This window comes from Phyllobates terribilis, unplaced genomic scaffold, assembly GCF_046119375.1.
Source record: "Phyllobates terribilis strain yellow unplaced genomic scaffold, ASM4611937v1 Scaffold_1__5_contigs__length_1240528914, whole genome shotgun sequence".
NCBI lineage: Eukaryota > Metazoa > Chordata > Amphibia > Anura > Dendrobatidae > Phyllobates > Phyllobates terribilis.
In genome coordinates, this window is record NW_027362761.1 from 1,155,271,203 (window position 1) to 1,155,559,560 (window position 288,358).

Below are 288,358 nucleotides of genomic sequence, written 5' to 3' on the forward strand. Positions count from 1 at the left end.
AATAATTTTTTTAAAAAATTGTTATTAGGGGCTGTTATTGCCTTATACTACAGATCAATCAATTCATAGTTATACAGACTCTGCAGGTCCTGCACTTCCCTACAACTTGAAACTCAGTAATATTATTCACAGATTGAGATGACCACTACCATTTTGGATGTTCTTCAGCACTGCAGCAGTATATCACAAACAGATTTAGGTCTTTCTTTTCCTATCTGTAATGATGTAATAATAAGCAGCAGATCGATTCCCTTATGTCTAGTAGCACACTGTTTAACTCTTTGCTTCTGCAGCCACTTTTAGATTTTCCATTTTTGTTTTTTCCTTCCCTCCCTTCTTTCAATAGTCATAACTTTTTTATATGTCTGTCGACATAGCCATACAAGGGCTTGTTTTTTGTTTCTTGCGGGACAAGTTGTAGTTTTGTACTGAAAAACCAAAAAGTTCCATATGGGAAGAAATGGTGAAAAAATGCATTTTTAGCAACTGGCTCCTGGCTGCACTGGTTAGTAGTTACACATCGTTTCTCCACAATCGCATTGCGGGGACTGATGGGAGCCGAAGCGAGTGAACACCAGCACGTGTTCCATTTAAATACTGCTGTAAGTGATTGACAGCTGCATTTAAATAGAAAATAGCTATGTCCACAGTTGTTAGACACAGATGCTGGCTATATATAATATAGTTGACATCAGATGCGTCCAGAGAGAACTCAACTTCTGAGCTCACTCCACACTCGGCCACCCCACAATAACATACATGTATTTGAAATTGCGTAATGGTGTTAAAGGCCTTTTTACAAGGGGGCAAAGCAAACTAAATGTGAACGAACATTCCTTAATAATTGTTTGGTACCCACTTACTTAAAATATCTGCAGCACATGCCCTGTTTACAATGGGAGATGTGCTGTAGATAATGAGGATTTTTGGGGGGGTGTGTGTAAGATGAGAGCCGCCGGCACTGCCTTGACTGTTGCCATGTTTATACTGGCCAATAATTAATTGCAAATGTTCTGAATCTTAAAAATGGTTATTTGACTGATTATCGCAAGTGTAAAAGATTCTTATGTGGCAAGGCCTACAAGGAATCTAAATGTTACATACAGTACAGACCAAAAGTTTGGACACACCTTCTCATTTAAAGATTTTTCTGTATTTTCTTGACTATGAAAATTGTACATTCACACTGAAGGCATCAAAACTATGAATTAACACATGTGGAATTATATACTTAACAAAAAAGTGTGAAACAACTGAAAATATGTCTTATATTCTAGGTTCTTCAAAGTAGCCACCTTTTGCTTTGATGACTGCTTTGCGCACTCTTGGCATTCTCTTGATGAGCTTCAAGAGGTAGTCACCGGAAATGGTCTTCCAACAATCTTGAAGGAGTTCCCAGAGATGCTTAGCACTTGTTGGCCCTTTTGCCTTCACTCTGCGGTCCAGCTCACCCCAAACCATCTTGATTGGGTTCAGGTCTGGTGACTGTGGAGGCCAGGTCATCTGGCGTAGCACCCCATCACTCTCCTTCTTGGTCAAATAGCCCTTACACAGCCTGGAGATGTGTTTGGGGTCATTGTCCTGTTGAAAAATAAATGATGGTCCAACTAAACGCAAACTGGATGGAATAGCATGCCGCTGCAAGATGCTGTGGTAGCCATGCTGGTTCAGTATGCCTTCAATTTTGAATAAATCCCCAACAGTGTCACCAGTAAAGCACCCCCACACCATCACACCTCCTCCTCCATGCTTCACGGTGGGAACCAGGCATGTACAGTCCATCCTTCACCTTTTCTGCGTCGCACAAAGACACGGTGGTTGGAACCAAAGATCTCAAATTTGGACTCATCAGACCAAAGCACAGATTTCCACTGGTCTAATGTCCATTCCTTGTGTTCTTCAGCCCAAACTTGTTTCTTCTGCTTGTTGCCTGTCCTTAGCAGTGGTTTCCTAGCAGCTATTTTACGATGAAGGCCTGATGCACAAAGTCTCCTCTTAACAGTTGTTGTAGAGATGTGTCTGCTGCTAGAACTCTGTGTGGCATTGACCTGGTCTCTAATCTTAGCTGCTGTTAACCTGCGATTTCTGAGGCTGGTGACTCGGATAAACTTATCCTCAGAAGCAGAGGTGAGTCTTGGTCTTCCTTTCCTGGGGCAGTCCTCATGTGAGCCAGTTTCTTTGTAGTGCTTGATGGTTTTTGCAACTGCACTTGGGGACGCTTTCAAAGTTTTCACAATTTTTCGGACTGACTGACCTTCATTTCTGAAAGTAATGATGGCCACTCGTTTTTCTTTACTTAGCTGCTTTTTTCTTGCCATAATACAAATTCTAACAGTCTATTCAGTAGGACTATCAGCTGTGTATCCACATGACTTCTGCACAACACAACTGATGGTCCCAACCCCATTTATAAGGCAAGAAATCCCACTTATTAAACCTGACAGGGCACACCTGTGAAGTGAAAACCATTTCCGGTGACTACCTCTTGAAGCTCATCAAGAGAATGCCAAGAGTGTGCAAAGCAGTCATCAAAGCAAAAGGTGGCTACTTTGAAGAACCTAGAATATAAGACATATTTTCAGTTGTTTCACACTTTTTTGTTAAGTATATAATTCCACATGTGTTAATTCATAGTTTTGATTCCTTCAGTGTGAATGTACAATTTTCATAGTCATGAAAATGCAGAAAAATCTTTAAATGAGAAGGTGTGTCCAAACTTTTGGTCTGTACTGTAGGTTGAAAAAAGACCAAGGTCCATCAATTTTAACCTTTCTCCGCGAATTATAAAATCTTTGTCACTAAATTATCTATATCCGACAATTCCATTTGTGCTGAGGTAAGCATAAACCCTTTTTTTTTTTAAAGCTGTTATAGTGTCTGCTATTTGTACCTCTTGTGGTTGAGTCTGACTGCTCTAACTGTAAAGAACCCTTTCCTTTTTAGATGTCGGAATCGCCTTTCTTCCACCTGTAATGAATGTCCCCTTGTCCTTAGTATGGTCTTTGGAAGGAATAAGTCATGTGCTAGTCCTTTGTACTGACCACACATATATTTATACATATAAATGAGATCTCTTCTAAGGCGTCTTTTTTCTAAGCTAATACAAGTCCAACTTTTCCAAACCTCTCCTCATATGGAAGGCCTCCATCCCTTGTAATAATCTAGTTGCTGCCTTGGAAATGACTCTAACTTTGAATTTTTTTATTAAATGTGGAGCCCAAAACTGGATCCCATTTTCTAGATGTGGACTCACCAGTGATTTATAAAGGAGCAACAATACGTCGGGATATCGGGATTTTATCTCTCTTTTTATAGATCCTAAAATCTTGTTTGCTTTTGTGGCTGCTGCTTGACATTGAGTACTGCTGCTCAACTTACTTAGGTGGATTACTCTACATTTATCAACATTACAACTCATCTGCCAAGTGTTTGCCCATTCAAACATCTTACAGTATATCAGATTGTTTTGTAATGTTGCACTGGCACGGTCAGTTTTTAATATCCTACATAGCTTGGTGTTGTCAGCAAAGACTGACTCTTCACTCGCAATCCCATCTACAAGGTCATTAATAAAGAGATTCAAAAAAATTGGTCCTAGCACAGTGGCCCCCACTGCTCCCAGAACAGATCCTTGTGGTCCCCACTCCTCTCAGTACAGATCCTTGTGGTCCCCACTGCTCTCAGTACAGATCCTTGTGGTCCCCACTCCTCTCAGTACAGATCCTTGTGGTCCCCACTGCTCTCAGTACAGATCCTTGTGGTCCCCACTGCTCTCAGTACAGATCCTTGTGGTCCCCACTGCTCTCAGTACAGATCCTTGTGGTCCCCACTGCTCTCAGTACAGATCCTTGTGGTCCCCACTGCTCTCAGTACAGATCCCTGTGGTCCCCACTGCTCTCAGTACAGATCCTTGTGGTCCCCACTCCTCTCAGTACAGATCCTTGTGGTCCCCACTGCTCTCAGTACAGATCCTTGTGGTCCCCACTCCTCTCAGTACAGATCCTTGTGGTCCCCACTGCTCTCAGTACAGATCCTTGTGGTCCCCACTGCTCTCAGTACATATCCTTGTGGTCCCCACTGCTCTCAGTACAGATCCTTGTGGTCCCCACTGTTCTCAGTACAGATCCTTGTGTCCCTCACTGCTGACTATCCCATCTAGAAAATGTACCATTTATGATGACTGTTTGTTTCCTGCCTTTTAGCCAATTCCTTGCCCATCTGCATATAGTTTCCCCCAGTCCTTGCTTCTGTAGCTTCAGTATAAGGCTGCTATGTAGTACAGTATCAGATGCCTTGGCAAAGTCAAGATAAATTACATCAGCTGCATTACCACGATCCACATTTGCACTTACCTCCTCATAGAAACCCAACATGTTGGTTAGACACAAACTATTTTTCATGAATCCGTGCTGATTATCATTTATTATATTATTCTCTGTGATATAACTCTTTTGGTCATCTCTTATGATGCCCTCAAAAACTTTGCACACTACTGATGTCAGACTTACCGGACAGTTACCTGGATCCACCTTCTTACCTTTCTTAATTATCGGTACCACGTCAGCCACCCTCCAATTCGATCAATATCCATGAGTGAATGCCATCTGGCCGGGGAATTTATCAATATTTAATTTGCTCAGACGCAGACGTACTTCTTTTTGTGTTAAACAACTAGTTATATCAGGTGGTGAACTTTGATTTTTACCTTGGTGAATGAATGATCTCTGGAACAGACATTTCATTGGTGAACACGGATGAAAAGTGCCTGCTTAATATCTTAGCCTTTTCTTTGTCCTCTATAATAATCTTATTATCATTTTTTAAGGGGTCGATACTATCCGTTTTTTTTTTCTTTTTGGCATTGATGCATTTATAAAACTTTTTTGGATTTAGTTTAATGTCCCTGGCAATTTGTTTCTCTGTAGATAACTTTACTAGTTTTGATTTATATTTTTTTACATTTTTTATTGCGATCTTTATACTCCTGAAATGCTATTTCTGTATTCTCGGCCTTGAAGATTTAGAATTTCCTTTGTTTTTGTCTTATTAAACTTTGTACTGACTGTCTTTTTTATCCATAATGGTTTCTTTTTATTCCTGGACATTTTATTACAAGAGGGTATAAGTTTCCTACAGGATTCTAGTAGTATTTCCTTAAACATGCCCCATTTACATTCAATATCCCCAGTTACCATGACATGGTCCCAGTCTACACGATTAAGCTCTTCTCTTAATTTGTTGAAATCAGCTTTCCTAAAGTTTTTGAATTTCCCCTGTCAAATGTTTTATTGAAATGTAAGTGATGACAGCTCTTAAGCACCATTATCTGGAACAGGTGTTCCTGCGAATGCTCATCTCCTGATAATCCGGCAGTGTAAATAGGCTGACAATCACCCGGCAAACTTGGAAAACACTTGTTCATTGGGTGAAATAAGTTTTTACATTGCTTAAAAATTATCATTCTCAGCAAAACCTGTGTAAACAGGACCTGTGCTGCCAAAACAAAGATATTCTATGTGCAAAGAACAATCTAATAACGATCACTGTGTGAGCATCAGAAGGTTCCAGCATTTGTCACGTGCAGACCGGAAGCGTATCACAAGTCCTGCCCATCGGCGCCCTGTTACGTGATCGTGGGACATTGATGGGTTCTCATGACAGCAGGGGGACCCCCGTGCCTGTCATCATAATCCTCCTGTAAACGCGGCCCTTGGCCGGCATTCATAGGAGATTGTGATTTTCACAAGAGAAAGAAAATGGGCACAGCGGAATGCATAAAAGGGGTGCTACATCAACCCAATAGAACTAATCAAATGGATATAGCAGAGAAAAAAAAATAAACAGCACAAACAAGAAACAGAAAATTATTAAAAACTTTTTTTTTAAACTGTATATACATGAAAAGTAGGGGCAGCAGCTGCGTGAGGACAAAAGTCGCTCCTAGTTCACCCAGCGCGTGCACATCCATGCGGCAGAGGAAATGACGTATGTCCGAACACGGGACGCACAAAGGATCCGACCTGGTCAGAACATGAAGTGACGTGTGCGCTCCACCGGCAGTAAGCAGTGGAACGCATAGAAGTTATAACGCAAGAAAATGAGTCAGTCAGGTTGGTCAGACAACAGAAAAACATTGAAACAAAACAATTGGTAAGTATAAGAGTAGGAACAAAAATAATAAAGATTTCATTATGTAAAAAATTTTTGGGTGAACGCTGGATCTTTGTATCTACCACTAATTACATTGGTATACATAGCATAAGGGCAGAAAACAAATCAATAACTAATTGGGAAGACGTACATAGATGGAGCAGAAATGTATATACAGGTGCATCTCACTAAATTAGAATATCATCAGAAAGTTAATTTATTTCAGTTCTTCAATGCAAAAAGTGAAACTCATATATTATATAGAGTCATTACACACAGAGTGATCTATTATATAGAGTCATTACACACAGAGGGATCTATTATATAGAGTCATTACACACAGAGTGATCTATTATATAGAGTCATTACAGACAGAGTGATCTATTCCAAGTGTTTATTTCTGTCAATGTTGATGATTATGGCTTACAGCTAGTGATGAGAAAGCACTTAAATGCTCGGGAGCTCGAAGCTCGGGTCGAGCACATTGGAATACTCGGGTTCTTCCACCCGAGCAACGAGACCAATTCTTCGGGAGACTCGAGCATTTTTCTGGCGCCCCCCCCCCCCCCGGCGGTCTGCAGAAGGTCAAAAATTGCTCAAAACGATGGGAACAGTGCTCAATTAAACGTCAGGCAGGCAGAATATATAGACAGACAGGCAGGCAGGGTATATAGGAGGGTGCATGAAATACAAAGCAGGGCACTTGGAACACACTAGTGCCCTCCGATTTTCATGCACCCCTCTCTTTAAAAAAGCCGGCCGGCAATTCATCGGCGGCATACACCGGTACCCGACAATTTAGAACAGAAAGAATAGAGCATCACACATAGATTAGATAGATAGAAACATGTCAGTCACATATATAATAAGTACAGTGACAGTGTTGGTTACTGTACTTGTTATTTAGTGTTAAAATAAAGGATTTATTTAAAAAAAAATAATAGTGTTTTTGTCTCTTTAAAAAAGCCGGCCGGCAATTCATCAGCGGCATACACCGGTACCTGACAATTTAGAACAGAAAGAATAGAGCATCACACATAGATTAGATACATAGAAACATGTCAGTCACATATATAATAAGTACAGTGACAATGTTGGTTACTGTACTTGTCATTTAGTGTTAAAATAAATGATTTATTAAAAAAAAAATTGGCGTGGGGTTTCCCATAATTTTAGTCTCTAGCGGAGGTCAAGCAGACTGCTGGGGCAGATGTTTGAAGCCTGGGAAGGGGGTAATACCCACGGAGCTTCCCAGGCTACTAATATCAGCCCCCAGCTGAATATCTAGCATTTACTAGCTATTAAAATGGGGGACCCAAAAAAAAAATGACGTGGGCTCACCCCTAATTTAATAGCTAGCATAGCTAGCAAAGGCTAGGCAGACAGCTGGGGGCTGATATTAATAGCCCAGGAAGGGTGCCATGAATATTGGCCCCCTCCCAGGCTAGAAACACCAGCCGTCAGCCGCCCCAGAAATGGCGCATCCATAGGATGCGCCAATTCTGGCACTTAGCCTCGCTCTTCTCACTGCCCTGTAGCGGTGGCAGTGGGGTAATAGGGTTGGGGTTGATGTCAGCTTATAATGCCAGCTGACATCAAGCCCAGGTTAGTAATGGAGAGGCGTCTATAAGACACCCCCATTACTAACCCCATAGTGAAAGTTAAAAAAAACACAAACACCCAGAATAAAATCCTTTAATTGAAATAAAGACACAATTCTTTAAGGTTCTAAATTAAACTCTACTTACCGTCACGCCCATTCCAGCTGAAGCCAACGATCTCCTGCAATAAAAGAAAAATAATAAACCAACCTCGGCTACAAACATCTGCCCCAGCCGTCTGCTTAACCTCCGCTAGAGACTAAAATTACGGGGAACCCCACGCCAATTTTTTTTTTAATAAATCCTTTATTTTAACACTAAATGACAAGTACAGTAACCAACACTATCACTGTACTTCTTATATATGTGACTGACATGTTTCTATCTATCTAATCTATGTGTGAAGCTCTATTCTTTCTGTTCTAAATTGTCAGGTACCGGTGTATGCCGCTGCTGAATTGCCGGCTTTTCATGTTTCACTGTGAGCACTGTTCCCATCGATTTGGGCAATCACTGTAATGCCACAACCATCATGGCTGTGACATTACAGTGAGTGGCAGACAATCCCTGCATGATTGGTGCTCTAAATAGCGCCAGACATGCAGGACGGGGACCAGAGCTCCCGCACGAGCATCGCGCAAGTACTCATCGAGCTCCGAGCATCTCGAGTACTGAGATGCTCAGGCGAGTACCGAGCAGTGGCGAGCATGCTCGCTCATCACTACTTACAGCCAATGAAAACACAAAGGTCATTATCTCAGTAAATTAGAATACTTTATAACAACAGCTTGAAAAATGTTTTTAAAATCCGAAATGTTGTCCTACTGAAATGTATGTTCAGTAAATGTGCTCAATACTTGGTCGGGCTCCTTTTGCATCAATTACTACATCAATGAGGACTGGCATGGAGGCGATCAGCCTGTGGCTCTGCTGAGGTGTTATGGAAGCCCAGGTGGCTTTGATAGCAGCCTTCAGCTCGTCTGCATTGTTGGGTCTGGTGTCTCTCATCTTCCTCTTGACAATACCCCATAGATTCTCTATAATAGATTCTCTATGGGGTTAAGGTCAGGCGAGTTTGCTGGCCAATCAAGCACAGTGATACTGTTGTGTGTAAACCAGGTATTGGTACTTTTGGCAGTGTGAACAGGGGCCAAGTCCTGCTGGAGAATTAAATTTCCATCTCCAAAAAGCTTGTCGGCAGAGGGAAGCATGAAGTGCTCTAAAATGTCCTGGTAGACGGCTGCGCTGACTTTGGTCTTGACAAAACACAGTGGACCTACACCAGCAGATGACATGGCTCCCCAAACCATCACTGAAACTTCACACTAGACCTCAAGCAGCTTGGATTGCGGCCTCTCCACTCTTCCTCCAGACTCTGGGACCTTGATTTCCAAATGAAAATTGGAACTCTGGGACCTTGAGGAGTGTGTCAACGACTGCCTTCTGGACATCTGTCAAGTCAGCAGTCTTCCCCATGATTGTGGAGCCTACTGAAAAATCTAAGGGACCTTTTTAAACACTTAGGAAGCCTTAGCAGGTGTTTTTTTTTAATTATTCTAATTTACTGAGATAATGACTTTTGTGTTTTCATTCTATGTAAGCCATAAACATCAACATTAACAGAAATAAACACTTGAAATAGATCACTCTGTTTGTAATGACTCTATATAATAGATCACTCTGTGTGTAATGACTCTATATAATATAGGAGTTTCACTTTTTATATTGAAGAACTGAAATAAATTAACTTTTTGGTGATATTCTAATTTAGTGAGATGCACCTGTAAAATCGTGATTTTTTTTTGTGATTTTTGCTATACATAGCAGCGCTGAAGCCCTGCTATGTGTAGCAGAGGCGATTGGACGTTCACAGCTTCTCCTAAGGAGACTATTAAAGTAAAAAGTGAAAAAAAAAGTTTTAAAAAAAATAAAAAGACACAAAAGTTGAAATCACCCCCTTTTGCCCCATTAAAAATAAAACAATTAAAAAAAAATAAAAATACACATATTTGGTATCAATGTGTTCCGAAATGTCTTATCTATTAAAATATAAAGTAATTTAATCAGATCGGTAAACGGCGTAACAAGAATAAAAAACGAAACTTTTTTGGTTGCCGCAACATTGCAATAAAATGCAATAAGAGGCGATCAAAACATTGTATCTACCCCACAATGGTATCAATAAAAACATCAGCTCGGGATGTAAAAGATAAGCCCTCACCCAGCTCCAGATCATGAAAATTGAGAATGTTACGGCTCTTGGAAAATGGCGACAAACGCAAAAACTTTTTTTCATACAAATTTTGGATTTTTTTTTACCACTTTTTTAAAAAATAAACGATACATGTTAGGTATCTGAGTACTTGTACTGACCTGAGGAATCATATTAAAAGGTCAGTTTTACCATATAGGGAATATGGTAAATAAAAAATTTAAAAAAAAACAATTGTGGGATTGCACTTTTTTAGCAATTTCACCTCACTTGGATTTTTTTTCTGTTTTCCAATACACGATATGGAAAAATCAATGTTGTCATTCAAAAGTAAAACTCATCTTACAAAACAACAAACCCTCATATGGCCATATAGAGGGAAAAAGAAAAATGTTATGGCTCTTAGAAGACTGGGAGGAAAAAATGAAAATGGAAAATCGCCCGTGGATGAAGGGGTTAAACAACGGGTGATGTGCAAACATGTGGCCGATCAGTGGTCATTTTTGAGAACAGGTCTTGCAATGTAAACATGCCCTTAAAAGGCAAATCAAGTCATATTATCAAATAAAGTGCATCATGTTTATGATAAGAGCCTCAAGTTACTACCCGGGTAATTGTTACCAGACTCGTAATCCCACATTTGTTGAACTCAGAGTTAATAAATTAATCACTAATAGAAAATATCTAAAAATTATTTTATAGGTTGTGAGCACTTGATTTTTAATTTTTTTTTGGATAGCTTATAAATAGTCAACATTTTTTTAAGGATATATTGTCACGGGTGTGTCAGATGTTGCAGACAGTTGCCCTGCTGTTGGTTGCAGGAGATCTCTTTGTTTGGCACTACGGACACCTTCTTAGATCTGTCTCACTCTAGGACCCAACGGCTACCTCCCTCTTGCTAATTAACACCCTGGCCTGGGTGTTTAAATACTTTCAGCTTGCAATAGGGAGGCGCCGGTGATATTCACATGTTTCCTTGTGAGAGCTTGGATCTATTGCAGTCTGCTTACTTCCTCTCTGGAGCTAAGATGACATGTGTGTGTAATCTCTCTGAAGTCAGCTCAAGCTAAGTTACTTTCCCCCGTGCCTGTCTACCTTGTTGTCTTTAGTTGTTAGTGGGGACTGACTAGTTCTCATCCCCCCTTCTCTAGCCAGGGCCTAGCTATAGGGAAATAAAGGGTTTTAGGTTCCTGTGCGGTGATTTGTGAGAAACCAATAAAGGGACGATAGGGGAGACAGGGTGATATCAGATCAATCTAGGAGGTCTCCACTTCTCCTTTCCCTAGAGTCTGGGCTCCCTTTCCCTCAACCCTTTGTGTTGCACTTAGTCTTTCCCACACCTTGCGTGACATGTATAGAGGAAAAAAAAACATAATAAAGTAATAACATTTTAAGTGATATATGTTTACATAATTCTGATATGAAGACATTAGAGAACTGTAAAATGATGATAATTAGTCATGATAATCTGTACAAGTTTTTCCAGCTGTGGAATTTTTTGGACAAAGGGGATAAAAATGTCTTATTTTTATAGACCAGGAATGTCTGGACGGTTGGCAGCCCTTGCCTCATTATCCGCTGTCCACTTTTCTCCCTGTCGAGGCACTTTAATAAGAACACCAGGTTAGGACTTGGGTCTATCTGAAGGAATGTATATTTGTTTCTTGAGTAACAGGAAAACGTGCCGGAGCCTAGTGGTGAAATTCTGAGCTGGTGACTTGAATAGTCTGGGTCTCCTGAAACAAAGGAACCATACAAGACGTGTACATTTTAATTAAATATAAAACAGAGCACTTTTTTCGAGTTCCTACTGATCTCCTTAAGTGTCCTACATTTAAAAGAAAAACAAATCGAGCTTATTATGTTCCAACCACTGGGGCTCACTTAAGTACTTTTCCATCTCTTAGCGTCTTTTTCAATAACTTCAGCAACTAGATTTCCAACTAACAAGGGAATTCTTTGGAAATGCCTGCTCCAGTGCTTTGTATTTAGCATTGGCTATATTATAGCCATGATGTGAATGTATTATAAGAGATAATGTACCAGAACAGAATGTGTGTGATCTGAAAACATCTGGACACTACTATGGCTGATTGACTTACGTTTCATACTTGTATTAGATTAGAAACAAAAGGTCTGCTTTTCTTCTACAGAATGCACCATTCTTGTCCATGGGCTGTATAAAGTATTGTATCTCAGCCTCATTCACCTGGATGGAGACAAGCTGCAGTACCAAGCACCACCTATGGATAAGGATGGCGCTGCTTCTAGAAAATAATCAGAGCCCTTTTTTTCAAATTTCATACATCTTTAACCACAACGATAGTTATTTGTATATTTCAGATGGCGCAAGTATAAGGAAAATCAGACATTACAGAGTTACAAAATAAGTAGTGATTGCCCTGCTCACAAGAGTTTTGCAAACTATGAGGACAAGTTATTTTTTCGTACAGTAATCCAGACATCCTTCAAAAGATTACATACCGAAAGATGCATGAGCCAGAGTTCTTAGTGCATACTTAAAACTGTGGACACTGAGAATTTATCTGATTGCCTGAGGTAGTGCATTCCAGAGAACTGGTGCAACATGAGAAAAATCTTAACCATTTCACCTATGGGCGATTTTCCATTTTTTTCCTCCCCTTCTTCCAAGAGCCATAACTTTTTAATTTTTCCATCCACATAGCCGTATGAAGGCTTGTTTTCTGCGGGACGTTTTGTACTTTTGAATGACATAAATGATTTTATCATGTGATGCACTGGAAAGTGTTGAAAAAAATTCCAAATGCGTTGAAATTGCAAGCAAAGTGTAATTTCACAATTTTTGAGGGTTTTTTTTTCTATTTACCATGTTCACTATATGGTAAAACTGATCCGATGGCAATATGATTCTCAGGTCAGTATGAATATGTAGATTGCAAACATGTATAGTTTTTTATATATATAAATGGCGGAAAAAAATCGGAAATTTGTAAAACAAAAAAAAACAAAAACAAACTTTGCTAGTGTCACCATATTCCGAGACCTGAAACTCTACATTTTTGGGATCCGGGGATGGGTGAGGGCTTATTTTTTGTGCCCCAAGCTGGCGTTATTATTGATACCATTTTGGAGTAGATACGCTGTTTTGTTCATCCGTTATTACATTTTGTTGCTAAAAAAAAACGTAATTCAGGAGTTTCGATTTTTTTTCTTGTTACGCCGTTTACCGATCAGATTAATTTACTTTCAATTTTGACAGATCAGACTTTTTTACAAAAGCAACGATACCAAGTATGTGTATTGTTTTCTTAACTGTTTTATTTTGAATGGGGCAAAGAAGGGTGATTTGAACTTTTTTTTATTTTTTTTTGCATTTTTAAAACTTTTTTTTAAAACTTTTTACTGTATTTAATATTGAAACTGCGATCATCTGATTGCTTGTATTATACAGTACATAGCAGTGGATCAGCACGCCGCTGCATGTTAAATGCCACTGTCAGAGATTGACATCGGCATTTAACAGGTTAACAGCCACAGATTGAGCTCAACTGCAACCACGGCTGTTAAAGGCACATGATGGATGATTAAATCAGCCATCCTCTGCTGGTAAAAATGTGGGCTCAGTGTGCGAGCCCGCATCAAAGTCAGGGACACTACATATGACGTAAATGTATGTCACATGTCGTGAAGGAGTCAAAGAAAGGGATGGGACATTCAGATTATGGAGGCGATGAGTCTGAGTGACTTGCATAGGGTAGAGTTTTCAGAGTAGCAGATGGATAGAAAAGGGAGGCTGCTGCATTCAAAATCGACTAGAATGATAAGACCGGTCAGTAATGAGTTACAGTAAACAAGACGAGAATGAATCAGAGCAACAAGAAGAATTCGTCTAACCATTTCCGCATTAAGAAAAGGGCAGATTCTTAAGATGTCGAGAAGCGCAGCTGATTAATTATTAAAAATTGATATGCGATTGAATATCAGAAGTATGAGCAAGATTTTAGCCAAACGTAACCCACGTTGCTTAAAAGTTGTGATAGGATCACACAGTGAAAAGGAAACATCAGGTCAGACAAGGTAAGTGTATGACGGAAATGCGTGACTGCTCTGAACGCTAAACCCGCAGTTTGTCCAATAGGAGTTGTGCAAAGGGAAAAGAAGAGAAGATCTAGGACCGACCCCAGAGGAACCCCAACAAAGCGAGGAAAATATGAATGATACAAATTAGTAGCAAATTATACAATTAGATTTTATTCTAATAAATAAACTACGGGTAGGAAACAGATCGACCTTTTTCCCCAGAGGTTTCCCTTGGGACGGGACTTAGTGTTATTTGTGAGCATGTATAGGGTTGCTGGTAAATCTACTATATAATCTTGTCACATGAGCTATTATGCTAGGAAAGGTATAAAAAAAAAATGAAACAGCGCTCTGCAAACACTGATTTCATGAATTATTTCCACTATTGTCACAAACATAAAAACGTGATGTTCTTAGAGCACATTTTGATGAAAGTGTGTATGCCCATTTACCAAGGACAAGGTGCCAACTTTTAGATGGGACATGATGCTAAACAGACTGTGTGACTACGCCTCCAATAAACTTGGGAAGAAACGGATCCAGTTATACTTTATCAGCAGATTATGACTAGAGGACTAGTAAACCTGCTGCCAGGGCCGGTTTTAGACAAAGTGGGGCCTTAAGCAAACGTTTAAAGTGGGGCCCCAAATGCTCACATACTGCACCATCACAAACATTTCAGTTGTATTTATAATGCACATCCCATAGTCCTTCATATTGTATAATGCACACCTCATAGTCCTCCATATTGTAAAGTGCACACCACATAGTCCTCCATATAGTATAATGCACACCACATAGTCCTCCATATTGTATAATGCACACCTCATAGTCCTCCATATTGTATAATGCACACCTCATAGTCCTCCATATTGTACAGTGTACACCCTATAGTCCTCCATATTGTATAGTGTACACTCTATAGTCCTCCATATTGTATAATGCACACCCCAAAGTCCTTCATATAGTATAATGCACCTCATAGTCCTTGATAGAGTATAATGCAGCCACCTCCACCAGAGTATAATGCAGCCACCCCCGCCAGAGTATAATGCAGCCACCCCCGCCCAAGTATAATGCAGTTCCCCGCCAGAGTATAATGCAGGCCCCCCATATAGTATAATGCAGGCCCCATATAGTATAATGCAAGCCCCCATGTAGTATAATGCAGCCCCCCATAGTATAATGCAGGCCCCCTATATAGTATAATGCAGGCCACCCCATATAGTATAATGCAGTCCCCCATATAGTACAGTGGGTACGGAAAGTATTCACACCCCTTTAAATTTTTCACTCTGTTTCATTGCAGCCATTTGGTAAATTCTAAAAAGTTCATTTTTTTTCTCATTATCAAAGTACACTCTGCACCCCATGTTGACTGAAAAAAAACAGAAATGTAGAAATTTTTGCAACTTTATTTAAAAAAGACAAACTGAAATATCGCATGGTCATAAGTATTCAGACCCTTTGCTCAGTATTGAGTAGAAGAACCCTTTTGAGCTAGTACAGCCATGAGTCTTCTTGGGAATGATGGGAAGTTTTTCACACCTGGATTTGGGGATCCTCTGCCATTCTTCCTTGCAGATCCTCTCCAGTTCCGTCAGGTTGGATGGTGAACGTTGGTGGACAGCCATTTTCAGGTCTCTCCAGAGATGCTCAATTGGGTTTAGGTCAGGGCTCTGGCTGGGCCAGTCAAGAATGGTCACAGAGTTGTTCTGAAGCCACTCCTTTGCTATTTTAGCTGTATGCTTAGGGTCATTGTCTTTTTGGAAGGTGAACCTTCGGCCAAGTCTGAGGTCCAGAGCACTCTGGAAGAGGTTTTCATCCAGGATATCTCTGTACTTTACCGCATTCATGTTTCCTTCAATTGCAACCAGTCGTCCTGTTCCTGCAGCTGAAAAACACCCCCATAGCATGATGCTGCTACCACCATGTGTCACTGTTGGGATTGTATTGGGAAGGTGATGAGCAGTGCCTGTTTTTCTCCATACAAACTGCTTAGAATTATGACCAAAAAGTTCTATCTTCGTCTCATCAGACTAGAGAATGTTATTTCTCATAGTCTGGGAGTGCTTCATGTGTTTTTGAGCAAACTCTATGCGGGCTTTCATATGTCTTGCACTGAGGAGAGGCTTCCGTCAGGCCACTCTGCCATAAAGGCCTGACTGGTGGAGGGCGGCAGTGATAGTTAACTTTGTGGAACTTTCTCCCATCTCCCTACAGCATCTCTGGAGCTCAGCCACAGTGATCTTGGGGTTCTTCTTTACCCCTCTCACCAATGCTCTTCTTCCACGATTGCTCAGTTTGGCTGGAAGAACAGGTCTAGGAAGACTTCTGGTCCCAAACTTCTTCAATTTTAGGATTATGGAGGCCACTGTGCTCTTAGGAACCTTGAGTAATGCAAAAATTCTATTGTAACCTTGGCCAGATCTGTGCCTTGCCACAATTCTGCCTCTGAGCACCTAGGGCAGTTCCTTTGAGCTCATGATTTTTATTTGGTCTGACATGCACTGTGAGCTGTGAGGTCTTATATAGACAGGTGTGTGCCATTCCAAATAAAGTCCTATCAGTTTAATTAAACACAGCTGGAGTAGAACCATCTCAAGGAGGATCACAAGAAGTGAAAAATTTAAAGGGGTATGAATACTTTCCGTAGCCACTGTATAATGCAGGCCCCCATAGAGTATAATGCAGGCCCTTCATAATATAATGCAGCCCCCCCATATAGTATAATGCAGCCTCCCATAGAGTATAATGGACCCCCCCCCCCATATAGTATAATGCAGCCTCCCACATACAGTGGTGGCCAAAAGTATTGGCATCCCTGCAATTCTGTCAGATAATACTCAGTTTCTTCCTGAAAATGATTGCAATCACAAATTCTTTGGTCTTATTATCTTCATTTAATTTGTCTTCAATGAAAAAACACAAAAAGAATTGTCCTAAAGCCAAATTGGATATAATTCCACACCAAACCTAAAGAAGGGGGTGGACAAAAGTATTGACACTATTTGAAAAATCATGTGATGCTTCTCTAATTCGTGCAATTAACAGCACCTGTAACTTACCTGTGGCACCTAACAGGTGTTGGCAATAACTAAATCACACTTGCAGCCAGTTAACATGGATTAAAGTTGACTCAACCTCTGTCCTGTGCCCTTGTGTGTACCACATTGAGCATGGAGAAAAGAAAGAAGACCAAAGAACTGTCTGAGGACTTGAGAAACCAAATTGTGAGGAAGCATGAGCAATTTCAAGGCTACAAGTCCATCTCCAAAGACCTGAATATTCCTGTGTCTTCCGTGCGCAGTGTCATCAAGAAGTATAAAGCCCATGGCACTGTGGCTCACCTCCCTATATGAGGACGGAAAAGAAAAATTGACGAGAGATTTCAAAGCAAGATTGTGCGGATGGTGGATAAAGAACCTCGACTAACATCCAAACAAGTTCAAGCTGCCCTGCAGTCCGAGGGTACAACAGTGTCAACCCGTACTATCCGTCGGCGTCTGAATGAAAAGGGACTGTATGGTAGGATACCCAGGAAGACCCCACTTTTTACCCCGAGACATAAAAAAGCCAGGCTGGAGTTTGCCAAAACTTACCTGAGAAAGCCTAAAACGTTTTGGAAGAATGTTCTCTGGTCAGATGAGACAAAAGTAGAGCTTTTGGGGAAAAAGCATCAACATAGAGTGTACAGGAAAAAAAAAGAGGCATTCAAAGAAAAGAACACGGTCCCTACAGTCAAACATGGCGGAGGTTCCCTGATGTTTTGGGGTTGCTTTGCTGCCTCTGGCACTGGACTGCTTGATCGTGTGCATGGCATTATGAAGTCTGAAGACTACCAACAAATTTTGCAGAATAATGTAGGGCCCAGTGTGAGAAAGCTGGGTCTCCCTCAGAGGTCATGGGTCTTACAGCAGGACAATGACCCAAAACACACTTCCAAAAGCACTATAAAATGGTTTGAGAGAAAGCACTGGAGACTTCTAAGGTGGCCAGCGATGAGTCCAGACCTGAATCCCATAGAACACCTGTGGAGAGATCTCAAAATGGCAGTTTGGAGAAGGCACCCTTCAAATATCAGGGACCTGGAGCAGTTTGCCAAAGAAGAATGGTCTACAATTCCAGCAGAGCATTGTAAGAAACTCATTGATGGTTACCGGAAGCGGTTGTTCGCAGTTATTTTGGCTAAAGGTTGTGCAACCAAGTATTAGGCTGAGGGTGCCAATACTTTTGTCTGGCCCATTTTTGGAGTTTTGTGTGAAATGATCAATGATTTGATTTTTGCTTCATTCTCTTTTGTGTTTTTTCCTTGCAAGCAAATTAAATGAAGATAATAAGACCAAAGAATTTGTGATTGCAATCATTTTCAGGAAGAAACTGAGTATTATCTGACAGAATTGCAGGGGTGCCAATACTTTTGGCCACCACTGTAGTATAATGCAGGCCACCATAGAGTATAATGCAGCCTCCCCTTATAGTATAATGCAGCCTCCTATAGAGTATAATGGAGCCCCCCCATATAGTATAATGCAGGCCCTCCATAGTATAATGCAGCCCCCCCCCATATAGTATAATGCAGCCTCCCACATAGTATAATGCAGGCCACCATAGAGTATAATGCAGCCTCCCCATATAGTATAATGCAGGTCCTCCATGGTATAATGCAGGCCCCCCATAGTATAATGCAGGCCCCCATAGAGTATAATTCAGGCCCCCTCATATAGTATAATACAGCCTCCCATATAGTATAATGCAGCCCACTCACCCAGAGTATAATGCAGGCCCCCCCATAGAGTATAATGCAGGCCCTCCAGAGTATAATGCAGGCTCCCCAATAGTATAATGCATGCCCTCCCCATAGTTTAATACAGCCACCCCCACAGTATAATGCAGGCCCCCCATAGTATAATGAAGGCCACCCGTAGTATGATGCAGCCACCCCCCACCCAGAAAATAATGCAGCCCCTCAGTCCTGCAGTATTATAGCGACCGCATACTCACTGAGTTACAAAAAAAAAATACATACTTACCTCTCCTCCTCGTTCCCCCTTTTCCCCTGTGTCCGCAGCGTGTCTCAGCAACTCCACTGCTGGCACAGCGTGGCGCGTCATCGCACCCACTGCAGGCAGAGGTGGAATGATGGGAGAGGGAGCGTCACATGACGCTGTCTCCTCCATCATTGCTTTCAACTGTAACGGCATCATAGTTGCCGATACAGTTGAATGCACGATGAGGAAGGAGGGGAGCGCACCACTGGTTGGGGGCCCCTGGGGGAGTGGGGGCCCTAGGCAGATGCCTAGTCTGCCTGCCCCTAACGCTGGCTCTGCCTGCTGCCATCTAGTCCTCCATTTTCAGTAGCTATGTATAACCCCACCCCCATTACTGATTGGCAGCTTTCTGCTTATGCAGAGTTTACATAGAAAGTGGCCAATCAGTAGTGTGGGTGTGGTTATATAGAGCTCAGCATAGCTGCTAGATCTACAGCAGAGAAGACAGTTTTTATCAAAACTGCAGCAAGCAGCCCAGTAAGTGATACATAACAGGGTATCAGCAAAATCTGATGGGGCAGCAAAAATCTGGTGACAGATTCCCTTTAATGCCAATGAAGCCAAAATATAGTCCTGAATAAGCCCTTTAAAGTGGTTCTATACTTTAGACCATCTCTACCTTTTTTTTGAAAAAAAGTGTGATCAGCTTTAATCTGTACAGAAACCTGGCAGCAAGTGCTCAATATTCCTGCAATGCCACCACAGGGCAGAAAAAGCATTACACGTTGTCTTTGTAATGCAGGACAGGGCAGGTCCTCCAGAGCAAGACACAGTCTTTGTACTCACACTGCACTCTGGCCAAGAAATCCTGTATAGGGGACAACCTTAATTAAGAACTCAATAATAGGGTACCAAAAATTAAAGTAGGTTTTCTAAGCCAGACAACAACTTGAGAGCACGGAATTCTGCACTGGGAATTACATCTGAACTCAGGGTCGGACTGGCCCACCAGGAATTTTCCGGTGGGCCCGGGGCCTTAGCGGGTCCCCAAGCAGGACGCAGAGGGGGCCAGCTGGTTTCAATTGAATGTGCTTCCGTTGAAATGCATTGCCCCGTCTCTGTTGCAATAGGCATGACAGTGACATCGTCGGCATATGACGTCACTGTCATGCAGCGGGCACACTCAAGTCAGCCGCCGGCCTCTGCTAGCCCATTTTAACATGAGCGTGCCGGATCTCTAAGACGAGGACACTGCGCGGCGCCAGGAGCGCAGGCGGGTAAGAGGGATCCTTTTTTATTATTCTGTCACTCTGGATGTGGAATGATGCTGGGGCCACGCCAAGGGACATAGGGAGCACAGCCAGAGCCAAGGGACCTAGGTCCCTTAGCCCTGGCTAGGCCCCCTGGCCTTGGCCAACTGGCTAGACCCCCTGGCCCTCGCTAGGCCCCCTGGCTAGGCCATCTGGCCCTGACTAGGCTACATGGCCATGGCTAGGCTGCTGGCCCTGGCTAGGCCTCCTGGCTAGGCCCCCTGGCCCTGGCTAGGCCCCCTGGCTAGGCCATCTGGCCCTGACTAGGCTACATGGCCATGGCTAGGCTGCTGGCCCTGGCTAGGCCTCCTGGCTAGGCCCCCTGGCCCTGGCTAGGCACCCCGGCCATGGCTTGGCCCTCTGGCCATGGTTAGGCTGCTGGCTCTGGCTAGGACCCCTGGCTAGGCCACCTGACCCTGGCTAGGCCCCTGGCCCTGGGTAGGCGACTTTGCCCTGGATATGCCCCTGGCCCTGGATAGGCCCCACGGCTAGTCCCCCCAGCCATGGCCCACTAGTTCCCACGGCCATGCACCCCAGGTCCACCGACCATGCCCCCTAGGTCCCCTGGTCGTGACACCTAGGACCACCTGACCGTGCCCCCTAGGTCCCTCGGCCATGCCCCCTAGGTCTCCTGGCCGTGCCACCTAGGTCCCTTCGCCCTAGTTGTGCTGTGCCCCCTATCATAGGGCCCACAAACATAGGGGGCAGGATGGGGCACATTATTAAATAAAGGGGACCAGGATGAGAGAGTTAAAGGGAACCTGTCAGGTCCCCCATGCCCTCTAACCAACCCAGCAGTATTCACTTATTTATGAGTAAATTATCTGCCTAAACAGCCCTTTATAATGATTTTCTGTAAAAATTAGGTTTAAAAAAAGCATTTATAAGGTCATCGTTTCCTGTGCTAATGAGAGCTTCGACTAGTCGATGGGGCTTTAGTTGCCCCTGAGTAGTCAGCCCTTTTTCCATGTGCAGAGCGGCACTATGTCACTTTTTTTCTTCATCTGGCATAGTGTCGAAGTCGGGGAAAAAGTGTGGAATGTGCTCCAGAAGAGATCAGCTAAAAATGACTTATTTTCTGCAGAGACGAGTCCTGGCAGGAAGAAGTGATGGCGGTCTGTGCCAGATGAAGAAGAAAAGTGAAGGACTTCATCTAGAGACGTCACTGGTGAGTCAGTGTATTACATGTACAGTATACACTATATACAGAGCTCCTGTGTATAATGTCACTGGTGAGCACTGTATTACCTGTACACTGACACTATACACTATACTGTACACTATACACTCCTGTATATAATGTCACTGGTGGTAAAAACAGTGTTGTTAGTATTGTGATTTTTATTCATGATCAGTATTCTAGCATTTGGTCACTATGTGGTGATAATATGTGGTCTGGTCATGGTGTGGTGGTATTGGTCCCTTGTATGTAGTATTATTCGGTCACTATGTGGTGGTAATATGTGGTGTTCTCATGGTGTGGCGGTATTTGTTTTTTTGTATTTGGTATTATTCAGTCACTATGTGGTGGTAATATGTGGTCTGGTCATGGTGTGGCGGTATTTATTCTTTGTATGTGGTAGTATTTGGTCACTATGTGGTGGTAATATGTGGTCTGGTCATGGTATGGCGATATTTGTTCTTTGTATGTATTATTTGGTCACTATGTGGTGGTAATATGAGGTCTGGTCATGGTGTGGCAGTATTTGTTCTTTGTATGTGGTATTATTCGGTCACTATGTGGTGGTAATATGTGGTCTGGCCACTGTGTGGTGGTATTTCTCTCTGTTATATAATATTATTCTGTCACTATGTGGTGGTAATGTGTGGTCTGGTCATGGTGCGGTGGAATTTCTCCCTTGTATGTGGTATTTATATAAGTTCTTTTAACTAAAGAAACCCTTTAATGCAAACTACTGTAATTGTACGTCCCAGTATGGTGTGCACACAGTAGATGTGCAAGAGCTGCCAGTGTTTCCAAGTCGATGCTCCACTATAACTGGGATAACGGCTAACAGATATTTGCATATAACTGTAGGGTGGGCCCCTAGGGTCAAGAGAGTCCGACCCTGTCCGAGCTCCACATACAGTATGAAGCTAATGCTCAGGTGTCATTACAATGCTAACAGGCAGGCATTAAGGAGTTAAATCTTTATTGCCTAATGTTTTCAGTATTTTTTTAGTAATAAAACTGAACAGCTGCGATCTAGTACAGTTTGAACATGGTGTAATAGTAAGACCCATATGACTAAATCAAAGCTGTTTTGAAAGTATAATTTTCCCTGCCATAAATTGGAGTGGTTTCTTCATTTTGTACATATCTGCAAGTAAAAAATGCCAGTTAGAGGAGAACATTGCATTGTCTACTATTAGACTCATATGGGAACCCGGAGGAAAATGTAAATACATGTGTTTAAAGAATGAATACAATCGCTTATTGCTACAATTTTATACTAAGTTATTAGTTGGAGGACGGCCCAGACTTACTTTACTGCAGTGCGTGAATCATCCATGATTCATTCCCTCATACTGGGAGTGATGTCACATATGGTTTGGAGTTGAAGACATGCAGAGTCAAACATCTCTGTGGTCCTGTTGTATAACGCACGTCTTTCCCATCCTCCATCTCCATAACTCTAGTTTTGTTCCACTTTGTGTCTGTATTCTATGGTTTACAGAAAAAGAATAAAAAGTCAATTCAAAAAGTTGCTTGCACTTCAAAAAGGAAAGTAATAAAGGACACATGTGGCTGCTAAGTTAAATTTGTCAGCAAATACGGGTCACATGGAGAAGGTGAGCTATTGATATGTTCAGATCTACAAGGAGTTTGTATGTTCTCCCCATGTTTGCGTGGGTTTCCTCCAGGTTCTCCGGTTTCCTCCCACACTCCAAAGACATACTACTGACAGGGGATTTAGATTGTGGGCCCCAATTGGCAAATTAATGGCGCTATATAAGTAAATAAAATGGATAAAAGGTTTTGATGCTGAGTGGTGATCATCGATGTAACGACGGTTGTGGTAACCTGGATGCCAGGGAGCTTAGTCTGTGAGCAGCAGTGCTCCTGAGCTTCTTGCCTACTTCATACCAGCAGCATTAAGTCTGAGCAGTTTTGCACTTAGAGAGAATATGTTATCAGAAAATGACCAAATGTTTAATTCAAGTTTTTATATGAAATGTTTTTGTTTTTTTTAAAAATGTAGATTTTTGTTTTTCATTTTTTTTCATATCGCTATCTATATTTAAAAAAAAATCCCAAAATCTTACAATTTTCACATTGTCGTCTAGGTTCCACACTTTCTGATATTAAAAGAAGACTTTTTAGCAGTCTCATTATCATTACAAATATATACATACACTGTGCGTCAACAAATTCATAGAAACAAAATAAAACCTCTAGGTTTTAATACTAGAGGTTAGGACCATCCTGAATTTGGGTACACCTTAACGCTGGTGGGATGACTTTTATGCTTTTTTTTTTAATCAAAAACGGTGCTTACTAACTACCCAATGTTGTTTATATGCTCTATTGCTTTTATTTATTTACTTGCAGCAGGTATGTGTTTATTTTTGTTTTTGTTTTGGGTTTTGTCTGTTTTATGGCCAGTGTGAACATGCTTCATACCAACTTATACTCCAGTTCATTTTCAGCATAGAAACCACTATTAATGAGTACATGAAATCCATTATTGCTGTAAACATTAAAAATGTAAGATACTGATTAAAAAATTTTTGATCAAAAAGTGCAAAAGCCATCCAACCGCGTCAAGGTGAACCTAAATATGGATGGTTCCTATCATTAATGTCCATACTTAGGTTCACCTTTAGGCTGCGTGCCCACGTAGTGTTTTTCAAGCGTATATGCTGCGGAATTTCCGCAGCGTAAACGCTTGGAAAACGCATGTATATCCACACCCCATGGTCCCCAATGGCATTCCGCAATGTCAATGCCCATGCTGCGGATTTTTCCGCAGCGTATATGCTGCGGTCAAAAATCCGCAGCATGTTCATTAATTTTGCGGAAGCGCAGCGGAATCAATGTGCGGATGGTACCCAAGTCTGGATGAGAGGAGACTCTTATCCAGACCTGGGTACCAAAGAACCTGTAAAAAAAAGAATAAAATAAAGTTTATACTTATCTTCTGATGTTTTCCCTCCGTCGCGCTGTTGTCTGAAGGACCTGCCACGTCATTGAGTCATGTGACCCACCACATGACTCAATGACGTCACCGCAGGTCCTGCACACAACAGCGTGAGCCGCTCAAGCCTCCGGACGGGGCAGAGAATGCATCAGAAGGTAAGTATAAAGTTAATTTTTTTATTTTTTACCATTCTGAACAAGTTGTCAAGCACTTTTCCAAGTGATGCTTGGAGAAGTGCTTGATAACCCGCATGCGGAAATGCATGCAAAGACGCCTCACAAACGCTTCTACCTGGCGGGAAAACCGCATGTAATATCCGCATGCGATATTCCCGCCAGGGAGAAGCGTAAAAAATATGCTTCAGGTCCGCAACGTGGGCACATAGCCTTAGAGCTAGAGCGGAATTTATGTATTCATTAATCGCAGTGTGCTGATGTACCGTGTATGTATATATTTCTATACTGGTCACATACAGTACTTATGCACCTGTACATTAATTTAATACTATAGTTGTACAGGCCCTATTTCTTGTTTATTTTTTCATCGTCATCAGAGGCAGGATTACAATGAAATGTAACACTTCTATCACAGCTGATAACACAGGATTCATCAATCACAAGAGGCAATGTCACAGCTCACCTCCTCCCCCTCCCTTTGCAATAACCTTTGTAGTAATCAGAGCATGCTCAGATGGCTTTTATACAAAAGATAGGGTCTGAGTCAGTCTATTACTGCTAATGCCCATGTGTCTAACAGGAAGTAGGAGTGTTAAGTTAGACCTAGTGGCCAGTGTGAAAACTGCAATGTTTTTGTTTTTAAAAAAGTTAGTAATATGAAAAATAAAAAAATATCAAAAATAAAAAAATATACATTTATAATAAAACCCTGATTTAAATTGTTTCTTATGCACATTACATTTAATAGTTGTTCCACAAGGACAAGACTTGTTCTTGTCTCCTATCTATAATATACTTACCTTGTAATGTTTTCACATCCTGTTCCGTCCAGATGTGTCTGGATCCCAGAATTCCAAGCGGCGGAAGTTCGTCGACCGCCATATTGGGACACACAAGTGATGGGTGTCTCAATATGGAAACCGCTGGTGGTACCAGCCTCTTGCGTGGTACCACCAGCAGAACACCGTCGCGAACACGCCACCGCCGGGATCAGCCGAATGATTCACTGACCATCTTTGTACAGGAGGATAGCATGCGCAGTTTTAATGTGACCGCCGCTATCTGCCAGCACAAAGATGGCGGCGGTCTGATTTACTGCTCGGAGAGACAGCTCAAACGAGAGAACACATGAGGGAAGAAGACAGCACTGGGGTGGAGAGAGAGAGAGCAGACAAGGGGGAGAGCACATGGGGTATACAGGTCAAAGAAGAGATCACATAAGAGGAGAAGACAGAAGATGGGGGAGAGAGAAAGCACAGGGGGGAGACGACTCAAACGGGACAGCACATGAGGGGAGAACACAGCACAGGAAGGAGAGAGACAGCAGACAAGGGGGAGAGCACATGGGGTAGACAGGTCAAAGAAGAGAGCACAGACGGGAGAAGTCAGCACATGGGGGAAAGAGAGAGTGGATAGGTGGGTGAGCACATGGGGGGGAGAGAGTCTCAACGCTGCAAAGCCTGCCCCCATCGTGACATTACCGCCCTCCCGATGCGATAGCATAGGGCCTCCATCTAGTTAGGGTATATGGATGTGACAGAAGAAGGATTCCCCTTTTGTGAACCATTTATTATAAACCAAATCAAAGAAAAAATCTCTTCAAATGAGTAAAATCTTCAGTTTATTTGGAGAAAATAAATCTACATAGCTTTCTCAAGTTCAAAAAAACCCTGATTTTTGGACTTGAACCAAATGGTTGTTTTTGTTTTTTTTTAAAAAAAGATGCCAGTTTGGCATTGAAACACATTGTTTAATAAAAAAGGACCTGTTTCCACATTGCCAGCAGAAAGAATTATTTTCCGTACTTCTCACATATTGAAATGGAAGCTGAAATTGCCCATTTTCAAAATGCTTTTGACATTACAGGTTTTAGGTAGGTTAGAACTGAAAATGCAACAAGCTGTAATCTATACTTAAAGGGATTCTGACAACCCAAGCTGATAGCATAAACGAAGCACAAAGCTTTGTAGGGGATGTAACAGCTATAAAAATTCAACCTTTAGGCTGTGTGCCCACTATGCTTTTTTAAGCGTTTCTGCAGCGGCAATTCCGCTGCAGAAACGCTTAAAAAACGCTTGGTAGAAGGCCTGCCATGTTCCCCAATGATAATCAGCTTGTGCTGTGCACATGCTGCGGAAATTTCCGCTGCGGATTATCATTGCAGAAAAATACGCAGCACTACCAATTATTTTGCATCACTGCATCTGTACATGCGGATTCCATGCGTTTCCAAGTGTGGATGGTACCCGGGTTTGGAGAAGAGGAGACTCTCCTCCGGACCCGGGTACCATAGTACCTGTAAAAAAAGGAATAAAATAAAAAATAAATATTATATTTACCTTCTGATGGCCCCCTGGTGTCCTTGTCTCGGCTTGCCAGCAGCTCGCGGTGGACTCAAGGACCTGCGGTTACTTCATTTAGTTATGTGACGGGTCACACGACAGCTGACGTCGGCAGGTCCTTTAGTCTACCGCGAGCTGCCGGCAAGCCAGGACGGATCGGATAAGGACACCGGGGGCCATCAGAAGGTAAGTATAATATTTATTTTTTACCATTCTTTTACAGTCACACTATATATGCTGGCTGCATGGATTTATATAGTGTGACCAAGTTGTCAAGCACTTTCCAAGTGATGCTAAAATCGCTTGGAAAAGAGCTTGATAACCCGCATGCGGAAATGCATGTGAAGAACGCTTGACATCCGCATGTCCCTGGCAGGAAAAACGCATGTACAATCCGCATGTACAATCCACATGTACAATCCGCATGCGTTTTTTCTGCCAGGGAGATGCAGAAATTCTCAGGAAAAAATCCGGAGCATTTCTGCATCGTGGGCACTTAGCCTTAGTGTTCACAGGTGAAGGAGGCGGGACATGCAAAACCAGTGAGCAATGCATTAAGCCCATTGGCCACACACAGGGTGCATTGAGATACCTAATTAGCATACTTGATTAAATATTTCTGCAGAACAGAGGCAGCAATTAGAGTAAATAAAAGTGTATTTTTTTTTTACTGATGTGGCTAAGGCTATGTGCCCACGATGCAGAAATGCTGCTTATTTTTACTGCATTTCCCTGGCAGGAAAAACGCATGCGGTTTTTACATGCGTTTTTCCCGCCAGGTAGAAGCGTTTGTCAAGCGTCTTTGCATGCATTTCTGCATGCGGGTTTTCAAGCGCTTTTCCAAGCGATTTTAGCATCACTTGGAAACGTGCTTGACAACTTGGTCACACTATATAAATCCATGCAACCGGCATGGATTTATATAGTGTGACCAAGTTAATAGTTAAAAAAAAAGAATAAAAAATGGTAAAAAAAAAAAAAAACATTATACTCACCTTCTGATGGCCCATGGTCTTCTCTCTGATGCGTCCTGGCTCCCCGGTGGCTCGCGGTGGTGTAAAAGGACCTTCCATGACGTCATTTAGTCATGTGACAGGTCACGTGACCACCGACATCAGAGGTCGCGTGACCTGTCACATGAATAAATTATGTCATGGAAGGTCCTTTTACACCATCGCGAACCGCCGGGCAGTCAGGACGCATCGCTGAGGAGGCTGGGGGACATCGGAAGATGAGTATAATGGTTTTTTTTATTTTAAATTCTTTTTTTTTACAGGCACTATGGTACCCCGGTCTGGAGGACAGTCTCCTCTTCTCCAGACCCGGGTACCATCCGCACATTGAACCACTTAATATCCGCGTGTGCACATGTGCTCATGCGGATATTAAGCGATTCAATGCAAGTCAGTGGTGGCAATTACTCCGCGTTTCTGCAAAATGAATGGACGTGCTGCGGATTTTTCCACAATGATAATCCGCAGAGGAAATTTCCGCAGCATGTGCACAGCACATGCGGATTATCATTGGGGACCATGGGGCACGTATTACCAGGCGTTTTTTAAGAGTTTTCGCTGCGGAAATACTGTGGCAAAAACGCTTGAAAAACGCATAGTGGGCACGCAGCCTAATGGACCAGGTCATGCAAATTGATTTGCATCAACTCTAGTTAGTAGGTAAAGAAAATAACTGGTGACCACAATCTTAAAGGTAATGTGTCATCAAAAAAAAGATCAATTGTTTTAATCAAGTTTTTATGTTAAACATGTTTTGGGGGGTGATTTTTTTTGGAATTTCCATATCACTATTTTTAAAAAAAAAATCCTAAAATCTTTTTTAAAATTTTACTCTGGCCACTTAGATTAATAATAAGCTCACACCTTCTATTCTGTTGAGATCTTTTTTCAGTAGTCGACTCTTTATCATCACACACAATTATACTGAAAGATAACATGTATATATAAGTTACATAGGATCCATCATTCACAAAAGGTGACAGTCAGAGCTCATCTCCTCCTCCTCCTCCCTGCACAGTAACCTCTGCGCAGATCACAGAGAATACCTAGGAAACACCTTCATGAGTCAGATCCTGACTATTGTTGTCTATGGTTCATTAGGCTGCTGTAAATCATATTTCTGAATGCTATTAAAAACAGCTCAGGCAAGAAGGCAGATCCTGCTGTCGTAAACCAAAAACAAAATTAAAAAAAGATATATAATTACCACAAAAAAAAGAATATGGTTTCCTAGCTGGATTTAATTATTTAAAAAATTCTATAAGCGATTCGTTCCCTATAAGTATATGTTAAAGGTGTTGTCCAGGTGTTGCGTTACTGGCGTAGCACTGCTGGAATCCAGTGTCCGCAGGAGCTTGAGCAAGAAATGGCAGGCAGTAGTAGAAGTTCTTCCAAATAGCAGTAGGAGTTGTAGCAACAATCTGTAGAGAAGTGGGAAGATAGTTCTCAGAATAAGGAGCTGGAGACTGAACTAGACTAAACAGCTAGACACAATACTCAAGCAATGAGTGAGGGATCCATGTGGCTTTAAGTAGGCTCAAACATGAAAGATGGATTCCACAGGTTCAGAATCTGTCATCTTAGTAAAGGGCAATTGCAGAAAACAACTGAAACCTCCAGTGGTAAAGAGTGAAATTGCAGCATAATATCAAAGTGAACAAAAGCAGCCACTAGTGGTCAAACAGTAGAAGGGCAACAGGAATCCTGACACCGGTACTTTAACATTGATGGCCTATTATAATAATAATAATCTTTTTATTTATATAGCAATAACATATTCAGCAGCACTTTACAATTCAGACAATTTACAGACTTTATCATCACTGTCCCCATTGGGGCTCCCAATCTAGATTCCCTAACATTATGTCTTTGGGGTGTGGGAGGAAACTGGAGAACCCAGAGGAAACCCATGCAAACATGGGGAGCGCATACAAACTCCTTGCAGATGTTGTCCTTGGTGGGATTTGAACCCAAGACCCCAGTGCTGCAAGGCTGCAGTGCTAACCACTGAGCCACCGTGGTGCGGCACCTTAGTTGGAGGGTGTGGCACCTTAGTTATGGCGCTGCACAACATAGTTCCATCAACGGGGTAGTGGTCGTGGCCGGGTACTGCACATCCACCCCCTATTGATTTGAATAGAGGCAGATGTGCAGTACCTCGCTGCGGCCACTATACCGCTGTGCTGTGCTGCTCCGTAACTGAGCACCAGGAACAGCAGATCGACGGGGGCATCGGGTGTCGCATCCCCACCGATCAGAAATTGATGACCTATCCTAAGGGTAGGCCATCAATGTTAAAGTCCTGGACAACAACTTAAAGGTTGTGAGAGGTTCTTCAGTGTGAGAACCAAATCAAACAGCTCATCATATCTCAGATTCCTGGCCCCTTGTGAATTTGACACTGCCGTCATACCATATAAAACCATTTGGATTCGTTGCCTACAAAAGTAACATTAACGCAGCAAAAATATAATGTTCACTATAGGAAAAATTACCATTTGATCCTGGTGGCTTGCATGTATCTCACATCAATCGGCTGATGAAAAATGTCCAAAAAGTTCTATAGGAGAAATATTATGACTTCATTTGAAGATAAGTGAAATCTCAACCTACATGAACAAACAAACACGGGGCAGACGGCACAGGGCAGAGCTTCCCCGTATAATAATGTCCATTCACAGGAAAATAAACTGAAATAATGGAACAATCTGAGCTGTGTTCTGGTGTAAGGCGGCCACATAGATCAATGCAAGCTTTATGTGCAAGACACCACTGTCATAAGTAATAAAGGAAAGGAAAGGCAAGTACAGTATCAAGACATAAACAGAAATCACTTCTCTGAATAGTCGCCATATGGTCTTTTTCAGGCTCTGCACATTTACTCTGAAAATGTCATGTGATTGGTGTTTTGGTTAGAAAGAACTTAAGTCACTTAAGGACCAGAACAATGCACATGTATACTGGGTCTCTTTAATAATGTATAAACATATGGTGATCCGAGCCATGATAAGGAAATATGATTGACTGTCTAGTATCGGCAACACCCAAAAACACTTACGACTGACAAGTGAGCAAAGAAGGAAAACAAACTTTTAGTGTTAAGTGCAAGGGGAAAAAAAAATTCTCGCTGCATCCATACAATTTACAATGTCATAAATCATTAATCATGTTGTCAGCCAAGATTTTGCACATTTCGTTAAGTATTCCAGCTCAGCGGTGCAACCAATTTACGCCCCCAGAAGGGCGTCTCTTGTTGGGTGGTAACTGGCACTCTTGACATTGTCCTTGCCAAGCAGGTCTACAATTTAGAATGTGAAGCAGATCTTAAGTTTGATATGAGCTACAGCGTGGTGGGACTAAAGTACACACTGCCAGGATTGTGCAGCTCCTTCAGTGAAAATCGAGAAGAGTCATATAACCAGACGGTAGTAAGAACAACATGGCACAAAGCCGAGGCTTTAAACCTCTGTCCACCTGGTGGTACATACCAGATCTCAAGGAGGTAATCACATTGTCTTCCTACAATTTAATAGGTGCAGCACATGGTATGATCATCATAACCATGGTGGTACTTTTAGTTATTGGCTTAGGAATGTCTGGAAATTCCACTGTGGATGTTAAATATACACAACGTCAAAACATAACAGGAATCTTATGTTGCCATATGTAACACTTCAAATAAAATCCAGCCAAACATGCTAATTTCAACAGAATTGACCAACGGGCTTGTGTACATTTGACAGATGTAGGAGGAAAGTGGGATTGGTCCTATTAACTTCAACATGCCCAATCTTTGTTCCAGTACTGGAACAGTCTAGAAACATTTCATTTCCCTTTGTCCATTTAAATAAACTTGCATCCTTTATCAAGTCAAATATATTTTTATGGTGAAGTCCGAAGAAATAACCAAACTGCTATTTCAAGAGAGCTGCTAAAATAATACTGTGGATTTTACTTCCCAGTGAGACTATGGGAAAGAAGAGTGGAGTAGTGTAGTGATGAGCAACACATCATCTTAGGGTAAAGGTATTGATAGAAATGTTGGTTTCAATGGAATTCCTTAGGAAAATATATCACCTTTGGCTCGTGTATCATCTAATGGTACCACAACCTAAAACACACCTTATAGGTGATCTGTCAGTGGGATCAACCCTTATAAGCCGTCTATATGGGCATGCAGGTCTTAGAAAGCTGAATAAAATGATATCTTAATATCTGTGATTTGATGTCTTATTCCAGAGAAATCTACATATTTTTTAATAAGTCAATGAGCTGTTAAGATCTATGGGCCGGACATAGATCTCCTTGAAAATCTGCCTCCAGAGCTTATTTTATATGAAAGGAGGCATTACCATTGTGAGACATGTAATGACTGACAGTATGCTCTCCTGATCTACATGACTCACACTGGTAACACCCATTTTAATTTAAAATAAGCTCTGGAGGCAGATTCTCGGGGAGATCTAAGTCCGGTCTGTGCATGCCCCCCCTCATTCCCCAATCCTGGTATGCATGGCCCCTCTTATCCCCCAATAAGGAGGCCACACATACCAGGATTGGGGGATGAGGAGGCCACACATACCAGGATTAGGGGATGAGGGGGGCCACACATACCACGATTGGGGGATGAGGGGGCCACGCATACCAGGATTGGGGGATGAGCGGGCCCACACATACCAGGATTGGGGGATGAGGAGGTCATACCTACCAGGATTGGGGAATGAGGAGGCCATGCATACCAGGATTGGGGTGATTAGGGGGCCAAGCATACCAGGATTGGGGGATGAGGAGGCCATGCATACCAGGTTTGGGGGATGAGGGGACCATGCATACCAGGATTGGGGGATGAGGGTGCCATACATACCAGGATGGGGAAATTTACCAGTAACTGCTGCATTTCCCACCCTAGGCTTATACTCGAGTCAATACTTTTTCCCAGTTTTTTGTGGTAAAATTAGGGGCCTTGGCTTATACTCGGGTCGGCTTATTTAAAATATATGGTATTTTTAAATCAGTGAGTATGTGGTGCCCATAATACTGCAGGACTGTGGGGTGTATTATACTATATGGGGGCTGCATTTTATCCTATGGGGTGTGTGATATACTGTATGGAGGACTATGGGGAGTGCATTATATTCTATGGATGACCATGGGAAGTTCATTATACTATATGGAGGATTATGGGGGGTGCATTATACTGTATGGAGGATTATGGATGGCATATTATACTATATGGAAGGCTATGTGGGGCCATTATATTTTGATGGCTATGTGTGGGGACATTATACTGTATGAAAGCAATTATACGGTGTGAAGGTTTGTGTTGGGTCCATCATACTGTTTGGAGGGCTAGTGCGGGCCATTATACTGTATGGGGGGTTGTGTGGGAGTCACAGTTGGGGGGATTATACTGTTTTAGGCTCATCATACTTTGCCTTGACAGTTGAAGTGGGGTACAATAGGGTCATTATACTGTGCATGTGGAGGCTAATGTGGAGGAATGCACCATAGGGGTATCATACTGTGTTTGGGGGGCACTTTTATTGGCATCATACTTTATGGGGCAATGAAAGAGGAATCTAGGACTTCAGCAGGAGGAAAATTACTATGTAAAGGCTGGAAAGTTGTGAGATCTGCTCTTCTGTGACACAGACAAATATTTATTTTTTGTGGGGGGGGGGCCCAATTAGAGCTTTTGCTATGGGGCCCCATGATTTCTGTGCTCGCCCTTGATAAGAGTTGTAACTTCTGAGGCATAGGGGGCTACAATTTCTGAACCATAGGGGGCTACAACTCTTGAAACAGGAGGTGTAGCACTGGCATCTTTACCTCCTGCCTCCCTTCTACTGCAGAGACGCCAACTCCCTCACTGCCGCGGCCCCCGGCCAGAGTGTCCGCTTTTCCGTCCTCCTCGCATGGCGAAGCTGCCCAGGGCATGCGCACAGCGAGCAGAATCTGTGCTTAGGGCGCAAGCGCTCCCCACTTCTTAAAGGGGCAGCGCACCATCCTAAAGTGTCCCAGGCCAATGGCCGGAGGATACTGATTATTTAATGCACCTCCACCAACATGGAGGTACCAGTGCAATGTTGTAAGTTTGTTTCCTAACACTCTTGTTAATTCTAAGGTCCCAGTGCATGTATCTCAATTTACTTGCCTGCCTACCAGCCGTGCCCGCCATCCTGTCTATTTGTTGTGCCCACCAACCTGTCTATCATATGTGCCCGCTAGCCTGTCTAACAGCTGTTCCCTCCTGCCTGTCTCCCAGCCTTGCCTGCCTGCCTGTCTCCCAGCCTTGCCCGCCTGCCTGTCTACCAGCTGTGCCCTCCTGCCTGTCTATCAGCCGTGCCTGCCTGTGCCTGCCTCCTTTCCCTTTGGGGGTCAGCTGCCAACAACCCGAAGTCAGTCCTGAAATAGCACCTGGTCTGCCTCCCTCGTCTCTCCTCGGAATACGGAGTCGTCAAGCTACCGATCATCCAAGGTCGGACTTGGTGAGGTCCCTAGTTATGCCCCTCTGGGCTCTCCTCGGTCCACGGCACAGTGTTTCACCACCCATCCCCTTACAGTTTGAACAGGCCATGGAATCCACTGGCTCCCAGGATTCCTCCATCTCTGACTTATACTAGGAGGTTTCCCACCAGAAAACCCACAAGGCACAATTCTGTCCTTACTGCGGACTGTGCACACCCACCTGGATGTGCTGTCAACTCCAGTCGCACCCGGATCTACCCAAGCAGCAATGACTTCAGCGGCATCTCAACCCTCTGGCAATGTTGTACCCGGAGTCAAATCCCAACTGTTTGCTCCCCCATGCTAGGGTACGCTACACTTTGAGCTCATTGCCCATCAGTTTGCTTCAGACCAGGCCAAAGTGGCCTTCATCATGTCACATCTCGCTGGTGAAGCTCTAACGTGGCTCAATTCCCTATGGGAGAGAGGGGATCCGCTGGTGTCAAACCTTCAGTCTTTCCTAGAGGCCTCCAGGAGGGTTTTCGATGAGCCTGGCCATTCGTCCACAGCGGCCTCTTCTCTCCTTCGACTGCATCAGGCGAACCTAACAGTGGGCCAGTACACTGTACGTTTTCGCATTCTCTCGTCCGAACTCGCCTGGAATAGCGAGGCTCTGGTGGCTACCTTTTGGGAGGGTCTTTCTGGACGAATCAAAGATGAGCTTGCCGGTCATGACATACCCACCTTACTGGATGACCTAGTGTCTCTGTCCACACGGATTGACATCCGGTTCCAGTAGCGTTCCAAGGAGGTGATCCGTGAGAGAAGACCTTTACATCTGGCACCTACCTTTCAAAGGCTAGTCTTACACCAAGCCCCTGCCTCAACATCCTCCCTAGAATCTATGCAAGTTGACAAGGTGACAATGGTCAAGCACCGTCAGGAAGCCTGTGGTGCCGAGGGAATGTGCTTTTATTGTGGCAGTTCTGAGCATGTAATCTGTTCCTGTCCGGGGAGACCGGGAAACTCCAGAGCCTAGGGTCTGTTGGAGAGGTCACCCTGGGCGAGAATCATTCCTCTTCATTGCTGACACTGTCAGTGTCCGTATCCTGCGGCAACACCCATTTTGTCGAGTTTGCCTGTATCGACTCCGGCGCCACAGGTAATCTCATCCAACAAGCCGATGTGGTGCGGTATCAGATCCCGATCCAATGTCTCCCAGATCCGTTGGCGGTTTCTTCGGTGGATGGGAAACCCCTTTCTGAGACCATCCTGTTCGTTACTGATCCCTTGGTACTCCAGGTAGGAATGCTACACTGGAAGATTTCCTTCTATATGCTGTCCGGCCTCTCTCACCCTCTCCTACTAGGTCTGCCATGGCTGCGTAAAACAAACCTGTCTTGAACTGGAGTTCCGAAGAAGTACTCCGTTGGGGTCAGGAGTACCACAATACCTGCATGGTTTCCATTCTTCCTGCTCGACCTTCTGTTTCTCCATCCAATCTACCTGGCTTGTCGGCACTTTTTGGACGTATGCTGAGGTCTTTGACAAGAAGGGAGCGGAGATACTACCACCTCATGGGCCCTATGATTGTCCTATTGATCTCATTCCTGGTGCTTCTCCTTGAGGCCGAATCTACACCCTTTTGCAGGCCGAGACCCGTTCCATGTCTGAGTATATAGAAAAGAATCTTGCTGGGGGATTTATCCAGAAATCTACCTCTCCGGCTGGTGCAGGATTTTTCTTTGTCAAGAAGAAAGATGATTCTATTCGGCCCTGTATCGACTATAGGGGACTCTCTCTGTTCTTTGTGGTACACCGTCAGCATCCCAATATTCTGTTCCCTGTCTCCACTTCCACCTAGATTCCTGCTGCTGATTCCCTCATCAAAAGCTTCTTTGAAATCTGGGAGGACACCAAGTCTACATCACTGAAGTCCTCTGAGCGGATGAAGAGACATGCAGTCAAGAGAGTATGGATCCGCCTCTGTTTCGTCCTAGGGACAAGGTCTGGCTGTCGTCCAAGTATGTCCGTCTCAAGGTACCCTCATATAAACTGGGCCCTTGCTTCATCGGTCCCTTCGAGGTTCTAAAACAGATTAATTTGGTAGCTTACAAATTTAAACTACCTACCTCTTTACGGATCCCAAATTCCTTTCATGTGTCTCTCCTTAACCCTGTCGTCCTCAGTCCTTTTTCCGAAGACCCTGGTACCACTCCTGCTCAAGTCAGCACTGAAGATGTTTTTGAGGTAGAGAATATTCTGGCTACCAAAAGGGTAAGAGGAAAGACCCTTTTTCTTGTAGATTGGTCCTGGGAGCCCAGGGAGAAAATCCATGCCCTCCTTTTGGAGAGATTTCTTGCGGGCTTGAAAAAGAGGGGACATAAAGGGGGCCGGCGTCTCTGCCAACTGCCTCCCTCCCCCGACAGAGACGCCGACCCCCTCACCGCCGTGGCACCCAGTTGAAGTGTCCCGCTCCTCCATCCTCCTCACACCCTGACGCTGCCCAGGGTACGCACACAGTGTGCAGATCCCTGGGCACTGTGCTTAGGGTGCACATGTGTTTCCCACTTTTTAAAGGGGCCGCACGCTTCATCCTAAAGTGTCCCCGGCCAATGGCCAGAGGACACTGACTATATAACATGGAGGTGCCTGTGCAACGTTGTAAGTTTGTTTCCTAACACTTGTTAGTTCTCAGGTCCCAGTGCATGTATCTCCATTTACTTGCTTGCCTACCAGCCGTGCCCGCCAGCCTGTCTATCAGCTTAACCCGCCTGCCTATCAGCCATGCCAGCCTGCCTGTCTACCAACCGTGCCCGCCTGCCTGCCTGTTAGCCGTGCCTGCTTCCTTCCCCTTTGGGGGTCAGCTGCCATCCACCCGAGGTCAGTCACAAACTAATACCTGGTCCGCCGACCTCGTCTCTCCTTGTAACACGGAGTCATCAAGCCACCATTCATCTGAGGTCGGACTTGGTGAGGTCCCTAGTTACGCCTCTCCGGGACCTCCTCGGTCGATGGCACAGTGGTTCCACCACCCGTCCCGTTACTGGGGGCTATAATTTACGAAGCATAGGGGCTAGAACTTCCCAAGCATAGGGGCTATAACTTCCCAAGCATAGGGGCTATAACTCCCTAAGCATAGGAGCTATAACTGTAAGCCTAGGGGCTCATAGAAAAATAGTAGTCCAAAGAAAAAGGTGGTCATGCTGCCTATAACAAGCAATTTGGTAACTATATGAACCTCTTGCACTGAGACCCATCTGAAAACTGATAACTTACCTATATGAACTGTCATTACATTATCTCCTATACATGGAAAACTCAGTCTTTTGTGAGGCAAATCAAGATTTACAAAACCCTCAAATAGTCTTTAAATTCTATAACATTATAAAAATTGCAAAAATTCTAATTGTTCCATCTAATATGAGTTCACCTTCTTCGGTTACCATCCCACTACTATCTTTACAGCATACATTTCATTTTAATTACTCTCCAGACTTCATTGTTTTACCTTTCGGTAACAAAAACTATTGAAAGCAAAAACTCAACTGAACACCTTAATAAAGAGGATGGCGAGATACAATAGAATATCAAATGTCCATGTCAGATCCTTCAAAAGGGTGATAATAATAATATGGTATATTGTGTCCACATAACTGGTCTCTTTATGTCGCTGTCTATTCTTAAGAGCATCTGTAATATGCAGCCATCTTTTCATGTACTGGGGTTGATTGACATGGGGAAAATTAAAGATATGGACAACATTGCCATAGAAATCCTATAGATAGTAGAAGTCATTCTCATCGATGAGATATTTTTACAGTACAGTATATACTGGCCTAAAGCCAGAAGACTTGTGCAAATAAGAAAATGTTAATTTTTCCCCAATCTTTTATTTTATAACGTAAAGGGAACGATTAAGAACACCTGTACTGACCCATGAAATTTATAGGAGTGTTAAAGAATTTATATTACATTAATAAGCAGGTGGTCTATGGTACCCATAAAAGCTGGGCTTGTAACTGTACATTATTTCAGCCCATCCAATAACCCTGGTGAAAAAGACCATTAATATTATCAGATGATATTTACCTTTTTGTGACATTCAGTGTTTTGATATTCCTTGAGATTTATTAGAATTGTTGTTTAGGACTTTTCATAAACTGAATCTACTAACTATTCTGGATTCACTATCTGTGATACAGCCCCAGAGCAATCATTTATCAAATCCTCCTGTGTCTATAATAAAATATTCTCCGGAGTCTCCAATGTAAGAAATATGATGCAACACACATAATATAAATATAACACCTGGTTTGAGCGTTCATTCATTTAATAGTTATTTTACAGTTTAGTTATATTGTTCAGAGTTTACTATGGAAATTATTTCTAATCTTCCAGAATATCCATTAAACCGAAACGTCACAGTTAACAAGACTTTTTGTTTGCGCTCAAAAAACAGAATGTTTATTTATTTATTTTTGCTAATTTACTTGTTTTGCCTGTTCAAAAAAAAAAAGAGAACACAAACTCGTCCATCACGTTCAACCTCAACTGACTGACACAGAGAAACACAACGTGGAACCCCCTCGCCAACTATAACGTTTGCCCAATGAGTGAATAAAGTTCCTCCATGGAAGGCAGATAATTAACTTGCATTAATTGACAATCATTTTCTAACCATATTAAAGCAGATCCGTCATCAGCTGCATTACGCTATGTAAATGTATCTCAGTATCGGGATAGACGTTCTCTGGCCAAAAACAGCACACACAAAAATATTGTAACAAAAATTAGAAAAGTTGTATATCGGCTCACCAACTGTTGAAAAATGAAAACTGTGGAATCGAGGTGCGGTGCACGGAGGCTCCAGATCGACTTCTGGTTGAAGATAAAGCAGCAAAATGGAAAAATCCAGCATTCGCAGGAAATGAGGTAAGTATATTAAAACATGCTTTTATTAGCAACATAGTTTAAAAAAAAAAAGAGAAAAATTAAAAATCAAAACATACAATGATAACAAAAGGACACAGGTCTACGCGTTACGAGCGTAACCGCTCTTAGCTCTGATATCTTTGTATGTTTTGATTTTTCATTTTTCCATTTTTTTTAACTATGTTGCTAATAAAATAATAATAATAAAAAAGCAAAAAATGACTGGCACTTCCAAAACAAGAAATAGGTATGTACATGTGCTAACTAGTAGCAGCCAACTCCATATACAACTAAGAGTGCTACTTTGTTTGTTAGTTGTATATGGAGGTAGCTGCTCCTAGTAAGCACCTGTTCACACCTATTTCTTGTTTTGGAAGTGCCAGTCACTTTTTTTCCTGTTTCTATTTATAAGCTTTGATGGCGCACTCCACCCCTAGGTCACAGGCGGTTTTAATTGCAGCAGGATCTTGCATTCCCACACACAAGCGGACTTCTGTCTCTTAGAGAGGAGTTCAAACAGGTAGGTTCCTGGTGTAACAAGAAACGCCTTAACATGGCTTTTTCTGTTTATAGGTCCTATCACTGACATGGAGGGGTGGGTAGGATTATGGCAGGGGGTAGGGGTGAATATTTACTCTGGATTTACATACTCTACTCTTGACTAGTTACCATCACTGTGGATGGCACAGAGGGGTGGGCGGGATTATGGGCGGTGGTATTGGTGAATATTTACTTTTGATTTACATACGCTTGACATGTGACTCTGAATTGTCCGGAGCTTGCAGCAAGAAAACGGGGCAAGGTACAGCAACAAATGTTACATATTCTGACAGGGTGGCCCAAGCCCTATTTCATGATACCATTAGTATGCTATGAAAAAAATCATTTGACAGATTCCCTTTATAGCAGCACAAGCCATTGAACTAGTTAGGGGTTGAGGTCCAGTTTTCTGTGGCAAGCTGCATTTCCTGAATCCCAGCTCCTGGTCCTTGACATGAAAAAGATCTTGAGTTTTACGTTATTGCTCTACTGGATTATTGCCTACCTGCACCAAAATAGATGTCCTTGACAAAGACCGCTCCCGGTCAAAACGTTGGACCAAATTGGTTTTTGACTCCTTGCCGGATCAAAATAAATTTACATTGCAGCAAGAACCATAGTCTCATTTTCTTTTGTGGTGCTGAAGTTCCAACCTCAAGATATCTTGGTATGTGTGTCACATCTGTCACAGTAAAGAAGCCTTACCTATACTTTTCCATTCCTACTTATGTCCAACGCATTCACTTTTCCACAAGACTGTTCTTTTGTTCCCAGGCCAACACACTACAAAGTGTTCCCTTTCCAGCCATTCCACAACCTGAAGAGGATTTTGGAGGACATTTCCCACATGTGCCTGAGCAATAAGGTCCTCTAGATAGTGATCTGCAAAGTCTTCTTACGTTCCGCATTCTTTGGCATTGACCGAACATGTCTACCCATCACTTGCTTGCCAGACCCTCTGCCTGTCTACCGCACTGCCTGAACTTTGCTTGCCCTTCACCTCTTCCTGTCTGCTACCTTTATACCCAGAATCGGTGGCTTCAGTCCATTTTTGCCATTGCTATTGAACACTACTCTAAGGGTAACCACCTGGGGTCATCCTGTTAGAAAATGTATACATCCATGAGCTCTTTGGTTTACCCCAATGCCAAATTCGTAGTAGCCAAAAGGTTCCACATCCTCTCCAATAAGCCTCATCACAATACTAATGTCTGAAATGGACTTTCCACCACTTGAAGAGGAAAATCAAAGCCGGAAGGTAAGAGGTAATAAATAGCACATAAATGCTACTTTTCACCATACTTTTTGTTATTACGGCTGACAACTTGACTTTTTAATTTTTCCGGACAGCTTTTCAAAAATATCACAGACAGACAATATGTTATATGGACACATTGGAAAACCGTAATAAATCATTATGATTATAAGTGATCTATGTCTAAAGCCCATAATTCTGATATGTAGACATCAGCTGCATTCACTGTAAATTGTAAAATGATGATAATTACAGTCATAATAATCTGTATGAGTTTCTTCAGCTTCAACAAAAATCACGGACACCTTAATTTTTTTTTTTTATGGACAGGTCAAAAAAGTGCCCTATTTTTATGGGCTGTCCTGGAATTTCTGGGCGAATGGCAACCCTGTACTGGACCTGAGGAGGGTGAGTCAAGCACATTTTTTTCTGTCAAAACAAACTATACCTGTGGGGGGGGGCAATTGGTTTTCAAAAACTGGAAAACTCCTTTAAGCCCTCAGTAGAAATTCCATATTGCTGCTGATGTCCCCTGCCACTGTCCTAGCTTTCCCTTTCAGACAGGGATGTCAATCAGTTGCTATCATAGGCCCATGAAAACAATGTTTATTAGTATCGGATATCTTTGCACGCAGTCCTGTGAAATTAATGTGTTTTGCCTGTGTAGTACATTGATATGTAATGTGTCCTACATAAAGACCCTCTATTTGTATCCGCTCTCCCACACAACTAATCGATGGAGGTCCCTAATGAGCGACCCGCCTCTATTAACTCAACATGTCCTAATAGCTTATTCATAAATGGATTTTCAAAACCAGAAAACCCCAGCTGGGAGCAGTGTAAGGGTGGTGGACTGTGCTGCAGCATTCCTACCCCTGAGGACACCAATCACATGATGTAATGTAATTAGTGTCCTGTGTCTTTATATATATCGTGCCAGGTGAATATTGTTATAAGCAATGTATCATGCATACGGTATAGTGTGTAGTAATGTAAGAAAAGTGATATATAGTATGAGGTATAGTGTATAAGATAGGTAGTATAGAGATAGATAGTTGACTGTAGTTTAGTTGTGAAGTTAGGGGAAGATAGAGTGAATGTTTGAGACTAACCCATAGTGGGAGGGGATTAGTGTTACGGCTACTGACTGCTTCCTGTTGGTTAGCGAGTTTGAGTTTGGAGCAATGCTACCAAAGGGGTGATCCATAGGAAGAGTAGACTTGAGGTCAGAGATAGCGAGATCCTGAGGAACAATGACTGACTAGTCATAGTGGCCTTCCGGAGAAGGGTCCATGTAGAGGACACTGAGTCATGAACCCCCGAGGTTGCAATGCCAAAGGTAGGCTAAACAGAACTGAGATTGTGGGACTACTGGGGGTCCCGAGCGTTAGATCCAGAGTGTCAGTAGTGGAAGAAGTAGGACGAGGAACCGCTGAGCAAGGAGAGAGACTTGCTGATCAGGACTGTGGCATTCAGGATGTGTTGTGGTGACATAGGACAAAACAGTGTGTCTGCAAATCCCTAGTGTAGACTACAGAGGAAGGATACGGTGTGAGAGAAAATGCTTTATGCTGTAGACGAAACGTCCATAAGGTTTGTACCCGCTGTCTCTTGTATATAACCCTTACCAAGTTACCGTTCAGTAAAGACGTTATTTTTGAACGACAGTCTCCTTTATTGAACTGTGGAAACTATGGTCCTGGCGAGCCCACACCACTGGCTATCCACAGCCTGCACGGGCGTAAGGCCCTCACAGCACAAGTCCACACACCCAGCCAGGACCCACACTCTCAAGTAGCATGCCAGGTGTAAAAAGAGATGAGTGCCTTGTCTGCAGCTACCGCCCCACCCCGTACCACAGTGGCATAATCAGGGGCTGGCTGACAAATTTGGGCCTAGTGGGCAAGCATACAGCAGTGGCCCATGAGCAGCGGCACAGCCTCACTGCGCAGGTGCGGGACCAGCGCCGGACATGTAGAAATGCGCATGCGCCCCACAATAATAGCGCTTGCCGGGAGCAATATTCAAATATGTGGGCGGCGCCAGCAGTGACTGTATACACAGCCCCGCATGGTGCTCCGTACTGTATACATGGCCCCGCATGGTGTGCCGGACTGTATACATGGTCCCGCATCGTGTGCCGTACTGTATACATGGCCCCGCATGGTCTGCCGTACTGTATACATGGCCCCGCATAGTTCTCCATACTGTATACATGGCCCCGCATGGTGTGCCGTACTGTATACATGGCCCCGCATGGTGTGCCGTACTGTATACATGGCCCCGCATGGTCTGCCGTACTGTATACATGGCCCCGCATGGTCTGCCGTACTGTATACATGGCCCCGCATGGTGTGCCGTACTGTATACATGGCCCCGCATGGTCTGCCGTACTGTATACATGGCCCCGCATAGTTCTCCATACTGTATACATGGCCCCACATGGTGTGCCGTACTGTATACATGGCCCCGCATGGTGTGCTGTACTGTATACATGGCCCCGCATGGTGTGCCGTACTGTATACATGGCCCCACATGGTGTGCCGTACTGTATACATGGCCCCGCATGGTGTGCCGTACTGTATACATGGCCCCGCATGGTCTGCCGTACTGTATACATGGCCCCGCATAGTTCTCCATACTGTATACATGGCCCTGCATGGTGTGCCGTACTGTATACATGGCCCCGCATAGTGCTCCATACTGTATACATGACCCCGTATAGTGCTGCACACAGTATACATGGTGCTCCTCACAGTTTAGGGGCCCCAGATTAAAAAAATAAATAAATACTCATCTCTGCCAATCCAACGCTGATCCCTACCTACCAGTGGGCCCACTGGCCATCCCTCTTTCACTAGTGCCGCAGCCACTCTCCTCTGCGCGCACCCTCCCGTCAGGCGGCGCGTCCTCCCATCAGGTGGCGCGGCCCGATGGGAGCGCGCGTGCAGAGGAGAGTGGCCATGGCAGTATATTGAGGCGATAGCTGAGGGCTGGGAGGCCCAAAAACCTCTGCTGGAGGACCGGCCTGGGGGGCATTTGCCCCTCTGCCACCTGGCCCAGCCCGCCCCTGGGCATAATGTACTGTGATGTGTCACTTATAGGGTTGCTTGCTGTAGTTTTAATAAAATTACTGTTTTATCAGCAGGAAATAATCACTAGAGAACAAGTAAACTTGCTGCCATGTATTCCTCCATATTCATGAGCTATGTATAACCCCACCCCACCGCTGATTGGCAACTTATGAATATAGTGTACAAGGGCAGAAAACTGCCAATCAGTGGTGGTGGGCGGGGTTATACAGAGCTCAGCATTCAGAGAACTGCCAGATCTGCAGCAGTTAAAACAGGGATTTTATTAAAATGACATCAAACAGCCAGGTAAGTGACACATTGCTGGAGTCAGAGTCTCTGCCCCTACATTATGCTGCTCTCAGATGGAGTAGCAAAAACCTGCTGACAGATTCCCTTTAAGAACTCTATACCAATATGGTGGCATTATTGGTTTAGACTACAGTGCCCCAATCATATCTGCCTTCAACCTACATATTTGAGATTAGTTCATCATAAAATCCTAGCAACAATTTGAATAAACTGAATTACTATCAATGAAGATGCCCCTACAGTCTACAGACCAATGGATTGGGCAAACCTGTCCTATGATAGAAGGACCGAATAACCCGTAAAATCCAAAAATATACTATTGAAGAGTATTTTTCTTTTTATTGGGGACTACAAGTACTTGGAAACCTCAGAAGCATTACGGGAGACAAACATTCATGTTCCAAAAATAAGATAATATTTGAATTCATAATATTGGTAAAAGAGCTGAAAAACACATCAAACAGCAAAGAGAAACATCCCGGCCATGTTTATATGTATGCCTTAATTCCTGCCCTCTTTTTACTTTGATGTTTAAGGATTTTATATACCGTAACCTATCTCCAAGATTAGATTGTGGAAAACTCAATTTCCAAAAGAGCCAAGCCACACACCACATACGGTTTATAGGATTCCACTGAAAAGTGCGCTCCAAGTGTTATTTATGTACGTACTGTATGGATGTAACATTGTAGGTCTTTATCCTGAAGGTCCGCAGGGTAATTGCTGCCAGTGAGTTTGTTTGATACTTTAAGGACCAACATACATGTTTGCTTACATAGAAGAACTGTTAATAACATTCTCAAAGATGCCTGAAAATGTTTCAGTGAATTACAGTTAAAGGGGAACTCGTTAAAAACAAAGGGCTTCCAATTCTTAATACCGTGGGTGCGGAAAGTATTCAGACCCCTTTAAATTTTTCACTCTTTGTTTCATTGCAGCCATTTGGTAAATTCTAAAAAGCTCATTTTTTTTCTCATTAAAGTCCACTCTGCACCCCATCTTGACTGAAAAAAAAATAGAAATGTAGAAATTTTTGCAAATTTATTGAAAAAGAAAAAATGTGATATTTCAGTTTTTCTAATAAATTTGCAAAAATTTCTACATTTCTGTTTTTTTTTTCAGTCAAGATGGGGTGCGGAGTATACTTTAATGAGAAAAAAAATGAACTTTTTAGAATTTACCAAATGGCTGCAATGAAACAAAGAGTGAAAAATTTAAAGGTGTCTGAATACTTTCCGTACTCACTGTATGTGGTGTTCCAGAATAAGTGGCTATATGGGTGCGGGTGTTTACCGCGAGTCAGGTACTATCCGCAGCAGCGACATCAGAAGATTCTCATGCCATGTGATGATCCTATCTCATCAATTGATGGTAGGACTGGAAGTACATAAAGGGAATTTGTCAGCACGATGTAGGGGCTGAGAGCCTAATTCCAGTGATGTGTCACTCACTAGACTATGTGTTGCTGTTTCAGTAAGATCAGTGTTTTATCAGCAGGAGATTATCACTATAGGACTAGCTGCCTCATGCCACCTAGTCAACCTGTGATGTGTAACCACGCCCCCACGACTGATTAGAATGCACACAGAAAGCAGCCAATCAGTGGTGTGGGCGGGGTTATACAGAGCTCAGATTTCCGAGCACTGCCAGTTCTAAAGAAGAGAAAACAGGGATTGTATCAAAATGATAGCATGCAAATCAGTAAGTGACACATTCCTGGAATGTCTCTGCCCCTTCATCATGCTGATCTCAGATTACACAACAAAAATCTGGTGACAGATTTCCTTTTACCACTACTTTTAGCCCATGTACATTGCAGTTGAAGTCATGTACGGCTGGTTCTGCAGAAATATCACCACATTATGAATATATTTTCCCCTACAAGCAATACCTCTGTGGGAGAAAATATATTTAAAGTGACATCTGATAGAGCATGCCACAAACATTAAGCATGCATACAGAATCAGACACCGAAACCCTGTCTATGCCTTTATATATGGTATATTACAGATCACCATAAGAAAGAGCAGAAGTGTAACCTGACGCTTATGGCCCCACTTACATATGCTATTTACAATACTGGTGTTTTCCTATGTGCCAGTAAGTTTTGTCCCTCTACTGCACCAGAGGTTGAATAAAGACAAAATAGCTCATATTTATGAGAACAATTGGTTGTTCCAACTATGGTACATCCACACGATCTATAAATTGCAGGAATGGGACCCCATCGCATGCCATCAGGAGTGGATAGGAAATTGTACATACACAACTCTCTATTCATTTGTAGCTCAAAAAATTGCAGAAGTTGCAAAGATGCCAAGATGAAAAGCAAACAATATTTCTGCTAGTCCTCAAGTTGTTAGAAAGATCATTAAATACAGAATATGCACAAAAAAATTGTAGAATATTCCAAAATATTTCGATTTGAGAGTCCTCAATGGTTGATACCTTTTAATGGCTAACTGAAAAGATGGTAACAAGTTGCAAGCTTTAGAGACTACTCAGGCCTTTTCATCAGGCATAGAATAATACAAACTCTGAAAAGTCACATATTTATACACAATAGGACACAGAAATAATGCAATAGATGAGACAGGTGACGTAAAGCAGAGCTGTTACTGTGGGAGATAAACAGTTCTGACTGTAAATATTGGATTAGTTAACAAGCTTGCAACTTGTTACCATCTTTTCAGTTACCCATTCAAAAGGTATCAACCACTAAGGACTCTCAAACCTAAATTTTTTGCTATCTACTGGCTAACACGGTACAAAAATATATCTTTTCCCTGTAGTAGAATATTCCAGTAATTCCTCTCTAAATCTTCTCCTTTCCTTCCATTCTCTTTTTTTTCCTATTACAATGTAAAAAAAGAAATAGAGGTTGTTTTGGGGTCTCCAGAGCTCAACCAAGTCCTCACTGTCCCGTGTGTGGCTGCAAGAAGAGCCTCCCTCGCCACCTTGTATGCAAAGGATAGCTAAGCTCAGCTTTTTTAGCTAAGAGTTATGGTTCCATCCAGCCACCAGACTAAAGACCCCCATACAGTTTAGATAGTTGTGGACTGAATGATGGTTCGGCCAATCGTTCGGCCAGCTGTTATCTTCCCTGACTCTCGTACACAAGAGCGTTCAACTTGCCGAGTGCTCCTGTGTTCTCTTCGAGATATCTGCCATCACTGGCGGTGGCTTATCTGTTAGAAAGCAAAATAATCAGTCGTCCAAAATCAGACGTGCGGCATAATTCTGTTGCCCGACATCATCTATCAGGGGTCAGTTGGAGGCCACCATACATATGAGACAGCAGAACCTGCCAATATTAGAAGTATCGGCCAACATTAGTCCAATGTGTATCAGATTCTTAAGATAGAACATCAGTATTTATAAGCCAAATTCAGGAGTGGAACAATAGGAGGAAAAGTATAATAGAAACACGTCACCACTTCTGCATTTTTCACTGCTCGTTTTGGCTTACAAATACGGATATAAAATACTGACCTAATACTGATAGTGTGAATGTGGCCGAACGGTGAACGCAAATAGATTTCTTGATCATTTATTTCCACATTTAGTCCTTATTGTAGGTCTACACCTATACATATAGTAGAGTTGCCTCAGCGAGAAATAAAGATTTGGGGCAACTTCCTAAAAATCATTTGCAAAAACCCCTTTTTTCTAGATGTTCAGGGAGTTCCTTTCCTCCATACTTCAAGAATTGCTCAACTGTAGGCTTCATTCTGATGTCAGAATTTTCTTGAAATTAAAAAGATGAAGAATTGTTCATCAGGGTTTTGGATCAGATTTCATCGGTGTTTGGTCAGTTCTACTTTTTACTATCAGATCAGTGTTTTAATTCAGAGGTAGACAAGTAGCAGATCCAAGTCTAGCAGAAGCCATTATTGCAGGGACCAATAAATCTCCATTCTCTTTCTGGGCACACCGGCATCTTTTCATTTCATGTTTCAGTGCCCGTGTTTTTGTGTTTCCAGTTGTTTCTCTTGGTAGATCACCTAACTTGGGCATCACAAACAGAAGATCCCTTGCTGAACAAATTTGCCTACTCCTGATACAATCTATTTTGCAATGTTAAAAAGAAGAAGTCCTCTTTGAAGGGGTTGTCCAGGCATGGGGATCAAGGCTGTAGTCACTCTGACTGGAGACTTGTGACTCCTCAGAGCGCACGCTGTCAGAATTATCGGGTGCCCGGGCCGGAAAATATATCCGGTCACCTGCCGACTAGATGTGCACTAGACATGTCCAGCCTGGACACGTCTAGTTGGAATGTGGCAAATTGCATACTTGATGTCACATGACCACCCTCTCCTGCACTGGGGATTCCCGACAGCACGTACTGTACACACTGTGAGGATTAACAAGTCTGCAGTTATATAGGGTGACTGCAAACTTCAACCCCAATCCTGGACAACCCCTTTAAGTTTCATAGGAAAAGTGGTGGATCCTTCGGTCTCCAGTCACGCGACCACTTCTGCAAGATATTATTTTCTTAATACCATAAGGGTTGAAGATGTCTTGGCTTAATATTAATGTTGATTTATCTTATTTCCTGACTTCGCCCATATTTATAATTTACAATATTAGGTTTGCTCCTAAAACTTTTTAATTCCCTCCTTATAACCCGCTCCTGACACTCTTCCATTTGATATACTTAGGTGTTGACAAAACGCACAATATTTTTCTTGAACGTTTTATTAGTGGATAGTTTGACTCTCCGGTTATGTTACTTTTATGAGCGACTTGAAGACACTTCAGCAGTATGAGAGATTCATTCCGGATGCCAATTAAAGATAGATACATTTTGCTGTAATGCTGGTCTTTTTACGAGTAATACCACTATAATCGCCTTGGGAATTTACGGAAGACTGTAGAGCCAGTCACTGAAACAGGCTCAGATTTGATTTGGCAGGAAAAATAAACATGTCTCTGTTTTATTTAGCAGCTGGCATGAAATAAAGCCATTTACTTAAAAATACTTATTCTGCCAGACAACACAGAGTATAATTATACCGTATGATAAACCCTTATTAAATATAGTAATGCAAAGTCCATAAATTCTAAATGGTTCTACAAATAGTCCTTAATTGGAATATGCAAAAAAGGCGTTCAATCCGAAACAACAATCTAGAACAAGAGTGGCAGATCTTCTTCAGTAATGGATTTACATGTTTATGAACAAGCCAACGAGGGATTCACAAAGGTCGTGCACAGAGGAAACTAGTGCCATTTACTTTCTCCTTCTTTGGTTACTCCAGTAATTACTTATTCCACTCCGTACATAGCAATGAGTACATGGGATCCATAGCAGCTAATGGCATCGATCAAGTCTCCAAGTGATATTGTTAGAACCCTCCTGTTAGTTTTTTTTCTATTTTGCTGGTCACATGACTTTCTGCCTATTTAATCCAGCTTCGCCCTTCTGGCCTTGCTGGACTTCAGTGTTTCTTTTACTCTTAAGCTAGCCAGGTGCCTTGTACCTAACTCTGTAGTTTGCTTGGTCCTTGGACCACTAGTACTTTTTGTTTGTTTGTCTTTGCTCTGCTACAATTTCTGCTAGGAGGTGTCCATCTATATCGCAGTCCTTAGTTCTTGTAGGGACCCCTCCCTTATATCTATTGGTCTGCGTTCAGACTAGCCGAGGACTTAGGCGGGTCTGTTCACAAGGAACAGGTCCCCCGCTGCATCGTAGGGAATCAGCTTAGTCCTATTGTAGGGACAGTTTTCCTTTCTTTCCTTAGTGCTTGTAGCAGTTCATAACAGTAAGTCCAGCCCAAAACAAAAATAAAACACTCTAAGGAAAGAAATCCAGATTTCAGCATGATGTCGGTTCAGGAGTTGGCTCAACGCCTGCAGGGACTGTCTTTGGAGGTGGCCGAGCTCCAGCAACACGTGAGTAGCTGTCCTGGAGCGCATTTTGTGGAACCGAAGGTAGGACTGCCAGATTTTTTTTATGGTAAACAGCAAGATTTTTTTTCCTTTAAAAATGCTTGTTTATTATATTTTCGTTTAAGACCCAGATCCTCTGGGAATGAATCACAGCGCATTGGGTTTATAATGTCACTTTTGTGCAAAGAACCACAGGGATGGGCCTTTTCTCTCCAACCTAATGATCCGTGTTTTAGATCAGTGGAAGATTTTTTTTCTGCTATGGGGTTGTTGTATGACGATCCTGATCGAGTCTCATCTGCTGAAACTGAATTAAGACGTTTGAAGCACGGATCAGGTGATGTGGAAAATTATTATACATACTTCAGAAGATGGTCAGCCGAAGTGGAATGGAATGACTCGGCATTAAAATGTCTGTTTCTTGCTGGTCTAGGTGAAAGGGTTAAGGATCTGCTGATTGCCTTCCCAACACCTAGAACCTTGCAGGAGGCAATGCAATTAGCTATACGTGTGGACAGGAGACTGCGTGCTAGGATTAATGAAGAGAAATCTACTGCTATGGCAGCTCCTAGTTTTCAGAGGGTCTGCTCGGAAGATGGAGAACCGATGGAGATTGGGGCGATGTCACCCCACTCTCAGGAAAAAGACCGCAGGTTTGCTAAGGGATTATGTTTTTATTGCGGTAAATCTGACCACTTTATTAAGAACTGTGTGCTTCGTTTGAACAAAGAAAAAAAAAAGGTCAGTTACGCCCGTATAGCTTGTTTAAACTCAAAGGGAGTATTTCTTTCTGGGAGCACCTCGTTTCAGGAGGAGTAGATTGAATTTCGGGTATTTGTGGATTGTGGTTCTACACTCAATGTGATTGATAAGGGATTTTTGGAAAAACTTAAATTAGAATCCAAACTTTTGTCATCTCCTATTTCTGTGGTTGCTGTTGATGGCTCTCCTTTGAAATGTATTACTCACAAGGTTTTTGAATTTCCCCTCACCATTAATGGTATTCACCAAGAGAATTTGGATTTGGCGGTATTAAATAATTTGCCTTCTCCAGTGGTTTTGGGGTTACCTTGGTTAAAATTGCACAATCCTGTACTGGACTGGTCTACCCATGAAATTAAGTCTTGGAGTCCTAAGTGTTATGATAAATGTTGTAACAGTCACATTGCTGCTGTGGAATAAGGGGAATTACCTGTACCTATTCAGGATTTTTGGAAGGTTTTTTCTGAGGAGGAGTCGCAAGTTTTGCCTCCTCATAGGGACTATGATTGCACCATTGAGTTTGTCCCTGGATCTACTCTTCCCAAGAGTCGCTTACTTAATTTGACTATCCCTGAGAGAAAGGCCTTGGAGGAATACATACAGACAAGCTTGGCCGCTGGTCACATTAGACCTTCTAAGTCTCCTGTGGCTGTTGGATTTTTTTTTGTAAAAAAAAAGGACGGCGGTTTACGTCCATGTCTGGACTTTCGAGAAATTAATAAAATTACCGTACCCAATTCCTACCCACTGCCATTAATTCCTGACTTGTTCAACCAGTTAGTGGGGGCCAAGTGGTTCTCTAAAATTGATCTCCGGGCGGCATACAATTTGTTACGAATGAAGGAAGGTGATGAATGGAAAACTGCTTTTAACACTCCGGTGGGTCATTTTGTGAATCTGGTTATGCCTTTTGGTCTTACCAATGCACCAGCGTTTTTTCAGAACCTTATTAATGACATTCTAAGACCGTTGATCGGTAAGAATGTGGTGGTGTATTTGGATGACATTTTGATTTATTCGCCGGATCTGGGGTCTCATTGGCAGAGCATACGTGAGGTATTGCAGTTGTTAAGTGACAATTCACTTTTTGCTAAGCTGGAGAAATGTGAGTTCGCTGTGCAGAGAATTAGTTTTTTGGGCTACATTATCTCCAGCGAGGGCTTTGAGATGGACCCGGTGAAGGTTCAGGCGGTGCAGGAATGGCCTAGGCCTATTGGTTTGAAATCGATACAGAGATTTTTGGGTTTCGCCAATTATTACAGAAAATTCATTAAGAATTTTTCTATAATTGTTAAGCCGCTGACCGATCTCACCAGGAAAGGTGTGGACTACTGAGGCCATTGAAGCTTTTGTGTATCTCAAGGAGAGGTTCAGTTCTGCTCCCACCCTTATGCAGCCTGATGAGACGAAGCCTTTTTTGGTCGAGGTTGATGCTTCTTCGGTGTGGGTCGGTGCTATTTTGTTTCAGGAAAACAAGGATGGAGTACATCCCTGTGCTTTTTTTTCAAAAAAAATTTCTGAGACCGAACTTAATTACGATGTTGGTAATCGGGAATTGCTGGCTATTAAACTCGCTGTAGCGCCGGCGTCCCTGCCCTCTGCTAGGCAGGGACGCTGTTCCCCTCACCTCCCTGCTCCGTGCCCGGCGTCCTCCTCCCGCTCTGCTGGCAGCGCGCGCTCCTTCCCGTCCACTGTGCTTAGGGCGCGCGCTCTCCCTCCCTCTTAAAGGGGCCGCGCGCGCCGTCCTAAGGAGTCCCCGGCCAATGGCCGGAGGACTTCACCATATTTAAGGCACCTCCTCCAAAATGGAGGTGCCCGAGCAATGTTGTTGCACTGTTCACTACTCTGCTTCAGCCCTCAGGTCCCATTGCCAGTTACCTGCCAGTTACCTGCCAGTTACCTGCCAGATTCCTGCCTGATTATCTGCTACCTGCCTGCTAGTCTGAGGTCCGACGGTCTGCCTTACTACTCCTGTCAGTCTGTCTAAGGACCAGCCTGCCCGCTCACCTGGGAGCGCACATCAGCCACCTGCCTGCTTGCCTGAGGTCCGACGGTCTGCCTTCCATCTCCTGTCAGTCTGTCTATGGACCAGCTTGCCCGCTCACCTGGGAGCACACACCAGCTACCTGCCTGCTAGTCTACCTGGAGGCTCCGCCGTCACGTGCTGTGACCACCTGCCTGTCCAGTGACTCCTGCTCGCTCACCTGGGAGCGCTCATCTGTTGCCAGTCTGCTAGCCTACCTGGAGGCTCTGCCGTCACGTGCTGTGACCACCCTCCTGTCCAGAGACTTCTGCCCGCTCACCTGGGAGCGCTCATCTGCCGCCTGTCTGTTGGTCTTCCTGGAGGCTCCGCCGTCACAAGCTGTGACCACCCGTTCATCCAGAGACTCTCGCCTGCTCACCTGGGAGCTCACGTCTACCATCAGCCGCCACAGGTCGTACCAACCCTTTACCTAGAGACTGCCCTGGTCACTTGCCGTGACCATCTGCCCGTTCATCCAGAGACTGCCCCGGTCACTTGCCGTGACCATCTGCCCGTTCATCCAGAGACTGCCCCGGTCACTTGCCGTGACCATCTGCCCGTTCATCCAGACTGCCCCGGTCACTTGCCGTGACCATCTGCCCGTACATTCAGAGACTGCCCCGGTCACTTGCCGTGACCTCCAGCCCGTTCACTCAGAGACTGTCCCGGTCACCTGCTGTGACCTCCTGCCCGTCTTCCCTGGTCGCCACCCGCTCCCTTACAAGGACTGCCCCCTTGTATAGTAGCTCAGAGGTTCCGCCTCCCAGACCCGTTACAGTTTGCTCGGGCCATGGAACCCGGTGGCACCCAAGCTACCTCGCTCTCGGACCTGTGTCATGAACTGTCCCGTCAAAGGTCCCAACAGGAGTCCATCCTGGGTCACCTGCGGAATGTCAATACTCGCCTGGACACTCTGACTGCTCCACCAGCAACCTCCGCCAGTGCCATGTCTCGCAATCCGGCAGCTCCGCTGCCCACTAATACCATGGTATCCTACCCCGGACCCCGGCTTTCTGCACCTCCTCGCTTCGGAGGCGACTCCGCCCAGGCTCGGGGCTTCATAAATCAGTGCACCCTGCACTTTGAACTATTGTCCCACCAGTTTAACTCCGACCGGGCCAAAATTGCATTCATCATGTCCCATCTCACCGGGGAGGCCCTGGCCTGGCTAAATCCTCTATGGGAGAGAGGAGACCCCCTGGTGTCCAACTTGCCTGCTTTTCTCACGGCTTTCCGGAAAGTCTTCGACGAACCCGGACGGAAGACCTCATCCGCATCATCACTGCTACGCCTCCGTCAGGGAAGTCTCACCGTGGGCCAATATGCCATACGGTTCCGTACCCTTGCCTCGGAGCTGGCCTGGGATAACGACGCTCTGGTATCCGTCTTCTGGGAGGGTCTGTCCGGCCGTATTAAAGATGAACTTGCCGGTCGGGACATTCCTACCACTCTCGATGACCTAATAACTCTTGCCACCCGGATTGACCTACGGTTCCAGGAGCGTGCCAAAGAGGTCACCCGTGAGAGGAGGTTTCCACGTCTAGCTCCTACTTTTCAGAAACCCGTCACTCCCTCCGTCTCTACCCAGGTACACTCTCCTGAGTCTATGCAGGTTGACCAGACCAAGATGGTCAAAACCCGTCAGGACTTACGCCGTGCCGAAGGGAGCTGCTTCTACTGTGGCAGTAGGGAGCACCGGATCCGTGCCTGCCCGGAGAGGTCGGGAAACGCCTGTGTCTAGGTTCGCTCAGAGAGGTCAACCTAGACAAGAATAAATCCTCTCCATCTCTGCTGCTGTCAGTCTCAATCGTCTGCGGGGAGAACCGTTATTTCGAACTAGCCCAACTTGACTCTGGAGCAGCCGGGAATCTTATTTCACAGTCCCTGGTAGAGAAATACCGCATCCCCACCAAACCTCTGGCTGTGCCCTTGTCTGTTGCTGCCGTGGATGGGGGTCTCTTACCACGCCCCATCCAACTCATCACCGAATCCATTACTCTGCAGGTGGGAATGCTGCATTCTGAGAGTATCTCCTTTCATGTTCTGCCTGGACTCTCTCACGCCCTCTTGCTAGGCCTACCTTGGCTCCAGAGACATGCACCCGTGCTTGACTGGCAGACCGGAGAAGTCCTTCGCTGAGGACAGGACTGCCATAATACCTGTCTGGTTCCCGTCCATCCCGTCCGTCCTTCTCATACCCCAGCTAATCTACCTGGACTTCCGATTCCTTATTGGTCTTATGCTGATGTCTTTAATAAAAAGGAAGCAGAGACACTACCTCCTCATAGACCATACGACTGCCCTATCGACCTGTTACCTGGTACTACTCCTCCCCGTGGGCGTATTTATCCTTTATCCGCTGCTGAGACCCGGTCGATGTCCGAATATATTGAGGAGAATCTGGCCAGGGGATTCATCCGGAAATCTACCTCCCCGGCGGGAGCAGGCTTCTTTTTCGTCAAAAAGAAGGACGGCTCTCTCCGTCCCTGTATAGACTATAGAGGCCTTAACCAGATCACGGTGAAGAATAAGTACCCCCTTCCGCTCATTCCGGAGTTATTTGATCGTCTGAGGGGGGCTAGAATCTTCACCAAACTGGACCTCCGTGGGGCGTACAACCTGGTTCGTATCCGTCAGGGGGATGAATGGAAGACGGCATTCAACACCCGGGACAGCCACTATGAATATCTGGTAATGCCCTTTGGTCTCTGTAACGCTCCTGCCGTCTTTCAAGAGTTGGTCAATGACATCTTCCGGGACCTTCTCTACTCCTGCGTAGTGGTGTACCTGGACGACATCTTGGTCTTCTCTCCGGATCTCCAGACTCACCGGAGGGACGTTCGTCAGGTTCTGCTCAGGCTCAGGCAGAATCACCTCTTCGCTAAATACGAGAAATGCCTCTTTGAGCAGACCTCACTTCCGTTTTTGGGCTACATTATTTCTCAGACCGGCCTACGAATGGATCCAGAGAAACTGTCTGCCATCGAGAAATGGCCTCGACCGGAGGGGTTGAAGGCCATTCAGCGATTCCTGGGCTTTGCCAACTACTACCGCCTCTTCATACCACACTTCTCTTCCCGGACTGCCCCAATTTCCGCGCTCACCCGTAAGGGCACTAATCCCAAAGAGTGGCCGCCCGAAGCAGAGGAGGCCTTTCTTTCCCTAAAACAGGCCTTCTCTTCCGCCCCGTTGCTGCATCGCCCGGACGGCAACAAGCAGTTCTTCCTGGAAGTTGACGCCTCCTCCTCTGGAGCCGGAGCGGTACTTACTCAAAAATCATCTTCCGGGAGAATGGTAACTTGTGGCTTCTTCTCCAAACTCTTCTCCTCTTCTGAGCGCAACTACTCCATAGGAGACCGAGAGTTATTGGCCATCAAACTGGCATTGGAGGAGTGGCGTTACCTACTCGAGGGGGCTCTTCACCCGGTAATAATTTACACTGACCACAAGAACTTGGCTTACCTCCAGCATGCCCAGAGACTTAACCCGCGCCAAGCCCGGTGGTCCTTGTTTTTTGCTCGCTTTGATTTTGTTCTTCATTTTCGCCCGGCTGACAAAAACGTCAAAGCAGATGCCTTGTCCCGATCCTTTCTGGTGTCCGATCTCGAGGAAGAACCTAAACATATCATCGATCCCGCCAGAGTAATGCAGGTGGCTCCCGTGAGCCTAAATCGTCTCCCTCCCGGTAAGACGTTCGTATCAGTACCTGATCGGGAGAAGATCCTACACTGGGGTCACTCGTCTAAACTAGCTGGCCACGCCGGTCAGAAAAAGACCCTCCAGCTTATTGCCCGGCACTACTGGTGGCCTACCCTGCACAAGGACGTAATAGACTTTGTTTCTGCTTGTGTGTCCTGCGCCCGCAACAAAGTCCCGAGACACCTGCCAGCCGGTCGCCTTCTTCCGCTTCCTGTGCCTGCTGCCCCCTGGCAGCATATTGCTATGGACTTCATAACTGATCTCCCCGTCTCTGCCGGTTGTACGGTCATTTGGGTGGTCGCTGACCGCTTTTCCAAGATGGCTCACTTTATTCCCCTGCCTGGTCTCCCGTCTGCACCCGAGCTGGCTAAAGACTTTATCCGCCACATCTTCCGTCTTCATGGCCTGTCCCTCCACATCGTGTCGGATCGTGGGGTACAGTTCACCTCACGTTTCTGGAGAGCCACTTGTAAACTGCTAGACGTCAACCTGGACTTCTCTTCCGCTTACCACCCACAGTCTAATGGTCAAGTGGAGCGGATCAATCAGAACCTGACCAGTTACCTCCGGCACTTCGTTAATGCCCATCATTCTGACTGGGTGGATCTCCTACCATGGGCCGAGTTCTCCTATAACAATCACGAGAGCGAAGCCTCTTCCAAATCCCCGTTTTTTGTAGTCTTCGGTCAGCATCCTCGGATTCCTTTTCCTGTCTCCACCTCTGTGGACAACCCGGCTGCGGAATCTCTCGTTAGCAAATTTTCCTCCATTTGGGAGAGTACCCGATCCGCACTCCTCCAGTCGTCCGAACGGATGAAAAGACACGCTGACAAAAAACGCCTGGATCCTCCACAATTTCGTCCTGGAGATAAAGTCTGGCTCTCGTCTAAATATGTCCGACTCAAGATACCTTCTTACAAGTTAGGGCCTCGGTTCATCGGTCCTCTGGAGGTCATCAGTCAGATCAACCCGGTGGCCTATAAATTAAAACTCCCGGCCAACTTACGGATCCCTAACTCCTTCCATGTATCTCTCCTCAAACCTGTGGTACTTAACTCTTTTTCCAAGTCTACAGGTACGCCTCCTGCTCCGGTTTCTGCTGAGGACAAGTTTGAGGTAGAGAACATTCTTGCCACCAAAAGGGTAAGAGGAAAGACCTTTTTTCTAGTAGATTGGAGGGGGTTTGGTCCTGAGGAGAGAACGTGGGAGCCCCGGGAGAACATCCATGCCCCTCTTATCCTAGCTAAATTTCTGTCTGGCCTAAAAAAGGGGGGGCCTAAAGGGGGGGGGTACTGTAGCGCCGGCGTCCCTGCCCTCTGCTAGGCAGGGACGCTGTTCCCCTCACCTCCCTGCTCCGTGCCCGGCGTCCTCCTCCCGCTCTGCTGGCAGCGCGCGCTCCTTCCCGTCCACTGTGCTTAGGGCGCGCGCGCTCTCCCTCCCTCTTAAAGGGGCCGCGCGCGCCGTCCTAAGGAGTCCCCGGCCAATGGCCGGAGGACTTCACCATATTTAAGGCACCTCCTCCAAAATGGAGGTGCCCGAGCAATGTTGTTGCACTGTTCACTACTCTGCTTCAGCCCTCAGGTCCCGTTGCCAGTTACCTGCCAGTTACCTGCCAGTTACCTGCCAGATTCCTGCCTGATTATCTGCTACCTGCCTGCTAGTCTGAGGTCCGACGGTCTGCCTTACTACTCCTGTCAGTCTGTCTAAGGACCAGCCTGCCCACTCACCTGGAAGCGCACATCAGCCACCTGCCTGCTTGCCTGAGGTCCGACGGTCTGCCTTCCATCTCCTGTCAGTCTGTCTATGGACCAGCTTGCCCGCTCACCTGGGAGCACACACCAGCTACCTGCCTGCTAGTCTACCTGGAGGCTCCGCCGTCACGTGCTGTGACCACCTGCCTGTCCAGTGACTCCTGCTCGCTCACCTGGGAGCGCTCATCTGTTGCCAGTCTGCTAGCCTACCTGGAGGCTCTGCCGTCACGTGCTGTGACCACCCTCCTGTCCAGAGACTTCTGCCCGCTCACCTGGGAGCGCTCATCTGCCGCCTGTCTGTTGGTCTTCCTGGAGGCTCCGCCGTCACAAGCTGTGACCACCCGTTCATCCAGAGACTCTCGCCTGCTCACCTGGGAGCTCACGTCTACCATCAGCCGCCACAGGTCGTACCAACCCTTTACCTAGAGACTGCCCCGGTCACTTGCCGTGACCATCTGCCCGTTCATCCAGAGACTGCCCCGGTCACTTGCCGTGACCATCTGCCCGTTCATCCAGAGACTGCCCCGGTCACTTGCCGTGACCATCTGCCCGTTCATCCAGAGACTGCCCCGGTCACTTGCCGTGACCATCTGCCCGTTCATCCAGAGACTGCCCCGGTCACTTGCCGTGACCATCTGCCCGTTCATCCAGAGACTGCCCCGGTCACTTGCCGTGACCATCTGCCCGTACATTCAGAGACTGCCCCGGTCACTTGCCGTGACCTCCAGCCCGTTCACTCAGAGACTGTCCCGGTCACCTGCTGTGACCTCCTGCCCGTCTTCCCTGGTCGCCACCCGCTCCCTTACAAGGACTGCCCCCTTGTATAGTAGCTCAGAGGTTCCGCCTCCCAGACCCGTTACACTCGCATTTGAACATTGGCGTCATCTCTTGGAAGGTGCTAAATTTCCCATTCAGGTTTTCACTGATCATAAGAATCTGATCTATCTTGATGCTGCCAAGCGCTTGAATGCCCGTCAGGCTAGGTGGGCACTTTTTTTTTCGCGGTTTAATTTTTCTGTTACTTACATCCCGGGTACCAAGAATGTAAAAGCTGATGCTTTATCTCGCATCTTTTCTCCCATGGTTGGTACCGAGAAGGAAGAGAGCATTTTACGGGAAGGTGTTGTGATAGCAGCATTGGACTCCGTTTTGGAAGATGGGATTCTGAAAGCTCAGGAGAATGCCCCGTCTAACACTCCCCATGGGAGGTTGTTTGTGCCTAGGAACTTTAGGAGAGATTTGTTTGTGGAGTGTCATGAGTCTCGGTTGGCAGGTCATCCAGGAATTTCTGAGACTAAGAGACTTGTAGGTCGCAGTTTTTGGTGGCCTGGGAGGCAGAAGGAAGTCATTAAGTGAGTGCGTCAATGTACTGTGTGTGATAGATCTAAGTCTTCACATGCTCCTGCTGCGGGGTTGCTTTGCCCTCTGAAGGTTCCTAGTGCACCTTGGACGCATCTTGCTATGGATTTTATTACTGACCTTCCTGTGTCCGAGGGTTTCACTGTCATCTGGGTGGTCGTGGACTGTTTTAGCAAGATGTGTCACTTGGTTCCTTTCATCAAACTGCCCTGCGCTAAGACACTCGCTAAGGCTTTTGTTAAGGAAATTGTCAGACTCCATGGCGTTCCTACTGACATTGTTTCCGATAGGGGACCTCAGTTCGTGGCTCGTTATTGGTGTGCCTTTTGTGACAGGTTGGGAGTTCATTTGTCATTTTCATCTGGAAATCATCCTGAGTCTAATGGACAGACAGAAAGAAAGAACCAGGATGTTGAACAGTTTTTGCGTTGTTTTGTGGCTGACAATCAGGAGGGGTGGTCTGAGTTTCTGCCACTTGCTGAATTTGCACTTAACAACCATACATCCTCCTCTGCTGGGTGTTCTCCTTTTTTTTGTTGTACTGGGAGACATCCGTCGTTTGGGTCATTCTCCAAATTGGTATCGGCTGTGCCGGAGGAGGAGAATTTTTCCGGTGATTTGGAGAGAGTTTGGACTGATGTACATTGTAACCTTCAAGAGGCTAACAAAAAATCGAAGAGGTACTTTGACAGGAAACGTCAAGAGGTTTTGTTTACGGTTGGTGACATGGTTTGGTTGTCCTCTAAGAATCTGCGGTTGAGGATTCCTTCTAAGAAATTGGGCCTGAAGTTTGTAGGGCCGTTTAAGGTACTTCAGGTAGTTAACCAATCTGCTGTTAGGTTGGAGGTTCCCACCTCCTGGAAGATTAATCCGGTGTTTCATGTTTCCTTATTGAAAAAAGCTGATGTTCCGGATAGGGACGCCACTGTCTCTGTTCCTCCGGTGGTGGAAGACGGTGAATATGAAATTTCTCGCATTCTTAATTCTAGATGGCATAGAGGGAGATTGCAGTATCTCGTCGCTTGGAAAGGTTTCGGTCCCGAGGATAACTCCTGGATAAAGGCGGATGATGTCTCTGCTCCTAGACTTGTTGGAGCGTTTCACAGGAGGTTTCCTGATAGACCTGGGCCTGGAGGATCCGGAGGAATCCTCATAGAAGAGGGGGTACTGTTAGAACCCTCCTGTTAGTTTTTTTTCTATTTTGTTGGTCACATGACTTTCTGCCTATATAATCCAGCTCCGCCCTTCTGGCCTTGCAGGGCTTCAGTGTTTCTTTTACTCTTAAGCTAGCCAGGTGCCTTGTACCTAACCCTGTAGTTTGCTTGGTCCTTGGACCACTAGTACTTTTTGTTTGTTTGTCTTTGCTCTGCTACAATTTCTGCTAGGAGGTGTCCATCTATATCGCAGTCCTTAGTTCTTGTAGGGACCCCTCCCTTATATCTATAGGTCTGCGTTCAGACAAGCCGAGGACTTAGGTGGGTCTGTTCACAAGGAACAGGTCCCCCGCTGCATTGAAGGGAATGAGCTTAGTCCTATTGTAGGGACAGTTTTCCTATCTTTCCTTAGTGCTTGTAGCAGTTCATAACAGATATTTGATTCCCTACTATGTCATGGTGGTGTCCAAAGTTTTCACTCTTGTATAAAAGCCAGCATAGAATGGTACCCACTGTGAGGTCTACAGGTACACATCGATATGTAATTTGCCCACTACTGATCTAGAATATAGATCAGACTAAGGGATCGTGCAGACGAACGTAAAAATTGGACGAATGCTATCCGGTGTCTTGACAGATAGCACTCGTCCCAACGTTATTCTCACGGGTGTGTCAGAAGTGACAGTCGCCCTGCAGTTGGTTGCAGGAGAACTCTTTGTTTGGCATTACAGACACCTTCTTAGGGGCTGTCCCTCTAGGACCCAGTGCCTACCTTCCTCTGGCTAATTAACACCATGGCCTGGGTGTATAAATACCTGCTGTCTGCTAGAGGGAGGTGCCGGTGATACTCACATTACCCCTTGTGAAGGCTCGGAGCAATTGCATTACTTCTTCCTCTCTGGAGCTATGAGGACGGGTGTTCATCTCTCTGAAGTCGACTAAAGCTAAGCTATCTTCCCTTGTTTGTTCCCCCTTGTTGTCTTTAGTTGTCAGAGGGGATGGACTATTGCCCATCCCCCTCCCTTCCCTAGCTAGGGCCTAACGCCAGGGAAAGACAGGGAGAAATTTGCGTGCGGCGACTGGTGAAGAACCAATATAGGGAATAGGGACATTAGTGGAGAGCGGGTGATATTAGATCAGCCTAGAAGGTCTCCACTTCCCCCTTTCCCTAGTGTCTGGACTCCCTTTCCCTCTTCCCTTTGTGTTGCACTAAGTATTTCCCACACCTTACGTGACAGTTATTCTATGGAGCCGTGCACATGTCCAATTTTCTCAGCTCGAGCCGGACAGAGAGAAAAATTGCAGCATGCACGAGTTACATCCGGAAGGGTCACACTTGATCATTCATATCTATGGGTATGTGAAATCAGACCACACTGTGATGACATCTGAGTGCAATCCTAGTTTCAAGGACAGACTGAATAGAGAATTTATTTTTCTACTCATCCGAGAAAATTGGAGCACCCTCAAAGTGTGATTACCATAATCAGACTGATTAGGTCGTGTGACCCTGCCTAAGGCTTTATTCCCACATCAGTGATTTTTTTATTTACATCTGGAAAAAAAATACATCAATTTTTATCAACATGCTGAATCTGTTTTTTCAAACCAATTTGGTAATTTTTTCTCAAAAATTGATGGAAGATTGCCAAGCATTCTCCCAATGACCGGTCAGTAAAAAACTGCAGCACTAGGATGCCATCAGTGTTCTGTCCACTTTTCTCACAGACCTACTCAGTTCACAAAATGGACCAAAGTTTTTCATGGCTGACATTTATTTCTTTGATGCAGACAATCAGTCAGCAAATGAAATCTGACATGTAAACAGCCCCATATGAAGTGTCAGTGTGTACTCAGTGAAAAAAACCCTGAAAACACTGGCAAGAATGATTGGAGTGTGAATAATAATCTAAAACAGGTAATGATACCTGGAGAATGTTTTTATTAACCTGGGTTCAAGCAGCTGCATTTTCAGTCTCTGTCTCTGTGCTTTCTGTATTCTGAATGGATAGCACACCAACCCCTATGACTCAGTTCACACTAAAGATTTTCCACAAGGACTAATGATGTGCGTGAAACAAAAAAAATGCAGCATGCACTAGTCTCATCCGTTTTATGAAGAAACAGAAAAGCGTATGTAATAGAAGGCAGCTCCTGCGCTCCTCCACAATACAAATGAGCACACAAAATCGAACATGGGGCGGTTTACAACTTGAAGATTTGAAGTGTTTTTATGATATAGCTGTCAGGCGTCTGGGATCAAACCCACGTGTAGTGGTTTACCCGGAACCAGGTCTCTGGGGGGGTTGTAGTCTCCGTGGCGGTGACCCGGTCCCGTGGCTCAGGGTGGTCAGGCTAATGGCCGTATTTTGTGGGGGTTCTAGGTTAATTGTCCGACTACGCCACCCGTGGATTGCGGTCAGTGCGAACCGCCGCTGCAAGGGCAGACCGCTGGGGCTGATGGTGTATGCAGCTAAGGTAGTGTGACTCACCACGGGAAGACTGCAGCCCCAGGGCAGTGTAGTTGATGGTGGGAGTGATTGTGCGAGCGTCCCAGCACTAGTAGTGCTGGCGCGGCGATGAAGCACAGAGACGTGGGGTTGCAGTTCAAATTCTTTACTCACAGTTCTTTATATTCTTAGTCATTCCGCCGGCAATGACTGCCCGAGCCGCGCTGCGTCCACCAGGCAGGGGGCTTGGTCAACCCCCAGGCAATTCCAGAGTGTGACACAGGACTCCCTTCTATTCCTTTCTCTGGCCGTGCCCCACCAGTGACACTACGTCTGTCCAGCTCCCGCGGGCCTTCTCTTGGGAGGGCTTCGTGCTCACCTCCCTGACTCTGTGTGGTGTGCCTTTCTAGTAGGTGTAGTGAGGGGTCGCACCAAGATGTGATCACGACCGCCGGTCCTTGGCCGAGGATTAGTCGCCTCCACCAACTTGGGATCCGGTACCGTGTTCTGCCAACCCGTCACCCGCAATCTCCTGGGCCTTTGGGGTTCCTTCTGCCCTCGTGTCTCTGGGCCTCTCTGGGTGTTCTGTTCCTTTCTTCCTTTCCTTTCTGTTCCTTTCTGTATCTGTCCTCTCTGCTGGTTCTGGCCTCCACTCCAGGCCTGCCTCGTGGAGCTGGGCCCAGACTGAGCCACAGCTCCCTGTCAGCCCTCTCTGGCTGAACTCCTTCTCTCTCTGAACTGAACTCCCTGAACTAAGATGGTGCCCACCTTATATACCTCCCTCTCTGTGTGTGAGCCCAGGTGACTTGCAACCAATGGGCTCCTGCCTATGCCCAGAGACCGTCCCCTCCTGCTCCTACATCACTTGGTTTTCCTCCCCCCTCCCCACTCCAGCCAGGGACAGATTCTCTCGTGCCTGCATTACTGTCTAATGGGAGCACCGTTGAGCTGTCCCCCGGAAAAGGGGTGTGTGTGATGCATGCAGCTAAACGAGCCCTGGTCCACACTCCATCCTTACCCGGGAGTGGAATATCACACCTCTGGCAGAGGTGCAATACCCCTGTAGCGGCCGAACCCTCGAGGCGCTACAGATGCTCTGTCCAGCAAGCCACAGCAGGTACACCTTTTCTCCGGGTGTTTAGTTTCTGTTATTCTTGCTTCAGTCATTTTAGGATAACAGGGATTTTCATTTACTTATTTGTCTGCCCTATCACATTTCAGATGCAGCTTTATATACTTTCCCCCTGCTGATATTTCCTGCTGGTGATATTCTCATTTGGATGTCCGTCCAGCCATACTGCTGTAGTTTAGGCCAGTCAGTGAAAGACCAGCTAGGGTTTATCTCTTTGCTGTTTATGTTCAGGTTCTTAACCCTGCACATATCTTCTGTTTCTTTTTAGTAAGTAGGCGGCATATTCTCTAACAGTACGTATTTAAACCTTTATTTTTTATTTAATGGTTTGTTTTACTCACTCTGGGATCTCTTTCCATATCAGCCCACTTTCCTCTCTGTAGGTAATTTACACTCTGCTCTGCCCTCCGGTTCTTTAGGAGGAACATGAAGCGCTCGATGGCCTTACAGGCACTGTAGGTCGGAGTTGCCCTCGTCTAGTCTGTGATTAGGGTTATCTCAGCTCTCGCAGGAACCTCTAGGGACTGCGGGTCAGGATCTCCATTCTGTACAGGAACCGGCAGGGTAAGTTGCAGTTTCTAGTGTGTTACCTATTTTCCTGAGTGAGTTGCTACACTATAACAGTTATATGAACCTAGCCTTAAGGAATGTAAAGTTATTAGCGGTTGTTTTTTGTGGAACGTCCATGAGTCGGTCATTACCAAGCTGGTACTTACCCATTATCTATATAAAACCCTTTATTTGCCAGAGGTCTGTATTGTAGCTCTAGGTCTCGAATTTCATACAGAGCTATTCTTCCCTTGTATAATTGCCTCACCATAGGCAAAAATACATATTTTCAAGAAATGAAATTTATTAAAAGGGGTTGTTCACTACTTATTATCCCCTCCCCAATGTATCCCCCCGGGGCCATAAGTATTTTTGTAATTACCTTCTGTTGCAGTTACTGCCTGTGAGCGGCGCTATCGCTGGCCGCTCACAGGCATCACATGACCCTGAAATCTGCTGACATCACGACAAGTCCAGGCTGCAGCCGAGGGTCCCTCTTCTGCATTCCACCGTTGGATGCTGGGTTGTGGGCGGAGTTACCCCGCACATCACACCCGGCTTCCACCGCGCGCTCTCCCCATTCATTGGGAAAGCGCGCGGTGGATGCTGGGTGTGACATTTGGAATAACCCCGCCCACAACCCAGCAGCCACTGCGGGGACCCCAGCGCTGAGTGACGCCTCATTTGTCGTGACATCAGCGCGAGGTCACGTGATGCCTGTGAGCGGTCCGCGATAGCGCCGCTCACAGTCAGAACCTGCAACAGAAGGTAATTACAAAGACACTTATGGGCCCCGGGGGGATACATTGGGGGTATAATAAAAAGTTGTGGCCAACTTCTTTAAAAATATTATATTCAATTGGAATAATAAATAACTTCTTCAATATGATTTCCATCATTTGTGATGCAAAGGAAGATGCACTTTGCAAAATTGAACTGAACTCGATTTAATAAATCCACATTTTAGCACATTCATTCTAGATAATGAGAATTCCTGTGTCTAGACTTTAAGGACACCCTGTACTGTAGCCATATGAGGATAAGTTTTATGATCCTTTTTGTGGGCACAGGTTATTTTTTCAGTACTATTTTGTATTGTATACATTTTATCTTTTTTTTTTTAGCTTTGAGCTTACATTAACTTCAGGAAAAGTCAGAGTTAGGAATGGGTGGACTCTTGGAAGTTCGGGTTCGTCGGGTTCAACCAAAACTCTAATCCAAAGTTCAGTCCGGGTACCAGAACAGTACACAAACTTGAACCTGAACCCCATAGAAATCAATGAGGACCCGAACTTTGGAGCTTGGAAATCTCTCTCTCGAAGTTTGTATTCAGAGTTAAGTGTCCGGTACGAACCCCGAACTTTATAGTTCAGGTTCGCTAATATCTAATCAGAGTGCAGCTGCTGAGAGCTGTCAGAGCGCTCGTCTGATACAGTGAGGACAGAACAAGATTGAGAGGACGACACTGTAGTGTTTAATTTGTAGACCTATTAAAAAACAATTTTGAATCGCTTTTACTTGTAAGAGAACATGCAATATTAATAAATAACAGTGTTTAATGATAGACACGACCTTCCTGCTTGCTCTCTCCAGAGGTTTTGGCTTTGTAACATGTTATCTGGAGCTTATGCCCAAGTTTTAGCATCCTTGTCAAATGACAACAGTCATCATCTGATCTACAGATTCCCGCTGCACGCCTCTTTTTTCTTGTTGTGCAGCGCTGCAACCTTAGACATGAGTTTGTCACCTGAGAACGCAGGCGTAATCAGTCATATGAAAACAAGACCTTACACACGAATGTGTCGGCAGAAGGACTTCCTGGACTTCTACAGTTTCAAATAGACGAGTTAATTTGGCCTACAACACGCACAGGGGAGGAAAAGAGAAAGCACAGAAAATTCTGAACTACTGAAAGTGAATGAGAAAGGGTTCGCTGGGTGGATGTGGGACCTTTTGCACTAGAACTTTGCTAAATAAAACACATTTCCTCAATGTTCTATTGCAACATCAAAGGCAATTAGCAAAGTTTGTAGCCAAGTAATAAACAGATGCTGTGATGGGTCAAAAAGCTTAACTCGGAATGTAAACTAAGCATTCTGGACACATCTGATCCTCGGAATCAAATATCTGCACAATCAATTCGAACCATTAGGATGAATAAAAAGTTCATTAAACATTAATTAACTACTTTAATGAGGTTTTCCAGTTTTGGAAAACTCATGTATGCAGGATGCAGTTAATTTAAAAAGAAAAACAAAAAAATACTTTTTTAAAGAAGCAAGCACTCCTCCAATCAAAATTTTTACCCACTTCATATATTGCAATCATCATATTATATAGTACTGTGTACTTACTTACAATTGCTCATTTTGCCTTTATACCCAGATAATTCTCCTTTTTTTCCATTAGGTCTATGACATCACGAGATTAAAAGACTAGCTAAATCTGTCTAAGCTCTATGTAGAAACAGGAGGTCAATTTTCCTTGCATGAGTAATAAGTCACTGCAAAAGTTCCTGGCAGAGAAAGGAGGGAGCAACTGGGTCAGGAGAGGAATGATAATGGAAGGGAAAAGAGAATAATTATTTGGGTAGAAAGGCAGAATGAGCAATTGCAAGTACACAGTGCAATATAATATGATGACTGCAATATATTAGAGGATAAAAACTTTGATGGGAGGAGTGCTTCTTTAACCATACCTCCCAACTTTTAAAGAACAGAAAAAGGGACAAATTATGCAGTGCGCCTAGCGTGCAAATAATTTTTTTGGTCACGCCCATTTACCATTTCTTTCTACCCAGGCAGGAAATGTCGTCAAGAGGGGTGCTGGCATTGAGGGAAATTCAGCAGATGTGTAAGACTGCATGGCGTAGACCCAAATCCGGGACTGTCCACTGTATTCGGGACAGTTGGGACTGGAGATGAATTGATCAATTCACAGGACTCCAGCCACCAGGTACCACTGATCTAGATGCTGGACCGGACAGGAGACTGCGAATCTCTTACCTTCCGGCATCCCCAGTGCGGCTTTGATTAGCCCGGGCTGGCGCACACAACCCATCTCTGGTTGGGACCTGTGGATTAATTTTTTGTTCATTTATTCATAGTCAGAGCCGCCAGAACTTTCTCATCTTTATGTGGCTTCACTACATGACATCTGGCTTTTTTGTGTTTGCAATGCAGTTTTTTTTAGGCTCCACATTGAAGACAAGAGAGAAAAAAAAACACCAAAACCGCAAAGTTCAGCAGCGTCCTTGGACGCACAGTGAGTGCAGTTTACATGAAATCACATCAACTTTTGCAGAATTTCTATGCAAAAAAAGCCGCAGAAAATACTTAACATTTATACTACATGTGAACATGGTTTAAATTTCCAAGCAAAGTTGATGTGATTCCATAAAATCTCCGCCCTCTGTGCATCTAAAGACGCTGCTGAACTCTGCGGTTTTGTTGCATTTTTTCTCTATAGTCTTCTTCTGAAAACAAAGCATGAAAAAAAAAAACGCAGAATCAAAGCTTTTCTGTACAAATAAAAAAACATTAAAAACTTTGCTTCAAATCTGCACCAAAATAGCATCAAGTAAGGGGGAAAACACAAAAGAAAGGCAGCAAACGCCAATAATCAGAGAAGATTTTTATTGCATCGTGTAATGCGAACATCTACAGAAAAAAAAGCAGTAGCTTTATTTTTTGCGCTCAAGGTATTTAAAACCACATTCACAAAGTTTATTAACCCTTCAGGTGATTCACAGGAATTAATGGAATGTGGAAGAAAACAATGAACAATTAACTTTTTTTCACAAAAATTTTACTTTAGACTCAAATTTTTTTTTTTTTTGCAAGGGTAACAGGAAAAAATTGAACCCAAAATTTGTTGTGCAATGTCTCCTGAGCGTGCTGATACCCCATATGTGGGGGAAAACCACTGTTTGGGCGCACGGCAGGGCTGAGAAGGGAAGGAGCGCCATTTGACTTTTTGAATGTAAAACATGCTGGAATAATTAGCGGACGCTATGTCACATTTGGGGAGCCCCTGATGTGCCTAAACAGTGGAAACTCCCCACAAGTGACACCATTTTGGAAACTAGACCCCTCAAGGAATTTATTTAGATGTGTGGTGAGCACCTTGAACCCCCAGGTGCTTCAGAGAAGTTTACAACATGGATCTGTAAAAATGAAAAAAATATATTTTTCCCACAAAAATGTTTTTGACCCCAAATTTGTTCATTTTCACAAGGATAGCAGGAGAAAATGGACCCGAAAATTTGTTGCGCAACTTTTCCTGTGTATGCAGATGCCCCATATGTGGTTGAAAACTACTTTTGCAAAGCTGAGAAGGGAAGAAGCACCATATTGGAGTTCAGATTTTGCTGGACTGGTGTGGGGGTGCCATATCACAATGGCAGAGCCCATGAGGTGCCAGAACAGCAGACCCCCCCCATAAGAGACCCCATTTTACAAACTACACCTCTCAATGAGTTCATCTACGGGTGATCATATTGACACCACAGGTCGGTCACAGAATTTTACACCATTGGGCAGTGAAGAAAAAAATAATTACATTTTTACCATTAAAATTTTGTTTTAGCACCAGATTTTACATTGGGAAATGGGTAAAAATGCCACCAAATGTGTCCCACAATTTTCGCTGAATGTAGAAACACCCCATATGTGGCTGTACAGTACTGCTTAGCCATTCGGCGAGACTCGGGAGGGACGGAGCGCTATTTGCCTTCCAGAGCGCAGATTTTTCTAGAACGGTATGCGGACTCCATATACACAGCTCCTAAGTGCTAGAATAGCAAAATCCACCTTAAGTGACCCATTTTGGAAATTATACTCCATTTAGAATTTATCTACAGGTGTAGTGACGATTTTGACTCCATGGGTGTTTTCCAGAAACAAGCAGCAGTGGATGGATGTTGATGAGTGAAAATTGCAAACTGCCATTGTAGTGACCAGTGCATCGTAGTGACCAGTACGTTGTAGTGCCCAGCTCGTGCTTCTCGAGACATGCATCTGTAAATTAGACAGCCTCTCATCGCTAGAGAAATGCCAAACATGTGGACACTAAATGTGGTTTAGGCACAGTGAGGTTCAGAAGGGAGGAGGCATTTGGATTTGGGAGTGCAGAATTTGCTCAATTTCTTTTGGGGGTCGAGGAGCCATAGCGCTTTTCCAGAGCCTTTGTGCTACCAGTAACGTGAAAGCCTCTATTTGTCCACTGGCAGATGACAGACCTCAGTGGGGACTTGTTTTTTTTTGGTGGATTGATTTTGTTCGGAACATTTTACATAACATTTTGGATCACATTTATCCGGGGCCCTACGTTGAGCACTTCTATTATTATTATTTATTATTATAGCGCCATTTATTCCATGGCGTTTTACATGTGAAAAGGGGTATACATAATAAAAACAAGTAAAATAATCTTAGACAATAGAAGTTGCTGACTGGTACAGGAGAGAGGACCCTGCCCGTGAGGGCTCATAATTAGTGTTGAGCGAATTTGTTCGGCATTTCAAATTCGGGTTCGTGTTCAGGGTTCCGGCTTGTTCGCGCCAAAAAATCGGCTCCGCCCACGAACATCCCTGATTTGCCACTCTGTCACGCAGATGTGCTGTAACCCCGAAAACGAACCCAAATTTGAAATGCCGAACAAATTCGCTCAACACTACTCATAATCTTATACCAGGGTTTTCATCTAAATCTCCGAATGACGTGATTCAGATGAAACCCCTGGGACCCATTCACTGTAATGAGGCAGCAGAGTTATTCTGTACTCTGTCTGGCCTCTGTTCAGCGCTGTCCTTTTCAGAATTGCACAAAACTGTGGCCGACGGCACTTTTACGCACGCCTAAAAAGACAGACACTGCCAGATCACAGTGCCTCCATCTGCCTCATTATAGGGAATATTGCGCCGGGGGATTCCGTGTTAATCACGTATATTTTTAGAGATTTACATGGAAACCCCGATGTAAGAGCTCAGCGCAGGATAAATGTGAGACGAGCCTTACTGCGATCTTTGGGAGGCAGAATGAGCAGATCAACAGCAGGTGAAGAATTGGTTTTATTTATTTTTACGCCGTTCCTCGTGCGGTATAAGTGATTAGACGACTTTATTCTTCAGGTTGGTGCGATTACAGCAATACCAGATTTATATTGGGTTTTTATGATTGACAGCTGTCACACACTAAAAGACGCTTTTTATTGCAAAAACAAGTTTGTGCGTCGCCATATATTGACAGATATAATTTTTCCATATTTCGGTCAATAGTCATGTGAGGGCTTATTTGTTGCGGGACGAGTTAACGATTTTATTTGTTCCATTTTCGGGCACGTGACATATTTTGATCGCTTTCTATTCTGATTTTTGGGAGGCAGAATGAACAAAAGCCAGCAATTCAGGATTTTTTTTTATGCCCTTTCACATGTGGTAAAATTGATAAGGCAGCTTTATTCTCTGGGACAGTACGATTACAGCGATACTACACTTATATCTTTTTTCATGTTTTGGTGCATGTATTTACACAATAAAACTATTTTATAGAAAAAGTAATTATTTTTGCATCGCTTTATTCTGAAAGCTATAACTTTTTTATTTTTCCGCTGACGGAGCTGTATCACAGCTTGTTTTTTTGCGGGACAAGATGACGTTTTCAGAGATACCATGTTTATTTACATTCGTCTTTTTGATCGCGTTTTATTCCACTTTTTGTTCGGTGGTATCATGATAAAGCATAGTTTTTTTGCCTCATTTTTTATTATTATTTTTTACGGTGTTCACTGAAGGGGTTAACTAGTGGGACAGTTTTATAGGTTAGGTCGTTCCGGACACAGCGATACTAAATATATGGACTTTTATTTTTTTTTTCATAAAAATATTTATTTATGGGTACATACACACATACAAGTGCTTCTCACTAAATTAGAATATCATCAAAAAGTTAATTTATTTCAGTTCTTCAATACAAAAAGTGAAACTCTTATATTCTATAGAGTCATTACACACAGAGCGATCTATTCCAAGTGTTTATTTCTGTTAATGTTGATGATTATGGCTTACAGCCAATGAAAACACAAAAGTCATTATCTCAGTAAATTAGAATACTTTGTAACAGCAGCTTGAAAAATATTTTTATAATCCGAAATGTTGGCCTACTGAAATGTATGTTCAGTAAATGCCCTCAATACTTGGTCGAGCTCCTTTTGCATCAATTACTGCATCAATGCGGCAATGTGGCATGGAGGTGATCAGCCTGTGGCCCTGCTGAGGTGTTATGGAAGCCCAGGTGGCTTTGATAGCAGCCTTCAGCTCGTCTGCATTGTTGGGTCTGGTGTCTCATCTTCCTCTTGACAACACCCCATAGATTCTCTATAATAGATTCTCTATGGGGTTAAGGTCAGGCGAGTTTGCTGCCAATCAAGCACAGGGATACTGTTGTGTGTAAACCAGGTATTGGTACTTTTGGCAGTGTGGACAGGGGCCAAGTCCTGCTGGAGAATGACATTTCCATCTCCAAAAAGCTTGTCAGCAGAGGAAAGCATGAAGTGCTCTAGACGGCCGCGCTGACTTTGGTCTTGATAGAACACAGTGGACCTACACCAGCAGATGACATGGCTCCCCAAACCATCACTGATTGTGGAAACTTCACACTAGACCTCCAGACTCTGGGACCTTGATTTCCAAATGAAATGCAAAATTTTCTTTCATCTGAAAACAACACCTTGGAGCACTGAGCAACAGTCCAGGTCTTTTTCTCCTTGGCCCAGGTAAGACGCCTCTGGCGTTGTCTATTGGTCATGAGTGGCTTGACACAAGCAATGCGACACTTGTAGCCCATGTCCTGGATACGTCTGTGTGTGGTGGCTCTTGAAGCAATGACTCCAGCAGCAGTCCACTCCTTGTGAATAACCCCCAAATGTTTGAATGGCCTTTTCTTTACAATCCTTTCTAGGCTGCGGTTATCCCGGCTGCTTGTGCACCTTTTTCTACCACACTTTTTCCTTCCACTCAACTTTCCATTAATATGCTTGGATACAGCACTCTGTGAACAGCCAGCTTCTTTAGCAATGACCTTTTGTGGCTGACCCTCCTTGTGGAGTGTGTCAATGACTGCCTTCTGGACATCTGTCAAGTCAGCAGTCTTCCCCCAATGATTGTGGAGCATACTGAAACAGACTAAGGGACCTTTTTAAATGCAGGTGTTTTTTTGTTAATTATTCTAATATACTGACATAATGACTTTTGTGTTGTCATTGGCTGTAAGCCATAATCCTCAATATTAACAGAAATAAACACTTGAAATAGATCACTCTGTTTGTAATGACTCTATATAATATATGAGCTTCACTTTTTGTATTGAAGAACTGAAATAAATTAACTTTTTGATGATATTCTAATTTAGTGAGATGTATGTATATATATATATTTTTATTTTTTTTTGTTTTTTCAATTTTGTGATTTTTTAAAAAAATATATTTTTCATTTTTTTTTCACTTTGTCCCACTATGGGACTTTCACTTTTTTCAGCCTGATTGCGTATGCAGCAGCATTCCTATGCCTCATAAACTGTCAGTGCTGCAATGACAGGCAAACTTGTTAGATCATGCACTGCGCATGATCTAGCAACTTTGCTACCTCCGGTGACTCGGATGTCGTTATAACGACATCGGGTCACCATGGCAAGGATCGGGCACCGCGATGACATCGCGGGGTCTCCGATCCAAGGGCAGAGGGGCTTTCTTTCCTCTGCCAGCCCCTCTACCTGCGCACTAAAAGCTGTGATCGAAGCATTTAGCGGGTTAAAGTGCCGGGAGCGGTGCTGGCACCGCTCCTGGCACTGAGTCCCGGGTGTCAGCTGAGACCCGGTGGCAATCGGACAGCCCCCATGATGTATATATACACTGCATCGGTCGGAAAGTCCTTCCCGACGATAACATATATATATATATACACACACACACACTACAAATGTTGAGAGGGGGTTAATATAAATAAATATTAAAAGTTTTATTTTATATATTACTCCAATTGAATTTGACAGTGAATTAAATTAGTAATTGAAGACAATTCCATATTTTTATACTGTGAAAATAAAGATAAAAAAACGTACATTTACCGCAAGAGAAATTGAATTGTTGCAGATTTAAAAAATGCACCGCACGTGAGTTAGTGCTGCGCTAAAAAAAAAAAAAAAAAAAAAAAAAATCACAGTGGGCATGAGATGTCTATAAATCCCATTCACTTTATTGGAAGGGTCATAAGCTGCGAAAATACGTAGCGTCAAAAAGTCACCAAATAGTTATCGTAGAAACCTAAAATTCAAAATACACTGGCTAGTTTTTGGAAAAAGCAAACAAAAAAAATGCTCATACCTTTCTGATCTGCTCAGGATTTGGTTAGAATTGTGAATGCAGCTCTGGAGTACGATACAGTAAGTCTGAATCAGTACAAATTAGGTAATGTAAAATGACTCAAATGCAGATTAAAATTCTATATGTAAAAGTAAAGAAAAACACGCTCATAAGTTAATATAATCTTTATGTTTGCTAAAGTAATTATAGAAAGGAAATTGTGTGGAAATGATCATTTACCAAACAAAAGATTTATGTATGTCATCTGCAAAAGCCGTATTTCGACAATTCATCTGAGCGAAATCCCCATTTACAATTTCTTTTGACAGATTTGTCAAGTAGGACAGTGTTAGTACTTTACTCTTTTCCAGTGCAAAGAGGCCCCACCAAATTTGTGCAATAGACTGGATGACATCCAGATATCGCACTTCATATTTTCCTAGTCCGTCATCAAAATATTTTTTTCCACATGCCAACATGATGAAGCAGCTTTTGTTTATCCTCCATGTCGGCACTAAGATTTGGAAACATAAACAAGAGATGGATGTGTTCCCTATCTGATCCTAAGCCCTTCTTCAGCAAATCCTCTTCGTCTAAAGCTCTTTGCTCATTTTGTTTTCGTAGTACTTGCAGCTTTACGTCTCTCACATAGCGTGACTTCTTCTCGGAAGCATAAATCAGATAGTTAGAAAATATAAGTGGTTAATAAAAGTGATGATTAAAGAAGACACTTTCTTAAAGAATAATACAGGAGCCTTCTTTATATACGAGCTAAGTTTATATCAAATACAAGGCTACACTTTGTAGGCATAGAAGTATGTGTCTCGAATTCTTTTATCTTAACACATATATCTGCTTGGCCAAGTGCTACTATGCTATCTTCATGCCAACAAAGGATCAACCACAGAAATTCAACAGGCCAGATACTTTTCTACCCCAACATCATGTGTCAGGAGGCCACCATACACATTAGTTGATTGGCTCATCCAGCCAAATTCGGCCAATTGTTAGCTAATGTGTATAGGGACCTTAAAAGGTAGCCGATTTCGGCAAGATCTCCCAACTATTGACCGAATTCGGCCAGTTTTCAGCTAATGTGTATAGGGACCTTAAAAGGTAGCCTATTTCAGCAAGATCTTCCGACCATCTATGTGTATAGAGGTCTTCCAACATGCCCATATCATCATCAGGTGGAGAAAGTTGGAATGACCATCAGGGCTGTGAAGTCGGAGTCCATTTTGGTGGAGTCGGAATAAAATGGACAGACTCAGTCTCCTAAAATATATAATAAATTGGGTACAGTAGTTGTGTGGAATATTTTTTCATAAGAATTTGGGAAAGTTATGACATGTCCTATAAATGTCTGTCCTATTCCTGATCTAAGGGTCTAGACTTCTAGCTGAGATGAATCTGTGCTACAGTAAATTTATCACAAACATGAGCCGTGTATGAGGGAGTCGGAGTCGTGGAGTCAGAGGCATGGAAATTAAGGAGTCGGAGTTGGAGGTTTGGCTTACCGACTCCACAGCCCTGATGACCATGGAAGTGAAGGTTCTGGAACTATAAGAGAGGATATGAATTTAGGCCAACAGGGCAATATTCAGAATTATAGTACAATAGTTTTATTATTTTATGTGTTGAGAACAACTAAAGTCAGACAACAGTGCTAATATTATCAAGAAGGCCAGTCTCTTATGTTGTACAATGTGAATATTGTGTGTCAACTCCTCCTAAAAGGCTCTGAGGGGCATAAACCTCTCGAATGTCACCCCATTATTTGTTTTGATCATTTTTACTTTTATTACACTTTGGAACTGTAATGATTTTTATTTATCTTTTGACCAAAGGAAGAAAAATAACGTGCTGCTCTAACACCAAGGAATAAAATACAGACAAACCATTTAGCAATCAAAAAAAATATTTATTTTTCATTTTGTTTTTGAATATACTGTATAGGAATATAGTGTTACAGCAGTATTTGCTATATACAGACACTATATGGACAAAAGACTTGGGATACTGTTCATCTAAATCATTGAACTTAGGCTTTTCATTCAGTCCCATTGCCACAAGTGTATAAAATACAGCCCTTCGCCACGCCATTGTCTTTACGAACATTTTTGAAAGAAAGGGTTGTTCTAAAGAGCTCCCTGATACCAGCGCAGTCCTGTAATAGGAGCCATCGGGTTAACAAGTCCGGCCATGACATTTCTTCCCTCCTAAATCTATCCCCATCACTTGTGAGTGATATTATTGAGAAGTGGAAGGAATCACAGCAACTCAGCAACAAAGTAGAGACCACGTAAAATTACATACGGTGTCACCAAATTCTGAGAACACCAATGGTCCGCTGACTCCATAAATGCCAGAGCCAAACCGAATCTGGTATTAACATCAGCACAAACTGTGTTGGGAACTTCATGGTGTCACGGGTGTGTCAGGTGTGACAGACAGTTGCTCTGGATCCGGCTGTAGGTCACTGCGCTTGGCACTGCAGACGCCTTCTTGATCCTCTCCTCTCTGTAGTATAGTTATGTCCTTCTTCCTTTAGGACCCAGCAGCAACCTCCACCTTATGCTGTTGATTGACACACCGTTGCTTTGTAGTTAAAAATACTCAGTTTCTCCAGAGAGTCACCGGTGATAGTACTATGTACCTCTGTGCAGACTTGGAGTACTGGCAGTCGGCTAGTCTCGTCTTTGGTGCCCTTGGAGGACAGTTGGCGTTATCTCTCTGGTGTCTGCTCAAGCTAAGTGTATCCCCTTTGTTTGTTTACCTTTTTGTCTTTAGTTTGTAGTGGGGACTGAGTAGTGCTCACCCCTTCCCTTCACTATCTAGGGCCTAGCTCTAGGAACATTCAGGGTTTAGGTTCCTGCTCGGCGATAGGTGTAGAATCTATATAGGGAAGATAGGGAAGGCTGGGTAATATTAGATCTGCCTAGGGGTCTCTACTCCCCCTTTCCCTAGTTGTTGCTCTTCCCGTCGTTGTACACTTAGTCCTTCCCTCACTTTGTGTGACATTATCACCAGCCTGACTGTCTGTCACACCTGACACACTCGTGACACATGGCCAAGGAGCTGAATGCAGCCCTACATCACCACCCCAATGCTAAACTTTGGAGAAACTGGTGAAAAGCCTCCACCACTGGTCTCTGGAGGAAACATGTTGTGTGCAGTGACTAATCACACTTCTCTATCTAGTGTCTGATGGATGAGTCTAGGTTTGGTGAATACCGAGAGCACGTTACCTGCCTGACTGCATTGTGCCAGCTGTAAAGTTTGATGTTTGAAGGAATAGTAGCATGGGGTTGTTTTTCAGGCGTGGGTCCTGGCCCCTTAGCTATGGGAAATCTTCATGTTTCAGCACACCAAGACAATTTGGACAATTGTAGCTTCCATCTTCGTGAAATCAATTTGGGGGAAGGCAGCTTTCTGATCCAGTGCACAAAGCAAGGTCCATAAAAGTATGGTCTGTGAGTTTGGTGCGCAAATACTTGACCCGCACAGAACCCTTATCTCAACCCCCCCCAAACACCTTTGGGATGAACTAGAACGGAGATTGTGAACCCGGCTTCTCCTCCAACATCAGTGTCTGACCTCACAAATGTGCTTCTGGATGAATGGGCAAAAAACTTCCACAGACACTCCAAAATCGTGCAATGGAAGTAGAAGCTGCGCTAGCTGCGGTGGGAGGATCAACTTCATATTAGTGCCTAGGGATTTAGAATGGGATTTCATAAAAACTCCTGTAGATGTCCCTATACTTTTGTCCATACAGTGTATATAACTAGCTCTTTCGGGTACTACAATAATGCAACCTACAATGTATATAAGCTGCAATAAGGACAATTGTTCTGAAATTGTGCGCCATGTTCCCACTAGGTATCGTGAACTACAAAGTATTTTAAGGATAAATTAAAAATATATGAATACACAATAATATTTATACAGTAGAAAAAAATAGATTACACCGAGCTTTCAAGAACCTAATACTAGAAAAAAAAATCCAGTTCATGTTTAATTCATTTCCAAACATTTATAATTTCCTGGGTAACCATCTTCGTGTAATATAGTTTTACCAAGAATTAATAGAAATATTGTACATTCAAGACAAAGAACATTAATTATTTTAATCAGTGGCTTTTGATAAAAAATGGAATATACCTGGAGTAATATGTAAAAATATTCATACCTTCTAACCCAGGGATGTCAATCTCAAACACACAGAGGGCCAAAATGAAAAAATTGGACAAAGTCGAGGGCCAACCAGTATACAGTATAATGGCCCCACATAGTCCTCCATACAGTATAATGGGCCCCACATAGTCCTCCATACAGAATAATGGGCCCCATATAATCCTCCATACAGGATAATGGCCCCACATAGTCCTCCATACAGTATAATGGGCCCTACAAGGTCCTCCATACAGGATAATGGGCCCCACATAGTCCTCCATACAGGATAATGGGCCCCACATAGTCCTCCATACAGAATAATGGGCCCCACATAGTCCTCTATACAGAATAATGGGCCCCACATAGTCCTCTATACAGAATAATGGGCCCCATATAATCCTCCATACAGGATAATGGCCCCACATAGTCCTCCATACAGGATAATGGCCCCACATAGTCCTCCATACAGTATAATGGGCCCTACAAGGTCCTCCATACAGAATAATGGGCCCCACAAGGTCCTCCATACAGAAAAATGGGCCCCACAAGGTCCTCCATACAGAAAAATGGGCCCCACAAGGTCCTCCATACAGAAAAATGGGCCCCACAAGGTCCTCCATACAGAATAATGGGCCCCACAAGGTCCTCCATACAGAATAATGGGCCCCACAAGGTCCTCCATACAGAATAATGGGCCCCACAAGGTCCTCCATACAGAATAATGGGCCCCACAAGGTCCTCCATACAGAATAATGGGCCCCACAAGGTCCTCCATACAGAATAATGGGCCCCACAAGGTCCTCCATACAGAATAATGGGCCCCACAAGGTCCTCCATACAGAATAATGGGCCCCACAAGGTCCTCCATACAGAAAAATGGGCCCCACAAGGTCCTCCATACAGAATAATGGGCCCCACAAGGTCCTCCATCCAGAATAATGACCCATCATAGGGGTGATGGTTCTGGTGTCACGGGCCAAATAAAACCACTCTGCAGGTCAGATTTGGCCCACGGGCCAGAGTTTGACATGTATGTTCTAACCCAACCAACTATTTTTTCACATTCAGCTTTGCAGGTTTTACTATGCTTTAGTATATTTATCACAGAACCAAATGTATTCTTCTGGGCTGTAATTTTTCTACTGTATACAAGGGCATTAAAGATCACCGAACACATTGATTTTGGCAAGATTTGTTGACCATCTATGTTGATGGGGCCTCACAACTTTCCCATAATATCATAAACAAGGTGAAGCTTAAAAGGGAATCAGGTTTTTGCTATTTAACCTGAGAGCAGCATAATGTAGGGGGGCAGAGAGCCTGATTACAAGGATGTGTCATTTGCTAAGCATCTTGCTGTAGTTTCAATATAATCAGGGTTTTATTAGCAGGAGATTATCATTGCAGAACTAGGTGTTGTGTGTCACATAGTCCAGCTAAACTGTGTAAACCAGCCCACACCCGTGATTGGCAGCTAGCTGACAAAACAAAGGAAGCGGCCAATTAAGGAGGTGGTTAGGATTATAAACGGCTCAGCATTCACAGCTCTGCTAGATCTGCAGCAGAGAAAACAGGGATTCTATCAAAACTGTACTAAGCAGCCTCATAAGTAATACGTCGATGGAAACAGGCTTTGGGCACCTACATCATGCTGCTCTCTGATTCCATGGTAAAAACCTGATGACAGATTCCCTTTAAGAGTTGCAGAGTTGTATGGATCTATAACAGATCACTCAGAGGCTTAAGGAGGAGTTTGAGCATGTTAAAGGGAATCTACCAGCAGGTTTTTGCTATGTAATCTTAAGACAGCAGGAGATAGAGGCTGAAACACAGAATTCAGGGATGTGTCACTTGTCAAAGTGCGTGCTGTTTACTAACTGTGATGGATTTACCAGTAAGAGATTAACATTGCTGGGCTAGTCCGGCAACGCCCCCTCCTGTGATAAGCACCTCACAATTTATGCACAATCTGGTGTGGGCGGGGTTAGCTTTCTCAGCTCTGCTTCATTCTAAATCTAAAAGCTCTGACTGTGTCCGAACGGCTGCATCCAGTAAACTAAGTGATACATCGTTGGATTCAGCTTCTCTTTCCCTACATTGCGCTGCTCTCAGATGAGGTAGCAAAAACCTGCTGACATATTCCGTTTAAACTGGCCACATCATGGAATAGTGGCTGAAGAGCTGAATAAAACAGTTTTTATTTTTAATTTCTCCTCACCATCTGATAACTGGTCTGTTGGGGTGCCAGACCTGAACGGATTTATTGTGACCTGTTGTAAACAGCCCGGGCAACCCCTTTGAAGAAGATTTTTCATCTGTATGTTAAATTGACCACATCATTAAATAGTGGCTGCAAAGCTGAATAAAATGTAGTTTTATTTTTTTAATTTCTCCTCTTTGTTGTGCAGATATTTGCTTGTAAAGTTTTTACTCTAATTTAGGATAAGCCCAATTGGGTGTTACCACAGACTCTTCTCTGTGGGCGTGCACTTTTTACCCTGCATGAGGTTGACTAATCATAGGCAAGAAGAGTCATTCAGGCAAAAAAGAGCAAGCCCCCAGAAGGTCAGAACTTTCTCCTGTGATATGTAATGATACGACAGCCATGCTCTCAGCCTTAAGCCCCAGTCTCACATAGCGAGATCGCTAGCGAGATCGCTGCTGTGTCACGGTTTTGGTGACGCAACAGCGACCTCACCAGCGATGTCGCTATGTGTGACACTTTGCAACGATCAGGCCCCTGCTGTGAGGTCGCTGATCGCAGCAAAGTGTCCTGGACCATTTTTTTGGTCGTTGCTCTCCCGCTGGTCAACACACATCGCTGTGTGTGACCAGCGGGAGCAGCGATCAGGCTGGTAACTATGGTAAACATCAGGTTACTAGGGGCACACGCACACTTAGTAACCCGCTGTTTATCATGGTTACGAGCCTGCTAAAGTGAGCGGTAACCTCCCGCTCACTGTAGCAGAGTGGTAACCATGATAAACAACGAGTTACTAGGAGCGCGTGTGCCCCTAGTAACCCGATGTTTACCATAGTTACCAGCCTGCTCCTGCTTCAGCAGGCTCGTAACCAGGAGCAGGACATCGTGGAAAGATTCTTTCCACGATGTCACTGCTCCCCTGATCGTTGGTGAGCCTGCCTGTTTGACAGCTTACCAGCGACCACATAGCGACGCAGCAACGATCCCTGACAGGTCGTATCGTTGTCGGGATCGTTGCAGCGTCGCTAACTGTGACGGGGACTTTAATCTCTGCAGCAGCTGTGTAGAGTAGAGCAAAGCTGCGTGTCATTACAGGCACCATAGACATTAGATGGTCATTCAGCAAAAATTTGTTGGGTTTGTCCAAGTTTAATCTAATGTGTGTAGGGGACTTTAGAAACTACTAGTCAAATGTGATGGGTTGTACGGTGATACTCAGAATGAGTAACAGGAATGTAACAAAATCTTAATATTAGTGATGGGCGAGTGTGCTCGGCACAGCTCGACACTTGATCGATCATTGGGGTGCTCAATCGAGCAGTGCAGAGTATCGAGTGGTGGTCAAGTCCCATAAGAAGCTCATTTGAATCATCTGACCGCACGCCGTACTGAAGGCGGGGTATTTCCCTGCTGGGAGAGCAGAGAATACTCTGTCAGCCAGGATCTTTGTGAACTGTAGAACTCCGATGCTTGAGTTTCAGATTCACTTCCATTATGCTTGCTACTCAAGTCGAACACGTCCGAGCATCGAGCACTCGAGCATTTCAGTGCTCGATCAACATCGATATTTAATATACAGTATATACACATATATTAATTTCTCACATTTGAATGTCTGAATCTCTAAATCGATGAATAGTGGCTGGAGGTGCTCATTAAAGGGAATCTCATTAGATTTGTGCTTCCCAAGCCACGGGCAGCATGAATCAGACACTGGCTGTGTGATTTTAGCCAGGTATGATTGTTTCTTCAGGATTTTAATAAAACTTGAACAGCCGGCCATAGACTATAGGGAGAGACCTAACTAATCTGATATAGCCCCCCCGGTCGACTTCTCCCTGCCCTGCTTCGGTTGACTGTCGGGTGTCTTACTATGTACACACATTGGCGAGACCTGTCAATCAAATGCAGTAGGGCGGGGAGAAGTCCTTTGTTTCTTTGAAATCCCTGTTTGGGCAGCTTGAATCTAACGACAGACCCCCCATAATTATTTCACAATATGTATACGTGTCAGTCAACCTGCATAAAAATACACAAAACTTTGGATACCTACACACATTTCAGATCTCTCTAGAGCAGATACATGAAGGCAAAGGTAGAGTGTACAGAAGTCTGAAAACTCCATTCTAAATTAAACTTTCAAGTGTGTGGTCCCGGGCCTTGGCCACTGGCCAACCTGGCGCCTGCTGTTCATAAAACTAAATATTGTAATAGGCTTTCGAGACCTCGAAATGCACTGCGTCAAGATTGTCGTTGTTACAATGAAGTTCATGGTGAACCGCTGGGCTGTGCAACAGCAGAAATCATTTCTTGATTCAATCAATGGGACCTTCACTGAATGTCACACATTGAACTTCGAGGAGGGTTTACCATCCTGGTGACTGGCTCTTGGCTGTAGTTCACAATGTCAGCCTTTACCACTCTCTGGAAAAGAAGAAAAAAAAAAACAAATAACTGATTGTGACATTGTAGAGACACATGGTATATGAGAAGTTAGATTGACCTAGTTAGAAATTAACTTGGATAAAATATATTTAGTAACTTTTGGGTTTGCTTACATGTAACATTTTTGCAGCACTTTTGCCTAAAATAACAGGGATATATAGTATTCTACTTTTGGAAAAAAGGAATAAAAACATTATATGTGAATATGAGGGCTGTGGAGTCGGAGAGTCGGTGTCCATTTTGGTGGAGTCGGTATAAAATAGACAGACTCAGACTCCTAAAATATACCGTATTTTTAGGATTATAAGACGCACTTTTCCCCCCCAAATTTGGTAGGAAAAGGGGGGGGGGTGTCTTATAATGCGAAGGTACGGTATTTTACCTGAGGGGCAGAGTCGGTGGAGCAGGGTCACAGATACAGAAGGATGGCAGCGGCTGCGGCAGAAGTGAGGTGATGCTGCTGGCCCGGTCCTCGCAAAAGAATTCGGCGGTGAGTGGAGATTCCCTTTCCCATACACAGTTCTGCGGTGGGCTTTGGGATAATGGCCGCCGGAGCATGCGCAGATTGAGATCTCGGGAGTCAAGATCTTGTCTCTCGAGATACGCATGCTTCGGCGGCCATTTTCCCTATCTCGAGAGACAAGATCTCAACTCCCGAGATCTCAATCTGCACATACTCCGGCGACCATTATCCCAAAGCCCACGGCAGGGCTATGTATGGGAGAGGGATCCTACGCTCACTGCTGACTTCTTTTGAGGACAGGGCCCATAGCATCGCCCCACTCCCGCCACTGCCCCAATCCTCCTGAATCAGCGACCCTTCTGAAAGGACAAGGCCCGCAGCATCCCCTTACTCCAGCCGCAGTCGCCGCCAACCTCCTTAAGAAGTGACCCTGGCTTCTGTGACCTCTGCTCCACTGCTGCCGCCCCCCCAGGTAAAACGGAGTATAAGGCGCACCATTTTATTTAAAAGAACATTTTTTCCTATTTTCCACCCCAAAATTTCGGGTGCGTCTTATAATCTGCAAAATAATGCATATTAAATTAAGTATAGTAGTACAATGCAGGATGTGCTATAAATATTTTCATAACAATTTGGGAAAGTTATGAAATGTCCTATAAATGTCTGTTCTGTTCCTGATCTAAGGATCTTTTAGTTGAGATGAATCTGTGCTGCACTTTATGTACACGCTCAGTGGTGAGGCCGGGCTGTGGAGTTGGAGTCTGAGTCGTGGAGTCAGGGAAATTGAGAAGCTGGAGTTGGAGGTTTGGCTTACCGACTCCACAGCCCTGGTGAATATACCACATAATATAACTCATTCATCAGACAGGCAACACTTAACATCGGTCATTTAAAGGATTTGTAACAAGTATGGAAGTTACCCATTTTCCATAGGATAGGGGATAGTTTCCTGATCACTGGGGGTCTGGCCGCATGAAACCCTGCTGATTCTTAAAACGGGGTTCTGCAGAGGCCTTTCTGAATGGAGCTGAGGACATCTCTGACAGTCTCATGCTCGACGTCTGTTCCACTCAGATGGGGCTCAGTGATCAGGAAGCCATTCCCTAGCCAATGGGTAGAGGTTAACCTCCATACTTGGGACTGTATTGTGGAGTTCTTGGCTTTCAGAATCCTGCCCACTGAATGTCCCAATTGTACAATCTTCTCAATATACATCCCCTCTAATTAGAAATTGATCAGATTGATAAGGGTCTGTGTCCTGAGACCCCCTCAAATTGCTCAAAACACTGGAGAAGCAAGCAGCTCTATTATGAACATGTGCACAGAGCGGTTCTCCTTGCTGAAATAAGTGTAATTAGTTTGGTCTCAGGACCCTTCTATACTGATCCATATAGAAAGGTCTCTGCAAGCAATACATATACTATACATTTATGAATTGAGTATCTGGTCTACAAACTGGGGCCTATGCCTCAGCTCTGGCTTAAAGAGACTCTGTCAGGACGATCCACCTCCACCACGAAACGCATAAAACAATATGCAGATAATGTCATCCACACCTTTACTGCTGCAATCTGTTGCTTTCAGACTGTCAGAGCACTACCCAATCCATTGCCTCCATTGTTCTATTTCTTGCCCAGATCATCCTTCCTCTGCTTGACTGATAGCCCATTGACTGTATAATGAAGCCAGTGAGCTATCACTCAAGCACAAAAAGGGTGGGCTTAGCGGGATATAAGGCCAGGGAGGCAGAGGCACGAGAAGTGCTTTTGACAAGCACAGAGCACTTAAGCCTCATTTGCATAAAATGAAAAAAAAAACAACAGATTTTCAGAGAGCAACAGATTGCATCAGTAAAATGTGTGGAGGACATTATATTTCAAAGAGCAACAAGACCATATAAAATATTTTTATTTTTTTTGGGGGGGGTGGGGGGAGGGGGGAGGAAATTTTATCGTTCGGTCAGATTACCTTTAAGACTGCGGTATAAAAAATGCCCTGTCTACAGTAGGTAAATTCCTCCCAATTATAACATTTTAAGCTTCATCTTAAAAAAAAAAATCACATTTTTAAAACTCCATGCAATTTTACCCCGCTATTGAACATGAAGTTTTTATAAGTAAAACATCTATTTTACAGGTTTTACCTGTTACAACCGCATAGCCAATTACCGAATCTCGAAACATTGCCAAACTGTGGTAAAAACTCATGCGTTTTGTAGGATGTGGCATGTGAATACATCAGTAGCGTTTCAAAATAGTAAGAACGTGAGAGAATGAGCCTTGGCTGTGGCGTAGCGATACCGCAGTACTGCACTAGATGCCGAATGCAGGTCAGTACGGGTCCCTCTCCACTTGACTGCACGGGTCCCTCTCCACTTGACCGCACGGGTCCCTCTCCACTTGACCGCACGGGTCCCTCTCCACTTGACTGCACGGGTCCCTCTCCACTTGACTGCACGGGTCCCTCTCCACTTGACTGCACGGGTCCCTCTTCACTTGTCCGCACGGGTCCCTCTTCACTTGTCCGCACGGGTCCCTCTTCACTTGTCCGCACGGGTCCCTCTTCACTTGTCCGCACGGGTCCCTCTTCACTTGTCCGCACGGGTCCCTCTTCACTTGTCTGCACGGGTCCCTCTTCACATGTCTGCATATCACAGCCTATGTATAAATCAGGATTTTCAGACCCGATCTAATGCACAAAAACCTATGAAGCTGTTATTTCAGATTGGGAGACCTGTAGCAATCCAGAAGTCAGTCTGAACATGGACCGAGATATGCAGGTGTGTGAATGGAGGCTTACTCCTGTTTATTCAAGTGTTGACTTTACTCTACCTTCCTTGCCAATCATCTGTACTAGTAGAATAAAAAAGCTACAGGTCGTGTCTGGTATTGTAGCTTAACCCAAATCACTTCAATGGAGCCGAGCTCCAATAAACCGATACGGCGCTGTTTCCAGATGTGTAATTTTTACCCCATACAACATGCTTCATACTGAAATATACATCCATATTTGAACGGTGTGAATAGCTCCATAGGCTGCATTACAATAAATGCACATACGAAAGGACTGCCTCGCATCGAACAATAGATGACGTATCAGACACAGAAGGGGAGAAGGCACTGTTGTGCGTAATACCTCCGTCTACTGCAAAGAGCAAACTTTACTCTGAGTGTGCGCAGAGTTCAACTGGTTATCGTCTTCAGGATAGTTCACTATTTCTGCCTTTACAATTCGCTGCCAACCCGATGTCAACGTTACAAGCGAAAGCGAAATGAATGATCATGCAAAAGGAAGAAAGGGGAGAAGGATGAAAAAGAAGAAAACAAATGTTAGAATAAAAAGAAACAGAGGGAAGGTGAGAAATGTGAGCACAAGAGAACAAGAAACATGACACACAAGAGAATGAAATGTACACATGCAAACTAAAGTGGTCTCCCTACCAGTATTTCTCATCTGAGAGTTCTAATAAAATTAATTTTCCCCCATGTTCATCGATTACGGTCATGGACTATGCTGTAGATATGAGGTTTCAGCAGTGCCTCGAACCCCACCATAGCAAGGAAAGTCACATATTCTATAAGATAAAACTCTGTGAGAAGACCATCTTGGATCTGAATAACTCGTTACATACATGGTTCCTCTCCGATCATCCGTCAGAGTCTGGAGTTGTCACCTATATCGCTCTCTGTTTGTTGGTGGTTGATGTTTCTACCTTGCACGTGTATTGCTGGTAAATGGGGTTTGTTGGGTATTATTCCCACATTTCATCTCATGCTTCAAATTCATAGCTTTTTATAGATTTATCTTTTACTATTATATAAAAATTCCTTGTTTTTATAGCTGGTTCATATATATCTGAATTTAGATCATTGGAGGACACGCTTTACGTTATACTTTGTCATGTAGTTATGTCGGTTGACACCGGTCTTGCATTTTTTAATAGATGTTGAGTTAACTCACATATGCATTCGCCATGGGATTATTCACCCATTGTGCATGGTCACTATTGTTTCTTAGGTTTTTTTTGGTGCAGGTTTAGTAGCTCTTCTTTAAAGGACCATCGAACAGAAGAACATTTGTCTCTGCAACTTGGAAGTGGTCGTCTCAATTACAGGTGCATCTCACAAAATTAGAATATCAGTAAAAAGTTAATTTATTTTGGTTCTTCAATACAAAAAGTGAAACTCATATTATATAGAGTCATTACAGACACAGTGATCTATTTCAAGTGTTTATTTCTGGTAATGTTGATGATTATGGCTTACAGCCAATGAAAACACAAAAGTCATTATCTCAGTAAATTAGAATAATGAACAAAAAACACCTACAAAGGCTTCTTAAGGGTTTAAAAAGGTCCCTTAGTCTGTGTCAGTAGGCTCCACAATCATTGGGGGAAGACTGCTGACTTGACAGATTGTCCAGAAGGCAGTCATTGACACACTCCACAAGGTCCCAGAGTCTGGAGGAAGAGTGGAGAGGCCACAATCCAAGCTGCTTGAGGTCTAGTGTGAAGTTTCCACAATCAGTGATGGTTTGGGGAGCCATGTCATCTGCTGGTGTAGGTCCACTGTGTTTTATCAAGACCAAAGTCAGCGCAGCCGTCTACCAGGAAATTTTAGAGCAGTTCATGCTTCCCTCTGCCGACAAGCTTTTTGGAGATGGAAATGTCATTCTCCAGCAGGACTTGGCCCCTGTCCACACTGGCAAAAGTACCAATACCTGGTTTACAAACAACAGTATCACTGTGCTTGATTGGCAGCAAACTCGCCTGACCTTAACCCCATAGAGAATCTATTATAGAGAATCTATGGGGTATTGTCAAGAGGAAGATGAGACACCAGACCCAACAATGCAGACGAGCTGAAGGCTGCTATCAAAGCCACCTGGGCTTCCATAACACCTCAGCAGTGCCACAGGCTGATCGCCTCCATGCCACATTGCCGCATTGATGCAGTAATTGATGCACAAGGAGCCCCGACCAAGTATTGAGTGCAGTTATTGAACAGACATTTCGGATTTTAAAAACATTTTTCAAGCTGTTATTATAAAGTATTCTAATTTACTGAGATAATGACCTTTGTGTTTTCATTGGCTGTAAGCCATAATCATCAACATTAACAGAAAAACACTTGAAATAGATCACTCTCTTTGTAATGACTCTATATAATATAGGAGTTTCACTTTTTGTATTGAAGAACTGAAATAAATTAACTTTTTGATGATATTCTAATTTTGTGAGATGCACCTATAGTTTCTGAAGTAACACCCTTCAGGAAACGCTCACCTGCCGCAGGACCTCCTTTTGAACATGATCAAAAAAGTTTCATATCAATTGATCAATGTTGGAAGATGAAGCTCCCTTGAAGGCCATTTCTACACAGTTTGACAAGTTTTCCACTGAAAACTTCTTCCCGAAACACACTTTCTTTGGGTTATGTGTCTCTAAGCCGCCAGCAGACCAGCTGAGATTTTCCTAGGTGAAGCCTCTTTGGGACAAAGCCAGCAATCTTTTACCTGAAACAGCTTCACCGTAATTTTTGTGATTGTTCCACAGTTGGCGTTTTTTTTCTTTCTATAATTTAACCTAAAACCAAACCAGAGAGCGGCTTCCAAGCAGAAGCTGCCAGAGAGTGAGCCTGCTACTTCTTTGACCGTTTCGAAACCCTGAAGTAGTTAAAAGAAGAAGCAAAAGACTGAATATGTGCATAGCAATGTCGCTTTGATATTGCTGTACACTATGTTAATTTTTTGTGGCGGGTTTGCGGCACCTTCTCAGGTTGGTTCCAGGCGGAATCCATCTAAAAAAAAGACGTTGTGTGCTCATGCTCTTGGGAATTTTTTTTAAAGTGTTTTGTGAGAGTTTATTTCCTGAAGTTTTTTTTCTTCTTTGCAGCCTTTTTATTGAACAGTGCCTAGTTTGGAGCCGCTTCAACAAAGTGACACAAACTTTTATTTTTTTCCCCTGAAAAGGCATTTTTCAAAACCTAAAAATAAACGCTCAAAAGTTTGGACGTATGAACAGAAATGTGGTTTTACAATAGCAATGAATAGGAAGAGTCTTTCACAAGTTCTTTGGGTGATTTTTTTAGCTAAAAGAAGAACTTCTCAAAAATTACGTGTGCACATGCCTTACCCTTAATGAAAAAAAGAGCTTCTGCAGTCAAGAACATCTGAAATGACATTTTTCTCTATTTCAGTGGTTCAGGAAGCAAAAAAAGGAAAAAAAACAAAAAGGTCTATATGTAATGAGCACTAAAAACGGCGCCTTTATCTGAAAGGAGAATCAATATTTTTGAGGTTGCACTTTCAGAGAAAGTCCCTACAGAATATGTATGTATAGGGCAGTCGCCTGCAGGCTGTTAGACATAGAGGTATGCCTTCTGTAGCCACCACAGGAGGATCAGTAGCCGTTTACTAATGAAGAATGCCTTGGGGTTGAACTTTTCATCTATGGGTACAACATGTCTTTACGGTTTTCATTAAACAAACACACGGTGAGGAATGAAGCAAGGAAGTTTAGTGTATCTTTGAAAGGAGCAGACACTATCTGGCTGGACAGAGCAATGATTGACTGGGGTTCAGGTTATCTGCAGACAATTGTAGACAATTTGTAGTGTGAAGTGCTGTTATCGGACACGCGGAGATACCCCATGTCAGCTCTACACACTTGTCAAGAAGTTAATAGTTTTACAAATCTTTAATTATTGCAACCAATTAACACCAGGGACCTGAAACACACATTGATCAGATATTGTCTACATGTGGAGAACAGAAGAATGCAACACCAAGGGAAAGTGTTTATAAAATGCACACCTCCTCACAAAACATTTCCAACCCCATGCAGAACCCAACCTGCAGAAGGTGGACGGGCCGAAATGAAGATCAAGAAAACTAAGCTCCGTACTGGAGAAGACAAATACAAGAACAAAGTTGTTAAAGTGCTCACTCAAGTAGAGGAGAACAGGCACCATGAAAGTGTCTTACGCCAAGATACCATGCGCTAGAGAGAAAGAAAAAACCTATTGTGCCACTTAGTACTTTTTTTTTTTTTAGAAATATCAGAGAACCTTTAGACGCCTTATGAACTGCTTCAAGAATGCTTTCTGGCTTGCCCAAAAAAGTCTGGACATGAGCTGGGGGAAGGTGTACATGTAGGACTGCCCCAAGGACAATTCACAGTCTGCCAAGAGACTTTGACAGGCAGCACGGTGGCTCAGTGGTTAGCACAGTGGCTCAGTGGTTAGCACTGCAGCCTTACAGCGCTGGGGTCCTGGGTTCAAATCCCACCAAGGATGACATCTGCAAGGAGTTTGTATGTTCTCCTCGTGTTTACGTGGGTTTCCTCTGGGTTCTCCGGTTTCCTCCCACACTACAAAGACATACCGATAGGGAATGTAGATTGTGAGCCCCAATGGGGACATTGATAATAATGTCTGTAAAGCGCTGGAGAGTTATTGGTGTTATATAAGCAAAAGCATAATAATAAATAATTAGTAGACTTTGGCCTAAAGTTAGCTTAGACCACCCTAGTTTGGGACAAAGATAACTAGGCTATTCTGTGTTAATGTAAAGCACTAAGGGTTTGTTCACACTAGTAGAAAATCGTTTAAACTATGGCAGATGTGGTGGTAACTCACGCTCAGTAAACGATGTCAGACAAGTTACACAGGATGAGAATCGTGATTGAAATGAAATGATGATTAAATCAGCTATCAAGAGCGGGATCAGCGTGTGAGCCCGCATCAAAGGAAGGGACATGGCCGATGACATAAATATACGCTATCAGTCATGAAGGGGTTAAAGGCTGTACAAGTTTGTTTTAACAAGAGGAACGGTTAATCTTTAGAAAAGAAATTCACCCCTTTATACGTGGCATAAAAGCGTGCTAGGTTTTTATTTTGTTTTAACTAATAATTGGTGGAAACCTGCTCAGAATTATGTCTAATACTTAGACACACGGAAGCTTAGCTCACATTCGAGTTTTAGGCTGCGTGCCCACTATGCGTTTTTCAAGAGTGTTTGCCGCGGAATTTCCGCAGCGAAAACGCTTACAAAATGCTTGGTAATACGTGCCCCATGGTCCCCAATGATAATCTGTGCACATGCTGCGGAAATTTCCGCTGCGGATTATCATTGCGGAAAAATACGCAGCACGTCCATTAATTTTGCGGAATGAAATTGAGGAGGAGAAAAAAATAAAAATCTGACATTTTGAATTTTAATCCCTCAAGCTCGCCGCTAAATTACCAGTTCGCAATTTCATTGTTCCGCCTCTACTTCCTAAAGTCTTAACTTTTTATTTTTCAATGGCTTTTTAAGAGACGAGTTGTACTTTTGAATGACACCATTTAATTTTACCACATAATGTGCTGAAAAACAGGAGAAAAAAAATAACTGCAGTGAAATGTTGAAAAAAAAAAAAGAAAAGCTTAAGTCCAACTTGTTTTGGTGGGGGGGGGGATATGTTTTTAAGGTACTTACTCTGTGGCATAAGTGATCAGACAACATGATTCTTCAGGTCAGCAGGATTATGGGGGAACCAAACTAAGTTGTTGGGTTTTTTTTATTTAAAAAAAAAAAATCTGACTTTTGTAAAAATTTTGTTTTTTGTCATCATTTTCATATACTTTAATGTTTCCACTGACCATTTTGAGGGGCATACAATATTATATATATATATATATATATATATATATATATATATATATATATATATATATACACACACACACATATACACACACATACATACAGTACAGACCAAAAGTTTGGACACCTTCTCATTTAAAGATTTTTCGGTATTTTCATGACTATGAAAATTGTACATTCACACTGAAGGCATCAAAACTATGAATTAACACATGTGGAATTATATACTTAACAAAAAAGTGTGAAACCACTGAAAATATGTCTTATATTCTAGGTTCTTCAAAGTAGCCACCTTTTTGCTTTGATGACTGCTTTGCACACTCTTGGCATTCTCTTGATGAGCTTCAAGAGGTAGTCACCGGAAATGGTCTTCACTTCACAGGTGTGCCCTGTCAGGTTTAATAAGTGGGATTTCTTGCCTTATAAATGGGGTTGGGACCATCAGTTGTGTTGTGCAGAAGTCTGGTGGATACACAGCTGATAGTCCTACTGAATAGACTGTTAGAATTTGTATTATGGCAAGAAAAAAGCAGCTAAGTAAAGAAAAACGAGTGGCCATCATTACTTTAAGAAATGAAGGTCAGTCAGTCTGAAAAATTGGGAAAACTTTGAAAGTGTCCTCAAGCGCAGTTGCAAAAGCCATCAAGCGCTACAAAGAAACTGGCTCACATGAGGACCGCCCCAGGAAAGGAAGACCAAGAGTCACCTCTGCTTCTGAGGATAAGTTTATCCGAGTCACCAGCCTCAGAAATCGCAGGTTAACAGCAGGTTAACAGCAGCTCAGATTAGAGACCAGGTCAATGCCACACAGAGTTCTAGCAGCAGACACATCTCTACAACAACTGTTAAGAGGAGACTTTGTGCAGCAGGCCTTCATGGTAAAATAGCTGCTAGGAAACCACTGCTAAGGACAGGCAACAAGCAGAAGAGACTTGTTTGGGCTAAAGAACACAAGGAATGGACATTAGACCAGTGGAAATCTGTGCTTTGGTCTGATGAGTCCAAACTTGAGATCTTTGGTTCCAACCACCGTGTCTTTGTGTGACGCAGAAAAGGTGAACTGATGGACTCTACATGCCTGGTTCCCACCGTGAAGCATGGAGGAGGAGGTGTGATGGTGTGGGGGTGCTTTGCTGGTGACACTGTTGGGGATTTATTCAAAATTGAAGGCGTACTGAACCAGCATGGCTACCACAGCATCTTGCAGCGGCATGTTATTCCATCCGGTTTGCATTTAGTTGGACCATCAACAGGACAAAGACCCCAAACACACCTCCAGGCTGTGTAAGGGCTATTTGACCAAGAAGAAAAGTGATGGGGTGCTACGCCAGATGATCTGGCCTCCACAGTCACCAGACCTGAACCCAATCGAGATGGTTTGGGGTGAGCTGGACGGCAGAGTGAAGGCAAAAGGGCCAACAAATGCTAAGCATCTCTGGGAACTCCTTCAAGATTGTTGGAAGACCATTTCCGGTGACTACCTCTTAAAGCTCATGAAGAGAATGCCAAGAGTGTGCAAAGCAGTCATCAAAGCAAAAGGTGGCTACTTTGAAGAACCTAGAATATAAGACATATTTTCAGTTGTTTCACACTTTTTTGTTAAGTATATAATTCCACATGTGTTAATTCATAGTTTTGATGCCTTCAGTGTGAATGTACAATTTTCCTAGTCATGAAAATACAGAAAAATCTTTAAATGAGAAGGTGTGTCCAAACTTTTGGTCTGTACTGTATATTTATTTATACACACACACACACACACACACACACACACACACACACACACACACACACATGTATACACTGCTCAAAAAAATAAAGGGAACACTTAAACAACAGAATATAACTCCAATAAATCAAACTTCTGTGGAATCAAACCGTCCACTTAGGAAGCAACACTGACTGACAATCAATTTCACATGCTGTTGTGCAAATGGAATAGACAATAGATGGAAATTATTGGCAATTATCAAGACACCCTCAATAAAGGAGTGGTTCTGCAGGTGGGGACCACAGACCACATCTCAGTACCAATGCTTTCTGGCTGATGTTTTGGTCACTTTTGAATGTTGGTTGTGCTTTCACACTCGTGGTAGCATGAGAAGGACTCTACAACCCACAGAAGTTGCTCAGGTAGTGCAGCTCATCCAGGATGGCACATCAATGTGAGCTGTGGCAAGAAGGTTTGCTGTGTCTGTCAGTGTAGTGTCCAGAGGCTGGAGGCGCTACCAGGAGACAGGCCAGTACACCAGGAGACGTGCAGGGGGCCGTAGGAGGGCAACAACCCAGCAGCAGGACCGCTACCTCCGCCTTTGTGCAAGGAGGAACAGGAGGAGCACTGCCAGAGTCCTGCAAAATGACCTCCAGCCGGCCACAAATGTGCATGTGTCTGCACAAACGGTTAGAAGCCGACTCCATGAGGGTGGTATGAGGGCCCGACGTCCACAGATGGGGGTTGTGCTCACAGCCCAACACCGTGCAGGACGCTTGGCATTTGTCACAGAACACCAGGATTGGCAAAGTCGCCACTGGCGCCCTGTGCTCTTCACAGATGAAAGCAGGTTCACACTGAGCACATGTGACAGACGTGACAGAGTCTGGAGACGCTGTGGAGAGCGATCTGCTGCCTGCAACATCCTTCAGCATGACCGGTTTGGCAATGGGTCAGTAATGGTGTGGGATGGCATTTCTTTGGAGGGCCGCACAGCCCTCCATGTGCTCGCCAGAGGTAGTCTGACTGCCATTAGGTACCGAGATGAGATCCTCAGACCCCTTGTGAGACCATATGCTGGTGCGGTTGGCCCTGGGTTCTTCCTAATGCAGGACAATGCCAGACCTCATGTGGCTGGAGTGTGTCAGCAGTTTCTGCAAGATGAAGGCATTGAAGCTATGGACTGGCCCGCCCGTTCCCCAGACCTGAATCCGATTGAGCACATCTGGGACATCATATCTCGCTCCATCCACCAACGTCAGACTGTCCAGGAGTTGGCGGATGCTTTAGTCCAGGTCTGGGAGGAGATCCCACAGGAGACCATCCGCAACCTCATCAGGAGCATGCCCAGGCGTTGTAGGGAGGTCATACAGGCACGTGGAGGCCACACACAATACTGAGCCTCATTTTGACTTGTTTTAAGGACATTACATCAAAGTTGGATCAGCCTGTAGTGTGTTTTTCCACTTTAATTTTGGGGGTGACTCCAAATCCAGGCCTCCATTGGTTAATAAATTTGATTTCCATTGATGATTTTTGTGTGATTTTGTTGTCAGCACATTCAACTTTGTACAGAACAAAGTATTCAATGAGAATATTTCATTAATTCAGATCTAGGATGTGTTATTTGAGTGTTCCCTTTATTTTTTTGAGCAATATATATATACATACATACAGTATCAATAACAATCATTACCTGAGATTGTTCTATTTCTGCCTTGTTCAATTTGATACCCAGGATCTCTGCAGCAACTCTCTGAAAGCACAGGAAAACCTACAAAGGGAAAAATAGGAGTTTAAATGATTAAAAGCAGACATCCTCCAGTTACTTTCAAATAAATCAAGCCTTTCCTGCACTGTAAACACTGACTAGATGTAAACGCAGAATTTAGACTCGACGGCCCTTAAAATAACTTCAGCTTTGAAATTGGTGTCTTTTTAATACAGAAAAGTGTTGTGTTTAGCAATTGAATTCCAATACATTTACCAGATTTGTTTCATGGAATGAACATTTGTCTCTTTGTTTTACAATGAAAATAGCGATCCGCACAAAAGTTAGAACAAGAGGAATTAACTAGAGCGACGCAAAGAAAAGAACGGCCCGTACAATAGGAGAATATGTCAAATGTATCTGTCACCTGCTCGTAACTCAAGCCTGACCTAAAAAGCATCAAATGAGTAAGGAAAAGGGTGGCTTAGTCTTTAGCTGGTCATACATGACTGGGAGTCCGACTTTTGGATACCATTAGAAGGAGCAGCACAGTACTTTACTTTACGGATGAAGAGTTGGTTGCAGGCGATTGCTGTAGCTCAGTAGTTGGCAACCTGATTGAGTAGATCGCGAGCCGTGCAACTTTATCCGCCGTTCACGGGACGTAAATAAAGTTGAAAGTTGCTGTGTCCAGCCTGCGCCATATTACTACATTGTCTGGAAAGTGTAACATTTGTAAGGTGGCTGTTAAACACAGAGGGGATCGGAGATAAACCTGGAGTAATGCTTTAGTGCATATAGGACTAAAAGGGGTTAATTGGCCATGACCAGTTGATTATGAGCAGCTGAATGACTGCTCACTATATCTCCAGCCCTGTGGGTGGTTCACTTGGTAAAATGAGACCTCTTTGTATCACAGATGGCTGTGTGTATGGAGGTGTGCAGATCTCCTGGATTAAGTGCATTTGCTAAAGGATATGGAAGCTGGACTCTAAGCTAGGCGAGCTAACCAGCACCATTGTATGGACTTTTTATGTTTTACTATATGCCGGACAAGGGCGGTATTTAGTTTTCCTGTGATGTGGTTTATGAGGACTGAAATAAACCAGACGGACTTTAAACAGAAACTGTTCCTGTCATACCGCAGATCGCTCTCAATTGAGTAGCACTGTTACACATCCTAAACAGTGGAAAACAGTGTTTGGGTGGGTCTACACACCCCTGTTAAAATGGAAGGTTTTTGTTACGTAAAAAAAAATCACGCCAAGAAGAATCATTTCAGAACTTTTTCCACCTTCAAGGTCACCCATAATCTGTACAATTCAATTGTAAAATAAATGGAGATCTTTTGGGGTGGAAAAAAACAAAAAAACAAAACTAAAATAATGTGATTGCATAAATATGCACACCCTTAAACCAAATATTTTGTTGAAGAACCCCTTGAATTTATGACAGTATTCAGTCATTTTGGATAGGAATCTATCAGGGTGGCAATCTTTGCCCACTCTTCATTTGCAGTAATGTCCCAAATCTGTCAAATTGCAAGGGCAGCACCCTCTTCAGGTCACCCACAGATTTAAAGTTAGATTCAGGTCTGGACCATTCTAAAAACATTGATTTTCTTCTTGTGAAGAAATTCTTTTGTTGGTTTGGAGATATGCTTAGTATTGTTGCTGTGCTAAAAGATGGAATTTCTCTCCATCTTTTTACAGAGGACTGAAGGTTTTGTTGCAAAATTTACTGATATTTGGAAATGTTCATAATTCCCTACACCTTGACTATATCCCCAAGTCCAGCGCTGAAAAACAGCCCCAAAGCATAATGCTGCCTCCACCATGTTTCACTGTGGGTATGGTGACCTTTTGGTGATGTGCAGTATTGGTTTTGCGACAAACATACCTTTTTAAATTATAGCCAAAAAGTTCAATCCTGGTCTCATCAGACCATAACACATTTTCCAAACATGCTTTTAGCAGACAAGATACAAGTATTGGCAAAACCTTGTTTTGCCAATGTTTTTCTTTGTAAAAAAAAAACCTGCCTTCCTGCCAACCTACCCAATAGGTCAGACATATCAAGAATATGAGAGATAGTTGTCACAAGCAGTACACAACCAGTACTTTCCAGAAATACCTGCAGCTCCTTTAATGTTGCTATAGGCTTTTTAACAGCCTCTCAGATCAATTTTCTTTTCTTTTCATGAACTTTTGAGAATGTCCAGTTGTAAGCAATGTATCTATTGTGCTAAAATTAAGCAATTTCTTGAGGACGTCTTCACAGTGCTCCATTTTATACCTAATGCCCTGGAAAAAAATTTGTACCCTTTTCCTGACTGATACCATTCAACAATGAGATACCTTTGCTGTGTTGTAAGCTATGTGGGCGGCCAGAAACGTACGACGGCATGGGCGGCTGGAAAAGTACAACAACATGTGCGGCTAAAAACGTATGGCGGCACATGTGGCGGGAAATGTGTGACATCACCTGTAGTGTTCACAGAAACTTTATTTTCCACCCGACTAGAAAAATATGATTTCATACAGCTTGTGCAGTTTATTAAGATTTATTTACAAAGAATATGTTTTGCGACCGTGTCTGAAAATTGAATGCGTCTCTCGTGGTTAGAAAGGTTGGGGTCCCCTGGTATAGGTGAACAGTGTTCAGCCAAGCGCTTTTGCCTTTTAGTTCTAGTAACTGGGGGGTACTTAGTTTTTTGGCCCCACCAATATGTGACTAAGACATTGCAGAGTTTTTTTTCCCACTTACCATTTAGATAATGTACAATGTTACATATTTAGATATATATTCACTTACAGAATCTCCGGTTTTTGCAGATACAAAAAAGCTTCCAAGTCCATTTTCTTGGCAAAATCTCTGGTGTTTATCAGCTTTTACTGTTCGCATGTGCTCCAAATCGACTGCAAAATAAATATGCAGAATAAACATGGAGAGGAGCGTGTACACATATAGGATATACACACAAACAGGAGAAATGGAAAGCAAGAAATCATGGCAATCCTCCTACATTATTCCACATTTTGATACTTTGATGCGTGGCCAAAGCAGGAAATTAACAAGCCGTTTTATACATTAACCATCATAAAAGCACACAGGATCCTGTTCATTCCTGGTTGTTCACACGTAGGTCCGTACATCTGTCCGATATATTTGAGACACAATGTTAAACCTATTTGATCTGAACTCAGCGAAGAAAAATAAAAACACGACTATATGGTTGGTCGAAATTGACAGTCTCCATATAAAATGTGTAAATCTCAGTAAGTAAAGGCTTTACTTGTGATGAATTAAATGACCAAGCAATAAAAGTGGGAGCAGGTGCAATATAAATACATGTGGATGTAAAAGTAGATTAGCTGGAGAGCAGTCATGCCAGATGTATATCAGAAGGGTTCTCCGATCGTCATCATAAATAAAAGGGATCTCTGTTGAGGCAATAAATAATAGTGACTGTCTATCTATATACAATCACTTAGTAACATCTATTATACAGTACATTATAAACTGCTCCGTGCCCTGACTTCCAGCATGCCGGAGCTGGGCTTGTGCTTATACCCAGCAGCCAATCGGAGAAGGCAGAGCTGCAGGGGGAGGGACAGAGCAGCAGCCTGAACCAATGAGATAGGAGGTGTGTCTCAAACTACCTGACACTCCCCATAGGCACTGCAAATAAGCTGGAGTCACACTCCCATTGGAACAAAGCTCAAAAGTGGAGCAGAATCTGGAAAAAAAAAGTTGGATGTACTGGTGATCATCCTCGGTAGGTCCGGACTGACATTACTTATCAGATTCTTTATTAGCATTCCCATTTGATACACAAATATAATTTAATTGAGGTCAAATCAGCTACCGTAGATACCCCATCAAACCAGAAAAAGGACATGCCACCCATGTGAGAGGCAGAGATCTTCTGACTTTTTCTATAGGTCTCCAATCGGGCACACGGATCCTTTCAGCTCATTTGCATATAAAAAAAAACCCTTAGATTTCTTGGGGAGCATTTATCGGATCGCAGATATCAACGTACCATTTTATTCAGCTTCCTATGACCTACATGCCCATATAGACGGCTTAGGAGGGCTGATCCTACTGACATTATCACTATCACAGTCTAACAACCTCCAGATACATTTACTTGCCTTGTTTCTCTAAGCCCTAACATTGCTTGCTCTTCAGTAAATCCCAGCGGGGTTTTTTTTGTGTGTTTTTGTATTATAAGAGGCCAAAATGACCATTATAGCCATACAGTAGTAGTAAAGATCAAACGCCAAACAAGTAAAACAAATTAATTGAAAGTTGGAAAATTCTTTAATACTAGGCAGCTTTACAGAAGTAAACTATAAGTCCCTCTAGGGTCAGTCAGTTTAAGCCTTTTTTCCCCCGCTTTTTTATTGTGACATTCCTGGACCGCAACTTTTCTATTTTATTCAGCGGCAGTCATATGAGGGCTTGTTTTTTTGGGAAGGAGTTGTGTTGGTCAGTGGAACCATTTTGGGGTGCAGATAACAATTTTTTTTTTTAACTCTTTATGGGAAGGAATATAAAGAAGATAAATTCTAGCACAATTTTTGTTTTTTTTTAAACATTACACTTTTTGTTGTGCTAACAGGAGTATAACAATGCCATAATTCTATAGTTTTATCAATTGATACAATCTTTGGTTCATACAATAAATTGATACAATGTTTGAAGAAAAACAAAAAATATTTGATTTTGGACATATTCTGAGTCATAACGGTCACAATTTTTTGTTACCGGAGGTTTATTAGGATTTTTTTTTTCTTTGTTCTAAGCTGTAGAAACAAAAAAAAATATAGACTTTTTTTTTTTTGTTAGATTGTCATATTGTAAGAGCCTTAACGGTTTCATTTTTGTCTACAGAGCTGTATAAAAGGCTTGTTATTGTGTAATGAGCTGTAATTTTTATTGGAATACATACAACTTTTTGATCACTTTTTATTGAATTTTTTTTTATCTGAGCTTAACAAAAAAAAAAACAAAGAAAAGTTTTTCATACATATTTTTAAAATGGTATTCACCGTAAGTAATAAAAAAAATAATAATACAGTTTTAGAGTATGTTCACACTAGGCGTTTTTTATGCAAATTTTCAGCTGCATTTTACAGTACCAGCAAAGTCTATGAGATTTCTGAAATATCATGCACACACATTGTTTTTTTTGTCATTAGTATTTTGTGTTTTGCATGTTTTTTTGCATAATAGAGCATGTCACTTCTTTCAGTGTTTTTCACCCATTGAAAGTAATGGGTCGTGAAAAAATGCCTATAGTGAACATAGCAATCAGGTTTTGCTGCGTTTTTAGTGAAAAAATAGTACAGCAGTATGTGAAACACATTTATTTTTGTGATTTTCTTAAGTTTACCACCTTGTCTAGGTCATCTGAGATGGCAGTTTGGATTAATACAGTTTAAATTAAATTAGTGATGCGTTTCTTTCTGACAAAACTGTACAGCTGACTGCGGGAAATCATCTGCAATCTGGACGTACATTTAAGTCCATTTATGGGAAGGAGTTAATCATTTTTGCGCTTTTGTTTTTTCCTCCCCTTCTTCCAACAGCCATAACTTATTTTAATTATGAAAGCTTGTACTTTGTGCGACAAATTTTCTAAGCTTAACTCTGACTTCATGATATAATATACTGAAAAATGGGGGGAAAAAAACAATCCAATTTGGGGAAAATGATGAACAAAAATAATAAATTAGCTACTGTCTACTGGGTTTCGTTTTGACAGTATTCATTGTGTGGTAAATATAACCTGACAATTCAATTCTTCAGGTCAGTAGGATTACAGCAATACCAAACTTATAGAGTTTAATTTATAATTTAGTGGTGTAAAAAATTCAGAAATTTGCCTTGTTTCAGAGAATATGAATGATAAAAAAAAAACGTTTTCCCCACTCAGTTATCGGTTGGGTGAAGCCATTTATTGTCAAACTACTGTGTTTTCTCTTTTTAAATCTTAATGACAACCAAAAACATCCAAATGACCCTGATCAAAACTTCACATACCCTGGGATTTTGGCCTGACAACATGCACAGAATTTGACACAAATGGGTTTGAATGGCTACTAAAGGTAACATCCTCACCTGTGACCTGTTTGCTTGTGTGTGTGTATAAAAGCGGAGTGAGTTTCTGGGATCCAGACAGACTCTTGCATCTTTCATCCAGCCACTGACGTTTCTGGATTGTGAGTCATGGGGAAAGCAAAAGAATTGTCAACGGATCTATGGGAAAAGGTAGTTGAACGGTATAACACAGGAAAGGGATACAAAAAAATATCCAAGGAATTGATAATGCCAGTCAGCAGTGTTCCAACTGTGATTAACAAATGGAAAATCAACTCATTTGTCAACTTGGCAACTCATCGGCAACCCAAGATTGAGCCGCCAGGGGCTGATGGGCACTGTATCGGTAGATATCGGGGAAGGATTAAGTTCTGAAAATTAACCAAACCTGGACTTGAGTTTTTGAGTTTCATAGGTAGGATGAAATGCAAATATAATTTGTAAAGTACCGTATGTTTTTGGATTTTTTTTTACATTCAGGTTGCCACTTTTATTGTGTTTGACCTTATCCCAGTACTACTACCTCAATGAGCGCAAGTTCACGTAATTGCTATTTTTGGGTAAATTTAGAAGCGACACGTAGGTAGAATGTAGGAAATGCTGTGTAAGCGCTTTTCGAAACACTTGTAGCAGTTGACGTACTTTATTTCGAAGGGCAAATGTTAATCCTATAAGCCTATGCTCGAAAAAAAAAGTTGTATTTAAACAGAAAATGAATAATTTAAGTGTGAGGTATATTATTTTGTTTTGTTTTTTTTTTACTATAAAATACCCACTGGAAAGAGTGCCAAACCCAACAAACAATGCCATGTTTCATAGGGGAGGGCATAGCATCTGAGCCGTGTACAGGTTTTATTGTACGCATTCCAATTTCTCCAAATCTGATCCCGGGGTGACTGGAAGCTACACTGAACAGTTTCCCTTTTTTATTGCGTTGCAGTTTCTATAATGGTGTTGATTCAATGCTGTCAAATTATAGGGCAAATATATTCACAAGCGTTTAAGGACAAGCAGGTTCTTTGAGCAAATACAAGGAAGAAAAAAAATAAAACCTTAAACTGATTTCCTGAGGAAGGGACCCAACTGGCTTGTAAAAACCTGTAAATTTGCAAATCTAGTAAGTCTGCATAATGGTGTCATTTGATTATCAACTAAAATGTTCACTTACTCCATAAAAATAAAAGCAGAAAAAAAACAACAACTTTATTTAAAAATGATATTGGAGGTCTTTAATTTGTATACTCAGGAGATGTGTGTTGTTCTTGCAAAGTCATTCCAGAGTCGTACTTTACTGCGTAAACCAGCTAATAAGGCTTTACTGCGTCTACGCCTAGGAACAGCTAGGCACCATGTAATATGCTGGAATGCTACAGCCATTTACTGACCAGACTGGACATTTTCTAACCAATGTGTTTTTTTTTTTCCAACATTTAACCCCAAATTGTGCACACATATTGACTTCATTGAATTGAGACATTGGGAAAAATATTTGTCCACCCCTACAATACACATTGGCCTGAATGTGTCTGAAGCTAGCCAAATCAGATCTCATACTTTGCACTGATGAGGGGCAACACCCCACGAAACAAGTGTCTGCAAATTAACATTCTGATTTGGCTTTTATCCCAAGTCATATTGCAAGGCTCGTTAAAGAGTAGATATTGACTTTTAGGATCACTGTTTCCAAAACGTAGCGAAAGAGTGCTAGTCTTCTTACTACCTGAAGAGACAATATGAATATTTAATTTACCAGAGGAGCATGCATGGCATACAAGTCTCCTCACTCTGACATGCCAGGCTTGATTTGACTCCACAAGGAGAAATGTTACTCCTTAGACCCCAACCCTTGGCCCAGGAATGCGGAGCGATCACAAATGATCATACACATTAGACTAATGTCGGCTGAACCCGCTGATATCGACTGGTTCGGCAGATCGTCTAATGAGCATGAGGCCACCAGCTGACTGATCACAGGGGAAGATGTTAATCGGACATGTCCAATTTAGGATTGCCGATTGTTTTGATCTCCCTGAGATAAGCCACCAGCCAACATGTCTGTCGAAGGCTTTCTCAAAGAGAGCACAGGATGAATGAGCGTTGGCCGTCGGCTGAGATGGCTGTTGGCTGAATGATAGGCTGACACATAGTTTGGCCTACAGACATCTAATCTGTATGGCGAGCCTTAGTCTCCCAATTTACTAGTTAGACAAAAAGGTTTCTTTCTCCATCTACAAAAAGACAAACACATGACAAAACATCCATATATATTATTAACCAATATATCTGTGCATTGGAACGTATATCGGAAGCTTTTGGCTTTGTATTAAAGTACATTGAAAATAATCTCTTTACAATGATGGCTTATCACTTGCGCAGACCATTATTTCATGATTAGTGGGGGGGTCTGACCACTGGAGCTCCCCCTAGAGCTGAAAATAAAAAGGCGACAGTATTGGCGTTGGAGCTTTTCCCTTACATGAGGAGGGGGTGTCAAGGACACTTGCTGCGCTGTAAACTACAGTGCGTCACCATTCAAGTTAATGATGCATGGTCACTTCCCTGTGCAGCTGGGCGCCAGGGAGTGCTGCTCTGCAGGGAGGAAGAGCTAAAGCTGCGCTTTGTACCATCTTCATTAGGATTGTTGGAGGTCCCAGAGATTGAACCCTCACAAATCATAGATAAATGTGGGCTATCCGTGTGATATATATGGCATAGCTATCATTGATAGCATACCCAAGTAAATGAGATGGAAATAATCTTTTAAATGAGTTTTCTCATAATCTTTAATGGGTGCATTTACAAAACAAGCCACTTTGCAGTATACTTTTTATTAAAAGTCCTCTCTGAACAAAGGGATTTTTCACTTTATTACCATTTACTATTAGTTGCCAAAATTAAGGGATGCTACAGAATTCTATCAGAGGTGGCCAGTCTTCTAGGCACAGCACTCGAAAGCTCTTTTTATAGAGCTTGTAAGCGCTGCTCTGAAGTTGGCTGGATCACTGGATTTGACCAGCTTCAGTACCAATATGGTCCTGCAATACTGCAGCGGCAGTGAAGATTATTAATATTAATCAGGAGGAAAGCCAAAAGGGAGAGAAGGGTGCGCTGCTGAAAACAACATGAGACAACTGACGCACCCCCTGGGCCATGTTTGTGTAGCGTTGCGCACGCGGGGAATACCCGGAGCCGGATCAGATAGGGGTAGTAGTCCTCGTGGCGGTGACCCGGTCCGTGCCCAGGGTGTCAAACTAAGTGGCGTTATTGATATGATGGTATTAGTGTCCGACTACGCCACCCGTTGAATGCGGCTATGAAGCCGCCGCTGCCTGGCAGTCCGCTGAGGCCGGTGGTTCGGATGTGCAGCGTGGATGGTATAACCCCCAACGGGAGGGGTATGGCCTCAGGGCAGCTATATTAGAGATGACAATGGGAGTGATGGTGCGGGTGTCCCAGTACTGATGGTGCAGGTGCGACGACGAAACACGGAGGCTTGAAGTGCAGTTTCAAAAGCTTTACTCACAGTTCTTTATCAGGTCCCTTGTGCACAGTTGGACCACCCGAGCCGTGCTGCGTCCACCAGGTCAGGGACTCGGCCAACTCCCAGGCAGTTCCAGAGCGTGGTCCTGAGCTCCCCTCTCTTCCTTCCTACTGGCCGTCCCCACCAGGGATCCACCTTTGTCCAGCTCCCTCGGGCCTTCTGGTGGTGAAACCTTTCCCGGCTTCCCTGACCCTATACGTGGTATGCCTTCCTGGTGGATATGGCGAGGGGTCGCGCCAAAACTTGTCCACGACCTCCGGTTCCTGGCTAAGGATAATTGGCCTCCACCAGTTTGGGATCCGGTACCCTGCTCTGCCAACCCTTCACCCGTTTCCGTTCTCTCGTGGGATCTCAGGGTTCCCTCTATGCTTTCGTCTCTGGGCCTTTCCTTACGTCTCTCTTCTTCCTCCTTTTTCCTTCTCTCTCTCTCTCTCTCTCTCTGCTTCAGGCCTGGCTCTGGAGCTGGGCCCAGACGGAGCCACAGCTCCCTGTCAGCCCTCTCTGGCTGAGCTCCTCTCTGCACAGAGCAGACCCAAAAGAAGACCTTGTCCTAAGATGGTGCCCACCTTATATACTCCCTCTGACACCCGAGCCCAGGTGACAAGCACCCAATGGGCTCCTACCTATGCCCAGAGTCCCTCCCCTGTCTGCTCCTACACCACTAGGATGTTCCTCCCCCCTCCCCACTCCAGCCAGGGACAGAAGCTGTCGTACCTGCACATCTATCTGGTGGGAGTACCGTTGATCTGTCCCCCGGAAATGGGGTGAGTGTGGTGCATGCAGCTATCTGAGCCCAGTTCCACACTCCATCCTTACCCGGGAGTGGAATACCACACCTCTGGTCTGAGGTGCAATACCCCTGTAGCAGCCGAGTCCTCGGGGTGCTACACAACCACTTAAATCCAATAGCAAACCTGAGCTTAAATTCCAGTTGCTCACTCGCAGTTCCAATATAAATCCCCCAGCCTGACCAAGTTTAGCATAATTAAAGAGGTTGTCCACTACTTTTACATGGTTATCATCGGGAAAGGTCATCAATGTTTGATCAGCTGGGTCCGACACCCGGCACCCCCATCGATCAGCTGCTCTCGGTGGCGGCTGTCAGATGGAAGTACTCACTTGCCGAGCTGCTCCGTCTTCTGGTAGTGGCCAAAGCTTGGTAGGATAGGAGACGGATGTCTCAATAGGAGACGGATGTGCAGTACCCCGCGGCAGCCACTATCGGAAGACGAAGCAGCTCGGGCAGTGAGTACTTCCGGCCGGCGCTGCCGACAACAGCTGATCAGCAGGAGTACCGGGTGTCGGACCCCGGCCGATCAGACACTGATGACCTATCCCAAGGATAGGTCAACAATGTAAAAGTAGTGGACAATCTCTTTGAGGTATCATTTGAAATACGTGAAAAGCTGACAAGTAAGTACTTCCGGCCGGTGAAACCGACATCACACGAGAACAGCTGATCGGCGGGGGTGCCGAGTGTCAGACCCCGGCCGATCAGACATTGATGATCTAGCCTTAGGAGTGGCCAGCAATGTAAAAAAAAGTGGATAACCTCTTTAAATTGGGAAAAAGTGTGTCCATATGAGCAAAGTTGCAAAAAAACCTATTCACAAGGGGGGAGAAGTTAAATTCACCAAATTAGGTTCTAATTAATACAGACTTTAATTTTGTGCTTAAAAAGGGATGCACAAACATCACAACAAAATTTGTAGATTGCTCCAGAGAGATTGCTTTAAAAATTAAAGATTTTTTTCAGCTGAACCTAGATGTTCATTAGGGGAGGGTGGTGAAAATTTTCCTTCAAGAACAATTATTATTAAGCAAAATAATCATGACATTTTCTAATTCTACCAATTTAACAAAACGAAAGTTTTCTTTTCGTAAAAATAAACAGAAAAAAAATCATGTTAGGTTATATATTCCTATAAGGACTGTTAAACTGTAGAGTGAAAACCATTAGTAAAAGTTTTAGATAAGATACAGCAAGGACAATAAATCTTTGCATGTGAAGGCCGGCGCTTACATTAGGCCCAATGTAATTGGCATTCCTAATAGACAAAGCTGAATTATTACAATTGTGCACATTATTTTTCCTTTTGAAAACAAGCTGGATTAACATTTGACATATATGCACAAAGTACACGGCCTGCATTGATTTGTGTCATAAACAACCTCATAAAGACTAAGTGGAAGGCTCGGGGATTTTTTTTTTTTTTATTTTTTTTTTTAACTTTTTTAGGAAATGGACACAATTTGTGAAAAAGTGGTAAAATTAAATTTAGTAATAATTTTAAAATTTGGGATTTTTTGTTCATGTCACAAGAGTGGAAAAAAAAAAATCTTGCAATTTTTACTGTGGCCAATATGCTCAATATTAGGCCACGGTCGGTATTTTACATCAGTATTTGTAAGCCAAAAGTGGTGGCGTGTTTCTATTATACTTCTCCACTTATTGTTCCACTCCTGATTTTGACTTCTAAATACTGATGTAAAATACTGAACAAATACTGACCAAATACTGAACGTGGCATTAGGCTCGTACTTCAAGTAATAAAGAGCTCACACTGACAGATAACACTTCTATAGGACTAACACAGTATTCACTATTCATAGTAGGTGACTGTCTCTGCTCAACTCCTCCCTTTCCTGCACAATGACCTCTGCACAGGTCACAGAGCATGCCTACAATGCTTTTCTGTAGAAATCCTTGAACCGGTGCCTGTAAAGAATCTCTCTAAATGTTAACAGAAGCTCGATCAGGATCACATTTTTTATTGAAATTAAAAAAATACATACTATGAAAAACTAAAAAACAGATTAGAAAATAAGTGTGCATCACTAGCTAGTTTGTACTCAGACCAAGATGTCCAAACCGGCCACAGGTCTCCTGATGCAAACTCAACAGCCTCATGTGTGGACTGTCCCAGCGCTGTGGTCCATATATGGACCCAGGAACTTGCTCGCTAAACCCGGCCTAGGGGACACAATAATTTAAGTATCTGCAGCTATCCAATCAGTTCTTCATTTACAAGAAGGTAGAAAATTTCGAATTGACTCTGTAAAGTTAGGCAGATACCGTTTTCAACCCAAATCCCACCCTCACAAAAATTGCTATAAGGGTGCTTTCCCACTGCGTTCTGGCACCCACTCGTTAGTCCCGTCAGGGTTTACATTCGAAACCCTGCAAAATGGGATTTGGGTGTATGCGCTGTCGGGGCCATAGACTAGAACAGTGCTGACAGAGCGAACATGTGCTCTGTGTACATCATTTTTGGGTGTGTATGCCTACTGGAGGAGAAACACTTAGACACAGCCTACTACATCTTAGTGTCCACCTCCAGTAGGAGTACACACCCAAAAATGATGTACACAGAGCACACGTTCACTCTGTTGGCAGCATTCTAGTCTATGGTCCCGTTGGCGCATACGTCTGAATCCCATTTTGCTGGGGGATCGGACGTAAGCCCCGATGGGACCAACAAATAAGGTTCTTTCACACTGCGTTTTGGCACCAAAGTAATGGCTGAACACCTTGACAGATGAGGATAAACAAATACATTACATTCTGTTTTTTGTTTTTTTTTTGCGTTTTTACCTCCATTGTAATAAAAAAAGGAAATCAGATGGGTACGTAAATTTTAAAACTATAATTTAATAAATTAATCTATATTAATAAGTTGGAGCTACACTACTTTAAACAGATCTAAGTAGAAAATATTTTCAATGCTCTGATTACAATGTATTAAGGAAAAAAAAAAATCACAAAATATATTTACAAAGTTTATAAAATATAATATATAAAAAACACGCGTTTTAAAAAAAAATACCAATAAAATTATAGACTTTTTTTTTTTTCCTTTGTTTGCAGTTTTCCTATAGCAGGCAGCCTACCCCAAAGTGGTCACATAATGAAATAGCTATTTGCCTTTTGATGCAGGCAATCATGAACTATTCACAAAGCTGCTGTGATTGACAGGTAATTACAGGCACATCGGCTCTACTTAATTCATTTTCTCTCCTTAACCTTTGCTCAGCAAAACATAAGCAAAACCTTTAGAGTCAAACAGAATGACTGGCAGATAAATGTTCCCAAATTATCCAAATGCTGCCACTGCTCATTAATGTTCCGCTTCTTGATTAATCAGACTTGATAACGCCTTTTAATTGTGTCTAAGGGGTTTCGGCACCAAAACACCAAACACTTAAGGAGCATCTATCATCTAGTCTGGGGCTACCCTTTTTAATTAAGAAATCAGTGGGCAGCCAAAAAAATGGTGATTTTTCCAATGATTACTTATCAAGTGTGACCATTAGTGTCCCTAATATTCCCTTAAAGGGCATGACTATTTAGCAAAATTCGGACTTGAAATTCCCAACTGTAGGATCCCAGCATGATAACATGCAATATCTTGCGCTTTCAGTGTGAGGGGGTGGCGGAAGGTGGTGAATTCCCTCTCCGTATGCCGGGATCCCAAGGCCCGGTAGGTCGAACCCACATTTTGCTAGAAAGTTTGTCTCTTTAAGAAAGCCTTTTGGTGTCATTAATGGCCACTTTTGATAATTTCATACTGGTGATAGGTACCCTTAGTATTTAGTGAAGCAGGTTGAACATTGCTAGGGATGCTCATCCCTGAAAAAAAAAAAAAACTTAAAAGTGATTGTCCACTACCAAGACAACTTCTTCTTGATCTACATGTTTGGCCCCGATAAAATAAAAAAAAGCTTATACTCACCTCCCATGCCGGCGCCGTTCCAGCAGTATCGGCAGTCGTGGTCCCGGAGCTCCCCGGTGCCCAATCAGAGCTGGCGTCAATGTCCCGGCCATCTGTAGAATTGAACATGAAGAGGAAGTCCGGGCTGCAGCTGATCTCTGGCTTCCTCTTCATGTTCAATGTATCCAAAGGCGGAGACCGGGACGCCGGCGCTGATTGGGTGCCGGGCACGAAGTATCACAACAACAGCATGGGAACCCCGGAACCGTGAGTGCAGACACTGCTGGAACGGCGCTGGCACGGGAGGAAAGTATAGGCTTTTTAATTTTATCGATGCCAAGCATGGGGTATGACAAAGAGTTGTCCAGGTAGTGGGCAACTTCTTTAATTTAGTTTATAGGAGAAGATTTTTAAGGGAATGAGGCTACTTCAACAGCCCAGGTCCACACCAAAATCCACATGAAAACCACCAACAAACCAGTTCTTATTGCTTACAATGGACACTCTACACTGCTTTTCGCAGAAATGCAGTTTTTTCTGAAGCAGATTTTAAATCCACTTCAATATGTGACTCCTGGGGGTTTTGTTTGACTGGATCATGGCTGAAAGTCCCACAATGATTAGCTTTGTTAAAAGGGGCTACATTTGCCTGTAAACTTCCGGCAGTTCCAACTGCAAATGAGTGGAAGAAATCCGAAGGACAGCCTCCGCTTTTGGCTGTGGATTCAATTGTATTGCACCGGGTCAGGAGTCAAAAAAGTGCAAGAGAAAATAATTTATTCACCGACTTACACACTACATACAGATATTTATATTACAATATAACCTTAATTATACATTATACTCATTTTTAAACATTATATACAGTGCATTGTGAAAGTATTTGGCCCCCTTGAACTTTTCTACCTTTTGCCACATTTCTGGCTTCAAACATAAATTAAAAACTGAAAAGTGGGGCGTGCAATATTATTCGGCCCTCTTGAGTTAATACTTTGTAGTGCCACCTTTTGCTGCGATTACAGCTGCAAGTAGCTTGGGGTATGTCTCTATTAGTTTTTCACATCGAGAGGCTGAAATTCTTGCCCATTCTTCCTTGCAAAACAGCTCGAGCTCATTGAGGTTGGATGGAGGGCATTTGTGAACAGCAGTTTTCAGCTCTTTCCACAGATTCTCGATTGGATTCAGGTCTGGACTTTGACTTGGCCATTCTAACACCTGGATACGTTTATTTTTGGACCCTTCCATTGTAGATTTTGCTTTATGTTTGGGATCATTGTCTTGTTGGAAGATAAATCTCCGTCCCAATCTCAGGTCTTTTGCAGACTCCAACAGGTTTTCTTCCAGAATGGTCCTGTATTTGGCTCCGTCCATCTTCCCATCAATTTTAACCATCTTCCCTGTCCCTGCTGAAGAAAAGCAGGCCCAAACCATGATGCTGCCACCACCATGTTTAACAGTGGGGATGGTGTTTTCAGGGTGATGAGCTGTGTTGCTTTTACGCCAAACATATCGTTTTGCATTGTGGCCAAAAAGTTCGATTTTGGTTTCATCTGACCAGAGCACCTTATTCCACATGCTTGTTGTGTCTCCCAGGTGGCTTGTGGCAAACTTCAAACAAGACTTTTTATGGATATCTTTGAGAAATGGCTTTCTTCTTGCCACTCTTCCATAAGGGCCAGATTTGTGCATTGTACGACTGATTGTTGTCCTATGGACAGACTCTCCCACCTTAGCTGTAGATATCTGCAGTTCATCCAGAGTGATCATGGGGCCTTTTGGCTGCATCTCTGATCAGTCTTCTCCTTGTTAGAGATGAAAATTTAGAGGGACGGCCGGGTCTTGGTAGATTTGCAGTGGTCTGATACTCCTTCCATTTCAATATGATCGCTTGCACAGTGCTCCTTGAGATGTTTAAAACTTGGGAAATCTTTTTGTATCCAAATCCGGCTTTAAACTTCGCCACAACAGTATCTTGGACCTGCCTGGTGTGTTCCTTGGTCTTAATGATGCTCTCTGCACTTGAAACAGAACCCTGAGACTATCACAGAGCAGGTGCATTTACACTGTGTTCCGAATTATTAGGCAAATGAGTATTTTGATCACATGATACTTTTTATACATGTTGTCCTACTCCAAGTTGCATAAGCTTGAGAGCCAACTACCAATTAAGTAAATCTGGTGATGTGCATCTCTGTAATGAGGAGGGGTGTTGACTAATGACATCAACATCCTATATAAGGTGTGCTTAATTATTAGGCAACTTCCTTTCCTTTGGCAAAATGGGTCAGAAGAGAGTTTTGACGGTCTCTGAAAAGTCCAAAATTGTGAGATGTCTTGCAGAGGGATGCAGCAGTCTTGAAATTGTCAAACTTTTGAAGCGTGATCACCGAACAATCAAGCGTTTCATGGAAAAAAGCCAACAAGGTCGCAAGAAGCGTGTTGGCCAAAAAAGGCACAAAATAACTGCCCATGAATTGAGGAAAATCAAGTGTGAAGCTGCCAAGATGCCATTCGCCACCAGTTTTGCCATATTTCAGAGCTGCAACGTTACTGGAGTATCAAAAAGCACAAGGTGTGCGATACTCAGGGACATGGCCAAGGTAAGGAAGGCTGAAAAAAGACCACCTTTGAACAAGAAACATAAGATAAAACTTCAAGAATGGTTCAAGAAATATCTTAAGACTGATTTTCAAAGGTTTTATGGACTGATGAAATGAGAGTGACTCATGATGGGCCAGAGGCTGGATCAGTAAAGGGAACAGAGCTCCACTCCGACTCAGAAGCCAGCAAGGTGGAGGTGGGGTACTGGTATGAGCTGGTATCATCAAAGATGAACTTGTGGGACCTTTTCGGGTTGAGGATGGAGTGAAGCTCAACTCCCAGACCTACTGCCAGTTTCTGGAAGACAACTTCTTCAAGCAGTGATACAGGAAAAAGTCAGTATCGTTCAAGAAAAACATGCAGGACAATGCGCCATCACATGAATCCAACTACTCCACAGCGTGGCTGGCCAGTAAAGGTCTAAAAGAAGAAAAAATAATGACATGGGCCCCTTGTTCACCTGATCTGAACCCCATAGAGAACCTAAGGTCCATCATAAAATGTGAGATCTACAGGGAGGGAAAACAGTACACCTCTCGGAACAGTGTCTGGAGGCTGTGGTGGCTGCTGCACGCAATGTTGATCGAAAACAGATCAAGCAACTGACAGAATCTATGGATGGAAGGCTGTTGAGTGTCATCAAAGAAAGGAGGCTATATTGATCACTAATTATTTTGGTTTTTGTATGTCAGAAATGTTTATTTCTAAATTTTGTGCACTGATATTGGTTTACCTGGTGAAAATAAAAAGTGAGATGGGATTATATTTGTTTTTTATTAAGTTGCCTAATAATTCGGGACAGTTATAGTTACCTGCACAAACAGATATCCTCCTAAGATAGCCAAATCTAAAAAAAACACACTCCAACTTCCAAAAATATTAAGCTTGGATATTTATGAGTCTTTTGGGTTGATTGAGAACATAGTTGTTGATCAATAATAAAAATAATCCTCTAAAATACAACTTGCCTAATAATTCAGAACACAGTGTATACGGAGACTTGATTACACACAGGTGGATTCTATTTATCATTACCAGTCATTTAGGACAACATTGGATCATTCAGAGATCCGCACTGACCTTCTGGAGTGCGTTTGCTGCACTGAAAGTAAAGGGGCCAAATAATATTGCAAGCCCCACTTTTCAGTTTTGAATTTGTTAAAAAAGTATAAAATGTCCAATAAATTTCGTTCCACTTCATGATTGTGTCCCACTTGTTGTTGATTCTTCCCCAAAAATTATAATCTTATATCTTTATGTTTGAAGCCAGAAATGTGGCAAAAGGTAGAAAAGTTCAAGGGGGCCAAATACTTTCACAATGCACTATATATATATACCAATGTAATCTTGCCAAAAAGTCATAAACGAGTGCTTTCTATATACCGTAGGGACTACGAATACCCTAAATTTGGACTAATGTGTCCATACCTTGCCGCGGAGGTTGGCACCTTATGATAACGCAATTGGCGGCCCGGCTCACCGTCAGCTGTCCCTTAATGACCCTATAAGGCTATACTATATACAAAAGGGAAAAATAGAGTACAACAGACATAGACTATCGGTACCAAGAGGACTCAATAACCAGGTTATATATAGAATAAACCATAAGTGAATCCAATAAACACCAAAACACCTGCAAAGAGCGGATCAATTTTCGTTTCAATATCTGGAAAACAATCATGTTATTTAAAGGCCAATACCCATTTACCCAGATATTGGTTACCTAGTCCCTAATTTCCCTCCATTACATACACAAAAGGAAGATCTATTCGCGACCAGATTGTACATAGCACTTATTCCCCATACAATGAGACCGCCAACTTGGCTGAAGAATAGGGAAATGGGCACTTTTAAGTGCAAATTTTGTAGACATATTTCTAAAACTAAAATGTTTTGAAGTGCTGCCACAGGTAAAATCTACCAATACAGGCACTTAGCTAATTGTAAAACTATGGGAGTGATATATCTTTTTCAATGCACTTAACAAAAACAAAACGCAAGTTTCGTTGAAGGGTGGGGGAACATACTGTTATTATTATAGCGTCATTTATTCCATGGCGCTTTACATGTGAAAGAGGTAAATATACATAGCAGAAACAATAATCGTAAACAATACAAGTCAGCAATAAGTATTTGATTCCTCTGGCAAACAACACTTAATACTTGGTGGCAAAACCCTTGTTGGCAAGCACAGCAGTCAGACGTTTTTTGTAGTTGATGATGAGGGCTGCGCACATTTCAGGAGGAATTTTGGTCCACTCCTCTTTGCAGATCATCTCTAAATCATTCAGATTTTGAGGCTGTCGCTTGGCAACTCGGAGCTTCAACTCCCTCCATAAGTTTTCTATGGGATTAAGGTCTGGAGACTGGCTAGGCCACTCCATGACCTTACTGTGCTTCTTTTTGAGCCACTCCTTTGTTGCCTTGGCTGTATGTTTTGGGTCATTGTCTTGCTGGAAGACCCAGCCACGACCCATTTCTAATGTCCTGGTGGAGGGAAGGAGGTTGTCACTCAGGATTTCATGGTACATGGCTCCATCCATTCTCCCACTGATGAGGTGAAGTAGTCCTGTGCCCTTATCAGAGAAACACCCCAAAAACATGTTTCCACCTCCATGCTTGACAGTGGGGACGGTGTTCTTTGGGTCATAGGCAGCATTTCTCTTCCTCCAAACATGGCAGGTTGAGTTAATGCCAAAGAGCTCAATTTTTGTCTCTGACCACAGCACCTTCTCCCAATAACTCACAGAATCATCCAGGTGTTCATTGGCAAACTTCAGACGGGCCTCCACATGTGCCTTCTTGAGCAGGGGGACCTTGCGGACACTGCAGGTTTTAAACCTTTAAGGTGTAATGTGTTACCAATGGTTTTCTTGGTGACTGTGGTCCCAGCTGCCTTGAGATCATTAACAAGTTCTCCCTGTGTAGTTTTAGGCTGATCTCTCACCTTCCTCATGATCAAGGATACCCCACGAGGTGAGATCTTGCATGGTCCCACAGATCGAAGTCGATTGACAGTCATCTTGTATTTCTTCCATTTTCTTACTATTGCACCAACAGTTGTCTCCTTTTCACCCAGCGTCTTACTTATGGTTTTGTAGCCCGTTCCAGCTTTGTGCAGGTCTATGATCTTGTCCCTGATATCCTTAGAAAGCTCGTTGGTCTTGGCCGGTGTCGTAGAGGTTAGAGTCTGACTGATTAAGTCTGTGGAGAGGAGCCTTTTATACAGGTGACTATGTAAGACAGCTGTCTTTAATGCAGGTAACGAGTTAAAATTAACCTACCCCTAAAATTATAGACTGTTCATGTCTTTGTCAGTGGGCAAACTTACAAAAACAGGAAGGGATCAAATACTTATTTCCTTCACTGTAAAATATATATATATATATATATATATATATATATATATATATATATATATATATATAAAATGTTTAAGTCGGTAAATATTGTGGATTCAATTGCAAATATATAGTAAACGTCACTAGACAGGTCCAGATGAAGGACATGCACACATATCTAGCATTCGTGCTGGAACATTTACTTGATGGGTTTGTGTGATCACAACTATTGTTATGGCACTCAATATCTCTGGGAATAATACAGAACAGGGAACTTTTATCCCTGTTCGGAAGGTGCAGCTGGTGGCGCGTTTGGCCGCCACTCCATTCATTCCCCATGGGGCTCCCCAGAGACGTGCTTGACTGCTTCCGTAAGCCCCATAGAGAATGAATGGGGCGGTGGTGATGATTCCAACCTGCTGTGCAAATTTATAATGGGAATTAAAGTTTCCCGTTCGGGATATATTTACCCCTGATCTGCCGCACAGTGCTGGGACAACTACGAATCAACAGCTTGTGAATGAATGGGGTTGTCCAGTTAAAACAAGTTAAGTCCTGTTTGTTTGATGGGTTGTAAAAAAGGGTTGTCATGGGCCAAGATTTTTTTTTTATCAGGGCACAATAGAAATAAAATTATCCAAGTGTCTAGTAAAAAGAAATTGTAATAATCATAATTACATCACAAAGTGTCAAAATGTAAAATAAATAAAAACAATTGTGAATTTCTGACAAACTATAGTTGTAATAGGAGTTTAAAAATGTTGTCCAATATCTATTGCTATCAATGGTATTGGAGTCGCAACCGTTACTTATACGGCATAGAAAATTAATAAATCTGTAATGTGGAGGCTCTAATGAAAACAAGACCTTGGCCTCTATACGGATACACTGCCGCGCTCGCCCTCCCCAGCACATGTGCATGTGTTTAAAGCCTATTTGTATGTTAAACTAAAATTATATACATTTTATACTTGCAATAAAATAATGTTATAAAAACACTGCTGTGGAACAGAGTGTATACTGCTATGATTTGTAGGACCAAATCTCTACCCGCAAAAGTACTTGCAGCTGTTCATACAACTTGTGAAATTACATAATGCTTAAATAATGACCTATCATGATTAGCCCACACAGAAATGACAAGCAAAATGCACTAATAATTTATTAATTTGATTTACATGTGCTTAAAATTATGTACATATTTTCTCTTCTAAAAATACACAGGGGTCATAATTTGAAGGACCAAGGATATAGCAATTTCTTTACGACAATCTTTGTATAGCATTTGTCTCTAAGGAGTCCTAATAATTAGATATTTACTGGGAAGAGTGTGACATTTTTTTAGCTGTTTAAATGGTTTTTACATTTGATTTTTTATCAGTCTGAAGATTTGACAAATTTCACTAAATCAAGATCAACATTTATTTTATAATATGGAATTCATTTGCCAACCTGTGTGCCCAGTAATCACCTTATTCTTATCTTACACACACTAATTATATTGTACATATACGTGTATATATACACACACACATATATACACATACATACATACACATACATACACACGCACACACACATATGTGTGTATGTATATACAGGTGCATCTCACTAAATTAGAATATCATCAACAAGTTAATTTGTTTCAGTTCTTCAATACAAAAAGTGAAACTCCTATATTATATAGAGTCATTACACACAGAGGGATCTATTATATAGAGTCATTACACACAGAGTGATCTATTATATAGAGTCATTACACACAGAGTGATCTATTATATAGAGTCATTACACACAGAGGGATCTATTATATAGTCATTACACACAGAGGGATCTATTATATAGAGTCATTACACACAGAGTGATCTATTATATAGAGTCATTACACACAGAGGGATCTATTATATAGAGTCATTACACACAGAGGGATCTATTATATAGAGTCATTACACAGAGTGATCTATTATATAGAGTCATTACACACAGAGGGATCTATTATATAGAGTCATTACACACAGAGGGATCTATTATATAGAGTCATTACACACAGAGGGATCTATTATATAGAGTCATTACACACAGAGGGATCTATTATATAGAGTCATTACACAGAGTGATCTATTATATAGAGTCATTACACACAGAGGGATCTATTATATAGAGTCATTACACACAGATGGATCTATTATATAGAGTCATTACACACAGAGTGATCTATTATATAGAGTCATTACACACAGAGGGATCTATTATATAGAGTCATTACACACAGAGTGATCTATTATATAGAGTCATTACACAGAGTGATCTATTATATAGAGTCATTACACACAGAGGGATCTATTATATAGAGTCATTACACACAGAGGGATCTATTATATAGAGTCATTACACACAGAGTGATCTATTATATAGAGTCATTACACACAGAGGGATCTATTATATAGAGTCATTACACACAGAGTGATCTATTATATAGAGTCATTACACAGAGTGATCTATTATATAGAGTCATTACACACAGAGGGATCTATTATATATAGTCATTACACACAGAGTGATCTATTATATAGAGTCATTACACAGAGTGATCTATTATATAGAGTCATTACACACAGAGTGATCTATTATATAGAGTCATTACACACAGAGTGATCTATTATATAGAGTCATTACACACAGAGTGATCTATTATATAGAGTCATTACACACAGAGTGATCTGTTATATAGAGTCATTACACGCAGAGGGATCTATTATATAGAGTCATTACACACAGAGGGATCTATTATATAGAGTCATTACACGCAGAGGGATCTATTATATAGAGTCATTACACACAGAGGGATCTATTATATAGAGTCATTACACACAGAGGGATCTATTATATAGAGTCATTACACACAGAGTGATCTATTCCAAGTGTTTATTTCTGCTAATGTTGCATGTCAAAGCGAGGAGACTTATAGGCCATGCATGCACCTCTGGGAAATTAAAAATGCGAATTGCCTCTTCAGAAAGGAAGAGGACTAGAAAAGAAAAGAATAAGGGTAAGTAAGATGCAAATGAATTGCAAAAATAAAACTAGAATATAATTTTTCAAATTCTATTTCCCTAATTTTAATCCTGAAACTAGTTATGCTTTTTTTCGAAATTTTTCGTGGCCACGTACTTTGGTAATCAAGACTAAAAACGTTTTGACGCCCTGAACCTGTGCTGATCGGCTGATCAATGATATTGTTCTTGTAAATTAATGAACCGCCTATAAGATTGTGTACCATGAAGGACAAGCCCTAACAAAGGCCACTTACTTCCAAAACTCAAGGGAAAACGTAATATTAAAAGTAACAAGTCTTCCCCAAGATTTATTAAATATTCATTTTCTTTTTCTGAGACAAGCTGGAAATAATCTGGAAGTGTGTTTTCAGCACGGATCTCGGACACAGTTTTTTTTTTGGGTTATCAGGGAAACATCTTGAGCGTTGATCTGGCTTTCCTCATTTTAGACAAACTGCGTGTCACATTAACTACCTCCAGGAAGTTAGTCCAAACACAAAATAAACTGTTTATGCCCCCGCTCAGATAGATAGCATGACAGATTGTTATTAGTTGTAGACAGATGAAATGCATTAATTTGATCGGGAACGTGTGTTTATGTTTGCAGTGCCATGTACACTCCGATCTGACGCCTCGTTACAATGACACAGTTCCAGTGCCTTGTGATCTGGACAACAAAGTCGTCCAAGTTTAGGTGCACCATCCTAGCATTGTGTTTTCTTAGGATCTACAGCTGTATAATGTTGGCCACAATTTTTGGGGGTTTTTTGGCTGGCATAACCGCTTACAAGTAATTAGCATGTATGTAACACAACAATCCTTTCCGAATAATTTATCGGCCATGCTTCGTTGTTTTACTGCTTACTAATTGTTTATTACAAAGACGGACCTCCCTAGATCTTCTGGTTTATCTCATCTCTTCCTGCTAACTAATGGACTTCTAGCTAAAGTTAATTCCTTTTCATTTTGTCATTAATCTTTTCATTACAAGGGTTGTCCAGCCAGAGAAGAAAAAAATAATAATTTCCAAAAGAAATACGATCAAACTTTTTATTTTCTAATTTACCTTCGTTAAATAGGTCAATGGCTTTCATTGCTTTTAGTCTTGACGGGAAGTTCACTAGTTCTGTTCAATAAAGGAGGAAAGGGCCTCCTCTCTCATCGGTGTCAAGATGTCAGCAGGCTGTGAGACCAAAGGAGCCTTTGTCCGGTCCATTCTTATAGGCCATACCCCTTTGTTCATGCCGTTCAATAAAGTAATCTTTCTCATGAGTCAACAGTTCCACCCTCTCCAACTCCGTCATAACCATGTGGGTGCAACTCTTTGGACACAAACAACACAGAATGCCTGTTCAGACCAAGTACCAAGTACCAAGTACAGGCTCTCGGTGCACCCTTGGTGTAGTCAAACATTTCTGCGCACCTTCCGACCTACTTGTTTTCATCTCCAACTCCTTCCTCTCTTCTTTGATTGACCGCTCTGGCTTTATAGAGCCAGAGAAGGGTGGAGATAGATGGAGAACAAGTAGATGGGAAGGTGCACTTAAATATTTGGCCACACCAAGGGTTACACAGAATGCTTATGTTTGGTTTGAACAGACCAGTCATTCTGTCCGGGCAGACTCCTTTTAAAGTGTCTTCCCAGTGTTCAAATAATTGTGACACCTCTAAGGGAGCGGCATCATTCTTCATTAGGCCGGTGCTGCCCCCCCCCCTCATAAGGTTAAAGTTGTAAAAGACCTTTGGGGGGATTTCAGCATTGAATTACTTTTTCTTTTACTGAATTTCGCCTGTAACTGGGGCTGGTACATTAGCCCCAGTTACAAGGGAAATTAAGCCTCCTGGCTGCATGCAAATTCGAGCTGACCGGGTCTCCGATAACCCAGCAGCTCCTGCTCCTTAACCTACGATCCAGCGATCACATCATCTCTGGGTCTGTAAGAGGAAGCGCTTCCTATTGTTGTATACACAGCATTTTTTCAGCATGGTGTATACAGCAATCAAGAAGGCAAGGACGATGATAGACACTTTATGCCTTCCCTATGAGTATTAGCTGTATCAAACACGCAACTTCCACACCTGCTGCTGCTCTACTCTGCAGTGACATTTTAAAACATCACTGCAGAGTAGAACGTGGAGCGCCCAGATGTTTCATCGTGCATGGGCGGTCTGGACGTAATTAAATAAGGGTACTAGTATGAAAAAAGTTCCCGTTAAGGTGGTGTCAGGTTCCCTCCCTAGCTGCGTCAAATAACTGGGTAACTACAACTTTCTGGGGATCGAAAAGGCAGTCTTCTTCTGCCTCAATACCTTTGCCACATAATCATGTTAACAGGGATACAATTTGCAAAATTTCCAGAAAATTGAAGCAGTACCTTTTCTAAACCATTATTAAATCAGATTACCTTTCACTGGAAACAAATGTATGAGTGATATTAAAAAAAAAGATTTATTTTTCCTTTAATCATGTCAAGGAAAAATAAAAGTTTCTGTATTTTTTATTTTTTTAATTACCCCTATTTTCTGACATATCTCAAACAATACGGAGGCAAAAAAAATAAAGTGTAAAGGTGTTCTTGGCAGGGCACATATAGCCATTTATTATCATTTTAAATGAGTGTGCAAGTACAGTATCAGTCTAAGAAAATACCAAGCAAGTATCGAAAAGTTCCTTAACACATTACCCCCTCATAAATGTGTTTCTTGTCCAGCTGAGAAAAAAAACTGAAGACTATTCATGAAGAGCTGGCAAAACGATGGTATTATTCTTTGTGTGATTTTAGATTCATCATTCTGATAAGAGGTCCAATATTTGCCCAAGTATTTTCACATACTGCCAGCTGGGACCAGACTGTTGCTCTCCACTTATAAAGCAATCACTTAAGCAAAACACAGTTATGGTATTAAAAGAAGCAGCAAGGATTATTCTTGGCTTAAAATATGAGTAATCCTATATGTACTCAACCTTTAAACTCTCGGGGTATGTACAGATATTTTAAATGTATTTCTCATATGCCATCGTATTTTGCAATGGGCCGTGTCTATCTCTGTAACTAGAGCCGCTATGTTTTCGCACTACAAACAGAACGATAAAATCATTTAAAATACTTCAATTACACAGTAAGTAAAAAAATATTTAGCTTTTACCAATGTCCGACGCTGCCAAATTCTGATATTTTTTTCAATTAAATAAAAAAAAAATCTATATAAATGTATTATAATTAGTTCTGTGCACATTTTGAGGGATATTAAAATGGTGTTCCCAGCTTAGAATTGCTAGGATATGCTATCACTCTAAAAACAGTGGGGATCCAACCTCTAGGATCCCCGCAAAACGCAGAATGAAGGGAAGGCAGCACTGAATACGTGCCGAGTCTCCAGCGGTTTAGTATCGGTGAAGTTGGACCCCCACCGGTAATAAAATGATACCATATCCTAGCAATTCACAATAGAATTTGCAATATTAAAGGGTTATTCTAGCGACACTTACTTCTGCATGAGGAGGCGAGCAGGTCAGTGACGTCAAGTATAATGAGCGCGCTGCCGTGATGCGTGCGCGATCAGTAGTCATCAACGGGTTGACAATACCTATCAATCAGGTAATGTCCCGGCAGGTATCAGTAGACATGACGTCAACGGTCCCCTCTCACCTCCTGATGTGGAAACGAGCAAAGCCAGAATAACCCTTTTACAGCTAAGGGCTATCCAGTGTCAGACTGAGGTGCCAAAGGCCCACAAATAACACTGACTCCAGGAACCCACTGTTTATCTATATGCTAAAATAATTCACCGGTTGCTTGTTAAATGAATGATGTTGCCTTTGTCTGTACATAGTGGATCAAGTATATTGTGTCAAGTACTGCTCATATAGAGTGGTGCCCACTTCTACAGAGGGGCCCTGGCGAAGGTTCGCCGAAACGTGCATTAGGGCGTATGTGTGCCCACCCGGTAAGCAATCTTTGTCAGATCTCCTTATTGAAGGTATTTGATGACCCTGCATAGCATATGAAACTTTGGTTTATGCTTGATATGTACCTATCAACACTGTCGGTGATGGGTATGTGTATGCAGGTTTTTGGATCTGGGACACTTTATTTATATGTATGATTATCTGTTCATTCATTACTATTTTGATAACCTTGCTGCCTGTGGGCTTGCAGGTCCTGTTTTTCCATGCACATGGGTTTGGGCCGTGAGCTTTTCAATTGCCGTGCACAATTGCTTTTATCCTTTGTACACTAATAAAATTATTTTTATATGATTCACAATTTGGACCTTGTAGATCGTGTTTTTTTCTCTTGATTTATTTATGTCGTTATTACGATCAGTCCATGTAATAATAGTCCTTAGCATGTTCCACTAGGATATAATTTATTCTTTTGATATGACATCATGCTAGGTTTGTGGAATATTATAATCATATAGAGTGGTGAGGGGCCCACCGGAGGATTCACCTGTTCTCCAATGGGCCAGTCCGCGCCTGGGTCTATCCACTGCTGATCTTTAGAATTTTATAACTCTATTGCAACTCTACGTAAAAGAAAGTCTCTCTACTATTGCCCATCACGTTAATATTTAATACCCCTAGTCCTTAAAGGAAACCTGTCGGGTCCCCAAAATCTCCAGCAGTTGTGTCCGCATATGTAAATACCCCGCCCAACAGTCCCTGTATGACATTACACACACAAACAGAACTTTAGAAAAAGTATTTCTAAAGTCAGTTTATGATATGTAAATGGGGCGTTAGTGTCCCCAGACTAGTCGACCCTCTTAGCATGTTATCACGCCCCCATAGCTTTTTTATGCTTCTTTAAACAAAGTTGTTTGAGAACTTTTTTTTTGGACACGCTGTAGTTTTGACTGGTGACATTTCTGGATACATACTACTTTTTGATCACAAAAATACAGCAATTCTCACATGCTTTTTCGTAAATGTATTATTTTTACAGAGTTCACGGTGTGGGATACTTAATATAGTTTTATAGTATGGGTCAATAAGATTACAGTAATAACCAATTTATACAGTTTTTTTAATTTTACTACTTTTACTTTTTCATAAAAAAATAAGCTTTTTTTAGCTGTCATATTTTCATTTTTCGGTTCACTGAGCTGTACGATCGGTTGTTTTATTGTTCATAATGAGCTGTAGTAGCATTATTTTGGGACAGATACAAGTTCTTAATGACTTTTTCATCAGATTTTTTTGTGAGACAGAATTAACAGAGCAATTCTGGCATTTTCTTTTTATTATTTCTTTTTGCTGTGTTCACTGTGGGGGATAAATAATAATATAGTTTTATAGTATGAGTCGTTATGGACCCCACAATTCCAATTATGTCTTTTTATTGGGCCCACACCATCCAGAGTAAACTAATTTTTTTATTGCTTTTTTTTTTTTTTTTAAAAAGGAACCTGAGATTCTAGTTTATTTCTTACATTTTTTATTTAAAACAATTAAAAACAATATTTACCAGGAGACCTGAACATATGATCCTTTGATTGCATAGTTAATACACTGCACTATTTATGTAGTGCAGTGCTTTATCTCATCCTGTCAGTATTAAAATATCATGATCTAGTAGGCATCGGTATAGGGTAGACAGGGAGGCCCTTGGCAACCAACTATCACTCTTTGAGGGGTGGGAAGGTGAAAAAGGAGGATGAGATGGGCTGACAGAGGTAGCGCTCTCCCTCTGTCAAACTCCTCATGTGTCACTGATCACTGACACTTGAGGCAGCCGCAGAGTCGGTGAGAATATAGACTAACAGCTACAGCAGGAGCAAGACTGTATATATCAGTTGCATTCCTGTAGCCAGTCTCACAGGTACAGAAGAAATACCTGTGCAAAGACCATGATGTATATGACTGTCATGTGTTTTCATGACATACAGCATTAAGAGGGGTTGTCCACTACTACTCAACCCCTTCTCATTCACTATATTTCTCCCATGTAAAACAGCAACAGCCTATACTCACCTCCAGTGCCAGCGTCATTCCAGCAATGTCGGCGCCTACTCTCCAGGGGCTCGCATTATGTTATGTCACGCGAGCCCTGCAGTCAATCACTCTCACTTCCTTCAAACAAAACGGACATCCGGAGTAAGTCAGAGAGCAGCAGCAGTGCTCACTTATTCCGGGTGTCAGTTTCATCTACAGGAAGTGAGAGAGTGAAGCGGAAGCTGACTCGCTGCAGGGCTTGCGTGACGTAATGTCATGTGAGCACCCGGAGAGCAATCGCCGACATCACTAGAACGGCGTTCGCACCAGAGGAGAGTATGGCTGTTATTTTAGATGAGGGAAATCTAGTGATTGAGAAAGGGTTGCCAGAGTTGTGGACAACCCCTTTGACGTTTAAAGGGTTGTATTAAAACAGGGGCACGCAACTTGGTGCTGCCATTCTGTGCAATGCAAATCATCTGGTCGCGGCCATGCTTGTCCAAGTCTGAAATCTGCTTACATGTCCTCTCAGAGGAAAAAGTGGCATGCGGAACAGAAGCTGGAGCCCACTGTGGGGCCATCACTGGAATCCCCATATATAAGGAAAATTAAATGTTTCTTGACCACTGTGTGGCATTCTTGAAAAAAGTAGATAGGTTGGAGAATTGCCAATCCATGAGATTGGCTACGAGCACAGCTGCTTTAGCAAATCGCAAACGTGAAATGATGAGAAGTGAACCCCTATTCTCCCAACATGAAGTCCTGGTAAACCCAGCAACTATCAGTCAGACAATATATTTTCCATATGGACTCAGATGGCAATATTCACCTGGGTTTGATTGTGGCATAAATAACCAATGAATTTCAAAAATCTGCAAAAATGTACTCAACTCGGCTCAAAATGATAGAAAGCAATCTACACCAAAGAGCTAGGCCTGACCAAACCAAACGACCATCCACAAGGGAAGCCCACTGATATTTAAACCAAAAAAAATTACAAAACAATTAGAATAATAAAAATGTATTTCAGGTGTTTAATTGGATGCCATTGGGTTTTGAAAATTTCCTTTATGGTGTTTTTTTTCCTTTAAATACTGTAATTGCACGCATCAATTACAAGGAAATAACTTGTTCTAGACAAGGGAGCAAATTGGGGATGTAATGATTATATGATCTCATTTTCTACTGGCTTCCAAAAACAATATAGTATGCAATAAAATTACTTTAAAAAAATGCAGACTTTACTTCCAAATCTAAAGAGAGAAGAACTTAAGAACTGTTCAGAAAAAGAACAGAGTGAAAGGCTTAGACTTATCTGTGGGTATAAAGATAAAGTATCTCAAATTCTACAGACATTCCCTAAGGCTATGTGCCCACGATGCAGAAATGCTGAAGATTTTTTCCGCTTCTCCCTGGCAGGAAAAACGTATGCGGATTGTACATGCGGTTTTCCTGCGTTTGTCAAGAGTCTTTGCATGCATTTCTGCATGCGGGTTATCAAGCGCTTTACAAGCGATTTTAGCATCACTTGGAAAGTGCTTGACAACTTGGTCACACTATATAAATCCATGCAACCGGCATATACAGTGTGACCAAGTAATAGTTAAAAAAAAAGAATAAAAATGGTAAAAAATAAAAATTATACTCACCTTCCGATGTCCTCCGGTCTCCTCAGCGATGCGTCCGGTCTGTTGTATGGGTCGTGGTGGTGTGAAAGGACCTGCGATGACGTCATTGAGTCACGTGACAGGTCACGCGACCGCCGACGTCAGCGGTCGCGTGACCTGTCACATGACTAAATGACGTCATGGCAGGTCCCCACAACACCGTGAACCATACAACAGACCGGACGCATCGCTGAGGAGACCGGAGGACATCGGAAGGTGAGTATAATCTTTATTTTTTATTTTAAATTCTTTTTTTAACAGGTTCTATGGTACCTGGGACTGGAGGACAGTCTCCTTTTCTCCAGAGCCGGGTACCATCCGCACATAGAAACGCATATTATCCGTATGTGCAAATGTGCTGACACGGATAATATGCGTTTCAATGCAAGTCAATGGCGGCAATTACGCTGCGTGTCCGCAAAATTAATGGACGTGCTGCGTTTTTTTCCGCAATGATAATCCGCAGCGGAAATTTCCGCAGCATGTGCACAGCACATGCGGATTATCATTGGGGACCATGGGGCACGTATTACCAAGCGTTTTTTTAAGCGTTTTTGCTGCGGAAATTCCGGGGCAAAAACGCTTGAAAAACGCATAGTGGGCACACAGCCTAAAGGAGATTTCCGAAATCAAAAAATGAGTTTAACTGACTGCTGCTCTGTGTATGGGCTGCAGGGTGACGTCACCACTACAGAGTACATCACTGCTGCAGCTAATCACGGAGCTCAGCAGCTGATACTTTCCACATCTGCACTGCGGTTGTGTCATCACTTCTGCAGCCAATACATAGAAATCAAAGCAGCGGTGGAGAGCCGATGCTGGACCCCAGAAGGGCGAGTACAATCTATGGTTGTTGTAGGAGAATGAAATCATTTGGGCATGAGTTTTTTTTTTTTTTTAAATGAAAAACTCCTTTAAAGTTGACACAGGACAAATTCCGCAGTGAGAAAAAACATCTGTAAATCTGCAATTCTGTTCCCGGAAGTGACACGACCACTATGTGGAAGCGCAGTAAGATTTGATTTAAGGCCTTGGGCCAACAGCTAGTCTTGCGCAGAGGGTTGGACGAGTAAGACCAGCGACATTAGGTTGTGGGCATGGTGTTAGGGCTGACTCCCCAGCCTTATTAGTCTCAGATAGGCCGCCTGAGGAAGCCTACGAGAAGCGCGCGTTGGGGTTATTGACGCACACAGGCACTCCGCACTTTATGGACGAACATCCATTATCTGATGATTAGTGTGATCTATGGCTTGATAACAAGTATACACAACGCTTCCATTGTCATAATATGTGAGTGGTGGTTTTGGGTATATGCACATTGATTCTTATACATGGGACTTCCCACTTTACCTAAATGTACTGTACATCCTGGCGCCATTTACTTCACATATGGCCGTTTCTTATTGTTTTCATAAGGCCTTATGTTTTTTTTCTTTCTCTTTTTGATTAACCTTAGGACATACCTTGTAACTTACTGTGATTGATGCTTACGGTACCTTCTCTAACTGCCTGTTTGTGCTGTCACACAGTTTGTGTCTTCACTGAATCAGTACCATTTACTAAAACTTTGAATCATTTACTATGGAAACTTTTGTTTTAAATGTGTTTAATAAAATTGAATACTTTTATATCACTATATTTCTATATTTACTTCTTACGGATTTATTTTGGGGTAATTATTCTCCATTTTTTCTCTGCTATTGTCTATATCATATTGAGAGTTCCCTCAATGGACTATGGTTTCGATTTCTGTCCAAAGCTCTAGCAATTTTTGCTTACCAGCCTTATTAATCTCGTCTGAGAGGAAACGCTTCGGAAGCGATTCAGCTTTCTTTTTGTACAGTCCTGGACATGGTGGTGTCACACAGGACCTTTCTTGGACCATGACAGGTAGGGGAATTTGACATCCAAGACATCTAATGGTGAGATCTTTCCAATATTTATTGACGTTATGTTTTGGTGAATGTTTCTCGTCTTATCACACGGAGCTTTCCCCATTACTTGTATATTAAGGCCTATGATTCATGATATTGATTATATAGAGACCAGCTATCATGCGTGATTAACTATTGCAGAGACAGGACTAATTATGCTGTAGAGGTTTTTGTACATACATTATAGTCTGGTACTGGTAATTATTATATCTTCCTGCCTTCTGTACTTTAGGTCCCCAGGGACAATCATTTTAACATCCAATATTGTGTGTATGGTTTTTAACCCCATACTGACGATGTACGTAATAATATGTCACTGTGCCCTGGGCCTTATGGACCAGGTACATATTACGACAAGGCGATCGCGCCGGCACATAGGCTGTGAGGGCACGATCGCCGCCGGGTGTCAGCTGATTCTGACAGCTAACACCCGGGACTCAGTGCTTTAATCCCCTAAATGCTGCGACCGCAGCATTTAGCGAGTGAGCAGAGGGACAAAAGCCATTCTGCTCTTGGATCGGAGACTCCGGTCCCGATCGTTGCCATAGTGACCCGATGTCGTCAGGACGACATCTGCGTCACCAGCAAGTTAGTTTGATCATGCGCAGTGTATGATCAGAGTAACTTGTGTCTGCAGGGCTGGCAGGTTATAATGTATAGCAGTGATACTGCACTGCTTTTCCTTATAACTGATCAGCCTGTAGAAAGTAAAAGTCTCATAGTGGGACTAGATAAAAAATTATATATAATATATATTGTACCCATGAATAAATATTATGAAAAAAAAAAATAAAAAAAAGTACACATATTCAGTCTCACCACGTCCGGAACGACGCTACCTATAAAACTATCTCACTAGTTAACACTTTTAGTGAATAGCGTAAAAAAAACGGTGCTTTATCATACCGCCGAACAAAAAGTGGAATAAAACGCGATCAAAAAGACGAATGTAAACAAAATATGGTACCGCTGAAAACGTCATCTTGTCCCACAAAAAACAAGCTGCCATACAGCTCTGTCAGTGGAAAAATAAAAAAGTTATAGCTCTCAGAATAAAGCGATGCAAAAAAAAATATTTTTTCTATAATAGTTTTTATTGTGTAAAAGCGCCAAAACATAAAAAACTATATAAATGTGGTACCGCTGTAAGCGTACTGACCCGAAGAATAAAGCCGCCTTATAAATTTTACCTCACGCGGAACAGCATATAAAAAAATACACAAAAGGCATACATAATGAGAGCACCAGTTACAGCCCCTCCCTGAAGTCCCGCCCCAGAGCACGAGCATATCGTTATGGCAGAACTGAAAATAAAGATTATAAAAAAAACACTGGATGGATTTCATCAACAAAGGTATCATTTTACTCAGTGTAATGGCGCCCACCTGACAGTGTATGTGGTTTACTGAGCACAACCCTGCTGACAGGTCAAAAAAAATCATAGAGTCAAAATCATAGAATCATAGAATGGTAGAGTTGGAGGGGACCTCCTGGGTCATCTGGTCCAACCCCCTGCTCAAAGCAGGATTCACTAAATCATCTCAGACAGATGTCTGTCCAGCCTCTGTTTGAAGACGTCCATTGAAGGGGAACTCACCACCTCTCGTGACCGCCTGTTCCACTCATTGATCACCCTCACTGTCAAAAAGTTTTTTCTAATATCTAATCTGTGTCTCCTCACATTCAGTTTCATCCCATTGCTTCTAGTCTTTCCTTGTGCAAATGAGAATAAAGATGATCCTTCATCAATGTGACAGCCCTTGAGATATTTGTCGACAGCTATTAAGTCTCCTCTCAGTCTTCTTTTTTGCAAGCTAAACATTCCCAAATCCTGCAAAAAGTTCCTCATACGACATGGATTGCAGACCGGTCACCATTCTGGTCGCTCTTCTCCGAACTTGCTCCAGTTTGTCGATGTCTTTTTTAAAATGTGGTGCCCAAAACTGGACGCAGTATTCCAGATGAGGTCTGACCAAAGAGGAGTAAAGTCCGGTAATGACTTCACGTGATCTAGACTGTATGCTTCTGTTAAAACATCCCAGAATTGTATTTGCCTTTTTTGCTGCTGCATCACACTGTTGACTCATTAGCTATCCCTCCTAGCTTTGTGTCATCAGCAAATTTAATCAGTTTACCCTCAATTCCTTCATCTAAATCATTGATAAAGATGTTGAACAATACAGGTCCCAGGACAGAGCCCTGTGGTACCCCACTTGAGACATTCATCCAACTGGATGTGAAGCCATTTACGACCACTCTTTGAGTCCGATCACTAAGCCAGTTATGAATCCACCTAACAGTTGCCTTGTCCATTCCATACTTGGTCATTTTTTCAATAAGGATGGTGTGAGATACTTTGTCAAATGCTTTGCTAAAGTCAAGATATACTATATCTAAAGCATTTCCCTGATCCACCCAGTCAGTGATTCTGTCATAGAAGGAAATTAAGTTAGTCTGACATGACTTGTTAGTTACAAACCCATGCCGACTCTGGTTAATCACTTAATTCTTATCCAGGTACTTACATACAGGTTGTTTAATAATTTGTTCAAAGATCTTTCCTGGTATAGAAGTCAGACTCACCGGCCTATAGTTCCCTGGGTCCACCTTCTTCCCCTTTTTGAAGATAGGAACAACATTTGCTCTTCTCCAGTCTTCTGGGATGTGATGAACCTGTAGCCGCCATCTTGGTAATGATAAATCATATCCAGGGATGGCCACACTTCAGCAGCCCCCACCCTTGGGACCTTCTGTTAAAACGTCAACTAGATAGTTTCCCCCCATCCAGGCTCCTGTAAGATAAGAAGCCTACTTAACACTTGAATGCTAGGAGCTTCAAAGACTTCGAGAGGAAACACAGCCAGCAGGGGGGGGTGCTTCGTCTATCTGTACCTGACCATTTGTCCCATAGGACTAGTTTCTTTGTCTGTCACAAGCATGGAGGCATAAGATATAGAAACATGAATAGTACACGCATGTTGCGTGGGATGGGCCAATAAAAAAATATCACGGCGTCCCGGAGCCATTGCGCACACAAGCCTCCGCGGTAGACGTTTGTACGTGCTCTGGAAGCCAAGATATAGCGCGGAGCCATTCCTGAGGACCGTATGGTATCATAATTGATATCAAAAGGTCGGTTACGGCGGCCCGAATCCATGGGAACCCCTGGGGGTATCATGAGACCATCCCAGAAGAAGTTATTGGGTTCCATAGAATTTGGGCTTCTGATCGAAGTTAGACCTGAGGGTGGAGACTGAGCCAGCTGACCTCACCAGCAGTGGGCGGGACAGGGCAGGTAAGATAGCAGGACAGACAAGAGACAAGTCAGTCTTGACCCAAGAGTGGTGTGCTGAACATCTGAGCACCAGCTGAGGCCACCAAGGGGAGGAGCAGTTTGACCATGCGGTGGTAGGCCTCAGCCTGTAACAAAGAACCGTGCCTGCGATCGCAGAATCCTCTCCCTGCGTCACAAGAAAATCAAGAAACCGGTAACTGATATGCTGTGGTGATTCTGTGTGTTGTATTCCATTGTTGTATAGTTTAGCCTGACCTTATACCTGTGTATATTTAGTTGTATATCGTGTATCTAGTGTATTATTATAATCAATTACCTCAAGTAATTGTGGGCCTGCCTTTTATTCTGCATAACGAACGCACGTCCGTGTGAGCTCGGCTCAAGCCAAAAACGCTACCCAGGGTTGGTTCCTGACCCGATATAGGCCCATTCACGGACTGGGCGTATATCTAAAATAGGGACTGGTGGCAGCATACCAACTGGGGATTGGGGAAGGCTGGTAGTGACGGTCGGAGGTTCAGATATATATATTCCTGGCGCGGCCAAGGAAGATATATATACCGCCCTCACTACAGAGGGCCCCGATACCCAGTAGGTTACAGGACAGTCTCCCTGGCGACCGCTTATCCTAGGTGCAGTTCCTTGACTGACCTGAGGCTAAGAGGGCGCTAGCGAGTTGTGCTGTGTAGTGACGTTACGGTTTAGTGACGTTGAAGGGATAACACACTACCGTGTTCCCTGCGCTGGTTGCAGCTTCCTGGCACTACTTTCTCTAGGTGCAGTACCTTGACTGACCTGAGAGGTAAGGGGGCGCCAGAGAGCTGCACCCACCGGCCGGCTTTCGTCACATTGGTGGCAGAGCGGTGGGATTGCAGAATAATAGTGTTGTGGGACCCCTACTCCCAGGCACTAAAGACTGCCAGTGGTAACTTCCACTGCTGGAGTCTTAAGGTCAGCCCAACGTTAGACGGTCAGGCTAAAAGTATAACAAGGTGTGTGCAAACTCAGGGTTGCAGCGGTGTCGGTTACCAAGATGGCAGACGGCACCAGGAGCAAGACCCTGCAAGAGGCTAATGCTACGGTCCGTGTGGCAGGAGGGGAGGACATTGTTACTCATGGCGAGGAGGAGTCCAGCCCGGGCACCTCAGGGAGCCAGTCCCCAGTATACGGTCCCGCAGTGGGCTGCCCACCACCTACCCAGCCCAGCCTGTCCAGATCACAAGCCCTTTTACAAGCGGCTATGGCAAGTCTCCAGTCTCATGGCGATGCCGTCTACAAAACCCTCCTGGCAGCATCAGAGAAGGCAGCGGAGGAGGAGCGTGCAGAGCGGGCTGCGGAGCGGGCTGCGGAGCGTGAAGCTGCAGAGCGCCGGGAGGCTGCGGAGCGTGAAGCTGCAGAGCGCCGGGAGGTTGCGGAGCGTGCAGAGCGAGCTGCGGAGCGCCAGCACCAACTGGACCTGGCCCAGCGGGGGCTTCCGCTAGAGCAACCAACCCATCAGGAGACCAAGTCGTCCAAAGTCCGAGCTGAGGACTTCCCTCTACTGGAGAAGGATGGGGACCTGGACTCCTTTCTGGTGGCATTTGAACGGACCTGTCTTCAGCACCATCTGGCCCGGGATCAGTGGGCCAGATACCTGACCCCCCGTTTGAGGGGTAAGTCCCTGGATGCCTTGGGGGACTTACCTGCCGGGGAGGTACAGAACTACGACTGCATCAAGCGGGCCCTGATCCGGCAGTACAACCTCACTCCCGAGTCGTACCGCCAGAAGTTCCGGAGCCTGCTGCGTGGCCCCAAGGACACCTGGACCGATCATATGCGGGCGCTGTTGAGAGCCGCAGAGCACTGGACCTCGGGTCTAGCGCTTACTACCCGCCAGGAGGTCCAGGAACTGTTCGTCACGGAGCAGTTCTTGTGGAACTGCCCAGAGGACCTCCGACAGTTCCTCCGTGACCGAAAACCAACAGGGGCTTCTGCTACAGCCGCCCTGGCAGACGAGTATGCCAATAACAGGGCGCCTGAGCTGAAGAAGTCTGCCAGCAGCACCTGGAGAGGGGGTAAGCCCAGTCATGCCCCTGTTTCCCCGGCCCCTAGAACACAAGGGGTGTATCCCCCTGTTGCCCTCTCCAGGCAAGGACCAGACGTAAGACGTTGTCATCTATGCAACAAACCAGGACACTTTAGGGCTGAGTGTCCCCAGCGCCAAAAGACCCCATCCCAGTCCCAGAGAGCGCCCAATGTTTTGTGTGTGGGAGGGGGTGGTGGTAGGTCCCTGGACAACATCCAACCCGTCACCATAGGCCGTTCTGCGGTCATGGGACTGCGGGACACGGGCGCTGAACGAACACTGGTACGGCCTGAGGTGGTGTCCCCCCAGGACTTGGTACCAGGAAAGACTCTTTCCGTCTCCGGGGTTGGAGGCGTGGAGCCGGCACTTCCCGTTGCCATGGTGTATTTGGACTGGGGTGCCGGAAGGGGGATGCGGGAGGTGGGAGTAACGCCAAATATTCCCGCAAATGTTTTATTAGGGACCGACTTGGGGCGTCTAGTATCGCAGTATGTACCCTCTGAACCCCCAAGTTCGGCCCCCCAAGAGTGTATTGATTTGTCTGCTGCTAATGCCAACCATGTTGTATGTAGTGTGTGTCCTGCTGAGGAGGAGGGAGTGAAACCTGAGGGTAACACCTGCACAGACACAACACAAACAGGGTTAGTGAAAGCAGGTGGGGAGTGTGGGGATGCCCGCAGAGGTGCTCAGCCGGCGTGCCGTGACCTCTTGTCCTCCGGTGAGGGAGGGGGCGGGCAGGATTCTGTAGAGGGAAGCTCAGGGATGGAGAGGGGGGCAGCTACCGGCAGTGTAGGGCTCCCAGGGGTATCCAGGCTGCTGAGTATAGGCCCACTGCAGGGGGAGGAACAGGCCATGGGAGGTGGGGGTGTCCCAAGAGAGGAGCCGCCAGGTAAGACCCCAGGGCAGGAGTTCCCCACATCCGAGATGTCCAAAGGCCTAGGAAGCCTGCCTGATCGGGCGGCTTGGTCAGAAACAGAGGGGAAGCAGGCACTACCCACGGTCACAGCGGTCATAGCCGCTGTCACCAGGAGTGGGAGCGCCGGAGCCCAAGGAGCCTTGCAGAGGTCCGACGGCTTCCCCACTTCTGACCAAGTGTCTGCCGGGTCAGACAGCGGCCAGGTGACATGCCCGGAGGGGCTGACAGAGGATGTGGCAGTTTCGTCGATTCTGGCCACATCAAGTCAGGAATTTCAGGCTGCGTTGGAAGCAGACGACAGCCTGAAAGCTCTCAAGGAACAGGCAGCACAGCCTCCCATGGAGTCAGACTGCGAGCGTGTGGTCTGGGACCAGGGACGGCTGTACCGGGTAACGGTCCAGCAGGGTTCACCGGAGGCGTGGCCCAGGGACCGACAGTTAGTGGTACCCTATCCGTTCAGGGCGGAATTGTTGCGGATCGCACACGAGATTCCGATGGCCGGACACCTAGGGATCGCTAAAACCAAGGCCAGGATAGCTCAGCATTTCTACTGGCCTGGGATGGGAGCCGCGGTGGGTGCCTACTGCCGTTCGTGTGATACCTGTCAGAGGGTGGGGAAGGCGGGGCCGCGCCCCAAAGCCCCACTGGTAACTCTGCCAATCATCGAAGAGCCTTTCTCGAGGGTCGCTGTGGATCTTATTGGACCTCTGTCCACTCCCAGCCACTCCGGGAAATGCTTCATACTCACGGTAGTGGACTATGCCACCCGGTACCCGGAAGCGGTAGCTTTGTCGTCCATTCGGGCCGACAAGGTGGCTACCGCCTTACTGGAGATCTTCTCCAGAGTGGGTTTCCCCCAAGAAATGCTCACCGACCGAGGGACCCAGTTCATGTCGCGGCTGATGGAGTCCCTCTGTAAGCAAATGCAGGTGCAACATCTGGTGGCCAGCCCGTATCACCCACAGACTAATGGCCTGTGTGAGCGGTTCAATGGCACCTTAAAGCAGATGCTTAAGATGTTGGTCGACTCCCACGGGAGAGACTGGGAGCGTTACCTCCCACACCTCCTATTTGCTTACCGGGAGGTTCCGCAGGCCTCAACGGGGTTCTCCCCCTTTGAGCTCCTGTACGGGCGACGGGTACGGGGCCCCCTGGCTCTGGTGAAGGAAGCATGGGAAGGGGATTTGGCCACCCCCGAGGTGTCGGTCATCGAGTATGTCGTGCGCCACCGGGACAGGATGATGGCCTTGGCAAAGCTGGTGCAGGACAATATGGCCCAGGCCCAGGCCGACCAGAAGCGGTGGTACGACCAGAATGCTTGTGAGAGGACCTACCAGGTGGGTCAAAAGGTGTGGGTACTGGTCCCCGTACCACAGAACAAGCTTCAGGCAGCCTGGGAAGGTCCCTACTTCGTGCACCAGAAACTCAATGCCGTCACCTATCTGGTCACCCTGGATCACGCCCGTGGAAGGAGGAAGGCCTTCCACGTGAACATGATGAAGGCTCATCATGAGCGGGAAGCGACTGCCCACCCAGTGTGCAACCTTCCCGAGGAAGGAGAGGTAGAAACCCTCCTGGATCTGCTCACCCAAGCCAAGGCGGGTGGGTCCATCGAGGATGTGGGGGTTGGCCACCAGCTCACGGAGGACCAACGGTCCCAGCTGGGGACCACCCTGCACCCCTTCCGGGGGCTGTTCAGCAGCCTGCCCGGAAGGACTGAGATGGCTGTCCACGACGTGGACACTGGCGATCACCCGCCGATCCGGCGTTCAGCATATCGGGTCTCTTTCGAGGTGCAGGGAAACATGCGCCAAGAGATAGACGAGATGCTGAAGCTGGGGGTGATCCAGGCATCCAGCAGCGCGTGGGCCTCGCCTGTAGTCCTCGTACCAAAGAAGGACCGAACTACACGGTTCTGCGTGGACTACCGGGGGCTCAACGCTGTAACGGCCACCGATGCGTTCCCCATACCACGCATCGATGACCTGCTCGATCGGATGGCCGGGGCTAAGTACCTGACCATCATGGATCTGAGCCGGGGGTACTGGCAGATTCCTCTGACCCCCGCGGCAAGGGAACGCTCTGCCTTTATCACCCCTTTTGGACTGTACGAGTCCACAGTGATGCCATTCGGCATGAAGAATGCCCCTGCCACTTTTCAGCGGATGGTCAATACGCTGCTTGAGGGACTTGAAGGGTACGCGGCTGCGTACTTGGACGATATTGCAGTCTTCAGTCCCACTTGGGAGGATCACCTAGAGCACCTGCGGCAGGTGCTCGGTCGGATCCACCGGGCAGGCTTGACCATCAAGCCGGAAAAGTGCCAGCTGGGCATGAGTGAGGTCCTCTACCTGGGTCACCGGGTAGGCGGGGGGGTTCTGAAGCCAGAACCGGGGAAAGTGGATGCCATCGCATCCTGGCCCACTCCTAGGACCAAAAAGCAGGTGATGTCCTTCTTGGGGACCGCCGGGTACTATAGGAGGTTCGTCCCACACTATAGCACCCTGGCCAAGCCCCTGACGGACCTCACCAAGAAGAAGCTGCCCGTCGCAGTCGACTGGACAGTCGCCTGCGAGACAGCTTTCGGGGCACTCAAGGCCGCCCTAAGTAGCTCCCCTGTACTGCAAGCTGCCGACTTCGACCGGCCGTTTGTGGTACAGACCGACGCCAGTGACTTTGGCCTCGGTGCTGTGCTAAGTCAGGTCAACACGACAGGCCAGGAACATCCTGTCTTGTACCTGAGCAGGAAGCTACTGCCCCGGGAGGTGGCTTACTCCACGGTGGAAAAAGAATGCCTGGCAATTGTATGGGCCCTGCAGCGTCTGCAGCCCTACTTGTACGGGAGCCATTTCACCGTGGAGACGGACCACAACCCCCTCAGCTGGTTACACACGGTCTCTGGGTCGAATGGCAGGTTGCTACGCTGGAGCCTCGCTCTCCAGCAGTACCACTTCTCCATTCGCCACAGAAGAGGCCGTGACCACGGTAACGCTGACGGGTTATCCCGGCAAGGGGAGGGTGCAGAAGGACGCACGGGGGAACACAGGAATGTGCTACCCCCTCGCGCCCTCGTATAGGGGGAGGTGTGATGAACCTGTAGCCGCCATCTTGGTAATGATAAATCATATCCAGGGATGGCCACACTTCAGCAGCCCCCACCCTTGGGACCTTCTGTTAAAACGTCAACTAGATAGTTTCCCCCCATCCAGGCTCCTGTAAGATAAGAAGCCTACTTAACACTTGAATGCTAGGAGCTTCAAAGACTTCGAGAGGAAACACAGCCAGCAGGGGGGGGTGCTTCGTCTATCTGTACCTGACCATTTGTCCCATAGGACTAGTTTCTTTGTCTGTCACAAGCATGGAGGCATAAGATATAGAAACATGAATAGTACACGCATGTTGCGTGGGATGGGCCAATAAAAAAATATCACGGCGTCCCGGAGCCATTGCGCACACAAGCCTCCGCGGTAGACGTTTGTACGTGCTCTGGAAGCCAAGATATAGCGCGGAGCCATTCCTGAGGACCGTATGGTATCATAATTGATATCAAAAGGTCGGTTACGGCGGCCCGAATCCATGGGAACCCCTGGGGGTATCATGAGACCATCCCAGAAGAAGTTATTGGGTTCCATAGAATTTGGGCTTCTGATCGAAGTTAGACCTGAGGGTGGAGACTGAGCCAGCTGACCTCACCAGCAGTGGGCGGGACAGGGCAGGTAAGATAGCAGGACAGACAAGAGACAAGTCAGTCTTGACCCAAGAGTGGTGTGCTGAACATCTGAGCACCAGCTGAGGCCACCAAGGGGAGGAGCAGTTTGACCATGCGGTGGTAGGCCTCAGCCTGTAACAAAGAACCGTGCCTGCGATCGCAGAATCCTCTCCCTGCGTCACAAGAAAATCAAGAAACCGGTAACTGATATGCTGTGGTGATTCTGTGTGTTGTATTCCATTGTTGTATAGTTTAGCCTGACCTTATACCTGTGTATATTTAGTTGTATATCGTGTATCTAGTGTATTATTATAATCAATTACCTCAAGTAATTGTGGGCCTGCCTTTTATTCTGCATAACGAACGCACGTCCGTGTGAGCTCGGCTCAAGCCAAAAACGCTACCCAGGGTTGGTTCCTGACCCGTTATAGGCCCATTCACGGACTGGGCGTATATCTAAAATAGGGACTGGTGGCAGCATACCAACTGGGGATTGGGGAAGGCTGGTAGTGACGGTCGGAGGTTCAGATATATATATTCCTGGCGCGGCCAAGGAAGATATATATACCGCCCTCACTACAGAGGGCCCCGATACCCAGTAGGTTACAGGACAGTCTCCCTGGCGACCGCTTATCCTAGGTGCAGTTCCTTGACTGACCTGAGGCTAAGAGGGCGCTAGCGAGTTGTGCTGTGTAGTGACGTTACGGTTTAGTGACGTTGAAGGGATAACACACTACCGTGTTCCCTGCGCTGGTTGCAGCTTCCTGGCACTACTTTCTCTAGGTGCAGTACCTTGACTGACCTGAGAGGTAAGGGGGCGCCAGAGAGCTGCACCCACCGGCCGGCTTTCATCACATGGGACTTCTCCTGTTCTCCAAGAATTTTCAAAGATTATGGAGAGTGGTTCTAAAATTTCTTCTACGATCTCCTTCAGTACTCTGGGGTGTAATTCATCTGGACCTGGAGACGTGAACTCATTTATGTTAGCTAAATATTCCCTCACAATCTCTCTGTTTACAGATAACTTGGATTCTTCTATTCCTTTAATAGGACAGTGAAGATCAGTTGATGTTACATTTTCTTTCTGAGAGAAAACCGATGCAAAATAGGAATTAAAAAGTTCGGCCTTCTCGACATCCTTTCTTACAATGTCACCATTTTCATCCTGTAAAAATCCTATAGCATCTTTGACTTTTCTTTTACTTTTGACATACCCCCAACATCCTTTTTTATTGCTTTTGACATCTCTTGCAAGCCTTAATTCATTGTCAGCTTTAGCTAACCTGATAAGTGCCCTACAGGTTCTGCAGACTGCATTATAATCTTCTTTAGATATGCCTCCCTCTTTCCATTTAATAAACATTTCTTTCTTTCTTTTTAGCATGTGTTTAAGTTCTGTGTTCATCCATCCTGGTTTCCTTAAATGCTTCCCATTCTTCCTACTTTTCGGGATTGTTAACGATTGCGCTTTGAGAATCTCATTTTTAAAAATTTCCCATCCTTCCTGGACATTTTTGTCCTTAAGGACATCCAGCCATTGGATCCCTCCTATTCTCTTTCTGAGTCGCTTAAAATCTGCCTTTCTGAAATCTAACCTTGAAGTTTGAGTCTTCACATGTCTTCCTCCTTTAGTTATCCAAAATTCTATAATAGCATGATCGCTGCCTCCTAGGGTCCCAGCCACTTTTACCTCCTCAACCATTTCATCCCTGTTTATAAGGAGTAGATCCAAAGTAGCAGATCCCCTTGTTTTCTCCCCTACCTTTTGGAAGATAAAGTTGTCAGCAAGAGAGGATAAGAATTTGCTTGACCTGTTAGTTTTACTTGAGAGAGATTCCCAACAAATGTCTGGGTAGTTGAAATCTCCCATGACCCCATGTCATATTTTTTTGAGAACTTGGTCATTTGATACATAAAGAGTTCATCCATATCTTCAGCTTGCCCAGGTGGCCTGTAGTAAATGCCTACAATGGTGTCCTTTCCGTTGTTCTCTCCTTGTATTCTTACCCAAACAGTTTCCACAGAACTCCCAGTCTCTGAAGCTTCAATCTCTGTGTAGATATACGCTTTTCTTACATACAATGCGACACCTCCTCTTCATTTATCAAGTCTGTTTCTTGCAAATAAGTTGTATCCTTTTAGCCATGTATTCCAATCATGTGTATCGTCCCACCAAGTTTCAGTGATTAAAATGACATCATATTCTTTTCCTGCGTTAGTAGTTCCAATTCTCCTTGTTTGTTGCCCATGCTTTGTGCATTTGTATAAAAACATTTTAGTTTGTGATCAGTTTCTCTTCCTCCCATATTTTTATTATTTACATTTTTTCTTCCTTTCCACTTCCAATAGCAGAGATCTCAATAGTATTTGTCAGCTGTATATCTTTTTCTGGCCTTTTGCTTCCCTTTCCACGTTGTTCTAGTTTAAAGCTCTTCTGATGAGTGTAGCAAGAAAAACTTCAAAATACATGTTTTCCAGTCTTCGTAAGGTGCACTCCCCATCTCTAGCAAGTAGTCCATCGTATAGGTAATTCATTCCGTGATACAGAAATCCAAATCCTTGTTGACGGCACCATCAACGTAGCCAGTTTTTCACCTGTAGAATCTTATTCCACCTCATTGTTCCATGGCCATCCACTGGGAGGATGGATGAGAAGACCACCTGCGCTCCCAATTCTTTCACTTTCTTGCCTAAGTCTTCAAAGTCACTGCAGATGGTTACCAGGTCCTTTCTTGCGGTGTCATTTGTCCCCACATGTATTAGCAGGAATGGGTAGTGATCTGTAGGTCTGAAGAGTCTGGATATCCTGTCAGACACATCTTTAATTTTTGCTCCTGGAAGACAGCACATTTCTCTTGAGGTTATGTCTGGTCTGCAGATAGCGGCCTCTGTTCCTTTCAACAGAGAATCCCCCATGACCACCACTCTCCGTTTTTTTTTCACAACATTTTTCTTTCTCCATCCAGGAGGATTCTGAGGGCTTACAAGGTTATTCATTGCTGGCAAAGTCTTATCTTGCTGTATTTCTTCATGGTTCTCCTGCGTGAGAGCCTGGTACTGGTTCCTGAGCAGTATGGGTGCTGACTGCCTCTCGATCCTCCTGCTTCTCTGGGTCACATGCTTCCATTCCTCTGTTTCGTCAAGTGCAGTTTGAATTTCTTCTCTTTTTGTATCATGAAGAGATAATTCTGCTCTGTCTAAGAACTCTTCACCTTCCTTAATGATTTTCAAGGTAGTTAACCTCTCTTCTAGATTTCGCAACTTTTCCTCCAACAGGGACACAAGCTGCATTTCTGGCATGTGAAGTTTGGCTTTTCCACTGGCAAGTCTGTGAACATGTAGCAGGATATGCAGCTCACCAAATGGCTCCTGGACTCTTCCATGTTCTTATTGTTGATATGTTATGAAAACAGTGAAAAACGCTCCAAGGTGCGCTTTAAGGGCATGAAAATTCAAAGTTTGAAAATTGCGAAATTTTCAAAAGCTTCACCAAATTTCCAATTTTTTTCACAAATAATCATGTCATATCGAATAAATTTTACCACCATCATGAAGCACAATATGTTACGAAAAAACAGAATCCGGGGGATCCGTTGAAGCGTTCCAGAGTTATTACCTCATAAAGTGACGGTGGTCAGAAGTGTAAAAATTGGCCTGGTTATTAACGTGCAAACCACCCTTGGAGGTAAAGGGGTTAAAGAAATAGATTAACAGTTACAGTTATATGAAAAAGTTTGGGCACCCCTATTAATCTTAAGCTTAATGTTTTATAAACATTGGTGTTTTTGCAACAGCTATTTCAGTTTGATATATGTAATAACTGTTGGACACAGTAATGTTTCTGCCTTGAAATGAGGTTTATTGTACTAACAGAAAATGTGCAATCTGCATTCAAACAAAATTTGACAGGTGCATAAGTATGGGCACCCTTATCATTTTCTTGTTTTAAATACTCCTACCTACTTTTTACTGACTTACTAAAGCACTTTTTTTGGTTTTGTAACCTCATTGAGCCTTGAACTTCATAGCCAGGTGTATGCAATCATGAGAAAAGCTACTTAAAGTGGCCACTTGCAAGTTATTCTCCTGTTTGAATCTCCTCTGAAGAGTGGCATCATGGGCTCCTCAAAACAACTGTCAAATGATCTGAAAACTAAGATTATTCAACATAGTTGTTCAGGGGAAGGATACAAAAAGCTGTCTCAGAGATTTAACCTGTCAGTTTCCACTGTGAGGAACATAGTAAGGAAATGGAAGAACACAGGGACAGTTCTTGTTAAGGCCAGAAGTGGCAGGCCAAGAAAAACATCAGAAAGGCAGAAAAGAAGAATGGTGAGATCAGTCACGAACAATCCTCAGACCACCTCCAGAGAGCTGCAGCATCAACTTGCTGCAGATGGTGTCACTGTGCATCGGTCAACTATACAACGCACTTTGCACAAGGAGAAGCTGTATGGGAGAGTGATGCGAAAGAAGCCGTTTCTGCAAGCACGCCACAAACAGAGTCGGCTGAGGTATGCAAAAGCACATTTGGAGAATCCAATTTCTTTTTGGAAGAAAGTCCTGTGGACTGATGAAACCAAGATTGAGTTGTTTGGTCATACAAAAAGGCGTTATGCATGGCGGTAAAAAAACACAGCATTCCAAGAAAAACACTTGCTACCCACAGTAAAATTTGGTGGAGGTTCCATCATGCTTTGGGGCTGTGTGGCCAATGCCGGCACCGGGAATCTTGTTAAAGTTGAGGGACGCATGGATTCCACTCAGTATCAGCAGATTATTGACAATAATGTTCAAGAATCAGTGACAAAGTTGAAGTTACGCACGGGAAGGAACTTTCAGCAAGACAATGATCCAAAACACCGCTCCAAATCTACTCAGGCATTCATGCAGAGGAACAATTACAATGTTCTGGAATGGCCATCCCAGTCCCCAGACCTGAATATCATTGAACATCTGTGGGATCATTTGAAGAGGGCTGTCCATGCTCGGCGACCATCAAACTTTACTGAACTGGAATTGTTTTGTAAAGAGGAATGGTCAAAAATACCTTTATCCAGGATCCAGGAACTCATTAAAAGCTACAGGAAGCGACTAGAGGCTGTTATTTTTGCAAAAGGAGGATCTACTAAATATTAATGTCACTTTTCTGGTGAGGTGCCCATACTTATGCACCTGTCAAATTTTGTTTGAATGCAGATTGCACATTTTCTGTTAGTACAATAAACCTCATTTCAAGGCAGAAACATTACTGTGTCCAACAGTTATTACATATATCAAACTGAAATAGCTGTTGCAAAAACACCAATTTTTAAAAAACATTAAGCTTAAGATTAATAGGGGTGCCCAAACTTTTTCATATAACTGTACATTTTAATTATCTACCACTATTTGCTAGTTCACAGTGTCTCATAAGGATAATGTTTCAGGAAATGCCAACTTTTTTTTGGCTTTTTTTGTTTTGTTTTCGGATTTTTTTTCAGCGTTATTTTTTTGCGTGGTCTTTTTTAATGCTAATCAACCATGAAGAAACCGCTAGAGGTTTCTTAAGCAAGAAAAAAAAGCTCACAAAGATGTTTTAGCGGTTTCCTGGCGTCTTTAGAGTCTTCCTGTTGAATTGTACTGTAAAGTATAGAGCATCTTCAGAGAGGAAAACGCCTAAAGAACGGGTCAGGCCACTTCTTTTAACCACTTGGCATCTTTGGAAGGAGGCAGACGCTAAAAAAGCTTAACAAGAAATGAAAAAAAAAAAAAAAAACAAGCTTACAATGGATGAGAAATAAAAATTATATTGGAGGGACCCAGCCAGCATGTTGCCCAATATACACCAGCTTGATTGCAAAGGGAGCAATACATACAAATTTAGGTGGAGAGCTTCTTACAACTTCATATTGACCATATATTTCACCGTATTGGAAAGTTCAATGTTTTACGTTTTGGGTTAGAATTATTTTGTTTGTCTCCTCCTCCCAAGTTATTCCTTGTTTTCCGTCTGCACATGCAAGCACTGAGTTTCAGGCCATGTTCACAAGTTGCTTTTTTTTAATGGCACTTTAAAAGCTGCTTTTTACAGTACCAGCAAAAGCAAGGAGATTTCAGAAATCTCATGCACTTGATTTGTTTTTTGGACTGAATTAGAAAACTGCTCCGTTTTTTTTAGTTCTGCAGCACGTCAATTCTTTCAGCATTTTTTTTTCACCATAGAAAGCAACGAGAAAGTGCAAAAAATGCAACCATGGGCTTTTGGTGGAAAAAAACTAACTTTATTGAAAATGCACTGTTAAAAAAAAATTAAAAATAAATTGCACCAAAAAACGCAACATCATTAGCAAAACTTGCTTTTTTGCAAGCAGCTTCTTTACTCCCAAGAGAGCAGAAAAAAAAAGCTGCAAAAACTTAACATGTGAACATAGCCTAACATAAGCTTTTTTCTCATTACATTTGACCAAGGAATACTTTATACATCTTGAGGATTTCCCAATGTTTACCTCGGGTGGCTCCGATCCACGTCACTGAGTAGGCATAGATCGCCTATACAGTCCCATGGCAAAAGAAACATATGGAACAGTATACATTTTTTCGCAGGATCTCTCTGTACTAAAAAGTCAAGTATAAACTTTTGATATAACTAAAATGCATGCAGATATTACAGAATAATGCCCAACAGATGCACAATGGATACATTTGGTGTACGTACCAATTATGCACCAAAAGGAAGTATGACCGCAGCATTGTATATATTTATCTATAGATGCATTTCACATTTTGCTAGAAAAATGTTACACGTTGTGGCCTTTCTGCTAGAAAAGAAATCCATGGTATAAGAAATGGCACAAGGTAGATGGAGAACCCATTACTGATGTTGTATTAGGGGCCAGGAACTTTGAGATATGTCCCATATATATATAAATCGTGCAGCAAAGCCATAAGAATCATAGAATCTTTGAATGTTAGAGTTGGACGGGACCTCCAGGGTCATCGTGTCCAACCCCCTCCTGCTCAGACAGATGTCTGTCCAGCCTCTGTTTGAAGACTTCCATTTAAGGAGAACTCACCACCTCTCGTGGCAGCCTGTTCCACTCATTGATCACCCTAACTGTCAAAAAGTTTTTTCTAATATCTAATCTGTATCTTCTCCCTTTCAGTTTCATCCCATTGCTTCTCGTGTTTCCATGTGCATATGAGAATAAGGATGATCCCTCTACACTGTGACAGCCCTTCAGATATTTGTAGACAGCTACTAAGTCTCCTCTCAGCCTTCTTTTTTACAAGCTAAACATTTCCAGTTCCTTTAACCGTTCCTCGTAGGACATAGTTTGCAGTCCGCGCACCATCCTGGTAGGTCTTCTCTGTTCTTTTTCTTCTTGCTCCAGTTTTTCGATGTCTTATTTAAAATGTTGTGCCTGAATTAGACAGTGTACATGGAATTTAAAGGGGTATTCCCATCTCCAAGATCCTATCCCAATATGTAGTGGATGTAATAATAATATTAGCAAATACCTCCAATGAGAAATGTAGAATAATTTTTCTGATTTGCTGTCTCTCTTTCCTCATGGGCAGGCATCACAGAACCTTAGGTATCCATGGTTCTGTCCACTGATAAAGTGACAGTTAGTTATCTAGCTGCTAGTGGTCATAACCATGGATACCTAAGGTCCTGTATTGCCTGCACATGAGGTAAGTGGCATAGCAAATCAAAAATACTATAATACATTTCTAATTGGAGGTATTTGCTAATATTATTATTATTACACCTACTACATATTGGGATAGGATCTTAGAGATGGGAATACCCCTTTAATGTACGCAGAAGTGATGGATGTGCAGTTGTGGTCCGTGAGATCTCAGCTTGGGAAGAGGGGCTGCGATGCTGCTTAAAAAGTGACATAACCAGCTCAAAAGAAAAGAAGAGATATTGATCCCCGTGCATCTGCTCGCCCTGATCGTTCACTTACTTGTAATTTACATGGTTCACATTTATGCAAACTAGATGTCAGCATTTGGAGTTTAGCCACTTTCTACTTGCCAAAAACTCCCGGATTTCAATAAAAAACTTAAAGACTAAAACCAATAACTTGTAAGAAATATATTATTCTCATATGAGAAAGGGGAAATAATATTTTTGACTTCCCTTTTCACTGCCAAGCAATTCACCGGGACAACAGTAATAATAATGCCCAAATGTCCATAATAAAATCAACGCTAGAAACAATAAAACGTAAATTATGAATTTCTAAAGTACAGATTAAATTTAGCCAAAAAGGGGAAAAAAAAAGGTTCAAGACTACTTCAGTTCCTTAAGCAGGCATGGTATAAAAGGAATCTGAAGAAACACACATATACAGTACAGACCAAAAGTTTGGACACACCTTCTCATTTAAAGATTTTTCTGTATTTTCATGGCTATGAAAATTGTACATTCACACTGAAGGCATCAAAACTATGAATTAACACATGTGGAATTATATACTTAACAAAAAAGTGTGAAACAACTGAAAATATGTCTTATATTCTAGGTTCTTCAAAGTAGCCATCGTTTGCTTTGATGACTGCTTTGCACACTCTTGGCATTCTCTTCATGAGCTTCAAGAGGTAGTCACCGGAAATGGTTTTCACTTCACAGGTGTGCACTGTCAGGATTAATAAGTGGGATTTCTTGTCTTATAAATGGGGTTGGGGCCATCAGTTGTGTTGTGCAGAAGTCTGGTGGATACACAGCTGATAGTCCCACTGAATAGACGGTTAGAATTTGTATTATGGCAAGAAAAAAGCAGCTAAGTAAAGAAAAACGAGTGGCCATCATTACTTTAAGAAATAAAGGTCAGTATCTGTAACCCTATATACAGGCCCACTGACTGATTACAAGATTGTAGACACCTGTGATTCTAATTATTGGACACAACTTGATTTAACATGTCCCTTTTGTCACGTTATTTATTTCATGAGTTTAATTTTTTAAAAATTTTGGTGGAAGCAGGGTTGAAAAGCAATGACTGATTTCCATTGTTCATTTTCATAGATTTTTAATTTATTATTACTTTTGTCAGATTCAAGTTATTTCTGTGACCATTGTGGGTTTTCCTTTCATTAAAAGAGGGGTGTCAACAATTTTGACCATGTGTGTATATACACATACAGTGGTGTGAAAAAGTGTTTGCCCCTTCCTGATTTCTTATTCTTTTGCATGTTTGTCACACTCAGATCACAAAAACAAATGTAAAATATTAGACAAAGATAACACAAGTAATCACAAAATGCAGTTTTAACCCCTTTAGAGCCCATGACGTCTTAGTACACACATTTGCGTACCCCCGGTTCAGTGAGGGCTGCTGCGCTGAGCCCTCACTGAACCGGGCACATGTCAGCTGATTCTTACAGCTGACATGTGCCCGCAACAGCTGCGGGTGGAATCGCGATCCACCCGCGACTGTTAACCTGTTAAATGCCACTGTCAATCTCCAACAGCGGCATTTAACGCGCGCTTCCTGGAAGCGCGTCCTAAGCCCCGCCCACCGGCGACCCCGTCACGTGATCGCGGGTCGCCGATGGGTGTGCATGACAACCCAGGGTCTGCAGCAGACGCCTGTGGTTGTCATGATCTGGTCGCTATGAGCGCCACCTAGTGGTCGGCGCTCATAGCACAGGACCATGTATGTAGCAGGACCATGTATGTAGCAGAGCCGATCAGACAACTGCTGCTTCTAGTCTCCTATGGAGACTATTGAAACATGCTGTAAGTGAAAAAAAAAAGTTTTTAAAAAATAAAAAAAATTAAAAAAATATAAAAGTTTAAATCACCCCCCTTTCGCCCCATTCAAAATAAAATAATAAAAAATAAACCCCACATACACATATTTGGAATTGCCGCGTTCAGAATCGCCCGATCTATCAATATAAAAAAAGAATTAATCCGATCGGTAAACGGCGTAACGAGAAAAAAACGCCAGAATTACGTTTTTTTGGTCGCTACAACTTTGCAATAAAATGCAATAACGGGCGATCAAAACATCGGATCTACCCCAAAATGTTATCAATAAAAACGTCAGCCCGGCGCGCAAAAAATAAGCCCTAACCCGGCCCCAGATCACGAAAAATGGAGACGCTACAGGTCTCGGAAAATTGCGCTATTTTTTTTTTTTTTTACCAAATTTTGGAATTTTTTTTCACCACTTAAATATAAAAGAACCTATACATGTTTGGTGTCTATGAACTCGTAATGACCTGTAGAATAAGAATGGCAGGTCAGTTTTAGCATTAAGTGAACGTGGTAAAAAAAATAAAATAAAAAACAACTGTGGTATTGCACTTTTTTTGCAATTTTACCGCACTTGGAATTTTTTTCCCGTTTTCCCGTACACGATATGGTAAAACTAGAAATGGCGTTGAAAAGTACAACTCGTCCCGCAAAAAATAAGCCCTCACATGGCCATAATGACCAAACAATAAAAACGCTATGGCTCTGGGAACAAGGGGAGCAAAAAACAAAAACGACAAAACCCAAGGTTGCGAAAGGGTTAAAGGAAGGTCTTTATTATTGAGGGAAAAAGAAATCCCAACCTACAGGGCTCTGTGTGAAAAAGTGATTGCCCCCTAAACCTAATAACTGGTAGGGCCATCCATAGCAGCAACAAATGCAATCAAGCGTTTGCAATAACTGGCAATGAGTCTTTTACAAAGCTCTGGAGGAATTTTGGCCACTCATCTTTGCAAAATTGTTATAATTCAGCCCCATTGAAGGGTTTCCAAGCATGAAGCACCTTTTTAAGGTCATGAAACAGCATCTGATTCGGATTAAGGTGAGGACTTTGACTAGGCCACTGCAAAGTCTTAATTTTGTTTTTCTTAAGCCATTCAGAGGTGGACTTGCTGGTGTGTTTGGATCACTGTTCTGCTGCATAACCCAAGTGAGCTTCAGCTTGAGGTCATGAACACATTCTCCTTCAGGATTTTTTGGTAGACAGCTGAATGTATTTTACCACAGCAAGTCTTCTAGGTCCTCAAGCAGCAAAACAGCCCCAGACCATCACACTACCACCACCATATTTTACTGTTGGTATGATGTTTCCTTTCTGAAATGCTGTGTTACTTCTACACCAGATGTAATAGGACATAAACCTTTCAAAAAGTTAAATTTTAGTCTCATCAGTCCACAGAGTATTCTCCCAAAAGTTTTGGCGCTCGTCAAGATGTTTTCTGCCAAAACTGAGATGAGCCTTTATGTTCAGCCGTGGTTTGCATCCTGCAACTCTGCTATGCATGCCATTTTTTCCAGTCTCTTTCTTAAGGAGGAGTCATGTACATTGACTTCAACTGAGGCAAGGGAGGCCTGCAGTTCTTTGGATGTTGTTGTGGGGTCTTTTGTGACCTCTTGGATGAGTCGTTACTGCGCTCATGGGGTAATTTTGGCATTTAGAATTTTTTTCTCGTTACGCCACTTACCAATCGGATTAATTCTTTTTTTAGATTGATAGATCGGGCGATTCTGAACGCGGCGATACAAAATATGTGTATGTGGGCTTTTTTATTATTATTTTATTTTGAATGAGGCGAAAGGGGGGTGATTTAAACTTTTATATTTTTTTAATATTTTTAAAAACTTTTTTTTACATTTTTTGCTTGCTTCTATAGTCTTCATAGGAGACTAGAAGCAGCAACTGTCCAATCGCCTCTGCTACATAGAGGTGATGAGCAGATCACCTCTATGTAGCAGAAATGCTCCTGTGCTATGAGTGCAGACCACTAGGTGGCGCTCATAGCTATCATTACATGACAACCACTGGGGTCTGCTGCAGACCCAGGGTTGTCATGCCCACCCATCAGTGACCCGCAATCATGTGACAGGGTCACCGATGGGTGGGGTAAGTGACGCGCTTCCGGCGCAGCGCTGTTAAATGACGCTGTCAGAGATTGACGGCGGCATTTAACTGGTTAACAGTTCCACCCGCGGCTGGTTAACAATCCACCCACAGCTGTTGCGGGCACATGTCAGCTGTAATAAACAGCTGACATGTGCTTGGTTCAGTGTGGGCTCACCGCGGGAGCCCTCACTGAACTGGGGGTGATGGCCTGGGGCGTACTAATACGCCCCAGGCTTTAAAGAGGTTAAAGGGGTTTTCCCACGAACAAAGTTCATTTTAATCAATAGATCTTGGAATAATAATAACTTCCACAATTGGATGTGTTTAAATAAAATGTTCCTGTGCTGAGATAATCTTATAAATGTGCCCCTGCAGTGTACTGTGTAATGGCTGTGTCTGACCGTGCAGGAACATGGTCTGATCATACCACATCTCCTGGGTGGGGGAGAGAGAGTATGCAGACATTACAGCACGGGATCACAGTGGATTCTTTTTGTGAGGCAAAACATTTCTCTGCCTGCTTTTAAACAATGTTTTTCTTCAAAGAAAGAATTATAATTATTTTCAATCCTGTTCTGTAACATCAGTATACTTTTTTTCTCCCTCCACTGCCCAGGAGCTGTGGTATGATCAGATCATGTTCCTGCACGGTCAGACTCAGCCATTACACAGTACACAGCAGGGCACATTTATAAGATTATCTCAGCACAGGAACATTTAAACACATCTGTTGTACAATTTCTTCCGAGTACGCCAATACCCCATATGTGGGGAAAATACAGTGTTTGGGCGCACGGCAGAGTTCAGAAGGGAAGGAGCACTGTGTGACTTTTTGAACGCAAAATTGTCTGGAATTGAGAGCAGACGCCATGTCGCTTTTGGAGAGCCCCTGATGTGCCTAAACAGTGGAAACCCCCCCCCCCCCCCACAAGTGACCCCATTTTGGAAACTACACCCCTCAATGATTTTATCAAGGGGTATAGTGAACATTTTGAATTTGATAACATTAGGTCATCATATTGAATAAGTTGTCATTAGTCTTGAGAGCAAGTGCTCGCTACTTGAGTTTGCATCAGGTACTCAGGTATGCACCATGTACAGTGTGTGCTCGAGTGACATGCTCAAGTCCCTGCCCACATATTTCACGGTTATTAGACACCCAAAAAAACCATGTGGGGATCGCTTGTGCATGGCAGGCAATCCCCGCGAGGTTTTTTTGGCCACGAAGCATATGGGGCTGAGACTCGAGCATGTCACTCGAGCACCCACTATACTCAATGCATACCCAAGCACCCGATGCAAACTCAAGTAGCGAACACTTGCGGCAACACTAGTCGCCATATCGTCATCTTTTTTATTTTTTTACTTTTGAAAAAAATCCCAACCCCATCACAACCCTAACCCTAGCCCATCCCTAACCCTAGCACAACCCCAGCCCTAGCCTTTATTTTTTACGCTGTTCCTCGTGCGGTATAAGTGATTAGACGACTTTATTCTTTGGGTCGGTGCGATTACAGCGATACCAGAATCATATGGGGTTTTTATGACTGACAGCTGTCACACACTAAAAGACACATATTTTTTGCAAAATCTAGTTTTTGCATCACCATATTTTGCGAGCTATAATTTTTCCATATTTTGGCAGACAGAGCCATGTGATGGCTTGTTTTTTGCGGGATGAGTTCACGTTGTTATTGGTGCCATTTTCAGGCACTTGATATTTTTTGATCGCTTTCTATTCCGATTTTTGGGAGGCAGAATAAACAAAAACCAGCAATTCCAGAATTTTTTTAATGTTTTTTTTTTTATGCTGTTCCGCGTGTGGTAAAATCGATAAGGCAGCTTTATTCTTCGGGTCAGTATGTTTACAGTGGTACCACATTTATATTGTTTTTCTATGTTTTAGCGCTTTTACACAATAAAAACTATTTTATAGAAAAAAAAAAATTTTTTGCATCGCTTTATTCTGAGAGCAATAACTTTTTTCTTTTTTGGCTGATGGAGCTGTATGGCGGCTTGTTTTTTGTGGGACAAGACGTTTTCAGCGGTACCATTTTTATTTATATTCGTCTTTTTGATCGCGTGTTATTTCATTTTTTGTTTGGCGGTATGATGATAAAGCATTGTTTTTTTGCTTCGTTTTTTATTTTATTTTTTTACCGTGTTCACTAAAGGGGTTAACTAGTGCAACAGTTTTATAGGTCAGGTCGTTCCGGACGCGGCAATACCAAATATGTGTACTTTTATTGTTTTTTTTTTCATAATAATATTTATTGATGGGTACATTATATTTTTATTTTGGGTGGATTATTTATTTTTTTTTTATATTTTTACAATTTTTTTTTATTTATTTTTTTTCATTTTTTAACACTTTTTAGACTTTTATTTTGTGTCCCACTCTGGGACTTTCACTTTTATTTATTCTGATGGCCTGTATAGCACAGGAATGCAGCACCATTCCTGTGCTATATAGGCTGTCAGCGCTGCACAGTGAGAAGATAGTTTGGTCATGCACTGCGCATGACCAAAGAATCTTCCTGCTGTCTGGTGACCCAGATGTTGTCATGACGATACCCCTTGCCACCGCAATGCTGCGATCGCAGCATTGAGGGGGTTAATGTGCAGGGAGCGGTGCGGGACCGCTCCCTGCACATAGTACCGGGTGTCAGCTGTGACAATCAGCTGACACCCGGCGGCGATCGCCCCGCATGGCTTGTGTGCGGGCGCGATTACCATATAACCTAATAGTACGTCATTGGTCCAATCGGCCCAGGTCACCAAGACGTAATATTAGGTCATACGTCAGAAAGGGGTTAAGAGTCTCCTCTGCCCTCCACTCATTACCTGTAGTACTGGCACCTGTTTGAACTTGTTATCAGTATAAAAGACACCTGTCCACAACCTCAAACAGTCACACTGCAAACTCCACTATGGTGAAGTCCAAAGAGCGTTCAAAGGACACCAGAAATAAAATTGTAGCCCTGCACCAGGCTGGGAAGTCTGAATCTGCAATAGGCAAGCAGCTTGGTGTGAAGAAATCAACTGTGGGAGCAATAATTAGAAAATGGAAGACCTACAAGACACTGATAATCTCCATCGATCTGGGGCTCCACACAAGATCTCACCCCGTGGGGTCAAAATGATCTCAAGAACGGTGAACAAAAATCCCAGAACCACACGGGGGGACCTAGTGAATGACCTGCAGAGAGCTGGGACCAATGTTACACAGGCTACCATCAGAAACGCACTACACCAGCAGGGACTCAGATCCTGCAGTGCTAGACGTGTCCCCCTGCTTAAGCCATTACATGTCCAGGCCCGTCTGAAGTTTGCTAGAGAGCATTTGGATGATCCACAAGAGTATTGGGAGAATGTCATATGGTCAGATGAAACCAAAGTAGAACTGTTTAGTAGAAACACAACTCGTGGTGTTTGGAGGAGAAAGAATGCTGAGTTGTATCCAAAGAACAACATACCTACTGTGAAGCACAGTACTGAACTTTTGTAGGTGACCAAATACTTACTTTCCTCCAAAATTTAAAAAAAATTTCTTTCCAAATCAGACAATGTGATTTTCAGGATTTGTTTTCTATTGTCTCTCATAGTTGAGGTCGACCTATGATGTCAATTACAGGCCTCTCATCTTTTTAAGTGGGAGAACTTGCACAATTGGTGGCTGACTAAATACTTTTTCTCCCCACTAACATATATATATATATATATATATATATATACACATACATACATACATACACTGTAGGCAGGGTGGGGGGAGCAGCTGCGGGGGATCAGCGGGGAACAAGAGACAGCAACCGCCTGCTGCAGCCTACACTGTCCCCGCTGCTAAAGAAAATTAATATTCACTGCTCCCCACGCCCAGGGGAGTGGAGAGGGGGTGAATATTCATGCTCGCCAGGCAGCAGCAGGAGCCGCGCTGCGGCTACACTGTGTGCCGGCTATTAAGGAGCATGAAATCACTGCTCCTCACGCACACAGTCCCGGCGTGGGGAGCAGTGACTATTCCCACAGCGGATCTCACCTTGTGAGGCCGCATGGCAGTGATGCCATGCGCGGTTCACATGGTGAGATCAGTGCTGGCAGCAGAGCAGGACACAGCGCTGGAGCACAGGGAAGAAAGGTGAGTAGAAGTGTTTATTTTTTTTAATGTGCAGCGTGATGGGGATTAGGGGTGCCATGCATACCAAGATAAAGATGAGGGATGCCATGCATGCCAGGATGGGGGGCACGTATAATAGGAAGGGAGGGGCATATATACCAGGATGGGGGATATTAACAGAATTGGGGGACATTACCCCTAAACCAGTGACAGCAGCAGACCTCCTCCACCTAACAGTGCATCGTGACCACATATCTTGCTGAAATTATTTTTTCTATCTTCCTCCTCTAAAATCTAGGTGCGTCTTATAGTCTGAAAAATATGGTATATTATATATATACACCTACATATACACACACACCAGTGCAGAGATATGGTAAGTGATGGCTACCTGGCAGCTGGCAGATGTCTACTAATGTGTATGGGGAACTTTAGTCCCGTGTTAGAACTTATTACAGTTCGCGTTGATGGTTTGTTTGTTTTTTTGCACGTCCATTTATCATATCATGTTTCAGAGATATACCAGGTCTCTGCCATAATAAATGGACATTAAAAACAAATAAATAAAAAACACAGAATAAGCTTGATGACGATGATACGTTGTTACACCAGGCACGATGGAGAACTTAGTGTTCACAAAAGCCAACATCATTTATTTTATGTTTGTTAATCATTAAAGGTTTCATGTTTACAAGATGCTTATTTTGTTTCTCTTATTGAGTAAATAAATTTACAAATGTCAAATACATACAAAAAAGTATTTCTTGGTTGAAATTAAGTGTTTGTCTGGTGAAAACAAGTTATCACCCATCCCCCCACCAGCACTGCCTGCACCTTAGTTCCCCCCACCTGCACTGCCTGCACCTTAGTTCCCCCCACCTACACTGCCTGCACCTTAGTTCACCCACCTACACTGCCTGCACCTTAGTTCCCCCCACCTGCACTGCCTGCACCTTAGTTCCCCCCACCTGCACTGCCTGCACCTTAGTTCCCCCCACCTGCACTGCCTGCACCTTAGTTCCCCCCACCTGCACTGCCTGCACCTTAGTTCCCCCCATCAGCACAGCCAGCACCTTAGTTCCCCCACATGCACTGCCGGCACCTTAGTTCCCCCCACCTGCACTGCCTGCACCTTAGTTCCCCCCACCTGCACTGCCTGCACCTTAGTTCCCCCCACCTGCACTGCCTGCACCTTAGTTCCCCCCACCAGCACAGCCTGCACCTTAGTTCCCCCCACCAGCACAGCCTGCACCTTAGTTCCCCCCACCAGCACAGCCTGCACCTTAGTTCCCCCACATGCACTGCCGGAACCTTAGTTCCCCCCACCAGCACTGCCTGCACCTTAGTTCCCCCCACCTGCACTGCCTGCACCTTAGTTCCCCCCACCAGCACAGCCTGCACCTTAGTTCCCCCACATGCACTGCCGGCACCTTAGTTCCCCCCACCAGCACTGCCGGCACCTTAGTTCCCCCCTCCTGCACTGCCTGCACCTTAGTTCCCCCCACCTGCACTGCCTGCACCTTAGTTCCCCCCACCTGAACTGCCTGCACCTTAGTTCCCCCCACCTGAACTGCCTGCACCTTAGTTCCCCCCACCTGCACTGCCTGCACCTTAGTTCCCCCCACCTGAACTGCCTGCACCTTAGTTCCCCCCTCCTGCACTGCCTGCACCTTAGTTCCCCCCACCTGCACCTTAGTTCCCCCCAACTGCACTGCCAGCACCTTAGGTCCCCCCCACCTGCACTGCCTGCACCTTAGTTCCCCCCACCTGCACCTTAGTTCCCCCCAACTGCACTGCCAGCACCTTAGGTCCCCCCCACCTGCAGTGCCTGCTCCTTAGTTCCCCTCCTGCACTCCCTGCACCTTAGTTCCCCCACATGCACTGCCGGCACCTTAGTTCCCCCCACCAGCACTGCCTGCACCTTAGTTCCCCCCACCAGCACAGCCTGCACCTTAGTTCCCCCACATGCACTGCCGGCACCTTAGTTCCCCCCACCAGCACTGCCTGCACCTTAGTTCCTCCCTCCTGCACTGCCTGCACCTTAGTTCCCCCCACCTGCACTGCCTGCACCTTAGTTCCCCCCACCTGAACTGCCTGCACCTTAGTTCCCCCCACCTGAACTGCCTGCACCTTAGTTCCCCCCACCTGCACTGCCTGCACCTTAGTTCCCCCCACCTGAACTGCCTGCACCTTAGTTCCCCCCCACCTGAACAGCCTTCACCTTAGTTCCCCCCACCTGAACTGCCTGCACCTTAGTTCCCCCCACCTGCACTGCCTGCACCTTAGTTCCCCCCACCTGCACCTTAGTTCCCCCCAACTGCACTGCCAGCACCTTAGGTCCCCCCCACCTGCAGTGCCTGCTCCTTAGTTCCCCTCCTGCACTCCCTGCACCTTAGTTCCCCCACCTGCTCCGCCTGCACCTTAGTAGCCTCAACCTGCACTGCCTGCACCTTAGTAGCCTCAACCTGCACTGCCTGCACCTTAGTAGCCTCAACCTGCACTGCCTGCACCTTAGTAGCCTCAACCTGCACTGCCTGCACCTTAGTAGCCTCAACCTGCACTGCCTGCACCTTAGTTCCCCTCCTGCACTACCTACACCTTAGTTCACCCCACCTGCACTGCCTGCACCTTAGTTCACCCCACCTGCACTGCCAACACCTTAGTAGCCTCAACCTGCACCTTAGAAGCCTCAACCTGCACTGCCTACACCTTAGTTCCCCTCCTGCAATGCCTGCACCTTAGTTCCCCCCACCTGCACGGCCTATACCTTAGTTCACCCCACCTGCACTGCCTGTACCTTAGTTCCCCCCACCTGCACTGCCTGCACCTTAGTTCACCCCACCTGCACTGCCAGCACCTTAGTAGCCTCAACCTGCACCTTAGAAGCCTCAACCTGCACTGCCTAACACCTTAGTTCCCCTCCTGCAATGCCTGCACCTTAGTTCCCCCCACCTGCACGGCCTATACCTTAGTTCACCCCACCTGCACTGCCTGTACCTTAGTTCCCCCCACCTGCACTGCCAGCACCTTAGTAGCCTCAACCTGCACTGCCTGCACCTTAGTTCCCCTCCTGCACTGCCTGCACCTTAGTCCCCCCCACCTCCACTGCCTGCACCTTAGTCCCCCCCACCTCCACTGCCTGCACCTTAGTTCCCCCCACCTACACTGCCTGCACCTTAGTTCCCCCACCTGCACTGCCTGCACCTTAGTCCCCCCCACCTACACTGCCTGCACCTTAGTACCCTCAACCTGCACAGCCTGCACCTTAGTCCCCCCCCACCTACACTGCCTGCACCTTAGTTCCCCCCACCTGCACTGCCTGCACCTTAGTTCCCACCACCTGCACTGCCTGCACCTTAGTTCCCCCCCACCTGTTCAGCCTGCACCTTAGTTCCCCCCCCTCCTGCACCCTAGTTCCCTCCTTCTGCACAGCCTGCACCTTCGTTCCCTCCTTCTGCACTGCCTGCACCTTTGTTCCCTCCTTCTGCACTGCCTGCACCTTTGTTCCCTCCTTCTGCACTGCCTGCACCTTTGTTCCCTCCTTCTGCACTGCCTGCACCCTAGTTCCCTCCTTCTGCACTGCCTGCGCCTTGGTTCCCCATCTGTGCTAGCTAGACTGTACTGCTAGCTATGCCACCACGGTCTGCTCCTTTGGACACCAGGTGACTTACCTTTTACACAGAGTAATGTACAGAACACTAAAGAAACTCCCATATTTTACACAGAAAATGGTCCTGACTTTTATATGTAAGTATTTACTTGTCTGTATTAGTTATGTTTTTATGCTTGGTTGTCCGGCACTTGTTAGTGCCACGCCCGGCATAGCACCTCTGTGCAGGAATGTACAGTTTAAAAGGTCAAAACCCGTGAAACGTCCTCTTTAATACTATGAGAGCAAAAGTATTGTTTATAAGAAAGAGGGCAGAGAGTTAAAGGAGTTATCCACCTCCAGTGAAAGCGCTGCAGCTTACCGCATCCTAACTGTGAGTAATGTACACACCATTAAGGTTCAGTGGCCATCACATGACCCCAAGTGTTTTGCACATTTGTGGTCACATGCCAACTAGTCTCAGCCGTGTCTCTCAATAAACATTGCAAAATATGTGGCTGATATTCTGCACGTGACCCCAAGCATACAAATCGAATACTTGCGGCCACGTGACAACCACTGGCAAGTAGAGCAGAATCCTAATGTTTCGTTTATTACACACTCTTAGAATTCAGCAAGCCGCAGATTTTACCAGGGGTGGACAACCCCTTTAAGTGAAATCTCATTGAAAGTACATAGGCAATGTAATTAATAGATACTAAAATGAGATCTTAAAAAAATTAACAAGACACTAAAAAAAGGTCACAAAAATGACTTTCGCCATTTAGAGAGAGTATATTTTTCCAATTGAATAAGTGCATAATTGGATGTAATCATGGATTACAGCAATTCTACACCCATACATTCTCCTCCACTAATATAATCTATAAATATAACCCGAGAATCACTACTGAGTCACCACCGATCTCAGCCGGCATCATGCACACCGGGATCAGAAGGAGGAAACTGAAAAGCACACATGCTGCCCTCGGCCCGGCCAAAACAAGTACTCCAATACTGTACAGATCTAATTAATTACATTACTGGCTGTGACCAGCAGGATTATGCCGTTTCCTCTTTAAAGGGATAAAGAACAGACATCTCGTCAGATCTGGACAGATTTCCTGAATCCACCTCACTGGCGGTATTGAAGTAGTTCTTGCAACGAGCCACCCGAAGAAAGAGCGAGTCCCTTCTTTTAATTGCTCCAGTGTTTCCGGACCCTAAATTAATAAAAGGGACTTAGGATGGATCGTGTGCACGTGTCGTTAGGATATTGTCGTGCATTTATCTTCATTTTACAAACAAAATTCACAGCAACAAAAAGTCGTCATGTGCTCAAAGCCTTAAAGGGGAAATATATGGCTGCTCCGAGCTTTTGTACCTGCTCCCAATTTTACCTCCTAAAGATCCGTTATGGCATCATCAAATTATTTGTCTTATCTGCATATTTTGGGGCTTTGTAGCCTAAAATAATGTCTTGGGAGAAGAACAAAAAAAAACATGGTAATGCACAAAATGGAGAACAGAAAAAAAAAACTGTTGGAAGGTTTCAGTTTTGTATTTTTTTTAAAATCTATAGCCAAATGGGTGGTCTGATTAAAAAAAAAAAAAAAAAGCTTAAAAACAATAAAAAAGGAGAATACTTGCCGATTGCAGCCTCTGCAGCTCCAGCTTCCTTCTTTTTAGCTTCCCAGAGTTCTTTGCTGACAGGGCTACAGCGGTGACGTCCCATCTACAACTAATAAACCGCTGTAGCCAATCACGGCTTTAGCATTCATGCGGAGGTAGACCACACAAGTGATTGGCTGCAGTGTACACGGGATGTCGCTGCTGCAGGTCTGTCAACAAAAACTGAGAAGCAGAGGGGAAGAGCCGCTGGAGTATCCGTTTTTTTCACGGGTAATTAATGCTTATTTAATTATTTTCATTACCTACCCAAGACCCAACTTTTTTTTGAAAATGGACAACACCTTTAATTTTCTTGATCAGCGGGAGTCTTACAGTGCGGACTCTCACTTATCAGGAGGCTTAACGGCAACCTGTCGACACATTTTTACATATAGAAATAGTGATGCAGCTGTATAGGTGCTTTCCCTCAATAAAAGAAAAAAAAATATAGCATTTTGTAGAGATCCAAAGTGCTGCTATGAGAAATCTAGTGTAAAGCCATATGCAAATAATCTGGATGTGCACGGGGGGCGTGTCACTGCAAAAGGAAGAAGCAGCCAAGTGCGCAGACACGTCCCCCGTGCGCAGACACGTCCCCCGTGCACTTCCAGCGACATTTGCATATGGTTTCTACACTAGATGTCTCATGACTGGCAAATCACATCTCTCCCAAAAAAAAAAAGTTATAGTTTTTATTGGTGGAAATCGCCTGTACAGCCATATCACTGCTTCTATAAGTAAAAACATGATGACAACTTCTCTTTAATCCAAAATGCCTAAAATTGTCCTCATCCTGAACATATTCATATACCAGCAGAACCATTTCAGATAGAACATGATGCCAATTAGGAGTCTATTCCCATCTTCACCGTTCAGCACATGAACTGACAAAATGTAGAAAAATGATGGTGAAAGCGAGAAGTAAAAATTTTCAGGATCCTGCAGGGTTTTCCCCCTGCCGATTCTCCCCCTCCCCTGCAGATTCCCCCCACTCCTCTGCAGAATCCCCCTACTCCCCTGCAGATTCTATCCTCCTGCAGATTCCCCCACTCCCCTGCACATTCCCCCACTCCCCTGCACATTCCCCTACTCCCATACAGATTCTCCCCCTCCCATACAGATTCTCCCCCACCCCTGCAGATTCCCCCACTCCCCAGCAGATTACATCCTCCTGCAGATTCTCCCCCACCCCTGCAGATTACCCCACTGCCCTGCAGATTCCCCCACTCCCCTGCAGATTCCATCCTCCTGCAGATTCTCCCCCGCCCATGCAGATTCCCCCACTCCCCTGCAGATTCCCCCACTCCCCTGCAGATTCCCCCACTCCCCTGCAGATTCCCCTCCTTCCCAGCAGATTCTCCCACTCCCCTGCAGATTCTATCCTCCTACAGATTCCCCCACTCCCCTGCAGATTCCCCCCTCCCATACAGATTCTCCCCCTCCCCTGCAGATTCCCCCTCCTCCCCTGAGAATTCCCCCCTCCCTTGCAGATTTCCCTCCTTCCCTGCAGATTCCCCTCCTCCCCTGCAGATTCCACTCCTTCCCCTGCAGATTCCACTCCTTCCCCTGCAGATTCCCCTCCTTCCCCTGCAGATTCCCCCCCTCCCCTGCAGATTCCCCTCCTCCCCTGCAGATTCCCCTCCTCCCCTGCAGATTCCCCTCCTTCCCTGCAGATTCTATCCTCCTGCAGATTCTCCCACTCCCCTGCAAATTCTCCCACTCCCCTGCAAATTCTCCCACTCCCCTGCAAATTCTCCCACTCCCCTGCAGATTCCTCTCCTTCCCTGCAGATTCCCCTCCTCCCCTGCAGATTCCCCTCCTTCCCTGCAGATTCCCCCACTCCCCTGCAGATTCTCCCCCTCCCCTGCAGATTCTCCCCCTCCCCTGCAGATTCCCCTCCTTCCCTGCAGATTCTCCCCCTCCCCTGCAGATTCCCCCCTCTTCCCAGCAGATTCTCTCCGGTCATCAGGAGCGTTGTGAGATAAGAATAAGTGTTAGGAGCTCCCTGCATCCTTTTCTCACTAATCAACGTGTTGCAAAGGTAGAGAAGCAAAAGGGTATTTCACTATAAGGATGCGTCCAGACTTCCCTCAAGTCAGGTGGTTACTCGCAGTTAATGATCTGTGACATGCCACACAAGTAGCCCTAAAAAGACGTATTATCCACTGCATGTGCAACAATATTTGCTTTATGGATGGCTAAATGAATGAAGACATTCAATGCGACTGTAAAAGTAAAAAAAAAAAAAAAAAAAAAAAAAATCAAACGAAAACTTACAAGTAACATGTTTTCTTGGAGTAAAAAGACTGTGAACATTTTCCATTAATACTTAACCTTTTGCAGGAGTAGAGCAACCACAAGTAATGAATATATCCAGGGAGCTGGAAAGTTACCCATAGTTAATTTTTTATTCACTGCTATAAACAGAATGTTTCATACTCTCAGATATATAAGATCGCCAGCCTCTCAAGGATTAGCCATCAAATTCTGATGTCACACTGGGGAGAAGCCACATTTTCGGAATTATGCTGCTCGCTATGAATGGGGTCTGGAGAGCGGCACAGACGGGAAACAGATACCGGTCACTTTAATTAAACGTTCCGTTCAACTCGAATCCCGAAAGTGTTAAAAGCGCCGACGCGACCAATAAAACCGGGCTGGTCAGTCCGGCCGCCAGGGGGTTAAACCTCCAATATCGGCCCGCTCTGCTATCTGACGCTCCAGACATTCACACGTTTTCTGTTTAGAATTTTATTTCGTTTACTAGACTCAACTTTTGTCCACCATATGTCCACTGTACATTAACTATTCCCCCGGGCACAATTACGCCTTTCCATTTGTTGCAAGAAGACCTGAATATGAAAGACACGGCCAGAAACAACATTTCTACCTAAAGCAAAAACAGAAGCACATTGAGATGGGGGAGAGAAAAAGGCAACAGTTTACGAAGCATCTTTAAGGCATAAACTGGCCGCACCTTAACCCCCGAAGCGACAAGTGTTCCCACAGTCCTTCATTATCGGCCAGGAAATATATAGAGATATATAGCTTTATGGCATGAAAGCAATCGTCACCTCCCCTGCTGAAGAAAATCTTTAATTCCAGCGAAAAAAAGAAAAAGACTCAAATTTTGGGACTTATTTTGTGTTTGACGTTGGCTCCAAAAGTCTCTTTGAAAAGTGGATGCGGCCTAAAGGGAGGAGTGTGGCTAGCTAAAAAAAAAAAATTAAATATATTATATAATAATATATTATATTTAATTTATGAAATATATATATTTTATAAAAATATAAATTATATATGTCATAAAATAAATATATACAGTACAGACCAAAAGTTTGGATACACCTTCGCATTTAAAGATTTTTCTGTATTTTTATGACTTTGAAAATTGTACATTCACACTGAAGGCATCAAAACTATGAATTAACACATGTGGAATTAGATACTTAACAAAAAAGTGTGAAACAACTGAAAATATGTCTTATATTCTAGGTTCTTCAAAGTAGCCACCTTTTGCTTTGATGACTGCTTTGCACACTCTTGGCATTCTCTTGATGAGCTTCAAGAGGTAGTCACACAATGAATCTACTTCCTGCTTCTTGTAGAACCATGCAGGTGTTTCTCATCCAACACTGCAGAGCTGGGAATTAGCCCTGTCCTTCCCAGCTATGCTACTTATATACAAGTTACAGACAGGATTACAATGACAGGTGACACCTCTACACAATAGATGTCACAGCTCCTCCTCACTTCACCATGACTTTTGCACAGGCATATTTGATGCTTCAATAGAAGAGATCTCACTGGCCTGAGTCAGTTTATTGTTGCAAAATTACCTGTGGATTTTCTCCAGTGTGAGTCTCAAATAGTTAAGAGTCTCCAGGGTGCAAATTTCAATTCTAACATATGGATCTTGATATAAAAAAAAATGTATTTTTTGTTTTGGTGGTTTTTCTTTTAACATAAAAAAAAAATGGTTGAAACAGTAGGTCATCTTGATGGCACATTCCCTTTAAATTACAGTAGAAATTAACTGTAGTCTATGACTAAAGTACACTTTTTGACTCTGGTGCACTGATTGAAGTTGCTGCTTTCTGTGAGGTAAAACCTGATTAAAAACAAGCAGCGAAAGCTTTACCTCACAGAAAGACAGAAACAATCAGCTGTGATCCTCTGCTGTAATGTCTGTATACTCTTTTGCTTCCTCCCCTGCCCAGGAGATGTGGTATGATCAGACCGTGTTCCTGTACAGTCAGACACAGACATTACACAGTACACAGCAGGGGGACATTCATACGATTATCTCAGCACAGGAACATTTTATTTAGACACATCCAATTGTGAAACTTATTATTATTCTCCCTACAGGCAGTTTGTGTGGAGGGTAGAAAGGTCGATGGGGTGTTGTCTCCTACCCCCGCCCCCCCACAAGAATGTCTGAGAGACTTGTGCAAGCTCAGCCTCGGTACAATAAAATTCCATCAGGGACACCAGGGAAGGCTTAGGTTCAGTCTTTTTCACAGCCAGCGTCGGAGTGTATATCAGACCACCAGCGGTAAGTCAGAAATGATCTTCAATGGCGAATTAGCGCTTAGCTAAAATACCCAGAATCTTTGGTGGTAACTGACTAATGACAGCTTGCACCCAAGTGTTTCTGCCAGCTCTGGGCGCAGCAACCATGAAGCTAGCTTACCGTCACATGTAGACTGCACACTTGGCTCGCGTTGGCGCAAAAATCATTTCTATATAAAAACAGGGGAAGTAAGAAACACTATTTTGCCAGATGCCAGAGGGGGAAGGAGACCGATTCTGGCCAGATTACACACTTAGCATCAAAAATTGGAAGCACCTAGGGAGACGCATTAAACAAAGAAAAATTATGAAAAATTTATTTTTTATACTAAAACACTACAAATTAAATTAAAAATTGATTGTTATTTAGCCCTTTCCATACTCTGCTGTACATGAATATCAGCCTCAGGGTGTGGGCGTATGAAGAGTCCGTAGTTGCTGAGCCCGCTCCATACAAGACAAGTGCTGGCTGTGTAACACAGCCAGCACCTGCTGCTAACAGCAATGACCGGACTGCTGTTTGATCCTTTATGGCACTGTCAATTACAGACAGTGGTATTTAAATGGTACGGTCATGGCCATCTTGGTCCTCCTATGACACCAAGGCGGTATTAATAGACAAAATAAAATGAGAAACATAAAGACTAAAAATAGGTATAAAAGTCCGATCAATGAAAATATATGACTCAATTAATCCATTAGGGTCAACCATGTAAAGAGAGAAAGTGAAATGCCAGAATTGACATTTTTCAGTCTAAGCAATTTTCCAAAAATTGCAATAAAAAGCGATCAAAGCATCATGTGTAACCAAAAAAAAGAAAACCCACAGCTATCCATGCGAAAAACAAGGTGTGACTTAGCTCAATCAATGGAAAACAGATAAAAGTTACAGATCTCATCATATAGGAAAAGAAACATTTGTTTCCCAAAGTTCTGGAATTGTTTAAAAGGAACCGGTCACCAGTTTTGTCACATAGCAGCTAAAAATATCACTTTATTCAGTGTCTGCACTGCATTCCATAAATCCTTATATAACCCCAACTACCCCTGTATAGCCCGGGCAAAGCCGAAAAACAGAAGTGCGCATGCGCTGGCACATGTCTTTCCGGGTCACGTACCGGAAGTATTACGCGACCATTGCGGTGTGCACGCGCACTTCTGTTTTTCGGCTTTGCCCGTAATTGGGCAAAGCATACTGCGCAGGCGAAACACACGACTTGTCTGCGCAGGCGCAAGATTTCTCTCGGCGATGAGGATGACGCAGGAGGTGTCAACCACGCCAAGGACGGCGAGCAACAGCCGGGGGAGGGGTGGAGAGAACCAAAGCCACGCCCATCGGACCGGACGGACCGATCTCAATTACCATATAGCGGGGGAGAAATTAAAAAGGTTTTTCATGTGTATACAGGTGGAATCAGGGGGTTATATAAAGATTTAGGGAATGCAGCGCAGACGCTGAATAAGGTGATATTTTTAGCTGCTATGTGACAAAACTGGTGACCTGTTCCCTTTAAGAAATTAAATGTAAAAATAAATAAATAATAAAACATACGTTTGGCATCGCTGTAATCGTTCTGACCTGGAGAATCATATCGACCTGACATTTTTTTTCCAGCAAAATTAACACTGCAAAAATGAAGTCCAAAAAACCATGGCGGAATTGGGTTTTGGTTTTCTTTTTTTCCCTTATACTTTCACCTCGCTTTTTTCAGTATATTTTGTCAATCAAAACTACAACTTATCTTTCAGAAAAACAAGATCTCATAAAACTATGTTGAAAGACGGAAAACAAATACAAAAATGGCCCGGTACCAAAGGAGTTATTATGATTCATAGGTTTACCCCTTCAAGCATGGCAGCATATTATGGTGACAGGTCTGATATAAAGGAAATCTATCAGCAGGGGTTTGCTATGTAATCTGGGAGCGGCATGTTGAAGGGACAAATACCCTGATTCCCGGCAATGTATCACTTATTGGGCTGCTTGCTGTAGTTTTGATACAATCCCTGTTTTATCTGCTGTAGATGTAGCAGTGCTAAAATGCTAACCCAGCCCACACCAGTGATTGGCTGCTTTCTGTGTACACTTACAGCAAGCAGCCAATCATGACTGAGGGCGGGGTTACACAGATTAGCTGGACTGTGCAGCACATGACACCTAGTCCTGTAGTGATAATCTCCTGCTGATAAAACACTGGATTGTTTAGAAGCTACAGCAAGCTACTGAGTAAGTGACACATGGCTGGAATCAGGATCTCAGCCCCTACATCATGCTGCTCTCAGATTACATAGCATAACCAACTAAAAGATTCCTTTTAACACATTGTATTTATGTCCTGTGACTACTCATCTATATTCAAGAAACAAATTTGTCTTTTAACTTCATGTTGGGCTTCTATGTCTCCTATTTAACGGGCTCCTTGTTCTACTATGCATTAATAATTAAACTTAGCTGCAGGCACCCGGAGGACTTCAGATTTTCATGTGATTTATTGAGGATGGTAAGCCAGAAGAAGGACTTGCCAAGTGAAGGGGCACATGAGGTGTGGGAAGTCTGATACAGGAGTCTGGCACGAAAAGTCCAAATAAATTTCAATCTGACGTCAAACGTGACCACCAGTTGTGGCTTTACCGAGGACGGAGGCTTTGAAGCGGCATTAACAGCAGTGTCTTTTGGACAGGACTGCTGCACTGTTATGGAAAGAAAGATCCAGCTTTTGAGTTAATAAAATTGCCAGATATTGAAATTTGCCAAATGACAAGTTACAATGGACTAATGCCATTATTTATATATGAAAAATGGTCCCGAATAGCCATTATATAAATCACAACTATGGTCTCGTGTACGAAGACAAGAAAAAAAAGTGATTGGTAACGAAAGACCGTTTTCCTTCCATTGGAGTTTCAGCATTTTAGTTGGATCCAATTATAAATCAATAGGATCGGACAAGATTTGTTGGAATGTATTTGAAAATAAAAGCATCTTACAGATCAGGGATCTATTAAAGGCGATGGCCACTGTCTTATTCCAATTGCCTTTTATTCCTGGCATGTATGCATGCTTTTATTAGTGATTTGATTACCGTGTTTGTACTTTTGCTATATTTGTACCCCCTGTATGTTATGCCACCTGCAGGATTTTCCCATTCTCTTTCTGTCTTTCATGATTTTAATGTATTTAATAAAATTGATATCTTGAATTTATTGCTGTTGTGCAATGGTTTATCGGTTATATACAAGTCATCAGACGTTTCAGCCCTTCCTAGGCTTTTTTTCAATGTGGGTTGAATACATTACGTAATATTTTACAAGTTTATATGGACTTTGAAAACGAAAAATGAGAAAGTCCATATAAACATAAAATATTACATAACGGGCGATGGTTTCACCATTTAGTCTAATAGAAGCAAGAATTACAATATTTTAGTTTTAGGTGATTTTGATATATCAACATTTAGACAAATGTATCATGTATTTATAGAAATGTTACATAAGTTGATTTCTGGAGGTTTTATATTTTATTAACACGTGCAGGGATTGTAGAAATAATAACTATAATGTGCATATATATGATCCAGTGAAATTATAGTCTATTGTAATTATGCTATTTTACTGTGCTGATTATATTATCTTGTAACTAGCCTCATTATGATGTAATTTCCTTGATGTTACCTATATAAGCCCTTGAATGTATTCAACCCATATTATTGAAAAAAGCCCAGGAGGGGCTGAAACGTCTGATGACTTGTATGTTGAGACAACAATAAACAGCTAATTATTTCACATAATTGTGAGTGCCGGGATCCTGCTTGGTTTGATCTCAGATAAGAAGAGGCTGCTCACATTGCTGTCCACCCTGTATATCTCATCTAATACTGGAGATACCAAACCTGCTGAGGTAAGAAGAGGCTGCTCACACTGCTGTCCACCCCATAGATCTCATCTAATACTGGAGATACCAAAGGTGCTGAGGTAAGAAGAGGCTTCTCACACTGCTGTCCACCATGTCTATCTGATCTAATACTGGAGATATCAGAGGTGCTGAGGTAAGAAGAGGCTGCTCACACTGCTGTCCGCCCTGTAGATCTCATCTAATACTCGAGATACCAGAGGTGCTGAGGTAAGAATAGGCTGCTCACACTGTTGTTCACCTTGTATATCTCATCTAATACTGGAGATACCAGAGGTGCTGAGGTAAGAAGAGACTGCTCACACTGCTGTTCACCATGTCTATCTAATCTAATACTGGAGATATCAGAGGTGCTGAAGTAAGAAGAGGCTGCTCACACTGTTGTTCACCCTGTATATCTCATCTAATACTCGAGATACCAGAGGTGCTCAAACTTTTGGGTGCCCAGTCTTTCTGAACAACATTATAAGTTTCTCCAAGTCCAGCAAAGGAGCTTCTTTTTCTGTCGAACATTCTAGGACAGGTTTCTCTCAGTGAAACAAGGTGATGGCTATTGTAAATTCTACAATGATGACCTCCCTAGACAAAACGATTGTGACTTGCTAATCACATGCATTTAGGAATTTATAATGGCATTTTCTTCTCTTTGTTTTTTTTTCTATTCCGAGAAGCTTTTTAACTACAAACCACCATTTCTTCTACTGCATGTGTGTGGGGCAGGGAAATTGGTGAGTAGGGGAGAGATGCTGAACACCAATGGCGGCGTTATGGACCTTCTACTGCATCAAACAGGGATTTGGTACAAAATAAATTATGTGAGCGCATATTGAGGCACGAATGTATAGGTAAGGGACCGCCAATGGGCATGACATTACTAGATTGGGAAACAACTAATGACCGGTGAAGAGAGGGCTTTTTAGGGGCAACAGATCTTGGAAAGGTGGCAGAAATAAAAATCACAGTATACTAGAAATCTTTATAACTTTGCATATGTTTCAAATATATATTTTTTAGTACTGGGCCAACCCCTTTAAGCACTGAAAGCACATACAGACCACACAACCTGTCTCTATGGCTCCGAGTAAGGAAAGGGAATAGAAAGCCCCCTCTTCAAAAGTTGTGTAATATTTGGAGAAAAAAAAAAAAAAAAGACACAAAACTAAAAAGAGATACGTTTTGGGATCCCAATTTGATCCCAGCTACAAAATATGGGAAGGCAGGCGTGGTTGCATGCACACAACAGATTTGACTTTATAGGGAAGCCATCATCAGAAAATGATTTCTTGTTTAAATAATTTTTTTTTATATTAAAATTTATATTATTTTTTTTTTTACATTTTTTGGCAGGGTCCCCCCAATCCCTCCATAGAAAATTCTATATTAAAAATTAGAAAACTTTAAATTTTCAAACTTGAAACTGGGGCTTTTTTAGACTCGAACTTCCAACTGTTTCAGAAAACAACACATGTACATTGGCCGCAATGGTCAGGTCCCGAACCCTATCTTTTGTATGGAAGTATCCAATGTGTGCGCACAAAAGTATGGGAGGGAGAGGGAGCAGGTGAGCTGTGAAATCGCCTATTATGATTGGTGGATCCTGTGTTATCAGCTGTGTATAGACATGTTACAAGTTATTGCACTGCTGTCTGTGACGACAATAAGTAGCCTACTGAACACACTTCCGGAAAGGTCAGGAAGTAGAAGTCTAAAAAAAAAAGTCCCGGTAGCCAGTGTGAAAATTACTAATTTTTTATTTATGCATTTTTTTTAACTTAAGATTGTGATATACAGAAAAGAAAACATGGAACACAAAATCCTGATTTAAATCATAGGTTATTTTCTGATGATCGCTTTCTTTAACGTTTCCAGTTCCCACCATCCATGTGTGTAAGTCTTGGCAAAAAGATGGTGATGGAGACCATTTTTTTGACCCCACACGATCCCCACAAGTACTGGATGGAACAAAAAAGGTTACATTACATCTCCTTATCTTTGGGGTTGGTGTAGAATAAGACCACAGACCGGCACTGGCCAACGGTACAGAGTCTTGGCATTTTAGGAGACTAGAAAATGAAGGTTCCTATCATAGTGAGACACCAAATAGCTAATCCTATAGAGTAGCACATTCACTAGCATGGCTGTGGAGGAAGTGTGGATAGCATTAAAGAGATTAAAAAAAAGGGCAGAGAGGTGGGATGACATGCAAAAAATGATGGTAGCATCAGGGCCGGTTCCAGGTTAATGCAGGTCTGGGCAACAAAAAGTCTCTATGGGTCCTTAGCGTCTCCAATTGTTCAACCTTGCATTCCAATGGTATACGTTTTTTGTACTTTTCAGTTGACAGAGCTGTAAAAGGTATTTTTTCTTGCAGTATGAGCTGTAGTTTTTGTGGGACCATTTCTGCGGCTCCATTACATTTTGTGGGAGACAAATAAATATATTATATTATAATATATATATATATATATATATATATATATATATATATATATATATATATATATATATATATATATATATATATTTATTTATTTATTTTTTTAAATATTTAATTTTTTTTAACTAGTTTCCATTACAGGACTGAAACCTGTAATCACATGATCACTATAATGTCTCAGTCTATTGTAAAGTTATCGTCTATACCAGGGGTCTCAAACACGCGGACCTTCAGGCTGCTTCATGCGGCCCGCAGGCACCATAGACCCCGATCGCGGCCCGGTCCAGGAGCTGCCGGCAGCTGCGCTTCAGTTCAGTGTATTGCCGCGCAGAGACCGGCTCTCTAGCAGAGGCCAGCAGCTGACATCTGTGTCCCAGCGCAGCAGCGTATGACGTCCCTGACACGCGCAGATGTCAGCTGCTGGCCTCTGATAGGCTGGCCGCTGACACTGGTATTACTGTGCAGAGAGCCGGCAGCTCCTGGACCGGGCCGCGATCGGGCTCTATGGTGCCTGCGGGCCACAGGTGCAGAAATGACGCCGAGGGAACGGAGGACAGGTGAGAAGAATCTTTTTTTTTCTCTTGTATGTGTAGAACGGCACAAGGGACAGTCCTAAAACATGGGGACCAGGCTGGGGACAGTCCTAAAAGATGGTGGGGACCAGGCTGGGGACAGTCCTAAAAGATGGTGGGGACCAGGCTGGGGACAGTCCTAAAAGATGGTGGAGACCAGGCTGGGGACAGTCCTAAAAGATGGGGACCAGGCTGGGGACAGTCCTAAAAGATGGTGGGGAACCGGCTGGGGACAGTATTAAAAGATGGTTCAGACCAGGCTGGGGACAGTCCTAAAAGATGGGGACCAGGCTGGGGACAGTCCTAAAAGAAGGGGACCAGGCTGGGGACAGTCCTAAAAGATGGGGACCAGGCTGGGGACAGTCCTAAAAGATGGGGACCAGGCTGGGGACAGTCCTAAAAGATGGGGACCAGGCTGGGGACAGTCCTAAAAGATGGGGACCAGGCTGGGGACAGTCCTAAAAGATGGGAACCGGTATGTGACATTACGACAAGATGTGGACAAAGATGGGGAACATTACAAGATGTAGACCAGGGTAGGGCACATTAATACAAGATTTTGGCAGAAAAACTTCAAAATAAAGCATGAAAAAATATTTTGCCACTAAAAATGCTGCTTTATATCTAAACTAAAGTAAACACAAAAAAGTGCACGTTTATTATCACCACATCTGTAATGACCCAAGCTATAAAAAATAAAACCGCAAAAATGTTCAAAATGTATATAGAAAAAGAAATGGTATCACTAAAAATGTCACTTTGTCCTGCAAAGAATGCAGCCCCCCCCCCAAATTAATTTTTTTTCCGTGTGCGGCCCATATACCCAGCCGAGTTTGAGACCCCTGGTCTATACGTAGTTGTACAAACATGGAGGACACGGAAGCCATCAGTAAGTCCCACAGCTGCTACAATGGCAGCCCACAATCATGTTAAGGCGAGAGGGGATGGGGGGGGGGCGGGGACACCAATTCCAGTCTCTTAAAGGGAATCTGTCAGAAGGTTTTTGCTATGTAAGCTGAAGACAGCAAGCTGTAGGGGTTAAAACACAGATTTCAGCGATGCCTCTCTTATTCTCCAGAGGTACTCCAGGTGCGCTGAACGGCTGTGGAGAAAATCAAATCTGCCCGAAGATTTCCTCCACTATAAATTTATGCTGAAAACATATAACTCTGCCCTTCACCTCTCCAAACAAACCTACTTTAACAACCTCATCATCTCACTTTCCAATAATCCTAAACGACTCTTTGACACGTTTCATTCTCTCCTCAATCAAACAGCACAGGCCCCGACCACCGACCTCAGCGCTGACGATCTGGCTAACTATTTCAAAGAAAAAATTGACCATATCCGACAGGAAATTTTCTCCCAATCCCCAAATGTTATGCATGCTCCCCCCCGCCACATTGTATCTTGCTCATTTTCTGACTTCGAACCAGTCACGGAAGATGAAGTGATCAGGCTCCTTGCATCTTCTCGCCCTACCACCTGCACCAGCGACCCTATTCCCTCACATCTCCTTCAGTCCCTTGCTCCAGCTGTCACCTCTCACCTAACTAAAATTTTCAACCTTTCCCTCTCATCTGGTATCTTTCCCTCTTCTTTTAAACACGCCAGCATACAACCATTACTTAAAAAACCATCCCTCGACCAGAACTGCACGGCCAACTACAGACCTGTTTCCAATCTTCCCTTTATCTCTAAACTCCTGGAACGCCTGGTCCACTCCCGTCTAATCCGCTATCTCTCAGACAACTCTCTTCTTGACCCTTTACAATCTGGTTTCCGCTCTTTACATTCTACTGAAACTGCCCTCACTAAAGTCTCTAATGATCTAACAGCTAAATCTAATGGTCACTACTCCCTGCTGATTCTCCTGGATCTCTCTGCAGCATTTGACACTGTGGATCACCAGCTCCTCCTCACTATGCTCCGCACTATTGGCCTCAAGGACACGGTTCTCTCTTGGTTCTCCTCTTATCTCTCTGACCGCTCCTTCTCTGTGTCTTTTGCCGGCTCCTCCTCCTCCCTACTTCCTCTTACTGTCGGGGTTCCTCAAGGATCAGTCCTAGGCCCCCTTCTTTTCTCCTTATACACCGCTCCTATTGGACAAACAATCAGTAGATTCGGTTTTCAGTACCATCTCTATGCTGATGACACCCAATTATACACCTCTGCTCCGGACATCACCCCTGCATTACTACAAAAGACCAGTGATTGTCTTTCTGCTGTGTCTAACATTATGTCCTCCCTCTACCTAAAACTGAATCTGTCAAAAACTGAACTACTCGTCTTTCCTCCCTCCATTAATCTACCTGTGCCCGATATTGCCATCTCCGTTTGTGGCTCAACCATTACTCCCCAGCTACAAGCCCGCTGTCTTGGGGTCATTTTTGATTCAGATCTTTCTTTCACTCCTCACATCAAATCACTCGCTCGTTCATGTCATCTACACCTCAAAAACATCTCAAGAATCAGGACTTTTCTCACCTTTGACTCGGCAAAAACTCTTACTGTCGCTCTTATTCATTCTCGTCTTGACTATTGCAACGCTCTACTAATCGGTCTCCCTCTTACTAAACTCTCCCCTCTCCAATCCGTCCTGAACGCAGCAGCCAGGATCATATTCCTCGCCAACCGCTACTCAGATGCCTCTTACCTGTGCCAGTCATTGCATTGGTTACCCATCCAATATAGAGTTCGTTTTAAACTTATCACGCTTACCCACAAAGCGCTCCATGCTTCAGTACCCCCCTACATCTCCTCCCTTGTCTCAGTCTACCACCCTACACGTGACCTCCGTTCTGCAAATGACTTGAAACTAAAATCCTCCATAATCCGAACTTCCCACTCCCGTCTCCAAGATTTCTCGCGTGCTGCGCCAATTCTCTGGAATGCACTACCCAGGACAGTTCGATTAATTCCCAATACCCACAGTTTCAAGCGAACCCTAAAAACACATTTCTTTAGACTGGCGTATCACCTAAACACACTCTGTCCATCCCAGCTTTCCCCCATATTAAAATCTTCTTCAACTTCGGGTTCAAACCAACCATGCACATAAAAGCCTCTGTCAGGACTATACACATACTGGCTGGCGACCAGTCCATGTATTATTATTTATCCTATTCAGTATATCAAGGCTGCATTATACAATATATGTACTTTTTACCTTTTGTGTCTCCCCCACTTCCTCATAGACTGTAAGCTCGCGAGCAGGGCCCTCACTCCGTTCGATATGAGATATGCTTATTCTGTATTGTCTGTATAAGTCCCCCCTAAAATTTGTAAAGTGCTGCGGAATATGTTGGCGCTATAAAAATAAACTTATTATTATTATTATTATTATCAAGCTCTGGTTTTGTTTGCTTACAATGATTGTTTTAGCACCAGGAGGTTATCATTGATGGGACACCTCCTGTGATAAGCAGCTCACTGTCTATGAACATTGTATATACAAAGCCTGGTGTGGGCGGGGTTAGCTTTCTCAGCTCTGCTTCACTGCTAAATCTAAAAGCTCTGATTGTGTGAGAACGGGTGCACCCAGTAAACTAAGTGATACCTTGTTGAATTCAACTTCTCTTTGCCTACATGAGGCTGCTCTCAGATGTGGCAGCAAAAATATGACTGACAGATTCCCTTTAAATGACAACGTCCCAATTAACATTGACAACCTGGTGGAATTTCTAGCTCTGATCGCAGCAGATAGATTCAAGTGCCAGCTGTTTAAGAAAGCCGGCACTCATGCTTTATAGAGCAGACTCCTGAGCGCGCTACATACATAGTACGTACATCCGCAATAGATGCATGGTGAATACTGCAAATTGAAACCTGGGCAGAGTGGTCTCCCAGGTGTAGTGGGCCTCAAAACTCGCCTGGGTTCATCGGGTGCTGGCACGGCCTTGATTAGCGGCCTCATACTCCTTTCTGGTCTCTTAGCGAGCAGACCAACGCCACAAGAAGTTGACCCCAAAAAGAAAATAAATGTAGCAATTGCAGTCACAGTGTAGCTTGTAATTCATTTATTTTAGGAAATGAATAATTCCTCTTCATCCTTTATGACATTTGCACTAACCTAGGAAGGTAAAATACAAATTACATGTGCTCTAAAGCAAGAATACTCTCGAGGTTCTGCATTCATGGCCGCAATTTACACTGAATCTGAAGCCTATGAGATCATCCTATTTGGAATGTAATAATTTTAGTAGGGAGGTACGAGAAACGTTACTCACAGCGGTGAGTATCTTGATAAACAGAGCCTTAATGGATTCTCGGGATTAGCTTAATGTAAGAATAACAACTTTCCAGTTACATTATTCGGCTCAATACCCGAGTGTTTCCCAAGGTCTGAGCTTATGAATGGACCCACCAACATTTCTTAAGGAGGTTCTGAAAATGAATGTTTACCCGGAGTATAAAATGAAACACATAATGCAGTGTTTTGTTAGGTCCATAAATTGTGCTTGATGCCAGCGCTCAAATTAACACTCTCCTGCCACCTCTAACAGGAAGGAGACGCTTTCAGAACATCCTGCATTTACTTATGAAAACCATTCTGTGCACTTCTCCATGCAAACCTTACCAATTCATTCTAGAAGCCAATTCACTGAAAGTCTCACCCAAGACAAAGCTCTAGCACACTTCTAACATTTCTGTTAACCATTAAGATATAGTATATACGTATACATGTGAAATGGTGCCTGTAATCTGATCTCATCTGACAGATGTGTTAACGAGACATTTTACTAATCACTTTATTAATTACGCTGTCCTACCTCGGAAAAATCACTACTATGTGCCGGCCACTGGGTGTCTCCCCTTCTGTGCAACTTGCTGTCACTGCCTGTTGTGAAGTGTAATCCGTCTCCAGCAGCAGAGACACCAGGAGAGGTTACAGGAAGTGGAGGTGTAAGTTTTGTATCTCTGCTCCCGCTCTCCCGTCTCTCTGCTCCCGCTCTCCAGTCTGTTACGTCACTCTCTGCTCCCGCTCTCCAGTCTGCTATATATCTCTAATGCTCCTGCTCTCCTGCCTGCTATGTCTCTCTGCTCCTGATCTCCTGTCTACTAGGTCTCTCTGCTCCTGCTCTCCAGCCTGCTATATATCTCTATGCTCCTGCTCTCCTGCCTGCTGTCTCTCTGCTCCTGATCTCCTGTATACTAGGTCTCTCTGCTCCTGCTCTCCAGCCTGCTATATATCTCTATGCTCCTGCTCTCCTGCCTGCTGTCTCTCTGCTCCTGATCTCCTGTCTACTATGTCTCTCTGCTCCTGCTCTCCTGCCTGCTATATATCTCTATGCTCCTGCTCTCCTGCCTGCTGTCTCTCTGCTCCTGATCTCCTGTCTACTATGTCTCTCTGCTCCTGCTCTCCTGCCTGCTATATATCTCTATGCTCCTGCTCTCCTGTCTGCTAAACTGCATATGGAAAAGTCAGCTTTCACTTCTGGGCAGCCAAGCCAATAGACAATCGCAGAAGCAACAATGCATGCTGGGAATAGAGGAGGGAAAAAGTCCCAGCTAGCAGACAAGTGAAAATAGTAACCATGAACAGGCTGTAGCTCCAAAGTATGTAACAGAGCAGAAGATGAAAAACAACTTGCTTTTAGTAAATTTGGGGGGAGGAGTTCTGCAGCACAATAGGTGAAGATTAAAAAGGGAACAGATCATGAGATTCCTGCTGTCCAAACCATGCAGCTGTGAACATTTTACTCTGAAAACTGTGGTATTTCAGAGAAAACACTTTAAAAAGCTGGCACGGATGACTAGTCCAAGACTGGTCAACAGCAACTTTGTCTTACCTAGACGGGGAATATAAGTAATATATTCTGTGAAAGGAGGGGGTTATTTTTTGCTGTTTTTGTTTTTTATGCCCACCACCCTTCATGAGCTCCCCAATCACCCTGCTGTTTTTTTTACTAATTTTGGGCACAAATCTAACGCTGACGTTCAAAGGCCGGAGCAGCAGCTCATCAAACTCTCTTGCTTCTCGTTATGCAATATTTTGGTCCAATGTAAAACAACAGATGAGCCGGGGCTGGAACTGGGTGAAAGAAACATTACTTTATTGACAACGCATTTCCGGAGTAAACCATTCCCGTCCTCAGGTTAGATCCATTGATAAAGCACTTTGAGAGCAAAAAAAACAAAAAAAGAAGGATCCTTTAATCATCTACACCAGCTACTTTTCAGCTCTAGGAAGATTTTCGAGCTTCAAGCTTTTGGATTTGTACATAGATATTATATATTTGAAGTCTGGCCAGAAGTGGTCTTTATGGAAAAATATGGCTAAAAAGCTATACCTTTGACATATGTATTTATGTGTATGTAACGTGGAAGGTATGGCTTTATATGTGCAATTCTTCCACAAAGATCACTTCCGGCCAGACTTTTCTGAACAGTGGTTGATGGCACTACTGAACATCTTCCGATCTCGAGGTATAAGGTGTCTCATCTGCTGCACTAAGTTTGCTTGGCCGATCACTACATCCATAGTCCTGAACGTTGTCTATGTCGTGGTGCTTCTTCATAAGAGATTGAACAGCACATCTTAATACCCCAGTCTGCTTTGAAACCTTTGCTTGGGAGACGCCTTGCTGATGCAGTATAACTACCCTGCAACATGTTGCTGTGCTCTGTCTTACCATGGTGAATGACCTGTGACATGAAACGGTCTTTCACACCCTCTCCTTTATAGCATAGTTTGGCTACTCCTCACCAAGTTTTAAGCCTCCTACATAGTGGTTTCTGTTTCAGTTAATGTTTCAACCGACATATGATAATGATCATTATCACCTGTTTGGTATAATTGGCTACTCATACACCCGACTACAATCCCGCAAAATCTCAGACTCTGTGCAAGTATACCTAAAATACCTGGTGCGGTTTAAAAGGCAAAGGGCCAGTCACATCAAATATTGATCTCTTTTGTTCATTCTTTTTACATTTTGTAAATTAATAAAAATAAACCCATTAACACCTATATTTTTCAAAGCATTCGAATTCACAAAAAAATAATAGTATAATAAAAAAAATATATATATATATATATATATATATATATATATATATATATATATAATAATGAGACGAAATGTGTGTCCCAAGCTTTAAGCTAAGCCAATTATTGACAACTTAGTTTCTGAGAGAAGTGTTATACTCATAGATCACGGCTGAAAGCTGAAAACTCCAGTTACAAAGTACATTAGCGCGTAACCTTTAAACTTCACGGTGTAACAGAGCATCGCTTTTTGCAGGGAGATATCCATACTAAGACGATCAATCAATGTTGCAGAGTACATCCAGTCAACATTCTTAATTAGGGTTGACACTCTCCTCTCCTTGCCCCCGTCTGTCAAGACGACTGTTTAAAAATCTGACTTATTAGTCCATATTAGAGACTAGGAGAACAGGTCTGGTTAATATCCTTATGGTGAATCCATTCATCCATACGTGGTACACTGGTGCCTGATAATTCCTACCCTCGTAGAGGTTGTAGATAACCACTGCCCTGAGACACGGGGGGCTATCAATCAATGGACGTGCAGCTCCCATGCATCCTGGGCTAATATCTGTTTATAATATCTCTGCTGGGAATGTCGGCCTGACACTTTTGGAGGCATCTTAGAGAGTGAACAGGCGAGGCAGGCAGGGTTACTTAAGAACACGAAAATAAGCTGAAGGAAAGCATGTTTGTAACAGGTATGATGTAGAAAGTGCCTTATGGCGATGAGTGTCAGATCAGTGGGGGTCAGACTCCGGGACCTCCATAGTTACTGGAATGGGGGGGGGGGGGTCAATGCATCCAGTTCACAGTAATGTGGTTTGCCGTGGATGGGGGGAGGCGGATGCGAAAATCGGGCAGGTCTATAACAGCGAACATTTGTGATGCACTATTCTCACACAATCCAACCTCATCCCCCAACTCTTTAGACCCCCCAAACACAGACTAATATCGGCCTAACCTGTCGACAGTCTAACGTGTATGGGGGATACGGACGAGTGATGGTCGGGAGAGATGTGGATCACACATGTTCGATTTTGGACTGCCGAGAGACGGCCAGTCACGGGAGAGACTGCTAATTAAAGACATCTAATGTGCATGGAGGCCTTAGTAGAGTCAATTTTATAGGAATCAAATTACCCTCACACTGCATTTTTGAGGTAGGGGAGGACATCAAATTAAGCCAAGGAAAGCCACAGAATATATGACTTCAATGCAGATTTAGTCCATGGTCAGAATCGAATCCAGGACCCCAGGACACCAGTACAAACAACGAGGAATGATCGGCACAATACTAGAAGTCACAACAGACACCAGAAATATGAAAGAAAATGGAATAGACAAACATGGACGGCAATCTGATCAAAGCAACATTGTATCTTCACCAATAAGATATGGTGGCACAGTACGTGGCACTGCCACAATCATATGGGAACCACTGGGGCAAATAATGCAGTGAAGAAGCTAACGCCTCTTATATGTCTCCAGGGGTCGGACCTGCACCCGTCATACGCTAATGGTCTCCGACAATATCAGAAGCCACATTTAAAGCGTATCTATAAAAAAAAAACACAACACCACCACTTGACATAGTAACTTATCAGAAGTTTTGACCAATGGTGGTCTTGGGGCTGAGACCCCCACTGATCGCTAAAAGAAAAAAACAAAAAAGTGATCAGCCGAGCGTTGTTCCCCTTTGTTTCTTATCCTCCACAGGAGAGGCGATAACCTGTTGATCGCTGGGCACTTCTGTCCCCTTAAGAATACACAAGCAGACAAGCAGTGCACCTCCTGTACCGCCGCTCCATTCATTCCCTATGCGGCTGCTGAGCGCGGTCCTTGGCATTTTCGGGCCTATAGAGAATGAATGGCGTGGCGGTCGGGCATGGGCACTGCTGCTCTATTCTTAAGGGAATAAAAGTGCCTCGTGTGGGATAAAAATCCCTGATCCGCCAATCGCTGCGTGTCCCAGCCGTCAGAAAGTGATCACATATCCTGTAGACAATCCCTTCAAATGCATATATATTTGTCTAAACATATTGTACAACTGGTTTCATTAACAATTTTACACCATTTGTCTCCTATAGTCCTTTGCGTTGCACGGTCTATGGCAGCAGAAGGAGCTAACGGAGAATCTGTCAGTTAGCTTGTTCTGACTGTAGTTTATCACCCTTATCTTTGTTCTTCTGAGCCCATAGCTGATTTATGACCGCATGCTCAATGAGCTCTTCTCTTCCTCCTTATCAGCTCATCTCAGTTCATTTATCACCACAAACTCCCAGTAAGAAAGAGCTCACCAATGGACCCTCAGTTAACTCATTCTGTATCCAGCAATAAACAATGCAACACAGACGCTAAAGTAGGCAAATGGCGCAAAATGTTAAATTATTATTATTATAGCGCCATTTATTCCATGGTGCTTTACATGTGAAAAGGAGTATACATAAAAAAAAATTAAATTAAACTATATATTTGTAAAAAATATATCAATAGAAAATTGCCTCCAAAGAGGACCATGTACTTAAAATCTAATAGTATTGTGGGCTGTAATAAATAAATTATTATTATTTTTGTATTTTTTTATTGTTATTTTGTTTTATTTTTATTATTATTTTGAGTAATTTTATATTTTACATCAATACAAAATGATAAATAATAATAAAAAGAAAACAAAAATAAAAATAATAAAATAATAATAAAAAATATATAATAATAATAATAAAAACAACAGCATGAAGTTAATTTGTTCCAGAGAGCGTTTCTAACCGACTTTAGGTTGATGACTTGGAAACCTATAGAGTTGCCCTTTATTTCGAGTACCGTATATACCACAAATACAAGTCTTCACATTGGACTTACTTTTATTGCCTACAAGAGCAACAAACGGTTGGGTTTCTGATTCTTCATTTACTTTCTTTACCATAGAAAACCAATCCTCTAGGTTCTCGAAGCTCTGATAGTTGGTGATGTCGTAGACCAGGAGAACGCCCTGAAAGAGATGGAGATCCGAGTATCATAGTTATTACATAGGGAAAGAATATAGACGGCGGGGTAAGACGCAGAGCCACAAGTCCGGTGCCGTCTATTCATTCTGCAACTATGAGACGGATACACAGTGCAGCCGGAGGGACTGTAGACACCCAGATATCTACGCTGTTTACATCTCATGACAAACATTAATGATCGGGGAGCATCAGCGGGATTATCGGAGGTTATCTGTAGGTGGTGGAGGCACTAACAAACACCAGCTTAGTATCAGATAATGGCTTCAACACAGATAAGAGCACAACTGCTGAGTAACATCAGGATCCATGGAGATTGGGAGGATCGGAGGAGAAATAGTCTATGATCAGGAAGATGGAGTGCTATTAAATAGGTGCAGGGGTCCTGCCTCAGATCAATACAGAGCAGAGGGGCTGGGAGGTGGGATGGAGGCCATTAATGCTGGTTCTGGTTCTCATAGACCCAGGTGATACATGATAATCTGGTTGTCTTCAATCCAATGAGAACCAGTAACCCAACTTGTGGCAGAAGGGAGAGTCAGTTGAGGGACCGCAATCACTGAAGTATTGCAGAGAGCAGGAGTGGTAGCTGAAGTGCCTGCAAGACAGGAACGGTGTCTCTCAGAGGAGCTGAGGACTAAGGGCGGTGCAGGCGGTAAGTGCAGGAAAGAGCCCGCGATTACCACTGATTGACTAAGTCTCAATGCTCCGCCTCCATCCAGTCCTGCGCTGTCCTGCTCCTCACTACAGTCCTGCTCCTTCCTCCAGTCCTGCTCCTCCCTCCAGTCCTGCTCCTCCCTCCAGCCCTGCTACTCCTTATAGGTCCTGCTCCATCCTCCAGTCTTGCTCCTCCCTCAAGACCTGCCCTGTCCTGCTCCTCCCTCCAGTCCTGCTCCTCCCTCCAGTCCTGCTCCTCCCTCCAGTCTTGACCCTCCCTCCAGTCCTGTGCTGTCCTGCTCCTCCCTGCAGTCCTGCACGGTCCTGCTCCTTCCTCCAGTCCTGCACGGTCCTGCTCCTTCCTCCAGTCCTGCACTGTCCTGCTCCTTCCTCCAGTCCTGCACTGTCCTGCTCCTTCCTCCAGTCCTGCACTGTCCTGCTCCTTCCTCCAGTCCTGCACTGTCCTGCTCCTTCCTCCAGTCCTGCACTGTCCTGCTCCTTCCTCCAGTCCTGCACTGTCCTGTACTGTCCTGCTCCTTCCTCCAGTCCTGCACTGTCCTGCTCCTTCCTCCAGTCCTGCACTGTCCTGCTCCTTCCTCCAGTCCTGCACTGTCCTGCTCCTTCCTCCAGTCCTGCACTGTCCTGCTCCTTCCTCCAGTCCTGCACTGTCCTGCTCCTTCCTCCAGTCCTGCACTGTCCTGCTCCTTCCTCCAGTCCTGCTCCTCCCTCCAGTCTTGCTCCTCCATATAGGTCCTGCACTGTCCTGCTCCTCCCTCCAGACCATCCCTGTCCTGCTCCTCCCTCCAGTCCTGCACTGTCCTGCTCCTCCCTCCAGTCTTGACCCTCCCTCCTGTCCTGCGCTATCCTACTCCTCCCTCCAGTCCTGACCCTCCCTCCAGTCCTGTGCTATCCTACTCCTCCCTCCAGTCCTGCGCTGTCCTGCTCCTTCCTCCAGTCTTGACCCTCCCTCCAGTCCTGCTCCTTCCTCCAGTCCTGACTCTCCCTCCAGTCCTGCGCTGTACTGCTCCTCCCTCCAGTCCTGCTCCTCCCTCCAGTCTTGACCCTCCCTCCAGTCCTGCGCTGTCCTGCTCCTCCCTCCAGTCCTGCGCTGTCCTGCTCCTTCCTCCAGTCCTGACCCTCCCTCCAGTCCTGCACTGTCCTGCTCCTCCCTCCAGTCTTCACCCTCCCTCCAGTCCTGCGCTGTCCTGCTCCTTTCTTCAGTCCTGCTCCTCCCTCCAGTCCTGCGCTGTCCTGCTCCTTCCTCCAGTCCTGACCCTCCATCCAGTCCTGCGCTGTCAGGCTCCTTCCTCCAGTTCTGACCCTCCCTCCAGTCCTGCGCTGTCAGGCTCCTTCCTCCAGTTCTGACCCTCCCTCCAGTCCTGCGCTGTCAGGCTCCTTCCTCCAGTTCTGACCCTCCCTCCAGTCCTGCGCCGTCCTGCTCCTTCCTCCAGTCCGGACCCTCCCTCCAGTCCTGCGCTGTCCTGCTCCTTCCTCCAGTCCTGACCCTCCCTCCAGTCCTGCGCTGTCCTGCTCCTTCCTCCAGTCCTGAGCTGTCCTGCTCCTTCCTCCAGTCCTGACCCTCCCTCCAGTCCTGCGCTGTCCTGCTCCTTCCTCCAGTCCTGCCCTCCCTCCAGTCCTGCGCTGTCCTGCTCTGTCCTGCTCCTTCCTCTAGTCCTGAGCCGTCCTGCTCCTCCCTCCAGTCCTGCTCCTCCCTCCAGTCCTGCTCCTCCCTCCAGTCCTGCTCCTCCCTCCAGTCCTGTGCTGTCCTGCTCGTTCCTCCAGTCCTATGCTGTCCTGCTCCTCCCTCCAGTTCACTACTGCAGCGTTATCTGTGAGTGTTTGCACTACGCATGAGCAATGGGAAACTTTTTTTTTTTTTTTGGGGAAGGAGGGACATGAACCATGCTTTTTTTTAAACTATGGATGATTAGCAACCCAGACCCCAAAAGCGATTTGCCAAGGACATCCCAGTATGCTGAAAAAGTACGCAGATCTGTACTGATGAAGGGTAAGAACCCCCAAAACAATTTTTTTTTCTCATGGAACATTTGAACATGATTGCCCCCAAAGCTTTGTTAGAAAGGATCTGTCATCAGGTAAAAAATATAGTTCAAAAAGCCTCGGCACTCAAATGTCCTTTGTAAGGGAAGATTTATTGTGGAACTTAATCTGCACACAGAAATAACACAAAACGTTTCGGTCTTAATGACCTTCTTCAGTTGACAGTTAGTCAACTGGTGCCCTGGTGCATAGTATGCTCCTCTCCAGCACACTGTACTCCTCCCCTGGTGTATAGTATGCTCCTCTCCTGCACATTGTACTCCTCCCCTGGAGTATAGTATGCTCCTCTACCGCTCATTGTGCTCCTCCCCTGGTGCATAGTATGCTCCTCTCCAGCACATTGTGCTCCTCCCCTGGTGCATAGTATGCTCCTCTCCCGCACATTATGCTCCTCCCCTGGTGTATAGTATGCTCCTCTCCTGCACATTGTACTCCTCCCCTGGAGTATAGTATGCTCCTCTCCCACACATTGTACTCCTCCCCTGGAGTATAGTATGCTCCTCTCCCGCTCATTGTGCTCCTCCCCTGGTGCATAGTATGCTCCTCTCCAGCACATTGTGCTCCTCCCCTGGTACATAGTATGCGCCTCTCCCGCACATTGTGCTCCTCCCCTGGTGCATAGTATGCTCCTCTCCCGCACATTATGCTCCTCCCCTGGTGTTATAGTATGCTCCTCTCCCGCACATTGTGCTCCTCCCCTGGTGCATAGTATGCTCCTCTCCCGCACATTATGCTCCTCCCCTGGTGTTATAGTATGCTCCTCTCCTGCACATTGTACTCCTCCCCTGGTGCATAGTATGCTCCTCTCCCGCACATTGTGCTCCTCCCCTGGTGTTATAGTATGCTCCTCTCCCACACATTGTGCTCCTCCCCTGGTGTTATAGTATGCTCCTCTCCCACACATTGTGCTCCTCCCCTGGTGCATAGTATGCTCCTCTCCCGCACATTGTTCTCCTCCCCTGGTGCATAGTATGCTCCTCTCCCGCACATTGTACTCCTCCCCTGGTGCATAGTATGCTCCTCTCCCGCACATTGTGCTCCTCCCCTGGTGCATAGTATGCTCCTCTCCAGCACATTATGCTCCTCCCCTGGTGCATAGTATGCTCCTCTCCCGCACATTATGCTCCTCCCCTGGTGTTATAGTATGCTCCTCTCCCGCACATTGTGCTCCTCCCCTGGTGCATAGTATGCTCCTCTCCCGCACATTATGCTCCTCCCCTGGTGTTATAGTATGCTCCTCTCCTGCACATTGTACTCCTCCCCTGGTGCATAGTATGCTCCTCTCCCGCACATTGTGCTCCTCCCCTGGTGCATAGTATGCTCCTCTCCCGCACATTGTGCTCCTCCCCTGGTGCATAGTATGCTCCTCTCCCGCACATTGTGCTCCTTCCCTGGTGTTATAGTATGCTCCTCTCCCACACATTGTGCTCCTCCCCTGGTGTTATAGTATGCTCCTCTCCCACACATTGTGCTCCTCCCCTGGTGTTATAGTATGCTCCTCTCCCACACATTGTGCTCCTCCCCTGGTGCATAGTATGCTCCTCTCCCGCACATTGTTCTCCTCCCCTGGTGCATAGTATGCTCCTCTCCTGCACATTGTACTCCTCCCCTGGTGCATAGTATGCTCCTCTCCCGCACATTGTGCTCCTCCCCTGGTGCATAGTATGCTCCTCTCCCGCACATTGTGCTCCTCCCCTGGTGTTATAGTATGCTCCTCTCCCACACATTGTGCTCCTCCCCTGGTGTTATAGTATGCTCCTCTCCCACACATTGTGCTCCTCCCCTGGTGTTATAGTATGCTCCTCTCCCACACATTGTGCTCCTCCCCTGGTGTTATAGTATGCTCCTCTCCCACACATTGTGCTCCTCCCCTGGTGCATAGTATGCTCCTCTCCCGCACATTGTACTCCTCCCCTGGTGCATAGTATGCTCCTCTCCCGCACATTGTGCTCCTCCCCTGGTGCATAGTATGCTCCTCTCCAGCACATTATGCTCCTCCCCTGGTGCATAGTATGCTCCTCTCCCGCACATTGTGCTCCTCCCCTGGTGCATAGTATGCTCCTCTCCCGCACATTGTGCTCCTCCCCTGGTGCATAGTATGCTCCTCTCCCGCACATTGTGCTCCTCCCCTGGTGTTATAGTATGCTCCTCTCCCACACATTATGCTCCTCCCCTGGTGTTATAGTATGCTCCTCTCCCGCACATTATGCTCCTCCCCTGGTGTTATAGTATGCTCCTCTCCCACACATTATGCTCCTCCCCTGGTGTTATAGTATGCTCCTCTCCCACACATTGTGCTCCTCCCCTGGTGTTATAGTATGCTCCTCTCCCACACATTATGCTCCTCCCCTGGTGTTATAGTATGCTCCTCTCCCGCAGATTGTGCTCCTCCCCTGGTGTTATAGTATGCTTCTCTCCCGCAGATTGTGCTGGGGAGGAGCATACTGAGGGTAAACTGATTAAATTTGCTGATTACACAAAGTTAGGATGGATAGCTAATACCAGAGAAGAGAGAGAGGATTCAAATAGATCTAAACAATCTCTCTGTAGGGATAGACTGAAAGAATATAGGTGTTATGGTATAGTAGGAGCTGGATCTGCTGCTGTAGGTTAGGTAATGGAAGGAGGATACCTCTTAGTGATCCAGGTAATGCTGGTTTCAGTAGTTCTAGAGAGGAAGGGGATGGTGGCATTGGGTGTCACTCAAATTGCACTGTGCAGATGAAGTATAGTAAATCCTTCAAAAAGGTGTACTTACTAGTAGAAGTCAGTGACTGTCCAACGGCAGGGCTGAGCTGGTAGTGGTGAGTAGCGGCGCGGGCGCGGCGCCCCTTCATGTTCAATCACAATGCGGGCTTTAAGAAGGGCGCCCGTCACAGTCCCTGAGCACGGCCTCCCATAAGCAAGGCGCAGCCCGCGCCGCTACTCACCACTACCAGCTCAGCCCTGCCGTTGGACAGTCACTGACTTCTACTAGTAAGTACACCTTTTTGAAGGATTTACTATACTTCATCTGCACAGTGCAATTTGAGTGACACCCAATGCCACCATCCCCTTCCTCTCTAGAACTACTGAAACCAGCATTACCTGGATCACTAAGAGGTATCCTCCTTCCATTACCTAACCTACAGCAGCAGATCCAGCTCCTATTATACCATAACACCTATATTTTTTCAGTCTATCCCTACAGAGATCTCACTCCTGGTCTTAAGAATAGCCTAAATCCTCGACCCCTACATCAGCCAGCAGCAAGTAAGGTTTTCTGGTGTATCTCTATGTACTCTGTACCATGACTACTTTATATTTTCTTACCTTCAACTTGTACGAGTTTGTTTCTCCCCTTTCTCCTCCCCTTTTCCAGTTCCTGGTGCTCTATACGTCCACCTAACAAACTTGGAATTTTTTTCTATGATTTTGTATGATTTGCTTAATTATTGTTTAATGTGTTATTTTCCTATGTAATTTCACGATTAATTGTTTATTATTTTCACATTGTACTCATACAATTATCCTCTCTTTGCAGTAGCGACTGGATTGAATAAGGCCAATTTAGGCCGAAACGTCCCAATATATTGTCGCCACTCATCACTGGTCTGATTAATCTGATTTATGCTGTATCAATAAATTACATATTTATCACAACTAAGAGAGTGCGATGAATTAACGCTAATACATTGTCTTGGGTTCACCAGTACATTGCATCTGCACCTCGCCTAATGACAGAGTGCATGCCAATTTATCTACTTACTCCTCTTTGGTCAGACATCATCTGGAATACTGTGTCCAGTTTTGGGCACCACATTTTAAAAGACATGAAGAAACTGGAGCAAGTTCAGAGAAAAGCAACCAATATGGTGACCGGTCGGCAAACAATGTCCTATGAGGAACGGTTGCAGGATCTGGGAATGTTTAGCTTGCAAAAGAGAAGACTGAGAGGAGACTTAATAGCTGTCTACAAATATCTCAAGGGCTGTCACATTGTAGAGAGATCAGCTTTATTCTCATTTGCACAAAGAAAGACTAGAAGCAATGGAATGAAACTGAAAGGGAGAAGATACAGATTAGATATTAGAAAAAAACTTTTTGACAGTTAGGGTGATTAATGAGTGGAACAGGCGGCCACGAGAGGTGGTGAGTTCCCCTTCAATGGACGTCTTCAAACAGAGGCTGGACAGACATCTGTCTGAGATGATCTAGTGAATCCTGCATTGAGCAGGGGGTTAGGCACGATGACCCTGGAGGTCCCCTCCAACTTTAACATTCTATGATTCTATACCCCAGAGTATATCATGTTCCTCCCCCGTACATTCTGCTCCTCCCCTGGTGTATAGTATGCTCCTCTCCCGCATACTCCCCCGGAGTATACTATGCTCCTTCCCTGCATATTGTGCCCCTCCCCCGGAGTACAGTGAGTGCTCCTCCCCCGGAGTACAGTGAGTGCTCCTCCCCCGGAGTACAGTGAGTGCTCCTCCCCCGGAGTACGGCGTGCTCCTCCCCCGGAGTACGGCGTGCTCCTCCCCCGGAGTACGGCGTGCTCCTCCCCCGGAGTACGGCGTGCTCCTCCCCCGGAGTACGGCGTGCTCCTCCCCCGGAGTACGGCGTGCTCCTCCCCCGGAGTACGGCGTGCTCCTCCCCCGGAGTACGGCGTGCTCCTCCCCCGGAATACGGCGTGCTCCTCCCCTGGAGTACGGAGTGCTCCTCTGCCGCACTCAAAGCGGATTACAAACCTGTTGTCTGTGTGATTCTTAAACGTATCTACGATTAGTAGACGTTAGGATAGTCAGGCAGCGGATTATCTCCATCTCCGATGATAGATCTTTATTGAGTGAGATATTAGCTGACAGCCATCTTCTGTGTTAAGTGGCCATACACATGAAATTACCGTTAGCAGTATGTTTGTCAGACAACTAGCTCTGAACTCCATCCACCAACGGCCTAGCTTTCATGCGTTTTCAACAGAGAGAGAAAAGTGCGACTTATCTCCCCTTTAAAAAAAAAAGGGATCAACTGTTGAAATTTCAATGACCGATTTGTCTCTTTTCACCATCCGAAAGACAAGAGTTGGGAGGGCCCACAAACACGTCAGATGGAAAGCAGGTTCAGCTGACTTTCACCTAATTTGTGCACAGGACTTCATGGGAATCTGTCAGCAGGTTTTTGCCAAGTAATCTGAGAGCACCATAATGTAGGTAGATAGACCCTGATTCCAGCAATATGTCACTTACTGGGCTGTGGAGATCATCACTACAGGACTAGATGTCTTGTGCCATGTAGTCCTCCTGTTCAGTATAAGCCCGCTCCCACCACTAATTGTACATTGACAGAAAGCTGCTAATCAGTGGTGGGGTGGGGTTATACACAGCTCAGCATTCAGAAATAAAACAATATTTGTATCAAAAGGACAGCAAGCAACCCAGTAAGTGACACATTGTTGGAATCAGGATCTCAGCCCTAACTCCATGCTGCTCTCAGATTACATAGCAAAACCTGCTGATAGAGTCATTTTAAGCCCAGGAAAATCCACCTGGTCAGCAACTATTGACATACCGTTTTTTTCGGACTTTAAGACGCACTTTTTCCCCCCCCCCAAATGTGGGAGGAAAATGGGGGTGCGTTTTACAGTCTGAATGTAGCTTACCAAGCGGTGGCGGCGGTCACAGGAGGCAGGAGCAGGGTCGCCACTGCAGGAAGCTGGTGGCGGCAGGAATGGGGTGATGCTGCGGGCCCTGGGCTGGGAGGAGGGGGTGTCCCCGCAGTGCGAGGCAGGAGCAGGGTCGCCGCTACGCACATTGACCTCACGGTGTTCTGCAAGAAAATGGTGTTGGCACCTGCGCAGATTTAGATCTCGGTTCAATGGCGAGTCAATCTGCACATGCACCGCCTCCACACCATTTTACTCAAGGCCACGGGGAGATCAATGTGCCCAGCGGGGACTCCGCTCCTGCCTCGCCCCGCCGGGACACCCCCTCTTCCCAGCCCAGGGCCCGCAGCATCGCCCCACTCCTGCTGTCAAATAATGTAAATGTGACCCTGCTCCTACCTACTGTGACCCCGCTTCACGGCTGCCCCCGCCTAGTAAGCTACATTCGGACTGTAAGATGCACCTGTGACCCCTGACATGCCTAATCCTGATGACAGGAAAAAAAAAAAATTTTTAACCTATTTTCTTCCTCTAAACTTGGCGTGCGTCTTATGGTCCGGTGTGTCTTATAGTCCAAAATATACGGTATATAACAAAATGCTGTTGATGGGCATCCTTGAAGTGTTATTGATGGGGGCCCAACCCCGATTAGGAGACTAAAGAGACCACTGTCATAAAAGGGGTATTCCCATCTCTAAGATCCTATCCCAATATGTAGTAGGTGCAATAATAATAATAATAATATCAAATACCTCCAATTAGCGAATAAGGAGAACTATACTACATTTTTATGTCTTTCCTCATGTGCAGGAATTGCAGGACCTTAGGTATCCATGGTTATGATCACTAGCAACTCGCCAGCTCACTATATCAGTGGTTGTGAGCATGGATACCTCAGGTCCTGCAATGCCTGCACATGAGGAAAGAGGCATAGAAAATCAGAAAAACTATACTACATTTCTAATTGGAGACTACTATTGCTGCTGCTGCTGCTACTACATGTTGGGATTAATTAATACACCGTGTGGTGGCCGGATAGCAAGGCTCTCCAATTACAGCATGTAAGTGGCATTATGCCTAACTCTTGATAAACTTACTTTCTTTCTCCCTATGTGCAATATCCTGATTAACTGATCGTATATATTCAATATAAATATAATACAGGCACTTGCATCGTATTTATCTGTTGAAACACTACAGCACTTTGCACTTTGATTGAAACTGCTGCTATTACATTTGGAGTATGGACATTTAGGCACAAGCACTTTGCAAAAAAATGTATTTCCTATCGTACTTATTCATACCTATTGGCACTTTAATTCATTTAGGGATGACTAGAAAATACTTTATACTAAAAAATTATTTGATCATATGCCTTGTTATTTGATTGCTACATTTGGATACCTTTGCTTAATTTTATGTATATTTTATATTTATCTCTAATAAAATTGTAATTTTAACCATTTATTTATGCCTCATTTTAATGGAGACACCATTGGGAGCTCTATTATTGTGTTGATTGATCACTACATATTGGGATAGGATCCTGGAGATGGGAATACCCCTTTAACACATTGGCACCCCTCTACTTTCTATACAACAATCTGAAACACAGCGACACTCAAGTGAATAGGGCTGTGCTACAATTCCCTCCACAATCATTTACCAAGCAGAATTAGCACTAAGTCAGTGTTGTGACTGTTCCTCCTTTCTCAAGATCAATCTCTGACCCTAGCAGCAAGCCGCCGCTTTAGAAGATGGGAATAATCCTTTAAAAGGTGGTTGTGTTGGGCCAGGCTTCCAGTTTTCTTTATTGGGGCAACGTTGTGGAGAGTGACAAGCCAGGCCTGGCATGTCAGAGTGAGGAGACTTCTAGGCCATACATGCTGTTCTGGGAAAATTAAATATGCAAAATTGCCTCTTCAGAGAGGAAAAGGACTAAAACTCTAGCGCCATCTATTGGAAGCAGCGATCCTAAAAGTCAATATTGACTGTTTAACAATCCTTGGCATAGGACTTAGGATAAAAGCCAAACCAGAATCTCAATTTTCGGACATGGTGTTTCGGGGGCATTGCCGCTCATCAGCGCAAAGTATGAGATCTGATTTGGCTAGGTGAGAGGCTTAAGACTGGGATCTAAGGGGTAATGTTTCTCCTTCCTTCACCTAGCCAAATCAGATTTGCATACTTTATTGGGGAAAAATGCCATAAACTGCTCGTTTACCGGATATTAAAAGGGAAATATAGTATTGAATGGATGGTGAATCAAATAAAATTAATGGCCACTAATGAAATACATGGACACACAAAGTCCATAGGATTCAAACTAATAGAAAAGAGTCTGTAAAGCACAAATTCTGCTCTATATCTCCAGTAATTTACATTTACACCACAAGCTCAAATAATCGGTGTAAAATATACCTGGAGTTAAACTGGAACCTGGAAGGTCTCTTTACGATTAAAATAAGAAATGATTATTAGACTTTTTTGTTCCATCTAGGGCGATGTAAATTTAGCCAGAAAATACCCTTTCCTCTCCTCATCCAACTACAGGACTAATATAATTCAACAGACGGCATAAACTTATAGTCTATGGACAGATTTCTGATAATTACAGCAGATATTTATTGGAAATGTCATAAAGCACAAAAAAAAAAAATACCCCTAAGCTGCACGATCCATACAGGCAGCACAGGAAGGAAACATGTTCTCTTCAGATTTGGGAAGTGAAAAATCAACAGCAAAATATATTAGTAGTTTAAAAAAAAATCCCATCCACGTTCTTTGGAAATATTGTCACAGATTCAAAGGGAAAATTAAAATCTACAACAAACACATAATAATTCTCATCAAAATCTGCAATTATCTATGAATTAGATGCAAAATTAAAAATAAAAAAAACTATACAAAACATGTCGTTTTTAAAAATGCAATATAAAAAAGGAGCAGAATGAATAAATAAAAATAAAAAAAATTCTGGCTTCTCCTGGATTATTTTTATCCTTTATGCCATTTAATGCACGAGGTCATTAATTTTATACTTTTAGAATATCACACTTTTACGGATGTAACAATACCAAATAGGCTTTTTATTTTTTCTTTATATATTTCAGCATTTTCAGATTGGGAAGAGATGGGGATTCAAACTTTTATGTTTTCATTATTTTGTTAATGTTTATTTTTTTTTAATACTATTTATTTACTTGTTTAGTCTGAATCTTGATTTCTTCTATATACTGCAATACTTCAGTGTTACAGAATATAGCAAAAATAACAATTTCTTATGAAGGCCAAGGTTTCATGGTGGTAGAAAGATGGTGGCAATGGGGGCCTTCAGTAAGCCCCCCATCTGCCATGGCAATACCTGCCCTTTATTAAGCCGGCTAAAGTGTGACAGACACTGTCTAGTCATCATCAGTAACTGCGATATGAGTTTCTGTCCCCCATACAAGTCCGAGGCGGTTACCAATAAATCACAGCCCAATTTCAATTAGAAAAGAACAACTAAAATATGGTAACATTGTCAGAATATATATTAGGGGATTCGTTGGGCTGATACCTTAATAAAAGTAGGAAAAAAACATTTATAGAAAAGTAGAAAAATTATCAGAAATATATATAAGTGGATAAAACCCCCAGCAGTCCCATAACAAGTTCTCTTCACTTCTTTTCTAGAATTCTGTCGCATCCTAGGATTTCAAGAATTTTTAGAAGCCAGAATAATGTAATGTTACAGCCAATACCAAGCTACATAAAGATATATGCGATATATTACCTTATGAAGGACATAGTGGCAAATTGATTCATTTACACTAAAAATACATGGTAATAAAAGACTAGAAACACTGGTTAAAAAGGAATAATCGGACTTTTAATTTGTATCTGTAGAGTCGCTCTTTTACGACTCCGTCCGCGGCATCCTAGTGGTTTATGATTACTCGCAGGGTGTAGGATCATTGTTAATTTCCTCTTTTACTTATTTCACTTATTTTTCTCCCACTTTCTCTCTCCAGGGGACATGTGCGCTGAAAATTGTACCTGTGGTGTTGATTTCCCAAAAAATCCTCCACTAATTACTGTGATTTTCACATCTGACCCAAGCCACAATGCCTGGAAATGAGAAGCCGTCTCTCCGTAACAGCTGGGGATCTACAAACAGGGCCGATCGCAGTGCTGAACTGGAAAGCCGGGTCAAGACAGCTTTACTGCATCTGTACATAAATCCAAATTATATTAATATTAAACCTTATTGCTCCTTAAAATGGGAGTCTTACTTAGCAGCGTACATTGGATTTGCAATAAAGTAGAAGCGCTCAGGCATGCAACATCCTGGCTGGTGCATTTTATGCTTCTTTTCCTCTGTAAGACATTTTACAAGAATCCCCCCCCCCCCAAAAAAAAAAAACTAGTCTAGAAAGAATAAAAGACTAATGTGCAATTAATATCTCTTTTGTAAAGATGTTGTTGTAAAACTAAGCTAAGTGGAGGAGAGTGAGTGCTTCCATTAATGTGGGGGTCGTTAAAGTACGTTTATTGGGCAGTCTCTTACAGAATTCTTAATAGACGACATTTTACAAAAGTTTCACCTTAAAGAAAAGAACGAAAAACGTCCAGTTATATCGAGACTGTACTGAGAGAGCAAGGAGAGAGACATGAAATGGGAAATGACAAAATAAGGATGCTATAGACATCAGGGAAAAAGAAGAAACTACTAAGAGGCAGAAAAGGATAGAAATAAGAAAGAAAAAAGAAAGAAAATGGGAACGAAAAATAAAAAGAGGATGTGATGGTGAGAAAGATGGAAAATCAAAGAGAGAGAGCACGCGAGGGGAAGGAGAGCGCGCGAGGGGAATGTGTGTGGAGAAGCAAATAGAAAGCGCGAGAAAAAGTGTGGAGAAGGAGAGAGCGAGAAGGAGAGAGCGAGAGCGAGAAGGAGAGAGCGAGAGCGAGAAGGAGAGAGCGAGAGCGAGAAGGAGAGAGCGAGAGCGAGAAGGAGAGAGCGAGAGCGAGAAGGAGAGAGCGAGAGCGAGAAGGAGAGAGCGAGAGCGAGAAGGAGAGAGCGAGAGCGAGAAGGAGAGAGCGAGAGCGAGAGCGAGAAGGAGAGAGCGAGAGCGAGAAGGAGAGAGCGAGAGCGAGAAGGAGAGAGCGAGAGCGAGAAGGAGAGAGCGAGAGCGAGAAGGAGAGAGCGAGAGCGAGAGCGAGAAGGAGAGAGCGAGAGCGAGAAGGAGAGAGCGAGAGCGAGAAGGAGAGAGCGAGAGCGAGAAGGAGAGAGCGAGAGCGAGAAGGAGAGAGCGAGAGCGAGAAGGAGAGAGCGAGAGCGAGAAGGAGAGAGCGAGAAGGAGAGAGCGAGAGCGAGAAGGAGAGAGCGAGAAGGAGAGAGCGAGAGCGAGAAGGAGAGAGCGAGAAGGAGAGAGCGAGAGCGAGAAGGAGAGAGCGAGAAGGAGAGAGCGAGAGCGAGAAGGAGAGAGCGAGAGCGAGAAGGAGAGAGAGAGAGCGAGAAGGAGAGAGCGAGAGCGAGAAGGAGAGAGCGAGAGCGAGAAGGAGAGAGCGAGAGCGAGAAGGAGAGAGCGAGAGCGAGAAGGAGAGAGGGAGAGCGAGAAGGAGAGAGCGAGAGCGAGAAGGAGAGAGCGAGAGCGAGAAGGAGAGAGCGAGAGCGAGAAGGAGAGAGCGAGAGCGAGAGCGAGAAGGAGAGAGCGAGAGCGAGAAGGAGAGAGCGAGAGCGAGAAGGAGAGAGCGAGAGCGAGAAGGAGAGAGCGAGAAGGAGAGAGCGAGAAGGAGAGAGCGAGAAGGAGAGAGCGAGAAGGCGAGAGCGAGAAGGAGAGAGCGAGAAGGAGAGAGCGAGAAGGAGAGAGCGAGAAGGAGAGAGCGAGAGCGAGAAGGCGAGAGCGAGAAGGCGAGAGCGAGAGCGAGAAGGAGAGAGCGAGAGCGAGAAGGAGAGAGCGAGAGCGAGAAGGAGAGAGCGAGAGCGAGAAGGAGAGAGCGAGAGCGAGAAGGAGAGAGCGAGAGCGAGAAGGAGAGAGCGAGAGCGAGAAGGAGAGAGCGAGAAGGAGAGAGCGAGAGCGAGAAGGAGAGAGCGAGAAGGAGAGAGCGAGAGCGAGAAGGAGAGAGCGAGAAGGAGAGAGCGAGAAGGAGAGAGCGAGAGCGAGAAGGAGAGAGCGAGAAGGAGAGAGCGAGAAGGAGAGAGCGAGAAGGAGAGAGCGAGAGCGAGAAGGAGAGAGCGAGAGCGAGAAGGAGAGAGCGAGAGCGAGAGCGAGAAGGAGAGAGCGAGAGCGAGAGCGAGAAGGAGAGAGCGAGAGCGAGAAGGAGAGAGCGAGAGCGAGAAGGAGAGAGCGAGAAGGAGAGAGCGAGAAGGCGAGAGCGAGAAGGAGAGAGCGAGAAGGAGAGAGCGAGAGCGAGAAGGAGAGAGCGAGAAGGAGAGAGCGAGAGCGAGAAGGCGAGAGCGAGAGCGAGAAGGCGAGAGCGAGAGCGAGAAGGCGAGAGCGAGAGCGAGAAGGAGAGAGCGAGAGCGAGAAGGAGAGAGCGAGAGCGAGAAGGAGAGAGCGAGAGCGAGAAGGAGAGAGCGAGAGCGAGAAGGAGAGAGCGAGAGCGAGAAGGAGAGAGCGAGAAGGAGAGAGCGAGAGCGAGAAGGAGAGAGCGAGAAGGAGAGAGCGAGAGCGAGAAGGAGAGAGCGAGAAGGAGAGAGCGAGAGCGAGAAGGAGAGAGCGAGAAGGAGAGAGCGAGAGCGAGAAGGAGAGAGCGAGAAGGAGAGAGCGAGAAGGAGAGAGCGAGAAGGAGAGAGCGAGAGCGAGAGCGAGAAGGAGAGAGCGAGAGCGAGAAGGAGAGAGCGAGAGCGAGAAGGAGAGAGCGAGAGCGAGAAGGAGAGAGCGAGAGCGAGAAGGAGAGAGCGAGAGCGAGAAGGAGAGAGCGAGAGCGAGAAGGAGAGAGCGAGAGCGAGAAGGAGAGAGCGAGAGCGAGAGCGAGAAGGAGAGAGCGAGAGCGAGAAGGAGAGAGCGAGAGCGAGAAGGAGAGAGCGAGAAGGAGAGAGCGAGAAGGAGAGAGCGAGAAGGAGAGAGCGAGAAGGAGAGAGCGAGAAGGAGAGAGCGAGAAGGAGAGAGCGAGAAGGAGAGAGCGAGAAGGAGAGAGCGAGAAGGAGAGAGCGAGAGCGAGAAGGAGAGAGCGAGAAGGAGAGAGCGAGAAGGAGAGAGCGAGAGCGAGAAGGAGAGAGCGAGAAGGAGAGAGCGAGAACGAGAAGGAGAGAGCGAGAAGGCGAGAGCGAGAAGGCGAGAGCGAGAAGGAGAGAGCGAGAAGGCGAGAGCGAGAAGGCGAGAGCGAGAAGGCGAGAGCGAGAAGGAGAGAGCGAGAAGGAGAGAGCGAGAGCGAGAAGGAGAGAGCGAGAGCGAGAAGGCGAGAGCGAGAGCGAGAAGGAGAGAGCGAGAGCGAGAAGGAGAGAGCGAGAGCGAGAAGGAGAGAGCGAGAGCGAGAAGGAGAGAGCGAGAGCGAGAAGGAGAGAGCGAGAAGGAGAGAGCGAGAGCGAGAAGGAGAGAGCGAGAGCGAGAAGGAGAGAGCGAGAAGGAGAGAGCGAGAAGGAGAGAGCGAGAGCGAGAAGGAGAGAGCGAGAAGGAGAGAGCGAGAAGGAGAGAGCGAGAGCGAGAAGGCGAGAGCGAGAAGGAGAGAGCGAGAGCGAGAAGGCGAGAGCGAGAAGGAGAGAGCGAGAGCGAGAAGGAGAGAGCGAGAGCGAGAAGGAGAGAGCGAGAGCGAGAAGGAGAGAGCGAGAGCGAGAAGGAGAGAGCGAGAGCGAGAAGGAGAGAGCGAGAGCGAGAAGGAGAGAGCGAGAGCGAGAAGGAGAGAGCGAGAGCGAGAAGGAGAGAGCGAGAGCGAGAGCGAGAAGGAGAGAGCGAGAAGGAGAGAGCGAGAGCGAGAAGGAGAGAGCGAGAAGGAGAGAGCGAGAGCGAGAAGGAGAGAGCGAGAAGGAGAGAGCGAGAGCGAGAAGGAGAGAGCGAGAAGGAGAGAGCGAGAGCGAGAAGGAGAGAGCGAGAGCGAGAGCGAGAGCGAGAAGGAGAGAGCGAGAGCGAGAGCGAGAAGGAGAGAGCGAGAGCGAGAGCGAGAAGGAGAGAGCGAGAAGGAGAGAGCGAGAGCGAGAAGGAGAGAGCGAGAGCGAGAAGGAGAGAGCGAGAGCGAGAAGGAGAGAGCGAGAGCGAGAAGGAGAGAGCGAGAGCGAGAAGGAGAGAGCGAGAGCGAGAAGGAGAGAGCGAGAGCGAGAAGGAGAGAGCGAGAGCGAGAAGGAGAGAGCGAGAGCGAGAAGGAGAGAGCGAGAGCGAGAGCGAGAAGGAGAGAGCGAGAGCGAGAAGGAGAGAGCGAGAGCGAGAAGGAGAGAGCGAGAAGGAGAGAGCGAGAAGGAGAGAGCGAGAAGGAGAGAGCGAGAAGGAGAGAGCGAGAAGGAGAGAGCGAGAAGGAGAGAGCGAGAAGGAGAGAGCGAGAAGGAGAGAGCGAGAAGGAGAGAGCGAGAAGGAGAGAGCGAGAAGGAGAGAGCGAGAAGGAGAGAGCGAGAAGGAGAGAGCGAGAAGGAGAGAGCGAGAAGGAGAGAGCGAGAAGGAGAGAGCGAGAAGGAGAGAGCGAGAAGGAGAGAGCGAGAAGGCGAGAGCGAGAAGGAGAGAGCGAGAAGGCGAGAGCGAGAAGGCGAGAGCGAGAGCGAGAAGGAGAGAGCGAGAGCGAGAAGGAGAGAGCGAGAGCGAGAAGGAGAGAGCGAGAGCGAGAAGGAGAGAGCGAGAGCGAGAAGGAGAGAGCGAGAAGGAGAGAGCGAGAGCGAGAAGGAGAGAGCGAGAGCGAGAAGGAGAGAGCGAGAGCGAGAAGGAGAGAGCGAGAGCGAGAAGGAGAGAGCGAGAGCGAGAAGGAGAGAGCGAGAGCGAGAAGGAGAGAGCGAGAGCGAGAAGGAGAGAGCGAGAAGGAGAGAGCGAGAGCGAGAAGGAGAGAGCGAGAAGGAGAAGGAGAGAGCGAGAGCGAGAAGGAGAGAGCGAGAGCGAGAAGGAGAGAGCGAGAAGGAGAGAGCGAGAAGGAGAGAGCGAGAAGGAGAGAGCGAGAAGGAGAGAGCGAGAAGGAGAGAGCGAGAAGGAGAGAGCGAGAAGGAGAGAGCGAGAAGGAGAGAGCGAGAGCGAGAAGGAGAGAGCGAGAGCGAGAAGGAGAGAGCGAGAGCGAGAAGGAGAGAGCGAGAGCGAGAGAGCGAGAAGGAGAGAGCGAGAGAGCGAGAAGGAGAGAGCGAGAGAGCGAGAAGGAGAGAGCGAGAGAGCGAGAAGGAGAGAGCGAGAGCGAGAAGGAGAGAGCGAGAGCGAGAAGGAGAGAGCGAGAGCGAGAAGGAGAGAGCGAGAGCGAGAAGGAGAGAGCGAGAAGGGGAGAGCGAGAGCGAGAAGGAGAGAGCGAGAAGGAGAGAGCGAGAGCGAGAAGGAGAGAGCGAGAAGGAGAGAGCGAGAGCGAGAAGGAGAGAGCGAGAGCGAGAAGGAGAGAGCGAGAGCGAGAAGGAGAGAGCGAGAGCGAGAGAGCGAGAAGGAGAGAGCGAGAGAGCGAGAAGGAGAGAGCGAGAGAGCGAGAAGGAGAGAGCGAGAGAGCGAGAAGGAGAGAGCGAGAGCGAGAAGGAGAGAGCGAGAGCGAGAAGGAGAGAGCGAGAGCGAGAAGGAGAGAGCGAGAAGGAGAGAGCGAGAGCGAGAAGGAGAGAGCGAGAAGGAGAGAGCGAGAAGGAGAGAGCGAGAGCGAGAAGGAGAGAGCGAGAGCGAGAAGGAGAGAGCGAGAGCGAGAAGGAGAGAGCGAGAGCGAGAAGGAGAGAGCGAGAGCGAGAAGGAGAGAGCGAGAGCGAGAAGGAGAGAGCGAGAAGGAGAGAGCGAGAGCGAGAAGGAGAGAGCGAGAAGGAGAGAGCGAGAGCGAGAAGGAGAGAGCGAGAGCGAGAAGGAGAGAGCGAGAGCGAGAAGGAGAGAGCGAGAGCGAGAAGGAGAGAGCGAGAGCGAGAAGGAGAGAGCGAGAAGGAGAGAGCGAGAGCGAGAAGGAGAGAGCGAGAAGGAGAGAGCGAGAGCGAGAAGGAGAGAGCGAGAAGGAGAGAGCGAGAAGGAGAGAGCGAGAAGGAGAGAGCGAGAAGGAGAGAGCGAGAAGGAGAGAGCGAGAAGGAGAGAGCGAGAAGGAGAGAGCGAGAAGGAGAGAGCGAGAAGGAGAGAGCGAGAAGGAGAGAGCGAGAGCGAGAGGAGAGAGCGAGAGCGAGAGGAGAGAGCGAGAGCGAGAGCGAGAAGGAGAGAGCGAGAGCGAGAAGGAGAGAGCGAGAGCGAGAAGGAGAGAGCGAGAGCGAGAAGGAGAGAGCGAGAGCGAGAAGGAGAGAGCGAGAAGGAGAGAGCGAGAGCGAGAAGGAGAGAGCGAGAAGGAGAGAGCGAGAGCGAGAAGGAGAGAGCGAGAGCGAGAAGGAGAGAGCGAGAGCGAGAAGGAGAGAGCGAGAGAGCGAGAAGGAGAGAGCGAGAGAGCGAGAAGGAGAGAGCGAGAGAGCGAGAAGGAGAGAGCGAGAGAGCGAGAAGGAGAGAGCGAGAGAGCGAGAAGGAGAGAGCGAGAGCGAGAAGGAGAGAGCGAGAGCGAGAAGGAGAGAGCGAGAGCGAGAGAGCGAGAAGGAGAGAGCGAGAGCGAGAAGGAGAGAGCGAGAGAGCGAGAAGGAGAGAGCGAGAGAGCGAGAAGGAGAGAGCGAGAAGGAGAGAGCGAGAGAGCGAGAAGGAGAGAGCGAGAGAGCGAGAAGGAGAGAGCGAGAGAGCGAGAAGGAGAGAGCGAGAGAGCGAGAAGGAGAGAGCGAGAGAGCGAGAAGGAGAGAGCGAGAGCGAGAAGGAGAGAGCGAGAGCGAGAAGGAGAGAGCGAGAGCGAGAAGGAGAGAGCGAGAGCGAGAAGGAGAGAGCGAGAAGGAGAGAGCGAGAGCGAGAAGGAGAGAGCGAGAAGGAGAGAGCGAGAAGGAGAGAGCGAGAGCGAGAAGGAGAGAGCGAGAGCGAGAAGGAGAGAGCGAGAGCGAGAAGGAGAAGGAGAGAGCGAGAAGGAGAGAGCGAGAAGGAGAGAGCGAGAAGGAGAGAGCGAGAAGGAGAGAGCGAGAAGGAGAGAGCGAGAAGGAGAGAGCGAGAAGGAGAGAGCGAGAAGGAGAGAGCGAGAAGGAGAGAGCGAGAGAGCGAGAGCGAGAAGGAGAGAGCGAGAGCGAGAAGGAGAGAGCGAGAGCGAGAAGGAGAGAGCGAGAGCGAGAAGGAGAGAGCGAGAAGGAGAGAGCGAGAGCGAGAAGGAGAGAGCGAGAAGGAGAGAGCGAGAAGGAGAGAGCGAGAGCGAGAAGGAGAGAGCGAGAGCGAGAAGGAGAGAGCGAGAGCGAGAAGGAGAAGGAGAGAGCGAGAAGGAGAGAGCGAGAAGGAGAGAGCGAGAAGGAGAGAGCGAGAAGGAGAGAGCGAGAAGGAGAGAGCGAGAAGGAGAGAGCGAGAAGGAGAGAGCGAGAAGGAGAGAGCGAGAAGGAGAGAGCGAGAGAGCGAGAGCGAGAAGGAGAGAGCGAGAGCGAGAAGGAGAGAGCGAGAGCGAGAAGGAGAGAGCGAGAGCGAGAAGGAGAGAGCGAGAGCGAGAAGGAGAGAGCGAGAGCGAGAAGGAGAGAGCGAGAGCGAGAAGGAGAGAGCGAGAGCGAGAAGGAGAGAGCGAGAGCGAGAAGGAGAGAGCGAGAGCGAGAAGGAGAGAGCGAGAGCGAGAAGGAGAGAGCGAGAAGGAGAGAGCGAGAAGGAGAGAGCGAGAGCGAGAAGGAGAGAGCGAGAGCGAGAAGGAGAGAGCGAGAGCGAGAAGGAGAGAGCGAGAGCGAGAAGGAGAGAGCGAGAGCGAGAAGGAGAGAGCGAGAGCGAGAGAGCGAGAAGGAGAGAGCGAGAGAGCGAGAAGGAGAGAGCGAGAGCGAGAAGGAGAGAGCGAGAGCGAGAAGGAGAGAGCGAGAGAGCGAGAAGGAGAGAGCGAGAGAGCGAGAAGGAGAGAGCGAGAAGGAGAGAGCGAGAGAGCGAGAAGGAGAGAGCGAGAGAGCGAGAAGGAGAGAGCGAGAGAGCGAGAAGGAGAGAGCGAGAGAGCGAGAAGGAGAGAGCGAGAGAGCGAGAAGGAGAGAGCGAGAGAGCGAGAAGGAGAGAGCGAGAGCGAGAAGGAGAGAGCGAGAAGGAGAGAGCGAGAGCGAGAAGGAGAGAGCGAGAAGGAGAGAGCGAGAAGGAGAGAGCGAGAGCGAGAAGGAGAGAGCGAGAGCGAGAAGGAGAGAGCGAGAAGGAGAGAGCGAGAGCGAGAAGGAGAGAGCGAGAGCGAGAGGAGAGAGCGAGAAGGAGAGAGCGAGAGCGAGAAGGAGAGAGCGAGAAGGAGAGAGCGAGAAGGAGAGAGCGAGAAGGAGAGAGCGAGAAGGAGAGAGCGAGAAGGAGAGAGCGAGAAGGAGAGAGCGAGAAGGAGAGAGCGAGAAGGAGAGAGCGAGAAGGAGAGAGCGAGAAGGAGAGAGCGAGAAGGAGAGAGCGAGAAGGAGAGAGCGAGAGGAGAGAGCGAGAGCGAGAAGGAGAGAGCGAGAAGGAGAGAGCGAGAAGGAGAGAGCGAGAAGGAGAGAGCGAGAAGGAGAGAGCGAGAAGGAGAGAGCGAGAAGGAGAGAGCGAGAAGGAGAGAGCGAGAAGGAGAGAGCGAGAGCGAGAAGGAGAGAGCGAGAAGGAGAGAGCGAGAGCGAGAGAGCGAGAGCGAGAGAGCGAGAGCGAGAAGGAGAGAGCGAGAGCGAGAGAGCGAGAGAGCGAGAGCGAGAAGGAGAGAGCGAGAGCGAGAAGGAGAGAGCGAGAGCGAGAAGGAGAGAGCGAGAGCGAGAAGGAGAGAGCGAGAGCGAGAAGGAGAGAGCGAGAGCGAGAAGGAGAGAGCGAGAGCGAGAAGGAGAGAGCGAGAGCGAGAAGGAGAGAGCGCGAGGAGAGAGCGAGAGCGAGAAGGAGAGAGCGAGAGCGAGAAGGAGAGAGCGAGAGCGCGAGGAGAGAGCGAGAGCGCGAGGAGAGAGCGAGAGCGCGAGGAGAGAGCGAGAGCGCGAGGAGAGAGCGAGAGCGCGAGGAGAGAGCGAGAGCGCGAGGAGAGAGCGAGAGCGCGAGGAGAGAGCGAGAGCGCGAGGAGAGAGCGAGAGCGCGAGGAGAGAGCGAGAGCGCGAGGAGAGAGCGCGAGCGTGAGGAGAGAGCGCGAGGAGAGAGCGCGAGGAGAGAGCGCGAGGAGAGAGCGAGAGCGCGAGGAGAGAGCGAGAGCGCGAAGAGAAGGAGCGCGGAGAGGGAGAGAGCGAGGAGGAGCGCGGAGAAGGAGAGAGCGAGGAGGAGCGCGGAGAAGGAGAGAGCGAGGAGGAGCGCGGAGAAGGAGAGAGCGAGGAGGAGCGTGGAGAAGGAGAGAGCGAGGAGGAGCGCGGAGAAGGAGAGAGCGAGGAGGAGCGCGGAGAAGGAGAGAGCGAGGAGGAGCGCGGAGAAGGAGAGAGCGAGGAGAAGGAGCGCGGAGAAGGAGAGAGCGAGGAGAAGGAGCACGGAGAAGGAGAGAGCGAGAGGAGAAGGAGCGCAGAGAAGGAGAGAGCGAGAGGAGAAGGAGCGCGGAGAAGGAGAGAGCGAGAGGAGAAGGAGAGAGCGAGAGGAGAAGGAGCGCGGAGAAGGAGAGAGCGAGGAGAAGGAGCGCGGAGAAGGAGAGAGCGAGGAGAAGGAGCGCGGAGAAGGAGAGAGCGAGGAGAAGGAGCGCGGAGAAGGAGAGAGCGCGGAGAAGGAGCGCGGAGAAGGAGAGAGCGAGAGTGCGAGGAGAAGGAGTGCGGAGAAGGAGAGAGCGAGAGCGCGAGAAGGAGTGCGGAGAAGGAGAGAGCGAGAACGCGAGGAGAAGGAGCGTGGAGAAGGAGAGAGCGCGTGCAAGCAAAGAAGATGGAGATAAAAAAGTGTGACGAATGAGAGGAAGAGAACTTGTGGCGAGATAAAGAATGGATGGAGAGAGATATTGAAGAAATGGATTTGAGAAATAAAAAGCAAAAAAACAAAACACAGAACTAAAGAGTAATATTAAATGGAAATATAAAACAAATATAGAAATAAAATAAAGTAAAAATAAAATAGAAGGAAAATAAAGAAAACAACTGATGTATAGAGAAAGAATTGTTGGATGGAGGTCTGAGAAGATGGATCCTATGGTAAGGACAATCAGTGTGCATCACTATGATTACAGCTCTGCTTTGATGTACTACACTGACTGCAGCATAATGCAGGATAAAGCAGGCACTCCGCACTACAATACCTGGGTTCCAGAAATGTATTTATCCAGCATTTTGCCACCTATCGTTTGTCCTCCAATGTCCCATACTTGAAGGGTAACATTTAGGTTTCCTAAAAAAAATAAAACAAAATGTTAGATAAAGCAAAGTAACAAATTAATACATTTTTATTGATTTCTTTTATTTTGATCTGGGACATATGGTGGATTGTGTTTGTGTGCAGCAGTTTCCAAAGCCAAAGTGGTGGGGGGGGAGAAAAAAATTCCAAGCAGTCTTGTGACGATCGGCCTCTGCAGCGGGATGGAGAATTACATGGCAGCCATTCCAAAAAGGACCAGTCCATGTAATACACAGATGGGCCGAGGGTCCTGAATGGGGGGCACCATCCATCGTGAACTAATCTAATGACGTTGTTGGCACTGCTACATGTGTCTCTACACCTAGATATGTATAATATACACATAACGAGCCCCGGTGTTACATACACGTGACACGAAGGAGGAATGTAAAAATCACACAAACTATTCCAGCAAAGAAATGGAAGAGAAGCAGCAGAGAAGTGGTGATTGTGGACAGGGCAACATTGGATTATTTGTATAACGCCACCCTGAAATTCAGTCAGTAAACTCGTAAAATTATGCTAGGTTCTTTGGTTAACCCAAAATTTAAGTGCTGCATGGCCAAAATGTAAGTGAAAACACGCGCCTGCCCACTTCTAGCACGGAGGGCTTAAAATATCTCCTGCACAGTGAGACCTTTCTGCTGCCGATGCCCGCAGCTTCCTGGAGGTATTTTGTCTGTGAAGCGAACAGATCTCTCTCTGCAGCCCCCGTATTCAGTGTCCGGCGAGCGGAGCTATAAAATGTGCACAGTGACTGCACCCAGACTACACAGCCGGCGCAGCGTCCCGCAGAGCACACTGCCGGCACGGTGAGGTCTACCAAATATTTATAGGATCTGGGCTAAACATCGGGCACAATTATGGCCTTCAGCATCTGCCGCATCCATGCTGTAAATCGTTGTGGGACCCTCCTGTGCTCCTGGTACAGGACGCCATTATTATTTTCTTTTTTTGTTGGGGGGCAGGGGGAGAAAGAGGGGAGCAGAGGAATAAAAATGCGTGTGTGTGATAATAAATATCAACACACAATAAATATTTATAAACGTATTCTGTGGTTTAATATAATACATGGGTAAATATACATCTTACATCGTATGATACCGACTACTTTTTTTTTTATTATTATTATTTATCCCAGAAAATGACACCCAGTACATCTGACATTGACTGGACAGAGGACAGTCCTTCTTAATATCAGTGTAGAAATGCTTAGAAGATATACCGTAAATAAGAAGAAAGCCCAGGACAGCCAAAGAGGAAGCCAGGGAATTCATGGAGTTCAATATTAAGAAAGTTTTTCTTCAATTTCAATATTTTGTTTTTCCTATAGGTCTACTCCTTTGTCAGCCATACTTCCCGCCTGCCTCTCTAGGACTGCTTCTTTGCCTCTGTCCCCGGCCTTTGTTCACAAGGCTTCAGCGGCAACGTCACAACTAAAGCACATGACCACTGCAGCCAATCACTCGGCTCAACGACCATGACAGTATAGCAGTGCTAAGCCTAATGATTGGCCGCAGTGGTCCCACACTGTTGTCACCTCTGCAGCCATGTCAGCTGGGGTGAGTAATTATAGGACAGAGCAGCCTATAGAAGAAAAAGAACTGCACAATCTCAGATGCTGCTGCAGAGAGGTAATGATTATTGAGATATTCCAGCAGATCACTAGGAATACAAAAGTCACAGACTACGAGGAGAAAATGTCAGCTGCCCAAACCTAAAAAATGGAGGTATGAACACTATAGAGCAAAAAGCAGCCGTGCAAAGTGAAAAAGTCAAGCAGAGACTGCTGACCCTGCGGAGCTGCAAAAACAAAAAAGCCTTAGTTACTAACCGGTAACGGGATTTTTCGGAGCCCATGACAGCACCACGAGAGAAAGGATCCGCCCATCAAGGACAGGAAACCTACAGGTTAAAAAGGGCGGCACCTCTCTCTCGCCTCGGTTAACAGAGCATGAGAGGACCGCCAAGGTTAATTACAAAAAGACAAAAAACACAAATTCATTTTAAGCCAATAACTTTAACTAACTTACCCCGAGCGTGCAAAAAAGGAAAATAACCTTACGGGGGTGCAAAACACCAGGGTAGGGAGGGAATATAAAGGTGCTGTCATGGGCTCCGAAAAATCCTGTTACCGGTAAGTAACTAAGGCTTTATTCGTACTCCCATGACAGCACCACGAGAGAATAACAGAGACGAAGGAGATTAGGGAGGGACCACAGCCTGAAGCACCCTTCTCCCAAAGGCGAGATCAGAGGAATCACCCAAATCTAACCTATAATGCCTATAGAAGGTCGAGGGAGAAGACCGACCAGGTGGCAGCCTTACATATGTCTTCGATGGAAACCCCCATCTTCTCGGCCCAGGAAGTTGCTACTGCTCTGGAGGCGTGTGCCCTCAACCCCTCCGGTACTTCCTTATCTCCCGAAGAGTAGGCGAGGGTGATGGCCTCTCTAATCCACCTCGCAATTGTAGATTTTGAAGCTTTACAACCTTTCCTAGCCCCCTGATGGCATATAAATAGGGAACTATCTTTCCTAAAACTCTGTGAGACCTCCTCTTTCTGATTTTTAGGGGGAAAACAAAAAGTTGGAAGATTTACCTCTTGAGTCCTATGAAATCATGAGACTACTTTTGGAAGAAAGGCTGGGTCAGGCCTTAGTACAATTCTATCATCCAGAATTCGAGTAAACGGTGGGGATATAGAAAAAGCCTGTATGTCACTTACTCTTCTGGCCGAAGTCAGGGCAACTAACAGGGCGGTCTTAAGAAGAATAATTTTATGGGAGGCTGAATCTAGGGGCTCGAAGGAAGGGTTAGTCAAGGCATTTAAGACCAGGTTTAAATCCCAGGGAGAGGATCTGGATTTAATAATAGGTCGACACCAGAAAGAGGCTTTTATAAATCATGCTACCCAATAATTAGCCGCTATATCAAAAGAAAATAAGGCTCCTAAAGCCGAAACTTGTACTTTTAATGTACTAGTGGTTAGGCCCTGTTCTAAACCCCGCTGTAGAAACTCTAGTATCTTCCCAATAGGGACCCCATCCTCTGGTTTGTAGTCTGAAAAGGACAGGAACTTCCTCCAAGTTCTAGCATAGATGCAGGTGGTAACGGGCTTTCTGCTACATAGGAGAGTGTTTACTAAATTTGTGGAAAACCCTATGCTGGTTAACAGTGCCCTTTCAAATTCCATACCGTTAAATGGAGATTTGAGGCTGGAGGATGGGAAACCAGACCAAAAGGGGCATATGAGGATTATTCTGGCTTTGTCTGCCCTGATTTTCCTTATGACTGACGGAAGCAGGATCATGGAAGGGAATGCATACGCCAAAGGAAACTCCCAGGGAATCATGAAAGCGTCCACTGCCAGGGGCTTTTCTCTGGGGTTTAGAGAACAAAACGTTGCCACATTCCAATTGTATTTTGTCGCGAACAAGTCCACTGTTGGAAGACCCCACATTGCGACAATCTTGGAGAATATCTGAGGGTTCAAGGACCATTCTCCTTCTTTTAGGGAATTGCGGCTGAGAAAATCTGCTCTGACGTTTTCTTTTCCTCTTAGATGTACAGCAGAGAGGGAGAGAAAATGTTCTCCTTTCTGAAGAAGTTTGTCTGCTACTCTCATTAGATCTTTTGAACGGGTTCCCCCTTGATGATTTATATACGCTACTGTCACTTGATTGTCCGAGAGTATGCAGACATCCTGGTCCTGTAAATATACAAGGAACCCATTGAGCGCATGACCAACCGCCAAAAGTTCCTTAATATTCGAGAAAAACTGTACCTCATTCTCTGACCAGGTTCCCTGAATTAAGTTACCTTCGAAATGAGCTCCCCAACCTGTAGCACTTGCATCCGTAGTCAAGACTGCAGCAGGTTTACTTTCCCAAGGGACTCCCCTAGAAAGATTAGTGTGTACTAACCACCAACGAAGGGATTGTAAGGAGCGAGGGGCCAAGGTGAATTCCTGGTCTAGATGACCATCTAGAATTGAGTCGTTATATAATATATCCCATTGAAGTGCCCTTGAGTGAAATTGGGACCAAAGCATCGCGGTAAAACTTGAGGTCAGGGTCCCCAATAATGACATAGCTCTACGGAGTGACATAGAGGGTCTATCCATACATTGTTTCACTAGGCCCTGGATTTTTGCAATCTTTTCCTCTGACAAATGGCATAACTGTCTTTCTGAATCTAAAATGCCCCCCAGGAACTGTTGAGCCTTTTGTGGGGTCAACCTAGATTTTTCCAGATTTAGAAACCAATGGGAACATGGTAATATGCGTCTTTAAGATCCAGGACTACCATATAACAGTGGGCAAAAAGTAATTTTATTATCGTTTTTAATGACTCCATTTTAAAGGTATCTATTTTAAGAAAGCTATTTAAGGATCTTAAATTTATGATTGCTCTGAAGCACCCATCTGGTTTGGGGAGCAGGAAGAGCGGGGAGTAGAATCCGTCTCCCTCTTCTGTTTTCGGAACCTCAATCAGGACGTTTTTCTTTATTAGGTCTTGAATCTCCGATACGAGGGCAGTCTGCCGCTCTGGGGAGGAACTAGAGGGAATAATCACAAATCTTCTGTAAGGAATGGCTTGAAATTGAAATTTAAGACCAAATCTAATTAGGCTCAAAATTCAATTGCTATGTGAAATGCGTTCCCAAGCCGGGAAAAACAATGACAATCTCCCATCCACCTGGGCTGATTGTGATTCCCCTGGCTTCTGCTTATCTTTGGAAGAAGAATCAAAGAGTAGGCCTCTACCTTTATGACCTCTTTCTTCTAATTTCTCCTGTTCTCTAAAAAATCTTCTTCGGACAAACTTCTTTTTCCGAAATGATTTCTTAAAAGAGGGTAGAGATACAGACGGAAACCCCTTCTTAGGATCTCCCGCTTTTTCCAGAAGTTCGTCCATGGTTTGGCCGAAAAGATATTCCCCCTCACAAGGAATTGTACAAAGTCTAGACTTCGTTTGTACATCTCCAGGCCAGCATTTAAGCCATACGGCTCTCCGAGCAGCATTTGATAAAGCTGATTATTTCGCTGCCAGTCTAAATGAGTCCGCAGACGCGTCAGCAAGAAAGGCCGCTGTGCCCTGGACTAGGGGGAGGGAAGAAATAATCTCCTTCCTGGAGACACCCTCCTTCAGTTGGTTGTCTAGCTGTTCCAGCCAGATCATCAGGGCTCTGGATGTGCAGGTGGCTGCCACTGCTGGCTTCAGGGCTCCTGCAGCTGTCTCCCATGCACCCTTCAAAAAGGTATCTGCTCGTCTGTCCAGGGGGTCTCTTAATGCTCCCATGTCGTCGAAGGGGAGAGAAGACTTTTTTGATGCCTTAGCAATGGCAACATCTAGCTTTGGTACCTTTGACCAAGAGGAACTAGCGGCATCATCAAACGGATACCTCCTTTTGAAGGAGGGAGGGATGCTGCCCTTCCTGTCTGGCTTTTGCTACGCTCCATCAATGAGATCTTTAATTTTAGTATTCATGGGAAAGCATCTCTTCTTTTTCTGACCTAATCCCCCAAACATTACATCCTCCAAAGATGTTTCTGGTCTAGTGTCCACAATGCCCATAGTAGTTCGGACAGCTTTCACCAAGGCATCAACCTCCTGCAGAAGAAAACATTGGCTATCAGATTCGCTATTAGAGGAAGAGAGGGAAGAGGAAGAAATGTCTGAGATATCAGAGTCTGAGCCTGGCTGAGGGTCCTGAGGAGAATGCCTGGGCTCAGAATTCCCTTGCAAAGCTTTGCCTATTTCTTCTTTAATTAAAGCTTTTAGACCTAAGGAAAACCCCGGGGTTTCTTCCATCATCACCTTGTCAATACAAGGTTGGCACAATTTCTTAATATATGCATCAGGGAGCGGGTTGCTGCATAGGGCACATTCCTTATGTTTTGATTTAAATGAACATTTCTTGCTCTGAAAAAATTATAGACAGAGAAGTAGAAGAAGAATTAGTAAAACTTTCACGAAGATTCCACTTACCCCCTGGAATATGTGGTACTGTAGAAGCAGAGGAATCCTTCTTAACCGGCGGAGGATCACGCCGAACAATAGGACCTTCCTTCCTGCTTTTTGCGGTGAATTTCCTAATCGAACGATTGGACCCAGACCGGGAACGACGTTGCACCGCCTGTTGTGAGGGCTCCCCAGAGGGCTGCTCCTGCAGCAGCTGTTCTTGCTGAGGTGATGGCTGCTTTTGTGAATCTCCCATGTTGAAAAAACAAATGGGCTGGGAAGCACCTCTGTATGCTGCCAGGTCCTTTTTATACTGGCCATACCTAGTACCTGTGTGGTGGGTCCCCGGAAGAAACCCCCCCCCAGGTGGGCTAATCACTGCCTCCCAGCAGCACTGGCGGGACACCCCTCGTCAGCGGTGAACAGGCTCCCGCTCCAGCCTCCTCACTCGCTCGCATGCAGTCCCATACTTCCTGGTCTCGCGCGCGAACCACGCCAACTTCCGCGGCCCTGTGACGTATTTCCGGTGCACCAGAGGCTTCCGCCGGAAGTGGGCGTGGTAAGCGCGCGAGACCAGGAAGTATGGGACCGCATGCAAGCGAGTGAGGACACAGGAGCGGGAGCCTGTTCACCGCTGACGAGGGGCGTCCCGCTAGTGCTGCTGGGAGGCAGTGATTAGCCCACCTGGGGGGGGGGGGTTTCTCCTGCATAGTGTAGAGGGGGAGGGTTGCCCGCATGCAGACCCACACATAGCGGACCATCCACCGCAGCAAGAGGGGATGTCACGCTCACCGCAACGCACACGGAGGTGCCCCAATGAGCCCTGCCGTGGCGTCTCCAGAAGTTCAGAACCGACTAGGGCAGGAACTTTACCGCCCCAGCCCTGTCTATTCCATCTGGGGCAAGAGACCTTTTATTCTTCTGCAGGTAAGCCTGATAGGTCTCCCATCAAGGACAGGAAACCTAAACTGAGGCGGGAGAGAGGTGCCGCCCTTTTTAACCTGTAGGTTTCCTGTCCTTGATGGGCGGATCCTCTCTCTCGTGGTGCTGTCATGGGAGTACGAATAAACACCCAGGTGTCTGCCATCCTGCCCAAGAAGCGGCACATCATCTATTGCCGGCACATGTACAATCTGGACCTTGCTGATGGCTTCCTGTAAAGGGAACTCGTCACCACGTTCTCCCCAATATAAACTATAGCCACCCCTTTACATCTTATTTTACAGTATTCTACTAAGCTGTATGTAAGTCTCCAATCCCCTCTGCAGAGCACGAAAAAGATCTTTTATTATACCCCTATATGGTCCAGTCCAATGGGTCACCAATCGCAGTCCTCCTGCCTGGCATCATATGGATGACGTGTCCTACGTCATCCATAGTATCCCCCCCAATCGTGCTCCTGTGCATTCATAATTCGTTCTGCCCTCAACAAGCACTGTAGTGAGCATGCGCCGACTACTTCCGGGTCATCGGCGCTCTTTGGCCTCTCCTGGCGCATGCACACTACAGTCCTTTGCTCTGCCTTCGGCGGGGCAGAGAGAAGAGCTCATGCACAGGAGCTCGATGGAGGACACTGTATGGATGACGTAGGATGTCTCATCTGTATGTAGTAGGGAAGTAGGATAGCGATTGGGGGAGAGACAAGGTGCCGAAGCAAGACCAGCGACACCTATCGGACCTGACGGCACTGTATATTATTATTATTATTATTATTATTATTATTATTATTAACCATCTTCAGCTCGATCTCGAGCCATGGTGACTTGATGGATGAAGGATGTAGGAAGATCTTGGGCAAGCCTAGATTGGTGGACCTAAGTCTTCTCCACCGTTATCTTGATAGTAAAAAGCCATCAGGTTGCTGGTCTTCATCTTAACCTTGTTACTTCTATTCTTCCGACCATGATGTCCTTCTCCAGTGAATGCTCTCTTCGTATTAATGTGTCCAAAGTAGGTAAGTCGTAGCTTTGTGACCCTTGCTTCCAGTGACGTGTCTGGCTTAAATTAGTTCCAAAATTGACTATAAAATGTATTTTTTGTGCTATGTAAAGCGTGCGTGGGACTTCTCTACCGCTTACAAGAATGCAGTAGAAGAGGCATTAAAGGTGGTAGCCAAAGTTAATATTGGGAAAACCTGGTGACATTTTATCTACATATTGAAATCAAATGCAATGGTTTCCAAAAACTCAAATAAAAAAAAAAAAAAAAAAATGATAAAAAAAAATCTAAGAGCTGAGAAATGCACATGTAATGCAATGAGAAACATAGGGAGTATGTGTCCGCCTCCCTCGGCTCTGGTTCTGCCTGATTTATTGTACCTCCATGTTAACGTCTACAGGTAAACACTCGGAGGAGAGCGGCCGGCGAATGATTAAGAGCTGCATTAACCTTGAGAGAAGGAAGGAAGGCCGCTCCAAAAAGAAAGGATTCTCTATACTTCAAAAAGGATGTTTTCTACTTTCTTCTACTTGCAGCCCGAGCTTTACAGTTCTCACTAACGTCAGCCTGGTTTAGTCGGTGGCACGTTGCCCGCTCTCTGCCATATGTTTATTTTGTAAACTGCGTTCTAGCTCGGCTTCTAGGAAATGCTAGAACATAAATCGCTAAATGACCAGATCCACCCCTACGGAGGGAGACCTCATTATTGGGGCGTTCCATTGTCCTGCTCCCCATGTGAATCACATTTTCCAGACAAAACCTTGTCCTGAATATAATATTTTGTAATAAACGATATAGCGTTGTAGGGTCTGGTATAGTCGGTTCTATTTCTTTGTTTGTGGGTGCTCCTCAAATCTGTCTAAGCGCTCGGTGCACCCTTGGTGTGGCCAAACATTTAACTACACCTTCCCACCTAGATAGAGAGAAAACAAGGTGGGAACTGTTTGGTCACACTAAGGGTGCACCGAGTGCGTGTGCTTGGTTTGAACAGCCATTGTGTGCTGACAGACTCCCTTTAATCACTATTGGAGGATAAATATATAAATAACTTTCCTTCCCCTGTGGCTTCTTTTCTAGCTTTGGTTTTTTGGGTGTTTTTAATACAACCATAGGCCCATTTTCAAATGGAGTAAAAGTAGAGGACAACCCCTTTAAAGCGTAGCCATACAAGATAGAGACATTTCAAAGATGATGGGGGCTACGGCCCACATTCACATTAAGTGTGTGGACACTTAGAGCCGAGAGGTTACCTCCAATGAATGTCAGTAGAATGATCAGATTTTAGTCCAGTACACACCCGGGAGCTGCCATCAATCAAAGATTGACTGGGGCTATTTGCATACACCGGACTCCTTTAGGACACATTTAAGAGTCCTAAGCCCTGCAGGACCAGGACAGATTGTAGGATTACAACAAGTGATTGCTATCGAGTACTCAGACAAAAATGACACCTTCAGAAACAGCATCTTTGCTCCTATGTAACAGTAACATTTTAGGCTGTTATTACTGCTACATCCCCTTAAAGGCTGAGAAATATAATTGCAAAAGTCTGACAAAATGCCAACGAGAAATACACTAAAAGACAAAACCAACGCATCTATACGGTTTTTAGTGGTCGCCATTAGCAGTTATTCTTGCAACATCAGTCATTTTTTCTCGTCCGAGTATCAGTGTTTTTTGATTAAAGTGTGATCAATGCTGTTTTTATTATCAGAGTTTCTTTGTTTTGGAATTTATTTATTTTTTTATTTTAAAAAAACGAGAGGTTTCTCCAGCTTTTCCGTAAAAATCGGATGGCATCTGAGCGCCGTCTGATTTTTTTCACTGACCCATAGGCTTGAATTGGAAATCTTTTTTTTTTTAGATCAACATCGTACGAATCTCCACTCGGTCCAAGGGAAACAAAAACAAAAATAACAAAATCGGACATATGAGCTACCCCATAGACTGAATGCTGAGTGCTATCTGTGAAAAACACAGATGGCACTCGTACAAGAAAAATTGAAGTGTGAATGAGCCCTTACTGTGTGCGGTCTGCGTGGCCTCCGACCATTCTGGCAATAACATGGTTAACTAGCCTCAGCAATCCCCTCTTTTTTTCCATGCAATGTGCTGCAACAAGCAACTAAATGGATCCTTTTGCACCATGGACTGAAACATCTTGAATGCTCAAACTGTATTTTTATGAGCGTCCTGGGACACTAAATTTTAGTGGTCTATTAAATGCCAGCAATTTCATGCTGCCTTGCATAAAACAGCATTCACGTATTAGGACTCGGTGGTTACATAGCGAGATTATAACTTCTTTTTTTTTTCTTTTTTTTTTAACACGTATAAGATTAGTCATTTCCATTAATAACATTATGCTTTGTTTCTCAGAAATACCGTAGTTTGCAATAAAAAAAAAAACAAAAAAAACATGTAGGTATTATTTTAAGAGAAAACGGGGTATTGTGCAGAGCGCCCAATAAACTGCTCGTGCCGAAGGTTATCCCAATAATACAGTCAGCGACGCCCCAACATCTTCCTGCTACGCAATGTGGGGAGATGAAGAAATCAGGTACTTGCTCTTATTAAAGGGATTCTCAAGCTACGAGACAGTCAGGAATAAGAGGGTCTGGACCTCAAAAAAGGTCTTACCTGGCAGCGTTATTCTTTTTAGAAAGAAATCCAGCCCCACTGTTTGCTTGTACTGCTTTCCAAATGACTCCTGGGCAAAACGCATGGCCAACGATGTCTGAAAGGAAATGGTTAATGCATGGCATTAATAATAATAGCAGTGATAATAGTTGTATTAATATTAACAGTAATAAAATCAGTAGTTTCAATAGTAAAAGTAGCAGTAATTATAGTAATAGTAAGATCACTCCTAGATGAAGCCAAGGGCGAAACGTACGTCGGAGTCCTGGGGTCTTTATTTATGTGCTGCTCTTCTCTTTTTATGATCTGTTTCCTAAAGAATATGTGCAGTTTATCCATCTTATAATTAATTACTTAATGGTCTATTGGATATATATCGGCTATATCTTACTTTACATATTAATATTCTACCGAGAACAAAACAGTATTTTTCATTAACCTCTTGATACGTTTGCCCTATTTCTGTGTGTATTACAATTTTAATGTTTTGTAACTTTAAGTATTAATAACATTTTACTTTTTTTTTTATGATGATGATATATTCCCGCATCGGGGTTATTCACTCTTTTGGTGTAGCCTATTAAGATTTCCACGTCAATATACCTACTCAGATATAGTGATGGATACATTTATTTATTTTGTTGTGTATTTTTATAGTAAAAGCAGCAATCATAGTAACAATATTAATAACAGTAATCACAGTAGTAATGGAATAATAGCAGCAGTAATCATAATAATATTATTATTATTATGATGATGATTACTGCTGCTATTATTCTATTACTACTGTGATTACTATTACTGCTATTATTTACTACTATTATTATTAATGCTATTTCACTACTATTATTATTACTAGTAATGCTGCTATTATTTCATTATTATTATTATTAATAATAATAGTAATGAAATAATAGAAGCATTACTAGTAATAATAGTAATGAAATAGCAGCAATAATAATAATAGTAGTAATTATAGTAAATAATAGCAGCAGTAATAGTAATAATAGTCATCACAGTAGTAATGTCAGTAGTATTAGCAGTAATAAAACTATTAGTAAGTAATAACTAACTAACAGTAATACGAGTAGTAATAAAAAGCCAATATATACACCATGGCAGTAGCAGTCATAGTTGTAGCTGCATTAGTAATAGTAGTAATAACAGTAGTATTATTGATAGTAACAGTAGTAACAGTAAAAGTAGTAGGAAAAGATATTAAGGGCTTTTCCACTGTATAGTTTTATGTCCCCAGATGCTCTTATACCTCTAAACAGCAGGTTTTCACTTCTCTCCGTTCTGTTTATTGGCCGCAGCGGTGCCATCACAACTTCACCACTGCAGCCAATCACGGAGTTCAGCAGCTCATGCTGTCTGCATAGGGAAGAAATCAGGGCGTGTGAGCAACTGCTATTTGTTGTTTTAGAGGCATTTTAGAATTTGGGCATATATAACACTTGCTAGTGGAAAACCCCTTTAAATAGTACCAGTGAGAATAGTAAAAGTATTATTATATTAAAAATCCTAATTTGTCACCTCCCATCAAGTCCAGCGTTTTATGGCCAGTCTTCATCAAAAGTCAGCTGGAGCATGATGCACCAAAGTCACGCTTCTTAATGAATTCGGTGCATGTTTCAGGCCAGAGTCAGTACAGAGTCAATGGTGGACTGGAGCATATTTCTGCTATAAATGTACTCTGTGTGTATCCAGGATAGTGCTGTCGTCATTTGCTTTCATGTATCAGCACAGCTCTAATGCTGTACTTGAATACTGAACTTTCCTCCTCATCTGTAACTGGTTTCCTCTGCCCTCCCCAAGCCTATAGCTGCTGTGTCCTCTCTCCATACTGTGGAAAGCTGTGCAAAACTCACTCCATGCTGCTATATCTAAGGGTTCACTCAAACATCCTTTCTCACATTTCAGTTCTATCCATATTTTTCTCGGATAATACACGCACTCATTAGTCGGTTCACATATCCGTCTCTTTCTTGTGGAAGACTAAGTGCGCAAAAAAGCCAGGGATGTGTCTGTGTTTTATTTTTAATCAAGTCACAGGTTTGTTTTCTCATTTGTTAACTAGAAGTCTGAGAAACCTTCATCAGGTTTGGTTGCATACTAGAAAAAAATGACTGTTGGGCCTAAAAGATCCGCTCACACGTCTGTTTGTAGGTATAGTGGCCATTTTTTCATGGCCTGAACAACGAGACATACTGACAAAACAATTGTTCCAGCACACCGGAAAGATATGATCCAATTGTGACTTCCAAAAACAAAACAGTGACGTGTGAATTGAGCAGACCACAGAGTAGAGATAGGAGACAGCAGCGACAGACGGCAGGACTGAGCAGGAGCTCTGAAGGATTTTTAGCATTTTGGCAGATCACACAGCCTTTAAGGGGATGTAGCAGTAATAATAGTAGCATTAGGAAAGAGTCACTCAGACGAGGATCGCAACGCAATGCTCAGACTGGTCGTTGGCTCTCCCGACCTGAACGAGACAGCTGCGTAGAAATACCATATTTTTCGGACTATAAGATGCACTTTTTTCCTCCAAAATTTTGGAGGAAAATGGGGGGTGCGTCTTATAGTCCGAATGTTAGGGGGGGGGGGGGGGGGTATATATACAGTACAAACCAAAAGTTTGGACACACCTTCTCATTTAAAGATTTTTCTGTATTTTCATGACTATGAAAATTGTACATTCACACTGAAGACATCAAAACTATGAATTAACACACGTGGAATTATATACTTAACAAAAAAGTGTGAAACAACTGAAAATATGTCTTATATTCTAGGTTCTTCAAAGTAGCCACCTTTTGCTTTGATGACTGCTTTGCACACTCTTGACATTCTCTTGATGAGCTTCAAGAGGTAGTCACCGGAAATGGTCTTCCAACAATCTTGAAGGAGTTCCCAGAGATGCTTAGCACTTGTTGGCCCTTTTGCCTTCACTCTGCGGTCCAGCTCACCCCAAACCATCTCGATTGGGTTCAGATCTGGTGACTGTGGAGGCCAGGTCATCTGGCATATCACCCCATCACCCTCCTTCTTGGTCAAATAGCCCTTACACAGCCTGGATGTGTGTTTGGGGTCATTGTCCTGTTGAAAAATAAATGATGGTCCAACTAAACGCAAACCGGATGGAATAGCATGCCGCTGCAAGATGCTGTGGTAGCCATGCTGGTTCAGTATGCCTTCAATTTTGAATAAATCCCCAACAGTGTCACCAGCAAAGCACCCCCACACCATCACACCTCCTCCTCCATGCTTCACGGTGGGAACCAGGCATGTAGAGTCCATCCGTTCACCTTTTCTGCGTCGCACAAAGACACTGTGGTTGGAACCAAAGATCTCAAATTTGGACTCATCAGATCAAAGCACAGATTTCCACTGGTCTAATGTCCATTCCTTGTGTTCTTTAGCCCAAACAAGTCTCTTCTGCTTGTTGCCTGTCCTTAGCAGCTATTTTATCATGAAGGCCTGCTGCCCAAAGTCTCATCTTAACAGTTGTTGTAGAGATGTGTCTGCTGCTAGAACTCTGTGTGGCATTGACCTGGTCTCTAATCTGAGCTGCTGTTAACCTGCGATTTCTCAGGCTGGTGACTCGGCTAAACTTATCCTCAGAAGCAGAGGTGACTCTTGGTCTTCCTTTCCTGGGGCGGTCCTCATGTGAGCCAGTTTCTTTGTAGAGCTTGATGGTTTTTGCAACTGCACTTGGGGACACTTTCAAAGTTTGCCCAACTTTTCGGACTGACTGACCTTCATTTCTTAAAGTAATGATGGACACTCATTTTTCTTTACTTAGAATTTGTATTCTGTCAAGAAAAAAGCAGCTAACAGTCTATTCAGCAGGACTATCAGCTGTGTGTCCACCTGACTTCTGCACAACACAACTGATGGTCCCAACCCCATTTATAAGGCAGGAAATCCCACTTATTAAACCTGACAAGGCACACCTGTGAAGTGAAAACCATTTCCGGTGACTACCTCTTAAAGCTCATCAAGAGAATGCCAACAATGTGCAAAGCAGTCATCAAAGCAAAAGGTGGCTACTTTGAAGAACCTAGAATATAAGACATATTTTCAGTTGTTTCACACTTTTTTTGTTAAGTACAGCTTTCATAGTCATGAAAATACAGAAAAATCTTTAAATGAGGTGTGTCCAAACTTTTGGTCTGTACTGTATGTGGGGTGTGGGGGGAGCGGTAGCGGTGGAGGAGCGGGGCACAGGAGGCAGCAGCCGCCTGCTGCAGCCTACACTGTCCGCGCTGCTAAAGAAAATGAATATTCATGCTCCTTAATAGCAGCTCCTGCTGCTGCTGGAATCGCCTGTGCCCGCTGTTAAAGGGTATGAATATTCAACCTCTCTCCACGCCCATGGGCATGGGGAGGGGTGAATATTCATGCCCTTTAATAAGCGGGCACACGCGAACGCCCGGCAGCAGCAGGAGCCGCGCTGCGGCTACACTGTGTGCCGGCTATTAAGCAGCATGAAGTCACTGCTCCCCACGCACACAGTCCCGCCGTGGGGAACAGTGACTTCCGGCAGCTGATCTCTCCATGTGAACCGCGCATGGCAGTGACGTTATGCGCGGCTCACATATAGAGATCAGTGCGGGCAGACAGGACGCAGCGCTGGAGGAGAGAGAAGAAAGGTGAGTAGGAGTATTTTATCTTTTTTATGTGCAGCCTGATGGGGATTAGGGGGACCATGAATACTAGGATAAGGATGAGGGGGCCATACATACCAGGGTAACGCTGAGGAAGCCATACATACCAGGATAAAGATGAGGGGACCATACATAACAAGATAACTCTGAGGGAGCCATACATACCAGGATAGGGATGAGGGGTGCCATGCATACCAGGACGGGGATGAGGGGTGCCATGCATACCAGGACGGGGATGAGGGGTGCCATGCATACCAGGACGGGGATGAGGGGTGCCATGCATACCAGGACGGGGATGAGGGGTGCCATGCATACCAGGACGGGGATGAGGGGTGCCATGCATACCAGGACGGGGATGAGGGGTGCCATGCATACCAGGACGGGGATGAGGGGTGCCATGCATACCAGGACGGGGATGAGGGGTGCCATGCATACCAGGACGGGGATGAGGGGTGCCATGCATACCAGGACGGGGATGAGGGGTGCCATGCATACCAGGACGGGGATGAGGGGTGCCATGCATACCAGGACGGGGATGAGGGGTGCCATGCATACCAGGAAGGGGATGAGGGGTGCCATGCATACCAGGACAGGGATGAGGGGTGCCATGCATACCAGGACAGGGATGAGGGGTGCCATGCATACCAGGATGGAGGGGTTCCATGTATACCAGGATGGAGGGATGCCAGGCATACCAGGATGGGGATGGGGACCACGTATAAAAGGAAGAGGGGGGGGGGCATATATACCAGGATAGGGGTTATTGTCAGAATAGGGGGATATTACCCCTATACCATTGTCCGCAGAAGACCCCCTCCCCCTTAAAAGTGCATCATGAATACATTTTTTGCTTAAATTTGTTTGTTTTTGTTTTTTTATTTTCCTCCTCTAAAACCTAGGTGCGTCTTATGGTCCGGTGCGTCTTATAGTCTGAAAAATACAGTACATCCTGTCACACTCAGGTTGGGAGAGCCGACGACGAGTTCAAAGTTCTACTGCCATCTGGTGGCAGATCCTAACTGTAAGGGAGGAGCCAGATGGCCGTAGAACTCGGATGAGGATCGCAACACAATGCTTGGACTGGCCGTTTGTTCTCCCAACCCGAGCGTGACAGCATGTATTTCTATGCAGCTGTCGTGCTCTGATTGGGAGAGCCAACGACCAGTCCAAACATTGCGATCCTCGTCTGAATTCTACACCAGTCTGACTCCTCCCCTACAGTTAGGATCTACCTACCACTAGACAGCTGTAGAACTCGGACGAGGATCACAATGCTTGGATTGGCAGTCGGCTCTCCCAACCCAAGCGTGATAGCATATATTTCTATGCAGCTGTCGCGGTCGGATCAGGAGAGCCGACAGCCAGTCCAAGCATTGAGTTGCAATCCTCGTCCGAGTTCTACAGCCGTCTGGCTCCTCCCTTACAGTTAGGATCTGCCACCAGATGGCAGTAGAACTTGGACTGGCCATCGGCTCTCCCAACCTCCCAATAGCATCTCTTTCTATGCAGCTGTCGTGGTCGGATCAGGAGAGCCAATGGCCAGTCTTGCGTTGTGATCCTTGTCCGAGTTCTACAGCCGTCTGACTCCTCACCCATTACAGTTAGGATCAGCCACAAGTGTTTGTGCTGAACAGTAAGCAAGAGCTAGACATTAAAACTTCAAGGTAAACCTTCAGCTGTCCATCAGCCATTGCTCTGTAGCATTAGGTCAGTGCGCAGCGGCAGGGCAGAGGCAATGATGGGAACCATTCTCCAGAAAGCAGCACTGGTATTGCTTATGTATACAATGACTATAATTAAAACCAAATGTAATGAAACATCAACTTTCCAACAAACTCTCTGAATATTTCCGTTTTCATAGCTGCACAGATTGTTGGCAAATCCTTCTTAGATGCTCACGGTCATTTTTTGCTTCAGATAAGCCTAACAAATATGCAAAATATTATTTGCCAGAAATCAAATTTTTAGCTTGAAGAATAAAACCAAGTGTTGTCTACAAGGAGTTTTCCCTTCTGTGAAATTTGCCATTCACTGTTGTCAAGCGCAATCCATACTCAGCAGAGGAGAGCTGAAAGGAATTGGGGTCTTTGTCTCTCTGCCCCTGCTCGTCTATCTGTCAAACTGCATACAGGCAATAAAATAGGTGGGTTTTCAGTTCAAAGAAAGCAATTCAATGACAAGAGTAATGCATGCTGGGAGATAATGGAAGGAAGGTCCATCACCTATAGTGCTGGCAGAATACTAATGAAAATAAACTATCCACTCAATTAAAAATGTATGGCAAGTTATAAAGAATGGGAATCAGGACAGTTCTTGGACATATTTACCTGGTATATGCCCCTAAAGCAGTTTTGTTAGGGAAGAGGGCAGCAAGACCATGCTTTTATACAGGTTTTATGTGTAAAGATAGATATGCTCTATGGAATAAACAGTGGCTGTCATAGGATTGCAATGTGCACTTCAATGTACTTAATAGAACTGCCAACAATCACCAGACTTTGGATGTCATCATCTAGCCTTAAAGGGATTATCCAGGACTTTTTTTTTTTTTTTTTACAAAAACACGTGCCTAAGAACTAACACGTTGTTGCCATATATACAGGGTTCTTTGGTTCCTGTTCAGCGATTGGTGAGGAACCAATATAGGGACGGTAGGGGAGACAGGGTGATATTAGATCAGGCTAGGGGTCTCCTCTTCCCCTTTCCCTAGTGTCTGGGCTCCCTTGACCTCATCCCTTCGTGTTGCACTTTTGTCTTCTCATCTGTCACGCACAGTGTAGGAAAGACAATGTTTGTACAGATAAAGTCTTTAATGTCTTATTATATAGTGAGCCAACTCCTGTGGGCTGCAGGATGCTGTCAGGGACAATAAACATGGCCCCATCATACAATCTAATAATAAAGAAGTGTCCATTTCAAAAACCACAAGAACGAGTTACAGATCTTCCAGGTAAGTAATAGGGATGAACCTAAACCCTTGCTTTAATCCGATTGCCCCGAGCTTACAGGTAGACCTTGAATCCACTGTATTTAGTGTTCGAGCACTTGTGTGTGCTATAGGGACATTATACTGGACACGTCACGTTCTGGAAACCTCTGCGTCGCCACCTTCCAACACAGCATTTTGCCTATAAATTACACAAATAAGATCATCTGCTATTCTACATAGTTTGGGACATTTCTCAGCACGTTTTGGTTCATTTTTTTTTATTAGCTTATGTGTTTTAGTATCTGCCTTTTTAAGATGCATTTTATTGCTTTTATACTATCAAAGACAAATGTTTCATGGAGTCATGATGAATCCAAGATTCTAAAATCTTGCACCAAAAATCACAAAACACATTAAAAACAGTCGAAAAATTAAGAAAAAAAAAAAACAGTAAAAAGTCTATGAGAGAAAAATTGATTCTGAAAAATAAAAATCCGCAAAACACAAAAGAAAAGAAAAAAAGGCAACAAAACAAAAGAATATACACTGCTCAAAAAAATAAAGGGAACACTCACATAACAACTCCTAGATCTGAATGAATGAAATATTCTCATTGAATACTTTGTTCTGTACAAAGGTGAATGTGCTGACAACAAAATCACACAAAAATCATCAATGGAAATCAAATTTATTAACCAATGGAGGCCTGGATTTGGAGTCACCCCCAAAATTAAAGTGGAAAAACACACTACAGGCTGATCCAACTTTGATGTAATGTCCTTAAAACAAGTCAAAATGAGGCTCAGTATAGTGTGTGGCCTCCACGTGCCTGTATGACCTCCCTACAACGCCTGGGCATGCTCCTGATGAGGTTGCGGATGGTCTCCTGTGGGATCTCCTCCCAGACCTGGACTAAAGCATCCGCCAACTCCTGGACAGTCTGTAGTGCAATGTGATGTTGGTGGATGGAGCGAGACATGATGTCCCAGATGTGCTCAATCAGATTCAGGTCTGGGGAACGGGCGGGCCAGTCCATAGCTTCAATGCCTTCATCTTGCAGGAACTGCTGACACACTCCAGCCACATGAGGTCTGGCATTGTCCTGCATTAGGAGGAACCCAGGGCCAACCGCACCAGCATATGGTCTCACAAGGGGTCTGAGGATCTCGGTACCTAATGGCAGTCAGGCTACCTCTGGCGAGCACATGGAGGGCTGTGCAGCCCTTGAAAGAAATGACACCCCACACCATTACTGACCCACTGCCAAACCGGTCATGCTGAAGGATGTTGCAGGCAGCAGATCGCTCTCCATGGCGTCTCCAGACTCTGTCACGTCTGTCACATGTGCTCAGTGTGAACCTGCTTTCATCTGTGAAGAGCACAGGGTGCCAGTGGCGACTTTGCCAATCCTGGTGTTCTGTGGCAAATGCCAAGCGTCCTGCACGGTGTTGAGCTGTGAGCACAACCCCCATCTGTGGACGTCGGCCCTCATACCACCCTCATGGAGTCGGTTTCTAAGCGTTTGTGCAGACACATGCACATTTGTGACCTGCTGGAGGTCATTTTGCAGGGCTCTGGCAGTGCTCCTCCTGTTCCTCCTTGCACAAAGGCGGAGGTAGCAGTCCTGCTGCTGGGTTGTTGCCCTCCTACCGCCCTCTCCACGTCTCCTGGTGTACTGGCCTGTCTCCTGGTAGCGCCTCCAGCCTCTGGACACTACACTGACAGACACAGCAAACCTTCTTGCCACAGCTCACACTGATGTGCCATCCTGGATGAGCTGCACTACCTGAGCAACTTCTGTGGGTTGTAGAGTCCATCTCATGCTACCACGACTGTGAAAGCACAACCAACATTCAAAAGTGACCAAAACATCAGCCAGAAAGCATTGGTACTGAGATGTGGTCTGTGGTCCCCACCTGCAGAACCACTCCTTTATTGAGGGTGTCTTGATAATTGTCAATAATTTCCATCTATTGTCTATTCCATTTGCACAGCAGAATGTGAAATTGATTGTAAATCAGTGTTGCGTCCTATGTGGATAGTTTGATTTCACAGAAGTTTGATTCACTTGGAGTTATATTCTGTTGTTTAAGTGTTCCCTTTATTTTTTTGAGCAGTGTATAACATTTAAGAGTTTCTTATTGACTCTAGCAAACGTTTCAAAAGCTACCTGACAAATAAGAGTTTATTCTCTGATGATATCTTGCCTTTAAGATCCAGACAAACATAGATCACTAAATTGGAGAACCCAGACAAAAGGGGTCTCTTGGGGAACCCAGACAAAAGGGGTCTCTTGGGGAACCCAGACAAAAGGGGTCTCTTGGGGAACCAAGACAAAAGTGGTCTCAGGGTCTTTATATCACTGAAATCAATCTCAAACACCTGTGATAATTACCGTATTTTTTTGGACTATAAGACGCACCCCCAATTTTGGAGTGGAAAATAGGGAAAAGATTTTTTTTTTTTTCTAAGATGGGGGTCGGTCTTGTAGCCTGAATAGGCATCTTACCTGGGGGGCAGTGGAGCAGGGGGGGGGGGCAGCAGAAGGGGAGGAATGCTGCGGACCCTGGGTGCGAGAAGGCGGTGCTCCAGCAGCGGGAAGTTGTGGTGGAGCAAGATCGTATGAAGCCGGGCCCTCCATTCCCTACCTCAGGAACCCGGCACCGGCAGCAGAAGAGGTGAGACGCTGCGGGGCCGGTGTCTGGCTGTTGGCGGTGAGGCAGAGCGGCGTGCGCTGCTTTTCCGGTGGCCGCGGCCATCTTCCTGAAGCCGTGATCTACAGGAAAAAGGCCGCCCGAGTGAGCGCATGCACAGAGTGGGATCTCGGCGGCCATTTTCCTGTAGATCACGGCTTCAGGAAGATGGCCGCGGCCACCGGAAAAGCAGCGCACGCCGCTCTGCGTCACCGCATCTCACCTCTTCTGCTGTCGTCGCCGCCAGGTTCCTAATGGAGAGAACACCACCACAACTCCTCGTATTTTTCAGACCATAAAACGCACCCCCCCATTTTCCTCCCAAATTTCAGGGGGAAAAAAAAGTGCGTCTTATGGTCTGAAAAATATGGTAGTTTCCAGGTGAGCCCAATTAAAGGAAAACTACTTAAGAAGGATGTTCCTCATTATTAAGCAGCCACAAGTTTCAAGCAATGCGAGAAAGAAAAAGGATCTCTCTGCTGCCGAAAAGAGTCAAATAGTGCAATGTCTTAGACAAGGTATGAAAACATTAGACCTTTCATGAAAACCTAAGTGTGATCATCGTACGGTGGAGAGATTTGTGGTTGATACAGAGAACAGACAGGTTAATGCAGATAAAGGCATAATGAGGAAGGTTTCTCCCAGACAAATTCATCAGATTAAGAGAGCAGCCGCTAAAATACCCTACAAAGCAACAAATAGCTGCTGGTGCCCCTGAAGCCCTGTGAACCTTAAAGGAGTAGGATACTCCAGAGACTTGTATTTGTGCATAAGCCTACTACTCGGCTCCTCCAAAACAGTGCTCACAAGCAGAAACAGTAGCAGTGGCCCAGACATACATGAAGACTAATTTAAATACAATCTTGTTTACTGATGAGTGCTGTGCAACCCTGTATGGTCCAGATGCATGGAGTAGTGGATAGTTAGAGGAAGTCCACCATGTCCCAACAAGGCTGTGATAGCAGTAAGGAGGTGGCGGCGTCATGTTTTGGTCCGGAATAATGGGGAGAGAGCTGGTAGCCCCCTTTAGGGTCCCTGAAGATGTGAAAATGACCACCAGCAACAGAGAATTACAACAGCCTGCACACTGCCTGCAGATTTCAGCTCCAAGCTTGGACAACCCCTTTAATTAGGACCACAGCTGTCTCCTACTCACAGTCACAAAACAACATACGGAGCTTTGCCACTTACTTGCACCAGTGACAATTCAATACCAGAACACTAGTATTCATGACCTACCCCAAAGACCCCCCATTGATCAGCTAAAGAGGTGGTCCTGGGTTATAACATAGATCACTTACCCTTAGGATAGGTCATCAATATCAGATTGGTGGAAGGCCAATACCAGACACTCCCAACTGATCACTGGTTTTCAGCAACAGTTGTGGCTGGACCGTGAAAGAAGTCAAGATACCATGGCTACGTAGATGCTGCAGCAGCTCTTCTCAGGTTCGGCAGCTCAGCTTCTATTGAAGTGAATGGGAGCAGAGCTGCAGTATCCACTACACAGTGTAGAAAGCGCTAGTCTTTGGCTCTGGCGCTGTTTAATTCCGGCCACCGTTCGGGTTGGTAACAGCTGAACCGTTGTGATACCGGATGTAGTACCTCCACCGATCTCATACCAAGATCCTACCCTTAAAATGATAATCATAGACAGCCCCTTTAATTAATCCAATAATAGCAGCATATCATGTAGACATACACCTCCGAGTACATGCACACACCAAAGTATATGCTCATGGATCCCGCCGACATGGTAAATCCGTGACTGACATGTGTTTCTCAGGGTTTACATTACATTTTACAGACCACATTTTTTGGTTATTCCACTAATAATATCAGACATTTATTGCAAAAAAAAGTCAGTATATTCACAAATGCAACTTATTCCCCCAGCATGGGATTAAGGCGGCAAAGTTACGAGTCTCCAAGCAGAAGTCTACCTTATCCGCGGTTTTAATTAAACCACAAATCAGATCACAAATTGTTGAGTTTGTTCAAATAATATCAATTTTGCAGGATTAAAATGCTGGAAACTGCAGTTATCATCCATTAGAGGATCATAAAACCACGAGAGGCTTTGACCATGATTAGCAGTGAGAGAAGGGTAAAAGCTCTCCCTTCTACGTCAATGAAACAGACCGTGACTTAGTTGGACGATGAGAGGCAATTTATGGATTTTAATGGACGTAAAACTGACGCTCGGGACTCCCCGGTGACTCTGAAGGATCTGTAGCCGCAAATGGTCATAGGAGCCTAAAAAGTCTAGAATTGTGGGTTTTTTTTGTGATGATCTATAGACTCGGACTTGAGATAACGAGCGGGATGACCAAGGTTCAGTGGTCACAAAATGCTTGTAGGAACGGCCGTGACACCGACGAGGACATGTAAGGAGCATACAGAAAGAAGCTGAAAACCATTAATTTAGAATCCTTATCCTCATTAGGGATTCCTAAATGCAGAACCGCTGCTTTCAAGACCTGGAGTACATAGACTGACTGCAGCGTTTATTGACATGCATGTTATTGTATGTATGTCGAAAGAGCTGCAGCCAATCAGTGAGCTTAGCGGCTTTAAGTAGATGGAATGAGCCACGCAGACGCACTGATTGGCTGCATCACTTTCGACTTGACAGACAATAACAGACACCGGGAGCAGAGGCAGAGACTCCGTGCTGGACCCAGGGTGGGGGAATAAATTATTTTTCTTTGTTTTTTTCAACTGTAGCCAGGGGTCAGTGGTTCTGTGAAAACAGAAGACCTGTAAAAAAATATCTTAGGAATGCCAAAGCTAACGGAGGCGCTAAATAAAGCTCCAGAAATGGATACCCAGCATTTTAATCCTGGTAAGCTGTACAACCTAGTCACAGGGCATTAAACGAACCTATCAAAGTTCACATGGCCGGCCTTAGACTATGCTGCTGTCCAGCATTTGGGTGGTACAAAAAGCCATAGAAAGTCAAGACACCAGCTGAAATCTATCAGTAATTAGAAAGGAATCCTGACACTTAGTGAAAAATATTATCAGCTGGTTCAACTGATGGCCTATTAAAAGGTGTCTCATTACCAAGAAACATCTTGTGATGGGTAAAACCAGTGAGCTGCCTCAAGACCTTCTCAACCTTATTGTTGCAAAACATTCTGATGGCATTGGTTAAAGAAGAATTTCTAAAACTACTGAAGGGTCCACTGAGCCCTGTTGGGTTTATAATCCGGAAGTAGAAAGAACATAATTTCACCGTGAACAGGCCACTAGGAGTGGTCCCCGCAACATTTCAGACAGAGGAGTGAAAAGAGTAGAGTTGTAGAAGAGCCAAGGACCACCTGTGGAGAGCTACAGGAATCAGCAGGTACAATTGTTTCAAAGAAAACAATAAGTAATACACTGAACCTCTATAGCCTGTATGCACGCTCACACAAGACTCCATTGCTGAACAAAAAAGCATGATCAAGCGCGTTTACAGTTTGCTCAACATTTAGACAAGCTTAAGAAATACTGGGAGAATGTTGCCTGGTCAGATGAGACCACAATTGAATTCTTTGGATGCCATAATACATACTATGTTTGGAGGCCAAAAGGCACCGCATATCATACCAACAGTAAAGTTTGGAGTTGGGAGCATGATGGCGTGGGGCTGTTTTTCAGCATACAGCACTGGTAAACTTCATACGATTGAAGGAAGGATGAATGGACAAATGTACCCAGACATTCTTGATAAAAATCTGCTGCCATCTGCCAGGATGATGAGGATGAACCAAGGGTGGACATTTCAGCAAGACAATGATCCCAAACACACAACGAAGGAAACTCTCAATTGGTTTCAGAGAAAGAAAATAAAGCTGCTAGAATGGCCGAGCCGATCACAGGACCTGAATGCAATAGAGAATATATGGAAGGAACTAAATCTCAGAGTTGATAGAAGGAGGATATAGGAAAAGTCCAGCTCATTCTCAAAATGAACTCCAACACTCCTGAGCAAGGAAACGTGCTGTTCAGACGTAGTAGATAGCAAACAAGGCAAAATTCCAGCTCCACAGTGTGCAGAAAATTTTCTTAGAAAATCCAAGGGTTAAAATTCAGACATCAAATGTCATGTACAAAAATCCCTAAAAAAACACCAGCTTTACTTTAATGGCCTCCTCACAATGTGATTGCTGGGTGCCGACGGGCTGCCATGGCAGAAACTGATTCTTGCTATATACTGCAACATCATAGTATTGCAGTATATAAAACATGCAATTAAACAATCACAGGGTCAGTCTACTTATTAGGAAATAAAAAGTACAATGAAATCTAAAAAAAAAAAAAGTTACAAAAAAAGTAAAAAAATTGCATCACCCACCAATTTACCCTCCTTTAAAAATAATGAAAAAAAATAAGCATAATGGAAACGTGTCCGCAAAAATCTGATAAAATATAAAATATAAAAGGTGGAAATTAAAAAAATTAAAAACCAGAATTTCTTTTTTTCCCCAAACTGCAATAAAAAGCAATCAAAACATCAACTGCAAAATGATCACAATAAAAACTACAGCTCATCACCCAAAAAAACTAAATGTTACAAGCCCTCACACCGTTCCACAGAAAAATGAATAAAAAAAAATTTTAAGTGGTGGAGAAAAAAAAATGAAGTGAAAGTTTGGCATTACCGTAATAGTCCTGACGTGCAAAAATCATGCTGCCAGGTTATTTTTACAGCACAATGAACACCATGAAAGTAGACCAAAAATATTCAGGGGTTTTTTTCACGGCACTTGGAATTTTCTTCCCGTTTTTTAGTACGTTTTATGGTAAAATTAATGGTGAAAAATAAAAACTACAATTCATCCTGCAAAAATAAGTCCTCCCTCTGCTGGGTCAAGGAAAAAAAATAAAAAATTCTTGGAAGGAGGGGAGAGAAAAAAAACAAAGCGCAATAACGAAAACTGACCGCAGCAGGAAGAGGCACAAGAAGGTTCAATTCACAAATATCAACCTAGAAAACGGAGCCGTATATTAGAAAAAAAAGCTGCAGCACTTTTCATTACACGGTGATTAGACTTTATTTTCGTAGGCTCGGACGACCGCTGTAAGTTTGCACTTACTTTCCAAAAGTTTGTTAAGGCCGCTGCTAACAGAAACCCGCACGCTGAGGGCACGAAAATTATTTTAATTTAACAAAGCAATAAATTGGTGTGAAATAACTCTCTTCAACCTCCGGACAAACGAGCTTTTCTTCTTTTTACTTGTCTCGCGGGGAAGTCTGCCAAATTCTTCAACGAGATGATCATGGAAAATGGGGAAATTGTCATCGGCTTTTGTGCAGTCACTAGATCGGAGCATGGGTCCGCCACGTTGACAAAGGAGAACGTACAGTCTGCTGGGTGTATGATCGAAGACCGGGAGCCAAAGACTTTCACTTTCTTCTTTTCCATGGCAGGACGTTGTATCTCTGCAGATATGACGTTTTTCACCTCTATGTCACTTGGTTACATTTCTGTTGGAACACTCCAACACCCACCAATAAAAGGCATACACCCCCATCGGGATGTCACAGCTATGCAGGTTATGATTTACATTCTATTCCGCGCCCTGGGGGACGTCACGTATCGGGCCATATGTGACCACCGCATAGACAAAGTGCTCACGTGCTATTCCCATACGATCTAAAGAGCGTATGGAAGCAGCGTAGACGTGTCTGTGGAAAGATCAGGTTTTCCCATTTCGTCCCTACTTAAAATTGCAAAAAAAAAAAAAAAGTTTCAGGGGAAAAAAAATAAATTTTTGACTTAATGCAAAATTCAAGAACCACGTGCTACATTCTGAAGAAATTGGCATAAAAAAGAAAGAAACGTAAGAGAATACCACACAACAAAAGAAAAAAAAGAGACCCAAAAGATTTGGCCCAAGTCTTTAAGGCTAGATGCCGAGAGCGTGATCAGGGCGAGAGAGTGATGTCGGCGAAATACGGGCGAGAGCGTCATGTCGGCGAGATACGGGTGAGAGCGTAATCAGTTTCTTGGATGGAAAAAAAATTTTTTAGCCATCTTCTCCAATCTGTCAGTCCTAGAAAAGCAGACGGCACTCATGTCATTGGAGTGGAGGTCCAATTTTTTTAACCTAGAAAATACAGCTGCACTCTGATATGTGGAGGGATTCTCCGGCTCTCAGGCAGCTGGATAGCGTTCAAACAGGCACGAAGCTTCTCGGTGCAAACTTAAAAGTTTATTAAAAGTTCATAAACTTTCCAGATGAAAACAAAACAGCATTTTCCCGGTAAAAATAGTAAACAGAAAATAAACAGTCCATATAGTAGTTATGGCTTCACAGCGTTGGTTCGCTCGTACAAAAGTGTATGCAGGCTTCGTCAGCCGGCAAGTCTACCACTTGACCACACAGACACAAGTCCCAGAGATTTTTCCATCTCCACTCACAGACCTGAGGTTCAGAGGTCCTCACACCTCCACAGCCAGAAGGTTATGAGCAGCTCTGCTGCCCCTTTTGACTCCACCTGAACCTCCTGGATTGGAAGATGAGAATGACCGGTCCCGCCCATCACTTACCAATCATTCCTGTCACCTGGACCCATACTGCTCCATTAAATCAAAACCTCTCAGCACCCTATCAGAGCTGGAGCCTTTTTCAGGTGTCACATCACCGAGGCCAGATACCTTGGTGAGACATTCACTCCATTCCAGAACTGTCAGCAGCAGAAACCATCTTGCTTCATGTCTACATACCCTCCCCCTCTACCCAAAGACAGCTGGTTGGCCACTTTCCACTAACATACCGTGGGCCTTTGATATGGCATCCGCATTCACTGGTCGGTGAACTTTATAGTGGCCCTCTTCCACAACCTCACAGAGACTTTGCCACTTGGAGAGGAATTTGCTCCCCACTGTGGGCATCAACACCCGCACTCGATTGCCAGGTTTAAACAGGTTCCTCCAAGTCAAGCGACTATCCCCCCTGGATCGTGCCTCTTGTGCCCTGACAGGGCGCTCTTCCACATGGCCCCTCACCTTGGTACCTTGACCTTCTTGTCTAGCACAATTAGGACCCAGCTCTTGAGGAACATCCTTTAGCATTAAGTCCTATGAGTTGGGCGGTTCCATAGTTTCCTCTGGACACCTCCAGCTCAGGGACGTTGGCTTCACTGGATGCTTCCTTATCCCCATTGCTGACTGCGGCCTGCAACGAAGTTTCTGTAACCGGGACCTGGTTGCCAACCAAATCACCCCGCGACACCGCTTTCTCCCATATATCCCAAAATAAAGGAGAGTCTCGTCCGATAATCACTGGGTGTGCCAAGCTCTTGACCACTCTCACTTTGCGGGACACGATAACAGAGTCTGTGCCTATATTGACCCAGGCCAGAGGAAAGTTCTTAGTGTCTCCGTGAATTCTCCCGTCGTTTAACCACTTCCCAGTGACTGGCACATGTGGGGGTGCAGCCCTTCCCAGGGTCACCAAAGTCATGTGTTGGACGTTATGTTGCTGGTTGCAAGTGTCACAGTTGGAGTTATCTGCAACTAACTTTTTTTTCCAGCAAAATCAGCACTCTAAAATAGGCAAAAATGTTTTTTTGCTGCGTGCCTTTTAAAGAATTGCTGTCGCGGTGTATCCCCAACCTAAATATGACATCTCTGGCCTCGTTCACCAGCCGATGCAAACGCAAGAGGGCTGAATTACCCCTTTAAATAGTCTAGAAAACCCCTTTTAAAATCACGGCAAATTCTCAGATTACAATGCCCCTATCAGGAAACGGCCACTGGGGCCCAACAAATTTACTACAATTTACAGCATAAATTATATCACAAGTCTACAGACTGCCAGAGATATGACTAACTTCGGTTGTGTGTTTCCTAATAAATAAGGCCCATTTTGCTCCATCAGGCTGTTCATTAAGTCCAGCAAATAAAAGGACAATCTTAAAGGGAATCTGTCAGCAGGATATCATCCCCAAACTATTTATATGCACATGTACCTCTTTCACATACAAGTCCAGCAATACCTTTATATGGAAAGTCTGTTCCTCTGTTACTGAGAAAGCAGCCTTTGAATGGATATGCAAATGAGGTTTAAGAGCTATGGTAGATCTGAAGCCTCAGTCACTCCAGCTCTATTCCCCACCCAGCGCTGACTCCTGCTTGACTAAGGCTCTATGCTGTGTGACTTCAGGCAAAGGAGTCGTCAGTCAAGCAGGAGGAGGCGGCGCATGGCGGAGAATAGAGCTGGAGTGACAGAGGCTTCAGATCTACCATAGCTCTTCAGACTCATTTGCATATCCATTCAATTGCCGATTTCTCAGTAACGGACTGACCATGTAAAGGTATTGCTGAACTTGTCTTTGAAAGAGCTACATGTACATATAAATAGTTTGGGGTGTGAAATCCTGCTGACACATTCCCTTTAAATGAATCTATCCTCATGTTCATTGACTCAGGAAGCCCCATTGTACTGACACCAGGATGGTGAAAGCTTTGTCATTAGAGGCTGTCATCTAACCTCACTTTCATATTAATATATTATGTGGAGAGAACGAGTTTCCAATCAAATATTAATATCCCCGACGCACGTTCAGGGGCAGCTTCAGCGCTCACTCCAAAAGCTCATTCAAAAAAAAACTGCACGATCCCATAGAAACATTATTTGCAGAAGTATTAAAAAAAAAAGCTGGTTATGTTAAAAGTTTGTAAAAAAAACAAAACTTTTCTTATCCAGAGCAAGTGACAGATGTCACGGATTTCTTGCAGATTTTGCAGCAATCTGGGGGCATTGATGCATCTGGCCAGGCTGCCGGAGCGGAGACCGACCCCGCTGACAACAAACGGAGAACAGCGGAAAACAGACAATATTTAGTCATTTGATGATTTTTCCACTGTCTGGAGATGGGGCAGCCCCACCATAGCCTCTGCTTTTATCAAACCTGGGCCTTTTGGATACACTTTCGATATTTTATTGGTGGAGGTCCAAGTACTGGGCCCGGTCTGAAGGAACCATGGTCATCTAGGGAGTAGGCCATCAGTTTGTAAGGAACAGATAACCCAAAGGTGCATCTGATCAGAAAGAGAAAACTAAACACACAATTAAAGGGGGATTCCGGTGCGCTCACTTCCGCATCAGGAGGTAAGAGGCGCTGAGGACATCTCACTGCAGAAAAGGACAACCGACTCCTCGAAAGGGAACCTGCTCTCTTCCCGAACACAAACAGGTTTTTCCTTATGTGTTTGGTATAGAGAGAGACCTATCAGTCAAGAGGAGTGGGGCGAGGAGCAGCTCGTAGAGGCGGCGGACAAGTCATCCTAGTCGCACAGTCCTCGGCCAACTTTTAAAAGTATCTCTCTGAAAGACCACAATGTAACACATACAAGGCTGCAATAGTGGGGCCGGTGTCACAGTCACCCTGCAGGAGGAATCTACTGTCTGCAGAGTATTACGCCAGGGTCTGAGGACTAGTGTAAGGCCTGGGAAGATCACCCGGCCGCCCCACAGGCCCGTGCACGAGGACCTGGAAGGGGAAGTTTAATTTCTATTATTATTTTTAATGGGTCTTAGCCCTTTTATAATAATTTTCATTGGTGCAGGACGACAGCGAAAGACGATATGTAGAGGGAGGCACAGGACGGTGAAGGACGACACGGAGGGGGAGGCAGCAGAGAGGGGGAGGCGCAAGATAACGTGGGAGGAGAAGGGGGCGGCAAAGGACAATATGTAGGGGAAGGCGCAGGATGGCAAAAAACGACATGGAGGAGGGGAGGCGGCGCAGAGGGAGAGGCACAGGACACCGCAGAGGAGGGGGATGTGGCACAGGACATCGCAGAGAAGGAGGGGGAAGCGCAGAACGGAGCGGAGGAGGAGGGGGAGGCGGCGCAGGACATCGCGGAAGAGAAAGGGGAAGTGGAGCAAGACATCACGGAGGAGGAAAGGGAAGTGGCGCAGAGGGAGAGGTGCAGGACACCGAGGAGGAGGGGGAGGCGGCGCAGGACATTGCAGAGGAGGAAGGGGAAGTGGAGCAGGACATCAAGGAGGAGGAAAGGGAAGTGGCGCAGAAGGAGAGGTGCAGGACACTGAGGAGGAGGGGGAGGCGGCGCAGGACATTGCAGAGGAGGAAGGGGAAGTGGAGCAGGACATCACGGAGGAGGAAAGGGAAGTGGCACAGAAGGAGAGGTGCAGGACACCAAGGAGGAGGGGGAGGCGGCGCAGGACATTGCAGAGGAGGAAGGGGAAGTGGAGCAGGACATCAAGGAGGAGGAAAGGGAAGTGGCGCAGAGGGAGAGGTGCAGGACACCGAGGAGGAGGGGGAGGCGGCGCAGGACATTGCAGAGGAGGAGGCGGAAGCGCAGAACGGAGCGGAGGAGGAGGGGGAAGCGGAGTAGAGGGAGAGGAGCAGGACATCACGGAAGAGGAGGGGGAGTTGGCACAGGACATTGCGGTGGCGCAGAGAGGAGCAGGACACCGCGGAGGAGGGGGAGGCGGTGCAGCATGAGAGGTGCAGGACATCGTGGAGGATGAAGGGGAGGCGGTGCAGAGGGAGAGGCGCAGGACATCACAGAGGAGGAGGGGGAGGCGGCGCAGGACACTGCGGAGGAGGAGGGGAAGGCGGCACAGAGGGGGAGGTGCAGGACACTGCAGAGGAGTGGGAGGCAGCGCAGGACATCGTGGAGGAGGAGGAGGAGGCAGCGCAGAGGGGGAAGCGCCGGACACCTCAGGGGAGGAGTGGGAGGCAGTGCAGAGGGGGAGGCGCAGGACACCTCAGGGGAGGAGGGGGAGGCAGCGCAGAGGGGGAGGCGCAGGACATCGCGGAGGAGGGGGAGGTGGCACAGAGGGGGAGGTGCAGGCCACCACAGAGGAGTGAGAGGCAGCGTAGAGGGGGAGGCGCAGAACACCGCGGGGGAGGAGGGGGAGGCAGTGCAGAGAGGGAGGCGCAGGGCATCGCGGAGGAGGGGAAGGTGGCACAGAGGGAGAGGGACAGGACATTGTGGATGAGGAGGGGAAAGCTAAGGATGATATGTAGGGGGAGGTGCAGGACGACATGGAGGAGGAGGGGGAGGTGGCGCAGTGGGAGAGGCGCAGGACATCGGAGGAGGAAGAGGGGGAGGCGCAGGACGACGAAGCATGGTGAGGGAGAGGCAGCACAGCGGGAGAGGCACAGGACACCGTAGAGGAGGAAGGGGAGGAGGCGCAGGACATCGCGGAGGAGGGGGAAGCGAAGGGCGGCAAAGGAGGAGAGGGAGGCGCAGGACACCGCAGAGGAGGGGGGAAGCGAAGGGCGGCAAAGGAGGAGGGGGAGGCGCAGGGTGGCAAAGGAGGAGGGGGAGGAGCAGGACACCGCAGAGGAGGGGGAAGAGAAGGGCGGCAAAGGAGGAGGGGGGAGGAGCAGGACACCGCAGAGGAGGGGGAAGAGAAGGGCAGCAAAGGAGGAGGGGGAGGCGCAGGACACCGCAGAGGAGGGGGAGTGGGTGCAGAGGGGGAGGCACAAGACACCGCGGAGGAGGAGAGGGAGGCAGCGCAGCGGGAGAGGTGCAGGACACCGCAGAGGAGGAAGGGGAAGCGACACAGGACATCGTGGAGGAAGGGGAAGCAAAGGACGATATGTAGGGGGAGGCGCATGGCAGCAAAGGAGGAGTCGGAGGGGGCGATGCAGAGGGGGAAGCGGAGGAAGGAGAGGGGGTGCAGAGGGGGAGGTGCAGTACACCATGGAGGAGGGAGAGGCGGTGCAGAGGGGGAGGCGCAGGACACCACGGAGGAGGGAGAGGCGGTGCAGAGGGGGAGGTGCAGTACACCGCGAAGGAGGGAGAGGCGGTACAGAGGGGGAGGCACAGGACACCGCGGAGGAGGGAGAGGCGGTGCAGAGGGGGAGGCGCAGGACACCGCGGAGGAGGGAGAGGTGGCGCAAGACGACGTCAGACACCGTGGAGGGAGAAGGGAAGGCGCAGGAGGACTAGGAGCTGGAGGATGACTGGAGGGGGAAACACAAGGGTGGGGGGCTGCAGGATATGTACGGGGCGCCCGCACAGCACATGAAGGGGCTCAGTGCCGCGGGCTCCGGCTGCTGTGGATACATCACACTGGCACAGGTAGATGGCGGCCGGTACCGACCTTCCCACACGCTCCATCCCCTATAATGACGACCTTCAGCTGCCGGTCCTGGCTCTCCTCCTCGGAGTCAGACATGTCGCTCTCGCCGGACGCTGCAGGATTATGGCTCCGGATTTACAGCAGCGCTAAGCAACAGGACGCCATGTTCACCGGAGGCTTGTCACTGGCTGCTGCGCCGGCGCGGACCATGTACACTATGGGGGGGTAGAGGTACAGAGAGCAGCGCGAGTCTCCGCTCTGTGTGATCTGCACCTCACGTAACCGCACACAGCAGCTTATACTGATATATACAGTTCAATCGCTGTATTATGGGAGGAATAAATAAAAAAACCCCTCCTTGATAGACTAAGTGGTTCCGTCCCGTCAGTGACGCCGCCTGGTTACTAAGGTGAATGAGGCAGTCAGGAGAATACAGAGACACAGGGGGAGCCGGCACCAGAGAGGGGGGCAGCCTGGGGACAGGGGGAGCCGGCACCAAACAGGGGGGCAGCCTGGGGACAGGGGGAGCTGGCACCAGAGAGAGGGCAGGGGGAGCCGGCAGCAGAGAGGGGGGCAGCCTGGGGACAGGGGGAGCTGGCACCAGAGAGGGGGCAGCCCGGGGACAGGGGGAGCTGGCACCAAACAGGGGGGCAGCCCGGGGACAGGGGGAGCCGGCAGCAGAGAGGGGGTAGCCTGGGGACAGGGGGAGCCGGCAGCAGAGAGGGGTTAGCCTGGGGACAGGGGGAGCCGGCAGCAGAGAGGGGGCAGCTCGGGGACAGGGGGAGCTGGCACCAGAGAGGGGGTAGCCTGGGGACAGGGGGAGCCAGCACCAGAGAGGGGGGAGCCTGGGGACAGGGGGAGCCGGCACCAAACAGGGGGGGCAGTCCAGGGACAGGGGGAGCCGGCACCAAACAGGGGCAGCCCGGGGACAGTGGGAGCCGGCACCAGAGAGGGGGCAGGGGGAGCCAGCACCAGAGAGGGGGTAGCCAGGGGACAGGGACAGCTGGCACAGAGAGGGGGCAGGGGGAGCCGGCAGCAGAGAGGAGGCAGCCCGGGGACAGGGGGAGCCGGCACCAGAGAGGGGGCAGCTCGGGGGCAGGGGGAGCCAGCACCAGAGAGGGGGCAGGGGGAGCTGGCACCAGAGAGGGGACAGGGGGAGCTGGCACCAGAGAGGGGGCAGGGGGAGCCGGCAGCAGAGAGGGGGCAGCTCGGGGGCAGGGGGAGCCGGCAGCAGAGAAGGGGCAGCCCGGGGACAGGGGGAGCCGGCAGCAGAGAGGGGGCAGCTCGGGGGCAGGGGGAGCCAGCACCAGAGAGGGGGCAGCCCGGGGGCAGGGGGAGCTGGCACCAGAGAGGGGACAGGGGGAGCTGGCACCAGAGAGGGGGCAGGGGGAGCCGGCAGCAGAGAGGGGGCAGCTCGGGGACAGGGGGAGCTGGCACCAGAGAGGGGGCAGGGGGAGCCGGCAGCAGAGAGGGGGCAGCTCGGGGACAGGGGGAGCTGGCACCAGAGAGGGGGTAGCCTGGGGACAGGGGGAGCTGGCACCAGAGAGGGGGCAGGGGGAGCCGGCAGCAGAGAGGGGGCAGCTCGGGGACAGGGGGAGCTGGCACCAGAGAGGGGGCAGGGGGAGCCGGCAGCAGAGAGGGGGCAGCCCGGTGACAGGGGGAGCTGGCACCAGAGAGGGGGCAGCCCGGGGACAGAGGGAGCTGGCACCAGAGAGGGGCCTGGCGGAGCCGGCTGCAGAGAGGGGGCAGCCCGGGGACAGGGGGAGCCGGCACCAGAGAGGGGGTAGCCTGGGGACAAGGGGAGCCAGCACCAGAGAGGGGGGAGCCTGGGGACAGGGGGAGCTGGCACCAGAGAAGGGGAAGGGGCAGGGGGAGCCGGCAGCAGAGAGGGGGTAGCCTGGGGACAGAGGGAGCTGGCACCAGAGAGGGGGCAGCCTGGGGACAGGGGGAGCCGGCACCAAACAGGGGGGCAGTCCAGGGACAGGGGGAGCCGGCACCAGAGAGGGGGCAGGGGGGAGCCGGCACCAAACAGGGGCAGCCCGGGGACAGTGGGAGCCAGCATCAGAGAGGGGGCAGCCCGGGGACAGGGGGAGCCAGCATCAGAGAGGGGGCAGCCCGGGGGCAGGGGGAGCCAGCACCAGAGAGGGGGCAGCCTGGGGACAGGGGGAGCCGGCACCAGAGAGGGGGCAGCCTGGGGACAGGGGGAGCCGGCAGCAGAGAGGGGGCAGGGGGAGCCAGCACCAGAGAGGGGGGCAGGGGGAGCCAGCACCAGAGAGGGGGTAGCCAGGGGAAAGGGACAGCTGGCACAGAGAGGGGGCAGGGGGAGCCGGCACCAGAGAGGGGGCAGCCTGGGGACAGGGGGAGCCGGCACCAGAGAGGGGGCAGCCCGGAGGCAGGGGGAGCCAGCACCAGAGAGGGGGCAGCCCGGGGGCAGGGGGAGCCAGCACCAGAGAGGGGGCAGCCTGGGGACAGGGGGAGCCGGCACCAGAGAGGGGGCAGCCCGGGGACAGGGGGAGCCAGCATCAGAGAGGGGGCAGCCCGGGGACAGGGGGAGCCAGCATCAGAGAGGGGGCAGCCCGGGGACAGGGGGAGCCAGCATCAGAGAGGGGGCAGCCCGGGGGCAGGGGGAGCCAGCACCAGAGAGGGGGCAGCCTGGGGACAGGGGGAGCCGGCACCAGAGAGGGGGCAGCCTGGGGACAGGGGGAGCCGGCAGCAGAGAGGGGGCAGCCTGGGGACAGGGGGAGCCGGCACCAGAGAGGGGGCAGCCCGGAGACAGGAGGAGCCGGCACCAGAGAGGGGTAAAATATGAATTATGCCAGACAAACTTTCTTATGGCAAGAGCAGCACACCTTTATTTTTATGTTGACTCTTTAATCTCTGTTCTTCTTTAGTTGATTAACACAGACTGTTATTTGTATAACCCTGAATGTTATCTGCTTTTTGATTCTGAAACCATGATGTGTATTTACAATAGCCCCTGTGATACCAACTATGTAAATAGATTAGCTAGATAGATATTTTAAAAACCATTGTAGGGTGTTTGCCAGTCAATCTTGGGGGATGAGCTGTGGATACTCAAGCCTTGCACCTTTACCTCTTACCTGTGCCTGATGACCTCACACAGATGTAAATATAAACAGGGATGTCTGTAGTGCTGGAGTCAGATTGAGTTTTGTGACAGAGAATCAGAAGGACTTTGGAAGGAGAATGGGAGACATCCTTCAGGAAAGTAGATGGATTGCATGGCATCTAAAGAGACACAGATTTGTATTCTACATGATTCTAGTCTAAGGGTTCCGTCCTTGACTGGAAAGATTCGGATCTGCTCCATTAACCATCAGAGAGACATGGATACATTTTGGGGAGTCCAGGAGAGGATGAAAAAGTCACCTGGCCCCTTGGATATGTTGTTCTGGGGTTGCTAGGAGGGACCCACCGGTCGCCCAAAACCTATGGAGACATTTGTAGTTGCCATTAGGGACCCACCGGTCGCCTGGCCCCATGGAAACTCTTAGGACAGATTTGGAAACTTGGGTCTCCTGGTCATGTACGATGGACTGCTAGCTTCCTAAGCTTGATGCTGCCTCCTCTCTGTGGGGGCCCGCCAGAAGCGGGGGGCCACTGGTTGAGGTAGTTGGCCCTGGAAGTCTCCAAAGTTGCAGTTGGTCTATCCCAGGCGGGCAGAGAAGGAAGGGTAAGACTGTGTAATGTTGTACCATCTTGGGTATTTGCTGGGCCTGTTCTGTGTGTTTATTGTCCGCTTTGTGGTTTAATAAAGTATTGTCACACTGTTTTACCCTCACCCTGTGTTGTCTGAGTAACGTTATGCCCACGGAAGACCCTGGGTCTTCACATCGGGTATAGAGGGAGCCGGCACCAGAGAGGGGGCAGCCCAGGTATAGAGGAAGCCGGCACCAGAGAAGGGGGCAGCTCAGGGACAGGGGGAACCGGCACCAGACAGGGTGCAGCTCGGGGACAGGGGGAGCCGGCACCAGAAAGGGGGCAGCCGGAGTATAGAGGGAGCCAGCACCAGAGAGAGGGGAGCCGGCACCAGAGAGGAGGCAGTCCGGGTATAGAGAGAGCCGGCACCAGAGAGGGGGCAGCCCGGTTATAGAGGAAGCCGGCACCACAGAGGGGGGGGGCTCGGGGACAGGGGGAGCCGGCACCAGAGAGGGGGCAGCCCGGGTATAGAGGGAGCCGGCACCAGAGAGGGGGCAGCCCGGTTATAGAGGAAGCCGGCACCACAGAGGGGGGCAGCTCGGGGACAGGGGGAGCCGGCACCAGAGAGGGAGCAGCCCGGGGACAGGGGGAGCTGGCACCAGAGAGGGCAGCCCGGGGACAGGGGGAGCCGGCACCAGAGAGGGGACAGCCCGGGGACAGGGGGAGCCGGCACCAGAGAGAGGGGGCAGCCCGGGGACAGGCAGAGCCAGCACCAGAGTGAAGGCAGCCTGGGGATAGGCGGAGCCGGCACCAGAGTGGAGGCAGCCCGGGGACAGGCGGAGCCGGCACCAGAGTGGAGGCAGCCCGGGGACAGGAGGAGCCGGCACCAGAGAGGGGGCAGCCCGGGGACACGGGGAGCCGGCACCAGAGAGGGGGCATCCCGGGGACAGTGGGAGCCGGCACCAGGGAGAGGGCAGGACGGGGATCCGGCACCAGACAGGGGGCATCCCAGGGACAGGGGGAGCCGGCACAAGAGAGGGGTCATCCCGGGGACAGGGGAGCCGGCACCAGAGCGGGGGAAGCCGGGGTATAGAGGGAGCCGGCACCATAGAGGGGGCAGCCCGAGTATAGAGGGAGCCGGCACCAGAGAGGGGGCAGCCCGGGGACAGGGGGAGCTAGCACCAGAGAGAGGGCAGCCCAGGTATAGAGGGAGCTGGCACCAGAGAGGGAGGCAGCTCGGGGACAGGGGAATCCGGCACCAGACAGCGTGCAGCCCGGGGACAGGGGGAGCCAGCACCAGAAAGGGGGCAGCCGGGGTATAGAGGGAGCCAGCACCAGAGAGAGGGGAGCCAGCACCAGACAGGGGGCAGCTCAAGGACAGGGGGAGCTGGCACCAGAGAGATGGCAGCCCGGGGAGAGGGGGAGCCAGCACCAGAGAGGAGGCAGCCCGGGGACAGTGGGAGCCGGCATCAGAGAGGGGGCAACATGGGTATAGATGGAACCAGCACCAGAGAGGGCGGCAGCCCGGGGACTGGGGGAGCCGGGAACAGAAAGGGGGCAGCTCGAGGACAGGAGGAGCCGGCACCAGAGAGGGTGCAGCCCGGGTATAGAGGGAGCCGGCACCAGATAGGAGGCAGCTGGGGTACAGAGGGAGCTGGCACCAGAGAGGGGGGCAGGCCGGGAACAGAGAGGGGGCAGCTTGGGGACAGGGGAACCGTCACCAGACAGGGGGCAGCCCAGGGACAGGGGGAACCGGCACCAGAGAGGGGGCAACGCGGGTATAGATGGAGCCGGCACCAGAAGGGGGCAGCCCGGGAATAGGGGGAGCCGGCACCAGAGAGGAGGCAGCCCGGGGACAGGGGGATGCTGGCACCAGAGAGGAGGCAGCCCGGGGACAGGGGGAGCCTGCAGAAGAGAGGGGGCAATGCAGGTATAGATGGAGCCGGCACCAGAAGGGGGCAGCCCGGGAATAGGGGGAGAAGGCACCAGAGAGGGGGCAGCCCGGGAACGGGGATGCCGGCACCAGAGAGGAGGCAGCCTGGGAATAGGGGGGGCCGGCACCAGATAGGGGGCAGACCGGGGACAGGGGGAGCCGGCACAAGAGAGCGGGCATCCCGGGGACAGGGGAGCCGGCACCAGAGATGGGGCAGCTGGGGTATATAGGGAGCCGGCACCAGAGAGGAGGGCATCCCGGGTGCGAGGGGATCCGGGAACAGAGAGGGGGCAGCACGGGGAGCCGGAACCAGAGAGGGGGCAGCCCGGTTACAAAGGGAGCCGGTACCAGAGAGGGGGCAGCCAGGGTACAAGAGAAGCCGGCACCAGAGAGGGGTCAGCCCAACTACAGGGGGTGCCGGCACCAGGGATGGAGGCAGTATAAGTCCAGAGGGAGACGGCACCAGAGAGGGAGCTGCCCGGGTACAGAGGGAACCGGCACCTCAGCGAGAGGCAGCCTTGCTAGAGAAGGAGCTGGTACAGCAGAGAAGGGGTAGCCCAGCATCGGTGAGAGACAACTTGGGTAAAGAGGGGCAAGCTGGGTATGGAAGGAGCTAGCATGGGAGAGGGGACAGCCTTGGTATAGAGGGATTAGGAGAGGATGGAAGTTGGGTACAGAGAGACTAACAAATTAAATCTGCACTCTACTTGGCCAATTTATGCGCCAAGTATCTTCATTTTACCTTTCTTTCTAGAGCAGCAATGCAATTCCAATTTCATATATTCCATGTTTGCATGCTACAGTGTTACAGAGTGCAGATTTAATTTGTTACATATGGAAGTGGCTCTCTTAGCGTGCATCTGTTTTTTGTTTGAAAGTGATGGTCAGTCTTTGATATTTGGGTACAGAGAGAGTCAGGCTCTGGAGACGGAGGCAGCTTGAGTACACATGTAGCAGGCATCGGGTAAGGAAGCAGCCCGGGTACAGAGGTAGGCAGCCTGGGTACAGAGTTAGCCGGGCACCAGAAAGGTAGGCAGTCTGGGAACAAAAGAAACCAGGCGCCACAGAGGGAGGCAGCCTGAGTACACAAGGAGCAGGCACGGGATAGGGAAGGAGCCCGGGTATAGAGGTATGCAGCCTGGGTACTGAGGGAGCTGGCACCAGAAAGGGATACAGCGCAGGTATAGAGGCAGGTGGCACCAGAAAGGGAGGCAGACTGGGGCCAAACTAGGAGGTGTATTGGACCGGCTGCAGCTTTACATCAGCCTTTCAGTACTGTCATTCTCAAGATCTGTGAATGTCTCGGAGGTCTGATCGTACGGGGATAGCATATCCTAGCCACATTTGGCTTTTGAACATTCTGCATGTGGCTCCCTAGCTAATGTCAGTTCTGAATTCTGTTGTACACTAGTGAGCTAAGGTGAAATCATATCACTGGCTGAGGTCGTACTAATGTAACTTTAGACATGAAAGCAGGGCTGTGGAGTCGGTAAGCCAAACCTCCAACTCCTCAATTTCCATGACACCGACTCCCTCATACACGGCTCATGTTTATGTGATAAATTTACTGTAGCCCAGATTCATCTCAGCTAAAAGTCTAGACCCTTAGATCAGGAATAGGACAGACATTTATAGGGCATTTCATAACTTTCCCAAATTCTTATGAAAAAATATTCCCACAAACTCCATTGAACTACTGTACCCAATTTCTTATATATTTTAGGAGTCGGAGTTGGTCCATTTTATACCGAATCCGACTCCACCAAAATGGGTTCCGACTCCAACTCCACAGCCCTGCGTGAAAGTGTAATTTTGTGACATACTGTCCATCTCTGTGTAGCCCTTGTTTTTTCACAGTTGTTTCAAGCTGTTGAGGATCCTGTACAGTATGTTTGGTATGTGGATTTGGTGTAAGAGTTTCCCAAATTGCTGTCCTTTTTATGATAATTTACATGTTTCTGCCCTCACAGTTTTTAGATGATTTGATAATAATAGAATATATTCCAGGATTTCCCAGCAGCCATTTGAGGGTGATTTAAAATAGTGAGAGGACATCAGAGCTCACAGCTAAGTTATAAAGATAAAGGAATGCCCTACAGTATCTGACTAATAATCCCGACAGTAATATATGGTCAAGTCAAGAAGATGAGTGTAGTAGTATTCAAATCATACAGAGATGCAATTCATAGTGAGAGAGATAGGAGAGGTGCCAGACTGTGTGATAGATCACTGATACAGTGATGGCTGGCATCTGTACTGCTGCATTTGAATTGCAATAATATTTACTGTATCATGATTTCTGCATTCTTAATACACTAGAAAGCAGCAGGAATACAGCGCAATATTTTTTTACACAAACTTTGTGCTTGCTAGTCACATGCTACTACAGTGAGTGTTTGCATTTCTTTTTTTTAGAGGGAAGAATGATTAAAGAAATAATAATGTTCCTCAAAATCCAAACTCTTAAATTCAGCTGTCTACCTCACATAGGGTACATATCACAAGCACATATTTTTTTCACATCTGTCAAGTTTTACATTTGTACACACCATACCAATACAGCTCACTGTTGCACTTGTTGCCTTTTCGGATCTACCTAGCATTTTTTTATACCGTCATTTTTAGGGTGGAGGCTGAATTTATTCATACCTATCTAGCATTCCTTGTTATGTCCTTTTTGGAAAATGTTGAATAATTGGGATTGAAAAGATTATCAAAACAGAATTATAGTGTTATGCAAATTGTATGGTAAAAAAATTATGGCAATGGATAGGGTAGTGTAAAAAAATGATGCCATAAAAATTGCTAAGAATGTGGGATTCGTTAGCAGAAGAATCAACCCTGGCACCAGCCATCTGGGCAGTAGTACTTCCAAAATGTGGAATATAATAATATTATAGGATCATAGTGGCTTAGTGGTTAGAACTGTTGCATTGCAGCGCTGGAGACCTGGGTTTAAATCCCACCAAGGACAACATTTGCAAGGGGTTTGTACTCCCCGTGTTTCTGTGGGTTTCCTCAGGGTACTCTGGTTTCTTCCCACACTATAAAGACATACTGATAGGTAAGTTAGATTGTGAGCCCCAATGGGGACAGTGATGGTGACATCTGTAAAGCGCTGCAGAATATGATGGCACTATATCAGTGAGTAAAATAAATATATGGTACATCACTCATCTTAGTCACAGCAGGATGATGTTACCTCTGGCAGTGACACCAACAGTTTGAGTCAATGTTCTTCGAAGAAATGGTCTGCATGATCAAATAACTAGAGGAATAATTTGTGGAGCATTTTTTAATTTAAAACCATGAAAAGTCTGTATGCTGTGCTATATAAAATGGGCAGTAAGTTGCTACTGGTTACAATCTTTTTCTATAGTACGGTCACTTTGACTTTGCTAAGGCTGTGTCTGTGTTAAAGAGCTTGAAATGGGTTGGATACATTCCAAGTATTACACATGGGTTTTCAGGACAATTGAAGGCTTTGCAATATGGAAATTCAAATCTCAAAAGATTTGATCATCTCTAGTATTGATTGTAACATTAGTTAGTATGGTTGAATACTGATACAGGTATTCATGGTTCCCATGTATGGTATATTATTTATTACACTTTATGTAGGGATGCTTTAGGCACTAGCCACTTATAGGGCTTGTCTATTAAAAAAACAAACGTGATTAAATGGTGAAGGGAGAAGGCTGACTACACATAGCAGTAGCAAAGCAGGCGTCCCTCTGTGTGAGAGCTGATGTATAGTCAGAGCAGCAGGCGGAAAACTGAAACAGGCAATTAACTAGCCCCCTTCACACAAGTCACTGGTCACTTGCTGGACACAGTGTCCTATATCAAAGACCTGCCTGGTCCTGAGGACCAACTTATAGCCAAAGGTCATTGATCTTTTCACACCTGATGTATATTAATAAGTTGAATAACTTATTAATTTTAAGAACATTTAACTACCAATTTTCTTTGCTAGACAATATTTTAAATAAGTCATCCTAAATGCACACCGTAGGACCCCGTGCATGCATGCAATACATATTCATTCTAAATAGGCAGAATGAATGTATGCATGAAGCAAGATTCCACCAGCAATGTTAAAGGGAATCACTCACCTGGTTTTTGCCATCTAACCGCAGCATAATGTGGAGACCGAGACCCTGATTCCAATGTTGTGTCACTTACTGAGCAGCTTGTTGTAGTTTTCATAACTTCACAGGTATGTTATTCTAACATATGTTATTATTACTAGAGGACTAGTAAACCTGCTGCCATGTAGTCCTCCATATTCATGAGTTCTGTGTAACCCCGTCCACACCACTGATTGGCAGCTTTCTGTGTATAACCCCACCCACACCACTGATTGGCAGCTTTCTGTGTATAACCCCGCCCACACCAGTGATTAGCAGCTGTGTAGAACCCTGCCCATTGTGTAAAAGCGCCAAAACATAAAAAAAGATATAAATGTAGTACCGCTGTAAATGTACTGACCCGAAGAATAAAGCTGCCTTATCAATTTCACCACGGAACGGCATAAAAAAATCCCCAAAAAACAATTCCTGAATTGCTGTTTTTTGTTCATTCTGCCTCCCAAAAAACGGAATAGAAAGCGATAAAAACATGTCATGTGCCAGAAAATGGTACCAATAATAACGTCAACTTCTGCAAAAAACAAGCCATCGCATAACTCTGTCAGCAGAAATGCGGAAAAATTATAGCTATCAAAATATGGCGATGCGAAAACTTGTTTTCATATTAAAAAGGGTCTTTTAGTGTTTGACAGCTGTCAGACATAAAAACCCGATATAAATCTGGTATCGCTGTAATCGCACCGACCCGAAGAATAAAGTCGTCTAATCACATATACCAGACGAGGAATGGCGTAAAAACATAAAAATAATTCTTCACCTTCTGTTGATTTGTTCATTCTGCCTCCCAAAGATTGCAGTAAGGCTCAGCCCACATTTATCCTGCCCTCTACGCTGAGCGCTTACACCGGGGTTTCCGTGTAAATCTCTGAAATACATGATTCAGACAGAACCACCGGCGGAAGATTCCCTATAATGAGGCAGATGGAGGCACTGTGGATGCCATCTGGCCTGTGATCCGGCGGTGTCCATCTTTTTATTAGGCGTGCATAAAAGTGCCGTCGGCCACAGTTTTGTGAAAAAAAGGACACCACTGAACAGAGGTCAGACAGAGTCCAGAGTAACTATGCTGCCTCATTATAGTGAATGGATCCCTTAGGGGTTTCATGTGAATCACGTCACTCTGAGATTTAGATGGAAACGCCGATATAAGTGCTCAGCGTAGAACGCAGGATAAATGTGATCCTAAATGTGTAAAATGTTCCCAATAAAAGCTTCAACTCCATTCACAAAAAAAGAAAGTCCCCACTCAGGTCCGTCATCTGTTAATGAAAATATAGGGGTCTTCCACATTACTGGTAGCACAAAGGCTATGGAAAAATTAAATGGCTCCTCGCCCTCCAAAGAAAGCCAGCGAATTCTGCGCTCCAAAATGCAAATGTCCCCCCTCCCTACTAAGCTTCACAGTGTGCCTAAACCGCAGTTAGCGTCCACATGTTTGGCATTTCTGTAGCGAAGAGAGCCTCTCTAATTTACGTCTCCAGAAGCACAAGCTGGGCACAATGTACTGGTCACTACAACATACTGGTTACTACAACATTTTGGTCACTACAACGGCAGTTTGCAATCTTCACTTAGAAACATCCACTGCTGCTTGTTTCTGGAAAATTCATCACAATACCTGTAGATAAATTCCCAAAGAGCTATAATTTCCAAAATTTCACTTGAGGGGAGATTCTGCTCTTCTAGCACTTAGGGGCTCTGTATATGGAGTCCGCAAACAATTTTAGGAAGATCTGCGCTCCAGGAGGCAAAAAGTGCCCCTTCCCTTCCGGGTCTCGCCATATGGCTAAGCAGTACTGCACAGCCACATATGGGGTATTTATAAATTCAGCAGAAATTGTGGGACACATTTTGGTGCCATTTTTACCCATTTCCCAGTGAGAAAATTCAAAATCTGGGGCTAAAACAAAATTTTGGTTGTAAAATTGTGTTGTGTAATTTTTCCTGTTACCCTAGTGAAAATGCAAAATTTGGGGCCAAAAAAAACATTTTTTGTGGAAAAATGTGATTTCTTTATTTTCACGGCTCAAGATTAGAAACTTCTGTGAAGCACCTGGGGGTTCAAGGTGCTCATAAAACATCTAGATAAGTTGAGGGGTGCAGTTTTTAGAATGGTGTCACTTTTGGGTATTTTCTGTCATTTAGGCCCCTCAAAGTCACTTCAAGTGTGATGTGGTCCCCCCAAAAAAAATGGTTTTGTAAATTTTGTTGTAAAAATGAGAAATCGCTGGTCAACTTTTAACCCTTATAACTTCCTAACCAAAAAAATGTTTCCAAAATTATGCTGATGTAAAGTAGACATGTGGGAAATGTTATTTATTAACTATTTTATGTGACACAACTCTCTGATTTAAGGGTGTAAAGATCAAAAGTTTTAAAATTGCAAAATTTTCACAATTTTCTCCAAATTTCAGCTTTTTTTTCACAAATAAACACAAGTCATATGAAATACATTTTACCACTATCATGAAGTACAATATGTCATGAAAAAACAGTCTCAGAATCAGGGGGATCCATTGAAGCGTTCCAGAGTTATTACCTCATAAAGTGACAGTGGTCAGAATTTAAAAAATTGGCCCGGTCAGGAAGGTGAAAACAGTCTTCGGTGTGAAAGGGTTAATCATATTGGATAAAAAAAAATGGGAGAATCTGCACATGTTTAAAAAATAATAATAATTCTTACGCCTTTCGGGTAGAAAAAACTTTATTCATAGCTATGATTAAGGGTTTTTCTAAGCGAAACGCGTTAGTATTATGGGTTTTGTCTTGTTTTTTAATATGTGCACATTCTCCCAATTATAATTTTTTTTAAATCCTAATTTTTAACTACTTCGCTTTGGCGCTGGGGAACATCCTCATTTTTTGCACCAGCTGAAAATTGTCTAATGAAAATGATATTATTAACCTTACTTTCAGGGTTATGGGTTAAAAACAATTGTTCTACGAAACTCAGTCTTGTCAATATATTTGAAATCGTTCTTGTGTTCAGCGAGATATTGGTTCAGATCTTACTTTTAAGGGATGTACTTATTTATGCTGAGCACTGTAGCATGCATAACGGTGTATTATTACTATAGCGAGCGTGCAGATGTCATTTTATAGCAAAATAATACCATTCTCGGGTCTGTTATTTTACCCGTGTGTGGGTCTTCTTGGCACCACCACATAGCTGCCCTTGACCAAGGGTACAGATCATGCCGTGTGCTTGGCACCACTGATTGCACCGCAGTCGCCCCGTGTTGCCGCAGGCTGTATTTTTGTACTGAGAGATAGAACAAGTAAATTATTTTTCCACTTCCAGGCGTTACAGGTTCACATCATTTTATGTGCCTGTCGGCCATTCAGGCTGCACTTCTCACTTAGAACTTATGTAGTGCTTTGGGCAGACCTTTTCAGCATGTACATGAGGCCCCAGGGTATTTTCTGCTCAGCCTCTTTTCCCACTTCATAAAACAAAATTGAAAGAAGAATTAGCTACACAGGACCATCACCACTAGGAATATATTTTCTGCAAAATTGGTAGCTCACATGAAACAACCCTCACAGTCAGATCTCCAAATTGCATTCCAGGTAATATTGCTGCGTTAACATTTATACGTACGGCTGAATGAAATCCTAGTAATTTGGCTCTCATAAAACCGGCAGTACATATTAATAATTTCAAGCACTTTCTTGGACTCTTCTGGTTCCAAATACTTAAGGGAGGTGCGTGCAAGTCTTTCTGACACCCGTTGCTTGAGATTGGTGACTTACCTACTAAAACCGACATCTTATATGCTGGATACGTGTGTTTACATCAAATGTAAACTTCCAAAAATTGTAGACTCCCATTAAACTCATAGGACCCATTTAGGTTTTCCTTATAAAATATATATGTTATTAATGGAAGGAGAAATTAGGGCAAAATATTAAATTAACCCCTTAACGACCTTGGGATTTTCCTTTTATTTATTTTTTATTTTTTTGCATTTTCATTTTTTGCTCCCCTTCTTCCCAGAGCCATAGCTTTTTTATTTCTCCCTCAATATGGCCATGCGAGGGCTTATTTTTTTGCGGGACAAGTTGTACTTTTAAACGACATATCGTGTACTGGAAAACGGGGGGAAAAATATTCCAAGTGCGGTGGAATTGCAAAAAAAATGCAATTCCGCAATTGTTTTTTGGTTGTTTTTTTTTTTTTACCACGTTCACTGAATGCTAAAACTGACCTGCCATCATTATTCTCCAGGTCATTATGAGTTCGTAGACACCAAACATGTATAGGCCCTTTTTTTATTTAAGTGGTGAAAAAAAAATCCAAAGTTTGCTAAAAAAAAAAAAAAAAAAGGCGCCACTTTCCGAGACCCGTGAGGGCTTATTTTTTGTGCTCCGGGCTGACGTTTTTATTGATACCATTTTGGGATAAATCCGATGTTTTGATCGCCCGTTATTGCATTTTACTGCAATGTTGCGGCAACCAAAGAACGTAATTCTGTGGGTTTGGAATTTTTTTCTTGTTAGACCGTTAACCAATCGGATTAATTATTTTTTTATATTGATAGATGGGGCGATTCTGAACGCGGCGATACCAAATATGTGTATGTGTTGTTTTTATTATTATTTTATTTTGAATGGGGCTAAAGGGGGGTGATTTAAACTTTAATATGTTTTTTTTATATTTTTAAAAACATTTTTTTTACATTTTCTGCATGCTTCAATAGTCTCCATAGGAGACTAGAAGCTGCAGTTACCTGATTGCTTCTACTGCATACAGGCGATGAGCAGATCGCCTGTATGCCGTAAAATGATCATGTGCTATGAGCGCCAATCACTAGGTGGCGCTCATAGCAATCTTTACATGACAACCATTGGAGTCTGCTGCAGACCCCGGGTTGCCATGCCCACCCATCGGTGACCCGCAATCACGTGACAGGGTCACCAATGGGCGGGGTAAGTGACACGATTCCGGCGTGGCGCTGTTAAATGCCGCTGTCAGAGATTGACAGCGGCATTTAACTAGTCAACAGCCGCGGGTAGATCGCAATTTCACCTGCGGCTGTTGCGGGCACATGTCAGCTGTATAAATCAGCTAACATGTGCCCGGTTCAGAGTGGGCTCTACGCCGGAGCCCTCGCTGAACCGGCCTTTCCGACGTGGTGCGTACTATTACTGACCACGTCGGAAAGGAATGGGTTGTCCACTCCTCAGACAACCCCTTCTCGAACCACTATATTCCCCCATGTAAAATAAAAGCTTGTACTCACCTCCAGTGGCGCCATTCTAGCGACATCAGCACCGCTTAGAAGAAATTAAGGTTGATCAATTAAAGGTGTTGTCCACTCCTCAGACACCCCCCTTCTCAACTACCATATTGTGCCTATGTAAAATAAAAGCAGCTTGTACTCGCCTCTAGTTGCGGCGCTGTTCCAGCGACATCAGCACCGTATAGAAAGAGATATTAAGGTTGATAAATTAAAGGTGTTGTCCACTTCTCGGACAACGCTTTCTCAACTACTGTATTGCCCCATGTAAAATAAAAGCAGCTTGTACTCGCCGCCGGTGAAGTTCCAGCGACATTGAAACTATATGGAAGGAGAAATTAGGGTAGACAAATTAAAGGGGTTGTCCACTCCTCAGACAACCCCCTTCTCAACCACTCTATTGCCCAATGTAAAATAAAAGCAGCTTTTACTCACCTCGGGTGCCAGCGCCATTCCAGCGACATCGATTCCAGGGCTTGCATAACATTTTTATGTCACTTGATCCCTGCAGCCAATCATCGGACGCTAATGGTCACTCTCACTTCTTTCTAACCTAACTAACACCCGAAGGAGGTCAGAGAGAAGCAGCAGCTCTCACTTCTTCCAGATGTCGTTTTCGTCCGAAGGAAGTGAGAGTGAAGTGTTCCATTAACAGTCACTTATTGGTTGCAGTGCTCATGTGACATAACCGCACACGACTCTCGAGAGACCAGGCACTGGCAGAGGAGGGGGATATAGGCTGTTTTTATTTTATGTGGACAAATATAGTAAGGAGGGGTTATCCGAGTAATGGACAAGCCCTGTAAGGCACACTTAATGTAGACAAAAAAAAATAATATTATAGCAATTAATCCCTTAGTATCCACCTCTCAATTGACTATCCAGGGTTCTGTTACAATCAATACGTTTATTTAGAACAGATCAGTTACTATTCCCACTATCCATCTCGCTTTTTCTGTAAAAGGAGACCAGGAAAGAAAAGCCGTGCCCCCTTTGTTAAAGAGAATCTGTTATCAGAAATTGACTTTTTGTTTAAATCAGATGTTCATGTTAAATTTTTTTGGGGGGGAGGGTAATTTTTTTTACATTTTTCATATCATGATGTGTATGAGAAAACGTGTACAATATTTTTACTTTGGGGCTATTCTAGGCTCATACTTACTGTTCTTTCAAGAAATGCACATGTACATTAGCAGCAGTAAACTGGTTTTGTTTTGAAGCATATAATGAGGAGGTGCAAAGGTCATTGTGAAGAGTGAGGACATCATCTATTGTGATTGGTGGTTCTCTACTGCATATAGAGGTGTTACCTGTCACTGTAATCCTGTCTGTGATGATAATGAGCCTGATGAAAACTCTTCCTGAAAAAACAGGAGGTGTGGGTTTGAAATAACCCCATCAGCCACTGTGAAAATTACTTTTCTTTATATTATTTTTTATTTGATACAGATTGTGGTATTAAACAAAAACAATGGCATTTATTTTAGACAAAAACACAAAGTTTTGATTCAAACAATAGGTCATTTTCTGATGGTGCATTTCTTTTAATATTCTTCAGCTCTTTTTAGTAGTTTATTTGGAGGTTTCAAAAGTTGCCAAGCAAGTCCTGTAGAAGTAGCCATCTTCTACTCTCAGGAAGTAGCCATCTTCTTCTACCCTCAGGAATTAACCATCTTCTTCTACCCTCAGGAATTAACCATCTTCTTCTACCCTCAGGAATTAACCATCTTCTTCTACCCTCAGGAAGTAGGCATTTTCTTCTACGCTCAGGAAGTAGCAATCTTCTTCTGCTCTCAGGAAGTAGCCATCTTCTACCCTCAGGAAGTAGCCATCTTCTTCTACCCTCAGGAAGTAGTCACCTTCTTCTACCCTCAGGAAGTAGTCACCTTCTTCTACCCTCAGGAAGTAACCATCTTCTTCTGCTCTCAGGAAGTAGTCACCTTCTTCTACCCTGAGGAAGTAACAATCTTCTTATACCCTCAGGAAGTAGCTATCTTCTTCTTCATGGGGTCCAACAAGAATAATCATCCAGCTCTGAACACAACAACGTGAAGACAAATATGCTATAATAGAACTAGGTAATAATGAGAACTTCACTTTTATATTTTATATTGCTTTGTTTAAAATGTAGCCCATGTGTAATATTTTCTTCTCCGGAAACTCTGCAAAAAAGACTGCATGTTTACATAGCCTTAGTTTACAAAATGACATGCTGAACAAGACACATTTGTGCAAACTGTCCTGTCCTTTACTAGCCGTTGTTACAGTTTAATAAGGATTTTATTTTCTTTTGACAAGTTTAATAACAAGTAATAAAGAAATAATGAGAATAAAATGCAGCAGTCAGGAAGTAGTTATCTTCTTCTACCCTCACGAAGTAGCCATCTTCTTCTACCCTCAAGAAGTAGCCATCTTCTTCTACCCTCAAGAAGGAACCATCTTCTACCCTCAGGAAGTAGCTATCTTCTTCTACCCTCAGGAAGTAGCTATCTTTTTCTACCCTCAGGAAGTAGCTATCTTCTTCACCCTCAGGAAGTAACCATCTTCTACCCTCTGGAAGTAGCTATCTTGTTCTACCCTCAGGAAGTAGCTATCTTCTTCTACCCCCTGGAAGTAGTTATCTTCTTCTACCCCCAGGAAGTAATAATCTTCTACCATCAGGAAGTAGCCATCTTCTTCTATCGTCAAGAAGTAACCATCTTCTACCCTCAGGAAGTAGCTATCTTCTTCTACCCTCAGGAAGTAGCTATCTTCTTCTACCCTCAGGAAGTAGCTATCTTCTTCTACCCTCAGGAAGTAGCTATCTTCTTCTACCCTCAGGAAGTAGTTATCTTCTTCTACCCTCAGGAAGTAGCCATCTTCTTCTGCTCTCAGGAAGTAGCCATCTTCTTCTGCTCTCAGGAAGCAGCTATATTCTACCCTCAGGAAGTAGCCATCTTCTACCCTCAGGAAGTAGCTGTCTTCTACCCTCAGGAAGTAGCTATCTTCTTCTACCCTCAGGAAGTAGCTATCTTCTTCTACCCTCAGGAAGTAGCCATCTTCTTCTACCGTCAAGAAGTAACCATCTTCTATCCTCAGGAAGTAGCTATCTTCTACCCTCAGGAAGTAGCTATCTTCTTCTACCCTCAGGAAGTAGCCATCTTCTTCTGCTCTCAGGAAGTAGCCATCTTCTTCTGCTCTCAGGAAGCAGCCATATTCTACCCTCAGGAAGTAGCCATCTTCTTCCCTCAGGAAGTAGCTGTCTTCTACCCTCAGGAAGTAGCTATCTTCTACCCTCAGGAAGTAGCCATCTTCTTCTACCCTCAGGAAGTAGCCATCTTCTTCTACCCTCAGGAAGTAGCCATCTTCTTCTACCCTCAGGAAGTAGCCATCTTCTTCTACCCTCAGGAAGTAGCCATCTTCTTCTACCCTCAGGAAGTAGCCATCTTCTACCCTCAGGAAGTAACCATCTTCTTCTACCCTCAGGAAGCAGGCAGTTTCTTCTACCCTCAGGAAGTAGCTATCTTCTTCTACCCTCAGGAAGTAGCTATCTTCTTCTACATGGGGTCCAACAAGAATAATTATCCAGCTCCGAACACAATGTCGTGAAGCTAAATAAGCTATAATAGATCTAGGTAATAATGAGAACTTCACTTTTATATTTTATATTGCTTTGTTTAAAATTGTAGCCCACGTGTAATATTTTTTTCACATTGCAATAATGAGGAGACACATAGTTTCCTACCTAATTGCCGAAAACCTCTGGCTTCCAGTGGATTTTGTTTAACCAGTAAGCTTTTAAAAGTATCATCCAGCGCAGTAAGTGAGTGGAGTACACAAATGTTTACGATAGTAATGTCTACAGACCTGGAATGTAAGGACAGACAGGCCCAGCTGCTGAATGTGACACACGCAGGCAACGGGACTCTGGGAATTGTTGAGATTTATATATATTTATCTTTTCTAAAGTGGTATCTAATCAGTTATGGTTTTGAGACTTGAGTGTTAAAGTAATGCCTATTATGTACACATTTTTAAAACATGTTTGAGAAAAGAAACTCTTGGCACTCTCCGAGTGATGGCAGAGGCGGCTTGTTAGACAACTTACTTTTCTAGATATGTTTTATGCTTCTGCTATCGTTTCTTACTAGATAACAATTTGCGACATTTATCGTACATTCTGTTTTATTGCTCCTTGTCTCATGTATTGTACCGTTTTTGCCATGAGCATGTGAATGTATTGTACCCATTTTTTTTTACATTTTTGTGCTTTCATTTTTTCCTCCCCTTCTTCCAAGAGCCATAACTTTATATATTCCCATCAATATAGCCATATAAGAGCTGGTCTGATTCTTTAGATCAGTACAATTAGGCCAGTTTCATACAAACATATAAAACCTTGTTTAGAGTTTCATCCAGAAAACTCTGATTAATTTTTCTCTCCCTTGTCATCCATGTGCAATCTGTTGTTTTTTTTTTACAACAGCAGCTATTAATCATTTCCAGGACCATTTACAGTTTCATATGTTACAGAACTGCAATGTATCCGAAAAAAATGGATGCTAAACTGTGGCTCCTTATGGCATCTGACTTTTTTGTGTACGGGTGAGTCTCATCCAATTTACGGATGCATTACTGCACGCTGCAAAAAAAAATTTCACACGTAGATTCGGTCAGTGAAAAAAAATCACTCATCTGCCCTGCCCCATTGAATAATATTGGTCCGAGTGATATCCATTTTTTTCACAGATCATTGGCCGAAAGTGTTGGTACCCTTGAAATTGTTTCAGAAAATGTGGAGTATTTCTCCCGGGAAAATTATTGCAATTACACATGTTTTGTTATACACATGTTTATTTCCTTTGTGTGTATTGGAACAACACAAAAACATAGAGAAAAAAGGCAAATTGGAAATAATTTCATACAAAACCCCAAAAATGGACTGGACAAAATTGTTGGCACTTTTCCAAAATTGTGGGTAAACAACTTTGTTTCAAGCATGTGATTCTCGTTCAAACTCACCTGTGGCAAGTAACAGGTGTGGGCAATATGAAAATAAATCACACCTGAAATCAGATAAAAAGGGGAGAAGTTGACTCAATCTTTGCATTTTGTGTCTGTGTATGCCACATTAAGCATCGAGAACAGAAAGAGGAGAAGAGAACTGTCTGAGGACTTGAGAACCAAAATTGTTGAACAGTATCAAAAATCTCAAGGTTACAAGTCCATCTCCAGAGATCTTGATGTTCCTTTGTCCACGGTGCGCAACGTAATCAAGGAGTTTACAACCCATGACACTGTAGCTAATCTCACTGGACATGGACATGGACTTATATATAAGAAAACTAAACCACAAAGGACGACTTGAAAAAGGTGCAAATTGTTCGATGAATTTGTTGCTAATCACAAACTAATTATGAGGTATTCAAGCTAAAAAAAAAAAAGCGGAAATGCAATGATGAATCGGGCCCATAGTTTTTTGTGTTTTTTATTTAATTTAGTGGCTTAAATAAATTCTCAACTTCATGGGGAAAATATGGTTTGTCTCACCATTTTCTGAGACCCATAACTTTTTTTTCTGGATGGAGCTTGTTTTTTATGTGATGAGCTGTAGTTTGTATTGGTACCTTTCTGGGCACATACATACAGTTATGAAAAAGTTTGGGCACCCCTATTAATCTTAAGCTTAAAGTTTTATAAAAATTGGCGTTTTTGCACCAGCTATTTCAGTTTGATATATGTAATAACTGTTGGACAGAGTAATGTTTCTGCCTTGAAATGTGGTTTATTGTATTAAAAGAAAATGTGCAATCTGCATTCAAACAAAATTTGACAGGTGCATAAGTATGGGCACCCTTATCATTTTCTTGTTTTAAATACTCCTACCTACTTTTTACTGACTTACTAAAGAACTTTTTTTGGTTTTGTAACCTCATTGAGCTTTGAACTTCATAGCCAGATGTATGCAATCATGAAAAAAGCTACTTAAAGTGGCCACTTGCAAGTTGTTCTCCTGTTTGAATCTCCTCTGAAGAGTGGCATCATGGGCTCCTCAAAACAACTGTCAAATGATCTGAAAACAAAGATTATTCAACATAGTTGTTCAGGGGAAGGATACAAAAAGCTGTCTCAGAGATTTAACCTGTCAGTTTCCACTGTGAGGAACATAGTAAGAAAATGGAAGAACACAGGGACAGTTCTTGTTAAGGCCAGAAGTGGCAGGCCAAGAAAAACATCAGCAAAGCAGAGAAGAAGAATGGTGAGATCAGTCAAGGACAATCCTCAGACCACCTCCAGAGAGCTGCAGCATCAACTTGCTGCAGATGGTGTCACTGTGCATCGGTCAACTATACAACGCACTTTGCACAAGGAGAAGCTGTATGGGAGAGTGATGCGAAAGAAGCCGTTTCTGCAAGCACGCCACAAACAGAGTCGGCTGAGGTATGCAAAAGCACATTTGGAGAAGCCAATTTCTTTTTGGAAGAAGGTCCGGTGGACTGATGAAACCAAGATTGAGTTGTTTGGTCATACAAAAAGGCGTTATGCATGGCGTCAAAAAAACACAGTATTCCAAGAAAAACACTTGCTACCCACAGTAAAATTTGGTGGAGGTTCCATCATGCTTTGGGGCTGTGTGGCCAATGCCGGCACCGGGAATCTTGTTAAAGTTGAGGGACGCATGGATTCCACTCAGTATCAGCAGATTTTTGACAATAATGTTCAAGAACCAGTGATAAAGTTGAAGTTACGCAGGGGATGGATCTTTCAGCAAGACAATGATCCAAAACACCGCTCCAAATCTACTCAGGCATTCATGCAGAGGAACAATTACAATGTTCTGGAATGGCCATCCCAGTCCCCAGACCTGAATATCATTGAACATCTGTGGGATCATTTGAAGAGGGCTGTCCATGCTCGGCGACCATCAAACTTTACTGAACTGGAATTGTTTTGTAAAGAGGAATGGTCAAAAATACCTTCATCCAGGATCCAGGAACTCATTAAAAGCTACAGGAAGCGACTAGAGGCTGTTATTTTTGCAAAAGGAGGATCTACTAAATATTAATGTCACTTTTCTGGTGAGGTGCCCATACTTATGCACCTGTCAAATGTTGTTTAAATGCAGATTGCACATTTTCTGTTAGTACAATAAACCTCATTTCAAGGCAGAAACATTACTGTGTCCAACAGTTATTACATAGATCAAACTGAAATAGCTGTTGCAAAAACACCATTTTTTATAAAACATTAAGCTTATGATTAATAGGGGTGCCCAAACTTTTTCATATAACTGTATTTTGATTGCTTATTCTTGCATTTTTGGGAGGTTAAATAAATTTATATTTTCATAGATTGTGCATTTACAGAAGTGGTGATACCAAATATGATTTTATTTATTAATTTTTGAATTGGGAAGAAAAGTAAAAAATTTTTTGTTTAACATTTTTTTAAAGTTTATTTTACTTTTTTGCCCTGCTAGGGGACATGTGATCACTTTTGTTAGAGACAGATATAATTTCCCACTCGATGATGGAAATATACGCTGTGGAGGATGGAAGGGGTTAAGGAAACTAATTAAAGGTATTTTCTGGGACTACATTATTGATGACTCAAAAATATCAGATCATGGGGGGATCTAAGTCCTGTTACCCCCTCTGAATTGACTGGATGGGCTGTGGCGCTGTAGCTGTGTTTGGTATTGCTGCCCAGCAACCTCTTTAACATAATAAAGTTAAAAGTATTGCCTTGTGAAAATCATATTCATACTGTAAGTGGCAAAAATTTATCGAAATTAAAATTTGTTACAAGCACCAACAATGATTTTTTTTCCTTCCCAATTCTAATAATCAGGGCAGTTGTGTGTGAATATACCCTATTATGGATGGTGGGTCACCTAATTACAGTGGCTCATACCAGGATCGTCAATGAATTACATTCTTACATTGATGTTACAAAACGTGGATAATATTCACTATAAGATCCTACCACTTAAATAATAAAGACAGTTTTCATAATATAGTGATAATAAACAGTGATGTCACAGCACAGAGATAATAAACTCATTGATGTCACAGCACAGAGATAATAAACACAGTGATGTCACAGCACAGGGTGTGACAAAGTCACTGGCAAAGTACTGGAGGGGAGATATGTAGCAATAAGATTGTTAGCTCCAGTAATATAAACATGTTCCAGCACACAAAGTGATGAGGGGTTAATCAGCGATGTTTAGTGCTAGGGTGATTAAACACCTGTAGAGAGGGAGGAGGTCAGAGGATAAATTCCCAGCCTTTTGCATTTGGTGTGGGGAGGGCCTGGAGGTGAAAGCTCTGGAGCTGTATTGCCATGCGAAGTAAAACTAAACCTTGGGTTATTTGTTTGTGAAGCGGGCGGTTACCCGTAGTAACAAGGACTGCGCCATACGTTATGTTTTGTTTTTTCCTGTTAGGCCGGGAAGGTCGTGTTTGTTTTGATAACATTGCCGTGGTTTATACAGTACTCTTAATATACCAGATTTAAAGAGACAGTGTTCCTGTGTCTACCTCTATGAGCAGCCAAGTGAACCGATCTACCACAAGTGATGTCACAGTACAGGTTAATAAACACAGTGATATCACAGTACATAGATAATAAACAGTGATGTTACAGTACAGGGATAATAAATTGTGATGTCACAGTGTAAAGATGATGAACACAGTATTCATGGTCAAATTGCATATGTACAAGGGGAGAAGAATAACAAACTCTGTCATGGCGTAACAATAAACATAATGAAGTCATTTACATACCAACCACTCCAACACAAAGTCAGGGGCCATGCTATGTAAATGGCGTAGGTCCGCTACACTAGAGTTGTAGAGCAGTTTGCTACAGGTAGGAATACATTTTTTGAAGCATCTGATTGATTTATCTAATAAATGGTAGCGGTAGTCCATAGGACTGCATAGTGTGCACACAACTCAGCTTCTTAGTGCTGCACTTGTACCTCAATAAATCTGTTGCATACAAAAGATACCAATTTGAAATAGAAATTCAGCGATCCCCAAGAAGGGATTAAAAAGTCATATTTACTCCACGTTCTTTAAAAAAAATGTGATAGAATAGAAAAAAGAGTGGATAAAATCATGTGACTGACGCATTTCGAACCTCACTGGTTTGTAAATATAGCTATATGAGCATGCAGGTCATAGGAAGCGGAATAAAATGATACCTTGATATCTGCGATCTGATGTCTTATTCCAGAGAAATCCACGTTTTTCTTAATATATAAATGAGCTGTTGTAACATACCTGGTGGCAGGCTTGCATGGTGCACCATCTCTCACTATGCAAGATCGCAAACTTGATCTTCAGTCCAGTCTGCTAGCCTGGCTTCTATTCATGCTGTCTGTTTTGTCTCTGTTCTGTCTGCTTAGGGCGGCGGCCCGGTTACTTCCTGTTTCTTGTAGCTGCTGTGGGCACACCCCTAATGCATCCTCAGCCTATTGCTGTCTTTCACTGGATATTTAAACCAGCTCCACCTTGAAGCTGGTGCCTGAGCAACTCTTATCCTCAGAGGGCTTCTTGCCTCTGATGTGCCAGGTCCTGTTCTATTTTTCCTGCCTGTCCGCCTTCCTGGAGGCTGTATTCCCAGGCCTGTCTGAACACTCTCCTAGCCTGTTCGTCCCGCCTTCTGGGGGCCGCATACCCAGACCTGTTATCTGTGTCTTCTAGTCTGTTTGTCCGCCATTCTGGGGGCCGCATACCCAGACTCGCTCCTGTATCTCGCTGCAGTGTCAGTTCCTATCTGAACACTCAGTTCCTGTCTGAACACTCTCCTAGCCTGTTACCTGTTTTTCTCTATGTCCGTACCTTCCCTTTTTCTGCAGAGTCTGAACCTGCACCTAACTCCTACTCGTTGTCGCTGTACTTCCATTTGTGAGTTTAAAGTCCACTCGCTACTTCATTGCAAGTACCTTGAGTGTATCTGGTTCTGCTTTTCCCTTCCAGTCTGTTCAGTGTGAACAGAGCCCTGTCCTCTCTGCCTTGCTCACCCCTCCGGCGGTTCCTGCCCGCTCTGCCTTGCTCACCGTTCCGTCAGTTCCTGCCCGCTCTGCCTTGCTCACCGCTCCGGCGGTTCCTGCCTGCTCTGCCTTGCTCACCGCTCCGGCGGTTCCTCTCTGCTCTGCCTTGCTCACCACTCCGGCGGTTCCTCTCTGCTCTGCCTTGCTCACCGCTTCGGCGGTTCCTGCGTGCTCTGCCTTGCTCACCGCTCCGGCGGTTCCTGCCTGCTCTGCCTTGCTCACCGCTCCCGCGGTTCCTGCCTGCTCTGCCTTGCTCACCGCTCCGGCGGTTCCTGCCTGCTCTGCCTTGCTCACCGCTCCGGCGGTTCCTGCCTGCTCTGCCTTGCTCACCGCTCCGGCGGTTCCTGCCTGCTCTGCCTTGCTCACCGCTCCGGCGGTTCCTGCCTGCTCTGCCTTGCTCACCGCTCCGGCGGCTCCTGCCTGCTCTGCCTTGCTCACTGCTCCGGCGGTTCCTGCCTGCTCTGCCTTGCTCACCTCTCTGGCGGTTTCTCCCTGCTCTGCTTGCTCACCGCTCCAGCGGTACCTCTCTGCTCCACCTTGCCCACCGCTCCAGCGGTTCCTGCCTGCTCTGCTTGTCTACCGCATCTGCGGTTCTGTTCCTGAATCCCAGTCTGTACTGGACTCTATCCAGCCTGTGCTCCAACCTGCTAGTACCTCCCCGTCTGCACGCCAGCCGTACTTGTCAGTACCCTCCTGTCTGCATACCAGCCGTGCCTGCCAGTATCCTCCTGTCTGCACTCCAGCCGTGCCTGCCAGTGCCCACCTGTCTGCATGCCAGTCGTGCCTGCCAATACTCACCTGTCTGTGTGCCAGCCTAACCTGCCTGTTCCTGTATTCCCCGGTGTGGGTCAACAGCCGTGTCCGGGGTCTGGCCTGGAGAGGCACTTGGTCCCTCTGCTCGGTTCCTCCCTGGTGCACAGCGTCGTTAGCCGTCGTGCGACCTTGGTCGGATCGGGTAGATACTTAGTTACGCCCCTCCAGGCACTCTCCGGTTCATGGCACAGTGGAATCACTAAATCATGCACACGCCAGTCAGCCCGGGCGTGTGCATAACAGCTGTTAAGATCTATGGGCCGGACATAGATCTCCCTGAGAATCTAACTCCAGAGTTTATATTAAATAAAAAAGGAGCATCACCAGTGTGAGACATGTAATCACTGACAGTCTGCTCTCCTTATCTACATGTCTCACACTGGTAATGCCACATTCATTTATAATAATCTCTGGGGGCAGATTCTCAGGGAGATCTATGTCCGGCCCATAGATCTTAACAGCTCTTTTACATGTTAAAAAGAATGTGGATTTCTCTGGAATAAGACATCGGATCACAGATATCGAGGCATCATTTTATTCAACTCCCTATAACCTACATGCCCATATAGATGGCTTAGTAGGGTTGATCCTAATGATAGATGCCCATTAGAGGAATTGTCCACTACTGGGCATCGTCTTGACTTTTTAATAATTTTGTAGCAGCAAATAAAAAAAAAAGTTATAAAGGGTTTGTCAAATAGTGGAAACTCCTTTAAACTATGCAGCAGTTGGCCCCACATGCCATAACCCCACAGTTAAATGTTTTGCAGATTTGTTCGACTTCAGCAGAAGTAAGAGCAATCAGACATTTATGGGGCAAACCAGAGTTTACTTGTGACATACAGGAACAATATAAATCATCAATGGAGAGGAAACACAACATTTATCCTAAGATGGCTGCTATACTAGAGAGTGACAGTTTAAATAAGACAAACAGATACACTACATATTATTAAGCATCAAAAGATAAAACAGCGCCATCTGCTGACACTGCAACGTAATTCCTCCAACGTACAATAAGTCTGTAGCTTGTTGCATAGATTTCCGCAAAATGGGTATTGCTGAGTCAGACATTTTTGTAACATTCTAGACATGTCTGGTGATGTGAATACAACCTTTGCACCCCGCATAGTGGAGCCCCTGGTAAAGTCTAATGTAACATATATATATACATTTCCGTTTGCCAGTAGTATCTGCTGTACAATGAATACTCGGTCATCTGTGCTCAGTGTAAAGTTTCTGGGTGAGCTGTTAAATCTCACTGAAATTAAACTTTACGTGGCGTGTAGATAAAGAAGAAAACTACGAAAATTAGGAAAGAATCTGATCTTGGATTTTGTTTGAGTCGTGTGTATCTGTTCCGCTATAACGAATGGTTGTCAGGCGCTGGATTGTTCCACTAAGCAACGTGCCATGTTTAACTTAGTTCTGGCACTGATTTACTTTGTTCTAATACCCCAAGTCCATTTAAACACATTAAAACAAATTCGGTTGCGCGCCCCCAGCCCTTTCCCAGCTTCTATCTGTGTTGCTGTCAGTCAGAGCAGAAGCTGCCCACACTCGGTGTCCAGGGATGGACCTCCTTACTCCACTTCTCACATCTACAAGTGCGACTCTCGGCAATAATTTATCTGATATTTGAGACAGGGATGAGTCGGGTTGTGCAATCCGTTTGACAGGCGCCTATTGCACAGGAATTAGGAATTTGATGAGTTTGCATTTTTTTTAAATTGGATCTTCTCTGTGAGATAATATTTTGGATAATTGCATTGAGGCGTGCCACCAGACAAATCTAAATGCACAAGTGTGATCAGAGCTTCATCAGTTTTTCTCAGATGATTAAAAAAAAAATGTTCCTCCAGCTTCTCCTATCAATCAGTCGGTGAAGAACAGCCAGCACACAGATGGCACCCGAGTGTTGTCCGATTTTCTCATGGACCCATAAACTTGTATTGGAGATTTTGATCCGACGTTCAGATCAAAATCGGAAATGACTTCGCTATTTTGCACGAGCCACTCGGTCCTTCCAAAAAATCTGATATGTGAACAACCTTTTAGACTATACTAAGTACAGATTCTATCCATGAAAAACAAGGATAGCACTCATACATGAGTAATGGACGTCTGAATGAGCATTAAAGGGCTTGTCCACTACGAGGACAACCCCTTCTTGATCTAAATGTTTGGCCCCGATAACATAAAAAAGCCTATACTCACCTCCCGTGCTGGCGCTGTTCCAGCGGTGTCGGCACTCGCGGTCCCGGGACTGTTGTGACGCCGGTACCCAATCAGTGCTGGCGTCACTGTCCCCGCCATCAGACAAATCAAACATGAATAGGAAGTCCGGGCTGTGGCTTCTCTCTGACTTCCTCTTCATGTTCAATTTGACAGGAGGCGGGGACAGTGACACCAGCGCTGATTGGGCACCGGGGTCACGTGTCACAACAGTCCCTGGACCGCGAGTGCCAACACCACGGGAACAACTCCAGCACGGGTGGTAAGTAGAAGGTTTTTTATTTTATTGGGGCCAAGCGTGGGGTATGAGAAGGGGTTGTCCAAGTAGTGGACAACTTCTTTAAGGGCTTGTGCTTGTATTTCTGACCAAACATCGGATCGCACTCGGACCAATGTTATTCTATGGGGTCGTGCAAATGTCCAATTTTTTTCAAGTCTGTCCAAGAAAAAAATCACATCAGGCACGGTTTGCATCCAGAAATCGGATCGCACTCAGCCGTGCAAGTCAATGGATCCGTCAAAAAAATCGGACAGTACAGTGATATTATAGCATTTCAGAGTGCAGCCGTATTTTCTCGGTTAGTTTGAATAGTTGTGACGGCTTGCACTTGTTCACACTTACCTTATTCTGTTTAGAGGTGCTGGTCAGTTTTTTCTGTTTTTGTAGTAGAATGGAAAAGATGGAGACATTTTTTTTTTTCCATCTTCTCCACACCCGAGAAGTTTGATCAGAGTCTGATTGGTATAATCTGACCGATTTTCTCGAATGAAAGAAAATACGGTCATGTGACTCTGGCCTTGACTCTGCATTGGAGCTGTATACACAAAACAATAGAATAAGATTAAGTCAACACTATATACAGATCTCTATATCAGATCTAGACTAGACCAAAGTAAAGGCCCCGTCACACTTAGCCACGCCGCAGCGATCCCGACAACGATACGACCTGTCAGGGATCGTTGCTGCGTCGCTATGTGGTCGCTGGTGAGCTGTCAAACAGGCAGGCTCACCAACGATCAGGGGGAGCAGCGACATTGTGGAAAGAATCTTTCCACGATGTCCTGCTCCTGGTTACCAGCCTGCTGAAGCAGGAGCAGGCTGGTAACCATGGTAAACATCGGGTTACTAGGGGCACATGCGCACCTAGTAACCCGCTGTTTATCATGGTTACCGCTCACTTTAGCAGGCTCGTAACCATGATAAACAGCGGGTTACTAAGTGCGCATGTGCCCCTAGTAACCCGATGTTTATCATGGTTACCAGCCTGATCGCTGCTCCCGCTGGTCACACACAGCGATGTGTGCTGACCAGCGGGAGGGCAACGACCAAAAAATGGTCCAGGACACTTTGCAGCGATCAGCGACCTCACAGCAGGGACCTGATGGCTGCAAAGTGTCACACATAGCGACATCGCTGGTGAGGTCGCTGTTGCGTCACCAAAACCTTGACTCAGCAGCGATCTCGCTAGCGATCTCGCTATGTGAGACGGGGGCTTTAGGTCTTTAGAGTCTTCTGGTCAGCAAGGGATGCCAAGTCGTCTCTCCCAAGAATTGGATCTCCTGCCGACCAGAAGAGTGTAGAAAGACAGGATCGGTGATAGTTTTTGACTCCATTAAGGTGGCCATACACATTAGACAAATGTCTGCTAGACCCGACATTCTTGAGGCACAAGCCAACTATTGTACGTGTATAGGGTTGTCCCATCTTTTTCGCAATGGCAAATATTGGATGAAAAAAGGGTTGGGCCTGTTGGATTTCAGTGTGCCCAAGAGGATTGGAAGTCTAGCGCCTCCTATTGGAAGCAGTGATCCTAAAAATCAATATTGACTCTTTAACGAGCCTTGCCACATGACTTAGGATGACTTTTAGGATCTCAGTTTCCTGTAGGTAGTCCTAGAGTTCTAGTCCTTTTCCTCTCTGAAGAGGCAATTTGCATATTTAATTTCCCAGAGGAGCATGCATGGCCTATAAGTCTCCTCACTCTGACATGCCAGGCCTGGCTTGTCACTCTCCACAAGGAGAAATGTTACCCCTTAGACCCCAAGCCTCTACTAGAAGTGACGGCAGAAGCTTATTCTCCTCTACTTGTTGAGAACACATGAAAATGTGGCTAAGTCCAGTTTTCATGTGTGTGGTGGGGTCAGAACTAATGGCTGCTGACGAAATGTGAATGCTGCTGCTGATTAGCGACTGATGATCGGCTTCAGCACTCACATAAGCCCCTATCAGATACCTGATACCTGCAGACTAGCGATGGGTGTAGAGCTAAGAGCGGCAACAGTCTGGAAAGTCAATGTCATTTTTTTTTAATTTTTACACCCTTTTGACCCTACTAATAAACTGTTGTCCAGAAATGGACAACCCCTTTAAGTACGTTTTTTTTTTTTTTTCCTTTTCTGGCTGATATTGACTCCTCACAGAGTACTTAAAAGGGATCGATCATCAGGTTTTACAATACAAACTGTCTACAGTATTAAATACATTTTAGACCCGATAAGGCTGGTAAATTTACTTAGAAAATCCATGTCAGAATAACTGTATAATCCTTTTTGAAAATATAATAATAATTAATATTAATGAAATTATCATTTTAGGATTCAAGCTCTAGCTGGGCTCTTGAAATGTTCATTTTAATGTGAGGATGATACTACTATTTTGATGTGTATTTTCCCAGTAAGTACATCTGCCTCATCAGGTCTAAGAAATCTATTTATTAAAGTATGCAGTTTGTATTGTGAATGGACAGATATGCCTTAAAGGGGTATTCCTGTTTCAGGTTATTCGTTTTATATAGAAAAGATATGCAATTTTTTATATACTTTTTCAATTCTTCACACTTTTTCTAATCTCTGTTTTTTGTTACTTAGCAGGAACCTTCATTTTTTTTACTTCCAGGAGGTATAACTCTGACTAGGGTCATGTAATGATCACAGTAACGCACCGCTCAGCGCAGCGACGGAACAATTACCAGAGCCGTATCTTCTAAGGATCCACTTTCACTGGAAGTAAACAACCAGGGTATTTTCCCATCGAAAATATTCCTAAAATCTCATCCACTGTCATACGCAGCTAAAGAAAATCCAGACTGAAAAATCTTCTTCTTGCTGGAACATAACCCTAAGGCCATATTCCCACCCAGCGCAAATCCTGTGCTTCTTCCACTGTGGGTTGTCCAGGTTTGTGATGAAAGTCTGTAGTTACTTTATGTGACTCCAGAACTCTGAATCCTCACCACTCGCTGTCAGGTCTCTCAGGTGGCGAGAGCAGGGGTAGTCTTTTGATGCGATTTTCATGTTTCCGGCCACATTCCCTAGATGTGCGCGGCCTTGCTCCATACAAATGAATTGAGCAAGGCCGCGCATGTCTAATTGGAAGTATGCAAATCACATATTAGTGGTCACATGAGTGTTCAGTCTTGCCGCCGGCCCCGCAGGTGGGTTCACAAATATACAATCATCCAGTGTTTTTCCCTCCATCATAATATAAAAAAGCCTTATTCCAGAATTGATCCTACTGTTTTCTATGGGATCATCTTTATCCAGAAGCTGGATCAAAAATATCACATGAAGAGTCTTTTTTTGTCCAGCTATTGCTGCAGACCAGTGCACATGGTGCACAACTTTGACATCTATTGCGTCTGGCTTGGGCGTGAAACAAATGGTTTGTTTTTATTTTTTTACGGGCCTTTGGCTCGGTCTTGATCCACGGTGACTTGATGGATGAATTCTCGATCTTGTGCAAGCTTAGATAGGTCCACCAGGGTCTTCTCCTCCATTATCTCGATAGAATCAAGCCATCGGGTTGCTGGTTTTCCTCTTCGCCTTGTTCCTTCGATCCCGAGCCATGGCGACTTGATGGATGAATGTTCAATCTTGTGCAAGCCTAGATAGGTCCACCAGGGTCTTCTCCACCATTAGCTTGATAGTATCAAGCCATCGGTTGTTGGTCTTCCTCTTCGCCTCATTCCTTCGATCCCGAGCCATGGCGACTTGATGGATGAACGCTCTGTAGGAAGATCGATCTTGTGCAAGCCTAGATAGGTCCACCAGGGTCTTCTCCACCATTATCTTGATAGTATCAAGCCATCGGGTTGCTGGTTTTCCTCTTCGCCTTGTTCCTTCAATCTCAAGCCATGGTGACTTGGTGGATGAACGCTCTGTAGGAAGATCGATCTTGTGCAAGCCTAGATAGGTCCACCAGGGTCTTCTCCTCCATTATCTTGATAGTATCAAGCCATCAGGTTAGTGGTCTTCCTCTTTGCCTTGTTCCTTCTATTCTTCTGACCATGATGTCCTTCTCCAGGGATTTCTCCAAAGTAATGGCTTGATACAACAGAAATATGGGAACCCGGCCTTAAAATACTCAATACTGTTCATCATCGCTGGAGAATAACCAGTCAACCATGACACCAGAGGATACATTTTCCATATTATAGGTTGGATTTGCCTTAATATCCGCTGTACCTCTGTGTAATCTGCCCTTGCTCCTGTTACTGCTGTGCTGGGCATGTGGAGCTATTCACAGGGTTGTGTTGACAGCTAGTGGAGAGATTGTATAGCAGAGGCCAGACTTCACCAGCACAAGGCAAGACAATAGGTTTATGTTCCCTTTCAGTGCATTAATTCCTGGAATAACATTGCCCGTGTAGCTGGGGCTGTCATAAACACCTGGCACAGGTGGGTGAGCAGCTCTATTTGTAGAGCCCCTCTTATTGCTCAGCTGGGACCCTGTAAATAATCCTAACATTATTTAAGCTAATGTGTTTTTAATAGGAACATACAGTTTAATGGGGTCTTAATGAAATGTAAATAAGAATGGCACTACTGTTTGGGGCTAGTTAACTTTGTTTTCCAGCAGTTTGTTCTTTTCTTTTTTTTACAGCACTCTGCAGACTTTTATATGGCAGCATGATGACTGGATGCATGTTCACATGTTGTTATGTTGTATGTTTGCACCCATTATAAGGCCATATAAAGGCTTCATTAGCAATCAAGCACTCTCAGGACTGTGCCTGTAACCCCACCGCTGGGATCTGCCGCTGTCACTCACCCGGACTGTTCTCTCTCTGCAAAGCTGCACCATTTACATGGGGAGAACATAATAATAGCTTTATGATGATTTTATTGCTGTCATTATTATAGGGATTATTATTATTATTGATATATTTTAGATACAAAAAAGTGCATAAAAGAAACTTGTCTTCCAATAATCATAGTAATTAAAAAATACTAATAATAATTTAGAATAGAATATGTCATTTAAATATAAATGTCGTGTTATATTTCATACAAAAGTGAATACTGCTGAAATATAAAAAAATAAAATTCACCAAATATGAAAATAAAGAGACAGAAGAAAAATAATAGTGATAATAATAATATTATCTATACATTAATTCTAAACATTATAATTGATCCTAGTTATTATTATTAATACAGTTATTATTATTAGTGTTATTTTACATATTGTTATTGTTAGTTACTTTAATTAAGCAAATTATAACCCCATATAATAGAATAGCTCATTAGTGCGCTCTGCCTGCAAAAATAACATTACATAGAGTTTATAGCTAATTTCCGATGATCAGCCTAAGGCCACGGCCCCACTATCAGTATTTGGTCAGTATTCGGTCAGTATTTTCTCTCCGGAGCGGGAGCCAAAACCAGGTGAGGAACAATCAGAGAAAAGGTATAATAGAAACAAGTCACCAATTCTGCATTTATCACCCACTCCTGGTTTTGGCTCCCACTCCTGAGAAATAATACTGACCGAATACTGATAGTGGGGCTGTGGTCTTATGATTCTGCTGTGTGTAGCTGGAATTCTTTATTCACATTAGTGTGGATGTAGTAAATCTATGGAATGCCCCATTGTAAAGAGACAAATACCAGACAGACACGGTGCAGGGAGCCGGGACTCCCGGGTGCACAGATGCGGTGCAGAGAGCCGGGACTCCCGGGTGCACAGACGTGGTGCAGGGAGCTGGGACTCCCGGGTGCACAGACGTGGTGCAGAGAGCCGGGACTCCCGGGTGCACAGACGCGGTGCAGGGAGCTGGGACTCCCGGGTGCACAGACGTGGTGCAGGGAGCTGGGACTCCCGGGTGCACAGACGCGGTGCTGGGAGCCAGGACTCCTGGGTGCACAGACGCGGTGCGGGGAGAACCGGGACTCCCGAGTGCACAGACGCGGTGCTGGGAGCCAGGACTCCCGGGTGCACAGACGCGGTGCAGGGAGCCAGGACTCCCGGGTGCACAGACGCGGTGCAGGGAGCCTGGACTCCCGGGTTCACAGACGCGGTGCAGGGAGCCAGGACTCCCAGGTGCACAGACGCGGTGCAGGGAGCCGGGACTCCCGGGTGCACAGACGCGGTGCAGGGAGCCGGGACTCCCGGGTGCACAGACGCGGTGCAGGGAGCTGGGACTCCCGGGTGCACAGACGCGGTGCAGGGAGCTGGGACTCCCGGGTGCACAGACGCGATGCGGGGAGTTTTTTTTATCTTGTTTTTTTCTGTCACAGTTCTCACAAAAGTTCTAGATTCAAATGTAACAAAAAAATTGAAATAATATTTCATGAATAAGTGAAAAATAAATAAATACTATAAGGAAAGAATAAAAAATAAAACAAACATAGATACATATTGTGTTACTGATAATTTTTAGTTAATTAGCATTTTGCTAAGGTATGTCTGACTTGAGTGCAGTCCGTCCAGCTCACTGAAGGTTTGCCTCTCTGCTCTCCTGCAGTGATGAGGTTATAATTATAACATTATGTAGTATGTTATATTTCTGATAACACGTAGGTGAATTTACTATTCAGGTCTGTAGGAAAGTTGGCTGATCGGACATGTGAACGACCTCATAGACTTTCACAGGTACAACTGCTGCCTGTTACACTGTTAGTTATGTTCACACTTTGCATTTTTCTGACTGATTTGGAAAACTGCTGAATGTCACTTGTTTCAGCGTTTTTTCAGCTTTTTTGAAGCGTTTTTGAAAAAGCGCAAGTAACCTAATTTTAGGTGCAGAAATTCTGCACATCAATAACTCCCGAAATACTCATGATGGGAACGTAACCTAAGGCTATGTTCACACCTTGCGTTTTTGCTGCATTTTTTTTCTGCAAGCAAAACCTGCTCTTTTTGCAGTAAAGAAGCTGCTTACAAAAAGCATGTTTTGCTGAATTTTTGCTGCATTTTTGTCAGGTTCATTTGTCTCTTGTGCATGCTAATAAAGTTTAATGAAAAAAAACAAAAAAAACATGATGAAACTTCCTTAGGTTTTTGCACTTACTGATTGATTTCTATGGGTGAAAAAATGCTGAAAGTAGTGACAGGCTGCAGTTTGCAAACACGGAGCAGTTTTCCTAATCAGTCAGGAAAAAAAAAAACAATGTGTGTGCAGGAGATTTCTGAAATCTCGTAGACTTTGCTGCTACTTTAAAACACAGCTGAAAATTTGCATTAAAAAAAGCATAAACAAAAAAGCGCAGCAAAAACGCAAAGTGTGAACATAGCCTTAGGGCATTTTCCTACGGTGAGTTTTTGACGCTGCAGATTTTATGCACCTAAAATTAGGTTACTTGCGTTTTTCATTGTGTTTTTATTGCTTTTTTGACGCTGCATTTTTTCATTGGGTTTTTCTGTGCATTTTTTACATGTGTTTTTATCGCTTTTTTGATGCTGATTTTTTTCTCTCTTGTTCCTATGTCATGCTTTAAATATAAATATTTGTTTGTGATACTTTTTGGTATTTGGCTTTAGAAAAGCTGTATTGATATAGTCATGTGCGGATTACATGCATTTTTGATGCGTTTCCACCGCGGAACTGTAAGATGCTCCGTTTTTGATGCAACAAAAAAATGCACCAAAAACTCGTGGTGGGAACACAGCCTTAGGCTGCTGCCTAGTTGTTCTAGTAAAGGGGTTGGAAGGATTGCGAATCCGTATCAGGTAGGATGGGAGGAATCGATTTAGCAGGTTGTCTCTGTAATGTCACCACGTCGTGGATGGGTGACATGCCTTCCTATTACTTTTCAGCCTAACAAATTTACTTTTCATCGACATGTGGTGTGTGGATTTAGGTGTCAAAACCCGGAGAATTAGAAATGGTAATTTTCCATCATTAAAGGTGAAATGTGATCTGTGACAACAACTGCAGCATGTCTGTGCGCTAGGCAAATAATTCCAATGATTGGCCATCATTATGAATGTCAGGCGGACTCCATTAACTTGTAGAAAGGAATTATCCTTGACGTGCAAACCCCAAAAACTGCTGGCTGCACAGGCACAGCATTCAGTCAGCTGGGCTACGGAAAATTGCCGTGTTTTCTTAATGATCCACTGAGCTAATAAACAGGACTGGTATCACCCTGGAGATCTGAGGAATGACTGGAGAAGAGCGCAGGGCAGAAGAGCAGGACATTAAGTACTCGCACTATTAGCCTGATGGTAACTACTCTGCTTGGTCAATTAGATGTTCAGTTCCTGTGCCAGCCAAATTCCCCAGAAATTGCTTCCTTTAAGTTTCATTCTGCATATGAATACTATTTTCACATTGCCGTCATCCTTCATACAAACCCTTCTCCAAGAAAGCATTTTAGGTGTTGGCGCGCTAAGGATCATTTCAGGTGTTGGCGCTCCAAGGATCATTTCAGGTGTCTAGGGAGGTCACGGATCAATGAAAGTGGTCATGGGTGCCATAAATCCAATAACTTGCCTGCAGGTACTCAGATATCACATAAATTAGGTGCCAAGGGGTACCTTGGATAAAATCAGGTGCCCAGGACTGCCATGGACCCAGTCTACAGATGGGACCAAAAATATCAAGATTCTACAGAAGTTTTGACTGTGCCACCACCATGGTTAAAGTCAGGTGCGTAGAGGTTACTTCAAGTGCCCAAGGGTCCCATAGAACAAAACAATATGTTTATGGGTGTAATGAAGCACATCTGGAAATCTTTTCTACTTCAGCGCCAAAAGACAAACATTTGCTTGTGAAGGGTTAATGTATGTAGTCTTAGAAGGAATTAGCCGAAATGAGTGTCTTATGTTCTCATCACTTAGGTCAGTCTCGCAGGGAGCGTGGACCGAGCTGCTGTGACTAATGCAAATGTTATGGTGTTTACTGGAGAATATGGCCACAAAGAATTCATAGGATGGAGAGGACCAGACAGTAGACTGGAGACATGAGCCAAGTATAGGAGACTTTAATGGTCCTCCATCTGGTGGCTATCGTTACCTTAAAGGGGATTAAAAATTACTTGTAAATTCACAGAAAAGGTTAAAAAAATAATGTTTGTAAATGACTTCTATTAAAAATTATGAATTATTTTAGTAGTTTCAATCCCCATAGCGGAGGAATGAAAGCTCGCTATTTATTTCAGTCTTGACATAGGAACAAACACATCCTGTAGCTTCCTCCTTTTTGTCAGTCTCATAGAATACGAATACGGCCAACGTACAGTGACATGTAAAAGTTTGGGCACTCCTGGTCAAAATTAAAGTTATTGTGAACAGTTAAGCAAGTTGAAAATGAAATGATCTCTAAAAGCTGAAGTTGAAAAGAGGATGGCTTCTACAAATGGATAATGATCTTAAACACATGTCAAAATCCTCAATAGACGACCTCAAAAGGTGCAAGCTGAAGGTTTTACAATGGCCCTCACAGTCCCCTTATCTGAACATTATTGAAAATCTGTGACCTCAAAATAGCAGTGCATGGAAGACGACCCAGGAATCTCACAGAACTGGAGGAATTTTCCAAGGAAGAATGGATAAAAATCCCTAAAACAAGGATTGAAAGACACTTGTCTGGCTACAAAAAGCATTTACAAGCTGTGATAATTATAAAAGGGTGTGCTACTAAGTGCTAACCATGCAGGGTGCCCAAACTTTTGCATTGGCCCATTTTCCTTTTTGTAATTTTTAAAATGTAAAAGATGAAAATATATATATATTTTTGCCTAAAATACAAAGGGAATTTGTCATCTTTAACTTCAGGCCTTTTAGAGATAATTTCATCTTAAACAGTAATTTTGATCAAGGGTTCCCAAACTTTTACATGCCACTGTATGCATGCATGACCAGTGTGGGATTAAAGCCATGATCACACACAACTTTTTGATGCGTTTTTTTTTTCTGCTGTTATTTTTTGCTGCCACCTGTTTCCACACCGAATTATGCAATAACAATTTTGTAGGAAAGGAGATAGTTAGTATTCTGCGCTGCTGGTGTGCAACCAATAAAGGAGTCGGAATCCAACGAAGATATTGACAATGTGTTGATTTTCGCCCCATATCGAAGAATTACAACTTCTTCAGGAGAACTGTTGCAGCCCTTCTCCTCGACTCACTGAGGTATGTGTGCTTACGATACAGCTCCTCTGTCAGTTGAGACGCAGGTCTCGGGAGCAATGTTTCTTCTGGCTGCAGCCTATCCTGACGTGTGACTAGGATGGGATTCGATTGAATGACACGACAGGGGTCATTTTACTACATTTTTGGAGAACCCCTTCAATGGAACAGACACATGGATCCGTTAAAAAAATGGATATGTGAATGATTTTATTACCCTCTATGAGTCAGTGAACTATCAGTTTAAAAAAATACTAGTGTGAATATCGCCTTAGACTATCCTCCGGTCCTATTGACATACATAATATATGTATAAAAACCAGCACAACAGTCAGTAGTGAATCTATGATATTGTGTATTTCCTACATAATGTCCCATCTATAACAATATACATATTGTTTTGCATAGACTGCAGGCGAACTGCAGTGTGTCTGACCGTGCAGGAACATGGTCTGATCATACCACATCTCCTGGACAGGGGAGGAAGCAAAAGAGTATACAGACATTACAGCACGGGATCACAGCTGATTCTTTCTTTGAAGTAAAACATTGTTTAAAAACAGGCAGGGAAATGTTTTACCTCACAGAAAGAATCATTTGCAATCTGGTGCTGTAATGTCTGTATACTCTTTTTTTCTTCCTCCCCTGCCCAGGAGCTGTGGTATGATCAGACCATGTTCCTGCACGGTCAGACACAGCCATTACACAGTACACTGCAGGGGCACATTTATAAGATTATCTCAGCACAGGAACATTTTATTTAAACCCATCCAACTGTGGAACTAATTATTATTCCAAAATCTATTGATTAAAATTAACTTTTGTTTGTGGGAAAACCCCTTTAAGTACACAAGAAAAATAGGAGAGTGAACCCAATGGTATAGAGAAAAGGTAATGCTCTTAAAAAAACACAGGTTCCTGATTACGATATCAGTCACAATAGGATGAACACTGGAGGCCATAGTGTGAGACAAAAATTGCATTAATTACTTTTAAGCCACATAAGTTCTCCAGACATGCTAATCGACAATACTACCAAGAAAAGTTGAAAGTGTAGGGAACAAATAGCTGTCTAATATAAGTAGACATACATCACAAGTATAAAAAGACCAGTGCCTGTTCCAAAAGAGTCAGTTCACCCACCAGACCCGATGCGCGTTTCGCAAGAAGCTTTGTCAGGGGTCAATGATTAACATTATGAATTAAATTGTCTACCTATATACTTTTGAAGAAATTATGGATTTTTTTAATTTTTGCCAAGAAAATATTATATATCTTATAATATAATGGTCCTTGTGCCAAACTAGCAAACTATAGGATCTGTCATCGCATGAGTTTAAAGAAGGAAATAATGCTATATGGTCAGATAGGTGGAACCGAGGTCTAAATTAGCTGTCCTAACTAGATCTCTGCTCCACCTAACTGATGGAGGTGTCAAATGTGGGGACACTTTTGTATGAATTCTGAGTGTCTTATGATGATATGTAAAAATAGGTTTTCTAAAGAAGAAATTACTTTGCAGTGGATTCCACCTAAACTATGAAAATATTCCTCTTTTTTAAGGCCCCTATAGACATTAGATATCTTACCCAACACCCTCATATACAGAAATGCTTGGCTCGGCGTTGCCGTGTGCCACTGCCAGACTGCTCTAGGGAGAACAATGGGTTTGGTCTTGAAAATCCAACAGGTTGGATTCTTCTCTCATCATGTGTCGATGAAAAGTTGGGAGGTCCCCGGATATATTAGGCTGTTGTCTGATCTCACCAATATCGACAAGATAAAGAGGTTTTCTCTTTGATAACCCCTGTCCCCTATATTCATCTAACTTTTTTTTAAAGAAACCATGCTTTTATCACCCTCTCCAGGTCCAACATTAAGTCTGTGCCGCTGCTCCGGGTGTCTGTTATTGTCCGCAGTGCTACTGTAAATATGAGCTCAGCGACTCTGCCCGAATTGACAGCACAAGCCGCTTAGCTCACTGACTGACTGCAGCACTGTTGACGTGATATCTGCACTGCAGACAGTTACACACACCAGGAGCAGTGGCGGAGACTCAGCACCGGACCCGTGGAGGGTGAGTAAAGTACAGTTTATTTTTTCAAAACAAACAGAAGCTTGAGAAAAGAGGTCTTCTGCAGCTGGAAAACCCTTATAAGTCAACTTTAGTCTAATGAGTGCCTTTAGTTTTCTCAGCACTTCAGATGTTAAACCATTAGTTTGTAATTTGGAGCTTCTCTTCCTACTGCAACACAAGAAATATGTTTGCACCTAAGGTCAGCTAGGAAGGTGCAGTCATGCAGAAAAGAATGTAATATATGGGAAGACATTGAATGAGGTGGTTCTAAACTAACATTTATTTTAAGTGTCTAATTTAATAATTAATCTCTTTTCTAATATAATTTTATTAAAAGTCCCTCTCATTCCCTCACTACACCATCTAACTGCTTTATTTTTTTACTTCCTGCTTGATGACAGTTCATTTGAGAACCACCAGTGCATGCTGGGATACTCAAATAAGTTGTCATCAGGACGCAGATGCTGCAGTCACTGGGTTATCTCCTTACAATGCAAACTGACAGTGCGCTCTCTTGCCAGCTCATTATTTCTTATCAGAACTGGCGAGGGAGCGCACTGTCACTGTACAATGAGAATAATATAGCACAGTGACAATATCTTACTGAGCATACTTTGGAACTGACAACCAACATATGCTCAGTAGAGCAGGGACTAGCCCAGCCCCTGAAACGGACGTTACTGATGATGCTTCGTTTACGGGTCGGGACAGAGGCTACAGCAGAAAGCGCAGACTTTGCTCTCTGATGGGGATTCTTTGTGTATCCCAGGATGCACTGGGTGTTCTCAAAAGAAGCGTCATCAAACAGGAAGTAAGTAAAAAAAACAGTGTAGTGAGGGAATGATAGATAATTTTTAATTAGAGTATATTAGAAAATTAATTAGATTATGACATTAAACAGGCAGACTTTTAGGATTAATATAAATGTTAGTTTTGCACCACCCCTTATTATAAAAATAAGGGTCCCTCTGATATAATTTGTTATTTTGGCCAAATTTGCTTTGATATTTAACTACAACTCTGAGGATTCAAGGCAGTGATTTGCCATCAATGTCTGATAGAGATAGAGGTGGTATCTTGAGGACTCGGTTCTCTCCATTCATTTCTATACAGTGGGTACAGAAAGTATTCAGACCCCTTTAAATTTTTCACTCTTTGTTTCATTGCAGCCATTTGGTAAATTCTAAAAAATTATTTTTTTTCTCATTAAAGTACACTCTGCACCCCATCTTGACTGAAAAAAAAAGAAATGTAGAAATTTTTGACAATTTTTATTTAAAAAGAAAAGCTGAAATATCACAGGGTCATAAGTATTCAGACCCTTTGCTCAGTATTGAGTAGAAGCCCCTTTTGAGCCAGTACAGCCATGAGTCTTCTTGAGCATGATGCAACAAGTTTTTCACATCTGGATTTGGGGATCCTCTGCCATTCTTCCTTGCAGATCCTCTCCAGTTCCGTCAGGTTGGATGGTGAACGTTGGTGGACAGGCATTTTCAGGTCTCTCCAGAGATGCTCAAATGGGTTTAGGTCAGGGCTCTGGCTGGGCCAGTCAAGAATGGTCACAAAGTTGTTCTAAAGCCACTCCTTTGTTATTTTAGCTGTGTGCTTAGGGTTATTGTCTTGTTGGAAGGTGAACCTTCGGCCAAGTCTGAGGTCCAGAGCACTCTGGAAAAGGTTTTCATCCAGGATATCTCTGTACTTGGCCACATTCATGTTTCCTTCAATTGCAACCAGTCCTGTCCCTGCAGCTGAAAAACAAAGCCATAGCATGATGCTGCCACCACCATGTTTCACTGTTGGGATTGTATTGGGCAGGTGATGAGCAGTGCCTGGTTTTCTCCACACATACCGCTTAGAATTATCACCAAAAAGTTCTATCTTCATCTCATCAGACCAGAGAATCTTATTTCTCATAGTCTGAGAGTCCTTCATGTGTTTTTCAGCAAACTCTATGCGGGCTTTCATATGTCTTGCACTGAGGAGAGGCTTCCATCAGGCCACTCTGCCATAAAGGCCCGACTGGTGGAGGGCTACAGTGATAGTTGACTTTGTGGAACTTTCTGCCATCTCCCTACTGCATCTCTGGAGCTCAGCCGCAGTGATCTTGGGGTTCTTCTTTACCTCTCTCATCAAGGCTCTTCTCCCACGATTGCTCAGTTTGGCTGGACGGCCAGGTCTAGGAAGACTACTGGTGGTCCCAAACTTCTTCCATTTAAGGATTATTGAGGCCACTGTGCTCTTAGGAACCTTGAGTAATGCAGAAATTCTTTTGTAACCTTGGCCAGATCTGTGCCTTGCCACAATTCTGTCTCTGAGAACCTTGGGCAGTTCCTTTGAGCTCATGATTCTCACTTGGTATTACATGCACTGTGAGCTGTGAGGTCTTATATAGACAGGTGTGTGCCTTTCCAAATCAAGTCCTATCAGTTTAATTAAACACAGCTGGACTCCAGTGAAGGAGTAGAACCACCTCAAGGAGGATCACAAGGAAATGGACAGCATGTGACTTAAATATGAGTGTCTGAGCAAAGGGTCTGAATACTTATGACCATGTGATATTTCAGTTTTTGTTTTTTAATAAATTTGCAAAAATGTCTACATTTCTGTTTTTTTTTCAGTCAAGATGGGGTGCACAGTGTACTTTAACCCCTTAACAACATTAGACATACTAATATGCGTCTGTGCCCTGGGACTTAAGAGCCAGACCCGTATTAGTACGTCATGGCGATCGCGCGCGCACACAGGCTGTGCGGGCGCGATCACCGCCGGGTGTCAGCTGATTGTCACAGCTGACACCCGGTACTATGTGCAGGGAGCGGTCACGCACCGCTCCCAGCACATTAACCCCCGCGATGCTGCGATCAAAGTCGATCGCAGCATTGCGGAGGCAAGGGGAGGTGATCGCAGATACTCACCTCCTCTTCCGGCTTCCAGTGCTGTCTGCCGTGGCTTCCAGGATGTTGCCATGATGACCCGATGTCGTCATGACAACATCCGGGTCACCAGACAGCAGGAAGATTTTTTGGACATGCGCAGTGCATCTCCAAACAATCTTCTCCCTGTCCAGCACTGACAGCCTGCATGGCACAGGGATGGTGCTGCATTCCTGTGCCATGCAGGCGATCAGAGAAAAAAAAGTGAAAGTCCCATAGTGGGACAAAGTAATAAAGTATAAAAACTATCAGAAAGTGAAAAAAAAAAGAAAAAAAATTGTAAAAATATTTAAAAAAAAATTAAAAAAATAATCCACCAAAAATAAAAATATAATGTACCCATCAATAAATATTATTATAAAAAAAAAAAAAAAACAATAAAAGTACACATATTTGGTATCGCCGCGTCCAGAACAACCTGACCTATAAAACTGTCCCACTAGTTAACCCCTTCAGTGAACACGGTAAAAAAAAAAAAACGAAGCAAAAACAATGCTTTATCACCATACCGCCAAACAAAAAATGGAATAACACGCGATCAAAAAGACAAATATAAATAAAAATGGTACCGCTGAAAACGTCATCTCGTCCCGCAAAAAACAAGCCACCATACAGCTCCATCAGCCAAAAAATAAAAAAGTTATAGCTCTCAGAATAAAGCTATGCTAAAAAATAATTTTTTCTATAAAATTGCTTTTATTATGTAAAAGTGCAAAACATAGAAAACGATATAAATGTGGTACCGCTGTAAACGTACTGACCCGAAGAATAAAGCTGCCTTATCAATTTTACCACACGCGGAACAGAATAATAAAAAAAAAAAAAAAAAAAAACAATTCCTGAATTGTTGGTTTTTGTTTATTCTGCCTCCCAAAAATCGGAATGGAAAGCAATAAAAAAAAAGTCACGTGCCTGAAAATGGCCCCAATAACAACGTCAACTCATCCCGCAAAAAACAAGCCGTCAAATGACTGTCTGCCAAAATCTGGAAAAATTATAGCTCTCAAAATATGGCGATGCAAAAACTAGATTTTACAAAAAATGCGTCTTTTAGTGTGTGACAGCTGTCAGTCATAAAAACCCCATATGATTCTGGTATCGCTGTAGTCTCACCGACCCGAAGAATAAGGTCGTCTAATTACTTATACCGCATGAGGAACGGCTTAAAAAATAAACTCAGGTTAGGGTTGTGCTAGGGTTAGGGTTGTGCTACGGTTAGGGTTGTGTTAGGGTTAGGGCTGGGGTTGGGGTTAGGGTTGGGGTTAGGGTTGTGATTTTTTTCAAAAGTAAGAAAAAAAGATGACGATATGGCGACTAGTGTTGAGCGCAAGTGCTCGCTACTTGAGTTTGCATCGGGTGTTCTGGTATGCATTGAGTATCGTGGGTATTTGAGTGACATGCTCGAGTCTCCGCCCCATATGCTTCACGGCCCAAAAAACTTTGCGGGGATTGCCTGCCATGCACGAGCGATCCCCGCATGTTTTTTTGGGGGTGTCTAATAACCGTGAAACATCCGGGCGGGGACTCGAGCATGTCACTCGAGCACACGCAGTACATGGTGCATACCTGAGTACCCGATGCAAACTCAAGTAGTGAGCACTTGCGCTCAAGACTAATGACAACTTATTCAATATGATGACCTAATGTTATCAAATTCTGTGTCGTACCTCTGGGTTCAAAATGTTCACTATACACCTTAATAAAATCCTTGAGGGGTATAGTTTCCAAAATGGGGTCACTTGTGGGGGAGCTCCACTGTTTAGGCACATCAGGGGCTCTCCAAACGCGACATTGTGTCCGCTAACAAATTGGAACCATGTCGCGTTTGGAGAGGCCCTGTGTGACTAAAAATTGGAGCTCCCCCACAAGTGACCCCATTTTGGAAACTAGACCACCCAAGGCACCTATCTAGATGCATAGTGAGCACTTGGAACCCCGAGGTGCTTCACAAATTGATTTGTAAAAATGAAAAAGTGAAAAAAAAACACTTTTTCATTTTTACGAATCAATTTGTGAAGCACCTGGGGGTTCCAAGTGCTCATTATGCATCTAGATAGGTGCCTTGGGGGGTCTAGTTTCCAAAATGGGGTCACTTGTGGGGGAGCTCCAATGTTTGGGCACACAGGGACTCTCCAAATGCAACATGGTGTCCGCTAACAAATTGAATGGAAAATCAGCTCAAATTGTTAGCGGACACCATGTTGCGTTTAGAGAGCCCATGTGTGCCCAAACATTAGAGCTCCGCCACAAGTGACCCCATTTTGGAAACTAGACCCCCCAAGGCACCTATCTAGATGCATAGTGAGCACTTGGAACCCCCAAGTGCTTCACAAATTGATTCAGAAAAATAAAAAAGTGGGTTTTTTTCCACTTTTTCATTTTTACAAATCAATTTGTGAAGCACCTGGGGGTTCCAAGTGCTCACTATGCATCTAGATAGGTGCCTTGGGGGGTCTAGTTTCCAAAATGGGGTCACTTGTGGGGGAGCTCCAATGTTTAGGCACATCAGGGGCTCTCCAAATGCAACATGGCGTCCGCTAATTATTTAAGCAAATTTTACAATCAAAAAGTCAAATGGCGCTCCTTCCCTTCCGAGCCCTGCCGTGCGCCCAAACAGTGTTTTTTCCCCACATATGGGGTATCTGCGTGCCCAGGGGAAATTGCACAACAAATTTTGGGGTCCATTTTTTCTTGTTACCCCTGTGAAAATAAAAAAAATTGGGTCTAAAGTAACATTTTTGTGAAAAAAGTTAAATGTTCATTTTTTTCTTCCACATTCCAAAAATTCCTGTGAAACAACTGAAGGGTTAATAAAGTTCTTGAATGTGGTTTTGAGCACCTTGAGGGGTGCAGTTTTTAGAATGTTGTCACTTTTGGGTATTTTCTGTCATAAAGACCCCTCAAAGTGACTTCAAATGTGATGTGGTCCCTAAAAAAATGGTTTTGTAAATTTTGTTGGAAAAATGAGAAATCGCTGGTCAACTTTTAACCCTTATAGCTCCCTAACAAAAAAAAAATTTTGTTCCAAAATTGTGCTGATGTAAAGTAGACATGTGGGAAATGTTATTTATTAACTCTTTTGTGTGACATATCTCTCTGATTTAAGGGCATAAAAATTCAAATTTTGAAAATTGCCAAATTTTCTAAATTTTTGCCAAATTTCCATTTTTTTCACAAATAAACGCAAGTGATATCGAATAAATTTTACCACTATCATGAAGTACAATATGTCACGAAAAAAACAGTCTCAGAATCAGGGGGATCCGTTGAAGCGTTCCAGAGTAATTACCTCATAAAGTGACAGTGGTCAGAATTGTAAAAATTGGCCTGGTCATTAACGTGCAAACCACCCTCGGGGGTTAAGTGGTTAATGAGAGAAAAAAATAACTTTTTAGAATTTACCAAATGGCTGCAATGAAAAATGTGAAAAATTTAAAGGGGTCTGAATACTTTCAGTACCCACTGTGACATTGTAGGTACTGCAGAGCAGATTGGACTCACATATGCTGTGAATATGCCATAAATGTCCAAGATGAGAATACACCTTTATCCCCTTTCTGACACTTCCATGATATATACAACATGGTTGGGAAGTACTTCTCGACCGATGCAGTATACAGGTGCATCTCACAAAATTAGAATATTATCAAAAAGTTAATTTATTTCAGTTCTTCAATGCAAAAAGTGAAACTCATTTATTATATAGAGTCATTACAAAGAGAGTGATCTATTGCAAGTGTTTATTTCTGTTAATGTTGATGATTATGGCTTACAGCCAATAAAAACACAAAAGTCATTATCTCAGTAAATTAGAATAATTAACAAAAAAACACCTGCAAAGGCTTCCTAAGCATTTAAAAAGGCCCCTTAGTCTGTTTCAGTAGGCTCCATAATCATGGGGAAGACTGCTGACTTGACAGATGTCCAGAAGGCAGTCATTGACACACTCCACAAGGAGGGTAAGCCACAAAAGGTCATTGCTAAAGAAGCTGGCTGTTCACAGAGTGCTGTATCCAAGCATATTAGTGGAAAGTTGAGTGAAAGGAAAAAGTGTGGTAGGAAAAGTGCACAAGCAGCCGGGATAACCGCAGCCTTGAAAGGATTGTTAAGAAAAGGCCATTCAAAAATTTGGGGGAGATTCACAAGGAGTGGACTGCTGCTGGAGTCATAGCTTCAAGAGCCAACAACACACAGAGGTATCCAGGACAGGGGCTACAAGTGTCGCATTACTTGTGTCAAGCCACTCATGACCAATAGACAATGCCAGAAGTGTCTTACTTGGGCCAAGGACAAAAAGACCTGGACTGTTGCTCAGTGGTCCAAGGTGTTGTTTTCAGATGAAAGTAAATTTTGCATTTCATTTGGAAATCAAGGTCCCAGAGTCTGGAGGAAGAGTGGAGAGGCCACAATCCAAGCTGCTGGAGGTCTAGTGTGAAGTTTCCACAATCAGTGATGGTTTGGGGAGCCATGTCATCTGCTGGTGTAGGTCCACTGTGTTTTATCAAGACCAAAGTCAGCGCAGCCGTCTACCAGGAAATTTTAGAGCACTTCATGCTTCCCTCTGCCGACAAGCTTTTTGGAGATGGAAATGTCATTCTCCAGCAGGACTTGGCCCCTGTCCACACTGCCAAAAGTACCAATACCTGGTTTACAAACAACAGTATCACTGTGCTTGATTGGCAGCAAACTTGCCTGACCCTAACCCCATAGAGAATCTATTATAGAGAATCTATGGGGTATTGTCAAGAGGAAGATGAGAGACACCAGACCCCACAATGCAGACGAGCTGAAGGCTGCTATCAAAGCAACCTGGGCTTCCATAACACCTCAGCAGTGCCACAGGCTGATCCCTCCATGCCACATTGCCGCATTGATGCAGTAATTGATGCAAAAGGAGCCCGACCAAGTATTGAGGGCATTTACTGAACATACATTTCAGTAGGACAACATATCAGATTTTAAAATAAATTTTCAAGCTGTTGTTATAAAGTATTCTAATTTACTGAGATAATGACTTTTGTGTTGTCATTGCTGTAAGCCATAATCATCATTAAATATCGATCGCAGCATTTAGCAGGCAGAGGTAGGGAGCCCCTTCTGCCCTCCTATCACTGCCATGGTGACCTGATGTCATCATGACAACATCCGGGTCACCAGAGCTAGCAAACTTGTTACACCATGCTCAGAGCAATGTGTAGCAAGTTTGTGTGTCAGTGCAGCACTGACAGTTTATAAAGCATAGCAAAGCTCGTGCATTGCTATGCTTTATAAGTGATCAGGCTGCTGAAAGTGAAAGTCCCATAGAGGAACTAAGTAAAAAAAGTAAAAAAAAAATTGTAAAAATATTTTAAAAAAAAAACAGAAACTAATAAAAAATATATATTTATATTGTACTCAGAAATAAATATTTTTATGAAAAAAAAATAAACAAAAGAAGTACACATATTTGGTATCACTGTTTCCGGAATGACCCAACCTATAACACTATCCCACTAGTTAACCTCTTCAGTGAACACCGTAAAAAAATAAAATAAAAAAACGATACACAAAACAATGCTTTATCATCAAACTACCAAACAAAAAGTGGGAAAAAAACGCGATCAAAAAGACAAATGTAAACAAAAATTGTATCACTGAAAATTTCATCTTGTCTCGCAAAAAACAAGCTGTGATACAGCTCTACGGGTGAAAAACAAAAAAGTTATAGCTCTCAGAATAAAGCAATGCAAAAATATTTTTTTTTTCTATAAAACAGTTTTTATTGTGTAAAAGCATCAAAACATAAAAGAAACTATATAAATGAGGTATCGCTGTAGTCATACTCACCTGAAGAATAAAGATGCCTTATCAATTTTACCACACGCGGAACGACATAAAAATAAAAAAAAACTATTCCTGAATTGCTGTTTTTTGTTCATTTTGCCTCCCAAAATCAGAATAGAAAGCGATCAAAAGATGTCATGTGACCGAAAATAGTACCAATGAAAACATCAACTTATCCCACAAAAAACAAGCCCTCACATGACTCTGTCGGCCGAAATATGGAAAAATTTTAGCTATCAAATATGGAGATGCAAAAAACTTTTTTGCAATAAAAAGCGTCTTTTGGTGTGTGACAACAGCCAAACATAAAAAAACTATATAAATCTGGTATTGCTGTAATCGCACCGACCCGAAGAATAAAATCATCTAATTACTTATACCGCACGAGGAATGGCGTATAAAATAAATAAAACCAATTCTTCACCTTCTGTTGACTTGTTCATTGTGCCTCCTAAAGATCGCAGTAAGGCTCAGCTCACATTTATCTTGTGCTCTACGCTGAGCGCTTACACCGAGGTTTTTGTATAACTCTCTGACATACGTGATTCACATGGAACCCCCAGCGGAAGATTCCTTATAATGCGGCAGATGGAGACAGTGTGGACGCCGTCTGACCTATGATCCGGCAGTGTCTGTCTTTTTAGGCATGCATAAAAGTGGGGTATGCCACAGTTTTATGCACTTCTGAAAAGGATAACACTGTACAGAGGCCAGGCAGAGTCCAGAGTAACTCTGCTGCCTCATTACAGTGAATGGATTCCTTGGGGTTTCATCTGAATCACATCACTTGGTAATTTAGATGGAAACCTCAATGTAAGTGCTCACCATAGAGTGCAGGATAAATGTGACCCCAAATGTTATATAAAATGTTCCCAATAAAAGCTTCAACTCAATCCACAAAAAAAGCTAGTACCCACTCACGTCCGTCATCTGTTAACGTAAATATAGGGGGCTTCCACTTTACTGGTGGTACAAAGGCTCTGGAAAAGTGAAATGGCTCCTCACCCCCCCAAAGAAATCCAATGAATTCTGGGCTCCCAAATCCAAATGCCCCCCTCCCTTCTGAGTCCCAGTGTGCCTAAACCACATTTCCGTAGCGATGAGAGCCCACCTAATTTACGTGTGTGTGTCTCCAGAAGCATGAGCTGGGCACTACAGCGTACAAGACATTATAATGTACTGGTGACTACAACATACTGGGCACTACAATGGCAGTTTGCAATTTTCACTCAGCTACATCAGTTGCTGCTTGTTTATGGAAAAGACCTATGAAGTCAAAATCGTCACTACACCTGTAGATAAATTCCCAAAAAGGTATAATTTTCAAAATAGGGTCACTTGAGGGGGGATTCTGCTCTTCTAGCACTTGGAGGCTCTGTATAAGGAGTCCGCAAACTATTCTAGGAAAATTTGTGCTCCAGGAGGCAAATCGTGCTCTACATTAAGCAGAAATTGTGGGACAAATTTTGTTGCCATTTTTACCAATTTCCCAATGTGAAAATGTAAAATCTTGAGCTAAAACAATTTTTTGTGTGGTAGAAATGTAATTATTTTTTTTTCACTGCCCAATGGTATAAAATTCTGTGACACACCTGTGGTGTCAATATGATCACTGCACCCCTAGATGAATTCATTGAGAGGTGTAGCTTTTAGCTTGTAAAATAAGGTCACTTATGAGGGGTTCTGCTGTTCTGGCACCTCAGGGCTCTCCCAGTGGGTCATTGCGCCCTAAAACAATTCCAGCAAAATCTGCACTCCAATATGGCGCTTCTTCCCTTCTGAGCTTTGAACTGTGCCTCAAAAGTAGTATTCAACCCCATAAGGGATATCGGTATACTCAG

General features: G+C 44.6%; 1 protein-coding gene across 2 annotated transcripts; it reads right to left on the reverse strand.

Annotated features, from left to right (window-relative positions):
* Positions 1 to 79,189: 79,189 nt before the first annotated feature.
* Positions 79,190 to 237,574, reverse strand: RAB28 (RAB28, member RAS oncogene family). Of its 2 annotated transcripts, none has more exons than XM_073648580.1 (7): positions 237,279 to 237,573; positions 214,903 to 214,999; positions 204,263 to 204,351; positions 181,517 to 181,646; positions 98,866 to 98,969; positions 96,037 to 96,114; positions 79,190 to 83,496 (listed from the first exon to the last, which is right to left on the reverse strand). In XM_073648580.1, the coding sequence occupies exons 1-7, from the start codon at positions 237,351 to 237,353 to the stop codon at positions 83,404 to 83,406; spliced, it is 666 nt and encodes a 221-aa protein (XP_073504681.1). In that variant the 5' UTR covers positions 237,354 to 237,573; the 3' UTR covers positions 79,190 to 83,403. The 2 variants fall into 2 exon arrangements, with proteins under 2 accessions (XP_073504681.1, XP_073504689.1); XM_073648588.1 differs by lacking the exon at positions 79,190 to 83,496 and adding an exon at positions 87,107 to 87,214 and having other exon boundaries at positions 237,279 to 237,574.
* Between the last annotated feature and the right edge of the window lie 50,784 nt (positions 237,575 to 288,358).

Coding starts and splice junctions, on each gene's coding strand:
- RAB28 (XM_073648580.1), bottom strand. CDS start 237,353: ATGTCTGACTCCGAGGAGGAGAGCCAGGACCGGCAGCTGAAGGTCGTC. Junction 96,115..98,865: donor CTGCAAAAACCGGAGATTCT/GTAAGTGAATAT, acceptor TTCCCTTTGTAG/GTTTTCCTGTGCTTTCAGAG. Junction 83,497..96,036: donor CAGAAATAGAACAATCTCAG/GTAATGATTGTT, acceptor CTTCTTTTCCAG/AGAGTGGTAAAGGCTGACAT.